This window comes from Rhinolophus hipposideros (genome assembly GCF_964194185.1).
Source record: "Rhinolophus hipposideros genome assembly, chromosome: 12".
NCBI classification, from domain to species: domain Eukaryota; kingdom Metazoa; phylum Chordata; class Mammalia; order Chiroptera; family Rhinolophidae; genus Rhinolophus; species Rhinolophus hipposideros.
In genome coordinates this window covers 72,247,404-72,535,059 of record NC_138058.1, presented here as the reverse complement: position 1 = coordinate 72,535,059, position 287,656 = coordinate 72,247,404, and the positions used below count along the sequence as shown (strand labels likewise).

The 287,656-nt window shown below is 45.8% G+C and overlaps 3 protein-coding genes across 9 annotated transcripts; 2 read left to right on the top strand and 1 right to left on the bottom strand.

The window, feature by feature from the left end:
• Positions 1-94,681: 94,681 nt before the first annotated feature.
• On the top strand, positions 94,682-244,008 carry ASAP2 (ArfGAP with SH3 domain, ankyrin repeat and PH domain 2). Of its 4 annotated transcripts, XM_081069021.1 has the most exons (29): positions 94,682-94,992; positions 149,044-149,116; positions 162,383-162,528; positions 177,600-177,674; positions 179,286-179,335; positions 182,045-182,174; positions 185,851-185,936; positions 191,557-191,632; positions 191,925-192,011; positions 199,631-199,734; positions 199,832-199,901; positions 204,605-204,692; positions 208,837-208,885; positions 208,966-209,132; positions 210,976-211,109; positions 217,585-217,679; positions 220,960-221,149; positions 222,813-222,898; positions 223,816-223,931; positions 224,919-224,986; positions 226,323-226,436; positions 228,508-228,745; positions 231,244-231,378; positions 233,373-233,544; positions 238,716-238,765; positions 239,182-239,273; positions 239,659-239,781; positions 241,578-241,622; positions 242,472-244,008. In XM_081069021.1, the coding sequence occupies exons 1-29, from the start codon at positions 94,867-94,869 to the stop codon at positions 242,580-242,582; spliced, it is 3,096 nt and encodes a 1,031-aa protein (XP_080925147.1). In that variant the 5' UTR covers positions 94,682-94,866; the 3' UTR covers positions 242,583-244,008. The 4 variants fall into 4 exon arrangements, with proteins under 4 accessions (XP_080925147.1, XP_080925144.1, XP_080925146.1 ...); XM_081069018.1 differs by lacking the exon at positions 242,472-244,008 and having other exon boundaries at positions 94,754-94,992; positions 239,185-239,273; positions 241,578-241,717; XM_081069020.1 differs by lacking the exons at positions 231,244-231,378; positions 242,472-244,008 and having other exon boundaries at positions 94,754-94,992; positions 239,185-239,273; positions 241,578-241,717.
• Positions 244,009-244,103: 95 nt separating this feature from the next.
• Positions 244,104-253,464, bottom strand: ITGB1BP1 (integrin subunit beta 1 binding protein 1). Of its 3 annotated transcripts, none has more exons than XM_081069024.1 (7): positions 253,329-253,464; positions 250,866-250,968; positions 249,921-249,999; positions 247,866-248,002; positions 246,111-246,203; positions 245,411-245,560; positions 244,104-244,850 (listed from the first exon to the last, which is right to left on the bottom strand). In XM_081069024.1, the coding sequence occupies exons 2-7, from the start codon at positions 250,935-250,937 to the stop codon at positions 244,779-244,781; spliced, it is 603 nt and encodes a 200-aa protein (XP_080925150.1). In that variant the 5' UTR covers positions 250,938-250,968; positions 253,329-253,464; the 3' UTR covers positions 244,104-244,778. The 3 variants fall into 3 exon arrangements, with proteins under 3 accessions (XP_080925150.1, XP_080925152.1, XP_080925151.1); XM_081069026.1 differs by lacking the exon at positions 253,329-253,464 and adding an exon at positions 252,301-252,422; XM_081069025.1 differs by lacking the exon at positions 253,329-253,464 and adding an exon at positions 252,208-252,342.
• Positions 253,454-285,032, top strand: CPSF3 (cleavage and polyadenylation specific factor 3). 2 transcript variants are annotated; one of them, XM_081069022.1, is made up of 19 exons: positions 253,587-253,762; positions 254,900-254,976; positions 258,148-258,211; positions 259,900-259,997; positions 260,698-260,826; positions 262,039-262,216; positions 263,419-263,508; positions 264,842-264,992; positions 266,950-267,125; positions 268,121-268,279; positions 269,214-269,360; positions 272,757-272,909; positions 275,200-275,308; positions 276,474-276,572; positions 277,693-277,787; positions 279,684-279,771; positions 281,768-281,837; positions 283,284-283,380; positions 284,615-285,032. In XM_081069022.1, the coding sequence occupies exons 3-19, from the start codon at positions 258,209-258,211 to the stop codon at positions 284,714-284,716; spliced, it is 1,944 nt and encodes a 647-aa protein (XP_080925148.1). In that variant the 5' UTR covers positions 253,587-253,762; positions 254,900-254,976; positions 258,148-258,208; the 3' UTR covers positions 284,717-285,032. The 2 variants fall into 2 exon arrangements, with proteins under 2 accessions (XP_080925149.1, XP_080925148.1); XM_081069023.1 differs by lacking the exon at positions 254,900-254,976 and having other exon boundaries at positions 253,454-253,762.
• The last annotated feature ends 2,624 nt before the right edge of the window (positions 285,033-287,656 follow it).

Genomic DNA, 287,656 nt, shown 5'->3' with positions numbered 1-287,656 from the left:
ACAGGGGTGAGGGGTGGGAGGGGGAGCCAGTGGAAAACCTTCTATAGCTTTCTTCAAGCACTTCCTTACTTCCTGGCATTTGGAAGAATTTCTGGAACAATATGTTACAAGCACATCTGGAATCTACTCTGCCTCAGCCTTAGGGCAGAAAATGGTTGGGAAACAACCAGTCGCCTGTACTTTGGGACCTTTGGGGTAGTTTCCAAAGATGGGTAGAATTTTGATAGGCAGAAAGAATGCTGTAGAAGGAGCAGCATTTTAGGTTTAAGCAAGGACTGTTCTGGACACAGAGAAAGGATTTCACATTCCCTCTTTGTACCAGTTTTCTAGAGCTGTGTAACAAATTAGCCCCAAAAATATTAATAGTAACTTTAAACAACCATCTGTGAATTTTCACTTGAGGCAAAGCTCAGTGGAAATAGGTTGTCTCTGATCCCGATAGTGTCAACTGGACTCAAGTAAGAGTAGAGAAGCCAAGATGGCCCCACTTGTGCTGGGGACTTTGATTCTGTCTGTTGGCGGGGGCACTACTGCTCTTCCACGTGGCCTCTCCCTCCAACAGGAGAGCTTGACTTCCTCACGCTGCAGCCCAGGGCTCCAAGAGGGGAAGCTGCCTACAACTGGCACATTGTTATTTCCATTTGATCATCATTGATCAAAAGAATTCACAAAGCCAGCCCAGTTGTAAAGTGAAGGAAATATACTCTACCTCTTGACGGAAGGAACAACATTTATGTTTAGTAATGGGAAGAACTGTTGGTGGCCATCTTTGCCAATAGTCAACCACACCCTCTTTTTATCCTTCCAATTTCTAGAAATAGGTTAGTAGTGTTTGAGTATCAACTTGGAAAGGAAGAAATGGAGAGTTTCAGGGACCTGAATGGGAAAGCCTTATGTGACATTTATTTGGACAATGTCCTAAATAAGTGATCAATAAATTCTTGTTTCCTATATGGAATGAGAGTTTTGTGTATGAGAGTAAAGAGTAATGGTCAAAAGTTATTGGAATAATTGTATAGGTATCTTGAAATTTTTTTTAAATCTCAGCTTAAGTGAGATTGAGAATCTGAAAAAGTTCCAAAGCAGATACAGAATAATGCTATTTTTAAAAAAGTATTTATACATAAGGAACACTTAGAAAATCAAAGGTCAGAGGCAAAAAGTGGGGCACTATGGAAGGGGATTTGGTTACTGTTTTTATTTTATTTTTTTTAACATCATTTCCCATTTCCAGCAAGGGCAGAATAACACCACCAGCAACAAAAACAGGTTTGCATTTCAACATATATAAATAAAATCTCGATTAAAGTGAAAATGAGAAAAATGGTTTTTCCTAAAAATCCATTTCTCTATTTGGTGCCCATCAAATACTGTGCTATGCACAAGGGACAGGAAGATGGTATGAGCTATATTAATAGCCTCTGCCCTTCAGCAGCTTCAGTGGAGTGACAGACACATTACAGGATCATTACAATAGAAGAGACCAGCCAAGAACACCACCTGTCCTGTTCAGTGATATTTGGATGCTGTTCAGCAAAGATGTAGGATTCCAACTTCAAATAGAAACATCACAGACTCAATGATCCTTTTAATCTTACTTTAAAAAAAAAGTTGGCAACAGAATATATGTGTAGAGTCTGTCATACATACTCTGTTTATCTTGGTTTATTTTTCTTTTCACCTTTTTATTTTATAGATTTCTCAAACACATACAAAAGCAGAGAGAACAGTGCAATGAGCAACTTATCACTCAGCTTCAATAATTATCAACATGTATCAAAGCTCCTTTCATCTACACATCCCACTCCCCTGTCCCCAGATAGATAACTTGAAAGCAAATCCCAGACTATATTATTTAATCCATAAATACTTCTGCTTGTATCTCTGCAAGATACACACCTAAAAATATTAAGAATAGAAACTTAATATCAGTCAGTGTTCAAATTTCCCTGACTGTCCTGTAAAAGTCTTTGGCATTTTTGATTGTTTGAATCAAGAGATAGTCAAGGTCCATGTGTAATATTTGGTTAATATCTCTTCTATCTCTTTTAATGTATAAAAATCCTCCCTCTCTTGTCTGATTTCTTTCTTTCTTCTTATTTTGTTGTTGTTGATGTTGAATAAATTAGGTCATTCATCTTCTATGGACATTAGATCTGTAGAATTTTCCAGGCTGGATTTAGCCAGTTGCACCCGTGTGGAGTGTTTAACTTATTTTTCTATCTTCTGTATTTCCTTCTAACTGATAGTTAGATCTTGAGTCTTAATCAGATTCAGGTTTGCTTTCTTGGTGTAAGAATCTTTCATATGTCCTTCCTATTTATTGCATGGTAACAGGAGACATATTTGGGAGTTTCTTTTTGGTAATGTTAGAATTGTTCAGTAGATTTGAGTATTAATGGTCTGGCCCTTCTTTGCAATGCTCCCCCATCAGCCATTGAATTAATAGTTTTAACAACGGAGATTTATCTTTAATGCTAAGCTTTGTTAATTTGGTGACATCAGATCTTTCGTATTTCCTAACTCATGCCAAATGCTGCCCAGAAATACACATATGTAACATAGTACAGTAGAAAGAGTAGGGCGTCTTCATCTCATTCTTTGGAATCTAGCTGACTAACCTCCAATAAATGAGACTCGGGTCTCATTTTCCTCAACTGGAAAACGAGGGAATTGCTAGGTGATTGAGTTATTTTCTAACTCTGAAATTTTGTGGTTGCAATTTCCCAAGATTGTCACAGGAATGATAATGGCTCCAGAATCAACATTTGACCTTTGCCTGTGTGTATACACAGGTCCCACCTACTTCCCTGTCTAAATAGCTTCAAGGGTAAGAAACCTGGAGTGAAAGTTTGCGTTGTTCCTGTTGATCCATGAATAAAATTTTGGTGCGCTAGCTGTTGAGGCCAGCAGTAATGGCCCCACAAGTTCTGAGTAGTAAAACCAATATTACTGCTCTGTAGGCAGGGGGTTAAACACAACTCTACCAGTTAATCAAGCTTTATGGGGGTTTTTTAATGCTATTTGACAGTTAAGTCAACAAGGTGTTTCAGAGATTTTAAAAGAAAACAGCCTTGAGTGTACTTGTTCAGAAAGAAATCTATCAGCTAATTCTGACTTTTGCATGACAGTAACTACGGTTTTATTACCATCTTCAGATGTCTGAACTTTTCTCTAGGGACAGCTACTTTACGTCAAAGACTATTGCTATAGGTCCTATATTTCTTGAAATATGAACAGACATGTTATTTACCATATATGCATCTGATTTGCAATATAAACATACTTACAATATATATCAGAAAATTAACAGTACCTTCAAATCAGTAATTTAATATGTACATTGATGAGAGAAAATATCACTCATAGCTTTCAGTTAAAAGAAACAAACAAATGTTGAAAGAGCCATAGGAAAGGCATCCAGATTTCTCCTGTCTAAGGAATGTCTAGCTTTGTAAACTAAGCACAAAAATACCCAATACCCATCTCTGTCCCGTAAGATTTGTCTGCATTAAACCAAATGAACCTTCTACCCAGCTTTTATGAGCTAGCGTGTCCTTCAGTGTCAGAGAAAAGTGTCCCCGTGAGTGCCAGCAGCATAACCCATTGCTTCATTTTGTAAATCTAGACTCCCTAAAAAGATCTGGCTTTAAAAAACACTTTAGTTGAGAACTTTCTATCTTTCTTATCATCTAGAGGGCAGATTCTATTTCACGTTTAATTCTGATCATCATAAACAAGATGAGAAAAATGTTAAAGTAGAGGGATGAGGCTCAGGGGATAAAATCTAGGTTCCTTTGTGAACTGCCTCAGACTGAAATATGTTTTGGAGAATGTTTTATTGCTTAATGTATAAGTTATTCTTTTCAAATATTTATAGTTTACATATATGAAAGAAAGTATAGCAGCATGAGGTTGAAAATTTCCTCCCGTTCAATCTAGCCTTCAGCCAACATGGAAGCTGTTCTTCTGAAATTCGGAAGCTACGCTCTTGATGAAGGCTTTTTTTTTTTGGTGTGAAAAGGATTTTAGCTGACACTGTGGAGGAATACGAAAGAAAACAAAAGTCTTGAAAACTGGGTGACTGAGTCCTCATTTTGAATGAAAAGGGCTCTGGTGCTATTTCCTAAAATGGGATGTCATGATGGAATGATGCTTGACAAACTTTGTCCCAGCAGTGACTTGTAATTCAGTGACATGACCACGTGGCATAGGCCCGCCTGCTCTGAATAGGAGCACCTTGAAAGAGAAGCTTCAAGGACTGGGTCTTAAATACTGACTGGACTCTTGGTATTAAACCCAAGGTTGCAGAATAATAACTCTAAAAAGGTATACGAATTTTTTTAGGGAACAAAGGAAGGAAAACAAATCTGTGTATTGGAATGTATTCTTACATTCTGTCCTCTGTTAAAGAAAACCCAGAGCTGGACAGAAGCTAAAGCAATGAAAACACATTTTCTTCAGGACTTCAATATGGGAAAAGAGACCTCAGTACAGAATGGGGCTTAATTCTGAACACAACTCCTTTATAGTGAAGGAGCAGAGTGGGGAATGGGGGTCAGTGGATGAAAAAGTACTAAGAGGAAACATCAGAACTAAGGAGGGACTCTGGCTAAATTGAGCCAGCAGGATTCTTGCCAAGACTGGATTATGCAGAGGCAAAAACAGACGTTGAAAAGTTGGGGCCCTATAGAGTTTGGTCAAGGAGAGAATCGTTGTCACCTCTTCCAAAATGGATTTGATGCAAGTACAATAAAAATTATGACTGTAATAAAATCATTAATATAACAACAAAAATAAAATGGTGAGGCACTGTATTAAGTAAAGGAAGATAAGGAAAAAATTATAATAGAAATCGTGGACTGAGAAATCTACTGCAAATAAGCACAGAAACAGCTGAGTTTCTGGAGAATGGAGACAAAGAACCTTGAAGGATAGAAGAAAGTATTTTCCTCCCCCACAGTGTAAAACAGAAAAATCTCTTTATTCTTTTAACATATGATATAATAAGGAATAATAAAGTTCAAGTAACAGGTAATAAATTCTATAAAGGCTCTCACAGTTTACATTTTAAACCTCTAAAACTGAGAAAGACTTTTTCATATAGTATCTTGTTTTCATTCTGAAATTCTGACTCATCCTTATCTGAATTGTGCCATTAATCACAAAATTTTAGAAATATATTTTCATCAATGAATAACAATGGCCATTTATTAAGTCATATTGGCCTGGTATTTTTATGCATTTTCTGTGCAATAAGTCTGCAAAGCAGCTATTATCGCATTTTAGAGATGAAGAAATTGAGGCTCAGAAAGATCAATTTACCTAACATCTCCCGTTAGTAACTCAATCTGGTATTCAAATCAATGTCCATCTGATTCAAAAGCCTGTGTTTTTCATGTTGAATGGCTTTGGTTTATAAACAGTTTCAGAATCTAATTTTCAGAAACGCTGGATGTATTGATTAATTCCCTGGGCATTTCGGGCTTAGGACTCCCCTCTAAGATATGAGGTAATGTTGAAGCAATGGAGTCAGGTCCCTGCTGTAGGTTTATAGTTTACCTGCCCCAGGAGCAGCATAGCAACAAAGCATTCTTGCTAGCCCTGCAGGCAGGACCATGGGTGTTTGCTCATTTCATGATGGTTCCAGGAGTGTTGAATATCCTGCTTGGTGGGCACCCAGCTGTGCAGGGTCAACTCTGGGCAGTAAAACACAAATCCCTCTCCTTAATCCTGCACTTAAGTAGCTCAGGGCTCCCTGTGTAAATACACTCACAGCCTCTCATGTGATATGGGACTCAAAGACTTGGAATCACTCTATTGAACCCTCGAAGGCAATTGATATTTGAAACAAACATAAAATAATAGAATTTTATAACCAGATAGGACTTTAGAGGTAACCTAGCTCAACCCCTCATGTTAGACAAAACAGTGAAGGCTCACAGACTTCCAGAAAGTCCCAGAAGGAGTTAGCCTCCCAACTCGGAGTCCCATGGTGCCTGATCTTGTCAGGTGCTTTTTCCACTGTGCCACCTGGTGCGCCCTAATGAGGAGAGCAGCGTAGGTACAAGGCCTCGAGGAGGACACTTTCCACAGTGTTTAATACTTCGAGTGAACAGATAGAAGAGTCTGAAAAGCTCTCTGGAATCCCAAGTTTTGATAACATAAGTCGCAAAGGACACCATAATGGTATTTGTACAACATTTTTACACAATTGAAAATTCCTTCACAACCATTATGTGTACTACCGTGTTTCCCCGAAAATAAGATCTACCCTGAAAATAAGCCCCAGTTAAGATGGTCAGACAGACAGACACATTTACTATGTTATGACGATGTTCCAGAAGAAGATGACATGACTGTATTTGAATAAATGTAGATTATTGTACATGAAAAAATAAGACATCCCCTGAAAATACACCCTCATGCATCTTTTGGAGCAAAAATTAATATAAGACCTGGTCTTATTTTCTGAGAAATAGGTATAAGACCCAGTCTTATTTTCGGGGAAACATGGTATTAATATCTTACACGTCGATAACATTTTATAATTTGTGGAATGTTTTTCCACATACTGTCTCATGACTAGGAAACTTACTAGTACCCCCATCTTATAGATGAGAAGACTAAAGTTCAAAGAAGTTCATACGTCTTGCCACACAGTAAGTGATGAAGATGGGACCAGAGCCTGTGCCTGCCTCCTAATCCAGTGCTCATTTCTCATGATCTCTGAGACATTAGAGCAGCAGGCTTTGATAAACTCATGTTAAAGAAAACCAAGGCACAGATCTTTCATTTAGGCACTTAACCAAGGTAATATACACCACTGGCAGCAGAGCTGGTCCAAGACTGAAGTCTTTCACACGATGTTCTTCCGCCTACAACATAGGACTCCCCTCACCTTTGTTAATCCCCAGAGCAGAACACGGTTTACAGATAATAAAGACATGCAAGTCGTTCCAGATTGGGTAAATCTCATTCTGCTGGGCAATGCAGGGGGAACTCTAATGGCTCCAATGTGTGCGCTCTCCTGCCACGTTCAGATCCCGTGCATCTGTGGCTTTTTCCTTCCTTTGTGTAATGAGTTTGAATCTTTTGGGAAGGTGCAGTCTCACAAGGAGAAGTCGTAGAGATTCTTTCTCTCTGTCAGCCTTGTGATGAAGTAATTATTTGGCAATTAGCAAGAGAAGTCTTTGCCAATTTGGAACTGCACCAAGAGAACTGAGGGAAATTCCAAGATAAAGTTCAGAATTTGACCCTCAATCTGAATAAGAGATTATGGTTAAAAGGGAAGCATTCTATTCTCATGGGGGGGGGGGGCAGAATTTCAGTGTATCATCTAGTGAGGATGCTTCTGTTTCTCTCTTATGTCTGGAGAGATACATCTTCTACTATGATCTTTAGGAGATCATTACGTAATTGAGGGTGGAATGGTCCAAGTTAAATGAACGTTTTGCTCTTATTTAACTAGACGAAATGATTTGTTTTACTCTCTCTGAGTGTATCAGAAATACCTACTGTTGTAAATTTCCATACTTTCATTTATAGCTTTTGGATCGTAAAACTTTCAAAGCAGTCTTCATCAACCCTGATGCAACTATTAAAGAAATGCATAGACATTACAGAAGATGTGGAAATACAGAGAGACATTAAAAAGAAAAACATCACAAAGGCACTTGATATATTCTTAAAGGAACAATTGAAACAGCTGAATACACCATCTTTCTTTTTGATTCCATGCTTTTTTGGACACATCATTTCCCCTGGGCTAGCCATATTACAGAAATAATTCTAACCTGCTTCCAGATCCAAATTGTGTGGCCTCTGCCTAGGAGTATCTGAGCATAGGAAAACCCTGGCTATGTCACATGTAAGGTACTTATCTCATGGCTTATTTTAATGGCCTTCCTATATAAAATTTAGTTTTTCAACTAAATTTTCAACTATGGAATTTTGTTTCTTAAAAGTTACAATATTACCTTTGGACCCTCTCCCTACAAAGGACATCGGATCTCTAGAGACACCGTGAATAACTTAGAAAAGATAGCGTGGGTCTGCTCTGGTGGTTTGGAACAAAGCTGCAAAAGTCACTATTACTCGTGTGACTCTGAAGGCCTAAAACATGTCTTAGTCGGTACTAAATGTCCGTCAATAGGCAAGGGGACCACAGCTTTACTAAATGCATCAGAGTATCTCAATGACGCAGGCAGATGAGAGATATGAAATGAATATACAGGGCTCACCAGTAGTTTAAATTAACAATTGAACACACTGAATCATAGTTTTAAATTGATAATATCTGGAGATACACTACACTACTTCTCAGAATACCTTGACCGAAACTATTATGCCAGGCAAAATAATTTTAAAACCTGTACAGAAAGCTGGCATTTGAATTGATTCTGCATGCCAGAATGCAATAAAACAAATCTATTCATCTAAATGCTTTTTGTTGAATTACACAGCCTCTTTCTCTTTGCCAATTTGTTTGTTAGCCAAGTTCTATTGATTATTCAGGATAGTCATTTCTCGCTTTTGAGGTTTTCCTGTTAATACACACTACCTGACTTTTCAAGAACTTCCTCACTCTATGTTTTGGGTGTCATCAGGTTTTAGGAGTTTGTCTGAGATAGAAAAAACCCAGAAAGATAAGTCTTTTTGCTACAATATGGAAGTCTTTCCAAGATAACTGAGAATCCAGGGGCATTTTCACCTGCAGTAAAGGGCAATTCTGATTCAAGAAAGATTTGTGAAATGTACTAGGTCGCTCTCCTAGGAGGATGAAATCCTGTATTTACTCATTATACTGGTTGTGTGACGATCACTTATCATAACATAGCCCTGAACACCCAAAAAATTCACAGCTTTTTGTATAAGTCCTCCACGGGGCCTCCATTCTCTTTTGCCAGTCTCCTTACTTTGGGAAATACTCAAAAACATTCAACAAGGGACTTCCTGTTTTAAGATGACTAAAGGATGTTCCCACCTCTTTCTCCTCCTAAAAATCACTCAAAACCAAAACAAGGGGAAAAAATTAGAAACACATATCCCATCTTTGATAAAGTCAGGAGAATTCTGAAACCCCAAACCCAAACCCTACTCTCTCCCCCAAAATATTGGCTTGCCACCAAATCACTCTGTTGTGAAGCCCAAACATATTGTATCCACAAAGCAAGAACAGAAATGTATTTATTTATTTTTAAAGGTATCATCGGAAAACAAGAAAGACATCATCTTTTGGAAACTAAAAGTAGGTATGCAAAAACAATTTTAAAGTCAGTAGAAGGATTGAAAGATAAAGTTGAAGAAATCTCTCAAAAGTAAAATAAAGAGATAGAGATGGAAAAGAAGAGAGATGGGTAAAAATGTAAAAGATCATTCAGGAAGTCCAATATTTGAGTAACAGGAATTTTCCAGAGAAAAGAGTGAGGATGAAATTATCAGAGAAGCAATATAAGGAAATTTCCTCAAACTGAAACACAAGACTCCAGAATGACTCAAGTGTCCAGCACAATGCATGAAGAGAAGACCCAGAACAAGACACATTGCATGAATTCAGAGTATCAAGTATATAACAGACCATAAAACCTTTCAGAGAGACAAAACAGAGTAGATACTAGGGATTCAGACGCCATATCAGAATGGCATCGACTTCTCAAAAGCAACACTGAAAACCAGACGACAGTGGAAGAATGCCTTCAAAAATGCTGAGTGAAATGACTCAGAAACTTGGATTCTAATCCCAAACAAACAATTTATAGGAGGATAGAAGTGAAGACATTTTAGTCACTAATGATAAAAAATTATTTATCCCCAATGCATTTTCTCAGGAACATACTGAAGTCTACATTCCACCAAAATGGGAGAATAAATTAAAGTAGTGAAGCAATGGGTGAACAGACAGGAGAAGGAGGTCATGGGGATTCTCAGGACGCATTGGAAGGCAGTCCAAGCCAGCCGAGGCAGGAGCTCAAGGACTGGGGGCTCAAGGAGCATCTCCAAGAAAAACTGCAGTGAGGAGATTACATATAAGTACGTAGAGAGCTGTGGGGGGTTTGGGCAGGAATTAGGGAGCTCCAGTTATTAGGGAGCAAGAAGTGTAGACGGATGCAGAAGAGCAGACACCCCAGAGGGATGTCACCAGAAAAAAAGAGGAATTGATAGGCTAGCAGATAGGCTTGGCCTTGTAGAAATTTGGCTATTGGAGGTATGAAAAGATGTGGACATGGGTTCAAAGAAATTAAAAGAACAGCAACAATAAAAATGAGGCTACTGCTAACTCTTGGAAAAAGAGATTTTTCAAAAAAGGAAACAATATCAGTATATCTTTTGGCTCAGCAGAGAATGTATTTATATTATGTTACATCACTATTCAGTATTTACATAGTAATGTAAATATTTACATAATAATGTAAATATTTACATAATAATGCAAATATATTTACATAATAATGCGAATACTGAATAGTGACTTAACCAAAACTTGTAAAACTATATGAGGTTTTCAACAAACAGTGCTGGGAAAATTGAATATGCATGTGCAAAAGAATGAAGTTGGACCTCACCTCACATTACATACAAAACATGAAGTCAAAATTACTGATAGACCTAAATATAAGGGTTAAAACTATAAACCTCTTATAAGAAAACATAAGAGTAAATCTTTGTAGTCTTGGATTAGGCAATGCTTTCCTACAGATAACACCTAAAGTACAGGGAACAAAAGAAAAACTAGGTAAATCGGAACACATCAAAATTTAAAACTTTTGTGCTTCAAAGGACACTATCAAGAAAGTAAAAAGACAATTCACAGCATGGGAGAAAATATTTGCAAATAATAATATATCTGATGAGAGACTTGTATCCAGAATATAAAAAGAACTCTTACAATTCATTACAATAAAAAGACAAGTAATTCAATTTAAAAATAGGTAAAGGATTTGAGCAGACATTTCTCCAAAGAAAATATACAAATGGCCAAAAAGCACATGAAAAGATGCTCTACATCATTAGTCAATAGGGAAACGCAAATCAAAATCACAATGAGATACCACTTCACACCCACTAGGATTTCTAAAATGAAAAAGACAGACAAGTATTGGCAAGGATGTGAAGAAATTGGGACCTTCATACTTTGCTAGTGGGAATGTAAAATGGTCCAGCCACTGTGGACAGTTTGGTAATTCCTCAAAAAGTTAAACATTGAGTTACACTATGTTACAGAATTCTACTCCTAGGTACTCATATAACCCCAAGTGTATTAAAAAACATATGTTCACACAAAATGTTGTACTTGAATGTTCATAATTATTCATAGTAGGCAAAAAGTGGAAACGACTCAAGTAGCTACCAACTGATGAATGGATAAATAAAATGTGATGTGGATATCCAGCCAATGGAATGTTATTCCATCATGAAAAAGAATGAAGCACTGACATGTTACAACATGGATAAACCTTGAAAACATTAAGATAAATGAAAGAAGCCAGACACAAAAGGCCACAAAAGGTGTCTGATTCCACTTACGTGAAATGTCCAGAATAGGCAAACCCATGGAGACTGAAGATGGATTAGTGCTTGCCTAAGTTTGAGAGGAGGGAAGAGTGGGGAGTGACAGCTGATGGGTATAAACTTTCTTTGTGAGGTGATGCAAATGTTCTAAAACTACATAGAATGATGGTGGTACAACTCGGAATATCCACCAAACCATTGAATTGTACACTTCAAAAAGGTGAGTTGTATGGGATGTGAACTAAATCTTAACAGAGCTGTTATACAAAAAAACTCTATTAGGGAAATGAAAGGAGGGAAGATAATGGAGCTAAAACCTTATCTACCACTCTTGGTCATCTATATATTACGTCTAGAATTCATGGGCTAAAAGACCACTGATTTGCAAATTATTTTAAAATATAAAGGTATAGTCAAGAAAAAAGAAAGCAACCCAGCTGAAAGAATGCAGGAATTGCTTCCGAGAAGCTGGCTATGGAGGGATGATAGACAAGGGATTATTCTCTTTGATTACTAGAAGCCTTTTAAGAAACCTGGGGAAATTTTTAAACTATTTACCTGTATTGCTTTGATAAAAGTAAAATTTTAAAGTTTAAAAAAAAAGTAAAATTTAAAAATGCTCAAAATTACTGACATTGCACAAATAATAATGTTACTAATTCAACTACCGCTTAAGTATTTGGGCAGCGTGTAAAGAGCTTCCTGGAAATTTGATGAGCAACAGGGCAGTGTCACTCTCACTTGGTTTCTCCCCACAAAGCAGAAACAAAGGAGATCTTTGCAGCCTCTAAGTCTAAGAATTTTAAAGTATTCCCTGTCAAAAATAATTCTCACAAACGTCTAAAATTTAATTGTTTTTCTTTTGCAGAACAGAATAGTCACATTGGTCACGTCCACCTTTGGGGGGAGGCTTGTTCTTTTTTTTTTTTCATTTCAAATCATGACTCATTTTATTTTGAACAAATGAATGAATGAAAAGAATATTTGTTGAGCACTTCCCATCTGCTGGGCTAGATGCTTTTTTACACATGACCTCATCCAACCCTCATAGCAATCGTGTGAGGGTTATATCGTCCCCATTTTACAGGTGAAGGAACTAAAGCAAAGAAATCAGTCACTTGAACAAAGCAGTGCTATTTCCAACCCAAGTCTGTCTGGCTTTTTTATATCATGATTTTGAACAGTCATTTACTAACCATTCTAAGGATAAGAACTTAAACCGAAACACATCAAAATTTAAAACTTTTGTGCTTCAAAGGACACTATCAAGAAAGTAAAAAGACAATTCACAGCATGGGCTCAAGTCTCTTGCTTTGCCTTTAAAAACAGAGTTAGGGGAAGATGTTACCTGCATTCACCAGATATTCATCTTATCTGTCCATTTATTTCGGCCCATGTAAACATCGACTCAAACCACTCCGGTCAGCAGAAACTTGTGTGTCTTTCTTCCGGAAGTGGCCGCTAGCCGATCTCTTGTATTATCTATGCACATGCGGGCCTATTTAGCAGAACCCAGATTCAACTGTTCCCTGTTATCTTTGAATAGGTTCTATAAATAGCTACCAAGACACACTGACAGGATTACAAGCTTTCCATTATGCCACTTCAATGGTTAAATGTAAACATTAAAACTATATCACACTTTCTATAACCCTGTTTCGAGAATGCTTTTTATTATTACTCGTTTGTTTTTTGGTTTTTACTACATCAAAACAATGAACTTAAAAACAAAAGGGATGTAGGGTCTCTCTCTGGATAGTCTTGATCCGTGTGGGTATGTCTGCTTCTTGCTTTAGAGTACAATTTATTTGTAGTTACATGACATCACATGCTGGTCAATGGAGTTTGTTGAATAAAGATTGTATGCTGTCAGTCTCTGAGCCAACAGATCACTAGTTTTAGAAGTTTTGGAATAAATACTGCCAACAATAAGGAAAAAAACTATTGCAGAACTATATAGCAAATGAAAATTCTAGCAAATAGTCAAGATGACTAGCTGGCTTTTAGCCAATTTGATTCTTACTTTTGCTGAAATGTCATTGTTGTTTCCTCGTTTTGAAATCACCTTTCTTCCTTTTTATTGCTTTTCATGCTGCTTTATTTACCTGGATTTAAAGTGGCATTTGTATTGCTTATTGAAATGGTATTATAAGTATCCAACTGAATATCAAAAAACAAATATTAAGTTCTATTTACAAGTGTTCCTTGTTCTTAAAAGGTAATTTGATGTTATTCTGTTCGAATAAAAATTAAAGGACTATCACCTGCCAGAGCAAAAGAATTCATCACAATAATTAACACAAGAGGGTGGGACACACACAGGACACCGTTGGAGTTCAATGTCACTGAGAAGGACAATGCAACATTCCACGTACATAATCATATGTCATAAGGACTCTGCATCCTTTAGATGGCACAGAGTGTCAGTATGTCTGAAATACACACTCAATTTACGGGATAAAGTTTAGACGAATCCATTAAGGCCTTCGGGTTTCTGTAATTTAAAATATAGTTGCTATCAACTTTCCTCATCCTATTTCCTCCTAAATTTTGATGTTTTGTTAGATGCTGAGATGTGTTTTCATTCTTTCTGCAAAGTTTGAGCACATAAGCTTCATGTCAACTAACACATACAATATCTTCTTTGCAATAAATTATTGCTTTTATCTCTTTATTACTAGAAAAGAAATTATTTACTTAATGAAAGGAAGAAACTTTCCTCTACCCTTCAAGTTTCTTTCAGCTGGTCTAATAAATTGAATCTATATGAGACTGATTAACAAGAGAAAATAACCAAATTTAATTACACACCTACATAGGAGAACCCCACATACTACATATGTGAACCCCCATATAAGAGAAAGTCAGAGACCTCACAAAATGAGAGGTTCCAAGAAGGAAAAATGAGGCCCCTGATTCAAATTCTTCTATGTAGTTAAGTGGGGACAGACGTTTCTCTTGAGCCCAAGGGGTCTCTGGTTGCCTTTAGCTCAAAACAATCCACAGACCACTGAGGCATATCTTGGGGTGACTCGTTCTGAACCCCTACACACCCAAAAGGCATCTTTGAAATTAAAAGTTTAGAAGCATGTTTTGAGGATCTGTAATATACCAGATGTGTTTTTTATGAAAATTTGTAAAGTAAGATTCCCATTTTTGAGATGAAGGAAATGACACTCTGTGGAGTTGATTATAGAATTTTACAGTGAATAAATGACAGAGCTGGTATTTAGACTCAAGTCATCCTGTGTTTCATATGACACTGCCCTTTATAACTTCCTCTCACTCCCCTCCTCCAAATGCCCTCCCACATGGTAACGTGTTGTCAGAGTTTGCTTCCTTGACTCTCAGAGGCCCAGAAAAGAACATAATTCAATTCAGGGGACTGGTAGCATTCCAGTTGCCACAAATCTGGGCCACGTACTCATCTCCTTCGGTCTGTGTCCTGTGTCTACTTCGAAGTTGAATTCAAATTCTGGTGAGCAATGCTGTGTGTCTATCCCATTCTGTGCTCTAAAGCCCCAACATGTGTGGAGTCCTGCTGGTGTCACAAAATGCCTGCAGCTGATGGCCTTTGACTCCAGAATGTTCTCTCCTTCTGTTCACTCAGGCCCTCGTGCTCTTCTCTGCCACAACAGTGCATATTCCGAGGGATCTGGACTCTGGGTTTGGCTCCTTGCGACCCGTTTGTGTGATGAGCGCCAGCTGTGAGGTCTATATGGCCAGTGTGTATCTCACCACCAGTACACGACTCATAGAGTGTTTTTGACAAACCCACTTCAGTGAATGAATGTCAGGGTTATATTTCATTCTCTTGGGTAAAGGAGTAATTGTCTCTTTGGGTGTGAGTTTTGGTGTGGCCCAGCAGCGTAGTGAATCAGGAAACGTTTGCTTCTGTTTCTCCTTCAGAATACAAAGATGCAAAAAGATGTGGTTATTGACCCCTAAGATCTTACAGCTTTATCATGTACATCCAAAAAATTGATGATGATTCACGAGAGTATATGACAAATGCCAAACTGACTGCAAAAATGCAAGTGTTATAGATTATCAAAAGAATGGTTGTCTCCATTGTAAAAAGGAGCTTTAAAGTAAGTGGGCTTTGAAAGATGGCTGGGATTTAAAGAGAGAAAGTGAAGTGAAGATGATATTTAAATAAGCAGAACTGTGATAGGGAATGATCAGGACGTGTTTTAGAATCCAGAATATGCCAGGCTGGTTGGAGACAAAATGTTAATTATGAAACAATAAGAAATAAGATTGAAAAGGTAAGAGAAGGCTTTATTAGATAGAGCATTGAATGCAATTCTTAGGAGATTGGACTTTGTTTTATAAGAAACAAGTATGTATATTAGTTAGGATTACTTTGGCTGCATATAACATAATAAACTCAAAATAGTTTAAAAGAAAAAGGAATTATTTTAGAGAACGTGGGCTGTCTTACACGTGGTAATTACCTTATATGTAGTTGTTGTACTAAATTGAAGTTTTAGAATAATGTTCCTTTAAGATGGATGGGGGGAGTGGGAAAGAGAAAACCAATAGATGAGATGAGGATAAAAAGAGAGTGGTTGTAAGATATTCCTGAGCTCAATAGAGGAGAAGTTGAGGTCATTCTTTTCAATATTCTTTTGTCCCACTCCTCATGGTTTGGGGTACCTTGATCACTCCCAAAAGGTATGTTGATGGCAGAGAGAAGAATGGGATCTGAGAGGCTGTTTTCTCTCCACCCCTCTGCAAACAGGGACTGTTTTCTACCAAAGGAAAACATTTTCATAGGAGGAGCCTTTTTCCTTTCCTCCTCCACTTTGTATTGTCACGAGACACACAAAAGACTTTCATTATATCATTCTGCACAAAGCATGACAAAGTCAGGTAATGTTATTTCTTTCAAAAAACGGGAAAGAACAATTCACTGTCTGATGGATGGTCATAATTTCTATAGTGCATTTTCTTTAATTGTACATCTCAGTCTTATTTTGAGAATTAATTCAGAGGGCAAACTCCACTCAGCCTGTTAATATTAGAATAAGCAGCTGTGAAAGCATGGATTGTTTAAAAAGCCGTGAGTATAGGTCAGACGAAACCACCATTACTTTATTTGTTCAAAGAAGATAAAAAAACAAATTAAAAAAAACATTGAGATCAGAGAGGAAAGCAGTCTGGGAAATGCAAATGAGCAAATTTTCTCATACCTTTTTTATCTTTTAAAAATGTTACTAATTTGTGCAAGTTTATAGGAAGAAAAACTTACTATAACATTAAACTGCAGTTACTATTATTTCAATATTATTCATATTATTCCAATTTTATTTTGGATCCTTTCATGTACAGTTATAAACTTTACATTGTTATAAATAAGGTATATCTAATATGTTGTGTTCTTTTCTTTTTTTTTTTTTTTAAGGAGGGCGCAGCTCTCAGTGGCCCATGTGGGGATCGAACCAGCAACCTTGATGTTATTAGCACCACGCTCCAACCAACTGAGCTAAACGGCCATCCGTGTTCTCTTGTCTTCGTTTTTTATTCAATATAAACATGTCCATCTACTGACTTTAGTTAGATCACTTGTGATTTAATATCCCTATAGCCTCCTATCATGTTGACATAATTCCTAATACTTGGGAGTTGAGAGCGAGTTAGAATTTTAATGGTGTTACAAGGCTTTTCTCAAACTTCAAATTGACTTGGTATGTGTAGAAGAACAGCAAAGTGGAGATTATAAAAGACAAGTAAGAAAAGTCCATATATGAGGGATTTCATTATGACAGTTATTTTCAGGCATAAGCTCTTAGTGACTTCTCTTGTGAGTTTTTCTTTCCCATAAAAAAACAAACAACAACAACAACAAAAAAAAACAGTGGGGCTAGATAATGCTTTATTTCAGAGTGCTGGGGGAACAGACTGAAGAGATCTGTGCGCCAGTTATTGAGTTTTCGTCTATTAGTTCCAAACTCATCCTGTTATACTCTACTTTGTAATGCTGGAGCTGAGACTCTGCAAACTACATTTGCTCTTTGCCAGTGGTTCCATGTTTGGCTCTGTCAATAGGAGCACAAGGGGGGAGTCTGCATGGCTGGAAGGGAAGAAGGATTTGTTTCTTCCTAGTTGCTTCCTGTGTGACTTGTGTCTGCTGTGTGTGACTTCCTGTCTGCTTCCTGTGTGACTTGTGTCTGCTGTATGTGACTTCCTGTCTGCTTGCTGCCCCTGTGACTGTCAACTCACAACACTTCCTCACTCTGGTGGCAGTAGTTCCTTCCTAAAGTATCTGAATCCAGTTGGCAATTTTTCCAACACTTACAGAATCAGCTCTATTGCCTCCCCTTACCCACCCCCATGCTAACTACACAGACTCCAACACTAGCTGAGCAGTGCTCTCTCCTCAGAGGTCGGGGTTTCCATTTGTCGTGTTTCCTTACTTTATTTTTTTTTTCAACCTGCCTTCTGTTGAAATGATAACATTTTAAAATGCCTTTCCGAAATGAACAGAAGCTGGCAGGAGAGGGAATCAGGGAGGTGTTGGTCAAAAGGTATATACTTCCACTTTTAAAAATTGATTAAGACGATTATATAAACCTTTGTGCTATGAGCTGAAGTGTGTCCCTCCAGAAACTATATGTTGAAGTCTTAACTCCCAGCACCAGAATGTGACTCTACTTAGAGATAAGTCCTTTAAAGAGGTAATTAGTTTAAATGAGGTCATTAGGATAGAACCTCACCCAATACAACTGGTGTCTTTTTAAGAAGAGAAAATTGGGACACAGACATGACAGAGGGAGGACCAAGTGAAGACACAGAAAGAAGACCACCGTCTACAAACCAAAAAAGAGGCTGCTCAGAAGAAACCAATCCTACCAACATATTGATGTTTGTCTTCTAGCGACCAGAGCTGTGAGAAAATAATTTCTGTTGTTTAAGTCACCCAGTCTGTGGCACTGTACTTGGTTACGAAAACCCCAGCAAACTATTAATAATACACTGGGTAATAACAAATATATATAGATACATTATTAAATTTGGTTAAGATCCATCAAATTAGATGAATTTGAGCATCTTAAAATGACATGTATTCTGTTTTGAAAATAGAGTATGTACAATTTTTTACTTTTCTTGGGATCTACAATAGAAGAAGAAAAACAGGATAACACAATAAATACCCCTATCTAGAAAAGTGTGCAGTAGCAATGGAGGAAGGATCTCAGGCCGCACTATACATTGGCCCTTGATTTGGGCCAGAAATCCCCGAGGTATCAGTTTGTTGCGCTTCTCTTCCTGGCAGTGCAGTGGGTTTCATGATTGGGCTTTGGCCACTGGGAAGATTTACTTTTTCCAGTTTGCTTAAGTACCAGATCTGAGAGAAGCATTATAAGGTAAAGAACTACCCTTTGGCTGGGAAAGTGTGAGTGAGCATGTTCGTGTGCGCGTGCGCGCGTGTGCAGATGTGTGTGTCTGTGCGTGTGTCTGTGTGTCTGTGTGTGTACCACATCCCTAGCAGAACTCTTCCACTTATTGCCTATTCTTCTATTATTCTAAATGGCTAACGAGGCTGAGATTCTCTGTTAAGAGAGGCTCATGGGTAATGGCTCTCTTATCACCAGGATTGAACTGTTTTTTTCTGAAGTGAGCTGGAGAACCAGAGTGGGATATCTGTCCATTGCATCTGGGAGAGACTTTGCTACAATGCCAGTGATTTAATCTCCTTGACCTCAGATTCTCCACGCCCGCAAGGCTGATTAGGCTGTGTAACGTGATGGTTACGAGTATGGGCTCAGAAGTCAGATTGAGCAGCTTGGGAACCTTGCCTCTTCGTCATTATCTGCTCTTGCACAAGTGTTCACTCTCTGAACCTGTTTCCATGGCCATAAATGGTAATAATAAGAGCGCTCACCTAGCATCATTTGGAAACAAAGCATATAAAACACTTAGGCATGGCAAACACAAAGCCTTGAGCAGGTGTTATTTATGGTGGTTGTTGTGATGGTTATTAGGCTCCTCAGAAACAGCAGCGACAGCGTGATCCGTGTTTTCCTGGCTTCTCTTCCCTAACACCAGTCATGGCCTGGCATGCGTTAGCAGCACTCCCTTCCTTTTAACAGTGTCGGCCTGAGAACAGAATGGGGACCTGCAGGTCACGCTAGCTTAGGATTTGCCTCTGTATATAGAGCCACTTGCTGCCTCCCATCTCCAACGGGAGAAAGGTTTGGAGGGTTTCAGGGGGTCAGGGCTCCAGACTTCACCACATTCACACAGAGAGCTCCCATTCATCTGCCAGAATGTCCACTGTTTTCTACTCAGGGCCCTAGGTTTAGACACAGGAAATTAGCTGACACAATTCTGAAAGGCCCAAAATCAGTTTTTCAATCTGGCCCTCCACCCTCTCCGAACAATGGCCCTGCTTTCCTCTGTCCTTTTTACAAAGACATGCTTCAGTCAGTGTCCATAAACAAACTATCTTTCATCTCAGGAACATCTTTAATAATTTTCTCAAATGTAGTGTCTGGTTTCTTTGGTACCAATATTATTGCTGGCTGGGGTCTTATTCAGTTATCTGGGGTGGTTCATTTTACTGGCACCCTTATCATCGGTTCATATAATTGAGCTGTAATTGGGGTTTTCTTTGCTGGCGTACTGTCAGCCCCACTGCGTCTTTGTGGCTACCGTTCTCCCTTGACAACTTCCAGTGATATCTTAGGTTCTCTGAGGACATTTGAGGTGCACCCCAGTCTCACTGAGGTATACAGCATTCCTTTTTAACAGGCTTTCTTTCCTCATTTATAAAAGTAGTTGGTTTCAGTTCTTCCAAATCTCCTTTACACAATTCTGCTATTTCTGCAACTCTAGGTATTGTTGTCAGGGTTAATTTTCATTGTTTTGAGTATTTTCATTGAGATCTTCTTTGATGTATTTAGCTTGGTATGATGTTACTTTTGTCTTTCTGGCAAATGTCCTATTAAGTGTTATAGTTAAGGAAGTACATTTATATAACACACCTATCTCATGATGTTATGCTATGGCTGACCATGTTTCTCTAGTAGTTAGACCTACTTAAACAAGACATATGTGATGTCCTTATCAAGGCAGCAAGGCCCTAATTTTATTTTAAATGCATTTTGTCTAATGTATTCTTTAACTTGGGAACATATCCTAACTATTGCACTTGCTCAACTTTCTAGTGAGATTATAATAGAAAAAGACTTCAAAACAGCATATTATGATGTTAACAACATTAGATAAGGACAATAATTGTTTCCATCATTTGGAATTCTTTGCCACAAAGAAATCTGGAATCAAAGAGTGGGTGAAAAAGACATAGGATGTTTGAGAGAGAGAGAGAGAGACAGAGACAGAGACAGAGACAGAGAGACAGAGAGAGACAGACAGACAGACAGAGAGAGAGAGACAGGATGTTGAAAAGGAAATGCACGGTTCAGATGGGTGCCAGGACAGCACGGTTCTCAGGGCGCCCCTTGCCTGAGGCTCTGTGTTCTCGCCGGTGCACAGATGGCTCACCTCCTATGCAACACTGCAGTGTGTGACCTTCTGCTTTATTGCTTCCCCATCACCATTCGGGTGTTATTTCTAAGCAAATACCTGAGAGGCAACATTAGCAAATAAGGAAAGACCAGCTGATAGATTATGGCATCTAAGGATCAAGGTAAAACCTACTCTAAGATTTGTACTACTTTAAAAACAGACAGACAGAAAAGCCTGCGTGTGCCAGGGGCTCTTGCTCCACTGGAAGTCACCTCACTCCAGGTGAACGGCTGTGTGACCTGACCGGCTTTGCTCCAGTTCAGGCCAGCTTCATACAGGTGCAACCTGACAGACCTTGCCCGAGGCCCACGCATCTCACCTTTCCCCTCCTGCCCAGCACTTCCTGGTGGGGAAGAAGTGGGAGGCTGCACTCAGGCATACGCACCCATAGGTGTGGGGGCCTAAGACCCCACTAGACCAGTGGAGTGTGGGCTCCAGCAAATACAGACTCCTCCCTTTCCTGCGATGTGTTTCCTCAAGGCTCCCATGATCCCCACATGCCAGGACCCCATGGGACTGGTTGCCTCCAGTGGTCACCGTTGGGGGAATACAATTAGCAACAAAATCTTCTCCCAACCCAGAAATCCTCTCCACAGAGGCAGTAGAGAAAGAAAGCACTTTTGTTATTGAATAAGCATTAAACCAAGATGTGATGCACATCACGGGCAATCTGCTGAGAGATGGCAAAGACAGAAAGGTATCTCAGCCCCTGTACAGCCTGGCTGATACAGCCCATCCCACCCATGTTTCCAGATGAACAGCAACTCGCCTTCAAGTGCGATGACCTCACAGTACCATTTGTCACACCTGGCTCGTCCAACTGTCACCTGGTAATTCGGATGACCATGTATGTTAGCGTATTGGCTGTATCCAGTGGGAAAAGACTTCTATCTTTGTGATGGCAGGTTGTTTTGCAAATTGGAGCCAGGTGCCCACTAAAGTTAGGCTCCTACTCTCCCACCGAGTTGGGAGATAGAGGAACTATCTCTTCTGATGCTTGTAATTTAAAAACATGGCTCTCAAGATGTTTGTCTTTTAAAAAGATGGCTCCTAGGTTCTTAAGAATGATATTCTGGAGTTGTAAAGCTTAAAAAAAAAAAAAGGTCTATCTATTCTTCAAAGGAATACCCTTTAAAGACGTGAATGAGAAAGTACTTACACAATTTCTAAAGGAAATGCTCTGAGTAAATGAAGAGAAGAGAAATCTCTTTCCCTCATTTCCACTGGGAGAATGAAGCCTCTTCCTTTTGGTTGGTATTTTTGCTTGCATAGCTAATGCGATAATGCCTATTGGACTGGCTTTCCCTCCTTCCCAGGCCGCTGTCCCTCCCTGTCTCTGGTCCCCAAAGCCACTTAACACAAATCCACCCCCTCAAAGCCTGCTTAGGAGGGAGCCCCCAGTAAGGTACTCGTAAAAAAGGTGCTCTGGAAGAAAAAGTGCTCTGTTAAAAATATCATACTCAAAATTAAAAGTAAAGAAATTGGGGGAAATATTTGTTACAAATGAGGGACAAAGAATTAATGTTCTTAATATATTATAAAAAGGATGCAAATTAAAAATACTAACCCCTCAAAACTGCAAATTTAAATTAGAAACCTTTGCCCCCCACTAGTTATTAAAAAATTTTAAAAGACAATATTTTATTTAATTGAATCTAAGATGCATTGATTATATGATGGACCATCATGTTGCGAATGATTAAGAAAGGACAAATGCTATCTGTTGGATCATAACCCATTCCTTCCACTTCTATAGTTTTACTTAATGTAAACTGTAAAGTTAAATGAAGGCATCAAGCTTTAAACACGGGCTTCTGGAATGTGAATCTATAATGTTTGTGAGTCAGAGTTGGAATTCAAATTTAGAAGTCTCCCCGCCTCATAGAATTTTAGTTGTTGCAAGGTTTGCCATAGCTTGCAAGACAATTTACATTATAGTTATCACCTAAATGAGCACTAAATCAAGAAAAGAGAAAACCGACTATAAATTAAACACTAGCGAGTGCAATCCTGTATGGGTTGAGTACCAGCAACATACAGTCTTGTTTTTGTTTCTTAACTAACTTATTTTAGAAGAGTTTTATATTTACAGAAAAATTGCAAAAAATAGCATAGAGCTCCCATATACCCCACACCTAGTTTCTCTTATTAGTTTCGTGCTTTTGTACTATTCATTTGTCATAACTAATGAACCCATAGTGATATATTATTATTGAGCAAAGTCCATATTTCATTGCTATTTTCTTTGCTGTTCTTCTGTTCTTCTGTTCCAGGATACCCCATTACATTTTGTTGTCATGTCTCCTTAGATTCTTTTGCTGTAAAAGTTTCTCAGACTTTCCTGGTATCAGACGACTTTGACAGTTTTAAACAGTACTGATCAGGGATCAAATGTCTGATGTTTTAAACTCATGATTAGGCTGGGGGTTCAGGTTTTGGGGAAGAAGACAATAAAAGTAAAGTGCCACTTTCATCATATCGTATAAAGTGTACGTATTATAAACATGACTTATCATGGTTGATGTTGACCTTGGTCACCTGGCTGAGGTGTGATTGTCAGGTGTCTCCACTGTAAGGTAAAGTTACTTTTCCCCCCACCCCATTCATACTATCCTCTTTGGAAGGAAGCCACCTGTGCCCCCACACTAAGGTGTTAGGCTTCATCTCCTCGAGGGTAGAATCTCTACATAAACTTCTTCTGCACACAAGATTTGTGTCTTCTCCTTCTTTCCCAAGCACTGATCTGTGTATCTTCTCTACAGCGTTGCCTTTTCCAGAACATAACATAAATGAAATCACACAGTATGTTGCCTTTTCAGACTGGCTCCTTTCCCTTCACAGTATGCCTTTAAGACTCCTAAATGTCTCTGCATGGTTGTCAGCTCACCGCTTTCTGTCACTGGCTAGTATCCCATGGCCTGGATGCACTGCCGTAGGTAAGCCCATTTAACTGTTGAAGGGAGTTGGTGGCTTCCAGTTTTGAATAAGTTGATCCCCATTGCAACATTTTTGTGCACGTTTTTGTGCACGTTTTGTGCACTGCTGTGAACATTTTTGTGCACTTTGCATTTTGTGCATTTTGTGCACTGCTGTGAACATTTTTGTGCACGTTTTTGTGTGGATATAAGTTTTGAAATCAGCTGAGGAAATACGTAAGTGCAATTGCTGGATCCAAAGGTAAGGCTATATTTAGCTTTGTGAGAAACTGCCAAACTGTCTTCCAAAGTGGCAGAACCATTTTGCTTTCGCAGCAGCAGTGAATGAAGGTCGCTCTTGCTCCAGATCTTCTCCAGCAAAATTCACGCTGGCTGTTTAAGCCAAACATGATTCTTTTACAGGACAATAGAAAGTTCAGAGAACCTATCTCTGGGAGCACCACACTCTGGGTTCTGTGGCTCACAGCATCCCCTGTGCCATCAAAGTGCCTCCAGTGAAACTTGACAGCCACCGCTGCTCAGGACAAGGGCTGCACACAGGTGCTCCCCCACCACAGCCCTAGAACTCCATATGCTGCCACCAGCACCCCTGCCAGACAATCCATACCCCCGTGTACGGCAGCGTCATAGCACTGCCCACCTCTGAGGCTAAGTGTCACCAGGGATAGCTGAATCAGTGCCCAAAGGAGTCTATGAATGAAAATCTTCTGATTTGAAAAGTGGAAAATCAGCAAGTTTTCTAAACATAGGGATGGTGTTCAAAGATGTCCCACAGCTAAAGGTGACCCCCAGCCACTGTAAGATTGTCACTGGAGTGTAGAATAGCAAAGACAGTGGGAAAGAACCTAAGTGTTTAATGAAAGGGCAGGGATCCCATAAAATACAGACCAGCCACAAGATGAAATGTCATGCAGCCATGAAAAATTCTGTTTTTCAAGAATTTCTAATGATCTTGGAATAATGTACACTCATGCTATGATGTTACAAGGGGGGAAAGCAAGATGTGATTCTGTATATACAGATGATCCCAATTTCCAAAACAAAATTCTATGTACGTGTAGGATAAAGCCTAGAAGAACATAACACAAAATGTTGATAGCGGGTTCTTCTGAGTTGATTTTCCTTTTCTTTTTCATTATTTTTTAATTTTCAAATTTTCTGTAAAGTATTAAATTTTTCTTTAAAGAAATATGTATTCTTTATATCAGTATAAAATGTTCTCCTCCTTCTGCCTAAAAGATTTTCATACTCTAGTCCAAAACAAAGTACTATCCCTCCTCAACATACTTAAAGCTTCTCATAGGTATAAAATAAAATCAATTATAACTGATTTCCTTAAGGAAGAAGCACTTTCAGTATGCTTTATCAGCACATAAAATTGATTTTAGTTTCTCTGTGACATAAAGTTTGACTCCAGCTCTCACTTGCCCGACCTAAGGTATGAGTATAAGCTAAGCTGCTGTAACAAAAAAGTTCTGAAACATGGTGTCTTTAAAAAATATAAAGTTTCTTTTTCGAGTAACGGTCCAGAGGTGAGCAGTCTAGGATTAGTGAGGTGGCTCTCTGTGCTGTGGGATCATTGAGCAATCTGGGTTCCCTCCCTGTGCTGTCTGTGCCGCGTCCCAGAATGCTCTCCTCATTGTGTGGTCAAAGCTGACTCACCTCCACCCATGTCCATGATCTGATCCACAGGAAGGAATAAAGAGAAGCCCCGGGTCACACTGTTTTGTCTCCAAGGGGATGAGTCAAAAGTGTTGAGATCACTCCTGTTCATACCTTGCTACAAGCAGGCTGGAGTTGTAATGTCTACTTGTTTGGCTAAGTGTGCTACTGACACTCTTAGAGGTTCGATCCCTGTGGGAGGAAGGGAGGATGGGTGCTGGGGAACATCTAGCATCTCAACCACGCTGAGGTTTTCGAGATCTAATATCAGTCTCCACAGCAGACCCCACGGTCACAGCTCTTAGTGTTCAGTTCTTCCAGGTGTATGTGCAACTGTCCCCACCCAAGTGCCCCTTCAACGTATCTCTGCCTTTTCCCTGCCCTCCTCAGTCTCCAAGAATCCCACTTCACTTGCACAGACACTCCTTTCTTAATCTCCAAACTCTGAGTTCTATTTCTATGACAATACAGCTGATCCCATTAGTGCATAGACCTTCCAAACGCAAAAGTCTGGGATGAATGGTCTTCAGGGTATCCTACTCAGGCCTGGAAACTTCTATCCTTTCAAACATCAAAAACAAACAAACAAGTGGCTCTTCCTCTGAGAAAAGGAGAGCTCAGGCTTCCAGAGAATGGGAGAAATATTTTACTTTAATTTCTTCCAGATGGGCCTACCACAATGAAAACAAATTGTAGGGCAAATACCAATAGATCTCCATCCTACATTAAATTATAAATAAATATCTGTGCTACACATGTACTGTGAGCTGAATTATGTCCTTCTAAAATCCGTATGTTTAAGTCCTAACACCCAGTACCTCCTAACGTGACCTTCTTGGAAACAGCGCCTTGAAAGAGAGTTAAGTTAAAATGAAATCCTTAGTGTGGGCCCTAATCCAATATGACTGATGTCTTTATAAGAAGAGGAGATTAGGATCTAGACACACAGAGGGAAGACCTTGTGAAGATACAAGGAGATGGAAATCTGCAAACCAAGGAAAGAGGCCTCAAAAGGAACCAATCCTGCCGACACCTTGATTTTGGACTTCCAGACCCCAGAACTGTGAGACAATGTATTTCCGTTGTTTAAGCCACTCTACAACAAGATTTTTGAGCATAATGCTGGTATTGTTGCAGGAGATTCATAAATATTTGCTGACTTATAATTACAGATTAATAACAGTAGGATTTATGGGCCAGCCCGGCGGCTCAGGCAGTTGGACCTCCGAGCTCCTAATGCCGAAGGCTGCCGGTTTGATTCCCACATGGGCCAGTGGGCTCTCAACCACAAAGTTACCGGTTCCATTCCCACAACGGATGCTGGTCTGTGCCCCCTGCAATTAACAATGGCAATGGGACCTGGAGCTGAGCTGTGCCCTCCACAACTAAGATTGAAAGGACAACAAATTGACTTGAAAAAAGTCCTGCAAGTACACACTGTTCCCCAATAAAGTCCTGTTCCCCTTCCCCAATAATTTAAAAAATAATAACAGTAGGATTTAGCTTAAGAAATAGGGACTGCAAGTCTGGACTTCTGAATTTTACTTCCAGATCAGGCTTTCAGTATCTTCCTAGCCTGGTACCTACCATGTAAACTTCTCTAGACGCTGGGTCCCTACATCCTGAAAGGCTTTGACTAAATCATCTGTCAGTTCTCGTTTCTGAGTCCATGGCTGGTTAACTTGTTAGGAACCCTCAACCGAGTGCCTCTATTCCAGTTTTTACAAAGTGTACTTTGTGCAACCCTGGAACTTCAAGACAACAGGAATCCCACAAAAAGAAGTCAAAGAAATTTGGAAAATTCTGTATTCTATATCCCACTTTTGGAAAGACCTAAGGCCCATTAGCACATTAAAAGATCTAACAACAGTCTTACAGGAAAGGAAAGAAAACTGTGGGTTTCAACAAGCATTTCCTAAGTTTATGGGAGCCCAGAACATTTTTTCCAAACCTACGGCATTTATAAACATCCTGAGGTGCTAATATTCCACACATCTTGCTTGGATAGTACTATGCTGTAGCTTTCCAGTGTTAAAGAAAAATGATCCTGACAGTTGTTAGAAACAGTAAGGAAGACTTTATTCCAGGCGGTTGCAATGGGGATCAACTCGATTACAAAGGAGAGAGATCGACTCATCTCCGAATTCAGTCAGGACAAGTATTATTACAGCCAAGGTGCAGAATGAGGGGGGGCAAGGATGCAAAATTACTAAGAGGAGACATTGGGAGTGGGGGGGTTCTTGCTAAACTGACCTAACAGGACTCTTGCTGAAGGCAGGCCAGTGGGATCAGATACAAAGAGTGGGGGGTGAGAAATTTTGTCAGATACCGGGGGTGATCAGATATCCAGGGTCGGAGGATTCTTGCTAAAAGTACTTAGCAGGATTCTTGCTAAAACTGGGCTAGACAGACTGAAGACAAGGCCTAAGGACGAGGTTGAGTGGAAAAGAGGGCTCAGAGGAGGCTGCTTCGAGTTCGGTTGTCACCGGATCCAGCCATGGTAATTAATCCTAACAAGAAGCTGCCGTGAAATCTTTATCAGTCAATCTTCTTTTATTTTCTCTGTAAATAATTTCAATATAGTCTCATTTTCCAAGAGGGAAAAAAAGATGGGAATCCAACGACAGGATTTCAACTGTGTTGAATGACTGATACAATCTACTGTGAAAACAGGAAAACATGCCCGAAGTCAGCGACTGCAGAGGCCTCGTCTGACGTTCAGACCCCGCAGCCCAGGCCTTGGGCCTGACAGTGTCGGGCTCTCCTCCCTGCTCAGAAATTCAGGCCGTTTCCTAAGATGCAGACGAATGATACAATAGGGGAGCCCCAGGGCTGACTGTGGCCGAAAAGAGTCCAGAGATTATTTCAACCCAGAGCGTTACCATGTCCGCTCCCGTTTCTGTCACCTCGTTTTATTCACAGCAGCTGTAGGACGTTTCTAAGTCAGGTGACAGCCTCCTGTATCACTGGAACATGGATTTTTGTGAAACGACAATGCTATGTTCACACAAAAAATGTGGCAAAATCAGTGGTAGTGTGTTTTTCTCCAAAAAATAACTTTATCAGGAAGCAATTTATGACAAAGATTTAAAACCCAATGGGAATGAGATGGATTTACGTAAACAGTTCCTTTGTGTTTATACATAGGCCTAGGACGAAAGCTGAAACTGTAAGAAAATGAAATAATGGTAAAAGCGGAATGAACATTAAGAACCTCTGGGTTCAGCGATTCCCCATCTGAATTGGAGTAACTCGAAGCCTACAATAAGGTCACCATCCCACTGCTGGATTCTGATTCAATCCATGGAGGGCGAGGGAGAGGGATGCTTTGAGCTTTTAAAAAAAACCACATATTAAAAATCTCCCCAGGTGACTTGAATGTCCAACCAGGTTGCACCACGGAGCTATTCCAGCCTCCTGACCTTATGGATGAGCAAACTAAGGCCCAGAGAAAGGGAGTAACTTGCAAAAGGTCACACAGCTAATTAGTGGCAAAGCCAAAAAATAAAACAGGTGTTATGCAGCACTTCAAGTTTTCAGAGTTTTATTTACCTTCATCTGGTACCCACAACTGGCACACACGTTCACTAACAGTCTCAGAAAACGGAACAAAATCTAAAACCTCTAACTAGTGTTCATCTGATTTCCGTCGTGATTTGAATGGGCTGATTATAAGAATGTGATGTTGACTAAGAGCAATTAGAAAAAAAGTTATATATGTCAGTGCTTGTGTTGAAAAGTTTCTAGTTGTTTTATCATATGTGTCATTTATGTGTATCATATCAAAAATATAGCTCTATAATACCATTTTCTGGAACCTGCCTTATTTGCAGGCAGGAAAAGCAGGTTTTCATCTCAACCATCCTGCTGGCTATTCTCTGCCTAGAACAACTCTTCTTCTTGTGGTAACAAACCCTCCCTCCCCGCATCATGGTGGGTGGACACACAACCACGCTGGGCCAATCACTGTACCCCATGCTTTGAGGGTGGTAACGGGATCTTCCTCCATAAATCACATTCCCATTTCTAGACCAGTCGATTCTCAGCTAGCCTTGTGTCCAGGACAGCCCTAGATGCCTGGAACCTGAGTTTACTGAGGGCAGCCCGGAAGACAGAAAGATGATGTCAGTGATATCTCTCTGCCTGAAGGACTTGTCTGTGGGTGTCCGCTCCGTATTCAGATTTAACTCCTGGTTGGCACATGCAGATGCAGCAGCCGTCTGTCATCTCGAAAGCTTTCTTATCTTGTGCTGTTACCCCAGAAGGTTGAGCAGCTGGCTTCTCACGGAAAGGAGGTGGGAGGGTATCTTCTTGAGGACAGAAATGAGAGGCTCAAATATTCAAGCTCCCTGATTACGCTTTGAAAAGACAAAGCAGAGACATTTTGGCCCCCATCGCCCAGCACAGAATGACCTGAGGCTACAGTCGCTCTGCCGCCCAAGGGGGTTTTGTAGGGAATTCATTGCTAGTGGAGTGTGGGAATGGCCTGTGGCAGGCCTGACTCCTGGTCTGCTTAGCAATACGATGGGCAGGGAATTGCCTTCTGCTACTGCAGAATCAGAGTCCACACTCTGTGTGTTGGGGTGGGGGGAGTTGTTCTGATTGCTTGCACATGGTGAGGACGTAGGCACAGGCAAGTGGACAGTCTCCAAAGTCAGGAGCAGTGGTGCAGGGCACGGGAATTAACCACACCCTCCCCGTGAGTGCGGGAAAGGCAGCTTCTCCTCCCATGGCAGGCAGGGATGCTCTCAGCTGGATGGCCCTTGGGTTCTGGGAACCCACATTTATGACTGTGTGGTCCTCCGCCTTAGATCACGATCTCTACACAATTCTTGATCCTTTGCCATCAAATTAATCTTATAACCTCTTCTAACTACGTATCTTTCCATCCACAACATCACTGCCCCTAGTGAGGTGTAGACCACAGTTAGGAAAAGACTGGTGTCAGATGAGTGCAGGGAGCCTTGCAGGACAATCCCCTCATTCTGGTTCTCTTTGGCCACAATGCTGTGAATGCTATCCCATAGGTAGCCCACTGGAGACCCAAGGTTTTGACAAACACTCAGGAATAGACGCTTCCACTCTTTTCCTTTCAAAAAGGCAAATACTGACCGAGCCAAAACACTCCACCAGCCCAGACTCTATTAACTTTGATGCCACCATAAAATGAAATTCACAGAATAAGCTGATTCACGTGATCAGCAAGTTCAGGAGACAGCTGGAAGAGTCTGAAATTCAATGTCGTAATATGGTTACCTCATACGGGCACTGCTTTCAAAAGTTATCTCTCTGCTTGAAGACTTTCCAAAGATTGGGAGTCCAATTTTCCACTTTGACATGTTAAAAATCATCATGGGTAAGTTGTTCCACAGATAGTCTTGGGCCTTAGGCCAATGCAATTTCCTGTGAATTGAATCAAATTGCTCTCATAGCATTGAAAAACCTATATTTTATCGATGGGGGGAAAAAGACTTAGAAATTTTCCTTTCAACCTGTGTTGTATGGAACTTGTACTATTGGCACTGTAATCCCAGTTATCTTGACCTATTAAAAACAGCATCCGATTCATTTCTACCACATTTCAGAACACAATGCCGTGGAACAGTTTTCCTGTGCATGGGGCTTCCAAAACCCTAAGAGATTCATAAGCTAATCCTTTGCCTTGACACCACGTCAGCTGACTGCCTGCCTACCAGGTAGACTGTAAAGACCCCGACATTGGAGCTGCATCTGTAAAGTGTGGCACGTGAACAGCATAAATGGCCATCTTCGTAGGGTATGTGCTCCAATAGGCTAGGAATGGTATATAAATGTCCCAGAGAATTCAGTCATTATTAATTAGGGCATAAAAAAGACTGAAGATGAAATAGCCAGTCTTCTAAAGACGCATGCCCTGAGAGAGCGTTATCTGTGTATTGATGATTATTACATCATTACTCAATCAATGACCCAATTGATCACTGGGGGTTTGGGAAGCACATGAAGGTGGAGAGCATCTGTCACGGTACTGCTGGGAGAATGCTGCTGGGGCTTTACCTCCTTCTTCCCCTCCCCTGAGAAAAACACAAGGTTTACCTTATGAAAATTACAGAAGGGTATCCTAACACATGTATGGAACAGAATGCAGAGGTGAGCTGGAGAAAAGGAGATGAATGATGTGTCTCAGAGGGAGGTGACACTGGAACGTAGAGTTGAAGGTGTGGGTGGATGGCGGTAGTTACCAAATTTGAAATCTGGATGGTGCATGGTTGCATGTGAATGAAGGTGAAGGTGTCCATGGGACTTCCAGGAGATGTCCAGCAAAAAACCTGGCCATATGATATGGAGCCTGAGTATGGAGAGAAAGTGAGCTGAGCCATCAGTGGTGGTGGAAGCTAATAGAGATCACGAGATTCTTCCAGAAGAGAATGCAGAGTAAAGATAGCAGCGACCAAGACAAAATACACTGCAATTTGCTGACCATGCTATGACTATTCTCTTCCTCCTCCTGACTAGCACGACATCTCACGGGTAATGAATGTGAAACTGTAGCCACTGCATTATGTAATTTAAGTCCCTGGGATTTTTTTGCTAAGAGAATGAATGTACTTCTCATATGTAAGAGCTAACAATAATAACATGACTTACTTACATATTGCATTAAACATGTTGAAGGTAAAAAAAAAATCAGAACTAAATCAAACTAGGATATGAGAAGACAAAACAAATCTCAACACTGTGTTATTGTATTCAATTTCATTGAAACTTTCAAATTTATTGGCCTAAAGTTGCCCACAATGTTTTCTTATTTTTTTCAGTCTGTTTATCTGATATTAGTATAGCTCAATTAGCTGTCGTCAGTTTTATTTCTGTTTTGTTTGCATGGAATTAATTTTTTCCAAGCTTACTTAACTTCAGTAGGCTAATATTTAAATTTATCTCCTATAAAGAGCATATAGTTGGGTTATTTAAAACACACTTTATCAATTTTTATATTTTAGTTGTGTATAGTTCATTTATATTTAATGTAATTATTGCATTTCAGTTTAAATCTACAATCTCACTATTCGCTTTCTATTTGTCCCACATCTTTTATATTCCCTTTCTCCTTTCTTGCCTTCTTTTGCATTAATTAAATAATTATTATTCCATTTTCCATACTTTTTCAGCTTGTTGGTTAGGAGTATATCAGGTTTTGTGGGGGGCTAAAACTTACACAATTTTTGATGCCCTTATTAAGAAAAACAATAAAACATTATAAATATATACTTTGGAATAAAATATAAACTATAAAAAAGAAATCACAACAAATTTCAAATTTTAAAAAGCTGACCCATGGGCCAGCCCTGTGGCTCAGGCGGTTAGAGCTCCATGCTCCTAACTCCGAAGACTGCTGGTTCGATTCCCACATGGGCCAGTGGGCTCTCAACCACAAGGTTGCCAGTTCAATTCCTCAAGTCCCGCAAGGGATGGTGGGCAGCGCCCCCTGCAACTAAGATTGAACACGGCACCCTGAGCTGAGCTGCCGCTGAGCTCCCGGATGGCTCAGTTGGTTGGAGCATGTCCTCTCAACCACAAGGTTGCTGGTTCGACTTCCACAAGTGATGGTGGGCAGTGCCCCCTGCAACTAGCAACAGCAACTGGACCTGGAGCTGAGCTGTGCCCTCCACAACTAAGACTGAAAGGACAACAACTTGACTTGGAAAAAAGTCCTGGAAGTACACACTGTTCCCCAATAAAGTCCTGTTCCCCTTCCCCAATAAAATCTTTAACAAAACAAACAACAAAAAAAACGCTGACCCATGTCACAAACATCACCAAGCCCAGAAAAAAAAATAATGCATTATTTTTATTTATGCTGAACATACTTCTATAATATTTTTCCTACTTTTGGGGCTGCTTTTCCATATGACAATAATCTTATAATATCATTTTCTGCAGAGAGAATAGAAAGATAATTCAGCCTTTCCTCTGAATTAAATGTTTTTTAATTTCATGGTTTGATTGAAATTTTTTAAAGCGTTGTTTCTTATTCCTGATCATTATAGTACATAAAACATATGACTTCACAGCCAAATGTCCTCACAGGAATTCTGATAAATTCTTCAAACAGAAAAAAGAAGATCTTGATGTGTTTGTCACTGAACATCACGCTGCATGATTAAGTGTGCTGCTTTAATAAGATGAGTGAACGGTTGCTTAGATTCGACATCAATTAAATTCTCTGCTATGAATGCACACGTGGTGACTGGAAAACTGTTCCAAAGACGAGCTTCTGGCTCTGTATAGTTCAGACCTCTTTTCTGCATGGCTACGCACATCCTTCCAGTGCCAGGCACAGGGGGCACGTTCTTTTCATACAACGATCTGGGTCCTACACCTTTGGGTCATGATGCCATGTAGTAGGTCGCTGGAAGTCATTCTTTTACTGAAACAGCTAGAACTATCTTAAATATACACAAAAACAGCTGCAAATGTAACTGCAAATCCCTAAACACTTTTCAACAACCCCAACTATGTAAATATAATCTCAGCTTGAATACCCTTATACAAAAGCCAAAAAACCTTATACAAAAGACATCCTTCCTGATCTTAGAGGAGAAGCACTGAGTCTTTTACCTGAAAGGGTGATCTTAGCTGTAGGTTTTTGCATACCTTTATTAGGTTGACTTCACATACATTCTAAAACAAAGATAGGAAGCTTCCTAGAAATATGATCACTTTGGGAACGTGGAAACTGTTCTAAAACAAACATTCGTTCTTCTCTGAACTTAAAGAAACTCAAGCAAAGCGGTTTGAATGGCATTGCTCACAGTGATGACGGGCTCTGCGGTAGGTACGACACTCTCAGAAGGAACATCCTGTATGGGAGACAGGTGGGCACATAGGTGTGACTGTCCATTTCCCTCCAATAAATACTTATGTGATTCTTGTCATTCATGCCATTTTGAGCTCTCCAGGCTGAAACCATGCAAGTGGACACCACCCAAATCTACTCACATGGCCCTAATGCCACCCTAACATGTTTTGGGTTTAAGAGGAGCTGATGTACCCAGCCCCCGCTCACACCGTCCCCAGCAGAGGTGGCAGCTGGGGGAACAGGGAGTGCTGCCTGTGGCTGCCCAAGCCTATTTGATATTCTGGGGACGAAAACAGCAGTGGTCCGAATCCTTAGCTGAACCTGCCTGGCTGCTCCACAGGCTGGAGGGTGCTTGGCAGGAAGTCCAGGAAGTGAAATAACAAACAGTCTCCAAAACCTGCCCCTGCAAGGGAGCCTGGGAAATGCAGTGGCCCTTTGCTGCCACCACGCTGTTGAGAAGCCCCTGGGCTCGGCTCTCCCTGTAAGTAGGCCAGTATGTAGGGCGCTGAAGGCTTCAGCAAGCCCCGCTTCTTCTCCACAGGGGCCGCACACAGCCCACCAGTGGCTCACCCTTGGGGTTAAGCGTTGCCCGCTCCATGGGTACAAATGACTATGTGTGAGGACAGCAGATGAGGTAGCTCAGTCCCACTGCCAGAACCCCCGAGAGTCTTCTGGGGAGCTACAGGGTGAGGCAAGGGGCACGGGAAGGAGGGGAATGCAGAGAGGCTGGGCCAGTGTGCCAGGCAGATAGCTGCTTTCACAGACTTCCCGGGAGCCGGGAGTTATGGGAACAACCTACGTGATGCTAAAAGCAAAAAGGGACCTGAAAGGAGCACAGTCCATCGCCTCCCAACACCAATGGCTACACTGGGGTCCAGTGAGAGGGAGGGGTTTCCCTAGTGGCAAAAAAGAACCCAGCCCCTGGTGGTCTCCGTCACCGAGGGGTCTCATTGTCGCTGCCCTTCCCCCTGGGCTGACTTGTCACACACAGTTCTGCTCACTGGCCTGCCCACAGGGGGCCAATCTACTTAGGCCCCTAAGGCCTCCGAGGAGGAAGCATCCCAGCAAGAGGGCCAGGCCCACTCTCTGGGCAGCTGGCTGCTCACAGTTTCTGCTCAGTCAACAAGGAGTTCTATCATGTTTTCCCAGGCACCATGCAACACCACAGGCCCTTCAGCTGAAGCTAGAGGCTGGCAAAAGACCTGTGACTCAGTCCTAGGAGGACTGGCCGTGCTGAGGGGGCTCTGGCCTGCACAGAAAGTGCCAGAATGGGCAAACAGCAGGGACCGGCACACAGAGGGGCCTCCTCGCTGCCTCCTGGAGGGTGAGCCCTCCCCTCTGGATGGGGGTTCTTCAGGTCTAGGGCATGAGGAGATGGGCAGAGTCCAAGGGGCTGTTGGGGTGGGCATCTGAAGACTGGGAAGCCAGAGGGAGAACACCCAACCAGAAGGGCCAGAGCAGGCTCTGAAGCCTCAAGGACCCCAAATCTGAAAGCAGATTGGAGCGGAGGTGAGAGAGGGCATGGAGGCCTGGGGGAGTCTAAACCCAGGGGTGACAGTGACAGTAACTGGAGACACAACTACTTCTCCATTATCCCAAAGAAGAAGGAGTCCTTTAGAAATTCTATCTATGCAGCTATTTGCGATGCAGACACAGAAATTACCATTTGGGGGGTCAGGGTGTGCCCCATAAGCAGGAGGGAAAAGGTCCCCTAGAGTGGTGAGCCCTGGGGTCATAGGGGCTGTGGTGGGGGGAGCCCAGACGCCCCGAGAGAAGTTCTGGGAGCTGCAGGGACCCCTGGCCAGTCCTCGGGCACATCCTGAAACAAGACTTTAAGCACCCGGCTGCCCCAGAAACTGTTCCAGGACTGTGGTCACCATGGTTAGTGGGCATTGAAATGTCAGGAATGTTAGACTCAATGGTTCTTGCTCCACAGGCGTCCTCCCCAGGGCTCTGGGGGAAGTCTTGAAAGGAAGTGTCACAACTGTGACTATTTCTAGTACATTGTCCTGCGAGCATGGGCCGTTTCTATCTCCTCCCCGTTATGGGGAGGGGTGTGTGTGTGTGTGTGTGTGTGTGTCTCCACCCCCAAGACTTTCGAATAGGAATTAGAATGACCAGCGCCAGGAGCTGGGTTCCATCCAACTCTGTCCAGCCTTGCTGTGTGGCCTCAGGTAAGTGGACTCATTAATACTCTTTGGGCCTCTCTTCTCTCCTCTTTAGAAAAGGATTCCAACGCTTCATAGATTGTTCAAGAATCAAGGAAAATCATAGATGTGAAAGGAAGCTGCCTAAAATTACTTTTTGGAATGAAATGGTGTGTATACATTCATTTACTCGCTATGATTCATTCATTCATTTGACAAACATCTTTGAGCCAGCAACTGAAAATCAGCCATGAGGAGAAAGAACTGCTGTAGCCCTTGTCCTCAGGAAGTTGACAATTTAGTAGGAGAGACAGACATGAAAAATAAACACACAAATGTGTCGTTGCCATAAACAGCAAGAACAGCGAGCTCTGGAAGCTGGAATAAAGCAGACACCGGATTGGGGGAAGGGACAGAACGCGAGCCCAGAACAGCCTGATGTGGGTCCAGGAGGCTCTGAAGCCCAAAAATCTGCTACAAGGGGCAGAGCACAGGCTTATTAGCCAAGACAAGACTGAGAGCCCGGTAATTTGCCCAAACGGGGATGGAGCAGATGGCAGCGGACGGGGTCCCAGGAGTGCAGACCAAGGTCAGGAAAGGCTCAGAGCAGGGAGCTGAGAGGCAGGGCATGCAGTTCTTTGGGGGAGCAACCGGACTATCAGAAGGCAGTTCCTGGAGAAGTAGGGTGCCAAGGTCACAGGGGGACCCACAATGGCAGTGAGGGCCCCAAGCCTCAGCCAGGCTAGAGGCTGACAAGGGACCAAAGTCAGGGGACTCTATGCCCAGCGTGGTCCACCCCTTTCTTGCCATGCCCAGTTTTAGAGCCTTTGGTTTTGGCTCCAATCTCTGGTCCAAGTGCAACCCAAGGACTCTAAAACTGGCCCTGACTTCCCTACTTTGCTGTCCCCGCATGCTGTTCAAGGTCAGAATTCATATTTAGCCGCCCTGTAACTGCTCTGGGCAGCGCTGGCCTTCTGGACCAGAGCACCAGCCAGACCTTCTCTGAGCCTCCTGGAAGGGTTTGAGCAGCCTGGGCCTTCTTATGCCTCTCTCGCTTGGAACTGAGTGAGTTTCAGAGCCTGAGGCAGGGACTATCTTCAGATGGAGGCTCGGTGGTCCCAGGCCAGTCAGTAAACGTGTGGAATGAATGAATGAGAAAAAGTCAGAGGACTGAAGATGTTTGTAACCGAAATGCTATTTTCTATATAAACAAAACAGTTTAAGAAGGCCAGAATTTCCAGTGCAAATGGAAATAGCTATCCCCCAAAACATATTTTTCTAGAGGGATTGCTAAAAGGTTAACACACCCACCCCTAAACAGGTTTAACATCTGAGCCCGACAATCACAGAAAACAAACCTGATCTACCTTGTTTCCCCGAAAATAAGACCGAGCTAGACAATCAGCTCTAATGCATCTTTTGGAACAAAAATTAGTATAAGACCCAGTCTTATTTTACTATAATTTAAGACTGGGTATAATATAATATAATATAATTTAATATAATACTGGGCCTTGTATATTATAATATAAAATATAATATAATACCGGGTCTTATATTACTTTTTGCTCCAAAAGACGTGTTAGAGCTCATGGTCCAGCTAGGTCTTATTTTCAGGGAAACACGGTAGTTCTTGATATCCATATGATATCCTCACATAGGTCTAGACACAAGCGCTTTCCTCATTTAAGCTTTATGGTAACACGATGAGGTACATGTAATCTGTGTCCTTTGTGAAGAAGAGGATAATGAGACACTGAGGAGGGGGGTGCCTTGCCTATGGGCACACAGCCGTAACGGGCAGGACGCAGACTGCTACACTTGCTGCTTTAAACAGCAAGTCGCACCCTTGACCTTGCAGTTTGGCTTGTACAGTTTGGTATTGGTTAATTTTGTGTGTGTGAGACTAAGGCTATTAAACGATTTGCCTCCTTTGTTATGTTTGTTTTCCATCTTTGCAGGAGCCTCTAAAGGCTGATCCAGGGCTCCCACATTATTGTCGAGTCACATGTCTAGTTCCCCTGACAATGACTTCAGGAAAATCACATGTTAGGGGGTGGGGGTCTGCAACTGGAAACCTTCCCAGGCATTGTGGCCTGCAACCAGCAGGCATCTTTTGTCGTCAGACCTCCACCAGAAGACATGTCAAAGCGAATTCCTGAGAGAGGTTTGCGATAGGAAAAGAAAGGACGTTTCTGAAAAGGAAACCAAGTTCTAAGATGCCTCCATTCAGTATGAAGAGATGAGAGGAAACACACAGTACCCCAGTCTGCCCTGCTGTAGGTTATAAAACCATGAGATGAGGCTTCAGCAAGCATTGTGAAGAAATACACAAATAATGTCATTACCAAAACACTTAGAAGACAAGCACACTTAATGGAAATACCTCTTTCTTAACACTGAAAACCCTTCGTGTCGCAATTCAGGCATCTGCTTTAAATGAATTAAGCTGTGAGAGCCCTTTGGAGACCTTGCAGAGATCTTCTCTGCATATCACGTGATTTGAAACTGCAGCTAAGAAAATCCAGTGAAGTGGTATGACTCTCAGGAATCAAATACAAATGCGCCAAAAACATGACTTTAGTTTCCTTATCACCAGCTCTCCCTTTTCTGGGGTAGTAACAACTAATCTCAATCATATAGAGTTCCCTACCCTCTTTTCTCTGGGCTTTCGGTAAATTCCAGGGGTGGGATGATGGTGGTGGGGATTCCATATTGCTGAGGCTTTGGGCAAAGGAACATCTCTTCAATGTCATCTCCTCATGCTGACGTCTCACACAGAGTAAAGGAGGTGTACATTGTAAAAGTGTCAGCTGAAACTGTCTTATCTGACTCTTGGTCGAATGTCCACGCAATCTGTCCACAGGCCCGCTCCTGGTTTGTCACCTCTCAGGTCCTCCCAGTATTACTCGAGGACAAACGGGCGCTATTTAGCAGCTCCTGACAAGTGCTAGAGACAGAAAACTCTGGGAGGTGGGCAAAGATCCTATCCAGCTGGACACAAGATGCCATTTCTTCTCTTAGAAGCCGTTACTCCTAGGTTTGGAAACTCACATGCTTATTTAGGCTTTCAATGCCAACCTGAGGTCACAGCCTGGGAAATGGGTCACTCAGCCTTTTGTCTCTGACACCTGTCCATGTAAGCACCATGCTTGACTTGATTCTCTCTCTAACCCAGCGGACGGGGGACCCATAAGGAGATATTTTGAAATATTAACCTCCATATTAGTCACCTGATAACGAATCATCCTCATTACATTTATTCAGTTTACCAAGTGCTTTCACACAATTCATCTCTTTCACCCTTACAAGGACCCATTTTATACAAGTACAAATTATCACACCCACTTTATAGATGAGAAAACTGAGGCCCAAAGTGGAGAAATGATTTTTTAATGCCCCACGGCTGGTAGGTGTCAGAGATGAGACAGGACCCAGGTTCACAGCCCAACATTTCTGTGTCCAGGGAGTGTAATTGTTACTAGGCCCCAGAACAGACAGTAGACAAGGCAATCGCTGATATAGAAGAATCTGAAGGGCTCCCAAGCCCCCTCCCCGTATCTAGACCCCCCCCCTCACGTTCCCAAGGATAGGGTTTCCTCCTTTTACGCTCCTTTAGTTTTTCCTGAGGGTTAAGGTTAAAGACCCTGGAGAATTGCCTTTATAAAGTATGCCATGAAGACAGGGCCTGGAAAATTTACTCCAAAAAAGTGAGTGCTAGAAGTGATGTGTAGAAGACACTGGCCCAGAGCAGGGTGTGGCCAGCTGAATGCCTGGGCCAGCTCTGACCTTTCTCACTAGAAGCTGTGTGATTCTGGGCAATTTACCAAATCTCCTTATGCCTCAGTTTCCCCACATATAAGGTGAAGATAAAACAGAATCTCCCTCAGAAGGGTTATTGTGAAAATCAAATGAAGCCCCCATAAGTCCAGTACACATCTGGTAGGGAATATAGTCAAGAGTATTGTGATAGCTACGAGTATGTACGATGTCAGAGGGCTAGATTGGGGTGGTTATCACTTTGTGAGGGGTGTAAGTGTCTGACTATTACATTGTTTTGTACACCTGAAGCTAATAAATTATTATAAATAGATAAATAAATAAATAAAATGTCAAAAAAAATCAAATGAGGCGAAATACGTCATCCTGTACGTGATGCAGAGAGAGAGAGTCAGTAAATGATTGCTGAATGCTAGTGTTGTTGAAAGGAGGTTGTAAAAACAGACACTAATATTTCACTGGGTTGTTAATGCTACAGAAAGACACCCTGACTGGGTTGTAAATCCCCTCTGATGCAACGCCCATTTGGGGACGCTTTGGGGAATAACCAGACAGAGCCAGTTAGGAATGGAGGAGAATTCAGTGATGACGGGTAGAAGCCAGAGCTCCGTTTCCCAGTGAGAGCTGAGCAAAGATGAACACCCGTGAAGGAGCGTGCCGTCGCCCCGGAGAAGGAGGCCAGAGTTAAAAAGACAACTGAGGAAACCGGGCAGGCTTGGGCGTGTTCCTTCTGGAACTACCTGCCAGGCAAGGAGACGCGGCCACACGAGGCCTGAAGGAGCTGCTCGCTGAGCAGCGTATTGGGCCAGGTGGAGACGCACTGTGACCTAAAAGACCTGAAGGCCAAAGCCAGCGTAGCGTTCAGCGTGGGGCTGGGGCCCTGCCCTGGGGAACAGGTCAGAGCAAGTCATGTGGAATGGAGGGGACCCGCATTTCTGTGGGTGTCAGGAGGGGCTCAGGGCCAGGCGGACACAGGTCTTCCTATGTGTATCACACCTGGGTGTTTGTTTGAAAGGAAAGGGAGTCACCCAGCAGGCCCTGCGGGGGAGTGAGGTTTGAAGTTGTAGGAATGGTTTGGTTTGGGCTTCTTTCTCCCTAAGAAACCGAATCTGAAAGAACTTCTCAGCTTATTGTTGAAAATCATCTTGACTTTAGAAGGATTAGAAGCTGAGACAGATTTTGGCAAATTTAAACTCACTGAAATGAGGTGGAAGGAATCACTGTAGGCAGATGAGCTAATTTAGAAAAGAAGGAAAGTGAAGACGAGCCTTGTTGGCGAGACACAGAGCTGGACAGTCCCTGTGGTCACTCTGACCTCCCGGTAAACCTTGACCTCTTTATTCCCTGAAAGGCCAGGACAGCAAGGCCGATGGCCCCTCGGAACACTCAAAAAATGTAGTAAATGAACGCACCCTCAACTAGTCACTGAAGCCTAAATACGTAAATGTCCCAAGAACTCCCTAGGCAGCTAGTCATTTAGCTCTACATGGACAGTAAGTTTCTAAAATATTTTCATTTTAGCAGCATAATTTCATTCTTTTTCTTCTTTCTTCCACTTTAGTTTACTGTTTTATTGTGTCTTAAAGCATCATGCAATCCCATGGATATGCAGCAGCACAGAGAACAAAGAAACGATTCTGCCAAGACGCAGGAGGGCAATATTAAGAATTGAGATCAATGTGACACTTTACAGTCTACAAAGTGCTTTGTGGCAATTCCAGTGTTTTCAGATTTGAGGAGACTGAGCTGAGGGACACTGAGGTCATCTTCTTAGAGGTACAAAAATGACCATGAGAAATGTATGTAGACGTGAAACCACAGAGCTACATGTGAGTCTGTGTCCTCACCAAACCCTCACCCTGAAGTTTCCTACCCAGGGGAGTGAATGACTAAATTCTCCACCAACGGCTGCAGAAAACAAGAAAGAAAGGAGTAAGGGGAGAAGAAGCTCAACCTTCCACGTCTGTCACCAGCAGCTCTTTAAAAAGAGGTGAGCTGAGATTCAGATCTCTCCTGTGTACTGAAGACTCAGACCAGGGCCGCTGCCAGACAGGTGCCATGCAAAGGTGTGGTGATCAGGGGCCCTCTCAGCAGTGACTCTGAGTAGGGGTGAGTGAGACCGTTGCCTGATCACCAGGGCCTTCAGCTGATGCCTTTGGGAAATAGTCTTTCTCTCTTCACACAGTGGGGAGAATTGATCAGTGTTTGCAAAGACCTTTTCAATCCTGTCGAAAGTGCTCGGCCAGATCTAATTATCCCGTGTGTCAGCTGTCACTCACTCCTCTCCTGGCAAAGCGTCTCTCCCCTGGAAGATGGCAAACGAGAGAGCTGCTCTGCTGGGGTTGGGGTCAGCCGTCACCACTGAGCCTCTGGTTACTGTGGCTGTTTACCTGGGTCTGCGTTTCCTGCCCAGGTTGCAAACCTGTGCAGGGAGATGGTATCTCATGTGGGGCGACGGTGACACTAGCTAGACCTGTACCCCACCCCTGCCTCCTCCCACCCCATTAGGAGGCAGCTGCCTGTGAGTATAATTTGAGAAGCTCCTGAAAGGCCTCCCACAGTCAAACACAACTCCCCATCACTTCTCACAGGGGCTAGAAATCCTTCCGTCAAAAGTGCCACTCCTTTGGGCCTTGGACGTTTTTCCTAAGAGTGTAGGATGTTGTCGTGGAAAGAGAACAGGCTCAGGAGTGAGAACGCCTGGTTCTGGGGTCCCTCCCGTGTGCCAGTGATGCTGGCTGTGCTCTTTCTAGCCTGGTGACCTGGAGTGAACCCACTCTCTTTCTTTCTCATATTTTTTTCCATCTAAAATGGAGCCACTAATGCCGGACTCACAGGGCTGCTTTGAGGATCAGGAGAGATAATGGCTGCGAAAGCCAAGCATTGCAGAAACGTAAGAAGCATTATTATTACTAAAACCCGAGTGCTGCGGGGCTGGCTAATCCCCAGTAGGGATTAGTTGCATGCTCTAGGTCCAGCAGGTACCTGGGGTGGGCAGAACAGAAGAGCCAGGGGATCGCAGTGGGGGGAAAGACTCCACAAGTGGAAAAAGGAGGGACCCCTTACCGCTGGCAGAACTACTAAAGTTTTGGGGTGAGGAGGGGCTCAAGTTCTTTCCCGGTTCCCCAGATGGAGCTCCGTGGAGGTACCAGATGCCAGTCCAGCTCAGCCTGGGCGCCCTGCTCTCCTGTTGCCTAATGATGTGAAGACTGAGGGAGGCCCACTCAGTTAACGAACCAACATGCAAAATAACCGAAAGTGTCTGGGTCTATACAGACACGTCACGCAGGTAACTGAAGCACAAAGGCCCAGTCTGGGCACAAGCAGCCCGTATGCTTCAGACCAGAGTAATTGCTCTCTTTGTCAGAGTTTCCTGGATAATCTCCTCCCCGTTGTTTAGCTGAAAGAACCAGTGGCCTCACATCTGGGAGCCTGCTTAGCAACATGATTGGGTCCTTAGAGATGAAAGGCACAGCGTAAGCTATTTTCCATAAACATGTTGGCACATGCATTAGTTATTGCAAGGGGGGAAATGTGGGAGGATGATGTAGTAGACGAAATGTGAGAAGAGAGGAGACCGCTGGTGATGGAACGACAGGAGCTAAGGTTTCTTCTCCAGAATCTGCTGGGACCCAGGCTGTGTTCTGGGCAGTTTGCATTAAAAATCTCACTTCATCCTTACCAGAGTCCTATAAGACAGAATTTGGGAGTGGAAAAAACTTGAGTTCAGAAGCCAAACGTCAGTGGATTTGACTCCCTACCCTGCCATTTGCTGTGTGACTAGCCAGTCAGACCTTCCGTTTCCTCGTCTGTTCAAAGAAAGTGATAAAGGTGGCCGCAGAGGGTGCTGGGAGAATTCAGGGTGGTCATGACTGTGAGGCACCTGGCAGCAGACGTGATAAAATGGTGGCTCTCCTGTCACTCTTTACAGATAAAGATGCTGAAGACAAAGAGGTTAGGACCCGCCCATGTCACACTGCTGGTCGGCAGCAGAGCGAGTTCCGCCCCTCTCTGAAGGGCAGAGGTTTTGCTCGGAGGCAATTTAACCCACACCTTCACAGCATCTACATGGTGGCTTGATGTGTGTCACCTCCAGTCGTTGCGTGCAGGCTCCAGGCGTGACCATACATTGTTTCTGTATCCTCAGTGCCTCTCACACAGCACCTGGCATGCCATAGTTGCTCAGAAATGTCTGTTAAATGAATGGGACGATTAAAGAGAGCCTAGAATAGATTGATGGAGCTAAGTCTAGGACACTGCCTAAGGGGTATCCATCGTGGGCCTGGTAATTCGGAGTTGAGACATAGGTTCTCTCCCGCCACATGAAAGTGGTTTTGTTACCCCATGACAGGCCTGCAGGTCTAAGGAGACTGGCTGAAGCCCTGCCCCACTCCAACTGTCTCTGAGAACAGGGAGGCCCCTTCGTCAGCAGTTAAGAACTTGTCAGGACTGGCTGAAACCAGTTGAAACCAAGATGGCTGACTAAATGACCTCAAAAGATTTTTAAAGCTCATTAGCACATAATCTCCATGCTAAATAACACACCTATCAGCGCCATGACAGTTGACAATCACCACAACAACAACTGGAAGAGACCACAAAGGAAAAAAAAGGGGGGGGGAATACATGAATATTCCCCCTACCTATTTACCTAAACCTTCCTTCATTTCCACTAGCCTGTTTAGGCCATCTCTGGACGGCTAAGGGATGAGAGGTGGATTGGAGAGCTGTGCTCCGGCTTCTCCATTCTCTGGCCACTGAATAAAAGCTTGAGGTGTTAATGCTTTCAGTCTCGTAATTGGCTTCACGACACCAAAATGGGAAAAGAACCTGTTTCAGGTCTACGAAATGGGAACTTTTGTGCCCCCAGGAGCAGTTTGAACGCTTTCCAATGCGGCCTTCATGATAGGAAGAGGGCCCCGCGAAGCAGAATCCATCAGAGGGAACAGACATCACCTCAAACAGAAATGGCAGCAACTAGGGACCCCTAGGAAACTTGTGATGAAGAAACATTGGGAAGATCAAATGGGGTAATGGACAGGAACATGCTCTGAACATGCTAAAGCCTCAGAAAATGAAAGGGTCCCCTGTTTAGATGAATAACAAAATCCTGGAACAATAGTTACTGGGTTCTTGTCCACTCATCCCTGGGTTGGGGAGGGGAGGCAGGAGAAACAAAGGCCAGGACAAAATTGCAGTTAATGACATGAAGAAAAACTGTGTGTTGAGAAGAACAGCACCAGGAACAGTGCCCTCTCCCTGCCCCCAGCTTGGGTCTCAGGGCCCCAGGAAAGCTGCTACCTGACCCTCCGAAGAACCACAGGCACTTGACAGAATGCCCTCCAGTTAACTACAGCCGCTTCTGGCCGCCAGGCCAAGTACACGTTTACTTCAAGCCACCACCTTCCTGCTTCAAGCCACCACCTTCCTGCTTTTTACTAAGCTAGAGGGCCCCTGCACCCTGCATTTCACCTCAGCCCAGCCTGCCGGGCCTGGCACGTGGGTGGTACCTGCCATATGCCTGTAGCTATACCTGGAACAAACCAGAAGCTCCCCCCACACCTTTGGCTGAGCACTTCTGGGGGCGGGGGCTGAAGTTTGTGTTCCTTGCTGCCTCTGAAGACAGGCTTAATATGAGCTGCTGATTTGATGCCCTCCAGAAAGAAGGCCAAGTCTGAGCCTCCAGGCCAAACATCAGTTCCTGCCTGTGACTTGGCTCAGCCCTCAGAGGCCTGGGCCCTGGCCTGCCGGGAGAAGTCACATGCTCCCAACAACTGCTGCAGGGCCCTCAGGGACCGGCTAATTAGGGTCTCACCCAGCCAGCTGCAACCTGCGATCAGGAGCTCCCAGCTGGCTTCCTATTAGTCCCTGTCCCTCCGAGACTCTGCCACCTCCCTCACAAATGGCATCTGACTGCCTCAATCTGCATAAACAAGAATTCTGCTGTTCAAACAGCAGCAATTAACTGGAAGATGTACTCTGTACAGTGCCCTGTGCTCCCAGCTGATGGTGGTGTTAGCAAAGACACGCATGTCCCCTGACGTCAAAGAGTCAAGAACCTAGTGGGGAGACGGCAGACGCCACAAGAGTCAAGTGTCAGCCTAAACAGAAATCCGGACACACGCAACCGGCTTCCTGGGAGACATCGTTTATGAACCAGGCCTGGAAAGGAAGGTGAACAGGAAATGGAATAGGACCGAGAGAGCTGCCATTTTACCCGCTGTGATGGTTAATTTTATGTGTCAACTTGACTGGGCAAAGGGATGCTCAGATAGCTGGTAAAGCGTGATTTCTGGGTGTGTCTGTGAGGGTGTTTCTGGAGAAGATTAGCATTTGAATTGGTAGACTGAGTAAAGAAGCCGCCCTCACCGATGTGGGCAGGCATCATCCATTCCATGGAGGGCCCATCTAGAGCAAGAAGGTGCAGGAAGGGTGAATTCACGCTCTCTGCTTGAGCTGGGAATCCATCCTCTCCCGCTCCGACATGGGCACTCCTGGGCTTTGAGACTCAGACAAGGACACGCACCGTCTTAAGGCCCAGGTTCTCAGGACTTCACACTTGGACTGCATTACATCACTGCTTTTCCTGCTTCTGCAGCTTACAGATGGCAAGTGGCAGGACTTCTCAGTCTCCATGACGATGTGAGCCAAGTCCTATCATACGTGTCCTCTTATATATATATCAGTATCTCTCTGGTTCTGTTTCTTTGGAGAGTCCCGACTAATACACCCTGATTCAGGTGGCATACATTAAGAAACCTGGCACTGCCAAGTGCTGGAGAAGACTGGAACCATAGATTCTCTTTACCTATTGGTGAGAGTCTACACTGGTCAACCACTTTGGAAAACAGTTGAACAGCCCTCAGAGGGACAGTCACATACTCGGTGACACAGCAATTCCACTTCCAGACATATTCCCAAGAAAAACTGTCATGCATGTGTGAAGCTGCACACAGCGGGACAATTCACACGTTCATCACCAGGACACTGGGCAAACAGACTGGCCCATATACCACGGAGTATCACACCGCAGTCAGAATCAATCAGCTATGTTTATTATACATAGTATTATACACAACTATATGCATGATAGTTATCAGCTTAATATTCAGCAACAAAAATAAGTCTGAAAAGACTACGTACAGCACGACATGCTCTTAAAGAAGGTAAAACACTTAAAGTTCACTAGGTACATTTTAGGAATACACACAGAAGAGATCATTACAGATAGATAATGTGAGATGATATAAAAAGGGAAATAAGAAAATGCACACAGGATTCAGGATGGTGGTTACTTGGGAGAAGGGAAGGAAGGGGGTTGTGAGGGGGTCTGTCACAGAGCTGGCCATACGCCACTGTCAAGGCCTTAGGTTTCAGGTTGGATGATGGTTACACAGGTGTTTGTTTCATTACTTTAAAATGTGATATATAACATAGGTAGGTAGATAGGCAGGTAGGTAGGTAGGTAGGACCATGCATGGACCAACGATAAAAATATATCATGAGCCAAGGTTTATGACTTAGCCAATTTTGTGTGCCTGAGGCCCATCAGAATCTTTTTTTTAAGTGGTAGAGACTTTAAGGAGGGCTAATGGCATGAACTAAGGGGATGAGTCTGGTGGGTACTGGGGAAAATGAAGGACAGACAGACTGGCTGATGCAGAGGGAGACCTAGGAGACTCTGAGTGCAGGGTCTCCATGCTTGCTCCAGTCCCACAGGGCAGCAGGTCCAGTGTAGGAGACTGGAACCACCGGAGCCACGCCCAGAGCTCCAAGGACCCCGGCCTTGCCCTCGTCTTCCTGATTCAGAGCGTCCAACAGCTTCGTCCCCGAGAGAACAAAGGCCGGGTGCGAGCAGGACAGGCTGGTGGCTGTGGTCCAGCACTTGCCATACAGTATGAAGAAGGGGATTTGCCTCCTAGTGCAGCAATTTGCCCTTCCCTAATTCGTACCTCTGAACTGGCATACCTCTAGGACAGCATAAGTGTGCTAGGGCTGGAGCAGATCCTATCAGCTCTCAGACCCCGCCCAGGGTCTAGAACAATGGCCTGCGATGAAGAAGGTGGGGCCTTGGATTCACCATCACTGGGCACTGTTCTGTCAGAGACCTTGTCCTTCTGGTCGCCAGGCGCCCATCCTGATGACCTCAAGGACCCGCTCTGCTCTCCCAGCTCAGGCCACACTCCCCTGGCCGTGAGGTCTGACTGTTAACACCCACGAGGACCCAGCCCCTGACCTCCAACTCCCCCCGACCTCTGGCAAGGTCTGCAGCCTGAGCTGCCTTCCTCAGACTCCTCTGCCTCAGAGTGTGCAAGCACCTGAGGCGCTCCACACCCCTCCCACCTCCACAAACATCGTAAGCACCACCACCCAGCCTCGCCTCCTCCCTACGCTGCCATCAGGGAGGCATCCCTGCTCAGACCCAAGGCAAGCCCTCGATCTGCCCTTGGCCACACCCTCTCCCAGGGTCTTGTTCCAGCAGCCTTTCTCTCCATCTTCAACCCTGTATCTTCAATCTCTCTCCATGGATGTCTTCCCACAACTCAGCTTTGTTACACATGGTTAAGTCTTGACCAACCTAAGAAAGAAACTTCCCATGACCCTCCATAGCTATCATCCAATCTCCCCTTCCCTTTTCATTCAAGTTTCTTAAAAGAAAAGCCTCCACTAACTGTCTCCACTTTGGTTTTCCCTTCTTCATTACTCAACTACTTGCATTCTGAATTTTATTCCACCACCCCCCCCACTCCCAACTCCCTGAAACAGTTCTAAGTTCTCCAGGGTCCTTTTAACTGCCAAAATATAATAATAGAGCATTTTCTTCAGGTCTTGTCTTTCCAGCAGTCTCCTTCTTGAAACTCTCTCCTTCGTGAAACTCACTACCCTACTGGTTTCCATGGTCTCTCTTGGACTCCCTCTTACCCCTTGGACTGTTCTTCTTGGACCCCTTCTTACATTTGCCCCTAAATGTTGAAGGGTGTGTCCTTGCCCCCTGCTACTCAGTCTCCTTAGATAATTTCACTGGTAGTTGATTCAACCACCAAATATTCACCGATGACTCTCAAATCTGTGTCTACAGAGGAGCTGCTCCTTCTAACATCCAGCTTCCTGTTAGTCATCGCCATCTGGATGACCTGCAATCATCCTAAGCTCTCATGTCAAAAACAGAATTCGTCATCTTCCCTGATAACTTGGGTTTCCTCTTGTTTCATCACTCAGTGGACACCACCGTCATCCCATCCAATCTGGGGTTCACTCTGGATTTCTGCCTTCCCCTTTCCTCCCCCGATTACTGAATCAATCATCAAGTCCTGCTGTTTCACTTCCTAAATATGTCTTCTCTCCATTCTACCATCACCCTAATTTGGGCCATAGCATCTCTGGTTATTCTACTGAAGTGGCCTCCTTACCTCTTTGTCCTTCTCAATTTCATCCTCCCTCTGTACCGGACGGTTGTTCCTATAGCCCAGGCTCTGGCCACACCACTCTTATGCCCCAGTCTGCTCTAGGATATAGGTCTAGTTTCTGCACAAGACGTAAAGGTCCCCAGTGGTCTTCCCGTTCTCTCACTGCTCCCTTCTTCCTGCCCTGCCTTCCTCCAAAGCGGAGCTGCTCATCATAACTGCGCACCCCATCCCATACACTTATCTCTTGCCAGTCCTGGGTTGTGCCCCCGACGCCAGCCCCACACCCAGGGGTGTTTCTCTATGCTTCCTTGCCCCTCACAACCTGGACAACTGCTACTCATCCTCTAGGCCTCAGTTCAGGCCCACGTCCTTCAGGGCACACGGCCTGGCTCACCAGGTGGCATGGGTCCCCGGCCCTAATCCCTGGATGACTCTCCAACACCATACTTTTCACATTACATTATATTTGCTTTGCATGTGTCTATTTCCCTCACTAGATTGGGCCAGAGGGTATGTTTTATTCATCTTTCTATATGGGTCCCCACCATAAGACCTAGTTCAGTCAGTACTGCTGGATAGAAAAATGAATGACCTCGTGAGGCCCTTTCCAGCTCTGAGGCTTTTTTTGTTTCTTGTTAGCTGACTTTAGAAATTGCTAAACTTTGAACTTCAAAGGAAGCAGGAGAGAAGTAAAGAAGGTGGAGGAATGATGCATAAACCCAATCCATGCCCTGTAATTCTCTTGAAGAGCTTTCATTCCAAGTGGCGTGTGGTGTGCAAAGTGCTCCCTTCCTTCAAAGGAGAACTGTGGGATAAATGCCAAGTTCAGCTACTGGCCCTCCCATACAATTTTAGGACACGGATTTTAATTCCTTCAGCTTCTTTTTCCCAGGTACTGAATGAAAGCAGCGTTTCCATATTGGATTTATTTATTGAGCAGGCATTGCTCATGCTTACGTGGTTCCATAACTCACATCATGTATGGCTTTACACTTCAATATGTCAGAAAGCGAAACACAAGAAGCATAAAAAAGAAGAAAACAGAACTATATATTCTAGCAGTGGAGCAAAGATACATTTCTGGCTCTTGAAAAACTGAGTCTTTCATCAGATAAGATAGATGTGTTTGAATAAATAAATCTACAACAAAATTCTACAAAATATATATTAAAAGGAAAACAAGAGAATGGGGAAAATATGTCACCAATACAACTGCAAAGAGCTATAAATAAAATTAAATTGGTAGAATCACATGATGTATAGGCCTAAATGCCCCTCCAAGAAGGGGCGTTTAGGATGTCAAGGTGGTTTTCTCAGGAGTCACTGTCATAGCCCCAGGGAGCCACAGGGTGGCCTGGGGAGGGCCTCAGGGCAGTACCGAGTCAGAGTCCACACATCCAAGTGGCCTCATGAGCCTGTGTCTGTCCCTACCTAGCTGAAATGGATATAATTATACCTACTTTGCAGGATTCCTATGAGGCTAAATTAGAGGGCTTGTCACCATAGACAGCATTCAAGAAGGATTACTATTACCATTATCATCATCATAGGGTAAAAATGTACAGCGTTACTGGCAATTAAAGATACAAAAGTTACGACGATTTCAAGGTAACATGGCACATCTAGTAAGGTCACAAAAAGATATTCAAAGGCTTGAACAAGAACAGGCAGAGCAGTTTTATCCGTAATTTCCAAGTCCTGGAAAGAGCCGAGGTGTCTATCAGTGGATAAACATATTGCCATATATGCAGGCGATGGAATACTCAGCACGGCAAAGAATGACTCATGGAGATGCAATAACACGGATGAACCACGGAATCCTCATGCTGAGGCAGGGAAAGAACTCTATCTGTGAAACACTGGCAAGCAAAACTAGTAGATCGTTGGAACGTGTTCATTTGTGAACACATTCTCCTTGGTGAATACTGTCCATGGTTAATCACACATTTTCAGGAAACGTGTTCAGTATTTCCCTGCATCAGGCCCGGGGGAATCGGCAATGGAAACGGTTCAGGGCCAGCCCAGTGAATCTCAGTCTTGTGAGGGGGACGGGGACTTGTAAGTAGACGGTGACAAAGTAGTGAGGACGGTATTATGAGAGGCGTGAAGAGGACATTATCCAGATTCGCTGATAAAATTTTTGGAAGACACTTAAATAATATGAACTGAGTCGATTTTTCTGTATTCGGCCCTTGGCACGTGTCATCTCATTTTATCTTTAAAATGGCCCCAGGAGCAAAGCATTCCTTTTCTCATTTTACAAATGTGGAAACAGAGACTACCGTGTTTCCCCAAAAATAAGACCGGGCCTTATATTAACTTTGGCTGCAAAGGACGCATTAGGGCTTATGTTCAGGGGATGTCATCCTGCAAAATCTTGCTAGGGCTTATTTTCCAGTTAGGTCTTATTTTGGGGAAACGCGGTAAGATTACTAGAGTAATTTGACCAGTGTGACACAGGTAATAGAGACAGTTTTTCTTAGAGAATAAGCAGCATTCTTTTAGGCTTTATCTTTTAGACTATTTTTAAATCGATCCTATTTTCAAATGAAAACTTTTTATTACAGTAAAAATGGCAAATCTTCCATTTTATAACAGAAGAATTAGTCACCTATTTGTTCTAGGTTCTGAAGAAGCAAGATGCTTACAATCTGGACAAAGGGTGAATTTTAATTGATTTTTTTTTTCCTGTTTGAATCTCACAGCTTATAAATAACATTAGCAGTGCCTTTGATTTTCTTTTGTGGCCTCCAGGAGAACTTGGGCTCAGTGTGACCTCCTGGGAGCCAATCTTATTAATCAGAATTGTTGAGTGACAAGGCTCAAAGGACAGGGGCACATCCTGGGGTGCTCTGCTTGGCACCTATGAACTGGCACAGGTGTGAGTCTGCAGCCCATCTTCCCTCATCCTGCCCTCATTACCGTGGGCAGCTGCTGGTCCTAGGAAGAGGGTACACAGGGGAAGTAGAGAGGATAAGAAGGCAGAGAGAGGGCGGGTGTCGTAGGGGGCTAGATACAACTCCAGTGTGAGCGTTAGCTTCGGGTTTAGGTCAAGTACAGCTCCAAACTGAAGACACAGGGACCTGGGTTCTGCCACCTCATCTCCAATGTGTGACCTCCGCGGTCACGGTGGAAGCAGGAAGAAGGACATGAACAGTCACTCGGGGGTTATGACCAGGCCCAGAAATGGCATGTATCACTTCCAGCTGCCTTCTGTTAGCCAGAATGCAATTGGATTGCCCTGATCTGACTGTAAACAAGGCTGAGAAACATGGTCGTCTTGGACATCTTGCCAGCTCCTCCCACTTCTGCCCTGAGAGCCACCCTATTCTAAATGGCACCCCGCCCCAACCCCACACACCTAATCCCCCTTACCTTGGTTTTGTTCTGTTTTTCTTTTCTGTAACCCTTATTTTTAACATGTTGGAGATATTTGTTTGTCACATTATTGTCAGTCTCCCACAACTAACAGAAGCTCCTCTGCCAGGTTAGAGATTTTGTCTGTTTTGTTCCCAACCCAAAAGAGCACCGTCTTCGTAGAAGAGAAATCCCCTGGTGCCTATTACGGGTCGGCATGCTTCCCACGCCGTCTCTTGCCTTCTCCATCCTTCCCCCATCACCAGCCTGCCAGCAGGCTATTGATCCTTCAAAATTCAGCCGTGACTCTCCTACCCTCCTGCAGAACCGATTGTGCCCTTCTTGGTGACACAGTCAGGCTTTGTGCCGAATTCTACTGTGCACTTATCCCACATATCACAGTTGTGAACTTCTGTGTCTTCTCTGTGAAGCAATGAGGTCCCTCGAGACCTGGCCAGATTTAAGACTTCATGGTGTCAGTTGAATGAATGAATGAATGAATGAATGAATGAATACCTGTGTAGGCCAACCTATCTTTCACAACTTGGACAGTTTTTAAAATGTATGTAATTTGAATACGCACTGGGTAGTAGATACGAAAATTGTTAGGTGTGATAATGGCATTAGAATTAAGCAATGTACAGGTATATATGTCAGTAAGAAATACATCCTGAATTACTTACAGGTGAACTAAGAAGATGTCTGAGATTTGCCTTAAAATAAAATTAAAATAAAGTGTGTTGGGGAAGGATAAATCAAACAAAATGGAAAAATGTAAATAACTGTTGAAGTTGGGTGATGAGTATGTAGATATTCATTATACTGTATCCTCTACCCTCATGTGTGTTTGAAATTTCTGCAATAAAAATTAAAAGCAAACGAAGTGACAAGGCCATCTGTACTCTGCCCCTCCCTCAGCCCAGGTCCAGATGTCACGCACCTCACCTTTCTGGTTCTGACCGAAAGCCATCCGTGTCAGGAAAATACAGATGTGTAATGATTAAAACCTGAAACCAGGAAGGCCAGCTTACACAACTTGTCCCACTTCCCAGGCTGTGTGTCCCCGCCCGCTAAGGAATGAGGACAGATGTGTTCATACACCAGAAGGATGAATTGCCAAGTTTGTCACCAAACATTCTTCTAGAGCATCAGGTCTGGCAAGAGGTCTTGAAAAACCACTAAATTCAACCCCCTCGTGAAAGGAATCCCCGGATCAAAGTTTGAATGACTTTCCCATGTTCACACGCTGACACGGCAGCAGCAACACCAGAGCTAAACCCTGGTGTCCCTTACACCAGCTTTCCTCACCCAGCCTCTGGTCTATTTGTGAAGAGTATCTATGTGTTCCACATCTTTCCAATCCTTCCCCTCATTTGCTACACCCATCAGAGAGGCAGCTCTGGACAATGAGCCTGTATGCGCTCGTTAGCTGGAAAAATATTTGTATAATAATTGAATGTGGCTCAGACACGCAATACAACGTACTAAAATTCATCGAGGCAAAATTCAGCATCCCTTGGAGATCCATGAGTTTACGGAGCTGTAGTAGAAGGATCATTCGTGAGAGACATGCATCCCCTGGAAAAGCAGATTCAGCTTCCTCCTGCTCTGCCTCCTCCCCACAGGCCAGGTGAGACTGACCTCGTCATCAGGTGTGTTTCAATTAGATCACTCAGCATTGTTCTACTATAAACAGTTACCATTTATTGACTGTCAACTCTCTCCAGGCACTTGATATTTATCATGTGATGCTCTCAACAAGCTACAAAGAATTACTATCCTTATCTACAGAAAAACAATGAGGCTCAGAGAGGGTGAGTAGCCTGCCGGAGACCATGCCCCTAATAAGTGAATGACCCACGGTTTGAACCACGTCTGTCTGATTCACAGCTCATCCTCTTTCCACTCTCCCAAGCTGGGTTTGAATGACCTGAATGACTTGGACTGAATTAGGATAATTCCTAAAGGAGCCAGACACAACTGTCACCCTGAAACAAAACGGTGGACAGTGAGAGGTGGAATGGTCTATCTTCTCAGCTCTCTGAGCCAGGTGTCTGATAGAAGCCCTGCACTTTATAGATTCAGGGGCCATTCCAGGGTCCTGTCGGAATAGAAAGGCCATTCCTGCCAGCTGGCTCATTCATGGTGTGATTCCACATTCACTTTCCAAGTTAAGCTGTGCCAATCTGACTCCCGACCTCAATTGCTATAAATTCTTCTCATCTGTACCTTTTACCAGCTCAGCAAAGAGGATCTGGGAAAAGGAGAGAGAAAGAGGTCAACAACCTATCACTCCCCACCCCCAAGAATGTCTTTCTGTTTTGCCTTTCCAGCTCTCCTCTGAGCCTGCTTCTTGATTAGCATCTCCTCCCCACCCTCTCTCCAGCCTGACATACAGAAAGACACACACGCACGTACACACACACATGGACAAGAGACCAGAGCCCAAGCAGACTTCTAGTTTACTCAGTGTCCTTTGTAAGTGCCTCCAGAGACCATATTTGGCTCCTAAAAAAGAATCACATAGAAATAAAGGATAAAGAAAAACACATGTCCATACAAAAATCTATACACGAATGGTCAGACAATATTATCCATAATAGCCAAAAGATGGAAACAACCCAAGTGTCCATCAACTGATGAGTGGGCAAACAATACGTGGTCTATCCATGCAATGGAATATCACTCAGCCATAAAAAGGAATGAAGTACAGACACATGAACGAACCCTGAGAAACATTATGCTCAGTGAAAGAAGTCAGACACAAGGCCACGTGTTGTATGATTCTATTTATATGAAACGGCCAGAATAGGCAAATCTACAGAGATGATAGGTAACTAGTGGTTGCCTACTGAACGGAATGGAGTATTACTGCAAAAGGGTGTGGGGTTTCTTTTCGGAGTGATGAGAATGTTCTAAAATTAACCGTAGTGATGAATTGCAATATTATTTGAATATAAACAGTCATTGAATTGTACACTTTAAATGGGTTGATTGTATAGTATGTGAATTATATCACAATAAAGCTGTTACCCAAGTTAACAAACACATAATTTCCTAGACCTCTAAAAAGACTGCCTAGCTCCTTGCAGTTTCTCCAGCACAGTTCACTTTAAGAAGCCTCAAGAAACATGAGAAGCTAACATCCATGAAACTGGCTATCTTTAGACCATCTTGGAGTGAGCCAGATCAGGGAACACATTGACATGGCAACATGGAAGAATCCATCACAGATGACAAGACCCAAGACAGGTACCAGAGAGACGTCGGCGCCAGGCTAACTCTGTCCCCTCCCAGTTGTGTAACGGGCAGGTCCCTGAAGTCAAAGTCCCATCTGCTAAATGGAGAGAGAAGTAATGGAGAGAGGGTGTGGTGCGAATTAAATGACTTCCATGCAAATAGTGTGTATTCAAAACTGGGGCTGTGACAATAATTATTGTACCATCCAAAGGGAGGACCTGGACAGTCAAACTGGGCTGACTAGAGGAAAGCATCGTGTACTCTTCTAAGACATTTGCTTCAGCGTTCCAAGCCTCCTGGAGATTTTCTATGGTTCACCCCAAAAGTGAGCAGGGTCTATCCTCCTCCCATGTGAAACTTAGAGCAGCAGAGTCCAGCTGGCAGATTTGTACACATCACGCCAATCCATTACACATGTGGCCTTTCCTAAGTCCTTTCCCTGTGTTACTCCTGTTTTTAATCAACTATGCATTGAGGCTGCTACTGAAAGCAAGATGCTGGGCTGGGTTCCACACAAGGTACAAAAGGGGGAAGTTGAGTCTCTACTCTCAAGGAACTCATAGCAATTCTGGGGAATAGGCAGAGCTGTTATTTGCATGCCCATTTTACAGATGAAGAAACTGAGGCCAGGAGAAGCTAACTGACCTGCCCAAGGTCTCATAGCTATTAGAGGTGCTAGCAATGCTGAAACTAATGCCTAACGGGGCCTGAACACTGGCTTCATGTTTTCTTCTGCTGGCTCTGCGTTCTTTCTTTACGATACCGGAGTGTGAGTTTCAGACTTCTCAGTGGTACCTACTTGCCTCACAAATGGCCAAGCACTGAGAACACTCATCAGAACCCACTCCGTAATTTGCAGGGACCAGTGCAACATGAAAATATAGGACCCCTGGCTTCAAAAATCATTAAGAAATTCAAGATGGTAACAGCAGAGAGTAAACCAAGCTCAGGGTTCTTCTAAACACAGGTCCCTGTGAAACAGCACAGGTCACACTCCCTGAAGCCAGCTCCACCCCTTGTCCCTGTCACACAAACAAATACCCAGATAGAGCAGCCGTATCTCTGAGCAGCTCCACTCTCCAGCTCCAACAAGAAGAAGTTCTCCTGCCAGGCTTTGGGCTTGCCTGACCCCAACATCCAGCCGCCTGCCCTGCGGAAATCTATCTCATGGGCCAGCTGACCCAGCACTTCTGACTTTGCAGATGTGCAATCTCTTGGCTGACACTGCAGCCGCCTTCTTTGCATGAGAAACCTAGTCTCCCTGCCAGGGTTCATGGGCACTGACACACAGATCCATTAACACCCCCCCGGGCACTGAGAAAGGGAAACAGCTACTCAACGCTGGAGTGCTCCTTGGCAGGGCTGTCGTAGCTCCATTTGTCTTCTGCAACTGCTGTCTCCCCAGCTTGTCGGCCCGTAGCTGTCTTGTGGAACACAAGACACTGCACAGACAACAAGCTAATCTTTCTTTTCATCCAGAACGCAAGTCTTATTTTTTCTGAATAGTTGGTGCATAGGAACAAGCCAGAACTACTAGAATTTTAAGAATCAGAAAGATAATTTGGTATTAATTAGGCATCCGGCACAGGCAGAAGTGTATTAATCAACCAATTACCTATGAGACTTCGTCGGGTCATATTTCCTCTGTTAACACTTGAATTGTGCCCCCTAAAAAAAAGTATGTGGAAGTCCTAACCCCTGTAGCCCAGACTGTGATGTTATTTGGAAATAAGATTGTTACAAATGTAATTAAGGTCATACTGAAATATGACATGCGTGTTGGACTGGATGGTCTCTGGGGTCCCTTCCATCTCTACGTTTCTCTGACACTAACCTGATTACAGTCCCAACTTGTCCCCAGAAATAAAGTCCCTCGCTCAAATCAAATCCAGTTCTTTCTGTTGTTCCTTCATTCAGGGAGGTTTCTAGACCCCAGTAATCTGGGACAACATGCTCTGAAATTTCTGTCGATCAAGAGAAGTCTTAAATATCCCTTCAGTCTCACAGGAACAAAGGGCAGCCGTCACAATCCCCATTTGACACACTCGGAAAATGAAACTCAGGGAAATTGACAACTTGCCCAAAGATACAGAACCATGAATAGAAGGAGCGCCCCGTGTCACCAAGCACTGGGGGAAATGCCAGGATGTCAGCCATGTGCCCCGGGGCCAGAGCTGCCGTGCCCCGCCCCCTACAAGAGGAAAGGGGCAGAATACCCAAACAATTTGAAAAGCCACCTGCCTCAGGTGAGCTCACCTCCAGTTCTGACACCTGTTTCTCCTTTCACCAGAAAGGTCAAGTCTACACCAGCACTGCATCTTTAAAAGTTGCACCCAAAAAAGTTGCAGAATGTTCTAGCACAGCCAGGGCATTAACTTCTTTTTAGCAGGATTTCAGCATTTAGTTTCAGTTATGAGTCAGAAGCCCCATAAAGAAGGAGCAAGCAGCTTGCAAGATGTTTTAGGAGCTTGACATTGATTCTGTGGCAGATAGTCACTGGATTACATTATTAAAATATGCCAACTCCCCATACCCTCTGGCCATAAACTGGTGCTCTGGCTGGGTATGGCCTGGGCCCCCATCCAAACAGGAAAGCAACAGCACTCACGACATAGTGATGTTAACATTTAATAGACATGCCAGCTGTTCACCTTTGCCCAATTGCTCCCCCAACCCTGACAAGAGCAGCCTAAAGAAAGTCAGTCTGAAGCAAGCTCCTCCACGCCCATTCTTCTCCAGTGCGGTAAAGGCCATGTAGGGCCAATGGGTCTGCAGACAGCCCCCCAACTGCCCCACAGCTTTTGGGGAGCAGGCCTGCTCTTCTGGAGTATGCTTTACAGACCTGAGCATCTAATACTCACCTGGCCCAGTGGACGTTAAGACGTTACAGTTTATACCTGCCTGCAATACGCACACGCACAGACCATCCAGGAACCTGGGAAGCAAAGCCTGCTGTCCCAGAAGGCAGGGCAACATTTATAATGATTCCAACTTCACCTGCCTGAGGTATAAAATGTGCTCATGTTCCTCTTGCTTTTCAGATTAGCTCATCTCTCGCAAAGATATCTCAGCGTCCTTCACAAATAACCCCAAGACACACCCCCAACCCCAATGATGTCATTCCTGTGAGGACCCATTGCTGTGGCCACTGCCACAGAGTGTCACTGTTGAGAAAAGGTGGCCCAACCAGCCTGGAGTGGTTCCCCGGAGTTCAAGACCAGGGGTCTGAGCCACATCACAGTGCTTCCGGGCGATACTGACCCCGGCGGTGTCTCCCTGCGCTCTCCGGCTTACTCGGCCTGGGCCTGGGCCCCTGCTGCCAGGCCCTGGGGTCACAGATCGCTGCACAGTGACCAGCCTTCCCGAGGGGTTCCCAGTCTCGGCCCACCCTGTGTCCAGAACTTCCCCCGCCCTCTCCAGCCTGCACCAGGAACTGCAGCAGGCCTCCCTTTCTCCTTTGGACGCCCCCACCCCGGTCATGGCCAGCTCTCACTCACCTGCAAGGAGATGCAGGCTGTGTTAGACAGATGCGGGTGAGGAGTGGGCTTCCCTGGGACCATCCCGAAGGCAGAATGAGGGCACTGTAGAAAGATGCCAGCGTGGAAGGAGTGTAACACTCAGAGCTGGCCGTGACGGGAACCTGCGGCCGGTGAGTGAGGAGCTCACTGTGGGAGTGGGAAGTGGTGCTTCGTCTGCTCCAGCTTTGCCGGCCATGTTTGGTCCACCTGCGTCAGTCAGCCTCCGAGGGAAACACTTCCCACATTTAAGGGTCTGGTGCCCTGGCCTATTTCTTCTAAAACTCTCTTCCACTCCAGGGTCCCCAGGGGCCAGCTCACTCCCCTGAGCCCTGAGCACGCCCTCCCTGAGACGCCTGGAACCTCTCCTCCCCCGGGATTATCACCCCCACCTGCCCTCCCCCACGCGAGAGCAACTCTCCTCCCCCAGGACGGGTATGCGGCTCAGTGTGAGATGGGGGCCATGCCCCCAAGCTGCACTGCAGTGCCAGGCAGGTCTGGTCCAGCCTTCTGGAGGAGCCTCTCCCGCCGCTCCCAGGGTCACTCAGATTTCATATTCCTTTGGGGTTCAGCCTTCCCCACTCACCCAGACTCACTGACTTCTCAAGGGTTCCAGGTCTATTGAGTCCATGTCTAGAGTTGCAAATGGGTTTCTGGGGTCATCTGAGAAGCCTGTGAGCTTGGGGGCGTCCTTCAGAGTGTCCATCCTGGGTCTCCCCTCAGATTCCTCTTCCCTCAGGTTGCGCTGGTGGCCAATCAGGTTGTGCCAGTAACACTAAGGTGACCAGGAGATGGTGCTGCTGGGCCAGAGTCCTACCTTCTTACATGCAAATTAAGTTCCGTGGGGGCAAAGGAAGGGAAGGAGACTGGGAGCTCGAGAACATATGGGTTCCGATCAAGGCCAGCTCTGACTGCTGCAGTCCTTCTCCGCCTCAAGCCGGTATCTCTTTCTCACAGTGCTCTCCTTCTGCCTTGCGGATGGTCCCAGGGAAGCCCACTTCTCTCCCAGAAGGTGAGCCCCATCTGTCTGAACACAGCCGGCATCACCTTGCAGGTAAGCCCAGGCTGGCATCCTTCCCGCCTCTTCCCGCCTCTTCGTGGCTTCTGGGAGCCACGAGCCCTGTGTAAAATAAGGACATCCACACCTACCTGGCCAGCTTGTGGTGCGGATTAGAGGGAATTATGCAGAGGGCTTGGTACAATGATGGTTTCCAGGCATTGGAACTTCAGCAGGCTGCCTCAGAATGCCCTGGGAATCATTTTATCAAACAGATTCCCACAACCCACTCCTAGAGATTCTGATTGAGCTCACCTGTCCAGTTTCAGCTCTACCTGTTTCATTTCTACCTTATGCTTAGGCTAGACCAAACTGTCTACAGTTTCCCAAATGCACCATAGTACCTCTTCCAACTGCCTTTGTACACAGCTCACCCTTCCAGAATGCCCTTCCCCTTTTTCTGATTGGAAAATTCCTACTCATCCTTCAAAACTCAGCTGAAACGTGTCCTCATTTGTGAAGCTTTCCTGACCCCCACTTCCCAGGATCCTTTCTTTGTCTGACCGGTTATTACATTAATAAGTATACTTATCTTCCTTTTGGTAAATCTCTATTATGTGTGTCATGCAGGGGTCAGGCAGGGTCTCTACTGACGGCCAAGTAGCCACAGCTGAGGGCCATCCAATCACAGTTTACGGCCATTTACTACCTGAGCCAGCACCTTTCCACGTGAGGCCGAGAACCTGGAAACTGCACTCCTGGCTCTGTCCCCACAATGTGCTTTGTATTTCACATACAGTATGTCTTTTTAAAATAACCATGCCAGGGACTAATTATCAGCCCATTTTCCTGTTTACATATGATAAAGCTGAGCCTCAAACAGCTGAAGTAGCTTGCTCTTCAACCCCCAGGTGTCCCTAGTTCTTGTCATTATTGTCTTGGCTCTGCCTCCTCCCACAGGGTGTCAGGGACCATGTCCCATTCATCTGGGGTCCTCATCCGCCAGCATTGCTCCTGATTCACAAACAGTAGGAATCCATAACCATTGGTCCCTATCTCCCTGGACCACACCTCTTCCCACCACACCAGGCTGGGTGAGAGGCAGAGCTAGGAGCGTCTGAAGCTGGGTAAACCGTGTGCTTGGGAGGTGAATGGAGGGAACCATCACGTTGCCTCTTAAGGAACATATTAGCCTTGCTCAGGGTGCAGCACTCATATCCACCAGCAGATGGCGATGCTGCGCCATTCAGGCACCGTCTCCGGCCACGAAGGAGCCATTGGGGTGTTTCCATTGGGCGAGAATCTGAGGCTGTGATGGTCAGAATCAGCAAAATTTAGAGTTCATGGATGAAAGAATTAATGTGCAGATGACAGAATAAAAATATATAGAGCATGAAATTGATGTTAAGATACTACCCTCCTCCTTGGGTTAAAAAATACCTCCTACTGAGGTAGGAGTTGACTCGCTAAGGCTCTGGGGAAATCAGCCTGGCTGTGCTCTCATGCTGGAAAAAAGGTGCCAAAAGTGCAGCCTTTGACCACGAACAACTGAGCTTCATACGAGCGTCCCCTGTGCCGCAGGTCCTGTGCTGCAGTGAATGAGAGTCCGTGTCTGGCCTGGTGGCGGTGACATCAGGGTCCCCTCACAGCAAACCTCAGGACCGTATTAAGTGTTGTTGACTTATTATACAAATATATTTACATTTTTCCAAGCCCAAATTTGGCACACAAGGCCCAACTAAGCATTCCAAACTGCTTTCTGGGGAGTATAGCTGAAGGACCGCTCTGTTGGCATTTCTGGGCTGATGACTTGGTGACCCAGCAGCAGGTCTGGAGACCACAGGCCAAGGGCAGAGAGAGGTGGGGGGAAGCACGGACAACATGGTACCTTCTGAGGGGAGCCTGGGGTCTCTTCCTTTCGCAGAACCTCCTCTTCCAAGAAGGCTTTCCCAGGGGCCAGAGCAAAGCCCTGTTCCCCCATCTGGTATTGCACCCCAAGCCTCGTCTCTCCTTCTGCACCCTCTCCTTGGAAATCTCATCCAAATCCCCAGCCTTAAGTATCTATCAAACACAGCTCCCAGACACCATTACTGAACGTACAGATATAAAATAAACAAATGGTTTGTGATGATTACATCTACACATATCACAAAATCGCGTAGAACTACACAAGCACAACATCAAACGGGTGAAATCTCAGTAAGCCCCGTAGACTGTACCAGTGTCAACTTCCTGGCTTTAATGTTGTACAAGCTGAAACTGAATGAGGGGTACAGGGGATCCAATTGGACATTTTCCACAACTTTTCACAACTTCCTGTGACTCTAATCATTTAAAAGTTTTTAAAAAGTGTCCAACCCACGTTCTGTCCTGTGCTCCAGGTTTGTGCGTCTGACCCCTTCTCCCCAGGGCAGATTGCCCCAGCTTCCTCAAGCTAGCATGGCTGAGGGACCGCGTCACCCTCCCTCACCTCGCCACCCACTTACTCCCCCTGGTTCCTAGTGCTCCCCAGTCTAAACACAAAGCCATCCTACCATTTGGCCTTCTGGGTACAGCACACACACTCCAGTAGGTGCTTTACAGTCTGCTTATATGCTAGACAGAGAATTCATTTAGGTGACAGACTCTCTCCCTGACCTGCCTCTAGTCAGGCTCCTCTAAGCCTCCAGACTTTGACCTTGGTGCCTGTCGTTGTCAGGCCTGCCCAGTTGTAGCAAGAATCCTAAGTCAGTTTAGAAAATAACCCTCCCTTTGATTACTCTGGCGATATCCGACCAAATTCCTCATTCCCTGCCACCTGCCAGGTGATGTCTGCTTCCTGCCTGCCTCCAGCAAGAATCCTACCCAGGCGGTTCAACCAGCCTCCCCCTCCCCCACCCCGTCGTTTCCTCTTGGCGATTATTCATTCACTGACCCTCACCCCACTCCTTGCTGTAAGTGCCCACTTGTCCATGGCGCTTTCAGAATTGAGCCCAGTTCTACCCGGAGGTTTTTTTCTCCCCTCCTATAATAGTTCCTGATTAAAATCTACTTTTCCTACTGCCCGAGTCTGATTTTCTTTGACAGTAGCCAAAGTAAAATCGACTTCTTTCACTGAGGCTTCAGGAGCAAAGGGCAGACACAACGGCTAGTGAGAGTTGAGATATTTGATTTAAGACTGACAGACAAGCTGTGGTAGAGACTAATTGGTCAGACCAAGTGGCAAAACCTGAACCTCTGGTTTCCAGAACCAGCTAGAGCTTCAGAAAGCACCTAAATGTCGTCTCTGTCAGCTCCGTGGCTCCACTGGCTGCTCGATGTGAGGTCTTGAGCTGGTTACCTCATCTCTCTGAGCTCGCTTTCTCCCATCCATGTACTAACCAGGCCTGACCCCTCGTAGCTTCTGTGAACAGATGAGATCGGTGTGTTCAGGGTGGTGTGGCCATAGATTGAGTTTGCTTTCTCTACTGTAAAATGGGGACAATGGTGCCTGGAACACCATTGTCACACAAGATGACATTTGATCAACAGAATGCAAGGTACATGTTCCATCCCTGGGGGCTGGGCTGGGCCCTAGACCACCCCAGCCCTCAGGTCTCACTTCGCTGTCGGGAGCTTCCTGCTTCCTCCCGTGGCTGCCCATTCCCAGCGACTGTTCTCCCCAACTTGGCTGTTTTCTTCAGTCTGGGAGTTTTCTTGTCCCTTAGTTTTTCAGAGGTCCGATGATATGACAGAGGTGTTTGCACTTGCAAACAGGCAGGTGGACTCCCAGTTGCACCACCGCTAGGATCCATGTGGCCTCTGAAAAGTCACTCAGCCTCTCCAAGCCTCCATTTCTTCCTGTGTAAAGTGGGTCGAACCATACCTACACACGAGAGTTTAAGTGAGAAAGTAAGGAGAGCCATGCGGATGGAACAGAAGAAATGCCACGTTTCCCTGAAAATAAGACCTAGCCGGACAATCAGCTCTAAAGTGTCTTTAGGAGCAAAAATTAATGTAAGACCCAGTCTTATAGTAAAAAAATATGATGTGATATGATATGATATGATATGATATGATATGATATAACATGATGTGATATGATATGATAGACTGGGAATTATATTAATTTTTGCTCCAAAAGGTGCATTAGAGCTAATTGTCCAACTAGGTCTTAGTTTTGGGGAAACACGGAGTCTTAGCTTTGGGCGTTTACTCTTAGATGCCTGGATATGAATCCTGGTTTTGCCACTATCTATGTGATCTTGGGCTGGTGTTATAGCTTTGTGTGCCTTGGTTTTCTCATCCATAAAATGGGTGCAATTATAACATTTACATAACAACTATGAATTCAGTTCATCTTTGTAAAATGCTTAATACACAGTGAGCACAATATAAACGTTTTGACAGTAACAAACATTTATGGTCATTTCGGGAAAGCGGTAATCTTTGTTCCCACCCACACCATGACCATGCCCCTCACATATGTGTAATGACCACTCAAACCAGCTTGAACAGGAAACTTTGCCTTGTTGCAAGGGCCAGGATGGACTCAGGATGTGCTTCACCTAGCGGTCCTGACCCATTCTCTAGGGCTCCCTGAACCCTACCGTCTTTCATGGGTTGTCTTCATATGTGGGTTGCAATTTCAGGCTTCACATCCACAGACAGCTATACTCAGAGAAAGGAAGCGAAAAAAATCTTTGGACCCAGGATTTCAAGCAAGAGACCTGAGACTCATCTTGATTGACCCTCTTGGGGCGTATACCCAACTCCAAACCAGTGACCGTGGCTTGGGGAATGGGACATGCTGAAAGGCTTAGCAACCAGGGCCCACCCTAGAGCTGCAAGTGGGGCAGGTCCTCCTGGGCTCATAGACCCCTATTAGGGTGGGGAACACAGACAATGAACACCGAGGAGACAACCAGCAATGTCCCCTCCTCTTGCTGATCTGGATTTGCAGCCCCGCCTTTCTGCTGGTCTCCAAAGCCAGATGGCTGAGGCCCATGGCTCAATAGCTCTTTCGATGCCACACAAATATTCATGTTCAACAAATCTTTGCTCTCAAAACCCACTCCTCCTAGATTTCCTGTCCTGATTGATGGCACCACCAACCATCAGGTTCCCCAAAACCCAGGATCCCCCCATCTCTCAAGTCTGGTTAATTCTATCCCCTCAACAGCATTCACATCTGGACACATCTCTCCTCTTCCAGTTGCCACTGGCCTGATCCAAATCACAATACGTGCACCTAAGAAGACCTGCAAAGCACAACCTGTAGGCCAAATAGTTACTACTTGGCCCTTCACAGAGAAAGTGTGCCACCCCCTGGCTTAGGTCATGGCAAAGGTACACCAACTGGCCCCCCCTCTCATCCCCCCTGCCCCATCTCCGCATCACAGTCACCTGATCACACCTGAGATACTTACCTGCTTTAGCTCATCGCCCACATCCCTCATGATCTGACCCTGCCTGCTTCTTCAGTATGCCTGCCCCATACTTTTCATACACACACTCTGAGCCCTGGCATTCAGCGCCACCAGGGGTCCCCCAAGCACACCAAGCTTTTAAATTATTTCTTAACACTTCACATACAAGAGACGGAGTTAATCATATTCTTTAATATCATCATTGTCGCAAGCCAGATGCTTCTTTTTAGTTATCTATTTATTCTCTTTCATTTCCATAGACCAGTCCCATTTCCCTTCTCCCCAAAGGCAACCATTTTAATATGTATTATATGTAGTTTTTGTTTGTATGTGCCTAGCAAAATATATCTTGCTGCCTTGGAGTTGTGTTTTAATGGTTATAAACAGTCTTATTACATTATGTTTCCTACCATTTTCTTTGCCCTATGTACTTCTCATCTAATCTGATTGCTGCCTAGTTCTCCGTGGCATGAATAAAAGCCGTATTACATATCCATTCTCCCGGTTTCTTTCAAATTGCTCCAGCACAAATAAAGCTGCAGAAACCATCTTTGTATCTACCCCTTATGGGTCTATGTAAGAATTTCTTTGCGATCTACTCCCAGGAGCAAAACAAGTGGGTCATGGGATAAAAATGTACTTAATCTGACAGCAGCCCTCCGGAAGGGCAGTCGCAATCTGACCAAAAGTTCAAGGGGTCCCCATCCTCACCAACGCTTGGCTGTATACAAGTTTATCTGTCTTTTCACTCTGCTGCTTTTCCAGTGTTGTCTCATTATAGTTTTAACATGATCCCTAATGTATTTGGTCATCTCTTTATATTCTTGTTGGATTTGGGGCAATTGTCTTCTATAAACTGCCCATCCATATCCTTTGCCCACTTTTCCATCATGGCCGTAGATTCTCAGGAGTTCCTTTGCACCTGGTTCTTACCTCTGCCTCTTTGCATGTGCTGGCCTGCCCCACCCCTCGTTGCCCACATCCACATGGGGGATCAGGTGGCCCTGAAGTAGAGACACCTGCTTCAGGTAGTGATGTGGGACCACGGCTGTGTTCCTTTCCCATTTCTGCTCGTCCATCCTGGCACTCCTATTGGCTCCACGTTCTTGTTCAGTTACTGTTCTGTGACCTCCCAGCAAGCACCCCTTGGCTTTGTTTCCTCCATTGTTTTGAATCAGGAGCCCCAAGGGCAGAGTTCGGTCTAGTCTGCCCCCTATTGCCCTGCTCTCCCCTCCCATCTACAGTTCCAATCTCCAGGTCCCTCCCCATTTGTCCCCCCCTTTTCACTGTCACTCGGCCTTGAGAAGGGTGTTCCTTCAGATCCTCGGGCTGAGACGAGGGCTGCTAGAGGACCTGGAAAAGAAAGAAAAGTTAGTGCTCACAGTGGACCACCTCTGCCCCAATACTGTCTGGTAAAAAGATGTAGAAACCGAGAAGGGACAAACTACAGAGACAAAATACACTTCACAGCAGGTTTGAGGGCATGATATTCAGAACTAATTGTTCCTTCTGTTCATCCCAAATCATGAAAGAAAATTCTACTATAAACGGCTGCCTTGGGGTGCAGTTCATCCACCATTGATGCGTTGACAGTGAGAGTGCAGTGACCAGGTGTCAGACACTGTGTGAGGCCCTGGGGGATGGCGTCACCCCCCCAGACCCCCGCCCCCCCCCCAATGTGAGTGAGGCCTGGTTCCTTAAGCCTGGGGAAAAGACAGAGGAAAGGCTCTCTCAAATGGAATCATTCATCATTGCCCTAAAGGCCTAACTGCTTTAACTCATTTTAGCAAACAAAAACATTCTTTTAGCCAAGTTTTACTGACCAGTGTGGAGGTATCTCTTTCCCCACAAGAGCTGAACCCCAAACAAGTCAGTCTGAATTTGGCTTGTCCTGACAAGAGGAGGGAACGTTAGTGACAGTCAGTATGGAAGACCTCTCACAGATGACCTGACCCCAGCTGTTTCCTTTTCACCTCAAGCCCCAGGACCAGATGCCTAAAGCAGACCTCCAATGAACCTCCACTCAACTCTATTTGGCAGCAACTTTCATATGCTTCACACAATCCAGAAGGTGGACTCGTCCTGGCCCCTTATAGAAGGAACCTCAGAGATGTTGGACCCTTTTATTTAGTGCTCCTGGGAATCAGACCGAGGACTTTTCTGCCCTCTTTCCCCTGCCAGCAGTCTTCAGGAAAGCCGCCCGGCTGGGTTCTGCAGGCACCGTGATCGCCGGCTCCCTCCAGGGACAGCGGCTCCATCCTTCTCTGCTGGGACTTTTACAGTTTTATGACTCCATCAGCGCTAACAGTGTGTTTTAATGAATGAGCTTTCAACAGCAATTCATCAATTAGTTTAAAATTACATGCGATCAATCTTCCCTGGAGGTTTGGTTCCAGCCACTTCTCGGAAAGAGAAATCAGTGCCATCTCAGTCTCCGTGTCACTGGATTTTTGTCATGTCTACGTCCAGAGAGAAATAAATCTATTTAAAGGGCTAGGGAGAAGAGCTAACTTTTACTTCATTAAATCACACTCCTTTTGTAGCTAATTTTCTAATCAACAAATCAAATGCTTCAAATTTAAAAATAAACAATTTCATTCAGATAGCCTCCAGTTTGTAAAATGTCCTGTTATTAGAAAAAGTGAGGGGTGGGCATATATGGAGTTCTAAACACAATGGATCAGATATGGGATAAGAATGGCAGGATAGAAATAACTCGGCAGGCAGAGTGGCACATGGAACCTAGGGGCTCATGAGGACCCGGGAGCTTCTCCCACATATTTGGCCCAGTAAAGTGGTCACCAGGCCACAGAGTCACCTGCTGAGAAGTTAGTCAAGTCCTGGGTGTCGAGTCCTTTCCTCCTCCTGGGCTATAGTTGACCATTGTCTTCTAGTATCTTGTGACAAGGACCGAGAAAGGCCAACTCCATAACCATTCTTCCTTATTACTTAAGCCCAGACTCAATTCAAGGGAGCAAAGCCAAATTTCCCTCATGCCTAACCTATGCCTAATGCTAGAAATTCCTCCAGAGAGCGTAGCTGTCCTCCAGGAAGAAAGTGGAGAGCAGAGAAACATAAATTGTATGATTTTTGTAATGGGTCAACAAAAACTTTCAAGCTGGTAAGATTTTATTTTCTGCTACTAAGAGGAATAAGGACTAAAGATAGAAACTAAGTCTAGCTCCAGCAAACTAAAGAAAGATTTTGCATACTTGAATATGGCTTAAAATTGGCCTTCTCCACATTTCCTTTGAAACTACAAACTTATGGGAGTCTTTCTTTGGACACCCCAAACACAACTCTATCACTGATTGTCCCATGGTTCCATGATCATTAGGAAGTAAGTGTCCTGTTTTCCAGAGGCTTCTACAAGAAAGTTTGGAATGCTTTGCAGCACTTTGAACATGTCATATCTCTGGCTTCTAGCCTCCATGGTTTTTAATGAAAAGTCAGCTGCTAATCTTACTAAAGGTTTCTTATATTTGAACTGGCAAAATTTAATTTTTGCTACCAAGAGGAATAAGCACTAAAGATGGAAACTAAGTCTAGCTACCTACAGAGATTCTCACAGAGCAGGTTTCCTGGACGATACACTGAGTATGAACACCTCCTAAGGGAGTGAAGGAAGCAGAAGTGAGCAGAGGAAAGAGATCAGTTATGACGTAAGATGGAGTCACAACAAAGATATCAGCCAATCCTGTGACCCTTCCCCCCAGGGAGCCCAAGAAGAGGAATGACCCTTCAGAGTTTTCTGGCGTTGAGACAAGAGGACTAAGAGTGTGTAACACCTTCATTAACCAATCCCTGGGTGTTGCTATCCCTGGGGAGAGCGTATACTTGGGTGAGAAGGTTTTCTTTGACTGAGGGTGATATCCAAAGGGTTCAGCTGAGAGTGATCAATGACCAATACTCTTAGCAGCTGGGCAGCGAGAGCCTCTTCACATCCAGACGGAACTGGTCCCCAGCTGGTAAAAGTGTAGAGGGGCTTATGTTCTCTTGGCCTCCTTTACTCCTGGGATTCTGCTTTTTTGATCCAGAAGTCAAGCTCAGCCTTATTTTTCAAGTGAAACAAAGCCCTCACACAGTCATTTCTAGGCCCAGCAGACTTTATTAAAAACTTCAAGAAGAGCTTGCCAAGGGCCTTCATCTCGCCAAGTCACAGCCTCTCTCCTTCCTTCTGGATCCTTCCATTTTCATTCCCTCCCTACTCTTTCTTCTCAACTTTCTCCCCACCTGGCAGAAGCTAAACAATATGTGTGGAGACTTCCACTCCCAGTCAAGAAGGAATCCAATTTCCTGTCCCACTAGAAACAACTTCAAAACAAGACAGAATAATAAAACAGTGACACTCAAGACATGGTACATCCAGGAATGAAGGACAGTGATCCCTGAGAAATTCCCAGACATTGCCAAATCGACCCCAGTGGGGAACCACTGACTTAGACCCCACAGGGCAATCTATTTATTGATAACATTCTCACCCATCTTTGAGACTCTTTCCTCTGATAAATCTATTTTCCTATAACAAGAAACTGCTCTGGAGAACCTTGGCACAGTAATGACCAAAGCTGCTAGGACAATTTTTCAAAAACGGAAACCAATTAAAAACCTGCCATGGACAAATAGGACTGTGAGTCCTCTCAGAGCTCTTAAATGAGTTCTGAAGCAGGCAGACTTCAGAGTCTCAAACATACAGACATTCCTAAGAGACATGTGACTCAGAATGGTGGTTAAGTACTGCCGTAGCATGCACTCACCACCAGCATTTCAGCTTATCTGTGAATCTCAGCTAAGCCACTTTCTAGTCACGTGATCTGTCCTCTCTCAACTTCAGTTTCCACATGTAAAATGGGGATAAAAATATGTGGCAAATTGCAAATTACCTACCCTAATATCCATTTTTGCCTTTCTCCTTATTAATAGAACCCCCAAGTTTAGCTAGACAGATTGCCACCAGGAAGGAAAGACTACGGTTCCCAGCCTTACAAAGAGACAGGAGTGACCTTCCCTACTGCCACCCTTCTTCCTCTTGGTTGAAATAAGGGTGTGATAACTGGAGCTGCAGCAGCCGTCTTGGGCCCAAGAGGAGACCTTGAGAATGGAAGCCACATTCTGACAAAGCAAAAAGAGCAAAGAAAGGGGGCCAGGCTCCCTGAGGACACCAGAGAGTTGCTTACCTCTAGACTTTCTTTCTGTGAAAAAGAAATAAACCATCTTAGTTAAACTAATCTTATTTTAAGTTTTTTTGGTCCAATGTAGTTCAACTAATCTCAGCTTGTGGTGTAGATTATGAGATACGTACATAAATCCTCTCATTCATTTAGGGTGGGACCAGGACCAGGGGTTGGTCAGCCCACCAGAAGGATGAGGGAAAGGAGCGAGTCATAAAAAATGTAGTACCTATTCACAAACATCTTCTTTTAACTTCAAGTGTCAATTTACTATTCATCCATATTTTGAGTCGCTATACCTGACTAGAGCGCCACATGTCTAAATTAGATACAATTTATTACCTCCATTTGAGACAAAAGGAACTGAGGATCAAGGGTCTTAAGTATTTTGCCCCAAATCATACAGATAGTGGTGGGGAAGGGGTTTCAATGCTCGTTTTTCTGGCTCCAAAACATCAGCTCTCTCCACTGCAGGTATTTCTGCTTTCAGAAGGGAAGTAAGAAGGTTCATCCCACGGAGTTGATTCAGTGCCTGGTCAATGCTACAGGATTCTCCGTGCTTTGTCCTGTAACTGCTGGCCACCAAAGTTAACAGAGGATGTGGAACAATACAGAAAATCCCATTTTTAAGGGACATGCTCTTCCCAAAACAACCAGTTGTAAGCAGCCTCAGCTGGGGCCACGCACCATTCTCATCGCAAGCAGCCGCTTTACCAGCCGTGGTCTTGCAAGCTGCTCAGATGGATCCGTTCCTGTGCCTCCCCAGTTGTTAACTATTTTGAATATAGACGCTGGCCAACACTACCACAAACCCCAACACATCACTCTTCCAAGTGGGCTCCAGAGAGATTAATAAAGGTCAAAGAAGCTGTGTCCAACGCTGAACTTAATGGCCCTTGGAGAGTATTTTTGGAAGACCCACGTCAAGGAAGCATGGCGCACCCAGGCCATCCGTTCGTCAACCAGAGCTCGCTGAGCACAGAATAAGCCTCGTGATGGCCTGTGCCAGGGCCATCCAGTGAGGCAGGGCCTGCTGTCAAGGACCTACAGCTTGGGAAGACAGAGAAGCGGACAATGCAAACTCAGAGCAGGAAGCAATCAGATAGAGGTGAGCCCCCGGGGGGCACCCAGGAAGGACAACTCCCCCCATCTGGGTGAAGGGAAGGGGGTGCCGGGATGCCTCCAGAGAAGGCCATAAGAGCTGAGCCTGGAGGGACATGAAGGGGTCAGCCAGGAGGAGACAGGGGTGAAGACAACGGGGATCTAAGCAGAGAGCAGAGCCCGCAGCTCCTGCAGAGGAATGAGTTGTGAGAACGGTGCCTGGGGGCACGGACGGAGTGTGGAGGGGAAGAGAGAGGGCGAGAGAAGGAGGAGTTGGAGTCTCCAGACCTTCAGGATGCTCCCAGGAAGGTCCTGGAAGGCTTGGTCCTTCTGGCTCAGCCTTTGAGGTGACTGCTCCCTGCAGTGCTCCCTGCCATACCCTCTTCCTCTCTCCAGATTAACTCCCATCATCCTTTTGGTTTCAGCTCCGAAGTCTTCCCATCTGTCTCCCCTGCTCCATGAGGGCAGAAACTGAACTATTTGTTTAACATTCTGCTGTCTGGGGCTAGCACAGGGCCTGGAACATACTAGCTTCCAGTATATATGTGGTGAATGAGTGAATGAGTGAAAGAAAGAGAGAAAGAGAAAGAGAGAGAGAGAGAGAGAGAGAGAGAGAGAGAGAGAGAGAGAGAGAGAGAGAAAGAAAGAAAGAAAGAAAGAAAGAAAGAAAGAAAGAAAGAAAGAAAGAAAGAAAGAAAGAAAGAAAGAAAGGAAGAACAGATCACTGAGGAGATTCTAAACCATGCGTAGAAACTTATGTGTGTGTCCCTAAACAATGGGAAACCACTGAAGCGTTTCAAGGAGATTAAGAGACTCAAATGAATTTTGGGATCTCTTATAACCAAGTTGAGCAGGGATTGAAATTGGTTGAGAGTGGGAACAAGGAGATCTTTTAGACGGCTAGTATAAATACACAGAAAAGATATGGGGGCTTGTTGAGTGACAACAGGGGACATGGGCAGAGTACTTATCCAGACACTGGGCTAGCGCTTTAAATGCATGATGTCATTTAATTCTCACAACAACTCTATGAGGTGGAATTATTATTATTATCCCCTAAAAAAACTGCTGGTGAAACTGAGGCACAGAGAAGCTAAGTAACTTGCCATATGTCCCTTGATAAGGAATGGCATATGCCTGATTCAAAAACCACCACACTGTACCACTTGATGTAGGCTGAGTGTGGACAGGTGGGCACAGATGCGCAGGGAGCTGAGAGAGGGGCATCTGGTCTGAGACAGGTTGGGTCTGGGGCGCCGTTCGCTGAATGAGGGACCCAAGCATGTGATGTGTGAATCTTGGGCTCGGGGACATGCAGAACTTCACTTCCCTTCTTGTCCTCTCACCCCATTTGCCTTAGATGACTTTGCCTCTCCTCGAAGACTTGGGGACTGAGTTGGAGAGTTGCCCCTAAGAGTAAATATGGTGCTGGCCTGACTTTTGAGCTCCTTATGAAACCCTGCAATGAATCCATCTCAGAACCCGTACTGGGCTCTCAGACAGAACCAGAGAAAGTGGCTTGAGGCTACTCCCAGTAGCCCCTGTCTTGGAGGTGTCTACATCTGCGTACAAATGATCTGACACGGCCAGAAAAATCGTGTTTGCATTTGGAATCCAGCTGTCAGGAGAGAAAAGCTGCTATCAGGTGCTTCAGGGTACCTCAAAGGCATGTTTTGAGATTTCAGAAAAACCATGTGAGCCCACACTATTTAAACTGTTTCCCCCATGGAGATTTCAGACTGAAGCCTCTTTGTTCCTGCCGCATGACTCATGAATGCCCTTTAAAAGAGAACCAAACGGACGTGTTTTTATGGGGAAAATACATAACGAATGCAGTGCATTTTTTCCAAACGGGATCAGACCATCTAATTTAGGCCAATAAGGGCAAAGCCGCGAAGCTCTCAGGCTGACCTTTCCCCTGAGGACCTTGTCTTGGGCCTGGCCCGTGGGTGAGGGACTACCAAGGCGGGAAAGGAAAGGCCAGCTTTCCCAGGGCTGTGGGGCTTCCTGTTGTTCTAGACTGTTGTTTTTCTGGGTGCAAATCATTTTCAGTACCAGCTAAACATAGTCAACATGCAGTTAAGTCCTTTAATTCTCATAGCATTCCTGGTGAAGAACAGAGAAAGTCAGTTGCCCAAGGTCACACAGCTGGGGTACAAACCCTGTAGTCTGTCTGCAGAGTCTGGGCTCTGTATGGTCCAAAGAGCACTTCCATGGAGCCAGGAAAGCTGGGTGAGAATCAGGCGCTCCCTTTACTGGCCACTGTGTGCTCTGAGCCTTGATGTCCTGCTCTGCAATTTGAGGTTAAGAACAGCTCCTACTGTTAGAGGATTAGCTGTTGAGGGGCCTCATTTAACATAACCTGGGTCTGCATCAAGGTGAGCACAGCACATCCCCCGGGAGCACTGCCCTACTTTCCCAGGCTTCTGGAAGCCCTTCTGGCTCTGCAGTGTTGGGTGGAGTAGCAGAAAAATGTAGGCGAGAGTCCAGTAGGCCTTTAGGACATAGAAATGTATTGTTGTGACATGGTCTGGATTGATACTATAGTGCCTCAACACACACACACACACACACACACACACACACACTATGTATATATATATATATATATATATATATATATATACACATACACAGTCTCCCAATACACACACACACAACTTATACATGTTCCTAATACACACACACTGTATACACGTTCCTAGTACACACACACACAACATATACACGTTCCTAATACACACACACACTGTGTATACATTCCTAATACACACACACACACTATATACTGTTCCTAATACACACACACATACACACACAACATATACACGTTCCTAATACACACACACACACACACACACACGCCGTATACATGTTCCTAATACATACACACACACTGTATACACGTTCCTAATACACACATACACATGTACACATACATAAAATATATACACATACACAGGCTCCCAATACACACACACACAGTATACACGCTCGTAATACACACACACACACACAGAACAGCTAACCACCAGAACCCACCCACACTGAGCTACAGTGCCCCTTCAGACCAGAGGGAAATCCCTGGAGAATGTATAGTTCACATCAGTCTTGCGGTTCTCACATTGCCATGGCTTTGTAACCACAGGACCTCGCTTTGGGTCCTGGGGACACACACATTTCCTGGAAATATGACTGGTTTGCATCAACCCTGGATCGCTTCTCTTTGCTGTTTTCAAATTGGGGGAATCCCAGGTAGTTGCTAAAGGAAACCAACTATGCCATCACAGTGGTGACACAGGAAACAACCCTGTGGTACAGGCCCTGATTTCAGGCCTGTGCCTGACGTGTGTAAGTTATCCAGGGCTGCCCAGAGGTGCTTCTTGACAGAAAGGAAATCGTTTTCACTTGGGAGGGGAAGGGGGTGCTACCTGAAAAAGACTCTCTTACTGGCTAGAAGCCTCTGTCTAATTCTACCGCCTGTGTAGCATTACCCAGCCTCCCTCCACCCCCACCCCACCCCCATGTTGAGGGGTCCTGGCTTTTATCCTTAACAGCCACCAGGGGCAGACCCATTGAAGCCGCTTTAAATGGACCTGCCCTGTTCAGACAAATGTCCCAGGATTGCATGAAAACCCAGACTCCAGGATTTGCTTCAAGCACTGGGCAGTTACCTCCCACCCCTACCCAACATCTCTGCTTCTTCACCTCCCAGATCTTGCCTCAGGTACCCTGAGATGCGACAGCCTACTGTGAAGACACTGTCTCAATTTTCCTCTTCTTGGTATTTAGATTTTCCAGTTACAGAAGCCAATAAATTCAGTTTTTATGCTTATGTTCCTTAGAATTGAGTTTTTAATCTCTCAAAATATAAAGAGCCCTGACTAACACAGAAATATTTTGTAAAGTATAGTGAACGCCAGACCAAGCAGTTTCAACATTGATTTGATAGGGAAAGGGAGCCTTTGAAATTTGTGAGTAGACAAGCTGTCTCCTTTCATTTATCCTATCACTCAAGAAACATCTGAGGGCTACCACATACCCGTCAGGGGTGTCCACTGGTAAATACAGAGCGTGGTTCTCAGCCTGGGGAATGCCCTGTTAGTCTCACTCAGTAAATTAGGTTAGGATCCGGTTATGTATAAAACACTCTGGTAAGTGCTTGTTGACATAAGGCATTGAGTTCACCATGGTGGCAAAATGGTGGTGTTGAAAGGTTGGGCTTGTTTGTTCAGGGTGAGGTTGGAATGCCATTCAGGCAGCGGTGAGCGCCCCACCATGCAGTGGGAGGACCCCAGTTAGAGCAGGGATGAGAGGACAGGAAAGCAGAGGAGGCCTTGAAACCAACTGACCAGGAAGGAAGTTGATGACAAGCTGATGGAGGTAGGAGCAGAGAAAGGAGAAGTAGAGGACAGTTTGAGAACAAGTGAATGGTGATGCCAAGTATAGTAGGGCGTCGGGAGAGGTTGGTTTGAGCAGGTGGGAGGAAGACGTGAGCTCAGGCTTAGATGTGTGGAGTCGGAACATTTGTTCCAAGAGCAGTGAGAAAGGCCGCTGTGTGTTCTCCTGTTGTTGGCTTCGCAGCGGCAGTGTTTGGGACAACACTTCTGAAGCAGAAGTCCCGGACTTGAGTCCCAGCCCTGTTCTTTCTTTGCTCTGTGACACTGAGCATGTCCCTTAACCTTTCTGAATTTCACAGGGGGTAATAGCGGCCCCCTCCCTCTCTCTGCCTACCGCTCAGGATGATCAAGTAAAATGATTGTCCTGCAACATGCCATACACAGGTTGGTTACTAGCGTTGTTATGAAAACTTATAAACTGTGAAGGAGCATTTAAAAACTCTCTATGAATGTAAGTAAGTATTAACTCTTTGTCACAAAGCAAAGCACGGAGACCAGTAGAGAAGCCAAAACCCAAGAAGTCCCTTACCTAGGATCCCCCCGTTGGGTTAGGATTAAAAGGCTGAATCAACAATGAATGGGTGCATCTCACTTATTTCCATATAATCTACATAAATTTGAATTTCCTTGGCAATTATTATATTAGAGTGACACTTCTATTGAATTATATGTTTCAATTACTATTAACAAATCGAAGTCCTTACGTTCGAGGAAATTATGAATGCGGCTTCTGGAGAGTTCTACCTCTGACACTCCAAGGATCGTATCGTTTAACCTTGGGATCATCAAATCGTCCCTGGAAAACCATAAAGACAAAGACAACAGGGATTTGGGGCCTAAATGATGGAAATAATGACTTCAGGTCTCTGTTTGACCCCTGCACTGGGACAAAAGCTTGAACACACATTTCCCCTGAACTGCCATCCCAAGGCAGAGCCTGTCACTAATGAAAGAGACAGGCAGGACTCAGGCGGTTCAAAACTTCATGTGTCACAATGAACAGAAGTCAATTGTCTAGCCCCAGAACTTGCTTCTCTAGGTGATGGATGGAAGCTATTAGTGGGTCCTTGGCAAAGACCTTGGCAGGCTTGGATGCTGCCTCCCGGGCCAGGCCGTCCCACAGCAGGGGCCCGACCTCCCCGGGGCCCAGGTCCAGGACCAGCCTGCCCTCCTGGAATGCAGCTTCTCAAGGTCACACAGGCCCCAAATGGCTCTGCTTGCAAGCTCACAAAGCCTCCTCTGTGCCCCGTACCAGGCTATTTTCGCAAGTTTGTGACTTACTAAGGAATCTGAGCTCAGGACAAAACAGTTAAAACCCAGAACTTTAACAGCCAGGGAAGCAAAAAGGGATCAAATGTCTATCCCTGACTCCAGCTAAGAGTGTATTTCTCTGCTAGTCCCTTCTCTGCCTAACACCTTGGGACAGATGTGACATCGAGGGGCCGGAACAGCCCCTGGCCTGCCAGGCACGCTGCAGATCATGTATGTTTGAAGTCCATTCACTAAAGCAGTAATTTGATATTGAGACTCCACTTGTCTGGCCTTTAATCTTCCACAAAGATATTCTTTCCTCAACATTGTGTGACTAGAAATGTGTGAGGAAAGGAGGAGGGCTGGGCTGCAGAGTGCTTTCCACTCTCTTTGCTTCTTTTCTGAGAGAAGTGACAGTTCTGGTGGCCCGATCCCCATTCCTGGCAGGGGCACGTGGTGAGTAAGTTGGTGAGGCGGACTCAGAAGTGCTTTCCTCAAGGATATGTTCCCTGCAAATATTCTGGCATGTTCCTTCTGTGCATAAACAGAAGACAGCTGGCTGCTCTCCTCTCTGATTCAGGAGGTTTTGTGGTTTTTCACCTTTTGTGGCAGGAAAGATGTGATTTCGAGTTGGTTTAATTTTAATGACATGCCACATAATTCTAGAGACTTAAAGGGACAATTACCTTAGCACCGGTGCCCCTGCCTTACTGTCAGGGTAGAGGGTAGGAGGTTCAGTGCAGCACTGGCATTGGACTTGGGGAAATTTGTTTAGGAAAGGCCCAAGCACAGTGGGAGAGCAGGGGCGGGGGAGACAGACAGCCCAAGCTCCATATCCCAGCTGCGCCCCTCACTAGTTGGGGGACATTGGAAACTACTTGATTTCACGAAGCCGGTGTCTTCATCTGTAACACAGGGACAAAAATCCTACCTGACAGATTGTCAAATCACTGAATAAAAACACTCATCCAGCATCCTAATGAGGGTGAGGTTATTATTTTTTGTATAAGAACTATCAATTATAAGAGGTTATTTACGCACTGTTTGATGATTAATTCACACATTAAACCTGATTCAATAGATGTCTATGAAATAACACTTCACGTAATCCTGTGTGAGAAGTACTTTTGAAAGCGTAATAAATTTGAATTGCAGGGAACCAAGCCCATAGACATAAATGCATTGGACAGTAAAACAGCACGTGTAACAATATCACCTCCATATTACAAACGTTACCGTAACTGGTTTCACGTAAAACAGATACCCAAGGACGACCGATCATTTCCCACGAGAACCCTGGAATATACGCCAGACGAGCTCTTTAACTGAATGGACCTAGGAAGAGGCTTCTAGAAGAACATGAAGGCTAAGTGCTGTGTCACAAGCTCCAATACTCACAGTTTGTTCTGCACACTCACCCCGCCCCAGCACAAAGTATGGAGTCTCTGTTGCAAGAACTGCTAGGCTAACTGACATGCTATAAAACGCCTTATGAAAAGCCAGCAGTCTGCCTCTCTGACTGCTGCCAAAGAATGCTTCACATTTTATTGCCTATGAAGATACGATCAAACATCACTTTGGCTCCTGGAGGTTGCTCTGCTAATTTGATGCTCCTACCTTGTGCATGCTTGTGTCATGTGTAGCCACTTGCCTCTTAAATTGCTGGCCACGGCGGGGGCGGGGGCCACGACGTTTTATATGCTTCCTCATGGATCTGTGCCAAGAGATCCTCACATAATTCAACCTTGGTGTTTTTTTCCTTCATTTTACCACTTCCTTGTGTTTGTATCTGTCTAAAACTTAAAGCTCCCAGGGTGGCTTTTAGAACTACCATTGAAGGATTGTAGAAAGCGGAGGTGTCACCCCCTTTCTGCACATTCAATCCTATCAAGTCCAGTGCCAATGCCACCTCCTCCAGGAAGCGAACTCATATCTTGGTGGTCAGAAATGGTCTCTGCCACCACTTACCTCCCAGAAACTTTGTGGGCACCCCTTTGGAGGTCACTTGTCATGTTCTATTGCAGATTGTGGGTATTTCTCTGTATGTTTTGTCTCCCCTGGAAAAGATGAAGTCCCTGGAGGAAGAGGGCCCAGGCTGGAATCCCAGCTCCATCGTGGCCTAAACGTGCAGCTCTGAGCACAAGACTTAACCTGTGCAATGGGAATAACAATACCTGCACAATAAAGGTTTTGTGAGGATATAACGTGTAAAGGGCGAATTGCTAGGCCCAAAAAGATGCTCCAGAAATATGTTGAGTGAATGAATAAAGGATCGAATGAACACATGAGTCTCAGTTTTCATCAATGAGTAAAGGCAGTTACTGTTTGCAAGATTCCATTTTGAAGCAAATGAAGCCAGTCACACACCTTTGCCAGCCTAACATTAAGAACTTTTCCAACAGAGCCAGCCTAGTCTTCCTTAAATCAATTAACCCTAACTAAAAACTGCTAGAAGCTACTTACAAATAATAAACACATAATCAACCAAACCAAGTTTCTAGCATCTTCACTAAAGATGTGCTCCTAGTTTATCAAACCCACGCAGAGCCATTTGTGAGGTTGGAAAAGGTACTGCTTCCTCAGGACACTATTGCCATCTACCCCACCCCCCAAAGCCTAATAAATATGCAGCTCAGTGATGACTGACAGGAAGGGAGCGCCTCGTTATGCATGGCACAACCTGCCCTGTGCCCCTTCAGTGAAGCCAATTTTAAATTTAGACTTCCTGACCAGGCCTTTGCCCAAAATTAGGTACAAAGTCAAGGGTTTCCACCATCACTAAAGATTCGAGGGGTGCCGTAGAGTTCTCCTTTCCTTCAGGAGCCACTTGCTGTAATGTATGTATAGCATGTGAAAGAAAAAGACATTCTGGGACTGGTAAATCCTTGTGAGGCTTCTGGGTCCGTGATGAATGGGACCCCTCCAGTGGAGAGAGAAAGACTTCGTGTGGAGGGAGTCACAGAGCTCTGGAATCTCAACTTTTCTGTACTTTTTTGTGCTGGTGTAAATTTATCGATTCAAAGAACATGTTTTTAAAGCAACTACCAAAGCTAGGCCTTAGGGATTTAAGCTGAGAGGAACACAGACTGGATTGCCTTTAAAAACTCACAGCCTGTCACGGGTACTGACATGTAATGGAAAAAATACTCTAATTGAACGATGACCAATATGCTGAAGAAGCAAAAGTGGAGATATGTGCAACCCAACCCGGGCAGAGAGGAGGGAATAGGGATCTTTGGATTTTAAGGATTTTGAGCTGAGTTTTGAAAGATGGAAGGATCTAAGTACGTACACAAGAGCTGAATGAAAAGGCTTGTGCTTAGGCACAGCTGTGCTAAAAATGCATAGCAATTTGGGAAGCTATCAGTTGTTTGATGCATTCCCCAAATTGCAGCCAGAGAGATCTTTCAAAAATGCAAATCTGCTGAAAGTGGTTCAGCTGCTGCCATTACCCCTGGATAACATCTCAAAGTCTGTAACGTGGAATCTTCTAAGCTCTTCCATGACCGGCCTCCTGTGCACCTCTCCAGTTTTCTCTCTCATCACTCTCATGCCACACTGTCCTTCAGTTACTTGAAAACACTAAGCTCTTTCTCCTTTGAATCTTAGCACATCCTATCTCTTACGATCCACTTCCAACTCTATTCACCATTGCTCACTGATTCCTTTGGATCGGGGGCCTTCCCCGCACCTTAGGCTAGGTGACATCCCTCTGCATGTGCTCCAGCATAGCACCATTGAACTTGAGTGTATCTTCTTGTTTAAAGTGGTCCTCTGCCTTTGATTGCCAGCTCTAGGGCATCAGGACTATGGCTATCTTGCTCACCACTGGAATTCTCAGCCTAGCACAGGATCTGAAATATATATAACAGGAACTCAGAATGAAGAATGAAGGAATGAACGAACAAATGAATGAATGGGTTCAGTGTGATTGTATCTCTGCATGTATATGAGGATTGATGAGAATTAGGGTCAACAGGCGGTCTAGACTGTGAAGGGCCTGATATAGCACACTAAGGAATTTGCATTTTATTTACAGATATGGAGAGCCATTGAAAGTGATAAAAGTGAACTGACATTTTGGGATACTTCACCATGGAGCTGGGAGGACTGTGGCTGGAGCTGGGCTTCCCCCCCCCCCCTGGAGCCCCGGGTTGGAGGTGTGTGTTCCCGCACTGCGGTGGTGGTCTTTGTTTCTTTTTCCTTTTTTTATGAATATACCATTTTTCTTGTGGATTTATCTGGAGAGCTATTTTTGCCAATTGACAAAAGATTTTTAAGCAAGTGCCATAACTAGATTGGCATTTTTTGGAAATAATTCTTGCACCCCTGTAGGCAGCATGGACTGGAGAGTCGTCCGTGCTGGAGATGGGAAGACTTCTTATGAAGCAACGTTCTCCATGCACAAAACGGATGAGGGTCTGAGTCGATGAAGGAAGAGGTGGGAATTGAGGATGGGGGACCACTATGGGTATTTAAAAAATGGAGTCGTCAGGAGCTGGTGACAGATTGGATTTGTGGGATGGTGAAGGGGAAACATTTAGGATGGTGCCACAGTTTCTGTCTGGGCAACTAGATGAGGAAGAAGAGCAAATCAGATTAATAGAACCATGGAGTGAATTATCTCTTTACCTTGGGTTGTCATTCACTGGGGCCACAGTCAAAGCAAACCATCTTTTCTACTCCTTCTGGTGGGACTTTCTGAGCAAAGAAGCTAGACTACCTGTCTTTTGCTCAGCTGAGAGACTCTTAGATTCAAGTGTGAGAACCACTTGTTCGGTCTGCAAGTCAGGGGGGCTCTAGACCCCCACTCAACACAAGTGAAGCAATCCTATGCTGCTATAACATCAGCACCTTTCGATCTGGTCCGAGGTCTATGAGACGTGCTCTGCTTCTAACAGCTCCAGGCTGAACTGCTGTGTCATATTATTGAGCGGGCACAAAGGAGGCATTGACCAGCTGGCTCTCCTCCCATCCAGTCCCTTGGTCACTCCTCTGCTGTGTCCTGTCTCCAGAATAATGATTCTGGCTGACCCAGTGTACCTAATCTGCCATTCCCACAGGTCTGGCCCAGCCTTCTTGGCACATTCTGGGCACTGCCCAGTGTAGGTTGAGGACAGGACCCTAGTAGAGACTAAGAGCCCAGGCCCAGAGTTGTTATGCTCAGAGCCTTATGGAAAATTTGAAGAGGGCCTGAGCAAATGGCACAGCTCACTTCTTGGCATCGGTACCAAAATGCAATGCGGAGTCTGCGAGTGAGGTCAGCTTTGGCTGAGAAGCTCAAACGGGGGGGAGAGACCAGGAGGTGAAGGAAGGGGACACTGGAGCACATGTAAGCAGGGTGTGGACCCGGCTTAAAAACAACGACAGAAAAAGAAACCCTCGGAGAAAAAATGCCTGCCTGCAAATCCAGAGGTGGTTTCCCATCAGTCATCTGGTGCCTGACCCCGGGGTTGCCCTAAGTAGTTTACTAAAGGCTGCTCCCCAGACAAGTTAAAAGATCTTAGAAAACAACTCGCAAACCCTTTCCAAAGACAGTCACAGATATGGCCTCGCAAATACTGGGAATTCCACAGAACTGAGAGAAAATGAAGTCTCTGTTTAAAGTCATGGTTAGGTCTCTTATATGACTAAGGGTTTTTACTTCTGCTTCTAGAGGCAAGAAATATCCACAGCTCCAAATCCTACAGGCAAACCAACCAGCCTCTGGGTGGCAGTTGAGCGAGCACTTTTAGAATGAGTATTAGGCACTTTCAGATCCCTTGGGAACATTTTGCTCTAAGATCATAATTGTGTAAATGGTTCCCCGGAGACCTCAAAGAGTTAATGCTCTGTGGAAGGGGCTTGTTCACGTACAAACACATTCACTTCTATGATTTGCCCTGACACATTTGCCCAGAAATCCAAAAGTCTTGGTTTTAAGCTTCTTTTCTAATATGCTAGATAAAGCTCCCTAAACTTGCTCTACCGAAAATCTCCTGGAGCACATATTAAAAATCCAGATTTCCAGGCCCTTCCCCTAAAGACTGATTAATCGGATCTACAGTAGGGCCTGCCAGAATCTGGATTTTCAAAAGAGTCCCTGTAAATTTTTACGACTAGGCAAGTAACAGCAATGCTTCCAAGCCACGGGGAACTGGCAGAGGGGATGGGCGGGTCAGCTGGTGGCCATTTCCACCACAGGTAAGCAGTGAGAGGAGACCATGCTGGTCTGGGTGACCTCAGGGACCACGTAATAGGAGAGGCCTGTGCTGGGCATGAGGACAGCAGGAAGGAATGTTCCGGAAGGAAAGAAGCATTCAGAACAAGGGTGAGAGGTGGGGGGTTTGGCCAACCATTCCTCATTTCCTCGAAGTTCATGAGTTGTTCTAAATAAGACTGCAGCTGTTCGACTTATGAGTCATAACCTTAGGAGGGTTTGGACAGGACCTGTTCAAGGCTTTGTGACAGGATGAAATAAGTTAGACCATCCACAGACTTAGGAGAAAATGAAATTTGGGAGGAGGCTTGATCGGCTCTTGATATTCAGACCGTATGGAACCCATGTGTGGCTTGGGGCATGTTTCTCTGTGACCTTGAGCTCCTGTTCCGCTGCTGAAGGACATTGCTTGGTTTCTGTTCATGGAGCCTGGTGCCTCTGCAGCTACCATTTGACCTTCATTCCACATTCCCAGAGTCCAGCACAGAGCCTGACACATGGTTCATCACCCGTGAATACCATGAATCGCTTCCAATGGCATCCCTTAATATTATTGTGATGGGAGATGTCCAACTGATGTCCAGAGGAGTACATGATTCTAATTTTTCTTTAAAGCATCAGGAATTGCTTAGACTGGTGGCAGGAATCGCTGTCTACCCACACTTTATTTCAGCAGCTTATTCTCAAAGTGTCTTTCTGTAGTCACGCCACTCGAGACACAGGTTGACTCAGTCCCGCCGCTTCAAATGGATGAGCTGGAAAACCCTCCTGGACACAGATTTAATAACCAAACAGCCCAGACGCTCAAATCCCCCACTGCCGTGAGTGTGAGCTCCTTCCTAAAGGGCCATCTCTCTTTCTCCAACTCAACAACACGCGCTTTAGTCCCAGCTGGAATTCGTCAATGAAATACCCACAGCGAGAGCCTTCCCTGACAGCTTCAATTATCAGCTCAAGGAATAAAAACAAGAGTCGGGGAAGAAATGTCAGAGGCAGAAAAGCAGCACTGAGTTGGGTCCTCCCGTGGCATGAATAATAGGAGAGAATATGTTTTTCTTCTAAGTTTTAGCTCCATTTGGGGAGTTTGCTTCCTGAGAGGCATTAAAAACACCTTACTTGATGATTTAAAAAAAAAAAAATGACACAAAGAAAGACTCGTCTGTGACAGAAATACACTGTGCTTTCAGGGGTGGGATGACTCATAATAGCCTTTATTGAGCAACTGCTATGTGCCAGGTATTCTATCTAGATAATTTCTAATTGTTGTAACAGCCCTGCTGGATATATGACCGCACCTCCCTCCAATGGAGAAGCTAAGGCTCCAAGAGCAACTCGCTCAAAGGAACAGCTAGACGGTTGCAGAGCCAGGATCGGAACTTCGGCCTCCAAAGTTCAGAGGTCGCATATATTAGTGTTTAACACTTTAATAACACGAATGTGTTTTGTTTTGGTAACAGCTTTATGGAGATGTAATTCACATACATACAATTCAACCATTTAATAATTCACATACTATATAATTCAACTATTGAAAGCGTGCAGTTCAATGGTTTTCAGCATATTCAGTCATCACCATCACCACAGTCAACTTTAGAACATTTCATCACCCCAAAAAGAAGTCCCTGTACCCTTTAGTTATCACTGCCCTCTCCTGCATCCCCTCCCCAGCCCTAAGCAACCAGTAACCTGCTTGCTGTCTTTATAGATTTGCATATGCTGGATATTTCATATAAATGGAATCCTACATGTGTGATCTTTTGTATCTGGCTTCTTTCACTTTGCACAAGGTTTTCAAGGCTCACCAATGTTGTAGCCTGTGTCAGTACTTTGTTCCTTTTTATGGCTGAGTCATATTCTGTTGTGTTGATTGAATTGTGTCCCCTAAAAATTCCTATGTTGCAATCCTAATACCTCAGAGCATGACTTTATTTTGAAATAGGACCATTGCAGATATAATTAGTTAAGGTGAGATTACACTGAAGCAGTGGGTTCCTACTCCAGCATGATCAATGTCCTTATAAAAAAAAAGGGAAATTTGGACACAGAGACACAGGATGAACAGCATGTGAACGTGAGAGCGATGCGAGTGGTGCTTCTACAAGCTAAGGACCACCAAAGACGGCCAGCACTCCACCAGCAGGCAGGAGAGGGGCATGAGACAGGTTCTCCCTCACCGCCTCAGAAGGAACCAACCCTGCGGACACCTTGATCTTGGACTTCCAGCCTTCAGAACTGTGAGACAATAAATTTCTGGGTAAGCCACCCAGTTTGTGGCTCTTCATTATGGCAGCCCTAGCACACTAATACACACTGTATGAATTGACCACGTTTTGTTATTCATTCATCAATTGCTGGACAATTGGGTTCTTTCCACTTTTTGGCTATTATAAATAGTGCTGCCGTGAACACTTGTGAACAAGTTTTTGTGTGGGCATGTGTTCTCGTTTGTCTTGGGTGTATACTAGGAGTGGACATTGCTGGGTCACGTGGTAACTCTATGTTTAAACTTTTGGGGACCTGCCCCACTGTTTTCCTAAGAGGCTGCACCATTTAACATTCTCACCAGCAGTGTATGAAGATTCCAATTTCTCTATACTTTCACCACACTTATTATCTATCTTGTTAATCACAGCCATCTTAGTGGGTGTGAAGTGGTATCACTCTGTGGTTTTGATTTGCATTTCCCCTCTGACTAACGATGTCTAACCATCTTTTCATGTGCTTTTTGACCAAATACAAAAGTATGTCTTCTTTGGAGAAATGTCTATTCCGATCCTTTGCCCATTTTTTCATTGGATTGTCTTTGGATTATTCAGTTGTAAGTGTTCTTTACATATTCTAGATACAAGTCCCTTAGATATTTAATTTGCAAATGTTTTCCCACAATCTGTAGTTTTTCTTCACTTTCTTGATGTATTCCGTGAAGCGCAGTTTTTAATTTTGATGAAATCCAATTTGTCTACTGCTAATTAGTGTTTTACCCTCCTGTTTGGCCTGTACATTTGCCCGTCTGTAATCATTTTTCCAAAAGTAACCTAGTTTGGGAGATAGCACTTGGCATATAGTAGGTGGTTGGTAATAGTATTTGAATTACTGAGCAATGTAGTATTGCAGCAATAAGACAGAATGCCCTATAGCAGGGCACTTCTGAGCTGGAAGAAACCTTCATAAATCTCAGCACTGGAAAGAACCTTAATTAATACAGAATACTTTATGTAATTTGGAATATTGGGTTTTGTCAGGATGGGAAAACCAAGTCCCTGCTTGTGGTGTATCTTTTATGGATGCTAGCAAAATGCTTCTCCAATGATAAAGTGCACACAAATGACCTGAGGTCTTGTTCAAGTATCGACTCTGACTCAGTAGGCCTGGGATTCTGCACTTCTGCCAGGCTCCCAGATGATGCCAATGCTGCTCGTTCCAGGACCAACACTAGCAAGCGTTGAGGGCACAGGACCTCCTTAGCTCACATATGGTCATGTCACACCACCACAATGCCGAAAGTAGCAGCGCATAAAGCTCCCTGTATTGAGGGAGGAAGGTTGCACATTTCAGTCTCTAAAGCAGGGGTGTCCAAACTTTTTTCAATGTTTTTCACCAAGGGCTATATGCGGTAAAATACACAAACTCTCTCGAGGTGAAGTACATATTGCCTCATCTGGTTTATTTAAGTAAACTAAATATATGTTTGCAATTTGCTGCGGGCCAATTAAAAATGGATTGCGGGTCGCAGTTGGCCCAGACACCCCTGGTCTAAAGGGATCAGGTCAATGCCCCCTCCCTTGCCCAGTGCTTACTTCCTTCTACAAACACATCTTTACCAGAATACTTGAGCCAAACAGAAGAGCCCCATCATGGGAAAAGCCCACTCTGCCCTCACATTTCTCAAATCTATGTATTGTCCTTATATTGAATTGATATGTCTTCTCTCGTTTTGTATGCTCAAAGAGAAGCACCTCCATGTGACTCAACGCTATTAACATTTATTGAGCACCTACTGTGTCCCTGCCCTGTTTTGGAGCTAGAGGTCAAAGGTAAATAAAATATGTCCCCTCGCCCCCCAGAGCCTAGTTAGGGGTGGCAGTGAGAGGAGGAAACACATGCTCTGGTCATGATAGCATGTGAACATTTCTGTGATAGAAGCAGCCCACGCTTGGGGAGAGCCGAAGCATTTCATTTCCAGAGTGAGGGTGAGACTTATCAGTTCCACGAAACGAGAGTGCTCCTATCTTGTATGACTCATTACTTGGCTAACACAGTTGCTTCACACGCCGATGGACATGGAGAGAGTGGTACCAAGCACAGGAGAAGGGAGGGGAGGTGAGCCCTGCTATGGCACTAAGATGTGGAGATGGCCACATCATCCCGTTTCCTAACAAAAGCCCTGCAGAGACGTCTAATTCACTCTGGAAGCAGAGACGAGGAGACGGTTGATTCTGCTGAGCACCTTCAAGAGATTTTATGGAGGGGAGACTTGGGTTTGATCCTGAAGGGGACCAACGCTTGTCAGATGGACAAGAGGAAGAGCGCACCAGGCTGGGGGGCTGGCGTGAGGAAATACTGAATGAACGCAGTGAACACGAGAGTTAGGTGGGGCCTAAGTGTTGGTGAAAGGGTTGCAGGGTGGTGAGTGGCTGCGGATGAGGCTGGAAGCCGGTGAATGGCCTTGCGTACTGTTAGGACTTGTCTTCTTGGCCACAGAGAATGAGGCACAGAACTGCATTCAGTTCACTTAGTACAAAAGGGCTGTGTGAATTGGGGAAAGTGAGGTTTCAGACGGTTAGAATGGAGCCGACAATTCTGTAAGGGGCCAGATAATACTTAAACATGTGAGGTGTGTGGGCCATGTCTGTCACAACTATTCAACACTGCCACAACAGGTAATAAATATATAAACGAACAAACAGATGTGGCTGGGAGCCAATAAAACTTTATGAACACTCAAATCTGAGGTTCATATCACTTTCAAGTGTCACAAAATAGTCTTCTTTTGATTTTTTTCAACCATTAAAAAAATGTCCAAACCATTCTTAGTACACAAATCAGGTCATCTTTGACCCCTGGGCCATAGTTTGCTAACCCTGGATCAGAGGAGGCTGAAAAAAGGTCACATTTCAAGAAATTGGGGAAAAGCCTGGGACAGATTGTGACTGAGTGTAAACTTTATCCTGAGGCCAATTGGGAACCACTGGCGTTCTTTAGCACAGGGATAACTGTTCAGATGTGGCCCAAGTGGAGTGCTGGGCCACCTAAGAGGGCTCCCATGAAACCTAAGAATGGGTCTAAATCCAGGGGGAAGATAGTGCTTGACCCAAGAAGATAAATTATTGCAAGCACTCTTCACAGGCTTTGGCAAAATCTATTTACATACAGAATGCTAATTAAACTGTTTTGTTTTCTTTTTTTTTTTGCTTTTTCATTAAAACAAACCACACCCTCTGTTGGCATTTTTTGTGTTGTTCCAAAGTACTTGAAAAGAACAAATGGTATTTTCTTAATTACTCTAAGACAATTTTTATTAGCACAAGTTGCCTTTGCATGTATAGTCCAAAGTATTGAGGTTTAGTTTTATATAGGCTTTTATCCCATAAGCATGACTCAGAATGGGAGGGTCTCTTGGCAGGGAAGATACAATTATACTCAATATAATTGTGGGCTGGTAAATGTTTAACTATCTGCTCTCTGAAAAAAAAAAGTGTATATATAACATACATACATTACATATATTTAACTTAATTTAATTCTGTAAAAAATATAGCACCCTATTTATAAATAATAACAAATTATACAATATTCTTTATTGTAAATTCCATACAGCTAATTTAGTTTCACAGAATGCTTTCATTGAGTTTTGCTGAACTCTTGCATTCATAGCCAATCGGTGTTTGCAATTCAACCATGATTTGACAAAATAAGACTGTGAATAAATATGCTTCATTATTATCCAATTCAACAAAGCAGTTGTTCGTGTTGGTTGATGTTTTTGTTTATGTTAATGAGTAAGACAAAAAGGAATTCGTGAAGATGCATGCTGTAACTTCACTCATCTGTCAATAACATGAGCCACCTCTTTGCTGAATCATATGACAGTTTGCAAATACTGAAAGAATATTGCACCATTTTCACTATTCACAATGGAAAGGCAACAGGCATAACACACAGTCTAATCTGAATTATGAACATTTTCTCTATCACTTTATTAAGTTTAGACAATGAACAATAAATAAAGCTTTGATGTTTAGCATTTGCCGATTTCCCTGGTGTAAATAATCCCACCACAGATGACTTCAAGCCACCAGAATGTAGAGTTGGGAAGACACGTGTAGTAGCCCACCATTATAGTAGCATGTCTGCCATATGGATGCAATTGACAGTTTGCAAAATTCCTGAAAATCTGAGTTTTCTGGAATCAGCTCAAACTGGCTCCAGCACAGTACAGATTATACCTCACTTTTCTAGAACTGAGAGTGTCACCTATAGAGCCTGCTTTGTTAAAACAAAACAAAAAAATGAACAGACCTCAAGTATCTTATAGTGAAGTTAGCTATAAATTTGTCATCTAAATCTCCCAGCTTAACAAAATGACAGCCGTCTCAAAAATTAGCTTTAAATGTCACCCCAAACATCCTCATTTTCAAGTGTCTAGGCCCAATGATTAGATTCTCAGTAGTAATATGGCCCTTGTGGAAATTTCCCTCTTGTGCCCAAACTAACATAAAACATGGATCATGGAATCGTGGGATACCACCGCAGGAACCTTCAAAAGCAGCAGTTCAGTTTCTTTCATTTTTACAAACGAGTGGAGTCTGGACAGGCGAATTTATTTATTCAAAGTCACAGATAAGAAAAGCTGATATAAGACCTAAGTATTCATTTGTAAAATAGTTTCTGCACCCTAATTTTCCCCCCTAAAGTGCCAAGGTAACATCATCTTGTTAAATGTACTTAACCTTCTCTCACTTTGGGGATAAATGGGTCCCTTCAGCAACACTGTTTTGGGGAAAGTATTGTTAAGCTTTGGGAAAAAAAACTTCTGGTTATACTTACATGATCACATCACTAGCATTGTTTGTTGCTGTTTTTTGTTTGTTTGTTTTTCTATTTCATTACACTGTTTTCCATAGTTCTTTTAAGGCACAGATCTGTCCATTCTAAGACTAATCATTTACAAATTAATAGCAAGTGAACTGGATAAGTCTTGTGTGAAACCAGCCAACCCTCAAGCAAATTTCAAAGTTAAGAACACTTCGATCTGAGAGTGGAAAATCTCAGGTTCTTGAGAACTACTAAAGGCAGAAAATTCCTTTGGGAATTGGGGCGTTGCCAATTTCAGTGGGCTGCTGAAAATTTCATTTTTGAGAGGAGAGTTTTTTTCCTCTTCTCTGCAACACCAGAGATAACTCTGCAACACCATATTTCATTTTATTTTCTTCATTTAAAAAAATTAGTAATACAAGTCTACAATCTCTTATCTGGAACCATTGGGGCCAGATATGTGTGGAATTCAGAATTTTTCAGATTTTTAAATAGGTAATACAGCACAAACACTAGATAATCTGGATCACCTCCAGTACTCAGGGGCAATGTTCCATAATCAAGCACATTTCTATTTTATAGCAAAACATGAATATCATATTAAGTGGGAAAAACAAGACTATAAATACCCTCATGTCACAATTTTACCACTAAAAAGGTTAATTTTATAACCAGATTATCAGGACTATTTAGATTTTAAAGTTCTGGGTAAGGGAGTATAGGACCATAACGGCGTTATCAGCCTGTTTTTTCCTCCATGCATTAAAAATTGTGTGTATGTGTGTATAATGTTTTCTTGATCCACATTCAACTTTAATTTTATTATTATTTCTTGAGAAATAATATGAGAAACTACTCATTCTCGTACTAATTTCAGAGACACACTAGCTATGTTTTGCTCTGATCTTGCTTTAATTCTAGGGTTTTGCCCTGGGCAAGAGATTCTCTGGGATGGTTGGAGGAATAAATTGCTTTAGGTTTCTATCACAAATGTCCTCTGCATCACCAATGGATTTGGTAATAATGACTTTCTTTCCATCAGCTTCTCATCCTCTTGTCAAATGCCATGCAGCTTCGCAATTTTATTTTCGTGGCTACTAAAGTTTCCTGTACCTGAAAAGTTATATTAAACTACAAGAAATAAGAACAAAAGTAAAAAGAGAAGAGAACATAACTTGAACAAGTCTTGATTAGTCTGGTTAATGCTGTACTCAATGCCAAGGAAAATACTACTTTCTCTTCTAAAATCCTCATAGCCTGATAGATACTAGACATCTAAAAATCAAGACTTGAAAAGTATCCAGGATATTCTCCAATGTCTTGAACAAACAAACAAACAACAACAAAAACAAAAAAGTGTCGCTGGTAAACTAGGACGGACCAGAATCTGCCTGGTGTAAGAAAGGATGTAGTAATATAAATAATATGGACAGGACTTGAATTGTAGAAAGTTGCGAATAGAGAAAACCTCCAAAGACACCAAAAGGGTGAAAAAACAGGGAAGATAAAAGCAAAAAAGCGAGTTTTTAAAATTGTAACTTATTGCCTAGAGTGGTAAGAAAAGCTATCCACTAATACAGCTAACTATTTCAGAAAGCTGAATTTCACATGCAATGCTACTAAAATACCAAAGGCCGTACATAATGTCTGACCCAAGCTGCCACCTCATATAGAAAATTCTTACATGGGAGCTTCAACAAAGATTGTTTGACGGGTCCCCTGTCCTGCAGCGTCAGGAGCCAGCTTCGCCTGACATATTGAATTTCCAATGTCTCTCACACTTCCTCCTTTTCAGATGCACAAAAGGTTTTTGTCAAGTTTCTCTCGGTTTTATTGCTGGCAGCTACAGAAACCACGCCACATGCCTGGTGTAGAGTTATAGGGTGTGATTTTATTTGACCAGTGTCTTCAGAGCTTCTGGATTTTTAAAACTAACGGTGCGAGTTTCCTTGCGAGTTGTTACATGAAAACCGGCACTAATTCAAACTTTTTACTTGACCAGGTATACAGAAGATTTACCCGCTATCGTTGCACGTCCTCTGAAGCCCCAGGAAAGGGCTCCTTTACCTTGTTCGCACACGTTCCCTCCTCGCCGACAGGGAGTCAGCTATCGAAGGTGGGTCCTGGCCTAGCGCCCCGAAACTACTTCCAACTAATGGAGAATGGCCCACACGTGTGTCAGCCTAGGAACCACGACTGGGACGTTTGCTAGGGGTGCACGTAAGCACCGTGAAGCGCTTGGGTCTTCGAGTCAGAGGGACGTGGTCTGAACCCCGTCCGAGCGAGTCCCTGTGGGCTCTTGGGCAAATGGTCTTCCCCAAGAAACCGATACCCGTTCGTTTACCTGTCTCGTAAGGCTGTGAGGCTTAGGCGACTATTCGTCGAGTACAGAGGCACCCACTACGTGGTCATTTTTGTTTTTGATGCCGAACCCCCAAACTGGTGGAGGGGCGCGGCCCCGAGGGGCGCAGGCGGCCTTGGCCACGCGGAGTGGCCGCGAGGGCGGAGCGCACCGTCCGGTAGGGGGCGAGCGCCTCCCGCTTTCTCTCTTGCCCGGACGGGTATGCCGGGAGGCTTAGGGGGGACCCCGAGCAATGTCCCGAGCCCGGGCGGTCAGGGTCGGCGAGGTGCGCTGTGTCCGGGCTGGGGAGGGTGTCCGAGCGGACGCAGCGCGCGCCCTCGCGAAGCCGGTGTGGGAGTCGGGGCCTGGGCGGGTCCGCGCGGACCCGACGTGGCTCTGCCCGGCGCCCGTCCCACCGCACGGGGCGCGCCCTCGAACGCCAGCGCGCGGCCCGGGGCCCGAACGCCCAGACAATGCGGCGCGCGGCGAAGGGCGAGCGGCGCGGCGGCCCGGGGTGCGCGCCGCCTTCCTTCCTGCTGGCTCAGCTTCCCGGCGGCGGCGGCGGCGGCGAGCGCGCGGATTGGCGGCCCGGCCCCCGGCCCCGCCCCCGGCCCCGCCCCCGGCCCCGCCCCGCCCCGCGCCCCGCCGGCCACCGCCCCCGGCCGGGACCCGCCCCTCTCCGCCCGAGTCGCTCGCGGCCCGCTGCTGGGTGGCGGGCAGTTCCCGCCGGCTGTGCGCGTACGCCTCGGGGCTCGCTCGGGAGGCCAGGCGGCGGCGGAGCCCTCGGCGCGGCGGGCGGACGGGCCGGGCCCGAGTGCGCGGGGCTGCGCGCGCCGCCCCTGCTCCTGCCGCCCGGCCCCGCGCCCCGCGCCCCGCGGAGGCTCCTGCGGCTCCTGCGGCGCGGCGGCCCGCGCCCCGGCGCTTCCCTTTGTCCGCGGGCTGGGCGGGCTGCGGGCGCGGCGAAGGCGGCGACATCCGCGTGGCCGGTCGGAGCCCGCGCGGCGGCCAGGCGTTGGCTCCCCCGCGGCCGGCCGCTCGCGCCCGCGCGCCGTGGCGATGCCGGACCAGATCTCCGTGTCGGAATTCGTGGCCGAGACCCATGAGGACTACAAGGCGCCCACGGCCTCGAGCTTCACCACGCGCACGGCGCAGTGCCGGAACACCGTGGCGGCCATCGAGGAGGTGAGGGCGCCGGGCGGGCCTCGCGGGGCGGCGGGGGGCGGGGAGGGCGGCAGGTAGCTCCGCGCCCGCCCTGGCCGCCGCCGGCCCTTCGCCCGCCCCTTCCCGGCTCCCGCTGCCCGGGAAAAGTTTCTCGTCCTCCAGACCGGACGCGGCCGGGCTCCCGGTGCCCGAAACAGGAGCCCTTTGTTCCGTGGAGGTGGCTCGGAGGGAGAAGGCTGAGGCCACCTTGGGCCTTTTCACGCCCCCTCCCCCCACACCGCCCCGGTTTCCCTGGCGGGGCTCCGGCCGGCGGGTCCCCCTGGCGCGGCCGACTTTGGCCCGAAGGTCGGTGTGGGCAGTGAGCGGGGGCGGGGGTCCTCGGGGCGCCCACCTCCCAACTTGTTGGAGAAGTGCCCCGGCCCGCCGCCGGTCCCGCAGGCCAGGTGTGCGCCCGGGGCTCCGGGTCGGCCTGGGGAAGGCCGGCCGCGCGGGAAAGGGGTGCCCACCGTAGCCGGCAAGGCCTGACCGGGGCCGCACCCGCCTGGCGGAGGAGCGCGGGAAGGCGTGTGCAGCACCGGGCTTCGGATGCAAGGGCCTTGATAGCCGCCCCCGGTTACCTGTGTCCTACCTGTCGTCCCCCACGCCCGTCGCCTCCCTTCCCGCATCAGCCTGGAAAGGGCCTGATTTTAGTCAAGGTGCAAAGTCATCACGCCCAGCGCTGACTAGTGAGCCCTCCACACCCCGCGGAGAGAACACTTCGGAAGGAGCGCGCTTAGGCTGGCAGTTACAGCCCGTGCAGTGTCCGAGGGGCAGTTGGTGAGTCCTCGGCCCCGCCGACGGGTTTGGGGCGCTCCTCACCTCTCTGCCCTCATTTCCCATGCCTATCGAACGGGCTCTAGTAACGCATCCTGCCCAGGGCTGCGGTGACGATCAGAGACGGTGTGTAAAGAAATGCTTAGCCCTCTGCTGGGCTCGCACCGTAGTAGGTAGCTGGTTTACAAGACAGACGTGTGCCAATATTGAATAGATGATTAAGTTTCTCTTGGCCGGAATGTCAAGTTATAGCCTTAAAATGGGCGTATTGTAGGTGTGTTAGAAGATGCCTGGGCTAGAGTGAGCGAGGGGAGGTCACCAGAGAGCTTTAAATGAAGCAGTGGCATTCATTTTTTTGCCCACTGGAACAAAGCATCTGCTGTTAGGAATTGCTTGGAGGGAAAATCCAGAATGTTTCTCTTAGTGGAAATTCTTTTTTCTTTGTAGACGTAAACAGTCAATAATAGTGGAAATCAAAAGTAACAGATTCAGCATTCTGAATATTTTTTAAGTGTAGGTAGGGCATGGTCTCACCCCCCCTTCTCCCTTCTTTTAGCAGAGGAGAGCGTCTGTAAACCTTTTGTAGTGACTTATGTGATCTCACCTCAGTTACGTAGTTCTTTTTGTATCAGCAGAGCTTCAAAATTACGTCTTCAAATGAGGCAGATGGAGAAGGCCCGGTGAGAAGTTTTTTCAGAAGTGCTGGGCAAGAGAAACATTTTCATGATGTTTTGAAAATGCACCATTAAATAATATTCATGGAATGATTGCAACCAAAAAGGTAGCTGACTATTTCTTAAGGGAAGGAAGCTTTTTGTACATGGTGCCTTAAAAAAAAAAATCTTGATTATATTTAAAGTTCTGTTTCTTTTCCCTACTGTAGTTTATAGTTAAATATTAACACTGGCAGATGTTGGAAAGCTAGGCAAATAGGAATTGCTATTAAAATTGGCATACCCTTTCTCTGATTAATTTTAGTTTCCAGTGTATAATTCCAGAGCTCTTTTTTGTATGCTGTGCAGATTACCCTAGAGCTCAGTTACTGAGCAGATTAAAGGCACTGGATTTGGTCATTTTATTAAACTGCAAGCTTGTTCCGTGTTGCCCTCTGAGCACAAGAGTTGGTTATCATTTCAAATATGAAAAAACTGAAATCACTTCAGGTCTGTCTCACTTGAAGCCTATCCAGTTTACATACTAGGGTGATGGTTTGTGTGAGTTTGGATTTATGAGAACTAAATTTGAAAGTTTACTTTCTGAGAAATCACTATGGATTTCTTTCAGTCTTTTCCAGGGTGTTTAATGTTCATTGCCATTACAAAAACTTGTTCCTTTTATGGTTTTATTAACAAATAATGCCCACATTATGGGGCATCTACTTTTCATACTGGTAAGAGGCATGAGAGTGGGTATTGCGACTTAGAGAAATAAAATTTTAAATTTGCAAGCCCTTGGTCCTGTGTTTAAACAAGTGAATCATAGAATAATTTAAACTGATTAAGCTTTGTGAATCTACGATTTCCAATATAGGTTATGTCTGCTAAAAATCATTTTACATCTGAAATATACTTTCTTTGATATGCACACCTGTAGCTGGACGATGTAGCTATTGGGTCCCTGTGCTTCACTATGAATTTCACATCTGTTGTATTAATTCCTCATCCCTGCTTTATACTTGAGGAAATTGAGGCTCAGAGAGGTTAATTTGCTCAAGGTTACAGAACTAGTAAGTGGAAGAGCTGGAATTTGAACTTGGCTCCATGCTGTTTTCAGAAACGGATGCTGCTTTCTGTTTCTATAAACAATGCTGAATAAATTACTCCGTTGTCAGACTTTACCACTTGCCAAGTGTGTGAACTCGGGTGCGTGTGATACAGGGGTGCGATACCTCACGTTTTCTCATTTTCCTCCGCTTTCAAGTCTGGATAACAATACCTATCTACTTCAGAGGGTATGGTGAGGGTTTAGTGAACTAAATACACAGCACAACACCTGACCGACAACTGGTTTAGTAAATGAAACTGTTTAACAAATTATAGTTAATCCACAGAACCTGATGAGGGCATCGGGCCCCAAAATGGGATTAGTGTGAAGAGGTAGGAAGAGTATGGGAAACGAAAGGTTATATATATAAGTAAATGAAAAACTATGTAAGTAAATGAAAAACTATGTATCTATTAATCCTTGCTTATTTTTTAACTAGTTGGTTGTCTTGGCAACAGGTCCTCACAGAGCTGTGTTTTAAAATTTTCACTTGATCTCTTTCTCTGGGTAAAATATTTATTTTGCACAATTTTAGCAAAGTCTGGTACTGCGCTATGGAGTTCACCCTGTGTTTTTGGAAATAACAGAAAAAACAAGCAGTTGTAGCATCATCGGAAAAGTGAGCTTCCCCACCCCCTATTTTGTGGGGGTTATTTGTCTCAGAGTCTTTGAGTCTTTAGGTACTGTGAAATAGTCTCAAAAAGGGGAACAACGTATATGTACTTGGAATATGTGTACAGTTAAACCCTCCTTTAGAGCTCCATCCATTCTGCCTTGCTTATTTGGCTTTGTTAGATGCGTAGTTTTAAAAATAAATTCGTTGTTGACTGGTAAGTATTAAAATTTAATCTTCTTCCTTCCGGGGCCATAATGCTCTCCTCTGTTGTCCGTGGTTACCTTGGAAATCTCAGTGAGGTCACAAACACAGGGTAACTGCAGGGGTGGGGTGAGCATCTGGGCCATGTAGGCTCCCAGAGGATTGGCTGTCCTGGGTCCAGGTGCCCCTCCCAGCAGTAAGAGAGGGAACGGGGCCTACCGGCTTTTTAGGCAAGAATGGGATTCTGAATCTTTGTCCTTTGTGACAGTTCTTCCAAATTCCAAAGCGACAGACGGAATCTGCTGTCAGAAGGACAGCACCTTCTTGCCCATGCTTCTAAGTCAAACGGCCACCTTATAATGCTGTGTTCTGAAATCTGGATTTCTGTGTTTGGGAATTTTTGAGTCATTCAAGGAAAAAAACCGATCTTCTCTTACGTTACTCTCCCCTCCCCTAAAATTCAATTTCTGTTTTTCTTGTGATTAACAGTAAAAACACTAATGCGAGTCCTGGTAGGTTCCAGGTCCTGTCGTTCATTTAGCATTTATTGAGTCCTGCTGTGTGCGAGGTGGTGGGAATAGAAGACCAAGAGGAATACGTCTTCTCTTTGACAGAATCTACATCTTAGTGGGAGAGACAGACATCCCAGTATAAACAGATCGCATGTTGTGACTCCAAGATGGCCCAGAATCCTGGATGCCCTTGGGTGGGAGTGGTCAGTCAGGTGTGCCTGGGGCTGTGGGTGGGAAGGTCTTATATGCGGAGGTGTGGTTATTAGGTGGTCAGCACATGCTTTAGTCACTAAGGTGTCTGAGGTCTTCAAGGTCTGCCTCCCCGCCTTAGGCAGATACTGAGCCACTCCTGAGGTGGTGGCCAACTAGGCCTCCCCTTGGATTTGCAGAGCTGCCCACTTCACAGAGGGCTGCGCAGGCCAAGAGTTTGGAGTAATCCTTGATTCCTCTCTTCCCTCCACATCTCTATGCACTGGTCCCTTTCTTCATGGAGCCATCTGCACTCTAGACCTGCACGGTCCCAATACAATAACTAAGATAAAAAATTCAATTTCTCAGCTGCCTGAGCCACCTTTCAAGTGACCGGCAGCCATATGTATGTTGGACACTGTAGATTAGAACATTTTCATCACTGCACAAAGGTCTGTTGGACAGTGCTATTTTAGACCTTTGCAACTCAAGGAAGGGTCCATCGACCTGGGGACTTGTTAGAAGTGCAGCATCTCAGACCCCACTTCATACCTGCTGAACGGGAACCTACAGTGTGATAACAGCCCAGGCCATTATGTGCACATTGACATTTCAGAAGCACTTCTCCCATGAACCCAGGCTGCACATTCGAATCACCTGAGGGGCATTATGTAGAATAGAGAGGCCTGGCCCCCTCCCTCACATTCTGACTTAATTGGTTTGGGTGGGGCCTGGAGCATTGGCATGTTTTAAAGCCTCTCCCCAGATGGAGCTGACAATCACTGCAATAAACAGATGTAGTGTCAGGTAATAAGTGCTTTGAAGAAAAGTTACGCAGAATATGGGACTAGACAGTGACTTTGAAAATCAGGAAACTGCAATCAGGAAAGGCCTCTCTGAGGAGACCCCACGTGAGAGCAGATCCCAGAATGGAGCGAGGAAGCCAGCCAGGGAAGAGCTGGGATCCAAGAACGGCATGTGGAAGGGCCCTGAGATACAACCCGGCTGGGACATTTCGGGACAGGAAGCAGGCCCGTGTTCAGGGAGAGGAGGATGGGGGCAGGCAAGGGACCCATCACACAAGGCCATGTCGTCATGGGGGGGCATTGTGTTTTCTTCTCGCAGTGGGAAGCTCTTAGAGGCTTTGAATGGGGAATGACATGCTCTGACTTACATAAGGAAATTTTGCAGTGGCTATTCCAGGGAGAACAGACTGGCAGGGCCTGAGGGAAGTGAGGGAGATGGGTTAGGGGCTGGGGGTCTACTGCAGCCCTCCGGGCAAGAGGGTTTTGGACCAGGTGGTGGCAGTGGGGGTGATGAGAGGCTGGTTGAGGTCCATTGTGCCTGCGGACTGCTGTGTGTGCTGGGGTGAGGGCACCTGTTAGAACAGTTCCTGCCCCTGCGAGGCAGCAGCCCACCCAGTTCACTCAGGCTGCTAAAGAATGGACGTCCCGGTGTCCCCATGGTGAAGCCGACTCACTGGCGCTCCTTAGCATCAGTACCAAGGCCAGCTGTGTGCTGCTCAGCACAGCTGGTTATGGAACTTGTGCTGGGACCAGTCCTCGATGTTTTGCTTCACGGCAGACACCGACGGGGGCAGGGGGGACGGGGAGGGAAGCGTAGCTGTGTAGCCAGGCCGGAGGGGTGTGACCGCGTCTCCCCTCCGCTATTTCTCGGTGGAGGATCGCAGGTGACGCCTCCTTAGCTGTGTTAGCTGCCTGGGATGCTGTCCCCGATTCAGCTTCCCAAATACTGCTCTTTCCCTACTAAGAAGAGGTAATACATCTTCATAATCTTGTCCTGCGATAGGAATCTGCTTCCTTTGCTCACCCTTTTCTGTGTCATAGACCCTTCAAGTGGATTGCCAGGGCCCTTCCAGGTGCTTGTGGACCCTGACGGCTTTATCCTATGAACCCTGTGGAATAAGTAGACCAGCCACCAAAGCTGGCATGCTTGGGTCATGTTTTTATTGGTATTTGGTTGTGCTGAGTTTGATTCATGAATGTATATCGGGCACCTACCAATATGTGGTTACTGCCAGGTGCCAGGGATGGAAAAGTGGGCAGGGTTAGCTCCCTCCCGATAAAGCACTTGTATTCTCGTCTTCTGTGCGCAGTTTTTTGTAGTTTAGCCTCTGCCTTTTTTTGTGGGGTTTTTTTTTTTTTTTTTTTTTTTTTTTTGTGCCATGACAACTGGTGAAGGTGCTGGACCTCATTTCTGGAAGGTATTTAAATGCATCAAAAAAAAAATACATAGGATTCCAAAGGGAACCAAATATATTGAAATACAGTTGAGCAAAATATTTGAAAAGTCTTTGTCATACTAATATGTGTTTCTTTGCACAGCGTTGCATTTTAAGATTTGGTAGTGTATCTAATAACTCCTGAAGCACTGAGAATGGGAGCAATATTATGAGATATTTCTAGCAGCTCTAAAGTTACATGAATATACTTTTTATTGGAGTCACGGGAGCTGCTAATATTACCATGGCGTGTTGCTTCCATTCATAATTGAAGACAGTGTTAAATTTCAGTTACAGGCTGAGGTCTAGATGTGATTCTTTGTTCCAATCCGGTTTATGGCCCTCGAATTTAGACTAGAATTCCAGGCTTGGTGGTGAGCTTCTTTCAGTTAATTGTTTTTTGGAGTGTGTGATTGACTCTGTAACAGTGCTGTTTAAACAGACTTCATAATTACTACTGCACTGTCATTGTCATGAGTTGGTTCTTAGCGTCTAGCTGAGAAGACTTACAGCTTACGCCAGTGTGGCAACGATCAAGCAGCAAAGGTGTTTAGAGGAACTGGGGGCGCTGGGAGAAGCTGCCAGTTGGGGTTTGACAGCCGGGGTGCAGTCTGCACGGCTTCAGGCTCAGTGCTTGGCAGTTATTCCTCACAGGGCTCCACGGGTCAGCGCGTACACGTGTGCATGCCTTGGAGTTCAGCAAAACCGCGAGCTGCATCTGTGGCTCCCGCAGTTAGGCTCCTGAGCTGGGCTGCCTCTCTGCGGGCCAGTTCTGTTTTCACCTTTGTTGTTTCCTTGCAGGTCATTCACTGACCCTGACTCTAGAGGAAGCTTGATTGTGAAGCGATCGTACGTTTGCAGGCCCCTTCTGCCCAGAGTTGTAAGGGAGACCTAGCAGTCTGCGTGCTTTTGGGCAGGTTACGTATTTGAAATGCTGCTGCTGCTGGGTGTGTCAAGGATATCCAGAGCATGGTTGAAGTGTTACTGTCAGTCAGTGTTGGTGTGTTTCCTCTTTCTTTCTAGCATTTATTGGGCACTTACTGTGTGCCAGGCGTGCTTCAAGTTCTTTACATATAGTAACTCTTAACTTGTTTCATTATTAACAAAAACCCTAGAAGGTCCAGAGGACCTAAGCCACTTTACCAAGATCACAGAGCTATTCATAGGAAGTGGTGGAGGCAGGAATCAAACTCAAGCGGGTTTTGACCTGAGAGTTGTCTTTTTTTTTTTTTTTTGCGGCCGCCTGCCTCTGCGTAGCTCGTGCTGAACCTTTGCGTTTGTTGATGCCTCTGTGGCCATCATAGCATGCCCGCTCTTTAGCTGTTAGTAAGGCGATTGCCTTTCTCAAGTGGATGCTTCTGGAAAACGCTTGCTGCTGCTGTTTCCTCTCTGGCTCCTCTGTCCTTGTTGCTGCAGAAATGGCTCTCGTCACTGTCTTCACTGCCTGTTGCCCTGTCCAACCCGCAGAGCCAGTGGCTGGAAGCCTGCCCTGCTAACGGGCTATGAGTGACGTCATCTTTCCACTCAGTGCTGAAGAGGGCTTTGTCAACAGGATTTTATACATAGATGCTGTCAGTGAGTCAGGTGGCTGATGAAGGTAGTTCCCTCTGATGATGAATTCCCTTGTCTTTTAGGATTCTAGCCAGGTGATCAGAATTTTAGGGCCTTGCTTCCAGAAATAATCACATTCTTATAGTTGTTTTTTCCCCCCATAAACATCAACTGCAATGGCTGACATTTCTTTGAGCCATGTTTTTGTGGAAAGGACTGTGCTGTCTTTTATTTTTTATTTTTTTATTTTTATTTTAATTTTTTAAAAAGATTTTATTGGGGAAGGGGAACAGGACTTTATTGGTGAACAGTGTGTACTTCTAGGCCTTTTTTCCAAGTCAAGTTGTTGTCCTTTCAATCTTAGGGGTGAAGGGTGCCGGAAGGCGTAGCTCAGCTCCAGGTCCAGTTGCCGTTGCTAGTTGCAGGGGGCACAGCCCACCATGCCTTGTGGGAGTCGAACTGGCGACCTTGTGGTTGAGAGGACACTGGCCCATGTGGGAATCGAACCGGCAGCCTTCGGAGTTAGGAGCACGGAGCTCTAACCGCCTGAGCCACCGGGCCGGCCCCTGTGTTGTCTTTTAAACTGATCATTGAATCCTCAGCAATCGTATGAGGTAGGCCCTGCTGCTGTCTCTGTTTTATAGTTGAAGAGACCGAGGCTCAGACAAGTCACATGGCTGCAGCTCCCTCTCCCACAAATGGTGTTTGATAGAACCTGGAATCCCAGCGCCCTCCCCGCCCCGCCCCCCCCCCCCCCCCCCCCCCCGTTAGCGTGGTGTCCTCATGGGTCTGTTCCTGTTGGTCCTTTAACTAACGCCTGCCTGACCCCCTGCGGGGGTTGCTATTGCCTGTGAAGATTCCTCTGGGTGTTCCCGGGGGGGCCCCCTTAGTGCAGGTTGATGGCTGTTGATCATCCAAGGCCACTTGCTGAGATTGTGTGGTCACCCAGACTGAGTCATCAGACACTAACCAACCTCGGGGGAGGAACTTGGCATCAGACAGTTTATTAAGTGACCTGAACTGCCTTGAAGTTCTGGCCTCTCAGAGCTGAGGGGCTGAGAACACGTCCCAGCTCCATGTAAAGGCCCCGAGAGCCAGGTAGGCAGCGATCAGATCCATATAGTAGACCCTCTGTCAGCACGTCTGTGTTTTGAGAGGTGGCCGCTGAAGGGGGAATCACGGAAACCAAGCGAGAAGTCGGCACCTGATTGGCAGTTAGGGAACTCTGGGGATATTTTTAAAGGAAGGGAGATGGTAAGTCCTGGTGCTCTATTCATTCCTCGGTAGCCCTGACCTTGTTACTAACCAGCCCTTGGGCCTTGGGCAGGAGATTTCACTTGGTCCAGCCTCAGTGGCCTCATCTGTAAAATGGATGAGATAAACTGCAGGGTCTTTCCAGCTCTGAGCATGCTGTGTTTCCAGTTGTCTGTAACAGTCACCTGCCTCTTCCTGCTCTTTAATTTTTCTGACTATCTCCTCTCTTTTCTCCTCTGGGCTACTGATGTTCATGCTTTTAAGGAGGTTAGAGGAGAACATACAGGTTACCTCTCCCGTTCCCCCTTTGCACATTCCCTCCCCTGAAAGATCACTGGAGTCAATAAAATGCTAGGCCCTGAGCTGGAGTTTCATTGGGTGCATTGCTAGTTTGTTTGGGAGAAGTGGGGCTCTGTAGTTTGCCACCCATTTCACCTCGGAGCAGCTTTTGCAGTCTTTGCTGCATACCATGGTCTTGATTCTGTCTTTGGTGTACTTTGCTTCTCTGGTGAAAAGCAGGTTGAGTTAATGATCACAGGTCATTAAATAGTTTGGATGGTTGAACTCTTAAGTAGATACCAAGTTTCTTATATCAAGTTCTGATAGCTTTTCCTTGGGGTTTGGGGGCACCAGTATTCCCAACATTGGGGCATGTACTCTCTGTTATGAAGCTGTGATTTCACATTTGCCCTGTGGGTTTGGTTGTGTGTCTCTGGTGGAGTAGAAAGAGCAGTAGCTCAGGAGTTAGAGGTGATTATAGTTCTGATTCGGCCTCCACCTTGCTGTGTGACCTTGAGCAAGTCACCTCTCTGAGTGTCTGGTCTCTAAAATGGCGGCTTTGGACTAGTTGATCTCTGACTACCCTCCCCAGCCTGAAAATCCCGTGATTCTTTGTATCACATATATTGGGTTTGTGAAGGCTCTGGGATAGATAGATGGTGGAAATAAAAATCAACAAGGAATAGCTAGTTTGTGGTCCTGAAAAGCAAGTGTAGGTTCTGAATGTTATCTGCAAGTTGATTTAAAAAACAAAACAAAACACCTTTTTAAGGCTTCCTGAGGCACTTATTTTTGTTGTTGTTCCTTTTTAAAAAATTCAGATACAATTTGCATACCATAAAATTGACACTTTTTATTGTGCGTAATTCAGTGATTATTTTAGTATATTCACAAAATTGTTCGGCCATCACCAGTATCCAGTTCCAGAACATTTTTATTGCTCCCCCAAAGAAACCCCATACCCATTGGCAGTCCCACCTCATTCCCCTTGCTCCCAGCTCCCACAACCACTAACCTACTTTCTGTCTCTATAGATTTGCCTGTTTTGAACATTTCATATAACGTGATCTTACAATATGTGGCATTGTGTGCCTGGCTTACTCACCTAGCAAAATGTTTCAAGGTTCATCCAAGTTGTAGTATGAATCTGTACTTCATTCCTTTTGCTGTCTGAGTAATATTCCATAGTATGGCTATACCACATTTTGTTTATCCATACATCAGTTGATGGACATTTGGATTTCCACTTTTTTGCTATTATGAATAATGCTGCTGTGAATATTCTTGTACAAGTTCTCGGATGGACATATGTTTTCACTTTTCTTTTTTTTTTTTTTTTTTTTGTTGAGAGCCCACTGGCCCATGTGGGAATCGAACCGGCAGCCTTCAGAGTTAGGAGCACGGAGCTCTAACCGCCTGCGCCACCGGGCCGGCCCCACTTTTCTTGAGTATATACCTACGAGTGAAATTTCTGGGTCATATGGTAACTGTGTTTATTGTCCAAGGAGGCTGGACCACTTTACATTCTCAGTAACAGCGTACGGGGTTCCAGTTTCTCCACCTTCTTGTCAACTCTTGTTATTGTCTGTCTTTTTGATTATGGCCATCCTAGTGGGTGTGACATGTTTTCTCATGGACTTGATTTGCATTTCCCTGATGGATGACTAATGATGTGAAGCATCATTTCATGTGCCTATGTCTATTTGTGTATCTCCTTTGGAGAAATACCTATGCAAATACTTTGCCCATTTTAAAATTTGAGTTAATTTTCATATATGATGTGAGGTAGGGATCCACCTGCATTCTTTTGCATGTGACTATCCAGTTGTCCAACCACCATTTGTTGAAAAGATTGCTCTTTCCCTATTGAATTCTCTTGGCACCCTTTTCAAGAATCAATTAATCTTCGATGTATGGGTTTCTTTCTGGACTCTTAATTCTGTTACATTGCTCTTAGGTCTGTCCTTCTGCTGGTACCACACAGTCTGGATTACTGTAGATAGATGCTAGTTTTCGAAATCAGAAGTTGTGAGTCCTCCAGTTTTGTTCTTCTTTATCAAGGTTGTTTTGCTATTCATGGTTCCTTACATTATATGTATTTTAGGATCAACTTGTCAACTTTTGCACAGAAGTCCCTTGGGATTTTAATGGGGATTGCACTGCACGTGTAGCTCAACTTGGGGAGTCTAGACATCCTGACATCTTCCAATCTGAACTTGGAGTGTGTTTTCATTTAAGTCTTTAATCTCTTGTAACGCTGTTTTGTAGTTTTCAGTGTACAAGTCTTAGGCTTTTGTTAAATTTGTTCCTAAGTATTTTATTATTTTTGATGCTATTATAAATGTAATTGTTTTCTTAATTTCATTTCTGGGTTGTTCATTGCTACTGTGTAGATACAGTTAGTTTTTATATATTGATCTTATATCCTCCTATCTTGTTCAGCTTGTTTATTAGATTTACTAAGGGGTGTGTGTGTGTGTGTGTGTGTGTGTGTGTGTGTGTGTGTGTGTTCCTTAGGCTTTTCTAGATACAAGATCATGCCATCTGCAAATAGAAATAGCTTTATTTCTTCGTTAGCAATCTGAGTGCCTTTTACAGTTGACCTTTGAACAACATGGGTTTGAACTGTGTGGGGCCACTTATACGTGGTTTTTTCCCAATAGATATACTGTTGGCACTCTGTATTCCCGGTTTCACATTGGTTGGTTGGGATTCAGCCAACTGCAGATCGAAAAACAGTGTTTTCCATCCACTGTTAGGAATCGTGGATGGGAAGGGTCAACTGAAGTTATACTTGGATTTCTGACTGCTTGGGGGTCGGTGCCCCTAACCCTCCCACGCAGTTCAAGGGCCAACTGTATTCCTTTTTATTGCCTACTCACTGGGTCAATTCTGCATGGTCTTAAATACCCAATGGATCGCACAGAGTAAGAGCTCAATAACTTCATTGACTGTAGTATTAAGAAAACTGTCTGTACAGCCTAAATTCCTTATATTTGTTTTGTTCCTTCTCATTTGGGCTTGAATATACCGAGAAAAATTGGAAGCTCTGCATGCTTGGTCTTTAGTCATGAAGTAAGTTAGTGGAAATGCCACTTGCATTGGTAAACGGGTTTCAGACATTTGCCTCACTCAGCCAGGTGTTTGGTGGTACCTGGGAGGTGTACAGTTCAGGACCAGGCCTCTTCTGTGTGCAGCAGCAGACTGCACAACCCATTGGGGTTGCTGGTTAGTGTGGCTTTTTGGTTCTTCTTTCTATAAGCAGCACCTGAATTCTTTCACCACCGAGACATATGGTCATTTGACAAAAGGTCAATTATTGAGATTGCTGGCTTTCTTGTCACCTTGTAAATTCTCGTTGATTTTTCTTGTTTGGCAAATAGGAATGAGGTGTGTTTACTTGTTAAGCTGTTGGGCTGTCAGAACCTGTACTTTTGTTTGCTGAGGTGGTAGCTGGCCAGGCCGCAGGCTTTCCAGTGGAAAGAAGTACTGCTGGGTTGGTCTGCCAGCATGGAGAGTCCAGGGTGTAACCCGCGACGCAGGCAGGATGGCTCTTCACCTCCCGCCTCCACGCCGTGTCTGTCTTCTCCACAGGGAATACATCGCTTGTGCCGCAATCTAGGTCGTGTTCAGAGCTTACCAGTCTCACTTCGCCCCCCACGCCCCTTTCTGCCTTCTCTTATCTTCACTCACTCGGGGCCCTGTGTTTTCTGTTTAAAATAGGAATTCCAGCCATTGGGAACTGGGTGGTGGGGTGCTGTAATGTGGGATTTCAGGGGAGGCCTTCCTGTGTCTCTTAGGTCACACTCTAAACTGCAGCTTTGGTGATGACATTTAACTTTGGCCTCTTTTCCTACCACACTGCCTACCTCAGTTTTCCAGAACTGGGTTTATTGTCTGTCTTTTAAAAATGATTTATCTTCCATAGCAATGTTAGAAGGAGCTTAATTTTTGAAGTGCAGTATTTTTCTTTATGGTTGGAGCATAGTAAAGGAGATTTGATTGATCTTATGACAGAATGGCTTTAGTCGTAGCTAATACGAAATCTCTCAGGACTCCTGTTTCATTTGCTCTTTTAATTTATGAACCTCCTTCCATCCTTCAGGTGTCTGTACACAAAGCCAATAAGGCCTGATGGATGGGTCACATTCAGGGCCTTATTCCTGCCCCTAGTAAACCAGGAGCTGCTGTAGGGGTCTAACACTTCGTTAAATTTTAGGTTTTAGGTCGAATTAGGCAGTAAGTAACAATGTCAGTAAATGAGTGTTTCAGAAATTTGGTATTGTTTTTATTGTTTTTCCTAAACATGTACTATTAGGTTGAATAATTAAAGCCAGTGACCAGATGTCCTGAGTTAGAAGCTGGAAATAAACAAAAAGACCCCCATGTGAGAAGAAAGTAGCTACTATAAAGCCCATTTTGGTTCTCTGTAGGGTCCTGTGGTCCTTAGGGGCCTAGAAAAGACCCCACAGTGGAATAGAACTAGCAGAAGACCCAGTACTCAGCAGCCGAGGCCAGGGGAGGGAGGACTCGAGAGAATTAGACTCCAGGATCCTCCAAGGGTCGCATGGAGCCAGGGCAGAGCCTGTTTCTTGATGTGGAGTTTGGTCCTTAAGGGGGTCAAAGTGAGTGCCCTCTGTGTGGTGTGCCGGGGCGCGTCATACATGGGGAAGTTTCCGTGAAAAGAGTTTTTGAGTGACCCTTTGTAATTGTGATGAGCTTTCATTTGCTGAGAAAATCAATTGATGTGGAACAACTCCTTCCTCTGCTGTTGGCCCAGGTGTCCTTTGGGATGGGGTTTGGGCCAGGGCAGAAGAAACACAGACTTATGAGGACAGACCCTGGGCCTTCCTTAGTCTGCTGTTAAGGAGTGTGAGGAGAGAGGGAATTAGCTGTGTGGTTTCCTCTCTGACCTCAAAGTATTCTGGCACTTCCGTTTTGGGGTGAGGAACCTTCAAAACCCAAATTCCCCTGAGTGTGGTACCCAGTCCATGATTCTCAGAAGCTGTTGAATGTCAAGGTCCAGGTCATCTTTTTAATTCTGATTTTATTCCTTCCCCTTCAGAAGGCTTGCCGTGTGTTTAGAAATAAATGCGTTTGATGTCGAAAATCAAGGTTGTCATGTCATCCTTTGAAATGATTAGAGAAATAGGAAAATCTTATTTTTAAGAATTATCAAAATCACTGCTCTGTAAAGCATCCCAATTAATAATTATTCCTATTGAAAAATATATTAATCATGTCAATCTCTTCTGTGAAACCTTCCCTAACATACGCAGTCCATCAGAACCACTTTCTTCCCTGAATTCTTAAAGCAGTTAGTCTCTGACTCACTTTGTTCATCTCTTTTTAATCCATCTGTCCATTGAATACATCGATGGATCGATTCATCTGTCCGCCCGCCCACCTGCCCGCCCATCCCTGGGACAGACCTGGGACAGACCTGGGCTGTCCGCCCAGCGTCAGCCGCTCATTGTAAGGACGCTCGCGCTCGCAGAAGGGAGGGAGGAGGTGGTGCTGTGCGCCCTGCGCCCTGCGGGGCCCACACCAAGGCCCTCCCCAGTGCCCTTCAGGGATTAATCTCATTGAAGCCACTGCACCGTTTCCACTGCAGACCTGCTTCCTGTGTTTGTGTTCTTACTTCCCGAAACCAAACTGTAAATGCCTGAGAGCAGGAGCTTTTTTTTTTTTTAATAATAAACTCATATTTTCATTTACACTTGACTATTCTCCAAACGCGGCTTGGGTGGGACATGTCTCGCGCATGTCCACAGCTGAGGAAACAGCGTCTCCCGCAAGGTGAGATCGCTGCGGGGCTCCCTGAGACTTGAACCAGGATCTTACAGCTCTTGGCAATGAAGGAACTCTCCGTTTCTCAGAACCATCCGAGTGGCTGGGAGCTGCTCGGTAATCATGTGATTGAGTTTCAGAAACGTGTGGGCATCGCGCTGCTGGGCACACGCGCAGGAGCACGGCTTCTGTGTGCTTAGTGACTTCTCTGTGCAGTGTCTTTATTTTAAAAGATATTTAAAGTGTTGTACATGCGCTGTCACGTGTCAGTGTCTTTAGAAATGACTGGAGAGGACAGATCATTTAAAAATACTTGCACATTACGTCAGAAGAACGTTAATAGTACGCGTTACTATTAGTACTAGTGGTATTAACTGTTCCAGGAAAAGGTACTGTTTATTCATAATAACCAGATAATAGCAGCGGGACTGAGAGGAAAGCCCAGATGCCAGTATTGGTGCAGGGGGAATTATAATTTAAATGCAGTGCGGGGAACCTTAAAATATCAGGCTTTCAGAGCTCCTGAATGCCATGTAAGGCGTAGCTCGTGTCACGTCTGATGGGAAGTGCTCTGTGGCCATATAACCTTGGAGATGTAGCCAACCTTGAATTATTTATCATTGGAGTGAAATACCCTTTTGAGAGAAGCAGATCTTCCTTCAGTGTTAAAAATATGTTTCTATCAGATGTCATCGCGAGTATTCCAGTTACATTGCGTATTTCTTTTTTTGCCTCCTGCCCACGCACTTGGTTAACCTTGAGACGAGAAAGGGATTTTAGGTGGTAGCTGCGTGGTTCCCAGGCCTTGAGTCTATCATCATACCCCCCACTTTCACAGCTTTCTCATTCCTTTTGGCTGCTGGGTTTTGATATTTGATTTTAGATTTCTTTGTGGAAGGGCGAGCGGGTGGCTGCAGGAGAACTGAGCCCATTTGGGGGCTGCTAATGGGTTTTTGTTGTGCTGGACAAAGGAAATGACGCCCTTCCTCCTGAGCTGAGCTCATCTGTGACTGAAGAGTGAACAGTCCCTTTCCATCTGGCCGTCACCTGGACAGGTGAAAAACGGTGGTGCTGTCCGAATGCGGAATTTCTCAGAATCCCAGGGGACAACAGAACACATATGGGAGCTGGCACACCCAAATGCAAATTATGTCCGTGGTACCTAATATATGTAAATTTATGCTGCTCAGTTGACAAAGACAGTGTGAACCACACTCTTCCTGCATGGTGGTAACTGAAATTTCAGTTTTATTGTCACAGTGGTGAAGTGCGAGGATAGTCCTATTTCCTGCTGAGTTTTTGTGACATTCCCAGCAGCTCCAGAGGCCTTCGCGGGCTCCAGCAGCAGACGTGGAAGATTCGCCATCTTCTGCAGCGAGCGCTGCCCAGCTCCCTGCCCAAGGCCTCACCTGGCTCCTGACGGGGGGATGGCTCGATGGGCACGGGGGAAGTGGCTCGGCAGAGAATACAGGGCGATTTAGTATGGATTTTGGGCACAAGACAAGGAAGGGAGCGCTTTGGGAGGAAAGTTATATTTGCCTTTTCAAAATTGTGTCCCTCTCTTCCCCCTGGGTCATCACATCTCAGATTCAGGGACAAAGAACCTAAGCAGGTTCAAAGATGGAAGGTTGTCATCAGTAGAGTTGGCTTCCAGGGGAGGCAGCATGTGCTGGAGGGACCCCCCTCAGCCTTGGGGTGCCTCTGTGCTGTGCTTCGCGCTTGCTCTGGGGACTTGGCAGTGGGCCAGACTTCAGTCACGGCACAGGGCGGGGGTGTAAGCCCCACTTTTGTGGTCTTCAGCCTCTGGACTCCCTTGGTCCTGCACAGAGGCGTCTGTGTGCAGCCCTTGCAGAGCTGGGCACGGGGGCAGCTGCAAAGCAGGTGGTTGTGACTGCCCTCCTGGCTGTGCTGCTGGCATGCTGGGAAAGGCCCAGCTCATGTCTGGAGAGGAGAGTGGAGCCCGCGTGGCCTTGTTGGACCCGGAAGCAAAGCAGGTGTTCGGTAACCTGGAACAAGGCCTGGTGCACAGAAGACCACTCCGGGGTATTCGTTGAGTAAGTGACGAGTGAATGAGAGAGGTGTCCTAGGACTGGGACAGCGCCTGAGCCTTGGGGTGCGTGGGGAGACATGGGGTGTATGGAGCCGGCTGAGAGAGTGCAGCGCCCTGGAGGGCTGTGCCCAACTGGGCTCACCTCTGAATTGGGGTGGGGTGGTGTTGGGCTGTCAGAGTGGGTGGGAGAGACAAGTGTGTGGAGGGGGGAGGAGGCCTAGCCTTTCCTGAGAGGAAAGGAAGGCGTTGGAGGAGAATGGCGCTGATTTCTGCAAGTCGGAATCACATGTGTGCTTATTCACATCACTCACGGAAGGTCTGCCTACCCTGTTCAGGCACTGGGGAGTTTATGAATATGAATAGAGCCCTGGATTTCTATGAGTTCACAGTTTTACAGTGTAAACAGATGTGTAAACAAACAATTGCAATATGGTTTGATAAATCCGGTAAGCCACAGAGGCAGTTGCTATGGCAACACCAAGACACTCATAACAGCCTGTCGGAGTGAACAGGCTTGCTTGCCCAAGGTCTTATAGAGAGCGAAGTGGACCAGTGATGGTGACGTGGCGTGGCTGAGCCCGCCACCGTGCAGGAGGCTTAGATAACCGTGGGCTGAGAGCAGGGCCTGTGAGGTCTCTGGAACCAGCAAGAGAAACCCAAGCCCTGGCTCATTCCCCAGAGGGCAGTCCCTCAATCACATTGCAAGGAGCTTTCCCTGGGTAGACCCAGCCCGATGAAGGGAGGGCAGAGGGACGGGGAGCAGCTTCTGCAGAGAACTGAGATGCTGTATTGCATGTGGTCCCCACATCTCCTGAGCTATTTCCTGGAGGATGGTCCTGTTTGTTCCATCTCAGCTGGGAGTAAGGGCACGTGGGGGGGGGGAGCAGGAGGTTTTCCCCTGATTAAGAGAAGGTTCTCAGGAAATACCTGCGTTTTCTAATCACTCGATAACCCCTTTCAATCAGATCAGACAGGATCAGTGAGGGTTTTGTGGTGAAGGTGGCAGCAATCTCTGACAGCAGCAGAGGCCAGGCGCAGGCAGGGCCCTTTCATCTGGGCTGGGGTCCCTGGTTTTGTGGGGCCCGGAGGTTGTGATGCGGGAGGGAAGCCCTTGGCTCGTTGCCTGTGGTAGGGGACAGGTCAGCTTCTTGCCTCCTGAAGCACGAAGACCTGCCCGTTCCCAGAGGGGAGATGGTTGCGCAGACTCGGATTGGTCTGTGGTTATGTGCTGGTCACTTTCCCTGTACCACTTCCTTTTTCTTCTTATATCAGCATGAGCAAGAGGATTTCCTCTTCCCGCCAGCAGGATAGATTGGCAAACATTTCGGTCTGCTGGAAGGGTTTTTCTGGTGTGATTGCCCTTCTCCCATCCCTCTAGCCAGGAATGGTCACCTCAAGGGAGCAGGTGACAGTCTCCGTTTGACCCCGATTAGGTTTTCAAGCTGCCCGTCTTCCTTTCCCTAACTGAGCTCCTGACCTTGGTCCAGGGGACATGCTCTGGACTTATATGAAGCCACGTCTAATTTTGAGCCCCAGTTTTGATGGACATCTAGTGTGATGGAAATAGCCTGGGCTTTTTACACACTTGGGTTTTAGTCAAGAATCGGGCCTGCTTAGCGAATGAATGCTGGCAAATGGTTGTATTTGTATTACAAAACTGCCTCCTTCTGGAGGCACAGGCCCTGCCTAGTGCCCCGTTCAGACCCCTGGGCATCGCCTGCACAAAGCCAGGCAGGCTTGTATCCGAGGCACCTGCCCCCAGCCCGCCCCTGCCCTGCTCTTGCTGCCTCCCACCTGAGGGCCACGCTCTGGCTCATCGGTGCCCCTGAAGCAGCAGGCCTGCTGTGTGCGTGGCCCTTGGGTGTCCCCTTGTCTGCTGTCTGTACCCCGTGCTGGTTCTGCTGATGGGACCCTCCCGCCTCGTGCTGCACGTCCCTTTGCCAACTTCCCATTTTTCACATCTTATTTGCCACCCTTGGGGCCATGAGCGGGCTGGCTTTAGTCCGTGTTCCTGCTGCAGGTGAGAGCCAGTAGAGGCTGCACGCAGCCCTGTCTAAGCGGCCCCCTGCCAGCCGCAGTGCTGCCTTTGGGAAGTGGCATCTGGGAAGCAGCATGGCTGCCCCTGGTTAGTTAACTAGTCCTCTCATCTCTCTTGATCTGACCCCTTCTCTATTCCTAGAGCTGCAGTTCCTATGGCTGTCATTTATCAGCTGAATTATCCAACAGCCCCTGCACCCGCTGCAGTCAGGGTGACTGTCCTAAAATAGAGATCGTGCCTTTACCTTTGGAGCTGAACCCCATTGGTGGCTCCCTTCTCTCTCAGTGACCAGACGGTGGGCCCACAAAGCCCTTGGTGAGCGCCCCTGCCCGCCTCTCCAGTCTGTCTCCTACTCTGCCCCCTGGCCGCACTCAGCATGTCACCATCCTTCCATGCGTGTCATTGCTCTTCATCTAAAGGGAGACTCACTTCCTCTTCATCTTGTCTCTGCCTCTCTGTAAAGTTCCGCGGGAGGACCCGGCCCAGGCTGTGTTGACACTCTTGGCTTGTGGGAGCCCTGCAGGTGCCCCCCTCAGGGCCAGCCATCAGCACGTGGACTGGCACCAGTGACCTGGCTGTCTGTCAAGGTGACCGCCCAGAGCCCAGGGACCTCGCTGACTTGTCTGAGGTCCTGTGTTGCATTCATGGAACATCACCCTCAGTTTTCTTGGAGAGAAAGAAAGCCCTTTGATGAGGGCCCTGTGTTGTGTTCTGGGACCTAAACTCCCAGCTCTGCTCTACTCTGCTCCGGCCACATCAGGCCTTCTGCCTCAGGACCTTGGCCTGACCGGTCCTTCTGTGCACAAGCATCTGCTCTCCTCCCAGGTAACCTGCATGTCTCTCGCCTTTATCTCTTTGAAACATCACCTTATCAAGAGGCCCGCACTAACCACCAGGTAAACCAGCTGCCAGTCGCCTGACCCGCTCTTTCCCCCACAGCACGCATCAGCCCCTAACCTAGGACATAACCGACTTGTTACCATTCTGTTTTCTATCTCCCGCCCCCCACACTGGGTTGTGAGCTTCCCAGGGAGATGGATTTTTGACTCTTACGTAGTGATGCATTTCCAGCCCCCAGAAATGCACCGGACACACAGTACCTGTTTGTTGAATGAATGAAACTGGCCAACAGGTGCAGCTGAGATCGGAGGCAGTGAAACACGGGCTTAGGAGCGTTGGTGTTATGACAGTTCTATAAAACCTTGTTCACCGGCTGTAGGAAAAAGACTTGATTCTTGGGAGGTAGTGTTTGAAAAGCTGAATTAGTGCGTGGAGATCCTTAAGTTGGTAGGAAGATGTTTGAATGGCTGAGTCCCTTAGGAAGTGCACTGACCTTATTCTCTGGAGGACGGAGTCCAGGGTCTGCCGCGTGCCCAGCTGCTGTCTTGTACGTATCCGTCTCCAGCAGGGCTCCGAGGGTTACCTGTGGATTTCCAATTGCTGCTTATTAAGGAACGGGAATGCTGCCAATCTGTGCTCCTTATTTCTCTTACTCAGTGGGACCAAAGTACTTTCGCAATAGAGAGATTGAGAGAGGAGGCTTTGAAACCGAGTCATCTCATTATTGTCCAGGGGGCTGGGAGGCCAGCCCCCCAGGGCTGCTTTGGTGACAACGATCACGTCCCTGTGATTCTGATGAAGGCTCGTATTATGCTGGGGCTTTGAAGAGTCCATCAGATAGTGAAGGAATTGAGAAGCCATGGCTACCACCCGCCCTTTCACCCTGCTTTCCGGTTTGTCTATTGTCCGGTGGGAATTTATTTACTAGTTAAGGCCTCCAAAAGAAGCGTATTCAGGATGGGTATCTAGATGATAGGGTTACCCTGATGAGAGGCTTTTGTGCTTTTTGTACTTTTTCCTTTTGTCAGCTCTGGTAGTTCTTTAGTGTTTATAATCTGTTTTCAGAAGCAGGTTTTTATAAATTTTTTAGATTTCACTCTTTTAGTAATACTTCTAAAATTTGTGTGGTAGCCTAGTGACCCATGTGCCTCCATATGGGGACGCAGAGACGGATGAGAAACGGTGTGTTCGCGCGAGGAGCTTATGTTGTTGCTTAGCCCCTGCAATGATTAGAGCACCCTGCAATGATGATTTGCGCACACTTGGACCTGGACTCAAATACCCGTGACTGTCCCCACTATGTGGCCGTGGGAAAATGGGCCACTTACTTACAGGGCGCACGCTTACTATGTGCCAGTCACTGAGTACTTCGCAGGAGTTGAATGTATCTCCTCCTATGACAACCTGTGGGTAGGTACTGGTGTCATCCCCGCGCTTAAAGAGGAAACCGGGGAACGGATTAAGTAACTTTCCCAGGATTACGCAGCTAGTGGTAAAGCAGAATTGCAGTGCCAGCCCCTGGCTCTTGAGTCCGTGCTTTTCATCATGACACTTTTTATGGTGCCTCTCAGCTTTCTAAGCTTGAATTTCTTAAATCCGTAAAATGGAGCATTGAGAACACGGCCTAGGTATAGGATTGGCATGAGAATTAAATGAGAAAACCGAGGTAGAACATTTTGTCTAGGGCCTGTGATGGTTTGGTCACGGCAGCTGGCGGAGGGAAACACCGGCACACAGATTATATACAGTACAAGGGACCGTGTGCTAAGTGTTCCTGCAGAGGTGACTTCCTGCGGAGGGGCACTGGGCAGCCCTCTTGAGGTGGGAGAGACGACAGTATGGCTCACCATCTGTGAAGTGGGCAGCATCCAGAAGCTGCGGCTCGGGTCGTTTATAGAGCCCAGGGATTGACCAGATGGGTGGGTGTGATGAGATGCAGGAAGATAGATGTGTGTGTGTGTGTGTGTGGGGGGGGGGTCCCGTGGGTTGGACTCTGGACTTGAGCAGGGGCAGGAATGACATTTCAAGCTGGTCAGCCTCTCTGGGGCCAGGTCTCAGCAGGCCCAGCTGGAGCCCACTTCCGGCCTTGCAAATGCTTTATTAGCTTTGCATATTGTCTTTTTGTTCTCTCTGTTGAGAAGATTTCTCCCACACCTTCCTTCCAGTGGGCTTCTAGAAATTCCCCGTTTCTCATGACTCACTGATGGGACACATCCTGTTTGGGGAAGTGTTGCGGGAGGAACCTGAGAGTGGTGTGAAGTGTACTTCCTCCTAAGGCTGCGGACGGCTCTGCTTCCCCCAGGAACCCCCCCCCATGTCCATCTCCCCCGTGAGCTGCATTTCTCCAGCTGTGGTGTTTCCCTGCCTTGCCCTGATGTGTGCCCAGTGGAGTTTTCCCTCTTGTGTTGTGGGGGAATCTGTGTGCAACTGCAGTGACTAATGATGGGATTAATCAAATCAGAGGTGGGGTCTGAAGTTTTGATCCTAAGTTAGCGAAACAGATGGTCTGTCCGCACACGTACCAGGGTGGCATGCTGCAGAGCTGCTCCCAGGTTGTTCCTAGAGAAACCAGCGGCAGCCCTGGTAGCGGGCGCGTACGAGGTGGGTCCTTGGTCCTTTCCTCTGGAGGGGCAGCCTTTACCTGGCCTGATGCTGTGGCCGTGTGGAGCGTAGGTCCTGCTCATTCTAACAGGCCGGATGTGGTAAGTCATCGGCACGGCCGTTAGCAGACTGGTGGGAAGGCGACTTTATAGAGTGGAGTAGCAGAAAAACGGGCAGGGAACCTGAGCTGGGGAGAGGGTGGCAGGTGAGGCTCTGGTGTAGGCGCTGGTTTGGAGGGCTGTGCCGTGCTGTGAGCTTCAGCCTGGGGGCAGAGTGGCGGGGACGTTGACAAGCCAGTCAGGCTGTTTCATCAGCGACTTGAACCCTGACGGTGGTTGTGGTGGTGGGACCCAGAGACCTTTTCGGAGGAGGAGGCCGGTGATGCCCTTCCTTGAAAGATGAGGGCAGTCAGATGGCGTAGAACAGAGCAGCTCCACTGGGGCAGTTTTGCCTCTTCAGGGTCCAGAGACCTGTTTGAGTGTCCCAGCCGGGAGGCGGGGTAGGGGTGCTGCTGGCTTCCCGTGGGTGGCGGCCAGGGCTGCTGCTAAACGTCCCAGATGTCACTGCTGCTGCGTGGAGAGGCCTGGGCTTGAAGGTGGTCAAGTAATGGGAGTCTCGAGGGATGGAGGGGGCGTCCTCTGCACCCTAACCGCTCTCGGGCCCTGCTTCCATGGGGGAACGAGGGAGGGTCTTGGTGGGCCTGGGTTTCTTTTAAAGTTAGACAAGGTGAAGATGATTTAGAAATTTTCATAAGCTGAAGCTTAATCAAGTGCCATGAAATAAAGATTGTGATTTCAGGGCACTCGGCTCTGGTAAGTCAATCGAAATCTTCCAAGAGTTGCATTAAAATGCTGCTCCTCCCTGACTCGACATGTTCTCATCTCTGCATGTGTTATTTCTCTGCCCTTTAACCTCGTGCTGTGCAGAATGCCAGATGACCTCCTTCTGGGGTCTATTTTGATACCTTACTTTTCTGATAAGAATATTAGTACAATTAAAACTGTCTTAGTATTAATATCAAGAGTGTGAATTTAATTTACTTTTATAATTATCTGTATTTTAAAAAAATCTTAATTCGGAACCTATAAAAATAGGAAGACTTTCCACTGGAGAGTTAAAGGGAAATTTAAAGATCGATGGAATTAAAAAAAATAAAAGCAACTTATTATTACCCCATTTGTGTGTGTGTGTGTGTGTCACACACACGATGCCTTTTACTTCTTAAATGCCCTGCCTTTAGAATTTGGAGCTATAATTTATTTCTAGCACAGTTAAAATGCTCTTTTCTCTTGCTTTTCTTTCCCTTTCTCCTTTCCTGTGTCAGGTAAAAGGTGCTTATTGTCTTCTGAGGGTATGTTGACTTCTAGTTTATTTCTTAATGAAAGTTCTGCCTTAAGCTGAACAGCTAGACTTTATCTTGTTTCTGGTGGGGAGGTTTTGAGCGAATAGGACAGGTCAAGATCTGACTCAGAAAGGGCCCGTGAGGCTGGGAGCGGGGGAGACAAACAGACCTACCAGGGAGAGGCTGGTGCAAGGGCTCAGGTACAGAGGATGAGGTCTGAGCTTGGGGAGGAGCTAGGGGCTGGGGAAGGAGGACCAGCTGGGAGAAATAGGCCGGAGGGACAAGTCTCAGTGACCTCTTGGCTATGGGGGGCTGTGGAAGGCGCGGGAACCCAGGAAAACACCCACTTTTCTGGCTCAAGTGGATGGAAGCTTAAAAACAGAAAAGGGGGGGAAATCCCTATTTTGGGCATGCCTTGATGGCTAATGTTGCTCTCTGATTTTTGCTTTTCAAAAGTGTAAATGGAGGCGTTTTAATTATGCTTCGAGTCTTGAGGCTGGATTGAGACCTTTCTCAGTTCCATTGCAAGTTGTAGATAAGAACACACTTGGTATCTTTGGAGCGATCAGGTCGATTGTACTTCCATGCTGGAATTGAGGAGACGTCTGTTTGGTCTGTCTCCTGTATGATTGGAAGACGGGGCTCTGAGCCTCCAGCAAGGATGGGGACTAGTCTGACCTTCGAGTAAAGCGTGCTGCACACAGTAGGTGCTCAGTATTCAGCCTTGGTTCTGGGAACGGTCGTCATGCGAAAACCCATTAGACTGTCAGGTCTCTTCACGTACAGGGAGCGTTTGAAAGCAGTCTTACACTTACTCCATCCAGCACACAAGTGAATGGGAAAGTAAAGAAGGTAAAGGTGAGTGGCGGTCTGTGTCTCCGTTGTGGTCCTGTGGGCAGGCGTGTTGCTCACTCGTCTGTGTGTGCTTCCTGTGGCTTTTCCGTCTCCCACAGCTGGGAGGTACTTCCATGTGCTGGCTCGGAGCCCCGGCTCCAGCCTCCGACCACTGGATCTGAATCCAGGTTCCAGCACTTACGGGAACTGCTACCCGGCAAGTCTGCTGACTGGTCTTTCCCATGGGTTGGTTGATGAATTGTGCACGTAAACTGCAATTCAGATGACATGTTGCTGCTTTGTATTTGTGCTGTTTTTAAAAACTCGTCTCCTTCTGGTCTTTGATAGAAACTTCCATGTTCTCTCGGGCAAGTCACTTCCTCTTTCTGGAGACTCAGTTTCCTCATCGGGAACACCAGAGGGCTAGACGAAGGGAACCCCTTGAAATCGGACCCCCTGCATTCTCACTTCGCAGGTTTTTGTCAACATGTCCTGTGTGCACAGCTTCGTTGGGCAGCAGCCACATTCACTTCATAAAGCTCTCTTTCCAGACTGCGGAATCCTGGTCACTTTATCTGACCTCGTGTGAAAGCTGTTTTCGTCCCCGTATTACTGAAAATGTCTTTCTCCAGGGCCTTTTCTGATTTACAAGCCAGAAATCCCCCCGCCCCCAACAGCGCTTGAAGTGTGTCAAACACAAGTACAGAGCTGCGTTTGCGTGGGGAGGCGGGTCAGCAGGACGCGGCCTGTGAGTGAGAAGTGGGCCGGCTCCTGTTTCGGTCAGCTTCATCGTGGTATCGTTTACATACAACCAAATTGGCTGATTTCAGGAATACAATTCAGCGAACTCTGACAAGCGTACAGTCATGTAATCACCACCACAATCATGATGTAAAACATTTTCGTCACCCCAAAAATTCCCTCTTGCTTTAAACCAATTTACTGGTGGTTGTAGTAGCTTTTTAGTAGTAGATTCCTTAGCGTTTTCTACATAGGTGACCCTGTCATCTATGAATAACAAGTTTTGCCCCCTCCTTTCTCATCTGTTTGCCTTTCATTTATTGCTCTTGCTTTACTGTACTCCCCAGGCCATCCAGTGCACCATTCAGCCAGGGGGGAGGGGACAGCCTTGCCTAGTTCCTGATCGTAAGAGGACAGTGTTTAGTCCTTCACTGTTCGGTGTGATGTTTTAGGTGCAGTTTTCGTATAAACTCTGTCAGCTTCTCTTGGGTGACTAGTTTGCTGAGAGTTTCCGTCATCAGTGGGTGTTTAATTTTGTCAGATGCTTTTCTGCATCAATTGAAATGACTACGTGGTTTTCCTTTTTTGTAGCTCGTTCCCAGGGTGTATTCATTACGTTTTGAATGCTGTGACTACCCTTTGGTGTGGCAGGCGTAGTGCAGGGGAAGCACAGAGTTGGGTCATCATGTTGGGGTTTTAGGATTAGCTGTTTGCACTTCATTGTAGTACATTCAGAGTTGCTGACAGCAGTTACTCCACATAAATTGTCACTCCTGTGGGGTCTGATCTGTTTCAGTATAACTGTTAACATTTTTACTGTTTCATTGTGTTTTGGGTAGAGTGAAGCCACGTGCATGTGTGGCAGAGAATAACAACCAACCTTCTGTGGCCTTTTTTGTATGCCAGACACTAGACTAATACGACCTCTTAATTCTCATAAGAAGCCAAAGGTGTCGGTACCATTTCCTTCATTATACAAATGAGGCCATTGAGGTCCTGCTTCTTGGAAGGTAAGATAAGAAAATTCCATTTCACCTGCCGTTAACCGAGCACCATTTATATGCCAACCATTCCAACCCATCTAACTGGGTACCAAAACTTAAATAGGCAGCATCCTTGTTTTTAATAGGAGAAGATTCTGATAGAGAAGTTTCAGTAACTTTCCCACAGCCACATGGCAGGTGAGAAGCAGGGCTGGTCTTCTGTTGAGTCCAGGTCTTCTGTTTCCATGTTGAGTTCTTTTCCTTGTGTTACTACTTTGGCGTGTTTTCTGGAAAGGAATTAAGTCAGGGTGAGCAAACCAGACAATTTACTAGAACAATGTAGACAAGATTTTCACAGACCTCTCTGAATATCAGGGTGAGTACAAAAATATACCCCCAAGCTACATATTATTAGCTCACATATTTATCTATTAGAACAACAATCTTGCTTAATTCAGCACATGTTCAGGAAGGTGTTTTATCGATATTAAACAAAGATGTTGCAGAATTTTGGTTGAACTGTTATACATGTATAACATTAATTCTTTATTTGCCTAATAGTTTTCAGTGAAAAGTTTTCAGGTAAGCCATTGTCCTGTTGCCACTGTGTGTACTTAGCTAAGGTATGATTATGAATTGCTCATACATAGTTGGAGTTGAGTATATACATACGTACATGAAAATGAAATTGATTTAAGGAAATGCACATGCCTCAGCAAAAAAAAAAAGGTACCATAATTTTTCTATTGTGGGCATCTGTATTTTCAATGCATCCAGCATTTACTGAGCACCTTCTTTATGCTAGACAGATACTAGGCCAAATCCAGTGAAGGGAGGAGAAGAGAAGGAGTGACATTTTGATCTGGGCCTCAAAGGATGAATTCAGGAAGCAAAAAAGAGGACTAAGGGCCCGGCAGGCAGAGAGTTCCCTGGTTGCATGTATTAGGGTCCTAATTTCAATGTTTAAGGAAGCGTATTAGACTAAGAACTTTGTTAATTGGATGGACACGTGAATTTCAAGCCTGATTTCACTATTTGGTGGCTCTGTTTTTCTGGGCAAGTTGGTTAACCATTTTTAGCCCGAGTTCCTTCTGCACTAAAAGGAGATGAAGGTACAATGTATATTTCACAGGTGTTCAGTATGTGTGTGTTTCTTGTCTTGGAAGTGAGGCCAGAGGTCTGTACTCTGTGCTGGAATGAAACTATGTTTTTGGCCAGACTGCAGTGATAGGCGTTCTGTTTGGACGTGATCTATGGGCGAATGCTTCGGCGGTTTGCAGATAGAATCTAATCTGGCCTGGACCATGGGAAGTGCAGGTTCAGTCTCTTGCTGAGGTTGTCAGTTGCTCTTCTGTCACCGCGCCCAGTGCCAGCACATTGGGTAAATGTTTGTTGAGTAAGTGCACTAAGGTTTTAGAGCAGCCTCTGGTGATCTGCTTCTGCGAGCCTTTTCTTCTGGAGGATCCGCCCTCGGGAAGTTGGATACGGTGCTGAGCAAGTGGCTCAGCAGTGGGGCCGTGTCCAGCCTGGTGGTGCTGGCTGCTTGAAGTGCCTTTGGCTGGCCCGGAGCGAGTGTGGCTTCTGTTCTCCGAGCCTTCTGTCTGAAGCCTTTGGGGACAATAGCTGTTGGCCAGATCACTGTCAGCGGGAGGTGACCCAAAGGCCTGTGGCTCCGCGTAATACCAGGATCGAGCCAGGGAGAGAATCACAGCTGATCACCCTTTGATCACTCTCTTCTGTTTCCTTTTCTGCTCCAACTTCTCTTTCTTTATCTACCTCCTTTATGAATTAAAAATAGCTGTCTCTGGAGCAGCACGATACTGGGGAAGCACCTTTTGATTGTGTGATGACTGGCAGGTGAGGCTAATACTAATACATATGTTCAGACCATTACGTGTGAGACCTCGGTGAGCATTAGGTCCTGCCTGGATATAACTGAGGCCAAGTAACATAAACAACAAATTTTTGTTTCAAAACGTTGCCCAAGCAGCCTCATGTGCTTGCTTTCCTTTGGTCTGCCCTGAATGACGGCTTTAGGTATCAGTGAGGACAAGGTATGCGGATTAACAAAGGCTTGTACTTCAGTTTCTATGACCAGGAATGTTTTGTGTAGGGTTTCCTGGTAGGAATTCCCGCCCATTCTCGGGAATTTTTTTCGCTTTCTTGTTCCTGAGAAAAGTTGGTGGGGAAATTGGGAAAATTGGCTCCTTGAACCCAATAATACCTTCAATGGGAAATAGACATACTACTCACAGTGTATCTCTTAGACATTTTTCCTATTTATCGCTAGGGTTTCCGGGTGGGAATTCCCACCCCTTCTCAGGAATTTTTTTTTCTTTCATTTTTCTGTTCCCGAATCCCAAGAAAAGTTGGTTGGGAAATCGGGAAAATCGGCTCCTTGAACCCAGGTGTCAGTAGTATCAGCTGTCACTTTGTGGAAACGGTTCATCGTGGAGAACAGAAAACAGTTTGCATCTCGGGATTTGGGAAGGGGAAAGCGAAAAAAATTCCTGCGAATGGGCAGGAATTCCCGCCCGGAAACCCTAGTTTTGCCTTACCAAGCCTTGGAAACATTTTTTGTAAATGTACATTTTTGTTCATAGATTGTAATCATGATTGGTATGGGGACTCAAATGGAAAATGGGACTAAGTCAGAGAAGGAACTGTTAAGGTCGTATTTTGTTTAAAAGCATCTGCTAATTGTGTATTATGTAGATGAATTTAATTAAAATACTTTCAAGGTCTAGTTCGGTGGAAAATCAAAGATACACTATATTTTTCAGGGAGGTAGAGGTGGATGGGAGAATGAGGTAGTGTTTTTACTGAGAGAAGCTGAAGCTTGATTTGTTTTTATCTAGACTAACGTGAAGCAGAATGAATATATAATTAGGTTACTCTGCTGTGTATTCATTCATTTATTCACTTGCTCACTTAACTCATCAAGCAGTTTGATTGTAAACCATGCTAGTTGCTGAGAATTCCGTAAATAAGGAGCCTCCCAGGTCTCACAGTCTAGTTGTCAGGGACAGATACAAGTAATTAGGAAATAGTGTGCTAAAAATAGCCAGCAAATTTTGTTCCCCAAAATGAGAAGTGGTGCATGTGTGTTAGTTTTTATGAAGTCTGTATATGGACAAGTTTCCTTTAGGGGAAAAATTAGTGGGAAAATTTCTTCTATATCAAGTCATTAAAAGAATTTGAATATATTCAGGCCTTCAAATGTAGTGTACCTTAACAAGCCATTACAAGTCAAATTAAGTTAAATTAAAATGCATGATGTTGGAATAGTCTTCACAGGCAGAGAGGGCTGTACAATCCTTGAATAGAGTTCTGGGGTTTTATGACGCCAGTAGGACATAGCCCATTATGCGAACACAGTTCCAGCTCTGAGCTGGGAGCCTGTGACATAGGTAACGCTCACGGGAGAGACTTGACAGCACACTTAGGTGGAGGCTCTTCTGCCTTGGTGGCTCTGCTGGTGGCTTGGTTAGAGGGCAGACTCAGGAACTGGGGCTCTCAGGTGGGGCCACACTTGACCAGGTTACCATCTGCGTTCACAGAAAGAGGAGGGGATGGGTTTCCTGTACATTCATTTACAGTGTAATTGGAATGTGTGACATGAAGGAAAAACAGTTTGAGTAGGTCCTTTGTAAGGTACCATGAAAAGAACGGCATAGGCTCGGTGATTAACCGTTTTGCAGCAATACACTGCTTGTTTTCTTACAGGGTGACAGGATGGTGCTTTGAGTACATGTGCAGTTAGCTTGCGTTCAGTGACGATGTCACGCACTGTGATTGATGTAGAACGTAAAAGCATGAGCCAGGGTTTGGACGTGAGCTCTTAGCTCTTCTGCGTGGTGTGGCCTCCGGCAGGTTGCTGTCTCCCACTCTGCAGGCGGTGGGGTGGGGAGGATCGATGTGCTCACTTATGCTCAGTGCCTCCTCCAGTGTGCAGTACACCTGGGGTTCCATACAGGGGTGATAAGTACGTCATCGCTACTAATCTCATCGTTACTAATATCACTGTTACTAATTGAGATTCTAGAACTGTGCTTGGTTTCGAATACAAAAGAGCTGGTACCCTCCCAGGGGACAGCTTCTGGTCTGAGCAAGACTGGTAACTCCTGTGGAGGCGGACATTTATTCTAAATGCTTTGATGACTGTGGTGTGGAAGCTGGAAATTGCTGGAGATGTGGAGGGTAGGGGTTGGGCGCCGGCCTGCAGGACCTCCTCCCCCTACGCTGTGCGAGGTGTGGGGGGGGCACCTTCCGTAAGAACAAGCCCTGGAAGATTAGTCCCACATCTATCTTGGGTCACCACTTGGAGTGATGACAGTTACCGTTTATAACACACAGTGGTTTCTAAGTCTTTTTTGTACACGTTGCTCAAATACCACGTCACGTCTTCCTGACTTTCCCATCTAACATAGCACCACTCTGCACTTTCTGTGTGTTCCTTCAGTCAAAAAAATAATTATTGAACACCTACTGGGTGTTGATGACACAGCAGCGAAATGAGGATACAGAAACCTGCCTCCTGCAATTTACATAACTCTGCTGTCTTTTCCCTCTAGCAGGGTCACTGTCTGCCGTTACGTGCCATGCAGTTATCAGCTCATTGCCCGCCTGCCTCTCCACTGGAGTGGTGCTCCATGCCCATGAGAGCAGAGACTGTTTCGTTTGTCACCAGTTCCTTGGTGGCCAGAACAGTGCCTGGGACCTAACTGGTTTCAGTAAATATTGTGTTGTTGTTTTTGTTGGGGCCCAGATGCAAGAAAGGTGACCCCCACCTTTGATTACAGAATAATCAAAGCTTTAAAAACTGGTATACAGAGGGGTGATTATTTAAGTTTAACAAAACGACAGAGGGTGGTGTGCCCTCGGGTGGGGCAGAAGCTTTGGCTTGGGCACCAGGAGACCTGATGTGGGGGCGTTGGGCCCGTTCCTGATAAATTGCTTGCCTTTGGGCAACTCCTTACATTTGTGATTACAAAGTTGCGTTGGATTCCCCTCCAGTCCTTTCAAACCCATGCTCTCTGGACCTTAGAACCGGTGGGCTTGACGAACCTTTGACTTGCGTGTAACTTTTCAGCCACTCGTCTGCTGCTGAGCAGGTGAACCGGGTGGGATTTGTCCTCCTTCCGCTGTGTGGAAAGTTTTATCCTGGATCCAGAATCTTAAAAGCCTGCAACATGTCTTCAGTTTAGTAATCTTCAGCACAACACGCTGTTCTCGCTTTTCTGCCCTCACTGCTCTCTGTCCGTGCCTGCACAGCCGAGCCATCTAGCCTAAGGGCTCCTCGGCGTGGGAAGGCCTGCCTGTGGGAGGTTCGTGGCTTCCATGCAAGGCTGCATGCAGTGTGTGCAGAAGACTCATCCAGTAACACTTTTAACTGAGGAGAAGGATCTCCTGCCTGATGGTGGTTTGTCTGTTCCTGTTTGGATGGCACAAGCTGCCTGGAGCTGGTGTTGGGGAGGCAGCAGCTGGAAACCTGGACGAGGAGGAGCTCTCTGCTCCTCAGTTAAAGAGACTGACTCACCCTTAGCCACAGAGATGCCGTCCTGGATCGGGTCCAGATCACCAGATGCTGGGGGAGCCTCGGAGGTCCACGGTCCCATCTGCACCAGGCGACCAGTTCAGCAATTTGCCTGCCTGTCAGGATGTTGGCCTCATGGATCTTATTACCTCATGTGCTTCTTTCTGTCTGTAGTTTAGCTTTCTGATTCAAGTGCTTCTCTTACAAGGGTTTTTTAAGGCGGCATGCCACGGTGAAAGGAACTTGGATGAGCACTGGCGTTTGTGTTCCAGGGTTCGAATCCCAGTGGTGCTGCTCACTAGCTCATGTCTTTGATCTTTAAAGCTGGGTCAGTTCCTCAACTTCCTCACTCTGAAATTTGGGAGGAATGATACTAAGTCACTAAAGAAAGGAAATCATGTTCCTTGAGAGCACATAGGCCAGTGTGAGGCACAGAGCAGCTGTTCAGTAAGTGGGAACTATTACTGTTACTTTTTGCATAAATAAGCTAACAATTCCTGTCCTTACACAGCCTCTCCTCCTTACTCCACACTTCATGTCTCAGGTTTAAAATCTGGTGCTAACCTCGGCTGATCCAGGAAACTGTCACTCTTTGGCGCCGTTCCCCACACCCCTCCACACACACACATTCTGATAACCTCTTTATGATGTGTTCCCTGGCTCTTAGGCATAATTATGCTCCACTTATCTAGAGGTCAGACTTTTAGCAACCTCTGCCATCTGGACCAGATCCAGGAACCGGAAGTCAACAGAAACGCCTCAGCTCAGCTGTCCTAGAGTCCAGGACAGGCAGTAGGTGAAGAAGGGATGGCTGGCTGGAAGGACGAGCAGCTGACAGTGGAGAGAAGAGCCCAGCAGAGCGGGGTCTCGGTGTGGTGGCCGGTGGTTCTGCGTCCCACACTGACCGTCCAGAGTGTCATAAGCGAGGCAGTCTTTGGTGCTGCTGATAATCCTGAGTGTTAAGGCGGAATTACACTCAGCACTCTATATTTAAGCAAACAGGAAAGCATAAAATTTGTTTTTAGAGATTTACAACAAGATTTTTTTTAAAACCCTTGTATTTTGGTGTCACCCCCACCCCCCCATCCCCCATTCTCAAGTATGAGGGAAATGTTAGAATTTGGAGGAAAAACTGAGTTTTGGGGTCGCAGGCCAGGGTGTGACTCTTGTTGATTTCCTGCCACATTCTTACAGAGCGGTCACTGCCGCATTGTCACTTCTGCCATGACCTCATGTTGGCGGTAAGTGAGGTTGGCCCTGTGTTCTTCGTCACCAAGAATTCTCCCCATTCTCCAATCCAGGGGACAAAGTCTGTGTTAAGAAATGTTGTCCTTCGACTTCTGTAATCCCGCATCCCATGTACATAGACTCTTAGACTCCTACAATTTTTAGTCTGAAAGAGACTTCAGTTTAGCTTCCTGTGGGCAGACTGGATGCTGTGAAATGGCCTGGCCCAGCCAGGAGCTAGAGCTTGTCACTTGGCCAAGGCCACGGCCACACGGCCAGTTAGTGGTAGAGCCAGGCTGGCCCCTCGGGTGTCTGCTCAGTTCAGGGTTCTTCCCTTTTTAACATCTGGTGGGGTTTAATGCCTGTTCTGCTGGGAGGCTTTGGTCTCAAAATTTCTACCCTGAAAGGACCTTAAATGCAGAGTGAACTTAGCATGAACTTGGTCTGTGCACGAGGGTCTGCGGCTTAGCCCTGCCCCTTAACATCTCGTCTGCCCGTCTGCCCTCATGTCTCCAAAGGGGATGGCAGAGCTTTCCTCATGTTGTAATTTTCATTTCTGTGATGATTGTGGTGTCTGAGGGGTTTCTTATTTATAAACTTGAACCACACATTTAGACTTGCCTTGTACTCAGTCGGGGAGTGACTTGATGGGGTCTCATAAGGCGGTGTCTGCCCCAGACGCACTCCTAGGAGCCTCCAGGATCGTCCTTGTAGGAAGCATCTTGCGGAGTTCATATGGATAATAATGCCCACGAGGGAAACGACAGGTAGGCTCGTCACATAGGCTAGTGCATTTGGGCCTTAGCAGATGGAGCAGCACAGGTGGCACGGAGGACAGAAAGTGGGCAACTGTGTGAGGCTGGAGCTACGGGCTGGAGCCTGCGACCTCCCCAGGAGCTAGAACCTGTGACACAGGCTATGTCCTCGCGCTCAGGCTGTCACCCTTCTCAGCAGCATTCCCACGTTGGCTGAGTTGAGTTGGATGCGTTGCCGCCTCCAGCGGAGGGCAGGTTGTCCTTGGGGACTGTGGGGACAGAGCCCCAGAGAGCAGTTTCCAGGCTCTCGGCCTCACGTGGAAAGGTGCTGGCTCGGGTAGTAGATGGCCATCAGCTGTGATCACATTGCCATCAGCTGTTACCGGTTAGCCATTAGCCACTGATACAACTGCCGTGACTACGCTGGGGGTCGGTTGGTTAGCAGAGGAGCGGACCATGCATTGCGTCTAGCAAGTGGGGTTAGTAATAGGATTACACTGAGGATTGTATGGATCCTACTTCCTGTGTCTCCGCCAGCCGCCCGCGGTGTAGGCAGACCCCCTGTTGGGGTACTGGCGGATGTTTGCTTTTGTGTCTCAACCAGCTGCCATCGAGAATATAGTGGTATGACTCCCCTGTCTATGGCTCCGTGGGTGTTCCTTTTTGGCCTCTCCATGTCCTGCGTTCTTGTGCGGGGAGCGGGAGCTGAGACCCCACATTACAGGGACACTGAGGGGGATGCCGGAGGGGCTCAGTCAGAGAGGGGTAGCCCTGAAAATGGACTGCCAAGTTTCCAAATTTTGGGGACTGGTCCTGCTCGGGATCTGTGGAAAGAGTGTAGGGATGTCAGGCTGCCATCCCCACCCCTCAGAGGCTGCGTGCTGTGGGGGAGGGAGGGTGGCAGTGGGGGTCAAACCTGAGTTCCCTTCTCTTCCCGTCTGTACCAGTTTTCTTATTTGGAAAATTGACTGACTCTCTTGAGAGTCAGTTTCACCATCTGTAAAATGAGGAAAATAATGCCTATCCTAACTGCCTTAGGATTGTTAGGAGCTAAAATAAGGCCCATGGTCTCCTTGAGACAGAAAGTCCACCTTAATATCTTTTAGCATTTAACATGCTGCCTGACACAAAGTGGGTGTTTAACGTTTGTTGAATAAAATTGTGTAATCTGTAAGGTATGCTAACACGTGGCAATTATTCCTGATAATTCAGCAAATGGCATTTGACCACAGACTTTCTTTCTGCTGGGCACAGGGAAAGAACGAGAAAAGTAAAGCAGGATCATCGTTCTATTGTTTCTAGAACTACCAGAGTCCTGGTAGCCCCCGGGTGCCCCCCTGACTTGGGTGTCAGACCCCGGGCTTCGTGACTGGGGCCCGGGTTCCTTAATCACTTAATAAACTGGAGTGTGTCAAGTGTTTCCCCATTTCATAGGGGGTACAGGAAGATGTAGGGCACATCGAATGGCTCCAGGGGAATACAGTGCCGTGGTCTTTCAGCTGAGTCCACAGCCAGCCATCAGCTAGGAGAGGGCCAGGTGATGGCTGTGGCACTCAGAACTGTCCTCAGAGCCCCGGGGGAGGGGGAAGGGGGGAATAGAGGGGGGAGGTGTCTCTTCCTGTTAACTGGACGCAAGAGTCAACCCTAACTGCTGGAGGTGAAACGGGTCACAGAGATTGAATTAAATGCAACCCTCATGTACCATCTGGAGCAAAGCACCGAGCACAGCATTGTAGGGGTTCAGAGAGAGCGAAGACGCACGCCTTCCCCTCATGGGTGGGGAAGACAATTTTCAACACTGAACTTCAAAATAAGACTGGAATGGGACGTTCTCTTAAAGAGCTGGGATCAGAGGCCTTGGGAAGCCAAGGTGACACGGAAAAAGTGGCATTCGTCTGGATCTGGAAGGTTGCAGGTGTTTGTTGCAGAAACGGCAGAAGCGGGGACAGGCTTTCCACTCAGAGGCACGGAGCTGGGAAAGCCCACAGTTTCCTCAGGGAATGAGGTCTTGATGGGAATTGAGTTGGAGCGTGATAAAGTGGTCGTGAGGACAGAGATTGAGGGAGGACAAGGGTCAGATTAAGGAGTTGTATTGTGTGAGTGGAGGTGGCCTTGTGGCCTTGTGGTTTTTCACCACGTCTCTTGTATGATGTGAAAGGAGCCGAGCTCCTGAGAACAGGCTGGCGGCGAGGATGGGGACTGACCTCCACCCAGCCACCGATGCTCCGTTTGGCACTGTGGTCTGCAGGGAGCAGTCTCTGGGGACTCTCGTCCAGAGGGTGCTGAAAACCGGGAAGCTGGCTGAGGGGGGCTTGCTGCGTGGCTCTGGGTGCACAGGAGCAATGGGAAAGCTCGAAGCTGAACTGCTGACCCCCAGGGTCCATTGAGGGGGTTTTGTGTGTTCAGTGACCAGAGAGGACATGTGCGTTTTGCATTGCCTCACCTGGCTTCCCCTTCCCTCCATTCCACCTAGAACTCAGTGACCTTTGGCAGGAGGTGAAGAGGACAGTGGGGAAAAACTAACCTTGTTGAATTTTCCAAAGGAAAGAAGGTATCTTTCTTAGGGACCTTCAGTTTTGCGATGGAGAATAGAGTGCTTGGAGGAAGTTAGTGTGGAAAATAGAATGCCAGCAGGAACGATGTGAGAGGAAGGTCACTGGAGCTAAAAGATGTTAACAGCTGCCCATGCGGCTGCGGTGAGGGAACTGGCAGGAAGGAAGGTCGTATATGATTAACCAGGACCAGGGACGGGCCTGAGGTGACTTCAGGAACAGGAAGTGTGTGCCAGCGTCTCTCATTTGTCCTTTAATTAACATGTGTTTTTTTCCTGAAAAATTATCATGTGTGAGTTCATAGAATTTCTTTCACCAGTGTTTTGCAATGATGCCGACTGGCTCCTCAGCGCGTACTGACTGGTAGGTATCAGTGGCAGCCTGTCGAACACGCTCCCTCTGGGCAGTGTTAGAAGGAGAGAGAGTGTCGAGGCAGCCATTTACGCACTCTGTATAGATGCTGACAGGGGCTGCTGAGAGCGGGCAGTGGGGACGGCCGGGCAGGCAGGTGGCCGAGGCCGTGGTGCGGAACTGCGTGCGTTAGACTTTAATGCAAGAGCCAGTGAGTCTGGAGAAAGGTCATTGTAAAGGTCTTTGGAAGGTGCTTGCAGAGTTTAGGAATAGATGCAGGCGGTGCGCGCCACACAGTACGTGTCACCACTGTGCCAGCTGTCTCGACGTTCACTAGTTCACTGCAGCCCCCCAAGGCTCAGCCTCCATCTACCGGGATAAACCGGGGTGTTGAACAGTGTCCTGAAAAAAAGAAGGAATGACCACAAGGGAACCTAGAGGCTAGATATCTAGAGGCTTGAAGATTTTTTGGTAAGTTATTAAGGGAAAGAGAACAGCCATATGAAAGAAGTAAATGGGATGGTAAGTTAAGAAAGAAATGTGTTATTTTTTGTTTTCAGTTTTTAAAATCAGCTTAATTGAGGTATAATCTACATACAGTAGTAAAATTCACCAGTTGTAAGTGTGCAATTCAGTGAGTTTTGTCAGATGTGTCAGTCGTGTAACCACCACTACAATCATAATACAGGAGTTCCATCACCTCAGAAATTTCCCTCGAGTCCCCCGGCCCCTGGCGGTCACTATCTGCTTTCTGTCACTGTAGTTTTGCTTTGTTAGAACGTCATCTGGCTGGAATCGCATGGCATGTATCCTTTCGCATCTGGCTCTTTTCCCCTGGTGTAGCGCCGTTAAGGTCCATCCACCGTGGCTGCCCAGATCCTTAGATCACTCCTTTCTGGTCCTGTGGGGAGTGAATATGCCGCAGTTTGTTTTTCAGTTTGCCCATGGATGGGCATTTGGGTTCATTCCAATTTTTGGCTATTATGAATTAAAGCTGCTATGGACACTGAGTATAAGTCTTTGTGTAGACATATGTTTCATTTTTGTCTTAGGTAAATTACATAGGAGTGGGGTTTCTGGGTCCTTTGCCAAGTGTATGTTTAACTTTATAGCATACTGCCATGCTGTTTTCTAAAGTGGTTGTGCCATCTTTCTCTTCCGCTGGCAAGGTATGAGAGTTCCAGTTTGTTCACATCCTCAACATTTGATATTCTCGGCCATTTTAGCCACTGTAGTGGATGTGTAGTAGAATCTCACTGTGGTTTTAATTTACATTTCCCTGGTAACTAGTCGTGGTCAGCGTCTTTTCATGTCCTTACTGGTCACTGCATAAGTTCTTTGATCTGTATGTCTGTACTTATACCACGTAAGTTGCTATTTTTCCTCCCCCTTCATCGCCTCCCCACTCTGGTTCAAGCTGTTGTTTCTCAATCTAGTTGTGGGCCATGCTAGTATTATGAGCCTTGCGCTCCCCCCTGGGCTGAGACAGTCAGTCACCAGTTGTTGGTCGGCCGCTCACAGCAGCTCTCACGGGCTGCTGGCCACTCGTGCTGGCTGCCGGCTGTTCACGGCGGCACGCGGTAGCCCACGGCAGCACTCAGCAGCAGCACTCAGCAGCAGCACTCAGCAGCAGCACTCAGCAGCAGCACTCAGCAGCCCGTGGCTGCTCACGGCAGCCCAGCTCCAGGTCGAGCCGTTGTTCACAATCTTAGCTGTAGAGGGTGCAGCTCACTGGCCCATGTGGGAATTGAACCGGTGACCTCAGTGTTAGGAGCACTGCGCTCCAACTACCTGAGCCACCGGGCCGGCCCGTAAGTTGCTGTTTATATCACAAAATGCATCACGAGAGTAGAGATTCTGATGAATTTTTTGAATGGCTCTCACTGGAAGGCACTGCTCAAAAGAAAAAGAAACCTTTAGTAATGATTTTCTGAAACAAGATTCTGAAAGATACATGTGCTCTGTGGAGTAATATTGCAGACATTCCTGGAAACTGGGATAAATCATTCTTACAGAAAGAATTTAAAGAATCCATAGCCTGCAATTCACTTAAAAAAATCTCCTGTAGAGTTTCTAAAAGACGGCCTCACACTACCTTGTTATTGTGGAACCGTTCATTAGATGTAGATGAACACTGGAGCTTAAAGCGGCAGCATGCTGGTTTGTGTCTTCCTGGCCGTGGATGGTTCTAGGAGGTGCTCTTGGCGGTTATGGAGTTCACCCCTCCTGGTTTACAGGGGTGAAGGGCCTCGCCCAATATCATGAAGGGGATTGGGGCAGAACTGACATGGGAACCCTTAGGTTCTCCAGAGGTTCTTCAGGGTTTCTGTATAATCTCTATACTGGTGTTTTTTTTTTTAATATTTCCAACAAGTTTTTAAAAGTTTTCAAAAGCCAAGATTTACATTCTAATGTTTGCATCTCCCAGCAGTGAAGTGTTATCCCGAAACATTCTGAGTCCTTGATAAGAATGGGCTGTGAGGGTGGGAGTATTTGTCTGTGTGTTGGTGGCACGTTAGGTGTTGAGGAGGCTGCCTATAAACTTGAGTTGCTCCAGTGATGTAGCGCTGAAGTTGAGTTGTTTTCAATACCCTGTTTGATGAAGGAATGTGTGTAGACCTGAATTCATGGAGTGACCAGTGCAGGTCTGCAGCCTTTCTAATCAGTGGCACATTTGCAGGTTCAGACACAGTTACAGAGGTGGCAGGAGCAGAGCTATTCTAGGGTCCCCTGAAAAGCAAGTTATCCGGGCAGCACAAGTGATTCATTTAAGGATGGTTTATGGAGTGCCAACTGCGTGCTAAGCACGGCTCTGGGGTAACCAAGACAGAAGAACATTAGCACGGCTGTGTGGCACCCAGATGTTAAAAGTTGTTTAGTGTGTGTGTGTGTGTGTGTGTGTGTACGTACACATACCACCTTCAGTTAAATGTCAGGAAAAGCAGCAGTCCATTGTACAAAAAGACATTCCTGTATAACGCATTGTGCACGCTGATCCTGTACACGGCCTTCGCAGTAATTAAGTTTTAAGTACCTGTCGTCTGACATATTTGAGAGAAACACTGCAAGAAGATATCCAATGGTGTTTGTGGTGGAGAGTTGAAACAAATTTCTATTTCGAAGCTTTGGAATTAGCTTTATAAAGAATATCTTGGGCTGCCTTGAAAAAGTGTGTCTGTGACCATCTGTTTCTATTTATATGTGCAAATTAGAATTTTCTCCGTCTCGTATAACTAAGCACTGAAGGGAAAGTACAGGCCGGTGGCTTCTAAGCTGCCAATTTCAGATGAATGAAAAAGCAGCCTCGTTGGTTTCATTGAGTCATTGTACAGGATATGATGTTACACATTTGAACAATTTGTGTTCTAGTAAGATAACCCTTTACATCTATTTCACGCAGGGAAAGGTGTTTTAAAAAACCACTGCCCGAGTGGATGAAGTGCATTGTGTCGCCTCTTAGCAGCTCGTCCTGTCCATTCGTAGTTCTCATCCTCTCCACCTGTCTCTGCCTGGGGCTCCTCCGCCCTCCTAACAACCTGTGCTTTCTTAGGTGTGACTGTTCACCTACTGAAGGGAATCTTTCCCCGACAGAGCCATGACTGTGGTTTGGTGTAATCTAAAGGGCAGGTGAGCATGGCTCTAGTCGCTCCACGTTTCTGGAGCACTGACAGGTGGCAAGTGCTGTGCTAGAAATCTTGGGTCCCCGTCCTGACGGGGCTGAGAGCCTTTTATTCCCTGGGTTCAGTTTCCAAGAAGTCTCAGTTGCCTTGGGAAACTAAGTCTGAAAGCAGGGACTGCTTCACAAACGGGTATGAACAAAGCAGCTGTCATCTGTAAAAGGTCTGTGGGTTGCAAGTGCAGATGTGAGAGACATACCACTGCCACCCCGGCTGCCACTGCCGATGTGTGGACCTCAGCCTTCCGGTACATGTAGAGACATACATGCGACAGGTTTCTTACCTACAGCCTTCCGGTACATGTACTGACATACACACGGCAGGTTTCTTATCTACAGCCTTCCGGTACATGTACTGACATACACGTGGCAGGTTTTTACCTATTGTGAGAAATCCACGCCAGGGAAATGCGGCGGAATTTGTAGTGAAAAATTACTTTCTTCTATTATAAAATATTTGTTTTTACATTTGCAGTAGGATTATGGTCCCCTGTTTGCAGTATTAATAGCGAGTCATTCATTGATTTTATTGAGACGTCCATGCAGGATTCTTAGTTTCCCCTGGAAAATTAATCCATTATATCACATATATTTGAATGTAATTATAATCCGTCCTCGGAAAGATAGCTGGAGTACAAACTGTCAAAAGGCAGTACTTCACAGAATTGTACATCTTGGGGGAACCATGGAGGAGAAGTGACTTCTCGAGGGCCACAGTACAGGTAGATGACAGAGCCCAGATGGCACCCATTTCCCTGCCACCATGCTTATTGTCTCGCTGTGCACAGCCCATCATTTCTAGTCACTGTCATAAACGTAAACCTTCCGACTCCCGGGCCACACAGCTGGAACCCGCAGGACCTGTGTAGCTGCTTTCTCTCCTGTAGGCTATTGCAGCTTCCTGGTGTTTCTTGAGGGAGAGTAAATAATGTGTATATTTGTTTTTTTGAGGAATAGTTAAGTACTGTGCATATTAGCATCACAGCAGATTAGCATTCTGGCCTGAGAAACAGAACATCTCTTACATTTATCTCTGTCTCTCTCTTTCTCCGCTTCAGCCTTTAAACTAAACAAATTGCTCCACTAAATACAGAGTCTGCTCAGGACTCGGCATTTGGGGTTCTCTGGGGATCGCAACTTGCAGCCGTGCACTGTGTCCTGTGGGAGGGACACAGTTTCCGCAGGCCGCCGTGTCACTGTTGGGGATGGGATGAGGAGACCCGGGCCAGGGTCTGTCCGGGCGGCTGTGTGGGCAGGAGGTCGGCCTCTTCCCCTCAGTTGTGGTGGCCCAGGGAACCCATTCCCTTGCTCTCCTCTTGTTTTATTAGATGGGTTTGGAATTTTCTTTGGATGGAGAACAGACAAAGAAAGTAAAACCAAATGGTCTGAAGCCCTTCCTTAGGGAGAAATGCTCACATCCCGAAATGCTGAAAATAAATAGCCTTTAATGACTCTCAGAAGCCAGGGACATTCTGAGCCGCAGCAGCTGAGAGCCGCCCCTCCCCCCGCTACCCTTCAGTGACAGGGGCCCTGCCCTGCCCTTGCCGCCCTCTCCCCACTTCCGGCCGTGCCCCCACTGCCCAGTCTGGCCCTGTGACCTGCTCTTGCTTCCTGCCGAGCTGTTTGGGTTCTCTGGCCAGTCAGAGGGTGCTCCTTCCTCGGAGACGTCACCCTTTCTGGGCTCCACTAGCCTGGCCTCTCCTGCACTTCTGTTCAGTGCCATGGCCTCCAGTCACCATCTTTCGCTCCTGCTTCCTAGGTAAGTGCATGGGATCTGGGGCAGCTATTCAGAGAGAAAAGAAGGCATGAGGTTGTCTGTCTGCATCTCTTGATGGGCCCTTACCTCTGGCCCCCACTCTGCTCCGAGGCCGGCCACCTGTCAGGTTTGGCACCAGTCCATGGCTCTTGTTTTTCTAGTGCAGTGGAATCCAGTCTGCTGTGCCCATTTTTAGTGGCTAGTCTAAACTAGCCCCGCTGTGTTTGAGTTCTGGTGCTAAACTTCTCCACACTTCTCAGCTATGGCATCTGGGCCCTGAAAGGGTTTGCACAGTCCTCGAGTTAAATGGAGCAGAGTGTGGAACCCCACTTCTATGGTACAAGGGGAGCAGAACAGGTGGGCACCTAGTGTCAGACGTCCCCCTGCTCCCCTGCCCTGTGGTCTTCTTGTCATAAGGAACCCCACTTGTAAAGGAAGGCCTCTAGGCAGGCTTGCCCCCTCTCATACTTTGGGGAGCCTACCACCAGTTCTCTCCTGCACATGTGTCCGTCTCTGTCCGCCTTCTCCCCACAAACAGCTGCTGTTTGGGCCTAGGGTTGAACATACCGGGGGAAAAATATGGGGAGGAAGCCGACACAGGTTCAGGCTGTTGGTGCAGAGGGTTCTCGGGGGCTGGATGTCTGCAGTGCCGTCTAAGACGGGGTGGTGTGGGCTCCCCGTAGGGCCCCGTGGACTTCTCACCGTGTGTGGAGGGGGAGCCGGATGGAGCCTCTAAAGCAGCTGCCCAGGTCCAAGGCAGGCCCGTCTCTGCCCTCGAGTCAGTCAGCAGTCACATTACTTGATTGCTGCTGTGCCGTCTGTTGGGGCGGTGGGAAGTGGGGGTATCCTCACATCAACCCAGACACTTTCCACGTGCCGGTGGAAGTCTCATTTATATCGTGTAATCTTCACAATAGCCCTACCAGATAGATGTCATCACCCCATTTTAGGGATGGGGGGTCAAGACCCAGCACTGAGTCCCCAAGCCCGCGGGCTCTGCTGTACCAGTTTCTCTCATAATATGCCTGGGACAGGAGGGTGTAGGGGGTGCAGAGTGTGGTGCCTGCGGGCAGGAAAAATGCCTGGATGGTTCCCATCCACCCTCAGACCCTCCCCAAGTTTATCTCCACCCACCCAGGCCCCTCACCCCCATCACTGCACTACTTGGATTGCAGGGGGGAAAGGTTAATTCCTAGAGATGACAGATTTGGGGTGGAGGAATGGCATTGTGACCTTCGTGCAATAAAGCAAAAGGGACACAAAGGAGCCAGGTAGCACATTAGCCTTATTTGCGTTTTCACCCTCCTTTTTTTAACAAAACTCCATCTGCTGCGTTAGCGGTTGGCTTTGTGTGTGTGGCAGTCAGATTTGGGGCCTCAACAGCCTGGTGGCTTCCTTCCTTCCCCTCTGCATTCTGGGTTTCCCTCCACCTACTTCCCATCCTGTCACAGGGCAGTGGGGCTAGGTCTTTGGGATGGGACACAGGAACTGAGAAGTGGACGATAAGACATAGCCAGACTAAAGATAGTGGTCGTTTACTTTTCACCTTGAAAATCCCGGAATAGATTGTGTAACCTGCACACATGCAAATGATGGCAGACCCACACCACCACCACCTTTTATGCGCTCTTCTGTCCCCGGCCTTGGTAAGATTCTGATACCATGGAACTGGTTACACAGGGTGGTCTGGGTGGGTCCACCCATGCTCCTGGTGGATGCCAGGGCAGCCACGTGGGCTGAGGAGACGGCTGAGCAGATTTCTCGGTGAGTAGCAGTGGACAGCGTCCCCGGGATGGAAGGAACAGCTCCACGTGGTTTTAGCTCAGGATGATGACGAGGTTAGTGAAGGGCTTGAAGGAAGCATAGGGAGGGAGGATGGGGATGATTTTCCGCAGACATTGGAGGGGGCAGCAGCAGAAGTCCAGGGAGCCTCCTGTGCTCCCCTGACTCTGGATGAGGCGGTTAGCTGGCTGGGTCGGGAGCACCAGGGTCTGGAGCACCGTTTTGGAAGCTTGTGCCAATTTGCTGGCCACTCCTCTAGCCTTTCAGTAGTTGAAAGCCAGATAAATAGCCTTGGGGCAAGTCACTTAAACTCTCTGATTCAGTTTTTTCTAGGACTTTAAACTGGGGAAACTGATGGTGATTTCACAAAATACTGTAAATATTGCGTAAGATAATAGATGTTAAAGTGCTTTGTGGAATGTAAATTGCTGTGTGGTTCCTGGGAGTGTAGGTGTCTTTTTTAGACTATAGTCTCTCCTGCCGTCTTTGGAAAGAAAGGTGTTTCTCTCTGCTGCGGGGGACCTTATCTGAGTACCACAGTAGTTGTTGGGTCCTTGGGAATAGTCAGCGCTTTGGAAACCAGCCAGTCCTCCTACCTTCACTTTAATAGTTGGCCACTGGATTAGGAGGTGGGGTGGATAGAGCTTGGACGGCGCTGGACGTGTGCAGGACGTGGGTCCCCCGCAGCTGTGAGAGGGGCAAGCCTTTTTATAGAGGCCTTTTTATAACTGGGGTTCCCCAAGCCAAGGAGTCCCCAGGGTGGAGGAGCAGGGGACAGGCTGATACCAGGTCCCCACCACTCGCCTGGCACCGTAGAACTGGTTCCACACTCTGCTCCCTTTAATTCCAGCTGTTAACTCTGGGTGTGTGTGTGGGGGTGACTCCCTTCCGCTAAGTTGGCCCAGAACGTCCTGCCACTTGCCATGTGGCCCTGCCTTTGCCCGGGTCACCCCTTTGGGGAATCAGAAACACATCAGGAAAAGTTTGAAGAGTTTAAATGTTGATGGAAAGAAACTTAGAGTGGAAATGAAAGGCTGGCGTGAGCTACAAAGGTAATTTTTTCTTAGAGAATTTTCCCCCCTCATTATCATAACCATTATCAGACCTGAAAATATTTATCCTGTTGATTGGGCCAGTACTGTGGGGTGATGGTATTTCTGAACAGCTGCCTTACTTGGCGTAATGTAGATCCAGCCCTTCCGAGAACGAGAGGGCACCAGTGACGGCTGTCAGTTATTAAGTGCCTACAGTGTGCCAGGTCCTCCATACATTGATGATCTTCTCCTGTGAAGCAACTGTTATCATTCCGGATTTATATATGAAACCGAAGCCAGTGAGGTGAAGTCCAGGCTGCTAGTAGTGGAGCCCGGTGAAGACCACATCTGTCTGACTCAGAAACCAGTGATTTTTTAACCAGTGCTTGTTCTCCAAAAGTATCCAGCACCGAAAAGACCAGAATTCAGATCACATTCTGTTGGCCTGCTTTTGGTGTCTTCCTGTAGGGGACATAGCGAAGTTAGTGATGGTGGGTGTTAGAAGGGAATTAATTAGGATGCTTGAATGGAATAGTGGTGTTCCCCATTAACGATGCGTGTATTGCCTAAAGTCTCTGGTCACAGTTACAAGATGTACTTTTTTTTTTTTTAAAGACTTTATTGGGGAAGGGGAACAGGACTTTATTGGGGAGCAGTGTGTACTTCCAGGCCTTTTTTTCCAGTCAAGTTGTCCTTCCAATCTTAGTTGTGGACGGTGCCGTTCAGCTTCAAGTTGTTGAACTTTCAGTCTTAGTTGTGGAAGGCGCAGCTCAGCCCAGGTCCAGTTGCCATTACTAGTTGCAGGGGGTGCAGCCCGCCATCCCTTGCGGGAGTCGAACCGGCAACCTTGTGGTTGAGAGGACTCTCTCCAACCAACTGAGCCATCCGGCTGCCCAGGAGCTCAGCGGCAACTCAGCTCAAGGTGCCATGTTCAATCTTAGTTGCAGGGGGCACTGCCCACCATCCCTTGCGGGACTTGAGGAGTTGAACCGGCAACCTTGTGGTTGAGAGCCCACTGGCCCATGTGGGAATCGAGCCGGTAGCCTTTGGAGTTAGGAGCATGGAGCTCCAACCACCTGAGCCACTGGGCCGGCCCACAAGATGTACTTTTTGAAAGAATACATAAAACGTTAAGTCTGGCAGCCAGTTGGCAGCAGAAAAGTCCCTGAGAGCCCAGTCAGGATGGTAGAGCCAGTGTGCAAAAAGGGTGAGAGGTGGGGACAGACCCACAGAATCGGTGTGAACAGTGGTGTCTCCAGGCAGAACCCAGCAAGCAGAGTCTGCTTAGCACTCCTTGTCAGCCTATGGGGCTCCAAAAGAAAATAGTTAGAGTCTCCTCTCCCCTGTTTATGTTACTAAAGTGGAGTTCATGTGGCTTGATCCTTGTTTCCTGGGGAAATTGGCTGGACTTATGATTCCATTGTCTTCTGGGACTGGGACAGATGGGGAAGGCTGACCTCACTCGCAACTGAAGGTCGCCTTCCCAGCCTCTGCTCTGCTGTCGCCTCCCCCGCCTCCAGTGGGTGCCTGCTCCAGGGCAGTGGTCTCACCTGTTCTCCTCCCATTTCCTTCAGTGTTGTGTGAGCACCTTTGGCGACCATGTCCCGTTTTGTTTGTTCTCCTGAGACAGCTCATTTCCTGCCTTGCATCTGAGCTCTTTAGTCGGTCCGTACAAGGGCACAGAGCTTGAGCACCGTGGTGCTGGAGGTGGTGCTGGAGGTGGTAGTGTTGGAGGTGATGGTGTTGGAGGTGGTGTTGGAGGTGGTGCTGGAGGTGGTGCTGGAGGTGGTGGTGTTGGAGGTGGTGGTGTTGGAGGTGGTGGTGCTGGAGGTGGTGGTGTTGGAGGTGGTGCTGGAGGTGGTGCTGGAGGTGGTGGAGTTGGAGGTGGTGGTGTTGGAGGTGGTGGTGTTGGAGGTGATGGTGTTGGAGGTGGTGCTGGAGGTGGTAGTGTTGGAGGTGTTGGTGTTGGAGGTGGTGGTGTTGGAGGTGTCGGAGACCCCAGACCAGGTCCTCCTCCTGTATCTCCTCTGGGCACAGGACACTGGGAGTACCTTTCTTTGCTGCTGGTGTGTTACAGCTGCCTTGCCAGAATTTGCCTTTCCCCTTTCAACTCCCCAGATTTCCCAGAAGCCTTTTTCTCCTCTGTAAAAATCAGAATATGAAGCATTTGTATGGAGCTCACAGACATCTGTTGCCGTTTCTCTGAAGCAGTGCTCTAGTAAAACGCTGTGTTCACGGCCGCCGTCTCCAGTGACAAGGCTCATAGGAGAGCTGGTGGGCACTTGGTTCTCCAAACTTGACGAGCCCCGAGGCTCCCTCTGGCAACCCCGTGTTTGCACATGCTGTGTCTTTCTCCACTGAACGATTTCATGCAGTGCGACACAGTCCACGTCAGTCATGGTGACGGCTGTCGAGAATTTAATCATATGAATACACTGTGGTTATTCTCCTGGGTCGCGCATGTGGGGCTCTTTCCCATTTTTCTCAGCAACATCCTTAAACATAAACAAGATAATCTAATTTTGCCTATTTAAAAAGAATTACAGAATTATATTGCATGTATACTTTTGCAACTTGCCTCTTTTCCTTACTGTTTTTGTGACTTTCATGGAATCCTGGGTGAGTGAAGTTTGTTTCCATTGCTGTGTAGCCCTCTATTGCGTGGCTGTAGGACAGTTCATGCATTTCACCATTGATAGGTTGTGGGTTTGTCCTGTGTGGGCTGTTGTGAAGAGTGTCATGACCATCCTTACAGGTGTCTTCAGGTGCAGGTGTGCGTGTACTGGGAGTAACTCCAGGTTCATTACATAATGCCAAAGCGTGCCTTCCTAGTCTGACCGTACGCGTGTGCGCTTTACACCACTGTGACTTGGCTTGGCTATCTGTGATCTTAATTCTTCACGACACCTGCTAGGCTCCGCTTTCTTCCCAGAAGCCGGTAGATGCTTTAGTGCTCTGGCTTTCTGTGCTTCCCAGAAGGCTTCTGTCATTAGTGCTCTGTGTTACCTCAGAAATCAAGTCACATGTGTGATGAGACAGAGCTGCCACCTAACCGTTTGATTCCATCTGGCAAAGCTGTGCTTGGAGCACAGATCTGGGTCTTCTTTCATTTTGTTATTTGGTCTACTGTCTTTCAAAAACATCCTTTCTTCTTAGGCTGGCCTTTTGTAAAAGGGAATTGGGGAGATGAGATGGAACAGGAGAGTGGGACGTGACCTGCAGGTGGCCTGAATGGGGGCAATGAGTGTCCTGCCATCCACTTCTGCTCTCCAGGGCAGCGGCTTCCCACCCTTGCTGGCTTGAACTGAGACCTTAGGGTGCTGGGACCAAACTGGCACCTTGCTGCCATCTCCAGCTAATTTAGCCTCAAGGTCAGGCCGAGAGGAGCAGGGGCTGGCTGGCAGTGTGGGAGAAACGTGTATGGATTCTCTGGGCCAGGGGTCTAGACTTTGTGAAGGGCCAGTTAGTAAACATTTCAGGCTATTCACGCTAGAGGCAAAATTGAGGATATTATGTAGATACTTATACAATAAGAGAGAAAATAAATGTCCACAAAAATTTTTTATTAATTAAATTCAAAATATAATAAAAAAATAACGGAGTATCATTTCTTGGTAATGCAGTTCTACTAATGAGAAGAGTGGAATTCTTTCTGGGGGATAACATTTCTCTTAAGTGGGGTTCAGAGTTAGTATTCCCCATCACCCCGTCATCACAGAAATTGGAAATATTCATCTATACAGATCCTTAGCCCATGGTCACACAAAAACAAGCCAAGGGCTGTATTTGGCCTGTGGACCATTGCTGCCCACCCCTGCTCCAGGCTCGTCTCCTCTCACACAGGCTGTGGATGGGGCCCCCACAACCCCATCCACAGCTCCACACAGCATCAGGATGTGGGTGCCCGCATGTCAGGGTAGGGGTCCCTGCAGGGCTCTGGGAACAAAAACTGAGTCAGCCTTCTGAAGGGATACCGCTGTGTCACATGGTAACGTTTGTGCTCCGCTCACGAAGGGAAAAGGGAGGGGACCCTAGGTGATACCAGGGTCCCATGGGGGGTGGCACACGGAGGGATCTGCAGGAACAGAGGGAAAGCATGAGGGGGTGGCGTGTTTAGAAATAGTCAAGTGAATATGTGGTGTGTGGCTGGAGCTCTTGAGAAAGGCGGGCTGAATTTTTTAGTTTATTACATTTTAATTTTACTCTGAATATTCATGTGTGGCTAGTCCTTCCCATGCTGCATACGCCACTGTCCCCCGGTCCCCGGGAGCCCTCCTCATGCCTGGGAGGGGCCCCTCACGACTGAGGGGCGCTGCTGCCAGGAGACAGAAGAACCCGGGCTGTTAATATAACAGTTTGGGGATCGAAAGAGACACTTTCAGAGTGTTTGACAACAGTTGTTTATTTCCCCCTGAAATATCTGAGACATCCCTACAGCCTTGTTTACATAATAAAGTTACTCTGTGAAACTTGTTTTATAAACTGAAGGTCAGCTTAGTCTAGCTCCTCAGAATTAATGAGGTTTGGCCAGACGCAAGCTGTTTGTTGTGCGGTTCCTACTTAGGTCTGGATTGGCTGTTAGATTTTGGCCTGTGTTTATACTTTTTATACACAAATCCTGGCCAAAGCTACAGCCTTTTTTCCTTCTCTTAAGCTTGGGTAGATTTTTGGGGGGGAGGTGGGTGTGGGTAAGCGCCTAGCCTGGTTAGAAATCTCAGCCTGATTGGTAGGCACCACTTGAGACTCTCAAGTTTTGTTACTTTTCATTGTTTTAAGATTCCAGGGGGCGGGTGGTGGGGGTGGTGGATGAGGGTAAAGGGGATCAAATATATGGTGATGGAAGGAGAACTGACTCTGGGTGGTAAACACACAATGGGATTTATAGATGATGTAATACAGAATTGTACACCTGAAATCTATGTAATTTTACTAACAATTGTCACCCCAATAAACTTTAATTTAAAAAAAAAAGATTCCAGAGCTGTTTTTATATATAGTTGACAGAGTTTTTCTAGCACTCAGTCTTAATCATTCTAACTTCGGACCAAGTTTAATCTTAATTATCTATAAATATGCACAATAATGAGAGTGTGTTTTTGAGTGGGGAGGTAATTGCTTTTCCCTCTTGCACTTTTAATTAAAAATTACCTCTACTGCTGGCCTCACCTGTATCTCCAAGCTCTTCTTAACAGAAGAGTCTGCATGCTGGCATATTTTTACAAGACTTTTGTGTAGTAAATGCTCAGGGAGGGGTGTGTCCCACAATACAACGGGAGGAAATTTGTCCGAGTCCCACAGTGTGACAAAGCATATTTCATCTGTGATCAGCCTAGTGCACTTGGATGACTATCTCCCGTTCCCATTTTTCTCAGCACGACTGAGCCAAACCCCTGTGGACAGAAGAGTGCTCTGTCATCTCTGGGGCGGCCAGAGACTGGAGTGCTGCAGTCCAGCTGAGAGGCAGAATGAATCTCCCGAGGCACTCCCTGACTTTCCAGACTGTCTGCTGCCTGCATGGAGCCCCAAATGGCTTTCCAGCCCTGGGTGCCAGCGGGCCCCTCACCTTTGGGTAGCCTTTCCCTGAATCCACTTTCTGCCTGCCCAGACCTGTTCTTTTCCCACTGTGGCCTCTCCCCTCCCCCGCTGAGAAGGCTTGGGCCTCTGCAGGGACACCAGGCCTGGATTGAGTCCCTGCCTCCCTTTCCAGTCTCGTGGTCATTCACTAAGCTGGTTCTGAGTCCTGTTCTGTGCGAGGCTCCCGGCTGGGCACTCAGGACCCAGCGATGAACAAGTTCTGCCCTTAGAGCACAGCATGAGAAGAGGTAATAAGAAGCAGTAAAGCTAACTTTATTAGTAGTTTATTTAACCTAATATGTCCAGAATATCATCACTTTAACATGTGACACCAGCCACGTTTCAGTGCTCCACAGACAACGTGGCCGGAAGGTGCCATGTTGGGCGGTGCAGGGCTCGTGGCAGAGCGGACAGTGGAAAAGCTGGTCAGGGTACGTGGTGAGTCCTGGCCTTCCAGCTTTATGTTTATTTAGGGGCTCATCACGAGAGAGTGTACACCCCATGAAGGGATGGACGTTGCCCTGCTTTGCTCACCATTTTGTCTCTAGTGCCCAGCTTAGTACTTGGCATGTACCGTTTCCCCAAAAATAAGACCTAGCTGGACAATCAGCTCTAATGCGTCTTTTGGATATAAGACGTCTTATATAAGACCTGGTATTGTATTGTATTATATCACACTCAGTCTTACGTTATAATAAGATGGGGTCTTATATTAACTTTTGCTCCAAAAGACGCATTAGAGTTGTTTGTCTGGCTAGGTGTTATTTTCGGGGAAACATGGTAGTAGGTGCTCAGTAAATCTTACCAGATGAGCTATTGGTAAGCACAGGTGCTGCTGGAAAAGCTAGAATGAGTACTTAACCCTTCCGATAAGGCTTCCAGGAGGAGATGTCTCTAAACCAACTTGCAAAGTCGGAGTAGAAGCGAGTGGGTTAAGAGGGAGCCAGGGAGAGTATTCTGGGGTGTGTGTGTGGGGGGAGATGTGGTGTTTGGAGATGAAGAGAAGGAAGATCATTGTGAGGAAGGTTAGGGTATGGGCGAAAGTGGGGAAGATGTCAAGAGAGGAGGCTGTACAGGTAACGGGCCAGATCATAAAACGGTTTTCAATCTGTGCTCTAGAGTGGAGACGCCATTCTGAAGACATCAGGAAGCCTTACCAGTGACCTGGGCTGGAAGCAGCCCCTGAACTTTTGCTGTATGTTTCTGTCCTTGGTGCGTAATGTTTTCTCCCTTCACACCTCCTAGCACAGAGAGAGGGCTCAGTAGAGTATTGGCTGACGTGTAATGTTTCCATATAGTCTAACCGCTGGTGGTATCTTCTGCTGCCTGTGGAAGATATTGGAATGCGGCTCAGACACTGTGTTCCAGCAATTCCCAAGACTGGGCCGGACCAAATTTCTAAGTGCTAGATTAGATGTTAATTAGATCAAATGTGGTTTTTAATGGCGGCCCTTCACCCGGGGATTGAGACCTTCCAGAGCTTTGATGAGTGCATCGGACCTGTGTGTTTGCATGTGAGAGCTGGACTCATGGCCACACAGTCGCTAAACCTTCAGGAACTAGTGTTTCTGACACAGCCCTGAGCAAATCCTGTCTTGGTGGCAAAGCCTGGAAATCGGTATGTGCGCTGCTGCAGGGTATTATCTGATAGGTAGCAGATTGCGGAGTAAAAGCTGATGAGACTTTGTGAGAAAGAAGAGTTCAGTGGTGATTTTCATGGGTTATTTGCTGTTTCCAAATGCCTTTTTATATCTCAAGGGAAGGTCAGGAATGGATTAGAGATGATGTCGTAAGAAAATAAAAGGAAATTCTCTACAAGAAGTTTCGACTCTCTTTTCTCCATCCTTACCTACCCTTCTCTACAATATGTCAAAAAATAATGCTCTTTTAAAATTATAACTTCTCTTTGTATTGTAACCACGCTGACAAATGTCTGGTGCCTTGTGACCGTTTTTCTGTTTAAGCTTGTCAGCAGCAGTCATGTATGTTTTTAGCATCCAATAAAATTGTCATTGTTGCGCTAGGACGAGGACTTACAAGGCAGCTATTGAATATGGATTCGAGAGGTGCTTCATGAAGGCTGGGAGTCCAAACTATTTCTCTGAGATGGCGTGCTCTATTTCAGAGGGTAGGCCGTTGCAGTTGTTTAGGCTCAAAACTCACGCTGAGTAATAACACTGTTAGCGAATGTCTCCCGTATACCGCATGTGGGCCAGGGGCTTCCCCTGTCGTTTTTCGTTTAGTCTCTGCAGTAACCCAGAGGTTGGTGTCACTCCCAATTTATAAATGCTGTCTCCCTCTCGTCACAATAACTAAAAGTGACACCCACTGATCTTTTGTGGGGTTTAATTGGGTGAAAAGGAAATTTTACCCCTCTGTGTTCTGTGAAAGGAGAGCTGTGACTAGCCTCTAGATTTGATAAGTCTTTGAACAAATAGTGCATGAGCACTTACTACGTGCTAGGCCTTATGTGCCACATCCTGCTACTGTGTAGTGGTTGGTCTCTAAATATTTGTTGACTATTAAATACATAAGTGTGTCTATTTAATCATTCAACCTTGCAAAGTATTTATTGTTACTCCCGCTTTCTGGAAGAGAAATCTGAGACTTGGCAAGGCTTAGGAACACGCGTTCCAAACCAAACAAACAAGTTCATGTTTGGGTCTTTCCAAATCCAGAGTGGGTTTGCCTCCCACTGGCCCATGCTGCCTCTGGCCAGGACGCCCTGGGGCTGGAAATTGGCTGTCTGGGGGTGGGGCGTGACGTGCATTCTGCCTGCCCACACCCCATCTCTCCTCGGCCTGCCCATTGTCCTTTCCCTCTGTCAGGAGAAGGGGCACAGACGCAGTGGTCAGTCCCTGACAGGCACACTTCCTGGAGCCCTGCTGGTTCAGAGGGAGAACTGAGACGTGCTGGGTGCAGAGTCGGTCCAAGTAACTGGTTTCACTGCAGAAGGCTGAGGGCCAGCGGGTGGTGTGGACAGAGGCAGCTCACAGGCTGCGGGTGGCTGAGGCATGAGAGGGGGGAGGCAGCCGCTGGCAGTGACAGCTCAGTCGTCACACAAACCGAGGCTCTGTCCCACAGCACCAGCCTGGAGGGACCTCCAGAGCGGCTGGCACGTGGCTGCTCTCCGGTAGCCGTGATAACAGCTGAACACGTGTTTTAATTAGTACACTCTCTATATTTTAGGCTTTGGATGTGGACCGGATGGTTCTTTACAAAATGAAGAAATCCGTGAAAGCGATAAACATCTCTGGGCTGGGTGAGTATGCCTTCTTTCCCGGGGTTTCCTTGTGGGACACATTGCATTTGCAGTCCTGATACCGTAATGTCGCTCACCATTAGTGAGTGATCAACTCAACCTTTTCTAGGCCTGCAAATGAGAGAGGTGAGCTGGCTTGTTTAAATTTTAGAAATATGTTTTGTTTTGCTAATTGTCTAATTCTGGTGTGGGGTTTCTTCCTCCACCCCCACCCCACCCCACGTTGTTCTTCTTGTTCTCTGAAGTGTAGCAGAGTTTCCCATGATGCTCTGCGTGAACTGGCTTTGCCAAACTGGTTGACAAGGACACTGGCCTCGGTCCTGCCTCTGCTAATTGGTCTGTGTGTTAATCATGTTGGAATGCCCTTTCCATTTCTCTTTTATCCCAATTTTTGCCTTTTTTATTTGGGAAGGAAATTAATAAATAGAAAAGTATAATCAACTACTCAAAGTAATATTTGAGCTAGACTTATATAAATATGTTTTTTAAAAGAAAAAAACAAAACAAAACTCTGTAACCTTTGACTTAAAGATTGCAGGCTACACATATGTAGCAAGTCTGCCCCCTGCACAAAACCTTACAAGTGATAGGAAATACATGTTTTTACATTTGTAAATAATGTAAAAAATACATTTGTATTTAGTAATTAAGTGACTAGATAGTTTCCCTCAGAGACAAGAATGGCAGCCTTGGGGGACTAGAAAGAAGTGTTACTGAGCAGAAAGTGCTCGTCTACCTGGCGCTAACAGAGCCAAACACTAAACACCGAGAACTGCAGTGGAAAAAGACTGGCTATTTTATTATGAATGACATCACCCAGGAGAACAGGAAGCTAATGCTCACAAGCCCGAACTCCCCGATGGCCTGTAGGTGACAGATTCTATGGGGCAAAGTCACAGGACACCATGCGTTAAGAGCTCAGGGTCGTGCTGGGAGCTGATTGGTCGGAGGTGAGGTAAGGGTAATGAGTCGTCTCTTCAGGTCTTGAGGACGGTTCTGAGGTCTTTTAAGGCATCCCTCTGTCTGGTCTCTTGGGACAGTAGCCAGGGGGTCATTCCACCTTAGGGCTTTGAGCTGAAACATAACTTAGGTAAGATGTTACCTTTAGCTGGCCAGAGGTCTCACTGTGTGACCATTAGTCAGGTCCAGGCTACTGTGTTCTGCTGCCTCCGGGGTTGCTGGTTATTCAGGGGAAAGGCTAGGACTTGGGGGTGTGGGGAGAGACAGAGAGAGCAAGAAGGATGATTTATAGAGCTAGGATTCAGAACTAAATGTAATCAAAGTCATAAGGATTCTCGGTTTTAGAAGTTGTGAGAAATCCCAGAGAGACTGGAACTGGGCTGATGGGTTGCAGAGAAAAAGACTTTATGGTGGGAGAGCAAAGCACTGCTGAGGATGGGTGCCTGAGGGTGGTGGCCTGGGAGAAGGGAGGCGGCCCAGGGTCTACTCCCACAGAAGCAGTCAGGCTGTTGGAAACATCGTCCCCTTCACCCTCGTGGTGTCTCCCTTTAATGAAAGTAGCATTTGGAGCAGAAGGACACAGAATGCCTTAGTTAGTGGTCGTGATGTCAGGAGGGATGTGGAACATTCTGGAAGTACGGGTCCCACCTAACCCCTCCCCCACCCCAGTTAAAATATCGTGAGCACAAGCTCCAGTAGCTCTATTTGCCTATGCCCCAGGGAGGGCTGTGTAAGCCAAGATCCTAAAGAGTCTAGTAGGAAATGTTAGCTACAAAGATATTATAATCAGGAATTGTCAACTGTACTTAGGAAGAGATTTAACAAAAAATATGCAAAAACTCTACACTGAAAACTACAAAACACTGCTGACAGAAATTAAAGACAACCTAAGTAAATGGAGAGAGCTGCAATGTAGGCAGGTTGGAAGATTTGATATTGTCAAGATGTCACTTCTCCCCAAATTGAGCTCAGCATTCACCAATCGTAATCAGAATTGCAGCAGAGGAAATTGACCACCTGATTCTATAATTTTTATGGAAATTCACAGGACCTAGAGTATCCAAAGCAATCTTGCTCCAAAAAAAAAAGTTGGTGAAAAACGATCTGACTTCAAGTCTTATAAAACAACAGTAATCAATACTCACAGGTACTGCTGCAAGGGTCACCAGGTAGATCAGTGGAACAAAATAGAGCATCTAGGAATAGACCCACATTTAAATGCTTTATTTTCAGCAAAGTTGCCAAGACAAACCGATGGCAAAAACAGAGTGTTTTCAACAAATGGTACTGGGAAAACCAAATATCCACAAGGGAACAAATGAACTACGATGCTGTCTCATACCCTACACAAAAATGAATTTGAAATGGATCGCAGATTGAAATGTAAAAGCTAAAACTGAAACTTCTTGAAGAATACATAGGAGAATATCTTTGTAACCTGGGGTAGGCAAAGCTTCCTTAGGTAGGACACCGAAAGCAATAAGCATAGAAGAAGAAAGTGATAAGAGTTCATCACAATGAAAACCTTATACTTAATCAACAGTTACATTAAGAATAGCCTAACATTTGAAAAGCCCCCAAATCAAGAAATGCAAGAGCTTACACTTGAGGAAACTGAATTAATAAGGCAATGAGAATAGGACTTTAAAATAAGAACATATGACTAATATCTTTAAAGGGAAAGGAAGGTTATTAAATTACAGAAACAAGAAATGGTACTAGTGAAAAAGAACCAATAAAATAATTGGAAATAAAAAAATATATGGAATTGTTGAATTAAAAACTAAAATTTGCTAAATTGGCACATAGGAAGAGGGAATTAGGGAGGCCCCAAGTTTCCCGAATACAACATGGAGCGTTGTCCTCATGGAGGATGATTACAGCACATTTGAAAACATACCTTCTCTCAACCGTAGCTCACACCTGATTGACTGCACCAAACAAGTTGAAACTTGTCACACACTGTTACTAAGGTTCGATGCACCACTTCCCATATTAAAGATCTCTGCCTTTCCGCTGGATGGCACTCGGCAGCAGCATTCACCATATTTTGTGATCACAAAGGAAGGCTCCATGCCACACTTTGCTTCTGGTACAACAATTTTTGTCAAAAACATTACGGGGTGTTCTCACCCACCTTACTCACCAAATCTGGCGCCGTGTGACTTCTGGCTCTTCCCTAAAGTCAAAATGATTCAGGACCTCAACAAAGCCATAAGAGCACAACTAAAGACACTCAGAAAAGAGGACTTCCAGAACTGCTTCAGAAAGTAGCAAGAACGATGGGATGTGTTCAATGCGAGGGGGAGTGTTTTGAGGGGGATTAATGGCAATGTGTTTTTTACTGTAATGCATTTTTTTAATTTAAACATTCACTGTTTTGTTTGATCACACCTTGTGATCTTTACCAAATTTATTTGCATCTGAAAATTGCAACCGCCTCTCTTCATCAGCCCACATAAACCTCAGGTTAGTAAATGCTGCAGAAAAGCAGGTGCAGTCCCATCTTCTTGAATCGCCTGGACCCAGGCGACCTGTCCAGAGTTCCCTCCCAGCTCTTGGTACCTTCTTTGAAATAAGTTGCACTTTCTGCCGTCATGCCCCGTTTTGTTCCTTCCTCCTTTGCATATGCTCTTCTATCCACTTGAAATGGCATTTTGCCACTTTATTGGAGGAAAATCGAGGCTTAAGGAAGTTGAGAAATTTGTTCTGGAATTTTCACACAGCACTCAGGGCGCCCAGCCTGTGTCCTTTCTGAGGTACCACACGCACAGCAGGCTGACAGCCCCACCTTGCAGGGGACCTCCTACTTTTGTCATCTTTTACCCGCCTGTTTTCTCATGCCAACTTAGAGTTATTATAAGGCTGTGAGTCTGGGTTGTTTTTTTTTTTTTTTTTTTTTAAGGCCAGAAAGCTGATCCTGAGTGTTTATTTCAGAACAAGTGTCGATTTCAAAAAAGTCACCTGAGGAGATCCTACCTAGTTTCCTGCCATGTTGCTGACGTCGTTCACAGCATTTTTGGAACTCCTCTCTGGAATGGCTTTTAGCAGCACATTTCTTTTTGAATATATTTAGTAGAGGAGTCTAAGAATAGATTACATTTTTTTAGAAGTAGACATCAGAAATCAGTGAGGCGCCTTCAATAAGGGCTGAAGCTGCCGGCAACCACAGGAGCGTTAGGACCACACTCATTCTGGCCCTGAGGGCACTTAGTTTCAAGGGAAGGTCCCCAAAGTGTGTGATCATTCCCATGTATGTTGTTATTGTTTCTGCTATAAGTCCTTAACTGTCCACTTAGTGTAGGAGAGATGAACTTACAATTTTAGATGTGAGCAGTGTGTGGGATGGCAGCCTGTCCTGTGACGTGAGGATTTATACAGATTTATATAGAAGGGGGATTTGTGGTGCCTGAGAGCAGCCAGCTGTGTTTTTATAGCCTAAGAACGGTTTTTACCATCTTACCACACAGTAACCCCAATATTGCCTCTTGGCCTGCAAAACCTTTAATGTCTACTCTCTGGGTTTTCACAGAAGAGTTTGCCAACCCCTGCTTTAGAGTGGTGCTTCTGAAATTTCTGAGTACCCCGAATGTTCTGGAGGTCTCATTAAAACACAGATTGCTGGGCCCCAACCTCAGTTTCTGGTTCAGTAGGTGCAGGATGGAGCCTGAGTGTTTGCCAGTCAACTAAGTTCTCAGGTGATGCTGACGCTGCTGGTCTTTGAGAATACTACCTTAGACGCACAGACATTCGCCCACACCCACACCCACCCACACACCCTCTGACTTCAAACATTGGACTGGGCCAAAAGGGCGTCAGCATGTCCCCCATACACACAAAACAATAGTTTTCTTACACAATAACAAGTATATTATGTTGGCTCCCAGTTTTCAAACAGATGACAAATAACCCAGCTAGAGGTATTTTCTGGAATGACTTGTATAGAATTTTGCAAAAGTAGTTACTATGGTGATTTGTTGAGAAACTGTTTCTACAGTAATTTTCCCACTCATCATAGACTGTTCTCTGACCTCTTAAAAAAGAAGTTCACATTTATTCTAAAACTTCTATTAGCCTAAAATTTCCTGAGCTCTGTCTCAGCCCAAAGGTATTTTTTTCCCCCTGCTGGGAAGTTGAAGCTAACATTTTCCAGCTGTGTTTGACATATCAATGGGTAGAAACATTCATCTTTATCAAGAAGAAAGCAACAAGGGACTTTCATTTTCACTTCTGTGGAATGACTCGTCTTGAAGACGTGAGGGACCTATTCTTCCTGAGTGGGATATCCCTTCTTTACTCTTGGTCTGAATGTCCTAGAGAAATGGACGCATCCTTGAAATGACACATACAAAGAAAGAAATGCTAATTTCCCCTCAAGCCCTTGCCGTCTTCCACCTACAAAAGAAAACGAGAATCCAACTTTGTGTTTCTCCGTTATTTGCAATGCTAATTAGAATGTGGCTATTAATACAGAGCTTAAAACTAATACAGAGACTTGCTTCTGTTACAGGTACCATACACAGTTGATCCTTGAACAACACAGGTTTGATCTGGGCAGGTCCACTTATACGCAGATTTTTTCAATATACAGTTGGCTCTCCGTATCCCCAGGTTTTGCACCCGTGGATTCAACCATCCACCAATTGAAAACTATTTTTGATCCCCGGTAGGGAATTCTTGGATGCAGAGGGCTGGTTGTGTAATTGTTCTATACCGTTTTATGTAAGAGACTTGAGCACCTGCAGATTTTGCTGTCTGCTGGGGGTCCTGGAACCAATTCCCTGTGTATATGAAGGGACTGTAGTTAAGTGAAAAGTTACACGTGGATTTTGACTGTGTGGGGGTTGGCACCCCTAACCCTTGTCTTGCTCAGGGGTCAACTGTAATTAGGAAAGAGCAGTTCAAAAGAAATACATGCAGTCATTTAGGACGTAAGGTTTCATTGTGCATTAAGAAGATACTGCATCTGGCATGATTTTCTGCCTGTTATATGAGAAAATAACTAAATCATAACAATCCTCAGTTTTTCGCAAGAATATGGTGAAACTGGCAGCCTGCGCTTTGTTGTGGCCTTGAAAACTGGCGCAAAGAGGTTTTGGAAAGTGCACATCACGAAAAAAAAAATCTTTATGTGGGAAGATGAACAGAGATGGTCGTCTTATTTATTTCATTGCTGATCATAGTGAAAAACGGAACGCCTCCTCCTGTGGCTAAACTAGGATGTAGCTACTTGATGGAATCATGGTTATGTAGCAACATGAAGAAACATGCTTGTGATGAAATCTTCAGACAGTAAAATTCAGGATACAAAATATATATATATACCATATCTGATAAAAAAGAATAGGAGAGTTACCACAGATAAAGAAACTACGTCTATATTGATCATAAACCTGAGAATGGAAACATGCCAATTATAATAATAATAGTCTTACACTCATGAAGACCTATACAGGCCGAGCACTTTGTTGGACACACACTTGACGTAAATGTAATCTGACAACAACTCTGTGGTTAGGTCTCGCAGTAACTCCGTTTGTAGGTGAGGCCCCTGAGACAGAGAGGTCATGTCCCAGGGTCGTGGAGCCAGCAAGTAGAGGACCTGAGACTGCAAACCAGCTGCTTCCTGGTGGCCACTGTGACCATGGCATCCCATGCCTGGCGCACAGGGACACACAGTGCAGTAAAACCCCGCGGGGCTGCTGTGGGGTGTCTAGGTGTCATCTGGCCAAGCTCTAGCGGTCCTAATGAGAAAATTCAGGGTGTGGGTGGGGGGGTTGATCACAAGCTCAGCAGGAGCCAGTACATGACAGCTGTGTTCAAGGGTGAGTCGCAGGTGACTTAGGGAAGTATGTAGTGCTTCTAAAACAGAAGGTGGTCGCCCCCTTATTGAACTGTGAGAACAACCTCAAGATCTCAGAGCTGAAGACCTCATTGGAGGAGGACACTGGAAGGACATAGGTAGGACATCTTGGTTTGGGGAGGGAGGGAGAAGGCATTTCTGAAGGCGGTGTGCTCTGGGATGGGGAAGTGAGACATACCATGTGGCCCTCTGTAGGGGGTAGTTTCAGGAGAGCAGGTTTTGACTCAGATGTGAGGGAGAAGTTAGCTGGTGAGCAGGTCATTGGAAGGGTTCCAGTTGGGGGTTGGTGGCCCTCTGTCTCTAAGGAAGTGGTGGGGGAGGTGGAGTCGTGGACTCTTAAGAGCTCGAGATGTCTTCTGGTTTCAAGGCTCTGAGATTCTAGTGATCTCTTCTCTGCTGGTTAAGAAAACCGATCCGAATTTAGATGGGTAACTTGTGGGATCCTGTCAGCAGTGACCAACCTGTTAATCATGGAGAGAGAGCTGATCCGAAGGAATGCAAAAATTTGTGACTTACAGTCCCAAGTGTTAACATGTCATATTTTACATCGTCTTTAGAAAATTGAGACTAAATAACACAGTTTGGTGACCTGTCTTTCTTTAACTTGGCATTCTAACCTGACCACATTTCTACATCATGATTTTAAAATTAGTAATAATTTAAAATAATATTCCATTCTACAGATCCACTGTTACTGAACCACTTCTGTATTGTTGGAACTTTGTACGTTTTCAGTTTTCGCTCTTCACAAATTGTTCTGTACACACATCTCTGATCACTTTATTTCTTTGGAATAGATTTCTAAAAGAGGGATTACTAGATGGCAAAAAACGATTTTTAAGACTTTTGCTACAGAGTACCAAATTGTGAACTGAGAGATTTTTATCTGGGATGATTTTAGAAGTAAAATTCTAAAAATGGTTTTTTCCTCTGGGACGTTCACAGGGGAGAGATCCTGCTAAGAAATGGGGATTATCTTTGACTTTAAGAAATGTGCTGAGGTGCCAGGAGTTAGACCTAATACCAGGTGATGTGTGGGGCCCACAGCTCCAGGGGAAATGGGCTCCTTCACGTTGAGTCGCACAGATTATCCTGACATTAGAATTGTGGCTCACCTTTGAATATTAATCACCATGGCATGTAGGGAAGGCCTTTGGGAAGCTGGCACTGCAGAGAGCAAATGCCTCATCTTAAATGCAGCCTTGGTGGAGCTGTCTGCGTGGATGGTTGGTATGTGCAGTGTCAGCAGAGGGGTTTGCCTCAGCCTGACCGCCAAGTGGCCAGTGGTCTGGCCTGGAACGGGGTTGCAGGGTCCTAGTCAGCGTGAGCCCGGAGACTGAGGTGGGGCGGTCATCAGGCTGCCCATGCACCCACCCACCCCGTTTCTCCCTGGTGGTGGCACTTGGTGTTTGGGTTACCAGTGCGTGTCCTTGGCTAGAGGGTTGTAATGTGTGTGCTCGCTTAGAGCTGAGGTAGTGCTGATGTGATGAGCAAATGAAGAAACAGTTCCTGGTGTGGTTGGGAGACCGCCGGAGACTGGACGTCAGGACACCTGCCTTCTTCATGTGCCAGCTCTGCTGCACACGAGCTGTGTGCACTTGAGCAAGTCAGCACCCTCTCTGAGCTTCGGTTTTCTTGCCTGTACAGAGAGGACACTGGAGCAGGTCTCTTTTAGACTGAAAAGACCCAGCTGTGGCCATGGGTGGCCCTCCAGGGGATGGGCCATGAGTTCTGTGCTGCCCTTTGATGCGGAGCATCGGGAGCTGGACGCGGGCAGGGGCTTTCCAACTGAGAGAGCGTTCCCGGCCTCTGACACACGGGACTTCATGTTCCCGTAGGGTTCATACCTTCCTGTTCCTGCTGCTTTTCTGTTGGAAAGTCCGACCTGACCTTGGAGCCCCAGCTCAGGTGGCTGGGGTCTGAGTCCTCGGCAGCTAGCACGTTGCCTGGCGCTTTGCAGGCCGTCAACAAATGGATTGATTGATGTATCTTTCCTTAGACATCGATGACACTTGTCTGTGTGTCCCCCCAGCACGCTGTCACACCCTGTTGCAGGGCTGGAGGTACCGAGTGAGATGTTTGAGGTAGAAGTTACGGTCGTTAAAGGTGAACCCTCCTGTCCTTTGGCTCGTGGGTGGCCTGCTTCCCGTCTGTGCTGTGGTCCTTGAGTAGGAGTAAATGCGCCACCTCCTGTCCTTTCTGGTCTGACGATTACTGCGTGAACTACATGCACTGGGCCTTCTCCTTGATATCAGTTTTTCAGTTTTTTATTTTCTAAGGAGGGCGCAGCCCACAGTGGCCCATGTGGGGATCGAACCGGCAATCTTGGTGTTATTAGCACCATTCTCTAACCAGCTGAGCTAACTGGCTACCCCAATTTTTTAAAATAACAGAATCAAATAAACTGAAAAGCACACAAAACCCAACTGTTACGTCTCCACTCAGTGTGTGCACGTGCTTGCTGGCTTTGTGATGTATTTTTCTGCGAGAGTCTCTCATTTTGTCCCTTTGGATGGATTGGTAGAAAGCATGACTTCTGTGCCCTGAGGTATGGGACCTGGGGAGGCTGCTGGGTTAGAATTGAGAAGAAATAGTCTTAGCTATGGTCTCGGGGACTCAGATTCTCATTTTCTTAAGTCCCGCCCACATCAAAGATTCTTGGCTCTAAATCATAATAAGAACCAGTTATAGATATATTTGAACAAGGGGGAGGTGGGAGAGTGAGCTCTTTTTAGAAGAACAGCTTTCACAATTCTGTAAATAAAAGCTGATAGCCCCAGTTTGGGTTCTTTCCAGAAACTTTCTTCCCAAGCTATTTATTTTAGGTTCCTATTTTAAATTTGTTTTTGGCTAAAGAAAAATAAAGGCACTCAATTACTTTCTGATCTCGAGTAGGAAAGTCGCAAACGGGGGCCCGTCGGGAGCAGTCAGTCAGCGACTGTGCATTGATGGGGGCTCTGCTGCTCTTACCGTGGGCGTCGTGCTGGGTGTTACAGGGAACCCCGAGAGACAGGGTACGGTTGTTTGTCTGGAAGCTTCACATTTGTTGGCAAGAACAGAAATTTGTGTTAAAAACACCAACTGGATCATCATAAAGAGCTTTCCACTGACCTAAGCTGGGCTAGCTTGAGCATTAGAAAATGATGATTGCAGTGGATGAAAATACTTTAAATAGAAACACATGAATCATGGTGATACTGATGAGCCAAAAAACTCATTGATCACCATTGGGGTTGCTAGGATCAACACATTATTTTAAAGATTTATGGGGAAAGAATTTGTTTTGAAACAAAGCCTACACCAGGTGGTCCATTGAGAAGCCCAGAAGGAGGGATGATAGGAAGTTCGTTTAGACTTCTTGGTTCTGGAAAGTGAAGCCTTGCCATCTGTTTCTCCTCCGTGCCAGGCTGTTGACTGTCCATGAATAGAAGGCAGGTTCCTCCTTCCCCAGGTGACCAGGGGCTGGCAGGCAGCCTTTGTCGTGAGCACAGGGTGGACTTGGCCCTACCACACCTCTTACCCACTGTGTGATCTTGGGCAAATCATATAACCCCTCTGAGCTCCACTTTATTCAAAAGATGATAGGAATGAGCATGACACCTCGTGGTGTTACCAAATTCAGTGGAGCAGAAGGATTAAAGGCCAACTAATCAGCATTTATGAAAAGCAAATCCTCTCCTGCCCTTTGAGTGCTCATGGAGAGCAGCTGTGATGGTCCAGGCACTGTTTTGAGGGCCCCACATGGCTCCCAAGGCCACTTTGGCCTCTGCATTCCTGTTTCTCTCACCTAGGGGAGTGACATCACCAGACGTCTGCTTGTGGCTGTCACTCCCTTCTAAAACCGCACTGGAATTGCCCACATCTTGACCACCTTTTTTTTTAAGGTTTTATTGGGGAAGGGGAACAGGACTTTATTGAGGAACAGTGTGTCTCTCCCAGGACCCATCAGCTCCAAGTCAAGTTGTTGTCTTTTCGATCTTAGTTGTGGAGGGCGCAGCTCAGCTCCAAGTCCAGTTGCTGTTGTTCAATCTTAGTTGTAGGGGGCACAGCCCACCATCCCTTGCGGGAGTCGAACCAGCAACCTTGTGGTTGAGAGGACACCCTCCAACCAACTGAGCCATGTAGCTGCCCGGGAGCTCAGCGGCAGCTCGCTGTCCTCACTGTAGTTGCAGAGGGTGCAGCTCACTGGCCCATGTGGGAATCCAACTGGCAACCCTGCTGCCCAGAGCTCACGCTCCAACCAACTGAGCATCGGCCCTTGACCACCAATTTTGCAACAGTTAAAATAGCGAGTGGTTTGAAAGGAATTGCCGTTCACTGGTGACCACGTGCTCTAGAATTGTAAGTAGAGAAAAAAAGACAGCATATCTCATCTGTCTCTGAAATGAAACTTTAAAAATGTAAAGCTGGGTGCTTTTGGTTTGGTCAAAGGGAGTTATTTTCAGTGATGAAACAAACCCCGGTGTAGCAGAGCAGAAGATGGGCTTTGTGGTCAGACAGACTTGGTTTTGAACCTGACTCGGCCTCTTTCTGGCTGTTTCCCAGCGTAAGTTATTGGGTCTCTTTAAGCCCCAACTTCCTTTCCGCATCATGAGAAGTAATACGTGTCGTATAAAGCTGTTGTGAAGTATAGAAAAAATGTGTCGTGTGTGCATATAAATGATATGGGTGCTGCCACTAGCGCTAGTTAGGGCTGAGTGTGGTCGTCTGTGACCCTGACCCTGTTCCTTGTTCTGTCGTTAACCTTGTGGAAACCTCACAACAGGCTCTAGCCTTCATGTGGCGGAGACATAGCCCCCGCGAGTGAATGACTTACCCAGGTCACATGTGTTCCCTGGAGGGCGTGGGACTGGAACCCAGACCTTCTGAGTGCTCGTCCTGCTCTGCCCCACGGGATCTGAGTGCTTCAGTCTTAAGTCGTTTGCTGAGTGTCGCCTCCGAAGCGCAGATCTCTCTCAGGTCCTTGTCTGGAATGGGAACAACCGCAATAACAAAAAGGAAAGGAAAGGGGCTTGAACAGTGACATTAGTTTTCTGTTGTGTTTGTTAGGTCCACTTAGGAATCCCCCGAGCCATCCAAATGCCACTGAATGTCGGGCAAGGTGTGATGGGTGGGCACTTCGTTCTTGGGTCATAGGGTGCTAACTCCGGGGCAAGGATTGCCCTCCACGGACGGTCCCCTCCTTTGCCCGTTGTCGGGCCCTGTCCAGGCATTGTCATTGGCTGACAGTTTTATTTCCCTGGGGAATTTGGTAGCATTCACGTACAAGTTTACACTGCATGTCTGCCTGCCCTCGTGACTGTAAAGTGGTGGTGTTATGTTTCTAGTTGAAATGATGAAAAAAATAGACATCAGGTGTCCATGCAAACAGAAGTTGTTTTACTATAGACTGGCCAGATTCATTTCAAAAGACCTAACCCAGAAGTGAGGGAGTGACATTCAGTCACATTAAGTCAGCAGAGTTACCTGTGACGCCTAGCCCACCTCCGTTTCTGCATCCGAGGTCGGAGGCGGGACTCTGGCCTCTACAGCTTGCTAAAGATCCAGGGATGATTTTGACGTGCAGCAGGAGTTGGGAACCACTGAGCCGGAGACCCAGAATATAGGTCCTTGCTCGTTAAGGTGCTGCTTTGAGGCTTAATGATAGTAAAATACCTTCAGATCGACGGCCAGGGTTTGGCTTTTTTGTTCAAAGAACCTCTGTGTTGTATTCTGTTTCAGGCACAAAGACAAATAAAACCTAGTCACTCTCCTCTAAAACGCTTCCAACATATTTGGGAACATGTTTCCCAAATTCCAACGTAACATGCTGAGTGCAAGGGCAAGAAGGTGCCCCAGCCAGATACCAGCATAGGGCGGAGTCCTGGAAGGCTTCCTGGAGGGAGGCTGAGTCTGTGGAATGCGCAGGAGTCAGGGAAGGCAGGGTCTCCGTCCGGGCAGGGGATGAGTCTGAGCAGAGGCACAGGGACACATAAATGGCTTTTGCTGCCCTGGCCTGTGCTCCGAGAACCAGGCTCTTCTGTATTGAAAGGAGATGCTGTGGTGTATGGCTCTGGAGTAGTCGTGAGTTTCACACTAGACAAGAGCAGGAATCTCCTCCTAAGTCGACTTGACTGGTGACTCCGGCCGTCACGAGGCCAAGGAGGGGTCCTTCCTAGGAGGTCTGGAGGGCGTTGGCGTTGCCTGGGCAGTCTCATCCGTGGGCTGGCGATGGGGGCTCGTGGAGGCTCTCGCCCTCGTGCCCGTCAGGCTTGGGCACCTGTTGCTGGCACAATGGGATCTTGTCACGACAGCACAGTTCTTTTGTGCGCCCGGTGCAACTTGGCTTTTCTCAGATTTTTATCCTGCCAGCGTGTTTGTGTTATTCACAACTAAGGAGAACCTGGTGGGGAAGGGGACAGAGAAGCCCTGCATTAACAGTGCGTCTCACGTCGCTGTTGCAGCTCATGTGGAAAATGAAGAGCAGTACACCCAAGCTCTGGAGAAGTTCGGCGGCAACTGCGTGTGCAGGGATGACCCGGACCTGGGGAGCGCGTTCCTGAAGTTCTCGGTGTTCACAAAGGAGCTGACGGCACTTTTCAAAAACCTGGTAAGCGTCCTCCTGCACCTGAGGCCGCTGTGGGCAGCATGTGAGGGGCCTGCGGTTCCTGGAGTCGGAAAGGTGGCTCAAAAGAGGATACTTAAGGTTTGTCTGCTAAACCAGGGATGAATTTCATACCTCGTGGGGTACCAAATGGAATGATATTTTCTATATACGTTAGGTCACTTTGGAATAAATTTTAGAGTTGTAATGTGTACTCTAACAAGATTTTTTAAGTTCAGTTTGGCATTTTAAATGTGCACAGCTGTGGGGAAAAAGATATATGCCTCTATCTTTTTAAGGGCCTCTGACTTCAATTTTTAATAATTTCTAAACTGTGTGGAATAGTTTGATTCTGCTAATTATAGTCAGCATTGAAACTTCCAATATTTAATAAACATGTTTCAGACCCGTCTTACACAGCAAGGTAACCTGTAATCAAAGTGCAGAAATTACCGTGAATATTTAAAGGCCTTTTATCCTCCCAAATGCAGATCCTTAAAAAAGTCTCGCTTTCTAGGCGAGTGGGAATTCGGAGCTGTGCTTCTTGCCTGTGGTTGGTGCTTGGGAACGTGGGTGAATGGGGTCTTTCTCAGGCTTGGCAGCTCCGTGCTGCCCTTGTCCTCGTGGTGGGAATGGAATTCCGAAGAAACAGCCTCCTGAGAGGGTATCTGTGACCCAGCTGGTGGCTTCTCCCACAAGGGGAATGGACACTGGGATCGTCCCAGCATCTCTTTCCTGTTTTTCTCCCCCAACTTCTCCTAAAGGTCACGGACGACCAGACCAGGTCAAGAACTCAATAATGCTTTGTATGTAGGTCACAAACAACAGTATCTTTTTTATGTCTCTTGTCAGCAAGCTCCTAACAAGTGAACAAAATAACTCCTCATCCTTGAAATGGTGATGGTGACTGGTTTGTAAGTCTGGCCTAGACGGGTAGAAACAAGGGAACAAATGTGTGAGTTCATAACAGGAAGGGGGAGAGCCAGGACTTTCAGACTCTGGGCCTCTCCCTCCGTCTCTTCACTTATAAAGTATCCCAGTTGGAAATGGTAAGAATAAAAAGGCGTTGCTGTGCTGATGTTTTTCCCTCGGGTTAATTTGAAATCTCTTGGGTTTTTTTTTTTTTTATCAAGTTCATTGCCTGTGTGTTTCTGCCCCAAACAGGCTGATGGCATGCACACTGAGCAGTGGAGCCCTGGCCCCTTTTCAGCCCTGCTCCCTGGACTGGCAGACATGCTGGTTTGGGGGTCACCACTGAGTCAGATTGGAACTTTTTTTCTTTTAACTGGAGAAACAGTGGCTCCAGGGAAGAGCTGTATAGATGCTGGCATGTGGGGGGTGCCTCCCAGTGAGAAAGGCAGCCTGCTGCCTCATCTCGCAGCCCTTCAGTGGGTAAGCCCCATGCACGCACACAGAACTGCCAGCCAGTTGCCTAATGCCTGACTCTTAAATATGAATGAACAGCCTCCAGAATGAAAGGGACCAAAATAAACAAAAAGAAAAAGGAAACAGAGCCAATGAAAGAGCAAAAGAAAACTCTAAAGAAACAATTTTAATTCCTTAGAGAAATCGGAATAGACATTGTATCCGGAAGGAAGAGTCAGATGCGACTTGTGGTTAAAGAAAATGGTGGTGGGGGGGACAATTAATGTTTAAGAAAATATAAAACTAAAAGTCCCCTGAGAAGGGTTGGAGGAGAAGAAATCTCTCAGAAATTAGATCAAAAGACAAAAAAGTAGGAAATGGGTAAAGGATGAGACGAGGGTTAATCCTCAAGGTCCAGTACCCAAATGACAGGTGTTGTAGAAAGAGAGAAAAAACAGAAGCAGGACATCGTGAATGCAAACAGGTCACAGACGGTTTCTCAAACTGAAGGATTCGCATGTCCAGGCTGAAGGACTTGGGCGCGTCCAGCACAGGAAGGGAAGGGGCCCACCACTTCCATGTCAAGTGGCAGAAGATCTTAAATGCTTCCCCAAAGCACACAGAGGGTTAAGAATCAAAGTGGCACTGGGATTCTCAACAGTAACATGACATTTTAAGGCCTGGAGCCGTGCCACAAAGAGCGCACCCAGGGAGCATCATTCGAACCTGGAGTTACACCAGCCGGCTGAGCACCAGAGAAGGATCACAGAGACTGCCCGGCATGCAAGGCTCGAGAACTTTAGTTCCCGCTTGCACTGTTTCTCTGCAGCTCCTAAAAGATGTGCTTTGGCAAAATGAAGAGGGAAACCAAGACAGGGATCGTGCAAAGCAGGAAACAGGACTCAGCCAGGAGGAAGCACAAGAACCCCCAGCAGGGCACAGAACAGGAGGCTGAGAGAGGGGCCAGCCCCAGACACTGATGGCATAGGAGACGGGCAGGCAGGAGGCCGGGACTTCACCCCAAGCAACTAGCGCTTAATCTTCATCTCAACTGTAAAATGGAGGTGATAATGCCGTACTTGGTCTTGTGTCTAGAATACAGCGGATTGCTTTTACACAGCTTAGTTTACTTAATCCTTATAACAATCCTAGAAGGTGAATTGGTGTTATTCCCACTTTATAGATTGGATAACTGAGGCTCTGGGTGGTGTAGCGCTACTCTCTCTCGGGAGGGCACTGGGTCCTCACCATCTTTTGGACGTGTGCCTCTGGGTGTAGAAGGGCTCACCTGCAGCTCTGTACGAAGGAATCCTGACTCAACAAGCTTGTACTCAGTGACCAACATGAGCAGCTGCCCAGTGGATTAAGAGCAGCCCCTGCTTGTCTGGATTTTCTGACAGCAGGCAGGGCCGGGACAGTGTCACGGCCCACCAGCCCATGGCTTTGCCACAGCACTGCAGAGGTCCCTGCAGGCCGGCTGCTGTGCCTTCTGCAGCATGGGAGCCATCGCTGGCCACCATGCAGTGAGCGCGGGGCAGTGAGGACGGGCCCCAGGCAGTGAGAGTGTCCCACTTCCTGCTAGCACATGCAGTTCTCCTGTCAGCTGTACAGCGCTGCCAGTATTGTACTGCTTTATCTTGCTGGGTCCTTAGCAAGGGCCAGAGTGGGGGGTCCAATCTAGGTCTTACAGCTCCAAACCGGTGCTCTTTCTACTGTGGTATGTAAACCTCCTGGGGAAAGAAAGACTGACCAAAGGGAAAGGCCGCTTGGAAAAGTGCAGCATAAAGAAAAATGCAAACTGGGCCGTACTGCTGTACTGGCCACAAGGCAGCCGATGGCCTCGGTTTCATCTTAAAACAAGGAAAAGTCAGCATCAAGGAAAAAGGAATAGAGGGACTGGCATTTTGTAAATTAAAAACCCAGACCCCGGAACCATTTTCGAGTCATTATGATGTATGCTAACTTACTAATGACCGGGCAATCAACGCTTTATGTCCATGGGCATTACTTTAGTTTCATTTTTTACTTTATGTAGCTAGAATTGTTGATCCTATTTCCTGGCAAAGATCAGAGAGAGAGAAAATCTCCTATTTGTGCCAAAATTAGCTTTCACCAGGCCTGATTTTCCAGGCCACCAGTGCTGGTGGGGAGGCCGTACGGCTGTCCGAACACCAAGTGGCCGCTTCTGAGAAGCTGGTGCTGAGAGTGAGCTGATGATAAGAAAATTCTCCTTTTTTGGTATTTTGTATACCGTTCTTAGCCCTATTTTTGGTCACATCTGTCTCCTATCTCTTATTTTGCCTTGCTTTCCCCCAGGCATTTAAAAAACCTTTCGGTTCTGTATGGCTAAGATTCTCGATTCTACCTCTTGCTCAGAAAGAATAATAATTACCACCTCTCTGCTTTGTGGCCTTGAAAGAATGTTCATAAAGCAGTTGGAACGTCTCCGAAAAAAGGCCAACTCAATATGAGGTGGGATTTTGTTACTAAGGGGTGAGATTCTCACCTGCGGGAAAAGTCTGTCAGTTTTCTCTGCAGCGATGCAGGAGAAAGTGGGGAAACAAGGCAGCTCCAGAAATGTTCCATGCATGAAATTAAACGGGTTACAAAGTCAGCCCAATTTCTTAGGTTCTTTTCCTCCTACCACACGGATATGCGAATCCTGGAAAAGAGTTTTCCAAGGGCCACTTCCGTGCTGAGAAGTGGTTTTTTAGTGAGTGACGGCAGTAAAGGACACGTTTCTGGAAGGTCAATTACAGATACTTAGTCCTGTCTCTGGTTGCAGAGGACTGGTAGTAAAATTTGTCCACAGAGCCTGCTGGAGGTGGCCAGTGGGTGCTGGGGCCAGAGATGGGTGCCCAGTGTGAGATCCTAGAGCGGCCCTGGCCGGGGAATCACACTTCACTCACATGGAAAGATCCACCTCAAGATTCACAACTTGAAAGTTCCACCAACCAACATGCATATACGCCATGCATTTTGTTTAAACACAAGTGATCGGAGTTAGAAGACACTGTAGCCACAGAGTGAAGAGCTAGTGAGGTTCTGTTGGGTAGTGAGTGGTAGCCAGTGGCTGTGTCCCTATTGTCCCTATGCTGTGCGCAGTGCCTGGCGTGGAGCATTCCTGCCCTGCTGCTTTGCTCGTGGTACTTGGGTCAGGTGTGAGCTCATTCCCCATAGTGATAAAGCTTCTCTCAGTGCTTAATACACAGGTCTTTCTACCAGAGGTCCTCACCCTCGGCACTTACATAAACGTTTTCTAACTTCCTTTATTGAAAATGTCTCACATTTTTAAATGTCTTACATTTCTTATTAAACTAAGTGCTGATCATAAGTTCATCTTTGGGGAAGGAAGACGTGCCATGGTTTTGCGCATAGATTAATGAACTGTGCTGAAATCTAGAGAAGCCCCCAGTGGCTTGTGCATGGTTTATGGGAATATCTGCCCCTAGACTGGGGCCAGACTATCGCTTTCCTCTTCCGACATCTGCTTTTTACATGCTGACACTCTTTTTCCTCATGAGTTGCCTTTTCTTGCTGCTGTCACTGCCTGTCTCCAGCACCATAAGCTGGAAAACAGGATGACTTGGCTCGTTAGGCTTGTATGTGGAGTAAGAGTGTGTAGTGTTCTAGTGAGGAGGGCTGGGGCTCCTCTTGGGGAACAGAGCTTGTGGATGGGCCCCCTGACAGCTACTTTGGACACCTAGAAACCTCTGCCACTGATATTTTAATCTGGCCTAATGTACGGTTGGAAATTCTTTGTCTTAGATTCGCAAGACTTCAACTCGAAGCTCCTTCCTACACTCAAACCCCTGACCAAAATGAAAGCACATCCTTCATTTGACCAAACAACAGAAGCGATAAACACGGTCAGAGCCGTGTTTTGGTGGTTGCATGGCCACGTAATATGCGTGACTTGTACTTTGATAGTATTTCTGGACTCTTTTGGAAAGGCAGTGCCACCTCATTGTAACCCCCATGATACACTGAGTTTTAGAGGTCAGAGAAAGTGGGAAAAGCCATGTGGGGAGAGGACGGTGGGGTGACGCCTTGGGTGGGAGGAGACTCAGCTGAGAGGAGTGGCTGAGGGCCTCCGGGGTGCTGGGCCATGCTCCGGTGCTGTGGGGTGGGGAGTGCTTGTAAGTCCCACCTGGCCAGAGGCACACAGACACTTGTACTGGAATGTACTGCGTGCTGTGCTGGCCACTGTGCAGATGCCATGGAAACCTGAGGGTGCAACCCCAGGGAGTGGGCCAGACTCCTGCCCCACCGTGGGTCCTTGGGTCACGGGTGGAGGTGGGGCAGGGGTGTCCTCAGGTCCATGTGCGCACAAGTGCAATGACAAGGTTTATAAGCACATGTCCTGTAATAGCTTTAACACTTGTTGAATGCGTGGAGGGCCTGCTGTTACAAGATAATCATTTGAAAGCACTAATGAACTCAAAACAGGGTTTGTTTTTATTTACTTCGGTTGTCTTTTATTTTCTCCATTGACGGCTATCAAAAGGACAGCCACCACAAGGTAGGGGACGTGAAACTTAAAAAAAAAAATCTCTTACCAAACCTGAGAGAGAATGTGTGGGCAGGCCAGAGTCGAGGATGGGATTGGAGGAGGAGGGCGGCTGGGCCCCAGCAGCAGAGGTGCAGGAAGAGAGCCGTGATGAGGGACCGCAGCCTTCTGTGATCAGGAAGCCATGGTGACTTTCCCTGGCTCTGCTGTGAAGGCGGCAGCGCGAGGAGAGCCATGGGTGAAGGAGAGCCACGGGTGAAGGAGAGCCGTTGAGGCTAGGAAAGGAAGGAGCAAGTGAAGAGAGGGATTTTAGGAGCTGAGAGACTCGAGCCTATTCCTAGGCCACAGGGGAAGGAGCTGGTGGCTCGGAGAGGTAGATGGCACGGGAGAGCCATCCTGTGTCACCACCTCCTGTGGGGACGTGCTCAGCCCAGAGGCGAGCCCCTACCCCTCTGGGGGAAACTGTCAGCAAATTTATGTAGATAAATTCAGCGCTCTGGTATTTTGTGTGCATTTCCCTTTCCTCGGGAATTTTCAGCTCTTTCCTAACCATTCCTTCAAGTCTGAAACTTGGCAAACCACGTGGATGCCTGTATAATTCAGATTCTAGTTGACAAAGCACTTGGACACAGTTTGTTTCATTTGCACCCCCGGAGCCTTATCCTTGCACTCAGGTGGAATTATCTGGGCTCCCAGGCCCTTTTCCCTTAGGCCCTCTGAACCATCATCTTCATTTCCACAAGCTTTTCAGGGCACGAGCAGGCACATTACAGTCAGAAGCACTGCCCTCGAGCAGTTCTCAGACTGCAGCCCCTGAACTTGTCAGAAGGAAAGCCACCGGCCCCACCGCCTGCCTGCTCAATCGCAGTTCTCACACTTGAACCCCTCAGCGGCCCTGGCCCATTGGTCAGACAGCCCTTCTTGGGGCCATCCCGAGTTTCTGATTCCATGTGCCAAACTCGCTACTGGAGAACCGGCTGCTCTAGAGGACAGGAGGGCAAAGTGCCTCAGACACTTACCCTGGGGACAGTGAAGCCAGTAAATACCTTCTGCCTCGGATTCGCGGAGGTAATACCTTTGAAAAGGTGCTTTTATTTTTGGTTGATGGCTTAATGAAACATTTCCTCACACATGGGTTTCAGAAATTGTGGGTTGCATGAATTCTGGGTTCTTGTGTGTTGCCGCTGCTTCTCCCTGCACGGGTGTTCAGCCTGGTTGGTTGTAAGGGGGCTGAAGTGTGTGGTTTCATCATCTATTCTCTAGTGGAAGAGAGGGGGCTAAAAATCATTATTGTCTCTCCACTTCGAACCTGAAAGATCAAAGCAGGGTGACTGCCAGAGACAGCGTTAAAGGCAGAAACCAGGTCAGCTATTTCCCCTCTTTCTTCTGGTGTGAAAGTTGGTCGTGTGTTTTGGCAACTGGCTGGTGTTCTTGCAGTTTGTGTTAAACACTCAAGATCGGCGTGGGCTCCCCCCAGCTCCTTTTTAATTAAACAAACTGTCAGAGTGGCTCTGCTGCCAAAGAAACAGGACCGACAGCCTGCGGCCCCCGGGCTGTGAGCAGGGTTGTGACGTGTGTGCACACGCGTGTATGTGTCCCCGGGGAAGGAGTCTCCACTCACACTCAAGATGAAAGTGACCTAGATGGTTTTCCTTTTGAAAGTGTCCTCATACGTATCTGATGAGCTGCTCTGTGTATCAGGGAAATAGAGAAAATTCTGATGTCTGTGCGGCTGCCCTCCACCCCACGCCACCCCCATAGGGATTCAGAATCACTGCTTCTCCTGCTCCCATCTTGTCGTCAGGGGTGAAGCTGTACTCTCTCAAGTGCAGTCCCGTCTGATGGAGTGATGGGGAGAGCTCCGGCTCCCGCATTCTCAGCTCAGCTCTGCTCCCTCTTAGTTGTGTGATTTGAGCGCAAAGTGGATGGCTTAACCCTGTCTCTGTTCCCATATCTGTAAAATGGGGATGACACCTGTTTCTCATGGTTGTAAGGATTAAATGAGATTAAATTGTCCTGTGCCATTCAGTGATTTGGTCAGGCCATTTTACCTAGTACCTTCAGTTTCTCCCCCAGTTTTTTGCCTGAATGCCCATTCTTTCAGATAAGCAGCCGGTGGAAAGAATGGAGAAAACTGTTCTATGGACCTGTCAGGCTCACGCCTGTCTCAGGCCTCCATGTTAGCAAGTTCCTCTGCAGAGATTTCCACATGCTCTCTGTCCCACTCCCTCATACACTGCTCAAATGTCACCTCCTAAAAAGACTTTCCTGACCACTCTTTGAGAGTTCTATCCCATGAATAATCATAGCAGCTTTATTTGTAACACTCGTAGTAGACCCAGACTGGAAACAACTCAAAAGGCTGTCAACAGGTGTCTGGAGAAGCAGATTGTAGCACAGCCCGACTGTTCAATGGGAAAGGAATGAGCTGTTGGTGCAACAACATGAATGAATCTCAAAACAGTTAGGAAAGAAGCTGACAAAAAGCAGTGCATACTATATGATTCTATAGATAGAATATTCTAGAAGATGCAGATTATTCTTTGGGGACAGATGCAGATCAGTGGTTGCATGGGGAGTACATATTGGAGAGTGAGGAGCTGGGAGACGGGGGTTGCAGAAGGGGCACAAAGAAACTTTTGGGGGTGATGGATATGTTCACCCTGGATTTTGGCGATGGTTTTGTGAGTATGTAGTATGTCATAACTTACCAAATTGTACACTTTAAATGCATGCAGTTATGTCAATTACACCTCAACAAAGCCACTTAAACTTTTTTTTTAAGCTTTTGGTCTAAAGCATTGCTGTCCAATGGAGCTTTTTGCACTGATGCAGTTGGTCTATATCTGCTCGGTCCAGTGTGTGAAGCCACACTGAAATATGGCTAGTGCACTGAGAAACACAGTTTAACTTGACTTCATTTTCACCCATTTACATGCAAAGGGGCACATGTAGTTAGTGTCTGTCACGTTTATTGGGCAGCGCAGGTGTAAAGCCCTGCCTGCACGCTAACATCCCTCCAATACCAGCTCGCGCCCTCCTGGGTCTCAGGCTCCAGCTCCCGGACACAGCCTGAAGCTTCTGGTATGTGCTCGCTGTTTGCTACGCGCACATCCTGGCTAATGCTGAACGCTGCCAAGAATGCCCGTAATTGAAGCAGTGAGGTCTGGGGTTTCTTTGCAGCTTTCCACCCTCTGAAGAGGGGGTGCTGCAGTGGCCTGTGAACAGGCAGGTTTGCCTTTATCTTTGAAGCCGTGGTTTCCTCTTTCACACTATGATTGAGCAGCATTTGCTCAAGTTAAAAAGAAAACTCCACAGATCTGAAAGTGTTGTCTTTTCTGCCTCTCAGGTTTCTCGTTAATTAGGTACATGAAAATAAACTTACATGACACAGATACATTTTAGGTTAAGATTCTTAACAATAAATTGGTCTTTTAAGGAAAAGCTGATTATCCCAGACAGTTGGACTCGACTAAGGGTTTTGGAGGAGAGCCCTGGGAAGACCCTGTTTTCTAGATTCATTGGCCAGGAGCTAGGAAGATTGTGCCTGGAGACTTTTTCTGTTTTGATTCTCTCTTCTTATGGCTGCGCTTTGAAAACAGAAAGGTGTGTTGCAAGAATCCTGTCTAGTTCTGGCTTCCAGATGGCTCCGGGCAAGATCTTTTGGCAAAGCAGACTTACTCATTGGAGAAGTCAAGGAGAAGGTGGCACCCTGGTTCTCTGCAGTGGGGATGGGACCAAGGGTGGGGCTTTGGCCTGATCAGCAACGGGTGGTGGCCATTGACTAAAGGAGCAGGTGAGACAATGCCCCTGTGAGCTGAGGAAGTGTTGGGGGGAAGGTGGGAAGATTTTATGACAGCATGAAAGTGACAAAGCTAGAGTCAAGGAATTTTAACACCAAAAAATAAAATAATTAGGAGGAACAGCAGGGAAAGGTGGCCATTGGGTGGCTCTGTCTCCCACACCCTCACCCCATCTCCTTTCCTGTGTATCTTTGTTTGCTAATCGGCTGTGGCATTAGCATAACAAGGATCTGCCCTACCCCGAGTCACTTATTTCTCCTTGTGAGATTACAAACCTTAATTAGCATTGATTCATCATGTCAGATGTATTCAGGGAACCCAGGATAATCGAAGAGGAGGTTACTTTAAAGATTGTCTATTCGCTGTTGCTATTAGATCCATAGTTAATGGCAGTAATTAAGATTAGTAATTTGTATTCAGATGATGCATGCTGTTTAAAAAAGTCATTTAATATAATATACTTGTGAAAAGGAAGTCTGAGCATAAGAGAAAGCCCAGTGCTTGCTTGACACTAAGGAAAATATTCTGGTTAGATTACTCAGGGATAATTCTTCCCATAGATCATAAAAATTTCATTAGTCATAAATTGAGGCCGGAGTGGCCTGAGCACAAGGGATGTGCAATAATCTTTTGGCCACGGTTTCCATCTTCCTTGGCTGTGAGGCTGGTTCATTCAGCTGTAGGCCTCATGCTGCCTGGTCTGCCCCAGCACACACACCCCCCAAGCACACTCGTCAGAGAAAGAGTGAGAGCCAGTCCTTCATGCTGCAAGGCACACTCCTGCCGAGACACAGCACAGCTCCGGGCCCCTGTCCTCTCGGCAGAGGGAGCAGTCATTTCCTGGGCTGCTCACTGCTCACCCCGAGTCAGGTGCTTGTGTTCCCTGGAGCTTGTACATGCAGAGGGCAGACAGGCTAATGTCCAGGAGTGCGTAAGCCTTATTAATAATAAATCCATCGATGGGGATTCTGTTTATATTTGTAACAGTTTCTTTAAAAAAAAAATACCAGCTTTATCGAGGTATAAATTGCATATAAAATTCACCCATTTCAAGTGTGCAAGTTGTCGGGACGTTTTTTCCTGGTTTTTTCCTGCAGGCACCGCTAGGAGCTCCATCCCCCTCCTCCGATACCAATCGGAGCTGTCTCCGGTGGGCACTGCAGTTAGAGGCCTTCCCGTCAAAACAATGTTGAGCGATCACAGCTGTTACGGACGGACCTCCCTGGCACCCCAGCCAGATTTCCCCCCAACCCGGAGGCCTAATCCTATAAAACAAAGCGCCCGACCCCAGTAAGTGCTCAGTCTTTGGGAACAATCCCGCTGAGCCCACCGGCGTAATAAAGCTGTGTTCTCCCTGATCTCTGCGTGCCGCTTGAGTCTCTCGGTCCTCGCTGCTTTTCCGCAACAAGTCAGTAATTTCTGGTAACTTGATCAAGTGATGCAGCCATCACCAAATTAGTTTGGGGACGTTTTCCCCATTCCCCTCTCCCCCCGAAGGTCCCTCATGTCGTCTTACAGTTAATCCTTATTCCCACCCTCAGTCCTGGGTAATCACTAATCTACTCTCGGTCTCTTTTGTAATGATATAGCTAATTATTTTCTCATTAGAGAAGTAATAGTTTCCTATTTTAGTAATTTGAATGACTCCAAAAAGAAAAAGGGGCCAGAATGAAGGCCATAACCCGCGTAGCTGATCTGGCATCCAGACTTCTCTTTTCTCTGCTCAGGTGGCTGGTTTGTCCCCATGTCTGTACCTGTGTGCACTTCTCCACTGTTCCTTTTGCCCAGAACACCCTCCACCCCATCTTGCAAGACAAAACTCTCTCTGTCTTCTGAAGGTCTTCATCACATAACCCCTGGTCAGCAGAGATTTCCCTGATGTCCAGACTAAAAGTAATTTTCTCTTGGAAATTCCATGATGTTTTATTTATGGCTTTGGAGGTTTTCATGTGGCAGTTTACTTACTGAAATCCGTGCTCTATCTCCCCTGTTCAGCCATGAGTTCCCGAGGATAAAGGTCCCCTCTAATTTATCTTTGTCACCTGACCCCTCCATACCTCCGCTGCTTCGTCTCCTGTCACTCCCGAAGGGCCCATGCGCCTCCTGTGTACCATTCATCACAATTGTAATGACTCTTTAATGTCGTGTTCACCACTAGGCTGGGGGCCCTGTCACCACTATTTAGAATGAAAGCAAGCCGGCCAAGTGTGTTTAGATATCCATAGATTTTTCTCTCTTCTCGACTTTAATATTTCACTCTAGATATCAAAGCTTAGTTTAACTCTTCTTACCCTGATACCTGTCATCAGTACCTTAGTTCTCACTTGAAGTAAATAATGAAGAGTCTTAAAATAGATGTGTAAACCCAATTGTGATTGGTGGTCTTTCCCCCTGCTGTAGGGAATCTTGATTTTTCTCACTCCTGCACGCATACACTCATATTTACTCACACTCATTAAAAACCTACTATAATTCTTCCTAGAACAGTGATTTTTAATCTGCAAGTATCTTGTTCTTTTTTTCTGCCAACCCACCAGGAACTGAGTTGTTCTGGCTCCTTTGGTTCAGCCTCCCTCCCTGAGCGTCTCTGATCCCCCCACCCCCATGCTGTTTTCCTGTCCCCTTCCTTGCACGTATCTCCTCCAAGATGGTGCTGCATTGGCTTCTCTCCAGGTGACGTTCAGAACCCAATCTGCTTGCACCACTGGCTCCAGCCATGGCTCTGTGCGATCTTGTGGGTGATGGGGAATGTGTCAGGGCTCAGTAACTGGGATAGTCACCTTCCCAAGCCCAGGTCAAACTGCCTGCCTGACCGCTCAAAGCCAAAGCTGTCTTTTCTTTCCAGAAGGAGCCCTTGGTCAAATATACTGCATGTGGTATGTCTTAGACCTATTTTTAAATTCTGGGTATGTATGTATTCTTTGAGATGCAAGCATCGCTTTTGTGTATCTTTGTAGTAGCCAGTTTGTTGCTGTCTTCAAAATAGGTACTCCATAAATCCATGATGAATGAGTTAATGAATTCACACACGCATTCCCCGGATGGTGTTTGGTTCAACAGTGTTGATGTATTTTAAGCCTCTCTAGTCTCTGTATTAGGTACTCAGAAAAATAGTTACGTGTACTAATTTATTCAACCAGTGTTCTCAAGCACCTGCTCTGGGCCAAGCCGTACTCTGGTAGCTTCTCAGATGGAGAATATCAAAATGAAGGACACAAAATCCCCATTAGGATTTATGGCGTGAGACTGATAAGATGAATGCAAGATAGGGCCTGCCAAGGACCTTAAGACATTTTCTAAAAAGAAAATATTGGAGGATTTGGAGAGAGAGGGAAGGATCACTTCCTGCTGGGATACTTGGGGTGTTAATGAAGAAGGTGGCATCTGAGGAAATCCTGACGGATGGGGAGCTTTTGAACCACGGGGACATGGGGGAGACATTTCAACTGGATGGAACAAATTGAACATGAACGTAGACTCAGGGGAGCAGAGAGCAATAGAGCTCTGTTGGCTGGATATGAAGAACGAAAAGTGGCAAATGAGGTTGGATTGTGGAGGTCTCAACTGCAGCAGTAAGTTTACCTTTATTAGGGACGCGATGACGGATACAGCAGACAGGGCTGCGCAGGACGGCTTGGGGGCAGCTGCTGTCTACGTCCAGAGCGGGCAGTGAGAATGGGAAGGGTGGAGTCGGGCCAAGCAGCTGGTCCAAGCGGGTGGTGCAGAACAGAGAGGAAAGGCATTGAGCCCACAAAGGGGCCGGCGGTCAGTGAGGGCCAGAGCACGCAGGGTGGGCGTGGGTTGGCCCGGCTGGCTGGGGCACACGCTGTTGCCAGCAGGTGTCCTATGTGGGTGGAAATTTGGACCGAGACGTGGGCATAGACCTGCACCCCACCCCCGTGTGGATTTTACAGTGGAAGCCCTGGTGGAAACCTAGGGTGTGCTCGCTGTGGATTATTCACAGCACAGCCTCTTGTTCGCCACCATTCCTTCCAGCTATCCAGAAGGCCTCGCCTTAAATTCAGTATTGAAAAATTAAAGTCTTAAGGCTGGTCCCAGCAGGTCGTAGCTGATTACACTGCACCTTGGAGGAGTGCCAGGTGCATGACAAATGCTGACTTGTTTAAGCCTAGGACAAAAGTTACCCCAAAAAAGGTATTTCTGAAATGAGAGTCATAAACTGATCATTCATTTGGCAGGATTGGTGGTTAGTGCAGGCGTTGGTATGCCCCTTACCAATATTTTTCAAGTAAATTTCTTTCGCCATTGTGACATGTAATATGCTGAACAGTGTGTAGAAATCAGATGCCATATTGCCCTAAAAACCTTGCCTCTATTTGGTCTTCCGATCCCAGGTAATTAATTATACTAAAAATAAAATTTTTCTTTACTCAATTGTAAAAACGAAGCGTGAGCTCCCCAGGTTCTTCCTCTTGTCTTTCTCCTTGTAGAGGCCTGTGATCTAGGTGCATGTCACCCAAAGTGACACATATGCCACAAGGCCCAGCCGTAACAACTGGCGGCTTTGTTGACTTAAAAAGTGGACCGAGCCTGGCGAGATGAGAATGTTGACCTTCAGCTTATTTTCTCACTGGGAATGGACTCCCGCAGGGTTCAGAACACAGAGTCTGTGCCTGAAGGGTCTTCCTAACGAAGCTGCGCTGCGTGTCTTTCACTTTACTCACATTGGAGGTGGGGCCGGCCTTGCTTTCGGAGTGTCCTCTGAGGGTGTGTCAGGAGGGTTTGATGCTGCTTGATATTATCCATGGTGACAACCTGTTAAGCCACCAGTCTCTTGCCTTCTTGCTCTAGGCAGAACAGGGACCTTAAGACATCTTTCCCCTCCTTTCCCCAGAAACGCAGGCACGCACACTCATTTCTTTTGTAGTTCTCACTCAGCAGTCACTCAGATACATTCATAGGAGACAGAAGCCCCTTACTTTTCTTCCCTTGGTTCTCCCTGCTGGGGGCTGTGCTAGGGAGACGGGAGTCTGGCGGCAGGGGTGGGGTGGGGAGTGGGGGGCATGACGCATGGACTGAGCAAAACACAGTCCTGGACCTCAGCTGGAGCCACGAGGGAGAGGAAGTCATGCTTTTTTCTCTTCCAGTGTCTTTACGGTCTGTCATCGATTGTTTCTGGAACATTTTTTCTTCATTATAATGCTTACGTCTTCACAGACTTGATGGCTTAATAGTAGAAGGTTATTATTGTGAAAACCAGATGTAGAATTGCCATTAGTTATACTCACTTGTAAGACTAGATAAGGCCATCATACTCGGGCTGGTCAGGTTTGAAGTGGAGGCTAATCATCACCAAGTGGTCTCTAATATCCTTGCTGTCCTGACTTTAGATGAAAAAGGAAATCGAATGAGAATATCCTTCTGTTTTTGTTTTTCAGATTCAGAATATGAACAACATCATCTCCTTCCCTCTGGACAGTTTGCTGAAGGGGGACCTGAAAGGAGTGAAAGGGGTATGATTACACGTTCTGCTCGTTGGGGGCAGTGTGGGTAGAAGCAGAGTCGCACAGCCCGTCAGGCACAGCCACGATCAGGCGTTCTCATTGGGGTGGCAGGTTAGCCCTTATGGCACCACCCTTCAGCCGGTGGTGACTCGTGGCCTTTCTGGCGCCCTGCTGGTGCTGTCAACATGGTAAGGGGGGAGGGGGCTATATGCAAGGGAGAGAAACAGCTCTTTGGGAAACTGTAAATGAGTTTTGGGCTCTGTCAGTTCAGCGGGGAATCCTGTGTCTGGTTTTCCAGCTGGTGTGACCCTGATTGGCCTCTGGGACCAAGATCCCTGCAAAGATATAGTTTCCTGATAAGAAAATCTGCACCAGTGAGGCTCGAGCTGACTTTGTTTTCCTGTGGTGGATGCACTGCTATGTGTAAACGCTTGAGCTGTGTGTCTCACGAGGGTGTGACGAGCAGTCAGGGCCCCGGGGGGTGTGGGCACCAGATGCTGAGCACTAAGTTGCTTTTGCATGTCACTGTCGCAGACAGATGTGCCCTGTCTTAGGAGGTTGAGTTTTTGCTTGTATCTGCACATGATTTCCAGGTCACATCTGGGCACATCTGGAATCCCAGCGTGGCCCATCTCAGGGACCTCTGCAGAGGCCTCTTGGATCTGCTTTGCAGAGTGTGCCAGGAGAGCCATTAGGACAACAAGGAACCTTACCCATCGTCCTCTTGGGATCTGGAGAACACGTCAGCCAAGTTAGCCGGAAAAATGGGAGGCTAGGGCGCCCGAGGCAGAGGGAAGCATGACTCAGTGCTGAGGCTTTTAGTGTAGCTCGAAGCCATGAGTCGGCAGCGGGAGAGAAGTCTTACAGGATGGGAAGGACGGCTTGTGGAGGACCTTAAATGCCAGACTGTGGAGCTGGGGCCTTGTCATAGAGCCAATTCAGAAATCCCGCCTCCTGAGAAAGGGTTCTGTCATCCAAAAGACCCCCGTTAAAGGGAGAGTGACTAGGTGGGAGCGAATGATAGACTTCTAGTGGCTCAGTACTTTTCGGGCCCAGCTTTATCAGAGAGTGTGAAGCCATAAGTCCCAGCTAGAAGAGTGGAATCAGGAGATGTCAGAAGGTGAATGGCTTCCATGTTCTTACTGTTGGGGCCCAAATCGGGGTTACATGTGTTGGGGAGACCCCCGTACTAGTAAGAAATGTCAGAGTCCCTTTCTTTGAGAGAGAGATGCTGAAATACTTGCAGATTAAATGTTATGTCTTTCTGGGTTTAATTTCAGAGTAACCCTAAGCAGAGGGTAGGGTATAGGTGAAGCAAGATGTGCTGAGGGGTCATACTTGTTACATTTCGGTGATGGGTATATGATATGATTCTCTCTCGCTCTTCTTTGTGTGCATTTGGTGTATGTCTGCTATAATAAAACTTTTTTTAAAAGAAAAAAAAAGCCACATTAGTCTAATAAAAGCCTGTGCTCTAAGCTTTTTATTTTTCATGGGCTCACAGACATCGCTTATTACAGAAATTAATGCTCCTTTCAGGACTAGTCTAGGGATAAGTAAGTTTATCTTACCTGGAAGTTAATCATTAGTCTTGTTTAATTTATGCCTCTTTGTTTACAGGATCTGAAAAAGCCTTTTGATAAAGCTTGGAAGGACTATGAAACCAAAATGTAAGTGTTTGCATTTAAAAAAATAAACATTGGTAATTTGAGATTTCAATTTTAAAGTGAGCCTTTATTGCTTAGAGATATTGTCTAAATAAACCTTAATCCCCGAAAAACATTCACCTAAAACTGTGTTGCTGTGGTTTGTTATGATGCCAGATGCTTTCATACCTGGTGTCTAAATTCGATGATGTTAACCTCACTAAACGAGTTTTTCTTTGTCCCTTTTATTATTTCAAAACGGTTACAGAATGTCATTTTCAGGGAAGTTAATTGAAGGAAGTTAAGGCCCGTTTCCCTCAAGAGATGTCTCTTTGCTTTTTCCTCTAAACACTTGCCACGTGTTATCTCTGCTGGTGACGGCAGCTCGTCTTCCCAGTGATTTGTGAAGGCCGTCTGCTCTGAGCTTTGTCCGCATTTCTCTGCAACACCAGGCCCCTTGGCTTTAGGAAGGGAAAGAAAAGAGAGATTGTTGGAACACCCTCCCCTTCAGCCTCGTTTCATTGCTTCACCTGCCAAGTGCACACCCGGTCAGTTGGTTTTTGGATGTGCACCAGTTTCCCCCAGGGACAAGTCTCCTGCTGCTGGTTGACTTCAAGCAGTTACAACATTTCTGATCACAGTTTCTCCTTCCTAGAATGGCAACGATTGAGCTGGCTAGGCTTGGGTGAGAGATTGTGGGAACAATGGTTTCAATTACTTCAAATACTTGAGGAATAGAAAATATTTTCAAATGCCACATGTTTGCTTGTAATTGCTGTGCGTTGGGTAATAGTGTGGAGTTTTCTGAGTGGAAATAGAACTTTAATATGAAGCCATCTGGTAAAGTAGGAAATGTTAAGAAGAAAGCCATTCCAGATGTAGCTCTAAGTATTAGTAAAAGGTTTTACCAGCCTTGGGTATCTGTTCAGTGGTGAAGGATTGCAGAGCTGAGACCAAGGAATACCAAACCTTTGATTGTCATTCCATGCACAGACATCTGTGACTTCCACACCCTAAGTTGTGTGGACCCCCAGATTCTGGTTTCAGTAATTGCATACATTTAAATAGAAGCCCAAATAGGGAGTTAACTAGCATACCTCGAAGACTCCCCACTGGCTGTCCGTGGCCCTTTAGCATCATCCTTCCTCTGCATCTCACGTCAGTCTGTAAGTAGGGAAAGGATCACCATTCCCACTTTACAGACGGGAAACCAGTGGCTTGCTGCTGGGAATCAAGCCACAGCCAGGAGGTAGAATGGATTTGCTGACTTTCATTTATTTGCTGCTCTCGCTGCCACGCTTAGGTGCCCCCAGTGGACCTGTTCCCCTGCGTTACCCCTTCCTGAGCCGAGGGCAGGAAGGGGTTCCTGAGGAGGGTTCCTGAGAGTCTCCTGGTTCTGAAAGGGGAATGAGACCAAATTCTGTAAAATCAAGACACGCAGATAGGGTGGGGATAGAATTTCTCACAAAATCTCAGAATGTGAGATTGAGGGAGCAACAGCCTTTAAAAGTTGAAGTAACTCTTTACCTATTTACATGTGAGACTGATTTTTCCCAAGAGGCTTTGTGATACGTAACACACAGGTTTAAGACGTCTTCGAAATTCCTGGCACTAGTTCCATACCTGATTATTACAAAAATGACAACCTCTGGACTGTGTCTTGATCCCATTGAGATGGTCTCTGGGGAGCCTTGGGGTCCTGTGACTGTATCCCAGGACCTAAGGGGCCTCCAGTCACTCCCTGCTTGGTGTGTGAGTCCATTTAAATAACATCCCCACCAAATGGGCATCTGTTTATTTATATTTTTATTCAATTGCTGAGTACCTACTGTGTGCCCAGTGCTGTTGTGCTTCAGCATAAAAAACAAGAGTTAGAAAGTAAATTTCTTGCCTCTTCTTAACTATCCCCTCCCCACATGGTGGGGGGACACTTGAACCCAAACATTTCACGTTGAACAACTTTCTAAGAAATGCCGTCGTCTCGTGTCTTCTGTGAGGCTATACAGAAAACATCTACTCCCTTCTCTTTGCAGCAGCGTTTATATTTTTGAATGCTTTCTGTGGTTTTTATTTAGTCTCCTTTTCTCCAGAATAAAACTTCAGTTACTATTTCAAGCCCGTCTTAACTTATGTGATTTCGTGGATGCTTCTGGTCACTGTTCTTTGGACATGCTCCAGTTGGTCAGTTTATAGCCTGAACTGCACACTTGACGTTGACGTAATATTGCTCAAACATGAAATAAACGTGGAGGCAGGAATGATGCTTACAACTGAGAAGGTAGTTAATTTTCCACGCCTGTGAGCGCTGTCCTAGGTGTGACTTCACTGAGCGAGGAGCAGAGGAGGTGACAGGAGCAGGGAGAAAGTATGTGGTGGGGAGTCGGCACTCCCCTCCCGGTGCCCTTCAGGTTGCTCAGCGGGCGCTCCGACAGGATGCTTGTTGCTGGGAGGAACCCAGGCAGGGCCGGGCTCTACCTCCTCTGACCATGTCGGTATGAAGTAGGTTACTTGGGAAGGATTCGTTGAGTAAATACTCAGCAAAAAACGCCAAGTTTGGCATTTTTCATGACCAAATGTACTTTCCTTTCCAGTAAGTTATGGGGCTGTCGTGAGTCTCTAAAAGGCTTGGTGAACATTTGTCTCTCAGGCTGGGTGGCAGGACCACTGCAAGGCCATCCAGCCTAGAGCACCGTGCTGAGGCATCTGATCTGCCCTTGCTTTCTTCACCTATAGAACCAAAATAGAAAAGGAGAAGAAGGAGCATGCCAAGCTGCACGGGATGATCCGCACTGAGATAAGTGGGGCTGAGATCGCCGAGGAGATGGAGAAGGAGCGGCGATTCTTCCAGCTGCAGATGTGCGAGGTGAGGTGGCAGAGCGGATGGAGTGGGCAGCCTTGGCCTTCCCTGCGCATGAACAGCCCGTTCTCCTGGCCTGGGGTCTACCAGTGAGCGGCCGCACAGAACACAAGATGCCTTTGTCTGATTTCTGTTACTGGGGGAGCCTCGGTCTGCTGGAGGGTGGGATTGATGCATCTAACACCAACCTGTTATGGAATGTAGGGGAAAACCTAAATTTAAAGAATATCCTTTCTGGTTTCACGCACATACTCTCTCTCAAACTCGCCTCCTCTCACTGGAACTTAGCTAGGAAACCCCTCCCTATGTATTTTTTGATGAGGTGTTCTGGTTTCCTATTGTGCTGGGGGCATAAGTGACGGGAGAGGCAGTGAGAAGTTATCTGGGAAAAAATGCAGCTTGTCATCTGTCCCCTGTTGTCCTCTGTGAGTGAGAGCGAATGACAGGAAGCCAAGCCACCTGCCTCTGGAAGCACTTCCACCTTCCCCTGTGGGAGGACACTCAGCAAGGCGAGAGGCCGGCCCGGGTGCCCAGGGGAGCCAGCTCCACTCTGCCCCGCTCTGACCTGCAGCCTGAACCCCTGCCTTCCGGAGGGGGAAATAGCAGCGTGCGTGCACGTGTGGTATTGGTGATGGGTCTTGAAACTAGGTCCCTGTAGATAGTCCACAGCAAAGCTAATCCACAAGGGACTTTTACTTTTTGGAATGTTTGTTTGTTAATTACAGCAGGAGCTTAGTCTTTTTAAATGTATGTTTTAGGAGTATATTTAAGTGAATTTTTATTCCCAGAGCACACTGTTGGATGATCAGCTGAAGAGAATCAGGCTCAGGACGCGGGCATAATATTCATCTGATGTTAGTGTAGCCACTCCACCTCTCTTTTGGTTTTTGTTTTCATGGAGTTTCTTTTTCATGCCTTTCACTTTCCCTTGTGTCTGAATCTAAAGTGTGTTTCCTGTAGACATTGTTTAGTTGAATCACATTTTTTTATCCAGTCTTTGCCTTTTGATGGGATTGTTTAATCTTTCACATTCGATGTCATTATTGATGTGGTTGGATTTATATCTGCTGTTGTACTTTCTTTTTTTTTAACGTTTCATGTCTTTTTTGTTCTCTCTTCCCCCTTTGCTGCTTTGTTTTTCATTAAGTGAATGCTATTGAGAAAGGTAACTAAGCTCCAAGTGTTGTTGTAGATAGGAGAGTACATGTTTTTATACCCACGTTGTTGTATAAACAGACATCATTTATGACAATACCTGCCTGGCCTATTTCACATCAAGTTGGAGAAATCAGCCCAGGCAGTATGAGGCAGGGACTAGGAAACTGCTGTGTGTTACACAAACACAAGGGGATGGTTTTATTTAATCAGGGTACATTTAGTAGTAGTGTTTTGCAAAGAATGGATTTGGAAAGGGTCTGTGTATGTGTTCACATTGTGCTCTCTTTTTGGCTAGTAAGGAGGAAATCTGTTTACCTAAACTCTGCAAGGGTGCTTGTGACAAATGTTGAGTGAATTGTGAACTAATGGGCATGTTATTCGGGGATCCTTGAAGTGGGCCGCGCCAGTTCCAGCACTGGGCTTTGTCATTGCCTCCTGTGGTGTGCTCTCAGCAGAAGGTACTTTGCCTCTCTGAGGTCTAGTGAATGGATCACGTGGGCTGGTTAAATCGCTTATTTGATTGGAAATGCACTGTCTGGCTGAGCCAGTCCCAAGTGTTTGTCAGGCTGCATTCTGTGCGGAATGTAACAGGGTCCCCACCTTTGCAGAGTTGGCAGTGGGACCAGGCATTACGTGTGTGTACAAAAGAGGGTGCCTGACTGGCAGCAAATTTGGACCTTACAGAGAAGGACACATCTGATAAAGGTTATGGACACCGACCAGACATGGGCTGGAAGGGGCTTTACATGGGGAAGAAAGAGCATGCGAAAACTGTTCGCCAAGAACCCGACATCTGAAAATGAGTAGATGGTTGCAGTTAAAATCATTTTAAAGTTGTTCACCCCTTTCCTCAGAATGAACTTTTCAAGCTTTGTAAATGCGAGGCGTTGTTTAGGTGTGACACATTTTTAGTTCCCCAGTATCTAATCTAGAAGAATGGCTTCAGGCTTCATTTTAAAGCCATGGAGCTTTTTCTTCAGAATGAAAAAATTTTATAAAGAAATTCAGCATGCCAAATAGACCTTCTGTGAATGGAGAAGGTATGAGAGATCCCATCTCGCTTTCTTATTATTATAAAAATACATACTTTAAAAAATTGGTTAATATAAATATAAATGGAATTAAAAATAGTCCAAATTTTACTTCCAAAAGATAACTACTTTGACATTTAGCTAAACATTTTTCATATACCCCTATGTATACATTCATAAACATAATTTCTGTAAACAGGATTGTTCCTTAACTGGTGCTTTGTAACCTAGTCATTCTTACTCCTTATTTGTGGGCATCTTTCCACATCAGGAAGTCTGCTTCTTGACTTAAAGGCTACACAGCGTTTTTCTGTATGGATGCCCCACACTCTAATTCCCCGTTCATTACACTTGGGTTGTTGCCATTTTTCACTTTACAAACACTTCTGCAGTGAAGCTTCTTTTATATTCATCTTTGCAAACTTTTGTGGTTACCTTCTTAGAATAAGTTCCTGTAAGTAGAATTTCTAGCTCAAAGGAGGCACGCATTTTAAAGTTTGACACATTGTCCAGAACCTATTAACCATTTAACCATCTTGATACATTGCCAGACATCTTATTCAATTAACAATGAATAAATATCAAAAAGAGGGAGGGAGAAGAGGACAAAGGCAACAGGAAATTCTGTAGTTCACTGTTTCAGAGCGGCTTCCCATCTCCTGCTGGGTGGCCACAGCGGCAGACCTGGATGGGGAGGGGGGGCATTGAACATGAGCCTCCAGGGTTAAAGCTGAGATGCCTGTGTGGTGGGGGGGGAGGGGGGTCAGGAGCTCCTTCAGGGCATCCTGTCTTGGGGAGGACATGTTCCTGGGGTTCTTTATGCCACATCCTGACAGGGAAAGAGAGTTTGGGGGTCTTTGTTCTCTAAACCTTCAGCAAAGAACAAAAGTATTTCCTGATGCTGGTTTTGTAGATCCCTGGGGCTTCCTGATGTCATCATGCTTGGTAGTGAATTCTCCAAGTTAAAAATGGCTTTAATTAATTTCAATTTAAAAGTTGGTTTTTATACCAGTCGCTTTTTTTTAAGTGTCAAGGAAGTGTTTTAGGATTAGGGACATGGTGACAAGAATGTCACCTAAAAAGGATTAGCAGTTAGTGTTCTAGACGATGACCTGCCTAAAGAAAGGTACCTGGGTCAGAAATATGTGGACGGGAATGTTCCAGATGGTTTAAATGCCATTCATTCTGACCATCCTCGTGCTTTGTGCAACTCGGGGGAAAATTTCTCCTTAGCAGGTTAAGGTACCGTATTACTAGGAGTTCTTGGCACTTAAAGTTAAACATTTAATGACTTGTATGTCAGATAATTCAGATGGCACCAAACTAAAGGAGACATTTAGTTATGGCATTCAGAAAATATTAAGCCTCTACCATGAATTCTACCCATAAAGGTGTCGGAGAGATAGAAAAGATGGTCTGTGCTCAGAAGCTTGCACTAAGCGAGTATTAGCTTACATTGATGACATTCCCCTTTTTGTTTTGTTTTTTAACAGTATCTGCTGAAGGTCAATGAAATTAAGATTAAAAAAGGAGTGGATTTACTTCAGAATCTGATCAAATATTTTCATGCACAGTGCAAGTAAGTTCTTTTTCCTTATCGTGTTATTTCAAATGTTTTTCTCCATGTCAAATTCTAGTAGGTCTGTGGTGTTGTACTGAGGAAAAATCAACACTCATTTAAAAATCTGTAGGGAAAGCAGTGAAGTACTGATACATGCCACAACACGGATGAACCTTGATAACATGCTAAGTGAATGAAGCCAGACACAAAAGACCACGTAGTCTATGAGTCCATGTTTTTGAAAGGTCAGGAATCGGCACATGCAGAGACAGAAAGCAGCATAGTGCTTGCCAGGCCTTGGAGCAAGGGGAGGTGGGGAGTTACTGCTAATGGGTACGGGGGTTTTGGGGGCTAAAAGAAAATGTTCTGGGATTAGATAGTGCTGGTCATTGCCCAACTTTGTGAATATGCTGGAAACCACTGAATTGTACACTTTAAAAGAGTGAATTTTATGTTTTGAGAATTAAACAATATAAAAACCTACAGTAATCATCAATTATATTTGGTTTTGGTCTTTTGATAGAGGGGCAAACTAGTTTGATGGAGCACATGCTTCTCAGATGGTTTTTGTTAAAAGAGAAATGAGGTGGTATTAATGCAGTATGTTAAGTTACAAGCATGCCTTCAGAATTGCGTATCCTGGAAAGCAAATGACAGTGATGCACAAAGGAAAGGAGAAACATCCATGTTCAAGGGCACCCTCAAGTGGTCAGCTCTGCATGTAGGTTCACCCTTCACCTCTCAGCCTTGTCTTTCCTGCTTCTCATCCTACAGCTGCTCCTGACCCCCAGTAGCTAATGTGAAGGGGCCCCTGGCTGGTGCATTCATGTTTGTTGACCATGTGTTGTGTGCCGGGCACTGTCCTAGGTGCTGGAGATAAAGTACCGTACGTTCCAGGCCTATTTCCTGCTCAGCTCAAGTAGGGGGTTGGACTAGAGCAAACTGACTTACAATTGGACATTTAAAATGTGTTCTAAAGCATAAGGCTCTAAGAGAGAAAGCAAAAGAAGGACCTCATAGAGGTGAAGATTGAGGGCAGGGGCAGAGGTTTTTCTTCTTTTTTTCTTTTTTGTTCTTTGCTGCATTTTCCAGCAGGTAGAACATAGTACCTGGCACATAGTAGGTACTCAAATACTTCTTGAATTAGCTGCAGGTCTCTTTGAGGAGACGCATATTCTGAATCTAAAGGAAGCATAGGAGCTAGCAGGTGAGTAGGGGAAGAACATTTTAGGCAAAGTCATGGCCTTGAAGTAGGAAGAAGGCCAGCGTGACTTAAGTATAGTGAGTAAAGTAAGGAGCAGCCTGAAATGAAATGGGGTCAAAAAGCCTTAGAGACCAGGATGGCCTTCGAAGTCTCTCACAAAATGATAATCCCGCTTTGACGCTTTCCCTTAGCTTTTATCCCAAATGTACTGGGAAGCTTCTGAAAAGTTTTAAGCAGAAGATTCATTCAGGAAGCATTTACTGAGTATTTGTGGAGGGTCTGGAGTGCCGTGAGAACCTGTGGAGGTCTAGTTGCACACCTGCAGGCTGTGTGCCACACTGATGTACCTCTGCCCACATTGTCCCCTTTTCCTAGAATGGCATTCGGTTTCTTCCGTGCCCTCTCCCAACATCTGTCCCTTCCTAAGGCCTAGCTCAGAGGGAACGGCTACTTTGAAGTCATTCTGGTCTCCCCTGATGGAATTACTGCTTCCTGTATCTCCATGGTGACATCTTTCATATATTGTCACATCTCCCACTGAACTGTGTACTTTTTTTTTCTTAGTCAACTGACAACATTTAATCACATGTTTACTGGTCTAGTATTTCCAACTATGAGTATCTTTTTTACTAGTTTCAGGTGTACAAAACACTGTAATAGTTAGACATTTATCATGTGTACACCTCACAAAGTGATAAACCCCCCCCCAATCTACTACCCCTCTGACATTGCATCCAGCTGTGTACTCTTAAGGATCGCGGCCATGACGTTTATTTTTCCAGTCTGTGGGTGCTTGACGCTTGGAGCGGCTCTGTTGAATTGAACTGAGCTCTGCTTTGGAATTCCTGATACAACTTTGTTGACATGCATTTCTAAAGCAGCTGAGGTCAAGCAGCAAAGGAAGTGGGTGTGTGATTCATCCTGGGTTAAAAGAAGAGCGCTGAGCCCCGAGAAACAGCCTCAGGCTGAAAAAAGACCTCCTCATTTGTAGAATTTTCAAGATGAATTGTTTTACAGTCTCGCAGTCCGAACTTTGTGATTAACATACACATTCCTTTTTCAGTTCTTATCCTCATAACCATACGTGAGGCATTTTTAGGAAGTGGGTCGCTTCCTTGCTGATACATTATTTTTAAAAAGAAGCTATTCTGGGATTTCCTTTTTTTTCTTTATTTTGCCCAAACTAACCAGTTGGGTAGCAACAGGCTGCTTGTGGAAAAGTGAACTAGTTGGCCTTTTATGGTCATAAGCTCAGTGACCTTTAAAAATGATGGATTGTCTGTTACTTCTTTTTAGGATGAGTGTGCGTGTGTGTGTTTGTGTGCGTGCGCGCGTCTGCTTGTGTACCACCTGCTCTTCAAGTAATTCCGACAGCTTTGACTTTTAATTCATATTTTGGGGGATAAAATGTGGAGCCTGGGTGACTCAGCCATCGGACAGAGGAACCTGTGGCCACGCAGTATTTATTTATCTGGTAGTTCCTTCGTGTTCCTCCATTTAGCATTCCCAGGCTGCACTTCTCAGCCCTGGACACAGCTGTGCCTTAGAGCTTGGAGCACGCTGTCTCACATGCGGCTCTGCAGGTGTGAAGAGGCCTCCTTGTGTGAACTGGATTTCGGAGCCATGTTTGGGTATTCACCCTTAGAGCTGCTTGGATGTGCATTGTTTTGTTTTTCACTCATTTTTGCTTTTTACTTTAAGCATTCTCGAAGAGGACCTCCTGTTCTTTATCATTTATTTCATTTAAGGAAAGAAGTTGCATCTCTACCTAGTTCCTTGATCCTACTCTCTAGTGGAATCTAGAAACAGGGCAGTCTTTTAAAATACCAATGACAAAACAAACAAAAACAGTCATGTATCAGAAGGTGGTAGTGAGTGTTGAAGTGACTTGTTCTTTGAGCAAATCCCTGCTGAGAACCACTGTGACCAGCTGTGGCTTGATGACCTTGGGGTACAGAGTCGAATGAGACTCGGGTCCAGTGCCCGGACAAGCTAGTACTAGTGAGAGGGAGGGGCAGGGCGCAGAAAACAGACAGGTCATGTTCATGTCCACACGCCCTAAAGGTGGTGTGTTGCCATAAAGTCTGGAGGAGGACAGAGGGGCCACCCTGCTTGGTGGCATCTGAAAGATTCAATCTTAGTGGGCATATTGTAAAGGCTTGAGACTTTGGTCAGACAGGCTAGAAAGCGTTTCATATAAACCAGTAGTTGATAGTTGGTCATATTAATGATAAACATTGTTTGATTGAACATTAGAAAAGTGTTAACAGGTTCAGCCAGGGGTTTTTGCTGAGGAATGTCACTATGATGGCAGTCACCAAAGCAGTGACAGAACCCCTTTCTTTGATGCTTTCCCTAAGGCCAGGGCTGGTTACATTTTGAAGTTTATACCTAGTTGCCAAAACATGCCTCAGTAGGAGGGTACAGAAAGACAGGATTTGGAAAATCAGAGGGAAGAGGTTTTCCAGGCAGATGATCAGGACTGCCTAGGTGATTACAAAGGTGAAAAGCAAATTGGTATCATTATTCCTTCCAAGCACGCTGTCCAGTGTCACAAGGACATGATGTCTCTGATGAGAAACACCTCTCTGAGCACTTGACCCCCATCCCCCCCACCCCACAGGGCTCTCTCTCTCACTGTGGGGACAGTTGCCAGGCACAGAGATTCTTGGAGCTGTGCACCTGTCCCCTTTCCCCAGGAGGCAGGACCATTTCTGTGGCAATCTCCTGTGCTAGTTCCTGTTCCCTATCCCAGGGTTCAGTGTTCTCTCCCTCTCCCTTTCTCTCCCTCTGTCTCCCCAACCCCCTGGTTCCTCCTACCCCTCTCCCCCTCCCTGCTCCCCCTCCACCTTTTCTCCCCCCACACCTTTTCCTACCTATTTCACAAGAATTTGAAGTGATTAAGGAAATAGTTATATAAAGAAAATAACTGAAACTATAGACACAAAAACCAGTTGAATTCATGACAAGAGGGAAAAGCTCAGTTTCCCATTCCTGTGCTTATTCCCCTAAATTTCCTTTTCGATTTAAAAGGAGTACCGCTGTGTGCTGGCCAGTGTGCTCGGAGTGGAATGCACAGAGAAGTGTAGGATGTGGCATTTCTGCCCTGACAGTCGGCACAGACACATGCAGAAATCACTGTCACACTCTGACACAGTTGCAGAAGCATATTCTATATTCAAAAGCATGAGTTAGGTCAAATATAGGAATGAAGAATTATGCATATATCGAAAAGTTAAGGTAAGAAAGTCCTAATAGCCCAGCTTCTGTGATTCCCAGTAGCTAGCTAGTAATGGTTCATAACCCACTTCCTGTGTGTATGTTTCCTCTCTTTGCCCCCCTGGAATTACTGTATTAAGCGTCATGTTGCATTGTTTCTACAGCTCCTCCTGTTTATTACATACACGATACAGGAAATTCCCACAGGACTATTGCAGAGTTTAAAAGTAATAAACATCACCTCACATGAACACGCGTGAAACCCAGAGCACTTTTTGAGGGTAGTCTCCTTGTGTCCAATAAACTGGTAGAATTTGTAGACTGTTTTCTTCCTTTCTTCCTTCATTTACTTTACATTCAACACATGTTGTGTGCCTGAAATGTGCCACGTGTGGATTTGTGGTGAAGGGGCTGATGACATGGATTGAAGCTTGGAGCAGTAGGCAGGGCAACAGCACATGGGCATCACATGCTTGTCACAGGTTTTGACCTCTGTCCTAAGCTCATTGGGAAACGTTTTCTTTATTTCTCTCAAGGGTTACACATACCACGCTTCAGAGCGAGTTCTGAACATCAGCCCATCGCTGCTGCAGAAAAACTTGTCTAGCTTCTATTGTATTTCCAGAATCCCTATAAATGACTTCACAAGTCTTGCATTCTGAGTTTAAAAAAAACCCAAACAGGTTCCTTTTGATATTTGATCTCACCTTCTCCAACTCCATTTCCATACTCTGCAGGTGGGCCATGGGCCATTCATGGGCATCAAACCTGCTTAGTTTCTCCTGCATTCTTGCTCTTTTCCACTCAGCTGTCACCTGCCAAAGAACATTTTTTCCTGTATTATTCTTATTTGCACCCCGTGCTTTCCTGACCTCAGACTCTTCCACCTCCAGCCAAAAGCCTTTGTGCCTTTATCAGTCGAGTCCTGTTTCCCATTATCAACTGAGAATTTGGTGCTCATTTTAATGGGTCAAGAAAAAATCACAAATATTTTGACTGATTACAATTCCTTTTCTATTCGCCTCTCATAGTTTTGAGTGTCTTTGTATTCTTGATTTGCCTGATATTTTAAGGTTCAGTTCATACAGTGTTTTCCCCCAGGAATTACATAATGATGTTAGTTGTTTTCCTTTAAAGGAGTTTCTTTCTCCATCTAACAAAATTGTTTTCTCTTTTTATGAAACACAATCTGAGTTTCCTCTTTTTTCCTCTTAGTTTTTTTCAGGATGGACTAAAAGCAGTTGAAAGCCTCAAACCTTCCATTGAGACACTTTCCACAGATCTTCACACAGTAAGCAGCTCCACCCCGCACCCGCACGTCAGTGTTAAAACAGTTTTTATGCAGCAAACGCTTTCCTGTAAATGTTGTTTCTGTATAATCTTGTGTTTGCTGCTGCACTGCCCAGACACGGCCAGCCTGGTTGTCGTGTAGAGTGTGGCGTCCCCGTTCCCTGCCTCCGTGTTGGCGGGGGGAGGTTTGACCAGTGAGGGAGGCAGGCGTCCCTTTGGTGTGGGAATGCCTGTGAGTGCCAGCATCTCACTGTACAACAGTCTATCCTCTCTGTCTTTCGTTTTTCTTAAAGATCAAACAGGCCCAGGATGAAGAAAGAAGGCAGTTGATACAGCTCCGAGATATTTTGAAATCAGCATTGCAGGTTGAACAGAAAGAGGTGAGGGGATTTAATTTATTTTATACTATGTCTCGGAGGCTTTGGGACTGAGGAAGGTGAAATCCATGTCTTCCAGATGCTCACAGTTCTCTGGGGCTATCTTGAGCAGCACTGAAACATTTCAAAAAACCGTTTTTTAAAGTATGTTTATTTCATTGGGGAAGCATTAAATACCAGCCTTAATGGCCGTGTATAAACCTTTTCTGTTTTGTCGATTCTAGACGAGTAACTCTTAGCCTCTCGGTCACATAGACATTCGTTACTTACGCCACTGGTTTCTGCCTGGAACTCTGGTGTCCCCACCCTAAGACGCGTGGACGTTGCCCACGTGGGCATCGGCGGGTAACCGGGGGCTGTGTGAGTCTTCCAGTCCTGAGACTGTGCTCAGTGAAGTGTGAGAAGCTAGATTTTCTTACAGCTGCGTTCCGATGGGCAGGAAAACACCCTTTGTTTCTCTGGCGTCATCTTTCCATATAATCACTTCTCTGCATGCTAACACATTCACAGTGACAATTTGTGCTTCTGAGGCTCGTTAAAAAACATTAAAAAGTAAATTTCTTAGGTAATTTTGTGGTATGTTTGCTACGGTGTGGATATTGTAATGTGAAGTTTAACATAAGTCTGCTTCCTTGTCAATAAAGGAATGTGTTTAAATGTATCGCTAGTAGGTTTTAGATAAATAATTCTATGAAAATACTTAGCAGAGCGTGAAGTTCACTGTTGGCAGTTTGGTCTGCCCTATTTTGTTGTAAGTTCCTATACTGTAACTGAATATTGTTGTTTCTCTCCCAAATGCATTTACCTTTTGTGACCGAAGTCTAGGAGAGTAAGTAGTTCAGTATTTTAATAAATTGGAGAATTGTGCATGCTTTCTTCGTGAACTTCAAAAAACAGTTTCTTCCATGTATATATTAACAGCTAGTAGCATTTAAAATTTTACCACTTTGTCTCTCAATAACAGTGGGTTTTATTGAAGGATAAAAGAATTTGAATGCACAAATATTAGTGAAATGGGAATTCTCCAGGTTTATAGTTTATGTGGTTGCTGTTGTTCCTTTGTGAGAACGAAGCGTGCCCCCCCCCACACACACCAAAGAACTGAATTCTACTTGACCTTTGAGTCCATCTTAAACCCTACCTCTGGAGTGAGCGCGGCCCCCGCTCACCCAGCCCCAGGGATCTAAGTTCATATACCATGTTCTGTTTGAAAGACTTAATTCAGTCACACCGTGTTCCTTCTGGATTGTGGGCTGCGTCTTCAAGCACACAGGTGCTTCTTCTCAGGCTAGACTTTGAGCAGCTTGAGGTTGCTCTTATGCCTTTCCTGCCATCACATTGTAGCACCTTACTGCTCATTGAGAAGGCCCTTGGTGAACAAGGGTCAGCGGAGTGACAGATTGGCAGATGGAGGTTATAGGCTAGTGCTAGAAATTACCCACTGCATGGCGACTTCCTCCCAGGCAAGAGAATACACATCCTAACACGTTGATATTCCCAAACTTCGAATATAAGCAGAAAAGGAACCGAGAAAGAACTTGGAGTGTGAGAGAATAGTGGCTTAACTGTAACGAGAAGAGTGGTGCCAAGTATGGGAGGCAGACACCGTGGAGGCAGCCTGCCCCCCAGGGCATCAGAGGGATGGTTGAGAGCTGCTTTTGTCGGAGAAGGAGGGTCCAACCTGTGACCCAGGTCCCGGGTTAAATGGGAGTGCAGGTGCTGGCGCTCAGGAGCCCTCCAGGCCCAGCGTGAGGGCCATGTTCCCTGTGGCCGTGCAGAGCTGGGCCGTTTGGGAAAACGCTGTTGTCAGACGCCAGTACTTTATAGCTCTGCAGAAAAATAAAACAAATGTCCCAGCACAGACCAGAAGTTGTTATGGTTTGTTATTTTGTGGGTTTTGTTGACCAGCCCCTCTGCCTCAGATTGCACACAGAGGTCAAGTGAAGCTTCTTTGCTGCCACCCTTTTGGTTGATGCCCAAAGACCGAACTCACCAGTCTCCTCATTGGGAATGTGAAATAGAAAATGTTCTGTATAGAGTCTCTCCTGTATATCTCACCCTTCATTGCCTTTTGATGCCGTTGTTCCAAAAATTGGACAGTCTGTGAACACAGTTGCAAGTAACAACCAAATATGTATGAGTGAAATTTTGTCTATCTTAAGATAGTTTCTTTGATTGGGGTTCCATCTTGTGTCCCTCCAATCACAGTGAGAATTGGCATTTTTGGCATTGTTTAGGCTCCCATTCCGTTTGCTTGGATTCTCTTCTGTGACTTAGAAAACTAAAGGTGTTGGTGGTTTTTATTCAGTGTTCTAAAAATTCTAACTCTAACTACATAATTATAATTTATAAACTTCGGTAATGTGCTCTGAGGAAGCTGCACTGATGGTTGGTAGGAGCCAGTCTCCTTGTTCCTGCCCGTAAATCTCAACTAGCACTCACTGGTCTCCGTGAAGAACGTGGCTGTTACATATAGTGGCTTTGGGCTGCTGCTCCCTGTCCCCCTGTGGCCTCACTTTGGAAAGGAGACTGCCATTCTGCACCCCGTGCCCCCCTATGCCTCCGAATCACTGGCATTCCTATTTTGTTTTTGATATTTCTGTTCTCTGTAAAGAGCATACTATGGTTTGATTTTTCCATTTTATGACGAAAATTTTCAGAGCTACAGAAGAGTTGACAAACTGTACCGTGAGCACGTGTCCATGCACTGTACTTTTAACGTGTGGCAAAAATCCCTTCTGCAAAGTGAAAACCCCTCCATACTGCTGGTTGTGGCATGCACCCGCTCCGTCAGCCTTGCCTGCTCCTGCCATCCCCATCTCGTGTGTGCCCGTCCAGTGGAGTTCTGCCGGTGCATATCCCACTGCAGTGCTGGCAGGTTTTCTGCCAAAACGAGGCTGTGGACGTGTTGTTTGATGGTGAGAATGGAGCCCTGTGCTGCTGGGGGGCAGGCCCGAGGCTCAGGGCACTGGTCTTACGGCCTGAGCGCTGAAACTACAGTGCTTTTCCCACTTGGGAGATCTCGAGTACGGTCTCTCTCTTTTTCTCAGCTTGCTCTACCCCCTTTTAAAGTGTCAGTGTCTAGTAGCATGTGGTTGGATAGCATGTGCCGTCCAGGTTAGCAGAGGCCCATCACGGCCATAGTTCTTCTGTGACCCTGACTTTTCTGCTCTGGGCTTGCATGTCATCTCATGCCCGACGTGGGCCTTCATCAGCCCCTCTGGCCAGGTGTCCCTTTCCCCACCTCTCCTACCCAGCCGGGCGGCCTAGCATTGGCCTGCATTTCAGTTCTACCTTCGTGGGGAACTTGTTCGTGGGTTCACACACTCAACTGCCGTTTTCTTAGCAGCTGCTCTAAGGCAGGCACTGCTCAAACAAACAGAATAAGATAGATACAGTTCTCACTTCTTAAGGGGCTCCCAGTCGGGGGTTGTGGTCAGAAAAGTCACTGGGGTCCAGTGTGATGAGAGCTCTAGCAGGAGCTCAGCTGCAACAAGAGGCATCTCCCAGGTGGGGTGGGTGGGGTGGAGGGTTTGGAGGATGATTCAGAGATGCACTTCCCTACTGCCCCTCACTCTGTCATTGTCATGGCAATACCTACTTGCCTCGCTTCTCCGGGTTTTCCAGGCAGCTCGTAAATGTGATCAGTAGTCCGTACAATGCCAATCAGGGCAGATGGGATTAGCCCACGTTTACAACTTGAGTCAGAGAGAGGGGACAAAGATGTGGCTGGAGCCCACTTACTAGAGTCGGAGCCAGGATTTGAACCCTGGTCTGTTCCACTGAAGCCTGTTCTCTTTCAGTTGTATTGTATGACTTTAATATCTTGTGTCAGATTCTAAGAAATTACCCAGATATAATGCAGGATAGGTGGTGATGAGACCTGAAAGTACTGTTCTTAGGCCGTGGCCTAGTGCTTGCTTAACAAAGCCTCCAGCAGCTAATGGTGTCATGTGTAGACACACCTGTCCTACCTTGGGAAGATGAGAATGAGTTGGACATCACAGCCCTTCCTTGGCAGGGAAACTAAACATCCAGAGGTGACTCCTTGGCAATCTGTTCATCACAGGAATTGTTTGCACGCAGACTTTCTGAGAGGTAGACTGAAAAAGTTTTTATGGTTTAGAGTCTTCCGGAGCTTGGGAACACTCCCGATGTGCACATGCAATCTGTTCAGCATCACCCTTCCCCTCATTCCTGAGGGTGTCACACATTTAGTCCACTGTTCAGCTGGGCGGTTTCTGTCATCGCAGGACCCAATGGTTACTTCTTCAGACGGCCACACAAGACTTAAGTTCATGGACAGTGCCTGGGGTCTGAGGACTTGTCTGGACGTCACAGGATGGAGGATATGTGAATATTCATACAATTTTGTGAGAGCCTTTGGAAGGTCCATAAAATGCTCACTTGGCCTATGTGCTTCAGACACACAGTCTCCACGCGGCCAGGCCCACTTGGTCCAGTCTTAGGTCGTCCTGGACTCTCCTCGGAAGAACAGAGGACGTTGGGGAGTCTCCGAGAATCAGGGCAACAGGGACCCCCTGGCCAGTTGCCTCTGCTTAGATTCTTCTTCTCCCCAGAAAGAAAAGCTCTTTTCCCTTGGATTATATTCCATTCCATCCAAGTCTTTGTTATGTGGAAAGGTCACCTTCCTTTGTTACCCCTTCACTTGATCAGGTATTATATAAAACCTATATAAACAGGCAAAGAAAGGCTATTTTTGTTGGATCACCTAGAAGTCATCTTGAGGATGCTAAACTAACCAGTTCTAAAGTACATTCCATTTTATGTTAAATTACATGACTCTTACGTACAAATTTTAAATTTTACAGCTTCAGATTTGCTTGCATTTTCAATCGTTTCAAGAAATGCCTGGTCTGAAGAATAAAACAGTAATTTCTTCCTTAACTTCTGGGTGTGATTCTGTTGAAAAGAAGAATGTCCTTCATCCTCTTCGTAAGACCTGTCAAGAGTCGTGATTAATGTGCTTCACATAAACACTTTTAGCAGTTCTGTCACGATTTCACCATTTATTTAGTGCAGGACTTTATTTCCTCCCCAAATCAATAGACATAGTTGTGAATTTAGTCTTTTGGCAGGTGTATTTTTAGCCTTGCACAGAGATTCATATAGGTAAGCAGTATTTCTCTGTTTTCCCCCTACTGCATTTACTTCCAGTGATGTTTACATTTTAAAGTTGGGTTTGTTCTAAATGTTCAGTGCTAACATACTGCCATTTTGAGAGAATATGGGAGCTGAGACCATCCTTGTCTGATGAATGAGCTGTTTGCTCTAGCTGTCTAGAGGCCTAAGTGCTATGTGAATTCCCTGTGGAAAATGAGGACATTTCTCCTATTTTGGGGTCTGTTTCTTCAGGCTTTGTTGTCAGTTCCATGATGGAATGCCTGAGCACACTATTGATTTCTCAGATGAAGTTGGTTTTTTGTTTTTGTTTTTTTGCAGTTATCTCATATATTTTTCAGAGTTAAAAAATCAGTACTAGACCACCCATGTTTATGGAATAGAAGACTTATATTCCTTTTTATTTTTTAAAAACTTAATATTCTTAAGATGCCAGTACCCCCCAAATTGACCTGCAGATTCAGTGCAATCCCCAATGAAAATCCCAGCTGCCTTGTTGCAGAAATTGACAAGCTGATTCTAAAATTCATATGGAAGTGCAAGGAGCCCAGAATAGCCAAAAAACAATCTTGAAAAAGAAGAGCAAAGTTGGAGGACTCACACTTTGTGATTTCAAAGCTTACCACAAAGCTTACCACAATAATCAAGACAGTGTGGTACCGGCATACGGGTAGACGTAGATCGATGAAACAGAATTGAGAGTCCAGAAATAAACCTTTACGTTTATGCTCAATTGATTTTTCAAGTGTGCCAGAACAATTCAATGAGGAAAGAACGGTCTTTTCAACAAATGCTGGGACAACTGGATAGCCACAAAGAAAAGAATGAATTTGGACCCCTACCTAACAGCAGAATCAAAATTAACTCAAAATAGATCGAAGGCCTAAATGTAAGAGCTAAACTATAAAACTCTTGAAGGAAAACAGGGATAAATCTTCATGACCTTGGATTAAGCAGTGATTTCTTAAATGTGACATCTAATCTGTAGACTTATAAAAGAAACGGTAGGTAAATTGGACTTCATCAAAATTAAAAACTTTACTGCTTCAGAAATCGGATGTAAAACTTCCAAGAATCCAGGTGGCTCGCTGTGGCTTCCAGTTGCGGTCTTACCTGGGACTCGAGCCTGTCTGTCCACTGGACTCGCCTTATGTTGGTGACATTGATTGTCCTTATTTCCGTGGAAGGCAGCCACAGCTGCCACTTCCCCCTCTGTGCTTCTGTGTGCACCGCTCTGTCGTGAATACCCTCCCTTTATTCTCTGCCAGGTTTTGCTTTCATCTGTAAAACCCACTGCCTCCAGTCTGTCTTATGGTTTCCCCGTTTGGTCTTCACTTCTTAGTACATACACTCTCAGTTCGGATCACATTCCTTGTCATGCATTAGTTCTTCCCTCATTTGGGCTGTGCCTGGTGGTGCACGTGAGACCAGCCCTGGTCTCTTGGGACATCCCCTGGTGAGGGCACGGTGTGAGGGAAGGAGCGTCCGAGCGGGAGGCAGAATTCCCTCCCACGCTCTACTCTGGCTCCAACTAACTCTGTGTCCGGAGCAAATCACTTATATTCATTGTGTCTGTTTCTTCCATTATGGAATGAGCTGAATGGGGCTTCTCAGCAACAGTTAGAGGCAGGTGCTAGCCTGGTTCACTCCATTCCGTCCACGTGTGCTCCCCTTGTTTCCTCACGTCGGCCAGCATTTCCAGCGCTGACTGGCGGCCCTTTGCCACTCTCAGCTCAGGACTTCTGGTATCGTCTGGTAAGCACAGCTTAGCATGTGTTGGAAGCCCAGGTTCCACTGATGGTCCTTGCCCTTAAGATGCTGAGGGCTAGACTTTGCCGCTTCTCAGCTGACCAAGTGGATGGTCCACCCTGAGCCTGAAGCGCTTAGGTTCAGAGCCATGGCCCCTCCTGGGGTCATGGGGTCAGGAAGTGACTATTGCTCAATACCTGTCGTGTACCAGGTTTACATGCATTATCCTACTCAAGCCCTATTATATTTACCATCCTTACTGGGTATTGTTTTCCTATTTTCCAAGAGGAAACTGAGGCAGAGAGCTTAAGTAACTTGCCTAAAGTAAGAGGGTGAACATCCCCCTCCCCCCCCTTTTTTCTTTTCTTGACAGCCCTGCCTTTTCCAACGTTACATGTTACCTTCCTTTTCCAGGGCATCTTTCGCCACGTCAGGAGCTTCTTGCCATTATCAGGGACTAAAGGCTCATAATTAAGTAAAACCTTGTATCTTCCAAATGAATCGTTCTTTGGGCCAGTTTGGGGATACTGATTTTTGACATTTCTCAAGCCTGGTACGTGGCATATATGAGTTCCTGGATATGAATTTTTTTTGTCACTTTTTTGGTGCGGTGAGAAGGGGAAGTTTCTCTAATTTAAAAACAACTTAAGGGCGTGAGTTTCCTTTGTGTGCTGCTTTTTAGAAATTTGGACTCTGGACAGGATTAAAACCAACTTCTTGACCATTTCTAGGATTCCCAGCTTCGCCAGAGTACAGCCTACAGCCTTCATCAGCCTCAGGGAAACAAAGAACACGGGACCGAGCGCAATGGCAACCTCTACAAGAAAAGCGATGGGTACGTGGGTGGCGCTGCTACGTTCCATGTGTGTTCAATGTCTCCTGCATCCAGAATTTCTAAACTCTTGTTTATTTCCCCCCCGTTTATCTATAAGGATCCGAAAAGTGTGGCAGAAAAGGAAATGTTCAGTCAAGAATGGTTTTCTGACCATATCCCATGGTACTGTAAGTATTGTCTGTTAATTCATGGTCTCTGTTGTAGTGAGACGAGTGAAGAGCTTAACGAACTGACAGGACACAGGTGTCCTGTGTGTGTTTGGTGTAAAGGATGCGTTTTAAAGACGGCCCCTGTTAAGAACAGCTTGTTTGGGTCCGTCCTCCATTCGGTACACCTGCATCCCCTTTATGCTTTTCCAGCAGTGGGGGGAGCCTCGTCATCTCTCATTATCCAACAGAGTCGGGAATAACTGATGAGCTGGGGGGTCCTTATTCAGAAGCTGTGACTTCTAGAAACAAAAACACAGCAAACCACTCCCCAGTCTCTGGAAATGGAACGTCGCACTTGGGAGGATTTCTGGTTTTCCATGAAGGGAAAAGCATTTACGTGGTCAGGACTCTGGGAATCAGAAATCCCAGAGGAGAGAGGTTTCAGTGATTTCAGTATAGAAATGTAACACGCTGCGCCCAACCTGAATCAAGTCCTTTGTCTGTCATCCTGCGTATCGCTGCCCATGCAAGAAACTGAGCCCTGTATGTTGAGCCTGTTAAAACCCAATCAGAATAAAAAATGATTTGCTAATCTCTCTTTCAGACACCAGGGATTGTGACCACAGCCACAAACACAGCCCTTCACACCACGGTGCTCTTCACCGTAGAATTAGGTGTGATGGGCTCTGGTGACAGCCGCATAGGCCAGTGGACATTTTTGAAAATGTCTAAAGGCTGAGTTGGTTGCCCTTTAGTTGCTAATGAGCACTGGTGATGGCTTGCATTTCTATTGCTCAAGCAGGAGGCCTGCTGCTGTGTGCACATTAGTTGGCGGCCTCAGTCCTGTGAGTGGATGTAATGGGGACAGCCCTGAGCCTCCCCCTCCCACCAGTTTCCTGTCCCCTCCCCTGTTCCCACCAGTTTCCCTGGTGAATGAAAATCAGCTCTAGGCAATAGCTCAGATGGGCTTTTCAGGCCCCTAATGAAAAATCATGGCTCAGAGTGGCTTCGAGAGAAGCAGCCCTTCTCAGTACTTAGGAGAAAGGAAACAGAATAAAAGTCCGTTGAAGGATGGCCCTGCAGTAGGCCCACTGGGGCCCTTCATTTTCACCGAGTCTGCCCCGGGGGAGGGAGGCTGTACAACTAGCACATGTCAGGTGTTGTCTGTAGGGATCTCGGGCCGCCTGGCCTAGGTGACTGACTGTCACTTGCCTTGGCAAATACAGGTCATTTGTCTTTACTGAAATCCAGCCGCACTGTTCTCATGGAGATCACCACGCCCTCGGAGGCCATGCTATTTGGACCCTGGAGTAATGTTCTTTCCATACACTGTGTTTTCCCAAAAATAAGACCTAGCCGGACCATCAGCTCTAATGCCTCTTTTGGAGCAAAGACCCGGTCTTATATAAAACCCGGTCTTATGTTATATGTTATGTTATAGTAAAATAAGACTGGGTGTTATATTAATTTTTGCTCCAAAAGAGGCATTAGAGCTGATGGTCAGGCTAGGTCTTATTTTTGGGGAAACACGATAGACATATGCCACTGTGTGTGGGTCTGCGTGCTGTACACTAAAGGAAGCGCATTCATTTAGTCGCCACACCTTTTTAACATTAAGACTGTTCCGGCTGGAGGAGAGCCGGGTTCCCTCCCCGCTCTAAACACCTGTGATTCTGTGGTTTACTTTCAAATTGTTTTCCACTCTGTTGTTTGTTTTAACGCAGATTAACTGCCTCAGTGCAGAAAACATCATAAAATAAGACTGTTTCATTTCAGGCTTGTTTACAACTCTAAAGTCATATCGGGTATTTGTTTCATTAGACCCAGGGCCTCAGCTTAAGCCAAAGCGTGTTTCTCCTTTCCCTCCCGAGAAATGAAAACAGGCCTCGTAACCCTCTGTCGACACCATAAACTTTGGTTTGTGTCATTTCCATTGCTTGAGCTTCCTCTCAGAAGACACAGAGGCTTAGTTTTCTTTTCCATTTTGATGGGTTGCCCCATATCTGAGCAGATAGTACACTTCACCAGCATGCAGACAGCTCAGCTTGTCACACCCCTCACAGATTTAATTGTGCTTTGTGTTTGGGGGGAACCCTCTTCAGAAAATCTGTGCTCTAGATGCCTCATCCTGCCTCCAGCCTGGGCCGGCAGCGAGTGGCTGGAGGAGTGGCAGGTGGGGGCCCTGTCCCTCTGCCAGGCCGGGACAGCCCGTGGCTCCTAGGCAGCCCCCCCACCCCCACCCCGTGCGGACTGCTCCTTTCCCCTCGGCCCCTTTCCCCTCGGCCCCTTTCCTGCTCGCTCCGGAAGGCAGAGCCCTGTCACCCTGTGCTCCTGCAGCAGAGCGTTGGCAGCAGTGATGTGAGCTAACCGCTGCCGAGAACGGGAGTTAAGAGATGCCTTTTTGTTTGGTTTTGTTCGGATTTGGCTCCTATGTGGCTTACCTGTTTAGGCAGCATCTCCCTGAGTTTGCTGATTTACCATTGGGGCGGTGCCCGGGGGAGGGAAGCAGTTTTCAAAGACTTGACCTAATATATGGGAAACCAAGAGCTCTACTTGGCACTCAGCTGAGAATTGGGCTTTTAAGTTGTGGAAGCACAGTGTGTATTTTGCAGTTAGGAAAACAAGATTCTTCCCAGGAAGCTGGCAGCCTTTGGGAAATGAAATTGTGTTCTCTGTCCTCGGAAAGGGACAGGGTAACATCTGGGATGAAGGCAATGAAAACCCAAGTTGGTATCCCCCGTTAGCCAAGGCTAATTGTGTTTTCTGGCACTGGAAAGAGAAGTGGTTCTTGGGACAAAATAACTAACTAGGTGTCGTCTTTGCCAAATTTATAGCTTGGCCACACAGCCAAAGACTGGGGACTGTGCTAAGCTGGAAGAAATGTCCGCTGGTTCTTACACAATCTAGATTTTTAAAAATGATTATCAATCACCCAGAAAAAAGACTACAAACTTCCTTTTCAAGGCCTACCAAATTGAGGTCAAAAATAGAATTGCGTGATTAAAATGGGAGCTTCACTGATAATCCTTCCCTCCGTGGCAAACAGGAAGTCTTTAGGGTTTCCGCTCCTTCCTGAGTTTCCTACTAAACCAGGGCTTCTCAGCTTGGCTCTCAAGGAACGCTAGCATCTGATGAATTAGATAGACCTGTTCTGTAGGTGAATTAAATGATGGCACCGTTTTTCCGTATTTCCCAAAGTGTATGCTGCCCCTGAATCTTAAGACTCAGTGGACCCCAGCAGTTTGGAAGTAGGCCAAGAATGTCACCTAAATGCATGTGGATAGTTGTGTGGCCTGGGGAGGTAACAGAATAGACACAGACTTTATATGGGATTGAACACCTGTACTAAAGTGCTGGGTTATGTCCGTGGTGTGGGCTCCTTCCTGGCATTGAAGAAATACATCCTTTGGTGTATTGATTCCGGGATGGGCCAGGTAATTCTGTTGGCAAAGATCCAAAATTGGATTGACAGGGTTTGCAAGATTAGGGAGAACTTGGAGTCTTCCTACACTGATTTCTGGTGAGCCAGGGATTCTGATAGGCACCCACAGATCATGCAGACTGTCCAGAGAGTCCATTTGCAAGATGAGGTCAACACAGTCACAAGCTAGAAGCGTCTAGTACAACCCTGTTTATCTACCTTCTGCTTATCCAAACTTCCTATTATCAAACCCAGATTGTTCCCACTACAAGGATTGGTCCTGTTTTAGTGGAGACGACCCATCCTCACCCCCAGCTCTGTGAGAATTTACTGGGGAGGGTATGTTAATGCGTGAGGGTCTCACAGTCTGCCCCAGTGTAGATGCCTGTGTGTGTATATCTCGATTAATCCCAAATCCAAGCTTTTATAAGTTCTCAAGGCAGCGGGTGGCCACAGGAAGGGATGAACAAGAATGCCTGAAGTTCACGGCTTTTCATTTGATCTTTCCGGTAGCAGCTTTGTAGGTGGGTAAGATAAGCCCATTTATATTTGGAGATTCCACCAAAATTTCTAAGAGTCATTTTGCCATTCACAATTTTTTTCTGAAATTATCTTCTTACCCTCCGCCTTCTGCTTCTTGGGACTAAATACGATATTTTTTGAAGTGTTACAAGCCATTTTTGACACATTTCTGACAAAAACGTATTGTGCTCTTGTTACCATTGTGTGGGGGTGTTGGGGGATACGTATGTGAATGAGGTTGCTTTTGTTGAAACTTAATGACAGATGGCTGGCATTTAGGACTATGAATCTGTTATCTGTCGTCACTTCAGGAAGCAGGGAAAATTCTTTCTCTGTCATTTTTGTGCTGTGAGATTACTTTCTCTGGAAGTGAGTGTTTATGATGGGAAAAATACTTGTAAGATCACCAGATACTGAGCTGGGTGCCCGAGTGACCCAGCCAACCGTCTGCGTGTCAGTAGCAATCGGGCTCTAGCCATGGAGCCTTGTGATCTCAGGGAGCCCACTGCCATTGGCCCTAAGCCAGCAGCTCTTGTCCTCCTGTCTGGCCGGGTGTGTAGGCCACCGAGCGCCCCTTACAGGGAGGGGCAGTTGCCCTCTGGAGGTGAGTTTCGAGGACATGCTGTGATATGCCTCTGTCGTTCCTTCCCACATAAGATCTGCCCTCTGAAAGCTGTCTTTGCAAACTAGTGAAAACCGCTCTTTCTCCGTTTTAGTGAAGAATGATGCTGTGGGGTTTTCCGTTCCTTCACACCGTCTCCATTTTGTTTTCGATCAGGCTAACCGGCCTCCTGCAAAGCTCAACCTACTAACCTGTCAAGTGAAGACCAACCCTGAGGAGAAAAAGTGTTTTGACCTTATTTCACGTAAGTTTATTTCTTGGACGCTATGCCACAGAGAAATTATTTTAAACCGTCTTTTAGGGCATCGGTCCTCTTTCACACTGCGTTTTTAAAGAATTGGTTTTCGAAGACAAATACCTTTATTTCAGGTGACAGGCGTGCCTTCTCTTTCCACTTGCAACCTGGTCTCTCCAGGTTAGGGCTTGACTTTGAGGTTGGTTCTGTTCTCCTCGTGGCTCTGTAAGCCAGATAGGTTGTCTCAGCTCCCAGCCTCAGTTTTCCTATTTGTAAACATAGATCAGCCCTCAAGCCTAAAATCCCTTCACTTAATTATATAAAAAAGACGATTTTGTTGTCAAGCTTCCATGATTTGGGTGATGGTAGAAATGCTGCAAACTGCAAGGGTCAGTTCAGCAGGGCCCTTGCAGCTTTCATTTTGGAAATTGATGTGTCTTCCCTACCACAGAATTAGTCTTTCTGCTTCTGTATGCTTTTCTTTTTGGGACATACACAGAAGAATCACCATAGAACCATCTATTACGGCGAGTGCTCACACAGCATACGTACCCTGAGGACAAAAGAAAGGACTAGTGAAAAGTCATAAAGAAAATGATAGGCCTTTTGTTCTTGGCAGTGTTGTGCGGCCTGGTTACAATTTGGGGAGAGGAAAGAAGCCAGTTCCCCTCTGAAAAGGCAGTCACTAGGAACTTGGGCCCAAGAGGTGTATTTATAGAGGAAAGGTCTGTCTTACGCCACAGTGTCCCAGACATGGAGAGGCTGCTTTGTAAGATGTCTGTTGGTTTGGATTATTGAAGGCTGGAAAGTTATTTATGATCTACGAGTAATCTAACGCTCACAGCAAACTATCATCTCCACTCGCTGGGTGAGGAGACAGACTCCCGCAGTGGTTAACCCTTGGACCCCCATTCTAATACGCTCTGTACCAAGCTCTAGGAGAGTGTCAAGCAACATGATATGGGGAAGGGGTTTAGGTGTTGTCCTGTTCTTCAGATTCTGGACTGATTTGTAAAATAAAACTTGACTATATCCCGCTTCCAACCCCGTGTCCCTGCTCAGTCTAGTTAGGCCCCAGACTCATCTACCCTTCTCATTGAAGCTTCCTCAGATCCTTCTTTCATACAAGACGGTGTGAACGTGGAGAATTGACCATAGTTTAAAGTGTAACCACTGCAGGGGTTATCTGCTTCTAGAGACCAGTTTAAAGGGAGACAACCTGATGGTATAATCTGATGTTACCCGGGGCTACACGGAGCACTGGAGGGGTGTAGGTCTTCCAGTTCTCTCAAGCAATAACCCATAATAAGCAGTGTGTTCCTCTTTAGTACCTGATTAGCAATTAGTAGTTAACTAAGCTTGTCTGAGCTGGGCATGCACGTGCAGGGAGATGCGACCACTTCCCTCAGCTTGCCCCAGGCACCCCTTGTGGGAGCACCGATTCCGGGCCATATGTGCAGAATCATTTATTTCAGACTTGTGAACAACTCTGCAACCTGCACATTATAACAGCGGGTCAGACGCTAAGAGGGTGGGGTCGGTGATGGTAAGTTGCCTTCCTACCCACTGAGCGTGAATTACTGCCTGCCTTAGACGTGGGGGAGGCAGTCCTGGGTAAATCTGGCGACGCATGAACGCCCTGGCAATCTGACATTTGCCAGGATTCATTCCACCAGTACCTTTGCTCCAGATGCCCATCTTCAGTTTGGGCGTCCAGTCTCCGATCCCCAAAGGGTCCCCCACATCTGGTTTGAGGCACAATCTGCCAGAGTCCATTGTCATCTTTGAAAAAAACTCTCATCCATTCTTGCTGTGTCCTCCAGTGGGTAGAATGAATCCAAATATATGTAGTTTTCATCGTCAGCTCATTTTCAAAAGGTGCTTCTCCCCTTGGAGTATCTGTAGTGAAAATGCTTTGTTGCCATGCTATGTGGGTCTGGGTTGTTGTAGAGAAACCTGAAAACCGGTCCAACCCTCCGAGTCATCAAGGTAAGCACCACATAGCGGGGAGCCCTGAACTGATCAGCATCCTGAGAAGAAGGGACTTGGGTTTGGGTCTTATTCTACCCAACTCAGGAAACACGATTGGTACCCTCTCAGATTCCTCCTCCTTCTCCTGACCTGGCTGGCAGGGGACATGCTGAGCTCAAACATTTGGGTGGTGGGAGACAGAAAACTCAAGCTCCACGGTAGGCAGAGAGGAGGAGGTTTCAGGTGTGTGTCTGCCAGACCCCCAGGAGCCGCTCTCCTCTGGACCCTCACCTTCTAAAGCCATCGAGGAATCACCCACAGAGCCCCTGGGCTCTGACAGACTGATCATTGGCTTCACTTCTGTTTCTGCAACATTCTCCTTTATAGTTCTTGCCCCCAGACAGGGATTCCCCTCTGCTCAAGCTGTCAGCGGCGTGGGCTTCTCACGGAGGATGTTTCTGTGGCAAGGCCAGCCCTTCTGGGAGCTTGTCCAATGCTGTTGCCCACAGATTGACCCCACCCTTTGCAAATTCAAGCCCTGAGCCTTTATCCTTGAGTCACACCGTCACCCTCAGTGTGAGGAATGTCAAGAGACTGGCGATTATCGAGGTCAGGCCCCTGAGCGGGAAGGACCCACAGGGAGTTGGGGACTTCTATGCCAGTTGGAACCAGAGCCTCAGGTGAAGAAGCAGCCTCCCCAGGTCGCTGTCATGTCTGGGCTCTGAGTGAGTCTACCATCTCCTCTTGCTTTTCTTCTCCTTTGAATTGAAGCTTTTAGAAATGGTTCTTGATTCCTAGGCATCTTGAGAGGGTATCTGTAGGAGGGCATTCTTGTTGGGAGTTTTCAGAGGCTTTCCCCTGCTTCTCTAGTGTTCATGTTACAATACAGAATTAGCCAGAGGAAGTGGGCTGGGCCTGGTCTGGCCATGGCGTGAGTGGCTCCATGGTTGGCACATGCCTCTGACACTGCCTGCCATCGGCACAGCTTCCCGAGAACTCTGAGATCCACTTAATGTGGTGCATGGACCTGCCCCTCCCTCCAGGTCACTCTCCAGGTGAGGCCATGCACACCAGAGAGAAGGTGGGAGCAGGGCAAGTGGCACCGCTCCTGATGGAAAATCCTTCTGACAGTTCAGCCCAACTCAGCCACTGACATTTCGATCACAAAATTAAGTTCATTTTTCTGAACGTGAAACAGTTCTCTTAAACCCGATTCCTCTCCTCAGTAATAGGGTGGGGATAGAAAGAGTGTCATTTCATTCCCCTGGGTATCAGGAGAAAAGGAAGGATGGTGTGGTAGGACGAGGGTCGGACCAAGGGTCAGAGAACCTGACTCCTTTGCTGCTGGCCACTTACCCGCTCTGCACCTCTGCCTCTACCCAGTCAACTCAGCAAGAGCTGTTGTAAGAGCCAAGGTGCTCTCAGGATTAGAGAAACCACTATGGAACGATGGCATGCTAGCTCCTTGTAAAGGGTGCAGCGGTTTCTTGTGTATCCCCAACAACAGTCGCTACTTGTCACTGTTCTGCCATCTGGAAAAGTCAGGTCTCTTCCCTTTTTTTGTTTTTCAATGTAGTTTTCTTTTTCACTTTGTTTTGGGCTGATTGTAGACTGAGAATTTCTGTGTATCTCTCATCCAGCTTCCCCGAATGCTAACATCTTAGTGCAATTGTCCAATAGTACACTGCACACATTCTCAATAACATGTACAACTATCAAAACCAGAATCTGGCGTTGGTATGATGCAGTGAGCTAAGAATCCTACTCAGATTTTCCCAGTGTCCCTTTTCCTTACTTTAGAAAAAAAAGCTTTTACTTTTCAAAGCACCTCAACAGTTACTCTGGGGGGGCCAGCTCTGTAGCAAGGTAAAAAAAAAAAAAAGCTTTTGAAACGCTAGTGATGGTTTTCATTGAACAGCTTCAGTTTTTGGAAGCTGTATCTCTTTAGACTCGAATGAAGCGACAGACCGCTTCCTTCATTTGGATTTTCAAGCCTCAGCAATGGCAGGCATGTGCAGGACAGGAAGGGGTGCTGGATTTTATACAGATTGTTCACTTCCTCGGGGGGAGGGTGGGGTTCCGAGTTTTCCTGAGCTTACTTGCGTCTAAGCCACTTCCTTTTGGAATTGTGTATGGGTTACTGTCCGGGCTCCCAAATGATGAGATGTCTCTTGCCATGTAGATGACAGGACGTACCACTTCCAAGCTGAAGATGAGCAGGAATGTCAAATGTAAGTTCCTCAGAGATGGGCCATGGGCGGGGGCGTGGCAGTTCTGGAGCTTTATGTTGGCGTCCCTGTTGTTCTTCCAGATGGATGTCCGTGCTACAGAACAGCAAAGAAGAAGCCCTAAACAACGCCTTTAAGGGCGACGACAACACCGGAGAAAACAACATCGTCCAAGAGCTGACCAAGGAGATCATCTCCGAAGTGCAGAGGATGACGGGCAACGACGTGTGCTGTGACTGCGGGGCCCCAGGTAACCCAGCCCCCCCAGCTCTGAGACATTTAAGTCCCATTCCGGTTCACGGCCCGGCATTGATTTTCCCTTTCATTCCAAATGGAAAGTTCCTGCAGCTCAGCCTGCGCTCCCACCGTGAACACAAATGCTTCCTGAACGGTGTGCAGACAACTTTGGGGGGAAGGGTGGGAAGATGTTTGCCTCCGGGCCCTCAGAACAGGAGCGTGTGAAGAGGGCCTGGTAGAGCTGAAAAGATCTAAATGCTTTTTGAGAAATGAAAACTGAAGCACAGAGGGAGGGTGAGATCAAGGTCATCTGCTCATTGTATTGGCTCCAGAGGCTTTTCCCGGGCTTTATTCCATCCGCCCTTTGTCTGACCGTGTAGAACTTCTGTGGCTACATTAAGCTGCTGTCTAGTCCGTGACCCTGAAAGACCCCCCTTATTTTGTTAGCTGTTGGTTTTCCTTCTCAGAAATGGAAAGAACCGGTCAAGAATGTTTGCAGGTTCCTTGCAGCTTTCCACATTTTATAAAATGAAATGTTTATTTCTGCATTTTGATAAAGCCTATTAGGGGCTTCATTTCAAATGGACACAGAGTATCACTGCAGATTATAACGACTAGTATTTTAAAAGTTTAAGGAGTTGACGTATTCTAATTAAGATGGAATGGTGCGGCTGAGGTCAGGAGAGTAGGGAGCAGCCTTTTCTGAACATTTATAGAGTGAGAGAGACAGTGGCTTGGCCGTAATGGTGAGTTACCTTTTCACTCCTAGTCCTATGACAATTTTTATGAACAACCAACACAATAAAAATAGAGTGGAAAGTGGAGAAATGCCACAAGGTTTCTGTTATCCTAAAGGCTATATTTGGGGGTATCTGGAGGAATGACTACATGGGGTCTTAGACCCACTAAAAAAATCTTCTTGGCAGGATCTTTTAAGACCTCTTTGGAGCTTGATCTTTTAGGGAGTGATGAGTAGTGAATGGTGCTTTTTTCTTAAGATAAGCATAGTGTCGTACTTGGACATTGCTCGAGTATTTATAGTACATAATGTGCTTGAGTGTATTTTATTTTGAATTACCTGTTTTCAGTAAATTCAGCATTCGTCTGTCAGGCATTTCTTGAATACCTACTATGTGCCACACACATAGTAGGAAGCCTCGGTGAGTGAGCACCACTGAGGAGAGACACCGTGACGCGGTGCAGGCGCGGGTTTGAGCCCAGGGGAAGGCGGGGCTGTGGCCTGGCTTTGCAGCCTCTTGCAGCCTCGAGCAAGGCCCTTTCTCTGAGCCCTGAAGGCACCTTCCCTGTGCACAGGAGCTCCTGGGGCTCCCGTGTGCGTGCAGTGAGATACTCTGTGGAAGGGTCTGTAATTGCTGAAGCTCTCACTATGTGAGCTCTTACTGCTGCCACCAAAGTGCTGAACACAGCGCATGGCATCAGCGCATAGTGTCATCATTATTAGTATCTCTGTGAACATGTAGACGTGCGTGTTCTAAGTCTGTTCCCCTACTGTAGGAGTCTTTGACGGGCCTCCTTTTTCTCTCTCCCCTTTACTGGTTTGTGCGGTTGGTGATGGGCATGGTCTGTATTCAGGACGGCCTTCTGGGGACCCGTGGCCACTAGAAGGCACTGTGTCCTACTCTTGTTTACATATCACCTATCACTTACAGACATGTGCACCTGTGCATTGAGTGCAAATTGGTGGTAATTATGGTGGAATGAGGGTTCTGGCAGCATCTGTGATCGAAGAAATTCTCGTGCTCAAAACTCCATGTGTCGTAATCATGCAGGAAAATGTTCTAACTCCTGGCCCTCTGGTTCCTTCAAGTTCCAACTTTCTCTGTTCTCTCCGACAGATCCCACATGGCTTTCCACCAACCTGGGCATTCTAACCTGCATCGAGTGTTCTGGAATCCACCGGGAGCTGGGCGTTCACTACTCGCGGATGCAGTCCCTGACATTAGATGTATTAGGAACGTCAGAGCTGCTGGTAATGTTCAAATCCTTCCTTTTGGAATGGAAATAAATGAGCTGAAAGCTGAGTTTTTATTTGGGCATGCGAATCCATTTGGTTTCTTGAAATTCCATTGGTCTGGTGGCTGCCATCCGCCACATGGACTTGGGCAATTACAGACGCAGTGATGTTTCCTTCTGCTCATCTGCTAGTAGTTGAGGTCACTTCTTGCAAAATTATTCTTCAATGAACAAAGTAAAGTGAATCTCAGAAGGAAACACTGACAGTGGTGTAAGATTCTACAACAGGATGTGGGCTTAGTCTGGTTCACCCCCTTCATTAAACAGACGCAGAACCCAAAGCCCGGAGACGGTCAAGGACTCATTCCCCCTGCGTCATCAGCCGATTCCTGCCAAACCCCTCGTCACTGCCTGGCTCAGCCTCCTGTGGACTTTTCCTCTGCCCCTTCTTGTTGCCCTTTGGGAGAGATATTGGTCTTTGCTTTGGTTGCCTTTGTTTCCAGAAAAGTTCTTCCGTTCTTGGTTCAGTGACAACACATCAGCCGTGCGACACAGATCGATATTAGGTTGAAGCATTTTCTGAGGTATTAGGTTGGTGCAAAAGTAATTGCAATTTTTGCATTATTTTTAACCTGTTAAAGCGCAATTACTTTTGCACCAACCTAACAACTTTCAGAGTATTGAGGCGCAGGGCCCATCACCGAGGCAATGCTCTGGGGCCTCGTAAAACACGATCTTCTGTGGACCATTTTCAGAGCCCATAGCTGCTGGTTAGAGAGCAGTGTTTGCAATTTTTTCTTGGGGTAGTTGGGCGTCAGGTAGTAAATATTAAGTGGGTATTGACTACCATTGATTTTAATGTCAAGAGCAATAGTCTTGACAGAAAATCAATTATCGTGGTCAATGTACCTCTCAAGGGGCCGTAAATCTTACCGATGATGCCTCTGGCTCCAACGTGTCTGGACAACGTGCATTGGAACTGCCTTGTCAGATCCTCCCATTCTTTCCCAGAATTCCTCTGTGGTCCTGAAAGACAAGGGGGAGAGACCCTAGCGTGGATTCTGGCAGCCCAGTTAGTAAGACCCCTGAGTACTTCCAGTTTAAAACTCAGCCAGCCTTGGCACGACCCACGCAGTGTATTGTTGGTTGCACACTGTGCTTGTTGTTAATGTAATAGTGCACACAGCCTGTGTCGTGGAGCTGTGTGCGTGCAAGGGTCAGCTTGGGTGGCGGATGATGGCGGAGATTTCAGATTCTCACAGTATATTTTCAAAGAGACACAAATTACTTCTCAGTAAGCACTGGTCAACTATACTGCCACACTGATTCTCTTAAAACAATGGGAAGCGTTGAGTGATTTGGGATGAGATGATAATTTCTCGTTTTGTACCGGGCACTTGTGTTACTCATCTGCCCTTAGCAACAACCCTATAACCTGGGTATGTTCCCCCCACTTTACCAAGGAGGAGCTGAGGCTCTGATGTTTCCATACGGCCAAGGTGGTGGAGTTACTAGAGTGCCAGGTCTGGGGGCGCGGGAGGCTTTAATCTGATTGCAGAGTTCTTAACCTCTGAGGCGCCTGGGACACACACTGGCCTTCGTGATGGGTTGCCTTGTCCTGTGTCACTGCTGTCTCTCCTCATTCCTCCATTCCCATCGCCAGCAAATGTTTAACAGCCAGCTCTCTGGGAGGAGAGCCCCGCCTTGTCTGCTGGTGCCCATGATGTACATGCTCCCACCTGGCTAGTTTCAGGCTGCCAGTGTGCGTTTCAGAGTGTGCAGTGGGAAGGAGATGTCGGGTAACACACCCCTGTACAGTAAGCTCATCATACAGGTACAGTGGTTGTAAGTAACTGCAAAAACAGACCATGGTCACATGTAGTGAAATAAGTAGGAAGTGATGAGTTTGGAGTATCTATTACTTCTTAATATGACTTTTTAATTATGTGTTTATATAGTGTAATTTTAATAAAGGCTCTTGTGAGCTGATAGGAGCCTCACCCCACCACATCGGTTATACCTGCTTAAATATGTCTCAGAAATGGAACTGATGATCTGCATGAGACCCTCTTGCTCACTAACGAGGAAAACACCAAAGGAGGTTGAAAGGAAAATGTTTCCATCTTGATGAGATGAGGTGGCTTCTTTGTTTTTTATTTTTTATCTTTCAACTATAGTTGACACTCAGTATTATTTTATATTAGTTTCAGGTGTACAGCATAGTGGTTAGAAATTTACAAAACTTACTCAGTGATCCCCCCGATTAGTCTAGTACCCACCTGGCACCATACCTAGTTAATACAATATTATTGACTCTGTTCCCTATACTTTATATTCCCGTGACTCTTTTGTAACTACCTGTTTGTATTTCTTCATCCCTTCCCCTTTTTCACCCAGCCCCCCAGCCCGCCTCCCCCCTGGCAACCATCAGTTTGTTTTCTGTAAGTGAGGTGACTTCTGGTCCCTGGTCCAGATCGTTTGCCTCCCAGAGCCTCTGTACATTCTCACAGGAGTTTGAAGTTTGGTCAGTTCTCAGCCTCCATGGAGAAATCAGGCAGAGCCAGCCGAGTTCACATCTGCAGGTGTTTTCAGATTCTTATCTCTGCCGTAGTTTTAAACTCTCCCGTAACTCACTCTCTCTTTTCCTCAGTGGTTATCAGGAAAAAAAAGGTAGAAGGACCTGAATCAGATGGAATTTACTTCCACCCTCCGCCTGCCGCTGACCTCTGGTCGCCTGCTTACTCACAGGAGGCGGACATCTCCCCACTTCTCAGCCCTGTCTTCTGACTGCATGCCAGGACCATGGGCATGACATCGTGGCCAAACCCCTTCTTCCTCAGCATTAAGTCTGATAGATAGAAAGTGTGTGTCAGTTGTTGGTATTCATTTGTAAAGCATGAGGACTGCAAGCCTTTTAGAAGCACCCGGTCTTTTTATTTTGCTTGGATAGTTGGGTGGCTGAACAAAGGCTTTTTTGAAAGCTTCACACATATGTGCACACGAGTGCACACGCGCACACACACAGACACCTCCACAGAGATTCCACTCTGGTCGTCTACTCCATTTATGAACCTTTCAGATTCATAGAGCAGCGATGTCAGTCTTTGGCTTGGCTCATCAGAGTATGTTTCCTGTGCAGCAAACGTTAATTAGACCTCCTCAGACCCTATTAAAGGTAATAATGGGGAACTTGGAAAATAACTTCCCAGCCCCGCAGAGGGTGTGGCGTGGACACAGGTGATTGTAGGAGTAGTGTCCCTCTGTCTTTCAGGTAAATCAGTAACAGAGCCCACACCTCAGGGCAGTATGCTACAACAGGAAAGGGTGTTTTAATGGCCCGACAGGAATTTCCATTTCCTGCTCAGCGTGTGATCCCCAATACAGATGCTCACCCCAGAACAAGTCACTGCCGTCCTCCCATGGGGCCTCGGCGTGTTCCTCGTGATCAAGTGTTTTGCTTCATTCCGTAAAGTGCTTTCTGGCTTTGGGTTTGCAAACTGTCCCCGGATGGTCTGCTGTGACAGTGTCACCATTTCCTTTTTAATTTGTTCTTGTTTCAAAGCACACTTGATTTCCTTGTTAATTGAATGGATTTCAGCAATGTCCATGAAGGTAGTTGGTTAGTAGTGATCTTCTCTTCCCTTCACCTGCTTTTAGCATCACTTCTTATTCAGTGGAAAGAAACTGGGGTAATTGAAGCATTCATGTGATTCGTTCTGGGAAGTGGTGCCTTTTTTAGCACTTTAGCAGGCAACCACTTAATGTCCTTATGTTTTTAAGGAAACCTGCTTTCAGAAAACCTCTGGGTAAGCATGGATGTCAAAAAGTTAAATTTCCTCTTTAATAAAGAAGATCATAGTTTCAGCTTTGATTTTTTTCAGGCCAGACGTAAAACAGTCTTACCGGTATAGGATTCTGGTTATCATGTTGATCAATTTCTTAAATGAAATTAATAAAGGAAAACTTGATATTATGAAATTGAATTTGAATCAGTAATTTAAAAATCTTCCATCAAATTGAAGGACAGGGCCAGGAACCTTGGGATCACACATTACTGACTCGGGCCTCTGTTTCACGACTTTCTCCTGCCTCCCTTCCCCTGAGGTTGTCAACAGCTGTCAGGGCTCTTTCCTGCTCAGTTAGCGCTGCATGGGCAGCTGCTCAGGGACTCCAGTATGTGTGACTCTAGGTCCCTGTCCTCAGGCTGCTTCCTGCAGTGAGGGGTTTCGTGCAGGGCGACTGTGATCGTCTGGCCCTGGAACTGCTCTGCTGCCGAGCTCTGGCCATCTCCTTTCTCAGAAGGCTGGACTTCTTTGCCAGCCCTGATCACAGTGCATCTTTTTCTTTTTAACTCATCTCAGTCTCGTTAGACTGAGCTCCCTTCGAGCAAGGGTGTGTCTCATGCCCAGTGTAGCTGAGGGCTCGGTGTGCGTTCCTGGACTGACCTATGACTGGGGTATGCTTCTCTGCGTGTGGCAGCACCTGAGCCCCCCAGGCCCCCTGGATCTCAGCTGGCCCCGTGTCCACCTGGGTAAGCCCTCAGAGTCCTGGGGACAGTGCTCTGGGAGTGGAGGGCACGTGTCGGGGCTGCCTCACACCAGCCTTCCTGCTTCCTCAGCTCTGGCCGCCTGGCATGCTGGGCCCCCCATTTTCTTGACAGGACCCTTCAGCCTCCATCTGCAAATTCTTTGCCTTTGTTGATGGTTCCAAAGGGGTGCTCTGCAGGCTGAAATCTTCACTGGAACTTGGCAAAACTGAGTGACACATTTCTCTGCATTGGACAAGTGTGACACACGGATGTGGTGGCTCCCCAGACCAGCTGTCCCCTAGTAAACCAGCCAAATCCAAGCAGAAGGGAAGCAGCTTTCTAATTCCCCTAGGAATTCTCCTAGTCCCCCTCTCCCTCTGCTTGTCATAGTCTGGGGGACGTGGGTGCCCCTCACTCACAGCGGGGCCCTGTGGCTTATTCTGTCACTCACCTTCTGAAAACGACTGCTTGGCTCAGAGACGGTACCCACGTCATATTAAGAGACGGGGCGTTAAAGCGTGCCTTCTCTACCCTCTGACGCTGAGGCTCAGCCCTGGATCTGACACCAACTGCCTGAGAAATGCTTTGCAGGCATTGGCTCCATGGTACGTCAGCTCCTGTCACCTGACGTGCTGTGCCACCCTGCCCATTGGCCCTGTCTCGGGAAGCTAATGAGCCTGGGGTTTTGCCACCTGACATTGGCTTGAGGACGGAGGCGCGGTTGTGTAGTGCTTGGTGCTTTGGGCCATGTAGGAAGCTTTGATCACGTATCAAGGACAAGGTAGAATTAGGTGCCCGACCTGGTATGAAGCTGCCCCACAGGTTTCTGTTGTCCTCTGGCATCCCTCCAGCCCCTTCTCACTGTTTCTTGTCTTTTTTAACCCGGACCCCTTTGGCCGTTCCCCCAGCCAGCTCCCCCTGGAGAGAGAAGAAGCTCTTCAGGCAGCAGCCCTATCTCCCAGGATGTCCCCTAACCCTTTGACAACACAGTCGACTGAGTAGAGCGAGCAGAAGTGTCACCACTCCCCGTTGCATCATTTTCAACATGGAAGTCGAAATGTCTGTTCCCTCTTGAGCACTGGGCTGGGGGCTCCCTTCAGTGTCCTTTGTGTCATTAAACACTGAAGCTGCTGATCTGGAAACCAGTCTCTGTCCGGTGCTGGGCTGGGTGCTGGCATGAGGAAACCCTGGCTTTTAAGGAGTTCCTGCTTGCACAGTATTTGTGCCTCCGTTTCAGAAGAGTGGGTGATTTGCCTAAGACAAGCCGTAATATTTATCTTAGTATATCTTTGCTGCATCAAACACAGTGTTCAGTAAGCATTAATTAAAATGTATTCATTTAATTTTTAACAAGTCAGAAGGTTGATTGGCAAGTGAGGACCTTCCGTTTGGAATGAATAAATGACATTTTCAGTGCTTCAGTTCACTGAATGCTTTCACCTGAATTGTCCCATTTTATTATTACAACCCAGCGAGGTAGGAATCGTCCCCATCTTACTGATGAAAAATCGAAGCTCGGTAAACTGACTTGCCTGTGGTCCCAAAGCCAGTAAACAGAACCATGGTTTGCACCCAGATCTCAGCTCCCTGGCTTAGCACCATCCACGGTGGCAGAGCCACCTCCTCGCTGGGCTGAATCAAGGGGCTTAGATCCGTTTCTGTGGGAGCACAGGTTTTGGGGGGAGTGGGTAAGAATGGATACTTGCATTGGGCAAAGTTACTGCTTCTCGTCTATCCAGGGGCGTTTTATGAGAGCGTTCTTCTGTAATGGGCGTGCTGTTGCTTATCTCTAGGTTTATGGGTCTCTTTGGGGTTTGGGTTTTGTCCATCTTTATTAAAGGCAAACCACTTTATTGCTCTATTTCTTAGTGGCCACTAAATAAATCATCAGAGGGACGACTAGTGTGTAGCAGTGGGATGTATTAATAATTGAGTGCCCTGAAATAGACTTTTGTTTTTGCAGCTTGCCAAGAATATTGGGAACGCAGGCTTTAATGAGATTATGGAGTGTTGCCTTCCGGCTGAGGACCCGGTCAAACCCAAGCCGGGCAGTGACATGTAAGTGTGGGACTCGCTGTTCTCCCCTTCAGGACAAAGGTTGGCCCTGTACCTGAACCCTGATAGTCAGGGAAATAACAAGGTTAGGTACATCAGTTGTTTCCTTAGGGAATACATCAGCCTGAATTGTTTGGGGGTTTTTAGTCACCTTAACCTCTTTGGGTGTCCAATTAGAAATTTGATGTGGCTGTCCTTTATAGAAGGCCGCAGGAAGGCAGATTTGGCAGAGGCTCTGTGTAAGTGAAGGCGGTGTGGTGAGTGTCACCCCCTGCTGGCGGTGTGCGGGGTCACGCTCACCTTTCGGCCCCGGGAGTAGAGTCACTCTCCCGTCTGTCTTAGTTTTCTCCGTGTCAGTTCTGAGCCACCGGAGAGGGTTAGTTGTCACAGAAACACGGTTACATATCATTCTCTTTCTCAGTGTCCTTGCAAAGGTGGAGTGTGTTGTTTCCTGCAAAAAAAATTGTTTTTTATTTACCTTTGGTACAAAACCCGATTAGAAGCTTTTGTGCCTCATCACACATCCAGCTGGCCCATGGAGGCAGAGCGTACAATAGGGCCTTTTTTTTTTTTTTGCCAGTTTTATCAAACAAACTATACATCACTCAAATGACACTGGTCTTTGAGAGAGAGGTGAATGGGAGACCACCTGGGCAGGGCAGTGCATGCCCGACCCGTTTAGACTTCAGTTCTCGTTATGATGGGTGGGTTGTGTGCCTGCAAGAGGCTTGGGGGTGGTTTACCCACTATGACATGATGCCAAGTGAGGCAGACAGGATGGGGAAAAGGAGAGCGCGGTCCCCGGGCCAGTTAAGAGACAGCCCCTGCATTTGAGTGGTGCGTCTGGATGAAAGTGTTCTGGGAGGAGAGGGAAAATGAGAAATATGTGATAAAGAGAACATATAGAAATTAATTTGTAGAGGCAGCATTTCCCTCAGAGCAAGCCTGAGGTAAAATTGATGGCACAGGTCCTCCCAGAGGACAGACATTTAGTAAGAACGGTGAACAGCGTACACATAGGTGACATATACGGGCCCTTTGTAAAGGCAGAGAATTTAGGTTTTTGTAACCATTTTGTGTGGGGGGGTGTCTTTGAAAAGCAGAGGTTGTAGGATCTGTGTTCTTTCGTATTTGAGTGAGGTGACTTTAATACAGTAAATGAGCTCAGACAACTAAGGGAATGAACAGGCACCTTGTCCAGTATACACCTTCTCAGTATCAGGTGTCTGACGTGAGCATTCGGGAGGCATTGATTAGTCAGGTCCTGTTTGAGTCCTGTAGCAAATGTTGGTGGGGTAACATTTCCTCGAGACTGCATTTTCTCTCTGGATGAAGGTCTGAGTTTCAAATCTGTGTTCTGACCCTACCTGGAGAGGTAGAACAGGACATAGAAATCCAGTCCTTACCCGATGCTGGGACCCGGGCAGGTACGTTAACTTCTCTGGGCCCCTTTCCCCTAATAGAAGCAGGGAGACAGCATTCCCCCCTCACTGTCCCAGGGCCATCAGCAGGTGATGAGGTAAACAAAGCATGTTTTACTCAGTTGGGGTTAACAGCTCTGCTCACCCTGGAGCATGGGCCACGGGGCGATATAAATGCCACACGCTGATTCCACACACCCTGAAAAGTGAGGCTCCCCTCAAGTTAGGTTTCAGTTGGAGATCGCTTCCTGGGGCTAAAAGATCCTGTTTATCAAAGGAAATTTTGTGGCCTGGTGTGGTGCATTTATTCTCTGCTTAACTGATACCTGCTCTCACAGTGGAGGTACCCGTTTCCTGAAAGGCTGTAACGTTGGTCAGTTTTGAACAAAGTATATGATAAATAACTTCTTCTGTGTACCAAGGCTGCTTTATAAAAGCAGAGATTTTGTTTATTCTGGGGCTAGCGGATTCTAAACCATGAATCCTGTCTGCTTGGAACTCGACAATATGAATGTTCTGTCTGCATTGAGACCCCTCTCCCCAACCTTGGCAAAGGTGAAAAGGAAGTTTACTCCATCCCCTTTTTTTCTTCAAAAGGAGGGTAGGTGACCGATGTGATGGCAAAATGCCACCTACTTTCTTACTTACCTCCTCAGTTGAAATAACCAGCAGGCCCTCTGTGCTCCTATAGCATTCAGATCTGTTCTGAAACATTTCATCCCACTTTGTGTCATACCTAAATACTTACATATATTTTTCTGATAAAGAAAATTTTTATATTTCCCACCACAAATGTTGCTTGGTCTGGGAAGTCCATTTTTAAAGAATCAGCAAGTCAAAGATACAGTCACAGCTCTAAGGCTACTTAAATAAGCTAAGGCTTTACTTCCAGGTAAAAGGAATGCACTGTTTCTGGCTTTATCTCAGAACAGCACTCCATCTGCAGATAAATCTGTGGAAGGGGGGATGCCAAAGACCCCCTAACCGCCCGTGAAAACCGGGATGGATTTGGGGGTATTGAGAGAGAGAAGTGGGTGGGAGGGGAAAGCTGCCTCGTGGGTGTCTGTGAACAGAGGCCAGAACTATTTCTCTCCCTTGACTCAGGACCTGATGTATGTCCTGTCCTCTAGAAGTATAAGAAGCCTCTCCTGAACAGCGTGCCAAATGTTATGTCAACTTCAGTGTTTTTCTCCAAAAGCCTAAGCCTTTCAAAAAAGGGGGAGGGGAATCACATGGCAGTGAACTTCCTTTGCAGAGCCGTGGGCAGACAGGCAGTCAGGCAGACCACCTGAGACAGTGCTTTCTACCAAGTCAGGCCCAGTGGTCTGGAGCTGAGCTATGAATGGCTATCTCAGGAACGTGGATTACCTAGGGGAGAAGGCATAAAAAGCCTGCCTGCCACGTAGAGGGAGTGGGGTAAGCAAAGACATGGAGATACACATGGGGTGGCGAGGGAAACAGCTCAGTGAGATTGGAGCATAGAGCTTCAGGAGGAAGGTAGAGACCTGCCAGATGGGCTGAGAACACACGGCCCCATCCTGTGAGTGGGTCGTCCCCCTGCACAGCCAGCCCTGAGAACCTGGGCGAGGCCCCAGGATCCCTGCCCTGGGTCTTGAGGCTTCCTGTGTTGGAAACTAGAAGGTTTCGATGCTTCTAGAAAGCGCTCCAGGTGTCCCGGTGAGCACAGGTGCTGCAGGGGAGTCACGTGGCAGCCGCCACCCCAGTTGATGTTTTCCTACCAGCGCTTCTTATGAGGAGGGTGGCGGCTGGATTTTTTAAGAAGTTGTTTTAGAGGAGTAGTTGTTGGGTGTGTTTGAACAGAGGCCCTTAATCATTTACAAGGCAATTATGTTTGATTTCAGGAATGCCAGGAAAGACTACATTACTGCCAAGTACATTGAGAGGAAATATGCAAGGAAAAAACACGCGGATAACACGGCAAAACTGCACAGCCTGTGTGAGGCCGTCAAAACAAGAGATATTTTTGGGTTACTCCAGGCTTATGCTGATGGTGTGGACCTTACAGAAAAAATTCCACTGGCCAATGGACATGTAAGAGTGTGGCTTGCTACTTTTAAAGAAAAGAAGGGGGACAGTGGCCAGGCCGTGAGCTAGGAATGCTGACAAAGTGGTATTCTCTGACAGCATTGAGTTCTGGGGGAAGAAATTGGTGTCCAAGCCAAAAGTGTAATGCCAGCTCTGGGAAGAAAGCCCAGCTCCTGGGGCGCATGGCATATTCTCAGAGGCCTGAGCTCCCTGAGAGAAGCCCTGTCCTCTGTTCGCGTCTCCTGGGGACACAGGGAGCCTCAGGGCCAAGCCCTAGCTCCCAGGACCACGCTGGGATGGAGAGCTCTGCCGGCCCGGTGCACTGCTCCCCACACTCTCCCCCCGAGGGAACAGGAGTGGGAGAGACATCTCCCCGTTTCCTGAGGAGCCATCTTGAGAGGGTGGGGTCTCGCTGTGAGGATCCACCAGTGTCACAGGTCACTGTGTCCTAACTCCTTCCACAAGTGTGCCCTGTGGACACACACATTCCCTTGAAACCTCCTTACTTGGGGCTGGGGCTGGGGAGATCCCTTAGAAGTTGAGCACATTATATGAAAACTTAATGTTCAGTGAGGCAGAAATCAAGCCCAGACGGTCCAGGGCGTGCTGAGCTCTGAGCCCTGTGTTGGCCGAGGACAGCGGGGACACTTCCTTCCCCTCCCCTTCTGTCCCCCGCCCACCCTCATTGGTCTCTTACCCCCCACTTGCCAGAACTTACTTTCAGAAAAGGCAGTAGTGGTCCTGTGCCCCATGAGTTGAAGACCAGGTATTCGTGTGGATGGCCTTATCTGTAAGTGTATGTCATGCAGGGTGTCAGACGGGGTCTCCTGTCCCGCTCCCCATATAAGAACGCAGGACATGGTGAGGCCAAACAGGAATACCCACAGAGCCATAGATAGGGGAGTCATACCACTATGTTCTCGCTGGCAGCTGGGTTGGAGACACAGGAAGCAGGAGGAACCACATGATCCGCAACCCGCTGTCCACTTCTCTGCCAACCAACCTCACTTGATAACTGCAATCCGCTCTTGCTAGCTCAGCCACCATCTTCTTGCTAGCTCCCATTTGCTACTAGCGTAGCCACAGCAGTTATATTAGTGGCCAATGGCTCACTGGTTACAGCTGACGGCCAACCAGCCACAGCTGATGGCCATCCAATCACAGTTGATGGCCATTTACTACCCGAGTGAGCACCTTTCCACGTGAGGCCTGGAAACTGCTCTCCGGGCTCTGTCCCCACAGTGCAGAAAGGTAAACTTGAACCCTGTTTTAAAAGCTATATGTTTCTATGAATTCAGGCAGCAGGTGTAAGAAGACGGACTTACAGGAGGCCCGAGAACCTTCCTGGAGTCTTTGAACTGAGACCCCTGCTTACAGGCAGCACCTTATATTGTTAGTACAGGGACAAGGACAGAGAGATGGGAGGACTTTGAAATGAAACCCCTGAATTTTTCATTACTTCCCACGGAATAAGGAGAAATAGGCCCAACTATATAGGTTCCCAAGGGCAGAGAGTTTGCCCTGGTTAAAGGGGTCACTGTGTACCTTAGAGATAAACTTTTTGAAGGAAAGAATAAAAGGCCTTTGGAAGAGAGATACAGGCTGTCATTTGTGTTGGACACAAAACTGAATCCCTTGGGATTCCGGAGTGTTTCTGTTTGGTCTGCAGGAGCCAGATGAAACCGCCCTCCACCTTGCAGTCAGATCTGTGGACCGGACTTCTCTTCACATTGTAGACTTTTTAGTTCAGAACAGGTAGGTGCTCTGAAATTAGGGAGGCATTTGACTTTGTTCCTTGGTGTTTCTGAGGAAGGAGACAGGTGCTGCCTCGGCATCAGTGGTCTGGCCAAAATGTTGGGATTTTCCCAGGTCTAAACATGAATTATGAGACAGCAGAAGTGCTGCCAGGTGTGGGATTTCCATGGCAATCCTACAGAGGCCCTGGAGTGTGAGGAAAAACCCTTCCCGGGATCTGCACGATCCAGTTTCTGGCGTCTGTGCCCCAGGGAGACACCAAGCCCCTCGAGAGCAGACTCGGTGGCCCCCACCAGTGTTTGGGGGGCATATATCTGAGGTGTATGAGTCCCTTTCTGGAGTGACCCGGCCTTGTTTTACATTGGAAGAACTTCTGAAATCTCACAATTCCCCCTGAGCCTGTTTTCAGGGCCAGTCCGGGGCGAGTAGGCTCAAAGGAGCCCAGGGACTCTGGACTTTGGAAAAGTGGCCTTTCCTCTTTCTGGTGAAAGTGTCAACAGTAAAGATGGAAATAGCTCCCCCATCTTTCTGTGGGACGTGATGGGCGCGTGCCACAGGCTTCCTGGGGCCTCCAGGCACTGATGGAAAAGCGGGAGGGGTGAGGCAGGAGGGATGCAGTGGTTCAGGGCCGGCCTAGGAGGGCAGGTGCCCTCACTCGTTCTCGGCCCCTGCCCAAGTGCAGCTCGGGTGCCTCACTCCCTCTTTGGCCATCTCTGCCATCGCTGTGAGTTCCCTGGTGGCCTTAAGCCAAGGCTACTTCTACCCAGCCACTTTGGAGGAGGATTGAGAGAAGTCCTCAGTGATGCTGGCGGCTTCCCGTTCTCCTGTCATACCTCAGTCCCCTGCATGGGCAGTTCCTACTCCTGTGACCCGTGACTCCCTGTTCTTTGTCTTTCTCTTCCCCTGTGCTCGGCCAGTGGGAACCTGGACAAACAGACAGGGAAGGGCAGCACGGCCCTGCATTACTGCTGCCTGACGGACAACGCCGAGTGCCTCAAGCTGCTCCTGCGGGGGAAGGCCTCCATCGAGATAGGTGAGCGGCGGGCCACCTGGCCTTCCTGCTGGCTCAGCGCCCACGCTGCCCTCGGAGACAGTCCGTACCCCGCGCTCCTGTCAGGGTTGCAGAGAAGTAAGCCGTGCCCTCTAGAGAGAAGGGGCCCTTCCTCCATCTGTCACGTAGACTTGCCATCATGTGCAGGCATCATTTGGATGGTAAGAGGCAGAGAATAGGCCCTGCAGCTGTCACGGAGGCCGAGGTGAATTTAGACAAAGATTGGGGCATCTTGCCCTGTTCATAACCCCACTTAAGATTCGACTTAGCCCCGCCTGGCTCTGGGCTGCAGGTGTGCTGGTGAGACACTGTTCACTGCCCCTCCTTTCTCTGCACGAGTCTCCTCCACGAGGGACCCTTGGTGTGCGTGGCCTTGGTCCTCTCCCTCCACTGTGGGACCCTGGTCAGGCACAGGCTGGCCCACGGGCACCCAGCTGTGATCAGGTCATGAGGAAGTACTTTGAAGGTCATTTGAAAGGAGAAAGAAGGCGCACACTTGCCTGAGAGCCAGCTTCTTTTCTAACAATTCATATTCCAGCCTCGTTGACTGAGGCTCATTTAGGAGAAAGTACACAGTTTCAGATTTGTAGACAGCATAAAAGGAAGTATCAAGTTATTACGGGCAAATGCCCGCGACTCCATCAGCAGTGGTTCTGGTTAGCAAATTTCCGTGAAGGATTTTCTTCGACGTAAGAGTTTGGATAACAATTTTCATTAGTTGGCTACTTCAGAGGTTTGACTTGCACGATTAGTGCAAACCGTGTCTTGTAAAATCTTACTGTTACACTCCAGTTCTGTATAATTATAAGCCAAGTTCCGCCCTGACTGGGGCAGACTCATTGTGGATTTCCCTAGTCATGTTCAATCTAATTTAGTGCTGCTGCTCTGTATCTTTTTTTAATTGTCTCTCGATAGGAAACCTTCACTTGTGTTTGTTGTAATGCCTCCTTTTGTCACCCTGCCGTTTAGCTAATGAGTCAGGAGAGACACCCCTGGATATTGCCAAGCGCCTCAGGCACGAGCACTGTGAGGAGCTGGTGAGTCTCCATCCGGCGAGGACGGGACGAGGACACCCTTCCTGGGACAGGGAGGGGCCACGCACACTCGAGGAGGGTTTGCTCTGAGCTCGGCAGTATGTGTCCCGATCGAATCCCAGTGTCCTAGGTGGGATGGCTTGGAGAAGGTATTCTGCAGAGCCTTGAGAGAGGAGGTGACCACTCCCCTCCTACTGATGCCTGGAACACAAGTTGGTATTCCGTGGTGTTGCAGGGCATGTGGAGCAGAGGCCCCGGGGAGACCCTAACTTTGCCTCTCCTCTGGGGTCTCTAAGCTGTTAGCTTGTCCTTCTATGTGAGTACGCCAAAGCTGCCTTTCTTATTTTACTCCCCGGCCCGAAATCATGAGGGTTATTATGCGCCATCTTATCCTGTCCTGTTCTGGAAGAAGAGGCAGTGTGGCCAGTGGACAGCCCTCCAGGGTCAGGCAGAACCCGGTTTGCAGTGGGATTCCACTGTGACTCAGGAAGTGTCATCTTGCCAGCTCTCTCCACTGTTTCCTTATTTTTTAAGTGGAATCAGCTCTACTGCTTTGCAAGATTGTTACGAGAATTATTGTCGAACTCTGTAAAGCTACTGCTCAGTGAATAGAGCTATTAACAGTAAATGCTGTACAAGGTAGTATTTGAAGTATTTTCTGTCTATTAACTCATTTAATCTTGATAAGTATTTCTGGCATGGTTTCTACTGTTACCCTCATTTTACAGATAAGGAAGAAAGGTGAAGTGACTGGCCTAAGGTCACACAGTTCCTCTCTGGCTATGAAAAAATTAAGCCCTAATGTCCAAAGACTTTCATTGTATCTGATGAATCAGTTTCTCTCCTGTGCATCTAGAATGGAACTAGCTATCTACCTTCCTTGAGAGAACTGAGAAAATAGTCACGCAACTTTTCATCTGTGCTTAATTCTCCCGTATTGGTTGAGAAAGGCGGGGTTAACAGCTGTCAACACGTTCGTTTTGCTCAGGTTGAGTTTGCTCCCATGTGCAGTGTCTGTACCTACAGGCTGACCACCATCATCCTATAGAACTCAAATATCCCTTGCTACATACAGCACTTTACAGTTTACAGAGCACTTAATGGGAGTTACCAGGTTTGAGTTTCATGGTGAATTAGGGAGGGGGCTTATCCTAATCCATGTGCAGAAGTTCATTTACATACGAGTCAGCCCGCCTTGCACTGCTCTCTGCCTCCTCCCCCTGCCAGTGCACCCCTCCTTTTGGACCCCTTGGTGGGTGCCTGTTTCATGGGCCTTCACGGGCTGTATGCGTGTGGTGTGTGAGCAGCAGTGTCACTGACAGTTCTTTGTTCTTCTCAGCTGACCCAAGCCTTATCTGGAAGGTTCAATTCTCACGTTCACGTCGAGTACGAGTGGCGCTTGCTCCATGAAGACCTGGATGAAAGTGATGATGATATGGATGAGAAATTGCAGGTCTGTGCCAGGTGTAAGACGTTAAGGTTCTATAATAAGCTTCATCAGAGCAGCGTGGTTCCTAGCCTGTAATTATGGCGGAAAGGTGTTTTGCAGAAAAGAAAATCTAGTTTATTTTTTGCTTCCATTGATCTCAGTAGGTTTGGGCCTTACCGCTTCTGTCCCCAGCACCTGCACACATTGATTTAAAGGAACTGTGATTATGTCATCAGAGGCAGCTGCTCACTTCTTTATAGGAAGGAAAGATATGGGGGGGCCTTAGGTCTAGTGGGTTTTAGTGGAAGCTCACACTCTATGGACAATGTGATAACGAGCCAGGTGTCCCCAAGTATCGGTCATCATGTTCGCTTAGTTAATCTTTAAAACCATAACTGAAATCATTAACTGACCCTTAGAGCTCATTGGGGCCAGGCCTTTATTAGGCAGGGCCTTGAGCCTCAAGAGAGAGGTTGACTTGGCCACAGTGAAACAAGTATTTGAGACTGAGTTGGGGCCAGACTGAGAGCTCTCGCCTCCTAGTGCAGCTCCCTTCTCATGACACACACTGTCATGCACGCTCAGGGAGACCCCTGAAGGTGGCTACCTTCACACAAGTCTCAGAGGAAGAGTCAGATTCAGACAGACTGACTGCAATCCCACACTCCTAGCTGCCAGGAATCGAGTGGCGAGTGCCGCTCGTGTGTTGAGCCTGTCTAATTATATATGTGGCTTTTCTGGAATCTATCAGACCATCCTCATGGGTGGAGCAGTTGACACCCATGCTTACTGTTTCTTAGAATGAGAAATTTCTTCCGAGCCAGCTATAACACAGCGTCAAAGTGCAAAGAGCCGACTATGTGTATACTTACCTACCTTATAAAAAGGAGGAGGTTTGAAGCACTGGCCCCGGGGTGAGAGCACATACCACATTCCCATCATGTGGGCAGTGACACAGCAGGTGGCATCGTCCACGCAGAAGTCTGGCAGGAAGGGCTCTGCTGGGAGCCCTATCACTCATCCCCCAGCCTCTGCAGCTAAGCGTGGTAGGATGCTCAGCTCATACCGCCATGGGTTTGTGGGAGTTGAAAACCATGTGGAGAGCCACCAGCCGCCGAGTCCTCCACACCTGAGCAGGGCTGGGGCCATGGGGTTGGCCAGAGCCTGGACCGGGCAGAATCTCCTGTGAGGGGAGGAGCTGGGCACCAGCCAATCTAATACTGCTCAGCTCCTGGCACTGTGCTAGGGACACAGTGAGCATTATGTCTGTTTAACAGATGAGAAATAGGGTCACGAGGTTGACTAAGAAATTTGCTCAAGATCATAGCTGTTACTGTGAAGCTGACATTTGAAATATGAGTTAGATCTCATTTGCCCAAGTCATGATTCCATGCCATGACCTTCAGGTAGAACAAGGGTTGGCAAACTCTTAAAGGGCCACAGAGTAAATATTTTAGGCTTGTGGGCCTAAAATATCAAACAATCTTTGTTGCTACCACGCTGCTCTGCCAGGGTGGCTTAAAAGCAGCCATTGACAATATGTAAATGATGGGTAAACAATATGTAAACGTGGCTGTGTTCCAATAAAGCTTTATTAACAAAAACAGGTGGCAGCCAGTGGACCATGGTTTGCTGACCCCTGAGTTAGAGGCATCTCAAAAGTTGCAGTTCATAGGGGACGAAAACCGTGCTCTCTCCTGAATTCTCTGTGTAGCTGTTGGGGGTTGACTGCAGCTCGATGCCCAGAGCAGCTAGACTATAAGAAAGCATGCTTATGACAGGGAAACAGGGAAAATGCAGAGCTACATTCAGATAACTCTGGCTAGTAAAGATGAGATCACTTCTATTTTAAAACCTTCGCAGAATGGAGAATTGTAACTTGTAAATCATGGCTTTTTTGTTGTGTGTGTTTCTATTACGAGACATGATAAGAGTGAGTTTTAAATCTTGCAGCTCTCAAGTAACAGTTGAGAGTCAGAAATGCACCATGCCCAAGTGGAGGTGGTGTACATGAGGTTGTCACCAGTAGCGTGAGCGCTGTGACCGAGAGCTCAGTGAGCCTGTGTTTCACACACCTGCCTGCACCCCTCTGCAGCCCAGCCCCAGTCGGCGGGAAGACCGGCCTGTCAGCTTCTACCAGCTGGGCTCCAATGCGGCATCTCTGGCCAGAGACACCCCCGGCCTGGCCAAGGACAAGCAGAGGAGCTACGTGCCCAGCATCTTGCAGAACGAGACGTACGGCGCCATCCTGAGCGGCAGCCCGCCACCCTCCCAGCCTGCGGCCCCCAGCACCACCAGCGCCCCCCCACTGCCCCCACGGAACGTTGCCAAAGGTACTGAGCTGTTGGTCGCCCTGCCAGAGCACAACGGGTGTAGTTGGGGTTTTTGTTTTGGGAAGTTTGTGTTGTTGCTTTGCCCGCAACTAGGTAATAGTTGGGTCAGGATCAGGATGGGCTTTTCCATGTGGGGCCTTTTTCTTTGTTATTTCTGTTGTTTGCTTCCTAAAGGAGCTCCATCATTCCTAGGGTGCTCATAGAGTATCCTGAGCTGGTTCTCGTTCTAGGCAGAGCTGTGGCATCTGTGTGACTCGGGGAATGCAGGGTAGGACTGAGGCGGACGGGCCAGCTCCTGACACTGATCTGTCAGCTGTTTTCCTGCAGACCTTCTTTCTGGTCCTTTTCTCTGTGCTTTTCACACTCGTGACCCCTCCCTTTCTTTGCCTTCATTCTTTTCTGTTTTATCTCTCCCCACCTGCATTCGGCCAGCCTGTGGCACCTGTGATTAGTTCTTATCGCTCTGATCCCCATGAGGTGAGGGATGAAAAGATGTTTACTTGGGGACAATGCTCAGCCTAATTGTAAAAGTTCAAAGTTGTCCCTGTGGTCCCGCCAGGGCCTGAAGTGCCAAAGCTGCCACACTCACTCTGGCTGTGTCACAATGTAGTGAGTTGGACTCAACAGGTGCTGGCTTTTCGTTTTATAACAATGGAAAACGAAGGCCCCGCACCCCCATCCCCCAAGTTAAGTACTTTGCCCAGCAGTGAAGGGCCAAGTGGTCATGCTGTTCTTTGAAGGCAGGTCCAGCAAGTGGCCGGCCCAGTTCTGGGCTGGGGCTGGGAGCCATGGCCAGTGGCCTTGGAGGGCCTCCCACAGGAAGGAGGGAAAGGAGCCTCCGTCCCCGGGCGTGATGTCCAGGTGCTAAGGCTGCTGCTGGTCACAAAAGAAGTCCCCAGTCGCTTTTGTGCAGTGGCTGCTTTCTGGGCCGAGGAGTGAGTACAGCAGCATGCCGTCACGCTGGGTCTGTGCTGGCATGTGGCTGGGCCCCACCTCCCCCTGCTGTCCTGGGGGTCTGAAGACCCTCCCACACAGAGCAGGGAGGCCCAGAGGAGGCCAGTGAGCCTGTCGTCTGGGTCACTGAACCACACCCCTCAAGAGCAGACCCTCCAAGAGGAGAGCAGGCACTGCCAGGCAGGCCCCGGAAACCAGCCTGCTCACCTGCCGGGCAGAGCCCATCATCTGCACAGCACACGGCACCCCTGTCCCCATGTCCCAGGCGGTGTCTGTACCCCAGCTGTGAGGGAGGTCCCTGAGTAGGAAGGAAGCTGTGAAAGCAAGTCTCAGCTGCCACGTCCTCCTTGTCACCGTCACTGGGCTCTGGCTGGGAGGGTCCCAGGGCAGGTGAGGGCAGCAGTGTGGTTGGGTCCCTTTGGGGGCATGTCACTGCCCCCTGCCATCCTCCTGCCACATTTGGTATGACGGGGGCTGAAATGATGGGGTCATCTCCACCCCATTAGTGGCTTTTGCTGTCATCGGAGAAAAGGTTATGTTTTGCTCTGTTGGATCATATAAAAAGTAATGGGAAGCTGCTCATGTCTCGCTTTCCTAACGTCGTAGAATGAGAGGGTCTTGGTTTCTTTCACTTCATTTCTGCTCGCGATTCCAGTGTTAGCTTCACTTCTGCCTTCGATGATGCAGCTTGCGCTTCATCCCTGCTAGGCCCCTGCCCTCTCCCCAGCGGCCCCTTGTTGTCCGTCCGGCCCGCACATGGTTCAGTGTGGAGCCCCCGTGCGACTGGACAAGGGGGCGGTGTCAGCCTGTGCTGCCTGCACGCAGCTGACCTCGACCTCTGTCCGGAGCACGTGTGAGGCGCCCCCTGGACGCGGGGCCTGCCCGGGGCAGTGCGCCGTTCCCTCTGCAGGCCCGGCCGTGTGGCCAGCAAGCCTCCGGCACCCAGCAGATGCCGCTGGTCGTGGGGGCAGCGGAAGGACTGTGGTCGAGGAGTGCCAGCGCCCTGGTGTGTGTGTCACCTGGGCTGCTGGCTGTCGTCCCCGTTTACAGCCAGAAACGCCTGCGGGGGGCGGGAGAGAGCCTTCCAGCTGGTGTCTCTGGTTGGTGCCCTGCCCCACTGCTGTGCCTGTGTCACGCGGGACCCTCCCAGGCCTGGCGAGGACTTGCTGGGTGGGACGGGAGCCGGCGCGCGGGGCGTGTCCTCGTGCTTCCTCTTCCCTCTCCACTCAGTGCGATTGACAGCACTGGCTGGGAATTTCCCCAGAAGCGTTATTCGCTCGGTGCCTATCAGAATCGACCTTCCAGATACCAGAGACAGGAACTTTTAAAATCGGCGTTCTGTCTGCTCTGAGTGCTAGTGTAGACGGGTCACTGGTACCATTTTACAAGGATGCGGATCAATAACGCGCTGTTCTGTTTCTGTTTTTGTTGTGTGCGTGCGCGTGCCTGCCTGTGCGTGCGCGTGCCTGTGTGCGTGCGTGCGCGTGCCTGCGTGCGTGCGTGCGTGCGTGCCTGCCTGCGTGCGTGCGTGCGTGCGTGCGCAGTTCAGACAGCCTCCTCCGCTAACACCCCGTGGAAGACAAACTCTGTAAGTGTGGACGGTGTAGGCCGGCAGCGATCTTCGTCAGATCCGCCAGCTGTCCATCCACCGCTGCCCCCTCTCCGCGTGACATCTACCAGTACGTTTTCCCTTTTCCTTTCTCGCGGTGGGCTTTGTAGATCCGGACGGCCGGGGGGAGCTCTCGGCAGCCACGCGGGAGAGCCCGTGCGGCTCCGCGGGGTGTCCCACGCCCGCCCCGGGGGTCGCGCGCTCCTTCCTCTGTGTCCCCAGGCGTGTCAGCAGCGCTGCGTCTCACGTCAGCTCAGGGCTGTGGTTCTCAGCGTTTGGGTTATACTCTGGTGTGTGTGTTTCCTCATTGTCAACGGGAGGGCGAGAGTCCCAGAACCGTGGGGCGGGTGGGAGGAGGTTTCCCTCCTGGGGCGGGGGGGGAGGGGCGCCTGCGGGGGGGGGGGGGGGGGGGCGCCAGCCCCGGGACTGCCCGCCCTCCCGCTCTGCTTTGGCCGTGGCAGGAGCCCCTGGGTTTGCTTGAGAGCCCGGAGACCTTTCTCTCGGGTTGTTCCCGCCTTCCTTCCGTGACCTCAGTTACGTGTAAGAAGCCAGCCCCGGGGGGCGTGGCCGCTGGCGGAGCGGGAGCTACGTGTGGGACGGACGCTCTTCCAGGGGCTGGGGGGGGGCGGTCATCCAGCTAAGACACGTCCAAGTTAAACAGCAAGGGGGCACTCAGTAGGTCCCAGGGGGCACATGGCGGGTCCTCGAGGGCACTCAGTAGGTCCCAGGGGGCACATGGCGGGTCCTCGAGGGCACTCAGTAGGTCCCAGGGGGCACATGGCGGGTCCTCGAGGGCACACAGTAGGTCCCAGGGGCACATGGCGGGTCCTCGAGGGCACACAGTAGGTCCCAGGGGCACATGGCGGGTCCTCGAGGGCACTCAGTAGGTCCCAGGGGGCACATGGCGGGTCCTCGAGGGCACTCAGTAGGTCCCAGGGGGCACATGGCGGGTCCTCGAGGGCACTCAGTAGGTCCCAGGGGGCACATGGCGGGTCCTCGAGGGCACTCAGTAGGTCCCAGGGGGCACATGGCGGGTCCTCGAGGGCACTCAGTAGGTCCCAGGGGGCACATGGCGGGTCCTCGAGGGCACTCAGTAGGTCCCAGGGGGCACATGGCGGGTCCTCGAGGGCACTCAGTAGGTCCCAGGGGGCACATGGCGGGTCCTCGAGGGCACTCAGTAGGTCCCAGAAGCCCACTTTTCTGCCTCTTGGTCTGGCCCTTCTGGGATGGGGACACTGGCATGCTAGTCTTCCCTTTGACTTAACTTGAAAGCAGAGGAAGCACAGAGGAATGAAAGCAAAGAAGAGAAAGGCAGACTCTAAACTGATCCCTCCTTGGAGCCCTCCCAGCTGTCCTGGCAGAGCTGCTGCTGACTGACTGCTGCCTCTGCAGGTGTCGGCCTCCTGGCAGGCGGCCGCCTCAGCAAGACGAGGGGATGAGAATGCCGCACATTTGGGAAGGGCACTGATGTTCCCCAGCAAAGGGGGAGCAGGGGAAGGAGGCATGGGCTCAAGGCCCCGCGCCCTGCCCTGTCTTACCAGCTCTGACCTGGCTGAAAGCACATCCCCTCTCTGAGCCTCAGCCTCCTCACCTGTCAAAACTAGAGAATAAACTCTTGGCCCTGCCCCCCCTCAGATCGTGGCACCTGTACAGAGATAGTTCTTCACAACGTTTCTTCAGAGTGACTTGCTTGCACCTTAGAGAGACGGGTAGGGACCCTGGGTCCACTGAGACCGAAAAAGAATTGGCCCAAGAAGGCCCAGCTCTTCCAGGGACAGGATAGTGAGGTCTGAGACGGCCTGGGCCTCAGGTGTCAGGGTAGAAAGCAGAAAACCATCTTGGTTTTTCCAAGATTGAATTCTAGCTGAGAAAATACAGCCTTATCGAAACATTTAAAGCCTAACTATTTATGGAAAATCGGCAATGAAGCTATGTTTTTTTCCCTGATGAAATAGCAATAGGAAAAAGGAAGCGCTTATCGGAAGAGCCTCCGGTGAGAAAACCAGCAACATGATGCCTGAAGTGTGACCCTCTATATTTTTCTCTCCTCCTGTCTCTCTGCAGATCCCCTGGCTCCCACACCACCGCCTCCGGTAGCAAAAACGCCCAGTGTGATGGAAGCCTTGAGCCAGCAGAGCAAGCCAGCCCAGCCTGGGGTCCCACTGGGCAAAGCCACACCCCCACCCCTGCCACCCCAGCCACCCAGCCGCCTCCCGCAGAAGAGGCCTGCTCCTGGGTAACCACCTCCCTTCCACGCCCCCCTCAGGGCCTGGCCACATTGCCCATCCTTGCTTCTTGCATTCAAGGAGCTTTCAAGTGGTCCCATTACTTCATCTGCCGAGGTTTCTATGGGAACATTTGAAATCTCCAGTGTTTCTACTGTAACATTAGTGACATAACTTGGTTTCATCAGATTTCAAATGTCTTCAAAATAATTTATCGAGAATTTTTAAAGTGTGAAAGTTTCATATGACTGTGTGTCATATCTACATAATTTAAATTTCTGTTTAGTACATTAGTACAGACACTGGGATTTGAGGAGTTAAAGTCATAAGACGTGGGGCCTCTAGGTTCTATTTGTTGCTCACTCACAAGGTTATTTTGACTGCGTGGACCCTCTGCAGTGTGGAGCATATATTTCCCACAAACAGGGGTGTTCTACATAAACACAATGTAAACAGCAAAATCAGGATATTAACATAGGTCCGTCCATAGATTGCAATCCTCAGACTCCATTCAAGTTCACCGTTTGTCCAGATAACATCCTTTCCTGCACGGGAATCCAGTTCATGGCGCTCAGTCTGGATCCTTGTAGTGGAAAACAGTTCCTTTTAGTTGAATGATACTTAGAAGCCAAGTTCAGCACGCTTTGTGTGCTCATTGCTGGGGGAGTCTCACTGCTCCCAGGCAAGCCCTCTGAGGGGCCGGAAGTCGGACGCACAGGCACATGTACACTTACACGTTCATGCACATGTACGTATATGAGCACACCTATCTCTACATTTCTCTCTGTCTGTATTGAAACCCATGAGTTTACACTGTCCAGTAACAACCACACCAAAACTTACTGAGATAAGACATAACCATTTTATTATGCTCACGGACTCTTGTCAGGTGTTTGGGTCAGCACAGTGGGCATAGTTTAGCTTTGCTCCACAATATCTGGGCCCTTAGCTGAAAAGACTCAAAGGCTGGAGATGGGTCAACACAGAAAGGGAGTCATCAGCTGGACGCCAGTCTCACAAGAGGCCTCTTTACACAGCCAGTGGTTGGTGCTGGCCATCTGCTGGAACCCTAGCTGGGGCTGTTGGCTACAATATTGACACGTGTTGCATGGCCTCGCCGCGTGACTAGGGCTTCCTCACATCATGGTGCCTGGGCCCAAAAACAAGTCCCAAGAGATAGGCCTGGCCCGGAAACCAGCAGGGCATCATTTCCTCCATATTACTGGTGAAGCATGGCAGAGCCCAGACCCAGTGGAGGGGTGGGGAAGTGCATGGCACTGGGTGGTCATAGAGTCTAGCTCTGTAAAGAATTTGGAGGGGGGGTAGTGTTTTAAAAGCACTGCAGGGTTCATTCTAATTTCCTCTGTTACGGTACTTTTTACTCCCTTTTCCAATAGTGAGATAGCTGGCTCCCATGTTTACTTAGTTGATCAATACCTGTGAAACAAATCTGCCATCTGCCTCCACCTCCCCTCTATGCAGAAGCGTCTTCAGCCTGCTGGGCTCTCACTCCCCTGCCAGGCCACCTCATGTGCCCCCCCGCCAGGCAGATGCCTTCCTTGCCCCACTCAGGCACACCCCTGCACAGACACCTGCCGTCTGCGCTCAGACTCTGACACCCCGGGGTGGGTCTCTTTTCATCTGTGCTATCAGATAGAGGATTGCATATAAACTTGCAGGATGTAAACTACATCCCTTCAGTTCTGAGAATGTTAATTTTTTTTAATGCCTAATTCTATTTTTTCTGTGCTCACTTCTAATACAATTCTTATTATTCAGATGTCAAATCGCCTTGGCCTTTTCTCTACGTGTGTCATCTTTTCTCTCTTTATTAGGGTAAGCTGACTACTTTTAGCAGCCTACCCCTGAAACTCACTGGTTAAAACACTGAAATGGACTTCTTGCCCACTTAGGTTGTGTCCATATTCTTGCTTGTACAGCAGTCCCAAGGAGTGAGTTGGAGACCCAGACCCCTTCTACTTCTGACTCCACCATCACTGTCCCCTGAGCCCAGGGTTACTTCTGAAGGGAAAGAGACTGGGAGGGTGAGCGTGGCGCCCTGGCTGGAGTGATGCTCACGCTCCTTTGACCAGAGCCGGCCCCGTGGCCCCACCTAGAGGCTGGGGCTGGAAGTGCAGCCCCGACGGACGGGCCAGCTCTCTGCAGCCCGCTGGTTTCCACAGCTGTGTTGTTTGCTTGTTTTTAAAATCGTCTTTCTGGGAGGTGTTCTCAATTTTATCTTCCGATTTTTATCGAGTTTTTCATTTCTTCTATTGTGTAATTTTCAAGTTAACAGTATTCTATCGCATGGAATCATTTTCTCTCCAACTATTAACCATGGGTTTGGAGTGGGGGTGGTTTATTTTAGCTTTCGTTTCTCTGCGTGATTTGTTTCTTCCACATTCATCTCTCTTTGCTTAGACTTCTGTTAGAGGCTTTTCCCTCTAAGTCAGGTGTTCTCTGCCTGTGAGTTGGCCACTTCTGGGGAGGCACTAAATACTGATTGACAGACTGCACCCCCTGCGCAGAGCTGCCCAGGTGGGTTTCTCCATGGAGTGACCTCGCTGAGCCATTTTATTGTGGAACCCTGAGTTTGGGCCTTTTTTCTTGGACAACTCAGGTTCCTTAGAGTACAGCCTTCCAGGCTCTTTTTGCCTGAAGGAAGCAGGTTTTCTGGGCCTTGAATGTAGAAATAAAGTTAAGCTTTTACTTAGTCCCTCTGTTTCTTGAGGTACTGCCAACAACCACACCTGGCATACCCTCTCCAAGAATTCAAGTGCTGGTCCTCAGTGGGAGGGGCAGTTGCTAGCCTTTCTGGAGTTGGGGCAAGAATCCTGGGACTCAGTGGCTCCTTAAGCAGATTTTGGGTGGTCCTTGGCGTGTGTTGCCCTCTTCTCCCCCTCCCAGAGGCCTGGGGGGCTCAGAAGCACACATGGCGTGGTCAAGGCTTGCTTTCTGCACTGAGGGTTCTCCTTCCTCAGGGGAACTGGGACGGTTATGACTCATCCTCCCATTCTCAGCTTCCAAAGTGGTTTCCTCTTCAGTTCTCTTGCTTCTTTTTGGTTTCTTTATTTTTAATTCCTTTCCTTGGGAGAAAGTGGAAGTAAATGTATTTCAGTCTACTGTTTTTAACTAGAAGACTCTCAGGACTTTTTAAGTGCTGCTTCTAAACTATAACATGTGCACCCTTGCCTTCCTATTAACCAGCGTCTGTGAGGTGTCATCCGTGACTCGGTTGTTCTGTAGGGGATGTGCTCTCAGGTCCACATTGCGTGGCCACAGGCTGTGCTTCCCTTAGGTCCTGTGTGAGGGTCGTGCCTCTCTCCAGGCGCCTTCGCTCTTCCCTCACATTTCCTCCTTCCAAACTGCTGTTCTTGAAGAGACCAACTCATGTGTTGACGTTCTAGATGAGCACCAGTCGGCTGCCAGCGATCAGGGAACTCGGAGAAAGAACAGTGGACGTTGGCTGCCAAGTGCAGGGTCTTGGGCACCTTCCTTCCCATTGACTGAGCCTCTCGTCTGCCTCGCTGGATGTTTCCCCTAACAGTCTTACCTGGTTTTACCTGTTTCATGGAATCGTTTTCTCTCACCTCATCTGCCTGAAAGGAAAGCTGGGGAGGAGGCAAAGCAGGTGGTACCCCAGTACCTCCATGACAAATCTGGGTGGAGGGCGCCGTGTTGTCACTGCCCAGCGGAGTTCTGTTTTTAAAGGAATACACTGGTGCATTCTCTTTGTAAAGAGAGCACCCCACCCCACTGATTGTATCCTGCGAACAAATCCAGATTTTCACTTTTGCTTTCTTAGAGCAGGAGTTGGCAGATGACATCGGTAGGGCCCGATACAGCCCGCCACCTGTTTTTGTATGGCTTGCGAGCTAAGAATGGTTTTTATAGCTTTTAAATGGTTGGGGGGAAAACAAAAGAAAAATACTTCGTGGCACATTAAAGTTATATAAAATTCAGATTTCAGTGCCCATAGGTGTTACTGGAACACAGCCACACCCATTTGTTTGCTACGATGGCAGCGTCCAGTAGTTGTGACAGAGACCACCATATAATCCAGCAGGCCTAAAAAATTTACTCTCTGGCTCTTTAAAGGAGAAGTTTGTGTCTTAAGAGGGTCAGGCCTTCCCTGGGAACATTTTGTAGTTCGCTGAAGGTGAAGGGATCAGCAGCGTCAGCATGATGATTTCTATCTCTACACTGATGGAAATCAAATGACAGCACTGGTCAGACTGGCGAGGCCTTCACTTGCTATGCTTTCTGAGTTCCTGGGAAATATGAGCAAAATCTGTGTTACGTTTTTTTCACCTTCTCTCTGAAGCTGGAACGAAGGCCGCAGACTGGGTTCGTTCAGAGCAGCAAAGAGAACGTTCCACCGGAAGTGAGGCTGCAGTGGAAAGATTTCATCCCTTGCTTCTGCCCTCCAACCCCTCCTTGTCACGTATTAAGTCCCCTTTGTGTGCCTGGCTCCGCGCTGGGTGCAGTAAGACCAGCAGGGACCTTGAGGTAGCGCTCCTCTCGTCTCACCATAGACACAGTCTGTTGTTCATCCTTATCTTGAGAGAACTGGTGTCACAGTCTGCAGGTGAAAGTGCCGACACAGAAATCCATTTATCCAGGCCCACTAGGTGGCAAATCTGAGTTCACTGACCCCTGTGTGCTGGGCCGGGAGCCTCACGGGTGGTGCCCGAGCCAAGGTCAGCCACATCAGTTAAGAGGCAGCAGGGACCACAGAGTAGAGAGGCATGGATGACGCTGACCACTGATGCCTGAACAGGTCCTGGCAGAGCCCTCAGCGCCCTGGAATGGATTCATCCCCGCCCTTAGGAGAGCCAGGCCCACGCATGGAAAGCACTAAGCAGAGTGGGGATAGAGCCCGTGGCAGGTGGCCAGCGGCCAGATTCCTCCCCAGACGTGGTCATCACCCGCAGGCCCACACAGAAAGGAGCGATTTTGAAAGCGCTCTGGTTTTAGGATTAGGACCTTGCATCAGGCACTGTCCTTTGGGCCTCTCATTCTTCTTCCAGAAAAAAAAGGTAGTTGAATAACTTGATAAAATCAACTCATTCATTTTTCAACTTGAACACAGACAGTTCCTTTATAAAAGGGGGTGAGGTGTTGGGGCAGGTAACATGCCTTTCAAGCCTCGGACCAGAAATCTGTTTTCCCTTCTTTGTAGGACTGACAAGACGAGCCCACTGGTCAACAAAAGCCAGCCAAGAGGACCTGGTAATTATTTCACTTGGAACTGAGCTCTATTTCCACTTGGTTAGTGGAGGCAAAGTCGGGGGTATTTCCAGTCCAGTATGGCAGCCCTGTGTCAGGGCCAAGCTGTCCACTCGGCGGAACCTCTGAGCTCCTGTGCCTAGGGCTTCTCTGCACTGTACCTTGCAGTCCCGTCCCCTTCTGATGGGGGTGGGGCGGGACCGGCCTTTTGGTGGCGATCTAGAAGTCTGTGCAGGAGGTGGCCACATCTGTCTCTGCGACACTTGCACACTGTACCAAGGCTGCCTAGAAATCACAAGGTTCTTTGACTCTTTGGGATAATGCCTCTGAAAAACCTCAGGATATTTATATTAGTTGTTTGTATCTTATGGTTGTGACTAAAGGGGCGTATGGTGAGTTGATTCGTTTTGGTCTTAAAGCAGTGGATCTCTCGGGAACAGAAGCTCTGGGTCCTCTGTCCAACACCGCGGCCGTGCAGCCCCCAGCGCCCATGCCCAGGAAATCACAGACAGTAAGTGGACAAGCTCTCCTGTTCTTCCCTCTTCCCCTGGTTGGGCGCTGGGGTAGCCTCTTCCTGGGTACCCAGGACGGATCTGGGCGGGATACAACCCAGAAGGTGCCAGCGGTGGGCTCAGGCCTCTCCCCACAGGTCTCCGACTGACACTTTGCGCACACCAGCCACAGGCTGCCACGTTCCCAGCTCTCCACTCGGCTGGTGTCTCTTCCCTTTTCTCTTGTGGCGTCCTGGAAGTCCCCGAGCCCCTGAGCTCCACTGCGCCACCTCATCTGGACACCCGTGAGGTGTCCTGCCATCAGGACCCCGGGTCCAGGTCTCTGCCCAGGAGCTGGTGCCGCCCTGCCATGCTAACCCCTGCCCCCTCCTCCCCTCCACACAGACCAAGCTGAAGCCGAAGCGGGTTAAAGCCCTCTACAACTGCGTGGCTGACAACCCAGACGAGCTGACGTTCTCTGAGGGGGACGTGATCATCGTGGATGGGGAGGAGGACCAAGAGTGGTGGGTGAGTCAGGGTGTGGGCCCAGGAGGAGGGGGGACAAATGGTGGGTGAGTCGGGGTCTGGGCCCAGGAGGAGCGGGGACGAGTCTCTGCCCACCCAGCCTGAGGCCTCTTCCTAGGCGATGCCCTCTGCCCGTGTCCTCGGTCTGCTGGCCGCTGTGCCCCTTGCTGGCCTCGGTGTCTATTCCCTGTACACCCACTTCTGAGTGGGCCTGACTGACCTCCCGCTGAGGCCCTCTCTCCTTAGGGTGGGACAGCCCCTTGGGCTGCAGTTTGCAGAGAACACCTGGTGGTCTGAAATGAGGCCCTTGAGTTTCTCGATGGGACCACCCCTGAGCGTTGTCGGTTTGGTGCAGCGAGGCATGTAGAGAGAGCTGAGCTCAAGGGCACAGTCCCCAGGTGTCGGTCTTGGTCCAGAAATGAGCTGTGGCGTCCAGGTGGGGTGAACATGGCGCTTCCCTGATGGCCTTAGGAATCCAGACTCAGCACCTTCGGGCTGGGTGACTTGGGCAAGTTGCTTATGTCACTAAACCTTAGCCACCTTGCCTTTGAAAGGCTGTCACCGCAGACTGCGCTGGGGTAGATTATACAGCAGGCCCCCAAGGAGAGGCGGCCCTTAGCAAATGAGGGTGGTAGGATTAAGTAACTTGCATAAAATGTGAACACAGGGCATCTGGCAGTGACTGCCCTGCAGCAGACACCAAGGCCCCACGCGCTCTGTACACTTGGCTCAGACACCAGATGGTTCATACTTGTGAGATGCAAACAGGACTGGTGGGAATTGTGCTGCTTGGCTGAGTGGGCTTAGTCGGCACCCATAGGAGAGCGCACCTGTGTGAGCCCTGAGCCCTCCGGCTCCTTGGGCTCAGTGAACTGAGCCTGGCGCCACTGCCTCAGGCACGGCTGGTTCCGGCATTTTCTGTGGCCCCTTCCTCTTTGGGGGATTAAGGTGTCTGTTGGTCCAGAGCTCCCTGGTTCTGGCAAGCTCGTTGGGCCTCTGCTTACCCAGCTCCGGCTGTGTGTCCCCTGGATGAGGACTGAGGGTCGTGTGAGGACCTAAACTTTGACCTCTTCCTACTGCCCTCACATCTCAACCTGAAGCAGGTCTTGCTTTCATGCTTGCACACAACCCACCATAGGATGGGGTGCCAGGCTGACAACAGCCTTAGGCATCTGGAAATTACCTGTTCACTTCACACCTGTGGAAATACAGAAAGGTATAAACAAGAAAGTAAACAGTGCCCATAATCTCAGCCCTCCCTTCCCCCCAAAAATTTATATTTCAGTGATTTTCTTTTAGACTTTATTTCCATGGTTGAGATCATACATGATGATTTATATAGTTTTTTTGTAAATGTATATAATTTACCCAGAGCCAAAATAAAAGGATATATTGAAGTCTTCATAAATGCTTGACTACACGTAAGTGGGGCCACGTCAAATTTGCCACTTTCTGGGACTTTGCAGCTCACCAACTTCTGACACTCAGTTTCTTCATCCATTACAAAACAGGGCAAGTGGGGGGCGATGGTCAGCTAGCTGTCGTGTGGCCCCCACAGCTGCCAACCTCAGTGGTAGGTGTGCCATGCACACACCTGATGTCCCTGATCTAGGAGCTCCTTACCAAGAAGGCCACACTGTTTGAAACATGAGTGAGAGAAAGAAGGAAAAACAATTCAGATGTTTTACCCAAGTGATTCTCAGAAGGGATTTCTTTTTTTTCCTCCAAATGCTACAATGCCCTTTAAAGTTTCCAACATACGGAATTTTTATAACAACCTAAACTTCTATTCATTTCAGATTGGCCACATTGATGGAGATCCCAGTCGCAAAGGAGCCTTTCCTGTATCTTTTGTGCACTTTATTGCCGACTAAATTGCTACTGACATTTAATGGTTGTTATGTTCCTGTTTCATTATGGGTACCCAAACTCTTGCCAAATAACCAGTTTCGTGGATTGCACGGTAGCCCACTTTCTCTAATGCCACTGTTGTTTTTAAAACTCAAAGGCAATTTATATAGATAAGTGAATTGTTTTTATAATTTGTGATTTTCATGAAACATTACTATACTTCCATTGGGAAAAACAGAATTTCCTAAAGGGTGAACTGCAAAGTTGTTTTAACTACATAATCAAGATCTTGAATCTGCAGAATTAGGTAAACCGAGAAACATGAGTATTGAATAGAAATTCTTCCTGCGTCCCTTGGCCCATTTCTGAAGTTGGTGACCCTTAGCATCATTATTGTTTTAGGAAGCCAGTCAAGTGTTGCTTCACAAGCCCCTGACCAGCCTGGCCTTTTGAGATAAAATGCTATCAGTTCACCATTCAAGGCATTGTTTTAAGAAGCTATCTTTAAAGATTTCCTTTGAAATCCACCCAACATTTATTTAAAGCAAGTTGGAAATTTACACATTAGCATTGTACTTTCCAACCCTAATTTGTGAGGTTGCAACTATCGTTGTATTCTGCATGTGTGTATAACCTATTGTGAACAATCCTACTTAACAAAACTACCAATAGTTTACTAGGGCATACAGTAAAATAGCAGTTAATTCAGTTCCAGGTTATATAAAACTGTATTTCCTGAATTTGGTTAAAAACTAAGGATGATGGATTGCAAAGCAGTTCTTTAAACACGTTTGTATGCTTTAGGTGTTTTGGAGTTTGCCTTCTTGAACTTCATCACACAGATAAGAACCCTGGTGCAGCCCCCGCTTATTACCACCTACGTGCTATTTCCTGTTGAGTGTACGTACCACTGCCTCCCCTTTCTAGCTCATGAGAATGTTTGCTCACTTTAGCGTCTTGTATTTATATACCAACAGGAATGGTAGTTACACTGTCTTAAACTTTAATCTGTCTATTTGTTTGTAATCAAGAGCATATCAGAAATCTGTAGGTCCCAGGTAATACCTCCAGAACATCCAGCTTTACTATTGATGTCCATCATGTCATTCTTAAACTTAAGCCACTAGGGCTGGGGGGATTAGATTGTATATGATAAAATCGAAATTCCTTAGTTTCATGAACTTGACTGTCATACCTCTATTTAGTCATTGTGAGCTTAAGTTCATAGGAGGAATATTGGAAATTTTGGCATTCTCTGAGAATAAATAGGCATATAACGTTCACTTGGATTTCTACCAAAAGTAAAGGAATAAATTTAAGTATAGGCTTGGAAAGTGAGGCGATGATGCTTTTTATTGCATTTGTTATGATGGTACATTTGATTGAAGCAGCCTGTCTTTATTATGCAAGACTCTAGTAAGTATAGAGTTTTTGTTTTTGTTTTAATTGCATTGTATTTTTTGTTGCTATTATAAAGAAGACTGAACAAACTGGAATGTTTTCTGATGTTGTATGGCAACTGCTTTTTGCCTTTCCAAGTTCCGGGTAGACATCTGTAATTAAAGTCTTTTTTTTAAAGCACTACATCCATTTTCACTAATTGTTCATTTCTGTTGTTGGAACTCTACATTTAGTTAATTCTCTCATAGATTTAAGAAAGTAAATAGATGTATTTTGCACAGTGCACTTATATTTTAACACAATCCTCCCGCATCTGTAACTTATGATCAGCCTTTTGACTACTTGGTGCCAGCTATATAAGGAATTAAAGTTGATTCATATCAACATTTGAACACCACTCCCAAATAAATCTATCAGGTTCACTGGTACATAAATATCTAGGAAATATTTTTCCAGTCTACAATTTGGTGGTGCTATTGTGCAGTAATTAATAGGACTCTTGCCAGAGGAGAAATTATACTAACTTCCCTGCTAATATCTTTTCCTAGTTATTTGCAAATTAAAATAAAAAGAAAGCAACTGAGAGAAAGGAAAACATTGTAGATATCTATTTATATTTCAAGTTTACGTTTCATGAACTTAGCTGCAGGATTCTGGCATTTTGCATGCCATTTCCATCAGGTCTGACTTCTAGGAATGACAACTCAGAAATACGTGTGCAGACTGACAGTTACTGTATGATCTGCTAGGCGTGGGTGACATGATATGCAGCTTGGAATGCTATCTGAGATGTATGATATTCAATTCATTCACTTGATTACTTTGGTCTAGTTGCCGCTCAGCTGTATATATTGTATAACCGAAATCAATTCCTATTTTCATTGTCCTTAATGCAGTGATTTATAATTAGAGCATGTTTAATAAGTCTACTCTTCTTGTTAACTAGTCATTTGACTAGAAAAAAATAAAATACTTTTAAATGGACGTGGCATTCTTTTTAATGTTTTTAATCCTTCAAGCGTCGTATGTTAACAAGTCCTTTAAAAAAAATACACTAGCCTACTGTGCATGAGATTGTTTAACTACTATGACTTTTAACATGAGCAGTAATCTTTTAAGGTTCTCTTAACCCTGAGATAAATATTCTGGTTTACTAGTATGTCATCCTGACAATACGCTTTAAAGTTTTACTTTCAGTGTCTTGAGTTGGCAGTGTCACTGTTCTAAACCAGCATGACCCAGGTCCCCAGGCCAGGCCTCTGCCTGACCAGAGCTCCAAGCCAGAGACCATGTCCCTGGCAAGTGCTACAGAGCAGACTGCACTCGCCTTCCTCAGAAAGTTCTTAATGGTTACTCACTGAGAGCCCTTCTGTGACACTTAAAGAGGTTAAGCTCATTTGTGTTTAAAAGTGACCAATGAGGGTTTTTAGTCCCAGTAATATATAACCTCATTCAGAGTTAACTCACTGTTAACAAGACACATTTGAATAGAAAAACAAATGATTGGTATTTTATACATTGTATTATCTTCAGAAAACCTACAGCAAGGGATCACTTCATACTTTCATCATAGTTTTCAAACGAAATGATTGGTATTTTATACATTGTATTATCTTCAGAAAACCTACAGCAAGGGATCACTTCATATTTTCATCATAGTTTTCAAACGTCGCAAATTGTGCAAATTGAAAACAGAACCGTAGAAAACAGCTGAACTTGACATGAAGTCAACTACTTGATTGCAGAATTCAAGACTTGTCAGATGTCAACACAGAGTCGAAAGCGGTGGCTAAGACTTTGCAGATAGTTTGTGCTTGTTCCTAGAGAAGTGTAAAGGTACAGTCAGAAAGTTCATCAGTCTCTTCCTGAACTTCCTCTGCCCGGCAAAGGCGTAAATCTGACCCTCTTAACACGTCTGCTAAATTCACACACCAGGAGCTTTGGAAAGCCCGGGACAGCCTGCCTGTTCCCAGCACGCCCCACGGGCTCCCTTCCTGTGTGCCTGTGGAGGACTATGCGTGTGGGGACACAGGAATGCGGCCCTGGGGAAGGACCCACAAGTCAGAAGAATGCAGAAGAGCAGGGGGCCCTGTCCCGGGGGGGGGGGGGGGGGGGAGACACACCACTCTCCCTCCCTGCTTTGTGTTCCCCTTGAACCTTGTGATGCTTACACATGAGTGCTGCCCCTGGTCCGAGAAACCATTCACAGCCTACAGTAGGTCTGGACAGCTGGCTGGCCTCCAGCTCCTTCATTATGTTATGATGCCAGGTATGAAATACAGTGGAAAGCATCTCTTCGGCCTTTGAAAAGACCAAATAGTCCCTGGTTTTGCTGCTTCGTTCAATGAGTAAACCTAACAAGGATGACTTAAAACCTCACCAGGCTGTTGCACTGATAAACCCACAGGCTGTATTCTTCATTGCTTGCGTCTGTGGTCTTCAGAGCCAGTAAACTTCTTCCTGCCCCCAGACCATCATCATAACACACCATCCGGATGATTAAATACAGAGCGTGCCTATGTAAAACAGCCTGCGGAAGTCAGGAAAAAGAAAGATTGGGACTGTTTTGCATATGTCTCCATTCTTATAACAGATTTTCCCATGCAGAATTTATTGGGATGCTTTAAACAGCATGTCTCTGGATCTGGGAGAAAATAGTTTTACAGGTTTTTCACTCAAAGGGATATTCCAATGTGCTCAGTTATGGGGCCCTTTGCCTCTGGGATTACATCTTGCTACTTAAATTCCAGAAAGACAGGAGTAAGATGGTCTGAGTTCACGATCCAGTTCTCCATGCCCAGTTTGCAAGATGACAGCTGCTCTGAACTGGCAATGGCATCCTAAGTTGAAATGTGTTGTGGGCCAGCACTGGGGTGTTGGCCTGGGCCCTACCACGCAAGGAGAAGCAAAGGGACGCTCCTGTTCATCCACTAGAAGAAACGGGTCACTTTTAAGACCAGCTCCCAGGAATGTTTACAAACCCACCACTCTGCAAATAGGACCAGACCTAACTGCAAGTGGTTCATTAACTCCCCAAAACCTAAAACACATTTTTTTCCTTAATAAATTCAATTACTTACATACTGATCTGATGTTGACACTTTTATACCATACTTAGACACTCCCATAATAAATTCTTCCTCCAGAGGAACGAAAGGTAACTTTCCATCTTGCTTTAAAGTAAAAATAAATTACATGACATACATTTAAAAATGGTTACATTAAGTCTGATTTAGTCAATTTTAGTATCTATCACAAACCCAAACCCTTTAAAGAATGTGGAACACAATAGCCCAGGAAGAATTTCTCTCCAATAAGGCAGAAAAATCCCCCCCCCCCTTTTTTTATAGTCAACCAATCAGCAAAATTCCAACCAATGGACTCCAGGTGTTATTTTCTATCCCTTTGTCTGGGATTAACCCTAATTACAAACTAGGTGCTTCTCACAGATCCCAGCAAGGTTTAAATATTTACATTAGAAAAATAAAGGTCTTTAAACACTCAAAGCTTATACTAATGTCCCCACACAAAATGATCGGGACACATGGCTGCAGGACCCATTTTTCTCAGCCATCCCAGGTGTTTGATGTGTCTGGTTATCCCCGTGGTCCAGGGCTGTCAGCCAGTATGCACTGTGGGAGGAATGGCTACTCTGCTCTCAAACGTTGTTCAGTACTTGGAGCTATTCAGAAACAAAACAGTAGATAAGACTGGATGGTTTCCCTGACATTATCCAGTTCCTCTCCTAAATCAGTAAACTGTCGCCTAACCTGTCTTCTCTAAAATAAGATGCTGTTGGCAACCAGTAGATGTTCTCACTGCCAATGTTTTTGTGGGACCATTCGCCTACATTAAAGAGATGATGGTAAATGCGCCATGTCCACCTACCTTAATTCTGGCATCCTCACAATGCCATGCTAACCTCTGGCTAATTACTTCTCAGTGTAAAGCAATTCAAGGAATCAAAAAATAGGATAATAGCGCTATTGTCAATGAACGTTGACAAGCCCGATTGCTATGGTGACAGGAGACATTTAGCAGTCCTAATGAGAATAAAAATAACCCCAGTGTACTTTGGGGAAACATTACCAATCTTCCAGCATAATACTTTACACTTAGACTAGCTGCTGCTGGCACGTTGTTGGAATGACTATGTCCCAAACTAAATGCTGGCACACGAATTGTATTAGTCCCCACCACCGAGAGTTGTGTTAAACGGTAAATCAGATTGGCTGATTTCCTCTCAGACAGAAGAGACCTCCTTTCACGAGTTACGACCATGATATTTAATGATCCGATTCTCCGGGATTTCAGAGAACATATCTTCTTAAGTATAACCGATACTATGACCTGATCAGGGAATCAGCCCATTGTTTTAATGTCCCTTTATTCACGAACACAGACATGCAATTCCATTTTCTATCTTCTTGACCCAGATCTATTTTTGAAACCCACCTCGACAGAATTCTTGTTGGAAACAGTGTGAATAAACAGGTATATTAGGTCAAACGCCACCAGGAACTCGGTTATTCAGAGCTAAAAATAGTTAGTGGGGATAAGGCAAGGTTTTCCAGCTAGGGTGTGTAACCAGTCACTGCACTCAGCTTCTCATTTAGACAGACCCAGAAAAAGGACTGTCTGAGGGAGGAGCTGTGTCTCTGCTCCCACGCGACTCAGTCTCCACAGCACCTTTCACCTCCTGTGACCACGGCACTCAACACCAGTGACAAAAGCATGGCTTCAGGATAAGACAGAAGGCCTGGAGGAACACGTCTTTCTCCAAAGCCATGAGTTTATTCTTCAGAATCTTACAAAAGTGAACTTTTTTTTTTTACCTGGGCAACATCTATGTAATTTATCAGGTCTAGTGGCCCTTCGAGATTTTTTCCCTCCGAGAGTTTTAGTTTCTCAATGGCACCAACATATTTTATTCGAAATTCAGCACAGGTATCTGAATTATTGTTGCTTTGTCCTAAAGGTGAAAGAAAGGATAACAGTAAGACTTCAAGAGACATAGCTGCATTACAGGGTATCCTCAATCCCTTCCCAAGCAGGAAACAGACTGTGTCATCAGAACTTAACCTGTAACAAAAATAAAATTCTCTTAAAATCCAAAATTTTTTGATGTAATGGGAAAGAACTTAAAATTTCATATACCTTTTCCTCAGTGATTCACAATATACTAAATATAAAACTAAATAGGAATAAATTATTACTATCCTTCATGTCAAAACAAAAATAAAATGTCAACTAGCTAGTGATTGAGTACCTTTAAAATGCATAATGACATTAAATACTTTGGTTTCTCCTCCCTCTTTACCATGTTAACGTTCAACTCTCTTCTCATTCAGGATCCTAACTACCATTCATTCAGAATAGACTGGACAATTTTTTTTTAATGTCAATGGAGTAATGCTGGACAGGGAATTACTTAACCTAATGATGGTAACAGGTTGGAGAACCGTGAGTGAGCTATAAAATCTAGTCAATACAATACAAAATCACCACAAAATAATTTACGGTATCGACCATAGCAAGGAAATACTATGTGATGACTTTTAGGTGATGTTTATGTAGTAAAAAGATGCCCAGCCATATTTTTAATATTCTATAGGCACCTGGAAATAAAGCTTAATAGGCCTTATGCCTGCTATTCTCTCTTTTACATCATATGCTTCTCTCCCGCCTCCCATCACTTTTTTTCAGACTGACTAGTCGATAATCCTGAAAGGAACAATGGAAGGATTTTAGACAAGAAAATGAATATAGTATATTTCCAGTTGACACTAGCTGATAGGTGGGTTAGAAGCCAACTTTTAATTCCTAAAGAGCTACTTATTCCGGTGGCTGCCTAAATGTTTTCAAGTGTCTGTGACAGATGCTACTCGTAATTACCACGTGCTCTTGATGTTTCCAAGCTGCTATATCTCTGGGTAAATGGCTCCTTAATCCTTTTCATCAGCAAGACATGGTTCTACACCCCATGAACAATACAGTTCTAACAGAATTCACGCTCTGCCACCCTATTGCTTAAAAAGCTATTTTGAAACTTCTAAATTGTTACCACAATGTTTTCCTCATGTTTTTGCTCCCGGACCCGTTCAGAGCCATTTGTCCACCTGCCCTAGCCAACCTCCAAGGTCATGGCTTTCACCAACCATTCCATACCCCGCACCAGTATTCCACCAGATTTGGGGCCATTTCTGAACTCTTGTCAAAAAGACTAGGCAAGAAAGAAAACCCAGGGCCGACCCGGTGGCTCAGGTGATTGGAGCTCCATGTTCCTAACTCCGAAGGCTGCCGGTTCGATTCCCACATGGGCCAGTGGGCTCTCAACCACAAGGTTGCAGGTTCGACTCCTCGAGTCCTGCAAGGGATGGTGGGCAGCGCCCCCTGCAACTAAGATTGAACACGGCACCTTGAGCTGAGCTTCCGCTGAGCGCGTCCTCTCAACCACAAGGTTGCTGGTTCGACTCCCACAAGGGATGGTGGTCTGCACCCCCCTGCAACTAGCAACGGCAACTGGACCTGGAGCTGAGCTGCGCCCTCCACAACTAAGACTGAAAGGACAACAAATTGAAGCTGAATGGCACCTTCCACAACTAAGATTGAAAGGACAAGAACTTGACTTGGAAAAAAAGTCCTGGAAGTACACACTGTTCCCCAATAAATTTGAACAATAGAACAATAAAGTCCTGTTCCCCTTCCCCAATAAAATAAAATAAAATAAAAATCTTGAAGACGTAATTCTGCTCACTGAAACATGAATTAAAAAAAAAAAAAAGAAAAGCCAACTACACAAGAACTCTGTATGATGTTTGAAGAGCTGTGCCACCCTGGTAAAACATCTGTTAAAAGCCTTAAATGAGAAACTGTCAACCTCTGCGTACCTGAGCTTTTGGTGGAATCTGTATCAAGGCTGGCCACAGTGCTGGATCGAGAAAGCCCCCCAAGGCTGGAGTCTACAGACTGAGAAATAACAGACATAATTAGCAGCACTGTCCTCTCTCAAGTTCTCTACCAAACATTCAAATGATTTACTATCGATGAATCCACACATTTAATCCCAACCGCTCTTCCCATAACAGTACTGGATGAATGTGGTGCCAACATCCCCAGTCTGAACCAAAGGCAGTATCTCTGCCTCCTGATACTTATATCGTATGTGAAAATCTACACCTTGCTTTCACATGATCTCCACAGAACCCTGTGTAGAAAACAGGCAGGGAGTGTTACGCTGTTTAATAAATGAGCAGACAGATGCAGAGACGTGCGGTGATTTTCCCAAGGTTACATCTAGTGAATACCCCAGATCTCTAAGCCAGGTCTCCTGATTCTCACCCCAGTGCTTCTGCAATTATTCTGACCAGTACCTGGCCTGCAGCAGTAAACATACAGGCTGACGGCAGACCAGAGTGTAACTATCGACGTGAATTGCAAAAAAAAACCAACAAAGCCTCCTACATGTTAGTGTAGAATTAAACTTATGCACGCACACCACAAACCTGGGAATTCAAGTGATTCAGCCCTTTAACTGCATGCAATTTCTAGCAGGTAAAAAATTGCAAAATTAGTGTTTGTTTCAATGAGCCCATTCATAGATAGGTCCTGTCCCGCCTAGGTTAGTGAATTTAAGAATTTCAAAGCATCCACTAAAACAAAGAAAACCGAATCTTGCACTGAATGTGTCTCTAGTGCAAGAAATGAATGTTAAGACACACCTAGTTGGAAGAATGTCAGCAGGTCTGCCATGGTTAGTGTCCTTTATGCAGTATCAGTTAGAAGAAACAAAATTCTCACTCTTTATGATTCTCTTCCCAATTCCATCCCCCTACCTTGCTCTTAGTACTGATTTCACTACTTTGGGAACTGCTACTACTGTGTCGCTTTTTGCCTTTCCGAAACATTTTTCACCATGGCTTGGTCCAGAAGAACTCCCTAGAAAAACAGATGGTGTTTAGTTATACCCAGAAAAGCAACTTGAAATCACTTTATGCATAATAGGAATAAAATCATCAATTCCTTCCAGATCCCTGTTGTACCCTCTTAAAATATATTTTCCTTTGACCACAAAATTTGGATACTATTCTTTTTCTTTCTCTTTAAATTATAAAAACCTAGCCCAAAGAACCAAAAGAGCAGAACCCTTGTCATATCTAGAGGTGTAAAAAGCACTGTCCTCAGAAGTAGCAGACATATGTCATCTAGTTCTGGAAAGAGAAGTGTCTTACTTCTCTTTAATCGATACGAAGATTCAGTTACTGTCTCAGGTTCACATTCTGAAAATGGTAGGGCTTAGAAGACAGACGTACCTCTCAGAAATGTGCATTTTTCTTGAAGTGCTGACTAACTTTAGGTAAAAGCTGACATAAAAATACTGGTAGGCGCTAGTTCTCTCCTCGTCACTCCAGTAAGGTCGAGGAAGGAGGCGACCTCAAGTTTCCCAGAGTCAGTCTAACATAACGTCTTTTTAAAGTAATAATAAATGCCTTGGAAACAGGAGTACCTCATTCATTGTCTCATTTTATCCTCACAGCAACCTGGTGACACATCCCTTTGCTCCAGATGTTTTTTCTAAGAGTCTTATCTGTGCCAAATACGATGGGGGGTGGGGGCGAGCTAGGCCCCCAGCTTCCAGGAGCTTAAAGAAGGTAGGTTATAATCTGCATTTTACAGATGGAAACTGTGACCCATCTTTCAGGAGGATTTATGAGTGAAACAACCTAACAGGTTTTTCCAAAAGATTGGATTCTACACAGGGAACAAGGGAATCTGCTAACAAAGGACAGATACTATTTTCCCGTCTTCTGAGGTTCCCCAGAGCAGTCTGCACACTCCATTTCCTTTCATTCCGACGTGGTCCATTCTTTTCAGAAAAACAGTGTACCCGATGAGGGTCCAGGCCCCACGTCCAATCAAGTGCCAGATTCCACTGAACATACTGTACCACCTGTCCCACCCCTGTCTCCAACGGGCCCCGCGGCGTCACTAGACTGTTGCTGTGTATACCTACTTGTTCATTATCTGAGAAAGCGGCGGACCCTCGCCCATAAAAATGCACAGGGTTTGGCATGCAATTTTAAGGGCTTTATGTCCCAACTGGACTCCTCGCCACTTTAAATTGACCACCGAGCGCCAGCTAAATTTTCATTAAAACTTGAATCTGATGCCACGAACCTGCTTAAAATCTTTTCACTGACTCCCCAAAATGAGAGACGGAAGTTACAGCGTTCTGCCAGGGCCTGCAGGCTCCATGACGGCTCTCCCTACCTCTGCAGCCTCATCTTCCCCGATGAGGCTGCATGGAACGTGCAGCTGCTCCAGGCTCTCGCAGCAGGCCCTCCGCTCCACGTCTCCAGGCTTTGCTCCCCCCATTCTTTCTGCCTGGAATGCTCTCCCGCCTTTGAACGCCTCGCCTGTCAAGGCTCCAGACTCGTCTCCTAGAAAGCCTCCCGTGGACCTCCACAGCCTCGCAGCGTTCGTCTGCTGCCGCCTGTTGTGTGCTCTGAACTGGGAGCTGGTCAAAGGCAGCGTCTGGGTCACTGGTGTGTCTGCCCAGCGGCTGGCACAGCCCGGCGGAGGACGTGCTTCCCGTCTTGGAGAACCTTCTTGGGGGACAACTCCCACGTACTGAACACCTACCCAGGCGCCCAGTGCCAGGTGCCGTGTACCTCTGACCAGCAAGCTGCAGTATCACGGCCCCTTTCAAGTGTGGCGGCCAAAGCTGCCCACTCAAGTCCCCAGGCTAATAATGGGTGGGGCCGAGTGTGGAGCCTGGACAGATGTGGCGCGAAAGCTCTTTGCAGACTCACGCTGCTCCCCACGCCTTCCTCACGGCTGCGCCAGGCCTGCCACGTGCAGACGCGTGGGGTGACAGTAGGGTGACACAAGCGCGGCCGTGCGCGGCGGCAGCGCGGGGGTTGGAGCCGCGCAGCAACGACGGGGCAGCACAGGAAGTGGGCGCTGCTCGGCGCCCCACACAGCGCAGTCGGCTCGGGAAGCAGCCGCGCTGCTCCCACCCGCGTCGCCCTGCCGAGGGGGCCTCCACACGCGTCACTGTCGTCACAGGAGCTGCAGCCCCAGCCCAAACAGGAATCGGGCACCCGGGCCGCTCCTCTGCTCCCGCCGCCCATCACTCACCGCCTCGAGGCCTGGGCTCCCGATCTGGGGAGGGCGGGTCCCCCGTGGACACCGCGGGCCCCGCGTCCCCACCCATCCGCCCCACCTCGGGCCTCCCTGCCGGCGCCGCCCTCGGGGTCTGCTTTCCCGGCCAGACTCAACCCAGCGCGAGCTCTCACCTCACAACCGCTGACCCATCCCTGAGGTCGTCTGTGGTCGAGGTCAGACACCCACCGCCGCAGCACCCGGCGCCGCGACAGCCACTCCCGTTCTAATTCCAGCGCCAGCTTTTCCGGCCCTCTGGCTCCGCCCGCCGGACCCCGCCTCCCGGAACTCGCGCAGGCGCTTGAGGTTTTCGGAGGCGGTGCGGGAAAGAACCTCGCGAGCGGGGTTCTCCGACCGGAAGTCGAGGGGCGGGGCCTGGTGTCGCGGGCTGCAGAGTCCGGAAGTTGTGCTCGTGGTGGATGGCGTTGTTCCCTCTTTGGGTCCCGGTGGCTATGCTTCCCGCGTAGAAAGACTCCGCGACCTGTGCCTCGCCCGTGCTGCGCCTTCAGACTTCCGAGATGTCTGCAATCCCTGCGGAGGAGAGTGACCAGCTGCTGATCCGACCCCTGTAAGGGACCCGCGAGACAGGGAGTGAGGCCACGGGCTGCGAGAGGCGCGGAGGGAGGGTGACTGGTCGGCCGCCTCCGTCGCCCACTCGCGCGTGCCTCGGCAGCCTGCCCGCTGGCTCCGCAGTTGTGGCCCGGCTTCCCCTGCTGAAGGGGTGGGAGGACTGTGGGTGGGAAGGGGCCTGCTGGGTGCAGTGGGATGCCGCTTTTTCTTGTGTCCGAGGATGCCGAGGTGGGGAGGGGGCGGGTGTGTGGGGCCCCTGGGGAGCCCTCACGTTCACTAAGAATGGCACAGCCACGCGTGGCCCGTAGCTCGGTTGGTTAGAGCGCGTTGCCGGCTCCATCCCCGCGTGGGCCAGTGAGCTGCGCCCTCCGTGAAATAGCAAGTGGGAAACCTGAGGGGGCCGGGGATGCTGGTGCCCCAGCCCGAGATGAGAACCTGGACCGGCGACGGCAGTGCGAGAACTGAATCTGCGGCTTATTACCGCCGGGATTGGCAGTTGCCACGACGTGAGACAGAAGGGATAATGTGCGGACTTGGCGTGCGTCCGTTTTGAGCTCAGACCCCTGCCGAAGAAGGAGGGTAGCAAGTTGGAGGGGAGGAAGAGCAGACAAGCGAGGGACAGGAGCGCGGCCCTTGGGTGTCCGCCAGAAGCTGGTCTTTCGGTGGAGGTGGCCTTCTGCCAGCAAAGTACCTTAGAGACCTGCGACGCCGCCTAGAAGGGGAAATCCTAATGGGGACAACTTATTCTATACGGAAGCAATTCAAATCCACAAACACGTTGATCGTTAGATTGTAGCAAGCACAGCATGGACGTGCGTTTTTCAAAAGGTGGAAAGTGCCTCCTTGACACGTTTCCTCGATGAGGACTCACCGAGCCCCGACAGGGGACATAACACAAGTTTCCCACTGCTTGCGTCACACGTGTCATCGCTGTGCTTTCAGCAAACTGTGTCAAGTGTCAAGCCCCACAGTAGGCCCTGGGGACACAAAGGAGACAAGGCCAAGTTCACTGAATTCACCCTTTTGGAGGCAATGGCAGTGCAGAGTGAAAAAGGACTGGAGAGAGAGTTTCGAATGATAGACGGTTGCTTTGGGGTCAGACCTGAAATCCAGTCCCTCCTCTATCACTTGCTAGGTCCGCAGTCTCACTGAACCTGTTTTTCTCCTGTGGAAATAACAGAGCATCTGTGATTGTGAGGAATAAAGATCGAGGTAGGTGCTCAGCAAATGGTGCACTGAGTGTCCTGAGAGTATGGAAAAGGGATTGCTAGCAGATTGAGGAGAAGAAAGTGCTAGCTCGTGCATCCTGGAAAATATGCAGGAGCTGAGTCTTAAGAAGGAGTAGGAATTAAAAACAGGTAAAGTATGGCAAGGACGTCCCGGCCAGAGGAAGTCGCATGGGTGAAAAAGAGTAGTTACAGTTTTCTCAGGGCCATCGCTAAAAGATTAGCAGGTGAGGGGGGAGAGGCTGTCAGCGTCCCTCTTATGAAGGACCTTGTACACATACTAAGGAATTCGGGCCTTTATCGTCAGTTACAGGGAGCCAACAAAGGATTTAAGCAGGGATGGGATATAGTGGACGTTATATTTTAGGAAGATTAAAGATTGCTCCTAACAGCAGTATGGCAGCTGAATAAAAGGTGGGTTAAGTGGAGGGAATCTAGGATGTAATTCAAATAATCCAGATGATAAGCAATAAGAGGGTAGAATGATTGAAATGAGCAGCAATGGGTTGGAAAGAAATAGGTTTGAGAGAGTAAGACAGTGAAACCTTGAGAATTTTGTAAGTGGTCAGATGCATTGGAAGGGGCAGTTGTGGGGGAAGAAAGCAGGGCAGAGAGGAGTGTTAGGACTCGGATTCCGAGGTTGGACAACCGAGGTCGTGTTCTTCACACAAGGAATACAGAAGATGGGGTGGGTCTGGAGTGAATTTGGGAGTCCTGTTGTTTTATAACTGATACTGAGATATAATTCACACACAACTTCACTCATTTAAAGTGTACAGTTCAGTAATCTTTATTCACAGAATTGTACAACCATCACCACTATAATTCCAGAAAGAAGTTTTCATCATTCTAGAAAGAAACCCTGCACCCATTAGCAGTCACACCCATTTCCCCCCAACTTCCCCAGCCCTAGGCAACCACTAATGGACTTTTCGTCTCTACAGATTTGCTTATCCTGGACGTGTCATGTAAATGGGACCCTATAATGTAGTAGCCTTTTGTGACTACCTTCTTTCACTTAGCCTAATGTTTCTAAGGTTCATAATTTTGGGGGGTTTTACTCAGTAAGTATTTCTTGAGATTTCCTTCATGTCAGGCACTGAGCTGTACAGTGGTAAGTAAAATAGGCAATGTCTGCTCTTGGGGAGCTTTCCGTTTAACAGAAATACATTTAATAATGAGATACACTAACTTCATGTAGTTATACGTGTTATGATAGAATGGTGTCAAGGGCAAATGAGCGGAGGTAGTCAAGGGAAGGCCTCTGAGAAGGTGACATTTGGACTGAGACCTAATGAATTCAAAGGAGTTAGTTGTGTCAACAGCTGAGGGCAGAGCATTCGGCAAGAAAGAAGAGCAAGGACAAGGCCTTCGCCGTGAAAACTGATTTGGCAGATCTGAATATGAGGTGCCTGTGAGATGTCCCAGTAGGTGTATGATGCCAGGAGATAATGCCAGGTATCTGTTAGAGATCTGCAATTCAGAAGAACAGTCTGGGTTATAGACTTGGAAGTCATCAGCATGTCAAAAACAATGAAGACTGCGAAGATGGCCAAGGAGACAACTCGGAATATCAACGTGGGAAGGGTGGGCAGAGGCAGCTGAGAGTGAAGGAGACTGAGGAGGAAAACCATCAGGGCAGGACGAGCGCCTGGAGTGGGAGAAGTGCTTGAAATGTCTGCCAGGAGAACTAGTGAGAAAAGGACTGAAAATGGCTGTTTGCACTAAGCAACAAAGAGCTGCTTTGCAAGGACAGTTTCAGAAGAGTAGCCAGTGAAAGCCAGGTGACAATGAATTGAATGAATGGAGGTGAGGAAATAGAGGCAGAGAGTTTACACAGGAAGCAGGCTGGGGAAAGGAATACAGTGAGAACTAAAGATTAGAATTAAGGAATTTTAATTTTAGGCTGAGAGTGGCTGTAGCGTGTTATAATTCTGATGGTAAAGAGTGGATGGTTAAGAGGAATGTCAGTAATGTATCGGTGTTCTCAGCAGGGAGTGTAGAGTTGAGACCATGGTGAAAAGATTAGCCTTTGACAGAGGTCAGTTCTGTTGTTACAGGAAAAATGGAAGTAGACAAAGATGTGGGTTGGTAAGTGAAGTTGAAGAAACTGGCAATTGAACTGTGTATTTTTTGATGCAGAAAAGGCTCATGCCTCAAGTGAAGATGAGGATAGAGAGAAATTTAGGAGGGAAAGTTTGAAACAGTTGCTATGGAAACTATAAGAGAAAGCTGAGCTGGGGACACTTAAGAGGTTGCCTGGAGGACCACTCAGTGGAAGGCCAGAAACTCATGGCAGCACCATGGTGGTTGGATTTTCTTTATTGACATCCTGCTCTGAGGTAGGAGCTCAGGTTGGGATTAGATCCGTAGTAAGTGGACTCTTAGGTCCCTGAACTCAGGCTCCTGGTATTAGGCGTTTCCATATGCTCCACACATAATACAGTGCTTTGCAGACAGAAACTGCCAATGTTGAATGAATGAGTGGATCGTGACCTAGGGTGGTTGGGGAAAGCTATCAAAGAAGGTGAGAAGGTAAGGGTTTTTTTTGTAAAACATGAGGTTTAGCTTAAAATGTGTCTTATGATAGTTGGAAATTAAGGCTGTTTTATTAATTTAAGCGGGAATGAAAATTGTTTTAAGTCCTTGGCATCAAATATACTGAAATAACAAAGTACAAGGAAAGGGACTGAGATTCACAGGTATGAATAAGAAAAGTTTCAGTTTAAGCTATTTGATAAATGCACACTATGATCTTAAATGAAAGCATTTTTAAGTGCTTATGGGCTTATACTTAAGTGCTAATTCTAAAAGAATTACTAAATGATCTGTCACTGCTAGTTTACGTTTTCAGTTCATCATCATTTAACCTTCACCTTCAGAAGGCTGAATTTAGCCTTTGGGCTTCTGGGATCTGTACCACCTTCTCTCACAACTTTAACAACTTCAGAGTCCCTGCACTGCCAAGCGTCACTGTTCCTCTTCCCACAGTGACATTGTTCTTCCCTATCTTTGTAATTTTGTGGAAATCTCATCTCTGTCAAGTGACTGCTGTCATCAGATGGGGCATAGTTTAAGTTACTAAAAAGTTTGCATTTTGGGGCTTGATTTTCATTGTTTTTTAATTGTTTTTATTTCTCCCCTTGAATGTTTACAGTGGAGCTGGGCAAGAAGTAGGAAGATCATGTATTATTTTGGAATTCAAAGGAAGAAAAATAATGGTAATTATGATTTTGTAGTCAGATTAACAGTAAGTATGGTTCTGTCTGTGTTGGGTGTTAGGTCTTTTCTAGTTCAGCAGTTATGTTTAGCTCCCAGAAAAATGTCATAGTTGGTATATGTAGTCTGCGCTATAAAATATTAATGTAAAAAACTAATACACACTTAGTAATTTGATAAAACATTAAGTAAACTAAGAGAATACATTCTAAGATTGTAAAATTGTCAGCCAAATCTCCTGAACTGTGGTGCTTCTACAAGCCCCTCTTCTACTCTTGGACAGTCTAGCCAACCTAACTGCTCCAACCCCAGTGGAGGACCCCAGGAAATGCCTGCAGACTTTTAGGCACGCCCACTCAGCATATGATGATAGAGCCCAGTTTGGATACTTGGATACCTAGTTTAGCATTAGGGCCACTTGCCTTGGGCAAGGCAGTCTGCTTCTCTAAACCCAGTTACTTACCTGAAAGATGGGGTTAGAAGAAATGGTTTCTATGACCTTTAGAAAGGCAGTTGAGCGGCTCATCACATTCCTTTGGTTCCACTTCTCTATTTGTCCCAGTCTTAAAAGGGGGAAATTTCGGAGTTAAAGTTGAGGCAGGTACATGTCAGACATAGTCATCCTTTTACTCATTTATTGTATTAATTTGGTAGAAATTAGCACAATTTGTCAAAACACCCAAAAAATGAGTATAGAACTCATTAATGACTGGCTCTTAAGAATTTGTTCCCTAATAGCTTAACATACTTAAATTGCCCTAATCAGGAAAGTTTCCCAGTTCTAATCATTGTCTTCTCCCAATAGATCTGGTAGTAAATGTATAAATTTTAAAAATACCTTCCAGGGGGCTGGCCCGGTGACTCAGGTGGTTGGAGCTCCATGCTCCTAACTCTGAAGGCTGCCGATTCGATTCCCACATGGGCTGGTAGGATCTCAACCACAAGGTTGAGGGTTCAACTCCGTTTGTTCCGCAAGGGATGGTGGGCTGCGCCCCCTGCAACTAAGATTGAACATGGCACCTTGAGCTGAGCTGCCTCCCCAATGGCTCAGTTGATTGGAGCGCATCCTCTCAACCACAAGGTTGCCTGTTCAACTCCCTCAAGGGTTGGTGGGCTGCGCCCCCTGCAACTAGCAATGGCAGCTGGACCTGGAGCTGAGCTGCGCCCTCCACAACTAAGACTGAAAGGACAACAACTTGAAGCTGAACGGCACCCTCCACAACTAAGATTGAAAAGACAACAACTTGACTTGGAAAAAAGTTTTGGAAGTACACACTGTTCCCCAATAAAGTCTTGTTCCCTTTCCCCTACATATATATATATATATATATATATATATATATATATATATATATATATATATATAAATAAAAATACCTGCCATCTTCTGAATATCTAAGTTCTTGAAAAAGAGTTCATTTGTTGTTACGGTGACTACAAAGACTAGTTGGAAAGAAGATGTCTTGTATTTTGTGTCCTGTGACCCTAAATGGGAGTTATATTTTAAATTTGAGAAGTTAGAACTGTTAATGATGTATTTCCCACATCTAATAAGAATTGCATTCCAAAAGCTAGTGTATGGGGTCCGTTTGATTACGTGTGTGATGGATCAGTTATAAATATTGTCTTTTTATTGAATGAATTTTAATAAAATGTGTCAAAGATTGTGACCTTTTTTCCTATCTCTTAGTTGGACTGTGGGATTCACCCTGGTCTAGAAGGAATGGATGCACTTCCTTATATCGACTTAATTGACCCAGCTGAGATTGATCTCCTACTAATTAGTCAGTAAGTTTTTTTTCTTTATTAATGACCCTGTTTTTCAGGACTTTTACTATAAGAATCATTCTTTACCAGATTTTAAGATTCTGGTATTTTTTTTTTTTTTTTTTTTTTTTTTAAGATTCTGGTATTTTAAAAGAGTATTCTCTACTGGGAAATATACAGCAGACAACTAAGTCCAAGCCAGCACTCCGTATTATCATCACAGGTTAGAGGGATTTACTGTGAAAAAGTTATTTTCCTACCTCTGGAGTGAAAAAATAGCATATGCCTTGGACTGTTGTAAAACTTGTGACCAATAAAGCCCTTTCCAAGAATATCTCCTTGAGTTCCTTCTCTTGTCAGATTATGTAGGGACTTCATTTATCAACAGTGATGTTTCAACTTTCTACGACTAAAGTGCTTGTTATAATTCAACTGCCAAACATAGGTTTGGGCATTTTCTTCTTCCCTCTCCAGTTATCACACTGATAAAGTATTTTGATGTTCAAAAATACTTTGAATATCTTTTTCTTATACTAGGACTGGATGAGTTATTCCTTTCCTCTGCACATACGTACCCTTGGTGTTCTGAAAGAATCAGTGTGTAATTGTTCCATACAACTTTTCTGTACAGTCAGCGACAATTTCATTATGTATGGTATATGATGGATAATGTTTTGTTTTAAGAATTGACAGAATCTCTCTCTCTCTCTTTTTTTTGAAGTTTCCATTTAGATCACTGTGGAGCTTTGCCCTGGTTTCTACAGAAGACAAGTTTCAAAGGAAGAACATTTATGACTCATGCCACAAAAGCTATTTATAGATGGCTTCTTTCAGATTATGTCAAAGTTAGGTAAATTACATCATTAAATTTATACATGCATTTGATTCTACACAACACATAGTGTTCAACGTATGGACCATTTTGTGTTTTGAAATGAGACGCTCTTTTTATTCACAAGGACATCATTCATTTCATCATTCAGTAACAACTCATTAAATACCCATTGTGTACCCAGCACCTGCTTGGCCTCAAAGTCTTTATGTAGTTTTAATATCTTTTTAAATCTTTGTAATTTAGGTGAGTTAAAAGGTATGATAATATTCTATAAGTAGAATTTCATAATTTTATTAAAATTTAAGATCAAATACATTATACAGTGATATGTACCAGAATCTTACTTTAGGTTATTTGATCAAAGCAAATTGACTATCTTAAGTGAAAAAGTTCCCTGAGGAAGTGTTTTCCAGTTATAAGAGGAAAACCTTTATCAGGAAATTTGGAGTATTGTTTTGTGATACCTACAGCACAAATAATTAGCCCTGAAAAGTTTATTGTTTAATATGTATATTCCAAGGGTAGCTAAGACACAACTTGTTATTCCTCATATATAAATACAAAAGAATGCAAGAGTTATCCTTATAGTAATTACACTAGTTAACAATTGATTGCTTACCACATGCAGGCGCAGTCCTCAGTTATTAACATGTTAATTTATTTAATATTCATAGCAACCTCATGATGTAGGTTTCGTTATGAATCTTATTTTACAGATGACGAAATCGAGGCAGAGAGCTTAGATAACAGTAAGAGACAAAGCTGGCATTTGGACCCAAGCAGCCTGGCTCCAGAGTCTGTGTCCTTAACCACTACTCTCTCTTGCTTGTTTAGAATTACAGTAGCATAATTATCAGGAGAAAAAGCTTTTCACATCCCAGTGTTAGAATCTCTGCTATGGTTCAGTGTGTGTGAGTGAGTTTCTGTCTCTGGCACGTTGGGGGGAAAAAGGTTCAGAAATACTACCATAAAGAGTACTTTGCCTTAATTTACTGTATGCTTTGCTTGAAAGCATGCTTTGTAGCTGTATGCACTAAATGTTTTTCTTGTAATTGCAGAGTAAAAAATACAGAAAATGCCCAAGAGATTCAAAATAGCATAATCCATACAATATGATTTTAAGAAATAACTTCATGGACATACCATCCACAGACAACTTCTTTGAGTTCAAAGACTTTTTAAAAATCTTACCCTTAATTCTTTCTGTTGGCATCTTTAAACATTTAGTAATATATCAGCGGATGACATGCTGTATACTGAGACAGATTTGGAAGAGAGCATGGACAAAATTGAAACCATCAACTTTCATGAAGTTAAGGAAGTTGCAGGAATCAAGTTTTGGTGTTACCACGCGGGCCATGTTCTGGGAGCCGCCATGTTCATGATTGAGATCGCAGGCGTGAAGGTACTCTCAGGCTCTGGCAATTTCCTCCTCACGAGAAATCAGTGCTCAGCTTTATGCCACCACATAGTATTCAAGCATATTGCCTAAGACTTATAAGGTGTCAAAACAGTGGCGCATAAGGTAAAATTAAGTCGATACTTTTCTCTTTTAAATTTATAGTTCATACCCCATGATAATACTTTCTGTATCAAAATTGAGAAAAGAGTAAATAAAATAAGCATCTCGAAGAGTAAAGATCCCTCACACTACCATAAGATTAATTCCTTTTCCGTGTCCTTTAGAAAACTGATTAGGGAAGCTCTTTCTTTGTGGTCGCGTCTATTTAATATTAAAACATGATTCAGTATTCATATCCTCTTGATGTTTTAGCTTTCACAAATAAGCCCCCACATGAGTGAAAGGGGTTAATCAGAAAGGAGCTTTACAGCCATCCTTAATGAAAAATATTAATGGAAGTCTCGATAAACTTGTGAAATCATAGGTGGACTAAAAGGTTTCAAGACTGATTCTAGAGCACAGTTCTTAACTCTGGCTGCACATTAAAACCACTCCGAGCGCTTTTTTAAAATGCCCATTGAATCAAAGTCTGAGGGTGTGGCCTTGGCTTCTTCTGTTTGTTTGTTTGTTTTAAGTTTTCTAGGTGAGTCTAGCCAGAGGTGAGACCCAATGCTCCTAGTGTAATATTGTCCTAAATTTTTAGCAACCACTCATATAGTATTTGAAACTTTTACACAGTGAGTTGTCCTATGTATTGCTAAATCGTTTGTTCTTGCTCTTTGCTCAGAGGCACAGAATATAGCATAAATACAGATCTAAATTCTCATTTGAAATTCGATGCATACCCCACCAGTGATTTTATCTTTCATTTTAGATCATTTTCCTATATACGTCAGACTTCTTTCCTCATCAGGCCTTTTTCTGTAAGATGTTCAGAGTACTTCTCAACTTTACTAATATACAGCTTATCTTTATAGGATGATTCTGGGAGTGTGTTATTCCCATTGGATTGGATAATTGAAACTGGATGATTTATGACTGAATTAAGTTCCACATTTTGAATTAGATACAAGCATTGCATCTAAATTTCGTCAGTTGTAGGATTTTTTTTCTGTTGCACTTTTCAGATTTTATGAGCTAAATATATTCATTAGTAAAAGGGAGACTTTCAAACTCCTAACCTTATAGCTTTATCCTTTTCACAGCTTTTGTATACAGGTGATTTCTCAAGACAAGAAGATAGACACTTAATGGCAGCTGAAATTCCTAATATTAAACCTGATATTCTTATCATTGTAAGTAATTAGTGCTCTATATTGTAATTAGCATAATGTAAGCAGAATTTTTTTCTACTGAGAAAAATATTGTGATCTCATTTTTATAACGTGTTACTGGATATAAATGCATCTGCTTTTTAGTATAAAATTTATTTTTTTTTGACTTCTCTTTGTAGTATAGCTCCACTTTTTTGCTGTTAAATGTATTAACTCTGTTTAATATCAGAGATGATATGCTGTCTCTTAAATATTTTTGTCTAGTTGAGTGACCCCAAATTCATAGAGCATCTTAAGGGTTGTGCAGAAATGGTGTGGCCCCCACTGCCGTTGCCATGGTGACTATCTTTTGGCCCATAGCACTTGCTAACTTTTTATGTATATACCCTGTGAGTCAACTAGGTTGCAAGTCCCAGAAGAACCAAAAAAAAAAAATTAACTGTACGGAAGCTTTGGCGGGGTGGAGTTGATGAAGAGCAAATTAGTAATGGTGTGTTAGTAACAGTGAGGTCAGAGGTTGGGAGAGAGGTCTTTGGGCGTAAGGTATATCTAAGAATATCAAGTATTTGGTTCAAGGTGGAAGAGCTTTGGTTGAAGGTGGGAGTTTGTTTCTCCCTCACCGCCTACAGCATCCCCCACCTGCCCAGGTATGAGGGACCAGTGCATATTGCTGTCTGTAGGCAATATGTGGTAAGTGAATTTAGTTTGGCTCAGCTCGTGATATACTCAGCATAAAAGGTGACATAAAGAGAAGTGTTTTTTTTAACCTTCAGAAAAAATAATTATTTTCATTACATCTGGAACTTCAGAGCAGTACTTCTCAAACTTTTATGTGCTTATGTATCATCCGGTGACTTGTTGAAACACAGATTCTGAGTCACTCTGTCTGGGTGGGGGCCTGAGATTCTGCATGTCTGATAAGCTCCCAGTTCTGCTGGTCAGCGTGCCACACATCGAAAGATTTAGGGGATGTTCTAGTACAGAACTGTAAGAAACAATAGCTGTTTCTGATTTATAAGCTTTGACTTATCGAGGTGGGAGAAATATCCTTTTCCCAGCCATGGAAAACAAAATGGTTTTAAAAAAAGACATAGCAAAGTTATCTTGAGCAGGAAAGATACGTTTTTAGACTATTTCATAATTCCATTTTCTAAAAAATTCCTACTACTTAGCCAGATCTTAATTCTAACGTTCTTAAGTGTTCTTCTTTCCAATTATCATAACAATATGTGTTCAAGTAAATGACATATTAATGGAGAAATGAATCACATTGCCCACGTATTTCATTCATGTTTTAACTTTTGTATTCTTTGGAATCGTCAGTCTTGGTCTCACACTGCTGATGTGTTATTAGGAATCTACTTATGGGACCCATATCCATGAGAAGCGTGAAGAGCGAGAAGCAAGATTCTGTAACACAGTTCATGATATTGTAAACAGAGGGGGAAGAGGTCTCATCCCTGTCTTTGCTCTGGGAAGGGCTCAGGAGCTGCTCTTGATTTTAGGTATGCCTTTTCCTTTTTATTTGAGAAATCCTCAAAATCGTGAAGTGCTCGTATATCAAGATAATTGCCTGGCCATAGATGGGTCATTCTACCTTTCTGGGCTTCAGTTTCTGCATTTAAAAATAGGGATTTGGCCAGTAAGAGCCCAGAGATACGGTGACTCTCATGTACTGCTACTGGGAATATAAATGGCGTACCTGTCTGGTACCTGATGCTGAAAAATCATCAGCATCAGAAGTCTTAAAAATATGCTTCCTTTTGGCCCAGTATTTCCACTTCTGGGAAATAAATGAGATGCACGGAAAATTTTGTCAGTAAAAGCATTTTAGTATTCTTAAAGAAATATGTCAGTAAATATTATATCGTAGGAAAAAATCGTGTTACAGATGAGTAATTTTCATATAGTATATTAAGTGGACCAAAAAAGTAGTGTTTAAAACAGCATATACTCTGATCCTAGTTAGGTAAAGTTATTACACAAATGCCTGGAAAGATAACAACTCTGAATAGTGAGAAAGTGGATGATTTCTTTTTCATTTTCTCCTTTTCTCCATTTCCCAAATACTTCAATGAACGTTGTGACTTTTTGTAATAAGAACAACGGTGGTGTCACTTTTTGCATATATATTTGTATTTAATGATCCCTTCTGAATCACACATTCTGTGCTTCTTGTGGGGGAATGCACTCTTCCTGGAGAATAAATGATAAGTGCCTTGAAAATTCATAGCTGCCGTGTGAAGAACTAGAAATGATTGCATCTTCAGCTCTTGCTCTCGGTTCTTCCATCTCTGATGATAGCTTCTTCATAAAAATACACAAAATATAGGAGATTATAAAGTGAACTTGGGATGTAGTATGCTTTGCAAGGTATTTGAGAAATCATAAGGGTATACACAAAAACTTTGACACCATTAAAATTTTAATTGCATCCAAAAAAAACCACATTAATAGATAAACTAGAGGGCAAAGCAGGATATATATTTTAACATGCATGACAAGAAAAGTCCCTGTCCTTATATAGAGTTTTCACTTATAAATCAAGTAGAAAAATGGCATTCCCACACCATTCAACTTTTTTCTCACCTCAGTTTCCTAATCTATAAGATGGAGATGAATTCATAAGGTTGTTTTGAAAATTAGACATAATATATGTAAATTGCACACTAGGCATTTAATACATTTCCTAAATGCAGGTGTACCTAGTAGAAGAAATGATATCTTTAGGCCAAACTACCCTTGTAATATTTTGGGATTTAACGAGGGTTTCCCTAAACAAACCTTCCTTTGAAGATATATTAACCACTGTTTTCATTAATTATCAGAAACCGGTTAGCAGTTTTTAGGAAATACAGTCCCAGAGTAATTGGTTTTTAAGTGTTCAGAATTGGTTTTAACTCATTTGGCTGTCCTGTTTTGTAATTAACAAAATTTTCTTACAAAAAGTCTGATTTCAATAAGCCTATTTGAAATACTAATACATGTTTATTTAAAACCATCACAGAATTTAGTGTCTCTCTGGGCTAATAAGTTATGGCCTATTTTTCAGTGTAAACTTCTACTGAATCATTTTTGAATGCTTCCACATCTTGGACTGTGATCACAAAGTTCTTTTTAGGTCATGCATTAATTAGTCTTTAGAAATAAGTTTCGGTTTTATAAATTTAAGTTAGTAAGACTATGCTAATTTTTCTTAGCTCCTTTAAAATATAGTTACCGTGTTTCCCCGAAAATAAGACTTGGTCTTCTATTACTTTTTGCTCCAAAAGACACCTTAGGGCTTATGTTCAGGGGATGCCATCCTGAAAAATCATGCTAGGTCTTATTTTCGGGGAAACACGGTATATGCTTTATTTCTTGGTTGTCTGAATTTTTAAATTAATTATGTGTATCATTTATGATTCAAACTATTTACCCCACATAACAAAATTATACTTGTTTCTTATAAAATCTCTCTAGATGAGTATTGGCAGAATCACCCAGAACTCCATGATATTCCAATATACTATGCATCATCTTTGGCCAAGAAGTGTATGGCAGTGTACCAGACGTACGTGAATGCCATGAATGACAAAATCCGCAAACAGATCAACATCAATAATCCCTTTGTTTTCAAACACATTAGTAACCTTAAGGTGAGTGCTCATGGGAGGCACAAGTAGGATGGCGAACACACAAGTAGATCAGGACCAGTAGAAGATGCCTGTCGCCATTTCTACGGCTGAGCCCTTCTGCTGGTCATGACCTTTCCTCTAGTGGGCATCACTTTTCTGAAAGATAAGAAATTTAGCAACTGGCGTTCTTTTTTGCTTAAACATATTTTGCCACTTGTTCCAAGCCTCCGTACCGTTTTAATATTTACTATTGCTGCATAACTTGGATCTCCTTGCCATAGAAATAAGAAGCCCTAATGAGAAAAATATCTTGTTAGTATTGTTTTTCTAGTCTTCCTCAGGCCTAACTATCTTTTTGATGATTGACATTAAAAATTCCATATAAAGAAATTTTCATGTTTACTTTTCTAGACCAGTCAAAATGACTTTTTTAAAAATACGTTGTTTCATTCAAACTAATGCTCTAATCATATTAAAATAATGCCTGAAATAACTCAAGTTATAAGTAGTCTTCCAGTTATAAATAGGCTCTGTTCATAAAGTATTATTTTTTAAGGTAATTGCTTAGGAATTGAGCCAAGTTTTCCCTAGAAACAATGTTACATTTTTTGTTAGATTTCTAGGCCAGCTCAAAATATCCATGACATATGCAAAGCCATTGTAAGTCTTTGGGGAAATTTTTTCCGAGTTCTATTTCAGGTGTATAGAAGCCCACTGGACTCTTCCTTTTCCTTTCTGCCTGCCTGTGAGGCACTGAAAATGGTCCGAATGTCCCTTTAGCTACTAGTACAAGGTTCTGAAGGTCAATGTGAACTAACTGCTTTTTATCTGTTTTCATTCCTAGTCCAAACTGTTTGGGAACTTGGAAATTGGACTAAATGTTAACTAGTCTGGTCAAAGCCCTTTCAGTCATGTGATTAATTTTTTTACCTCACTTTTTGTTATTCTTCAAAACTAAGGAAAGCTTTGTGAAACCTTCGTATTTAACATGCTTTTATACTTCCTGTTTCTCTCAGAGCATGGATCATTTTGATGACATTGGTCCCAGCGTCGTAATGGCCTCCCCAGGCATGATGCAAAGTGGCTTATCCAGAGAGCTCTTTGAAAGCTGGTGTACTGATAAGAGGAACGGTGTCATTATAGCAGGGTACTGTGTGGAAGGGACACTTGCCAAGGTCAGTCCTAGTCTTAAGACTATTGTGTGATTTCTGATCCCATTAGTGCATCCTTCTTACTTTTTCCTGTGAAGCAGTTCTTTAAATAGTACAGGTTTTGATGTTTAAAAATGAGGATAGATGTAGGTAGCTGGCTGTTCTTTCCATTGAGGAATTAAAGCAGATGCTGAGTGGCTAACCACATCCCCAGGTGACTGGGAGGCACAAGTTTGAGAAGCACTTACCTGGTTGTGGTAAAAATAATGGAAAGGAACCGATTTGAGGCGAACAACATGGATACTCTCACCCAATGAAGAAGAGGTTTACTAACAAGTATTTTCTTGCACAGCTGTAGAATGTGTTTGGGTTGCTTGCCCCTACCTTCCTATGATATAAAATGGTTGGTATTAACTCTTAGAGATGTAAACATTGGTGTGCAAAACTAGAGGCAATTTCCAAACATCCCAGCATCACGTTCTCTTATCTCCTTTTATCAAAACTTCCATTTTATTTAGTCTTTTAAATACATTATCATTTCCTGTTTTGATCATCTTTTTTACTTTGGCTTATTCTATAAGTCATTTAGACAACGTGGGCTATGTTTTTAAAATAGATTTCCAGAATAGAAATACATCAGTCTTTTATATAAATGCTCTTAATTGGAAAGTGACTTTTTAGGGCGAGAGAATAGTCGGGAATACAAGTTTGCCTTTCTAATGATAGGAGTTATAATTTTCACTTCTAGCACTCCACGTACATTGAATTTTTGTTACTCTGCTTTTCTGACTAAATGTTTGCTTGATGAAGAAAGTATTTGATATTTGGTAAGTCAATAGTGTTAGGATGATTTTTGTGCGAAAGGTCCTAAATTTAACGAGTTCATGCATGAAACAGTAGAAAATATACCTTTTCTAATTGCATAGTTTATTTGTTCTGTTTTCTTTATTTTTAACAGCATATCATGTCTGAACCCGAAGAAATCACTACCATGTCTGGACAGAAGTTACCATTGAAAATGTCTGTTGATTACATTTCTTTCTCCGCTCACACTGATTACCAGCAAACCAGTGAATTCATTCGTGCTTTGAAACCACCACATGTGGTAAGTTTATGGATTTGATTTATAGCATTAAAGGGAGAAAAACGATACCCATGAAACTTCGTGGCAGCTGGTTCTCAAATCATTCACCGCCTTCTGTTACTTTAAGCAGAGTGCTTGCACTGGCACTGGATCTGACCTTTGCAGCTCCCCTTTAGGTTAGGCCAGCTGTGTGCTTTCATTTCTCCATGACACATGGCCGCCTGCTCAGATCTACCAGCACCAGTTCCATTGTTCTTCCCGCTCTTTTCTGCTGCCTCCCCAGTAACTCAAGAGCCCAGGCTTTGCAGAGTGACTGTTCTGAAGTCTCCGTCCCTCACCTACTGTGTAATCATGGGCAACTTACTTAACTGCTCTGTACCGCATTTATAAATAGGGATAATAATACCTCATAAGGTTTTCGTGAGGACTAAATGCGAGAGCATCTATCTGAAGCACGAATGTGATGTCTTGCATGTAGTAGTGCTTAATATGGAGAGAGGAGAAAGACAAGTCACATAACAGTAAGAGGTAAAGATGCAGATACATATGAAACACGTTACATAGCTCCTCGCTGATGTGTTGTTTGTATTTTTAAGTTTCATATAACTGTGAAAGTAACAATTATATTTTGGTGGGATTGGAGAGAGGGGTAAATTGAACAATGTATATATATATATTTTTAATTAGAGGAACACTGATGGAACACGTCTGCAGCAAACAGATGAGAGCGCTGTTCGTGACCTGTTCACCTGGCTGTGGCTAATGGGTTCCATTCCAGTGCTATAGTAGTTCCAGTGACACATGACTGACTGCCTTGTGGCTCTCAGTTGCAGGTCTTGGGGACAGTTTCAGTGCCTGAGGGGAAAAAAGAACAAAAAAATAGATGAAGTACCCTTTCTGAATGCATTGAAAAGTAGTTTAGAGGAAATGGCATTTTGTTGTCTTTTTCCCCTCAAAATGTGTTATTGTGGTAAAATACACAGGGTGCCAAAAAAATGGATACACAAGAAAGGAAAAACTATTAAAATTGTAGTACTCAATATATACCGATAACAAAAGATGAATACAAGTCATGTGTATACATTTTTTTGGCATCCCCGGTATATATAACATAAAATTTGCAATTTTAACCATTTTTAAGTGTACAGTTTAGTGGTACTAATTATATCCACAGTGTTGGATCCACAAAGCCTTCACAAAGCCTTCACCACTGTGTTTCCAAAACTTTTCATCACCCCCAACAGAAACTGTATCCATTAAGTAATAACTCCCCATTCCCTCCTCCCCCCAGCCCCTGGCAACCTGTGATTTACTTGCTGTCCCTATGAATTTGCCTATTCTAGGTACTTCATGTAAAGGAAATCATATACCACAAGCATAATGCATATACCACGAGCATAAGGTTCATCCATGTTGTCGCATGTATCAGAACTTCACTCTTCTATGGCTGAATAATATTCCATTGTCTGTATAGACCACATTTTGGTTATCCATCTGTTGATAGACACTTGGGTTCTTTCTACCTTTTGGCTACTGTGAATAATAACGTGGGCGGTGCATAAGTATCTGTTTGAGTCCCTGTTTTCAGTTTTTTCGGGAATATACCTACAAGTGGCATTGCTCGATCATATGGTGGGTGAGTTAACTTTTTGAGGAATCACCAAACTGTTTTCCACAGCAGTTGCACGATTTTACATCCCCTCCAGCAGTGCACAAGGGTTCCAGATCTCCATATTTTTGTCAACACTTGGTATTTTCCTTTTTTAACTTACAGCCATCCTAGTAAGTACCAAGTGGTACGTCATTGCGATTTTTAGTTTCATTTTCCTGATGACTAATTGTGTTGAGCATTTTTCTGTGTACTCTTTTGTTGTTTTTTTAGTTCTTTTTAGCACAGTAGTCCTCACAGGTATTTGGCCTGAACGAGCAGATTCTTTGGAAGAGAAAATCACCGCCTTCGTTAGCAGCATAGCCTGTTAGTTGAGTTGCAGCGTCGGCCGCTCATGCGTGTTTTCTAATAGATGTGGTTGCCCGATACTCTCCCAGATTTGAAGGCCGCGGAGGGAAGCTGTGTTGTTGCCCTTTCTCTGTAGCCACCTCATGCTCAGTCCCATTTCATTGCTCTCCAGGCTTTATCTCTGCTGTCAGTTTAAATTTCTGAACTTGATGCTTACCTTCCTCCGGTAAACAAGTCGGCAAAAGTATATCAACACAATGAAATAATAACGTGTTGGCGGTAATAGTGAAAAATAGCTTTTATTGAGTATTTCCCATATGTCAGGCACTGTACTAGTGTTTTACATGTACCAACTTGCTTACGCCTCACAAGTAACAACTGTTCTGTAGATGAGAAAACAGACGGGTTAAGGGTTTGTGTTAAAGCAGCCAGGACCCAAAGTCAGGGCTCTTCACCACGAGGCCAGGTGCCTCTGCCTGGTGCTGATGCTGGGCGGGCTCCCGTTAGCTCAGGCAAGCAATCATCTACCAGCAGTCTGTAGGTTTAGCATGGTCTCTCTTGTAAAATATAGGTGATAAAAGTGAATAGAAAGGCTGCTAGTTATTGCAGTAGTTGTAAATACCCCCCTAAAACATAATTGCATTTGGTTCTGAAATATTTTATTTGGTATTGCTTTAAAAAAAGAAGAAAATAATCAGAAATCACTTTTATTCCACAAAAAGCTTCTTTTGAAAGTCTTATTAGGAAAAGTATGGGTGTTTTCTGAGATCGTAGGAGTAGCAGTAGTTTCATACAAGTCTGTTAGAGTCTCCTGAAGTCACCTGGTCCAGTGTGAGCAGAGGGGCCTAGAAAAAGTCTGGCTTCCATAAAGTTGTAGATCTTGTCAGTGGCAAAAACTGGAGTAGAAAAGAAGACACTTCATTACTCTCTCTTGAAATAGTTCCATGTAAGGATCTTTTAAAGGCAAACAGGATGGAAATGTCTATATGAGTTTGACCGGGGTCCCTATAAGTAGTAATGTTTAATGACTTGACGTACTGTTTCCCCGAAAATAAGACCTAGGCGGACAATCAGCTCTAATGCGTCTTTTGGAGCAAAGATTAATATAGACCCGGTCTTATTTTACTATATAATATAAGACCTGGTGATATGACATGATATGATATATGATATGATATGATATGATATGATATGATATGATATGATATGATATAATACCCAGTCTTATTTTGCTATAAGACCAGGCGTAATACAATACAATATAATATGATATAATATAACATAAAGTATATAATACTGGGTCTTATATTAATTTTTGCTCCAAAAGACACATTAGAGCTGATTGTCCAGCTAGCTTTTTTTTCTGGGGAAACGGTATATTTAGCAAATTGAGATAAGAGCCATCATTACTCTGAACTAAGGATGTTTCCCTATGCTCTTTTAAAATGTATTCTATGTAGATCTTAGTCCATGGAGAACAGAATGAAATGGCCAGATTGAAAGCAGCCCTGATTCGAGAATATGAAGATAATGATGAAGTCCACATAGAGGTTCATAATCCTCGGAATACAGAAGCAGTAACTTTGAACTTCAGAGGAGAGAAGCTGGCCAAGGTAAAAGATTAGGGTTCCTCATCCTATCCACGGCTTTTCTTCAGAGAAATATGTACTTAAGAAAGTCAACCTCTTTCTTCAGTCAAGTCAAGATAATGTGCTTAATGACGATTTCTTTCTACACGGTATACCATGAGAACTTTATTTGTACGCTTTTTAGGCTGCTTCTGCTCCTATTAATTCATTTTTTCACGTGGAAAATTTTCAAAAAACTTACATCTTAATGTAATTGAATTTGATAGCTTTTAATCCATATCCCCACTTACTTTTCATTCCCACATCTGAGAGTAAAAAAATGTCCATTTCTGTTATTTCACTGTATGCAGTACAATATTCTGTCCACCCATTGCCATTCTCCCTAAGAATCTACATAGGCCCATAGTGCTAAACATATATGTCTGTGGATAGGATGGAATTTATAAAAACTTGTCTTTTTGAGAATTAATCCTTTCTGATGGTGAAATATAATATTTTCAGAATTTAAAAAAGAAATTGTTAAGAAAAATCTTACCCAGCATTTTAGAGGCGTGCTGCAAGAAGTCTGCATTTTTACCCTGTTATCAAAAATCGTAAGATACCTCTGAGGGGCACTTTGAATGATCTGTGTGAAGTCTTGAGTACCAAGCATGTGTCAGTGAGCAACTTTACAGCATTCTTTTAATACAGAAGAAGCTCTATACGAGGAAGTTAACTGATGAATAGCTTTCTTGCGGTTGTATTCAAGGAAAAAAAAATGTGCAAAAGTTAGGATGTGAAGCTTTTTTTGCCAAAGAAGAGCAAATGGTTGTATTTATCCCTGAATCTTCCTGTTCATAAAAGTTTCCAGTAGCCAGTTTCATGGAACAGGCCTCCTACCTGTAGAAAAATATAGTCAGTCTGGAATCTTGAACTGTAGTTCCCAAATTCGTTCGATCACAGTGTGAGGAGAAAAAGAAAGTTTTGCAGTCAGACAATTTAGGAGAAGCTTAGTCGAACACAATTAAGCTAAGTTTATAGCAGGACTTTCCAGAGATTTTATTAGGTCATTGTGCATTATAAATCCTCAAGAAATACAGTATGCAGCATTTTAAAATGTTTGAGTACAGAACTAAGAACACACTTTGTCATTTTTATATTTAACTTTATATATACATAGACACTATTGTCAATATCTATTTCCCCAAATAGTTTCATATTGGAGTGTTGTTCTTTTTTTTCAGCCATAACTTTCGTTATTTAGAATCATTACCTTTAGTTGTTTTTTTTCTTCAAGTGCAGTAGCCTTATTTAGGGAGAAGTCAGATTCATGGGGACCATCCTCAACTATGTAAAACAGAAACAAAGCAGCAGGTCAAGAAAATCAGATCCACGAAGAACTGTAAAAACCCATGCACTTTCTAGAAATGTCAGGCCAACCAATTGTATATATGTTAATAAATGAGTATATTGGAAACTAGCACACACACTTGAAAAAAGAGAAACTGCAGAAGGTGACGTCAGAAAACTAATCACGGAGTCTTGCTCTCGGAGGCAGAGAGCATTCTGCAGGCAGAACAGCATGCTTTCCCACCTTGTCAGCGTCTATGACATCATTTTTGAAATCAGGCTCCTTTTCCTTAAGTCACCAGCATTTAAGGAGAAAATAACCCCAAGAAATCATGTGAAATAGAGCTATCTCCCGTTATAAGAACGAATGTTACCACGGCCTGGCTGCCGTTTGCCCTTCCTTGATTAAAGGTAAACAAGTATGAAATACGCCGTCTTTGTTCTCTTTGAGTTCATGTATTTGAAGTTGAGAGAGGTTATATTTAAGAATGGTGGCTTTCATGTTTGTAAAGGTTTTTGGTTTTGTTAGTTTTTGAACATCGTTACTGTCTCCTTAAGAAGATTTGTCCCTCGCTTGTATGAGTTCATCCCTACTCTGTATTCAGAGGTGCTGCTTTGGGTGTAGCGTGGACTCGCATCTTTGTAGGATGGGCCTCTCTCCGTACGAGGCTGAGGTGCAGCCCGACAGAGCGTTTCTGGCCTGCACGTGCTATCCTTCCCACTGAGTTGGAGCTTTCTTAAGCCCCAGCACCTAGTAGGTTGACTTGGTTGCCGAACTGACTGGAACTAAACTGAACCTAGAGACGCGCCAGGTCTGCCCCGTGACTCTTCCCTTGTTTCCGCCCTGGCCATAGATGTTGTTTTCATAGTTCGAATGTCTGATTTTCATCATTATGATTGAGTACCTGAATTGTTGTACTTCACAAGATTTTGTTTTCTTCAAGTTGTTTTGTGTTTGTTATTACATTTTTTTTTCTTTCAATAGGTCATGGGCTTTTTAGCAGACAAAAAACCAGAACAAGGCCAGCGGGTCTCAGGAATACTTGTTAAAAGAAACTTTAATTATCACATACTGTCTCCTTGTGACCTCTCCAGTAAGTATATTGTTAAATGCCAAATGTAGTTTGATTTTATCGTTGCAAGAAACTCTGTGAAAACTTATCTTACCTAGTGGCCACATTTTAAATAACAACCAAATAATAAAATAAATAAGTGAAAGTTAATCCAGTCAGTCAGCTTTACAGGGGTGGGGAGAGGATCTTCCTTGAACTATTAAAACATTTAAATTCTTTGTGAAATAACTTTTTTCTTCATTGGAAACATAAGTTTACCACAAAGATATTGACTGCTCCTGCTGACCCTTTACAAGCCCATTTTCTTTCATGATGAAGTACTGGGAATTTATTTCCTGAAGTAATGTTGGACTCCCCACACAAGCATTTTGATTTTTATGCCCTGGAGTTTTATGTCGCTTGCTCGGCCTTTGTGTTCTGTGCCTGTGTGAATGCTAAACCATCAGTACTTTGGCTGTAAATAGGGTATTATCTTTAAATGACTAACTGCTCAACTTTATATAGAATTTTAGTAAATTCTGAGTGCTTAATGAAAAAATAAGGAGTAACAGCTGTGTGGAGGTGTTCATCTGAGACAGACCTTTGGCTTTCAGACCATCGCACAGCAGAATAGACCTCGTTCCTTTATTCTGCAGTTAGTGAGTTCTTAGCCTGTGCCAGGCAGTGTGCCAGGTACTGGAGGACTAGATTTATTGAAAAGCTCAGTCCCAGCCCTCGAAAAGCTGTCTAATGGGGGAAGCATTCTTGTCAAGAGCTAATCGCAGTATTGATTGGGGCCATACAAGTGCCTACGTGTGAGGTGACAATGGGCCCAGGAGAGTGGGGCAGATTGGCAGACCACGCCCCACTTGTGCGGGGTACTGAAGGGCTGTCAGGAGTTGCCAAGCAGAACAGGTGACAGAGGACAGCTGGCTTGGTGGCTGGAGATGTTCAGGGACCTGATATGTTCAGGAGAATGAGGGTGCTTTCTTACGGCTGGAGTGTACATTTACTCGGGGGATGGCAGGGAGATGAGAGAAATGTAGGATGGGGACAGATTAAAGAGCACGTTGGCAGCTGGAAAAACATGTTCTCATTTATGTTACTTTTACTTCTCTTTGCTTTCCTCCTGTTATGTGTTTGCAAGTTGTATTTTGTGGGACTGGTATTGTTTCTTAAAGTACATTTATTCTAATTTCCTCTTCAGATTATACTGACTTGGCCATGAGCACTGTAAAACAGACCCAAGCCATTCCATATACTGGTCCTTTTAATTTGCTCTATTACCAGCTACAGAAATTGACAGGTGAGTATATTTATTGAAATTCACTTAATTGTTTTGTGTTTTAGAGTAAAAAACTTAAATGTCTGGGAAAGGATATTATTTACTTTTGGTAGTTGTCTCAGAATTGCACAAATTTTATTTGTACTTCACTTGGCCATATTATTTCACATTTAGGTGAAAATTTTGAAAATTTACTCATTAGTTTTTCTAAACTCCATTATGCCTTTTATCCTTGATCCACCAAAAATTCTAAAATATCAGTAGTCTTTGCTTCTTATGTTTAAAGTTTACTTTGGTTTATCTACCCAAATTTTATCTATTTTCCTTGTTCAGTGAAAATAATTTTTCTGGTTCCATTAGTACCATCCATACAGCAAGTTTTATAAGAGCTCATAATGACTGGCCACAGTCCAGTAAAAGAGAAAACCCTATTCTCTTTTCTTATCAGACCATTTTGAGTTAGATATTTTTGTGTATTAACAATAAGGGGCAGTGAGTAAATTAAAAGGTGTGGAGTCTGTAATAAGCAAGAACACTTCAAATTACAAGTTATACTGTTTGTTAAAGGATTCTTCATAATTCTCATAGTAAAGAACTACCATAAAATAAACCAGAGGAAAGAAAATGTTTTTTTTTGAACCTCAGAACCTCACGTTAGCATTATAGGTCATAACATAGAAAGTTAATAAAGTATGTCTGAATTAATCCTCCATTAGAAAGACCAGAAAAGTCTCATCTTAGATAATAGAATTGCCCTGTAGGATGAGTAACCTGTGAAAACAGAGGTAGAAGTGACTGTATGACTAGTTGACTAGTCTCATGTTAAATGCTAATGTGCTAGTGGCTGAATCTCTTGTACAAACATAGATGTTTGACAATCACCAAAGTTTGCTACTGATAAAATGTCTAATGTCCAAGGTAAATCCTATGTGGTTATATGAATTTTATAATACATGTTGAGATCTTTCAGTTACTATAAGCAGTTAATATAAAACTTACTTAGTTATTTAAATGTGATTACACAAATGAGTTAATTTTTTTTCATTATGTATTATTAGCTTTATTTCAGACATCTGTAAAAAAATTATGACTCCGGGAAATTATCAGAAAATTAGATACATCTTAAAATTCTGTCTTTCAGGTGATGTAGAAGAATTGGAAATTCAAGAAAAACCTGCTTTGAAAGTGTTCAAAAATATTACTATAATACAGGAACCAGGAATGGTGGTATTAGAAGTAAGATTAGATTATTTACCTAAACACGGAGGGGGGAGTTTTAAGAGTTCACATGTAATTATAGAGAAAATTAGTTTCTTTCCAAGATCAGCTTTAAATATAACATAGGTAGTCAGGCATTTTCTATATGGTTACAATAACATAGAAACTAGTAATAAATTCAGGCTGAATATTTAGTATGTATAATGAGTAGAGGTCTTGCACATAAGTCTGAATAGATTTTGTGCTATCCCAGATTGTCTTCAGATATGTCAAAAAATTCTCAAGATAAAAATCTCATTTTGTTATGGTAAAATAAACTTGTTATACGCCATTTCTAAAGAGAGTGGAATTTTGAAGACCCGAATAAGCAACATTAATATGACCCAAATCCACAAAGGCAAGAAATCATTAGTTTAGGTAAATGTGGTTCGCATTGTTAGAATTTTAAATTCGTACTAGTAGAATTTGGAACCCAGACACCAAATGAACTTGATGGTTGATTTTGATAGGTTGCCTTCTGTTGAGTTAAAGGGACTTTTCAAAGTGAATCCTGGAACTGAATGATCTAGGGAGGTTATTTGTCTGTTTCTTGGCCTCAAAGTTATATGTAAATTGTATGCAAGTTTCCTAGCTGTATGGTCAGTTATTCTGCTCATACATATTATTTTTTTAAACAAACAAAAAATCATCTGTCAGCTCAGGTCCCACTGCAGTTCTGTGATAAGTCTAAATTTGATTCATAAGGCTAATAATAACCGCAGAAAATGTCAAAAGGAGTAGTTATCTGTAACATGAAGTTACAATAACATATAAAACAATAATATCAGAGAAAGGGGGGAAAAGTTATTAGAAACATTAATTTAGCTCTTCTATTAAATACTATTAAAGAATATATGTTTGATCCCTGGAGTTAATATGTCAAAGAAGATCTTAGAGAACGTTTTTCAAGTGCCTTGTGTTGCTTGTAAAAGAACTCTTTGCACATTACAAAAAAAAAAAAAAAAGGATGGGCACTGGTGCCTGAAATAATTCAGCTGGTCTAACCTTAACCTAGTAGACATGGAAGACTTTCTTGGGGCACTGGGCACGTGAAAAAGTGTCAGGGTTTGGGCCGGCCCGGTGGCTCAGGCAGTTAGAGCTCCATGCTCCTAACTCCGAAGGCTGCCGGTTCGATTCCCACATGGGCCAGTGGGCTCTCAAACCACAAGGTTGCCAGTTCAATTTCCTTGAATCCTGCAAGGGATGGTGGGCTATGCGCCCTGCAACGGCAACTGGACCTGGAGCTGAGCTGCACCCTCCACAACTAAGATTGAAAGGACAACAACCTGACTTGGAAAAAAGTCCTGAAATTACACACTGTTCCCCAATAAAGTCCTGTTCCCCTTCCCCAATAAAATCTTTAAAAAAAAAAAAAAGTGTCAGGGCTTTATCTGAAAAACGAGATGTTTAAAAATATTACCCTCCTATCCTTCTGTCTATGCTATGAAAATATAGTGACTAGGAATTAGAGTTTGAATCCAGCACCAGCAATTACCACTTGTGTTATCTAACGCAAGTTACTTTTTTTAAAGAATGGGGAAATTTTAATGCAAGAAAAATAATAACATGGGCTCAAGTTACTTTTGAGTCCATTTCCTCCTTTATAAAATGAAGATGGTAAAAGAACAGAATGAGATAATGCATATAAAACACTAGCCACAAGGAAGTGCTCACTACATTTTACTGTTGTTGTTAAAAGAAAATTAGAGAATTCCAGCATTATTAATTAATTTCAGTAAACCTCGGGTCAGTTAATTTCAGTTAAAATGCTAGAAACTAGTCCCATATGTGCAGTCCATGAATGGGTGGGTCGTATTTGCAGCTTTTGGGGTAGGCCATAGTTGTACCTTCCTAATTCTGCCTTTTGCTTTACAGTGGTTGGCAAACCCTTCCAATGATATGTATGCAGATACAGTAACAACCGTGATACTGGAAGTTCAGTCAAACCCGAAAATAAGAAAAGGTACAGAATAATCTCATTTTTCATTTATTATACATTTATTTCATTTTATCAATTAATTCTTTTACTTCTCCCATGATTCTGTGAACTAAAAAGCAGAAAGTAGAATCTTCTTTCTTAAAATTGAAAAAAAGAAGGAATTAGTTCTTTGATTTCAGGAGGAAAAAAGTTTAGCCAACTACTTCATAATCCATCTTGTGGAACTGGCCGAATCTATAATATGAAATGAATAAATACCAAGACAAACCTAAATTACTCATTTGAGTTACTTGTAAGCGTTGGAATTTGTTTTGAGTAGTAGACATTATAAAAGTTATAATTTCAACACCATTTGATCATGTGTTTTAGTTAAATTAAATAGTGGGTAACCTATACCCCGTGTGCACGTAACATAGGAAAGGAAAGGAGCCACAGAACTTCCCCCTGGGGTTGTCACGTGAGGGGCACTGTCACAGTCTGCCCTGGCACACAGCACTTCCATGACAGACAGTTGTAAAGGCAGTTGCCAGTTTGCTCTTATTTTATTACTTTACATTTTTCTTAGGTGATAAGAATGTGAAGGACAAAGTGTAGAGTGGGAATATGTGGGAAGGAGAACCTTCTACAGAGGTTAGGAGCAGCGAGCCGAGGAACAAGGCTGACATGCGGAGAACAGGGATGAAAAGTGAAACCCAGGGTTTTTCACAGGCAAATCTTCCAGCACTCATCCCAGTTCTATCAGAACACAGCTACTTGGTAGCTAGATTTGTTCCATTCAAATCAAACACTCCCGACCTGAACTGTGTTTTATCCTCCAACGTTGCTTTCTGTCCATTATATTCTGATAACCTTTTTGTAAATGAAGTATGTTTTATGACATACTGGCAGTATTTTTGTCAGGTATTTATACATTTCTCTGAAAAAGGAAATGTCGATGCAAAAATGGTATTTTTCCAGATCAATTAAGATGTCAGTAGTCTTCAGTTCGGTGTCTGCGCTCCTCTTAAGTCCATTTCCATGCTACGTGTAGAGGAGGACGCACAGAGCACGATGTCATGAGACTGTCCACTGTGTTCTGTCTCTTAGGTTGGCCTATTCTAGACATTTCATATAAATGGAAGCATATAACATGAAGTCTTTTGTGACTGGCTTCTTTCACTTAGTGGAATGTTTTCAAGGTTTATCCATGAATGAATTGTAGCACAAATCGGTACTTCATTCTTTTTTATGGCCAAGTAATTTCCTGCTGCATTTTGTTTATCCATTCATTAGGTGATGGACATTTGGGTGGTTTCTAGCATTTGGCTCTTAGGAACACTGCTGCTATAAGCACTCGTGTACAGGTTTTTGTGTAGACGTAGATTTTCATTTCTCTTGGGTCAATACCTAGGAGTTGAATGACGGGGTCTTATGTTAACTCTGTTTTAACTTTTTAGAGAACTGCCAGGCAGTTACTTCTGTACTGTTTTGTGGCTGGTGATGGACTGGGGGTACCTAGTGACATTTCAGGGCATGCTTGAGACCCCAGATCAATATGGCTCATCTTCCTAATCTGTCAGATTACCTTGTTTGGGGGCAAAGCGAGGTAATCTAAATCTAAGATGATTTTAAATACTAATTTTATTAAAACAATTATGGGTGCATTATATGTTGTAGAAAGTTAAATTTATATAACGATTGAGATAAAACAAAAGACTTTAGAGATCGTTGAGCTCAGATGTGCCCCCTAGCACTCCTGGAGTTTCACTCATTTGCTTGAAATGAAATGTGTATGTATCAAGTTTGAGAAACACTGGAAATAAAATTTAAAATAATCTTAAGTGTGTCATTTTGTGGTTCTTTAACAAGAACATGAAAGAATGTCATGAAAATATGCATTTGCCTCAGCAGGTAATTGATACATATATGTGTTTATCACTTGAAGGGCCTGTACTTAGAGTAACTATGTTCGGCTTATTGATTTGAAAGTTATTCTAAGTACGAATTTGGAAACTGAACTCTCTGTTGTTTTTTCCCCCAGGTGTAGTACAGAAGGTCTCTAAAAAATTAGAAATGCACGTTTATAGCAAGAGGCTGGAGATCATGCTCCAGTAAGTTGCACCCACGATCGCTCAAGGTGGTAAGGCCGGGAGGGGAGGGGGGCAGCCTGGGTTGTCATGGTGCCTGTGTTTCTGTCAGTGAAGCGCAGTGAACCGCTTCCTTCTAGCTGCACACTCGAGCTACTTCCAAGTACCTGTGACCGCGAGATATGTTTTACATAATACGGAGCCGCAGGGTGTTTCACATGGGCTGGCGTAGTCGGTTGGCAAAGATGAAAACATCATTATCAAGGACGAGTACTGAAATCCTAACCCAGTGTTAGTGTGCCTTTGAGAGTTAGTTTATATACTTATTCTTCTTCATTAAGAATGGCTTTCTTCTAGACTCTTCTCAGATAGTAAGTGAGTAAACTGCGGATTACTCCAGTTCAGTATACTAGGTCTTTCCCCTTTCCTCACATATTCTTTAATCCTGATTTCAGAATGTCTTTCCAAATAAAATAATCATAAAACTGCTTCTCAATTGAATGTGAGCTACCGCTGTTTAAACTTCCAAGTGTAAATGCATTTTCTCACTCTAGTTGTTTAAATCCTTAGGATTCCATGGGAATAAATGTATTGGCATCAAATACCTGGGTAAACAAACCGCCAATTGATTACATTCAACTGAAACCTTTTTTCTATTCTTTTGAAAATATTTCTGTAGTTCAAGCTCAGTTATTTTTCCTTAGTCCCAGGTTACCCAGCCAGATTTATTCAGATGTATTGATTAACATTAATCAATGTTAATTAATGTCCCCACCCCTCCCAGCTAACACCTTACTGTCAGTGCTGGGCTGCTAAGGGCCGCCAGCCTCTGGAGTTTTAGATTCACTGACTCCTTGCCTGCGCCCAGCCTGCCCATTGGACTGCTGTTTGCAAATGCCTGTGACTGATGGGGGCGGATGTGGGAAGTAATGATTAAACTGTAGCTCCTCGAAGATGGAGGTGATGTCTTTGTGGTTTCTGGATCCCAGCACCTGGTATAGATAGCACCTGGCACATAGGAGATGCTCAGTGAATAGTCTTAACTCAAAGGAGGCGTCAGGAGTCGATTAAAAGGAGTGACAGCCAGCGGGCTTGGGAGCCAGACAACATGATTCCTGGATCTGAATCACAGGCCTACTGCTCACTAGCCATGGGGCTTGAGGCAAATCACTGTCTTGTTTCCCTCTTTACCAAAATTATTATAGGTTAAAGGTAATATATGTCAAGTGCCTAGTACGCTGCCTGCTGAACAGAGCATTCTGAATAAATGATAGCTGTGTAATTTACCTGTTTTGTAAAATTAACAAAATATATGAAGGTGAATAATTATGTATATCTTAGGAGTAAAGTGTAAGTATTCTACTTTAAAACTAGGGCCTATCTTCAATACCATATTTCCCCAAAAAGATAAAACTGCTTCACAAATTTGTAAATGTATCCCACTAATATTGTGTCTTTGTTTATCTTAAGGGACATATTTGGAGAAGACTGTGTAAGTGTAAAAGATGGTTCTGTGCTTAGTGTCACAGTGGATGGAAAAACTGCTAACGTGAACTTGGAGACACGGGTATGTAGCTGTTCCTATGTTTCGAGAGATTTAGGAAATAACGTGAAGGCAAAAATAATCTGTGATCCTACACCTAACAAAATGTTTTTGCATTTTGACATTTCCTTCCAGTTTTTTCCTACTTTTTTTTACAGGTTGTGTATATGTTATTATGTGTAAAGTTTTACATTCTTGCTTTTTATTTCTCATTCTGTCATAGTGTTTTTCCATGCTATTATTGCATAGTACACATTTCCCGGGTACATATCACTTCCTTGTTTTCCTTTTACATAATACACCTTAATCCACTCAGCGTCTCTGTAATTTGGCATCCAGTTGATTCCAGATTTTTCAGAGAAGCTGTTCTTCTGTTTGTACCAGCAAGATCCAGGAGGCTTTTCAGACAATAGGACTCACGAGTGCAGGGTCAACTCTGGACTCACACCAATAAAACTTGTATGTTTCAAAAACATGAATGAATAAGTATATTTCCTTGCAGAGTTGTTGTGAAGATTATAACAGTTACACTAAACAAATCACATGTCTTTTAAATTTCTTTTATATGTTCCTTGACTATTTAGGTGCTTTGAGAAAATACGAGATTTATTTTACCTCAATAGAAAAATAAGCTAAGAACATAAACTAATAATTTACTAGATAAGAAATATAGATAGGTAATAAACATATGAACCAACTGTTCAGATCTATTAATAATTAGAAGAAATACAAGTGTAAAGGATGAAATGTAACTGTTTGCTTATCATATTGGCACAAATTAGAAAGAGATTGCTCTGACCCATTGATAGCAAGACAGCTGGGAAACAAGTTATTCTCAGGTGCTGTTTGGGGTAGAGGAGGAGGTTGTAAATTAGGTGGCCCATCCTTTCTGTAAGACAGCTTGGTGATAGCCATCAAAAGCCTTAAAAAAGTAAATACCTTTCTCCACAATCCCACTTATGGGATTTAACCAAAGAAAGTAGACAAGAGAACAAAGATACGTACACAAGGATGTCAGTTGGCATTGATTATAACATGAACAGAGACCTAAATAGCCAATAGTAGGAGATAATAAATAGAACACATGAATAAATAATATGTATGGTGTATCCTCATACATAGAATACCATACATATACATATACATACTACTAGTCTCTGCACCCCGCTAGGAAATGATTGTTTTGAAGAGTCGTCGTTTATCTACCGTGTAATAATTGTAGACTCAAGTTTACAGACATTTGTGCTTTCACTTTCAGTCGGTGGAATGTGAGGAAGGAAGTGAAGACGACGAGTCTCTCCGAGAAATGGTGGAACTGGCTGCACAGAGACTGTATGAGGCCCTCACGCCCGTCCATTAGAACCTGATGTCTCTGTGTTATGTTGAAACGTTTTTTAAAGCGTGACTTTACTTCTGTTACTTAAAATAAAATAACTAGCTTCTCCCAGGTACTTTTGATGACAAATTACCTTTATTCGAACAGCTTGAGTACCGCTAAATTACCAACTAATTTGTCCATTACTTTAGAACTGCTAAATAAATTGCCCATTATTTTAGAATTTATTTATTCCACTTGCAGGCATGTATTGAAACCTTAAAAATCTGCTCATAAAAACTGAATCAGAATGTCGTCTTGTACTTTTTAAGAAAATAAATGATTTGTATTTTTATATCCATATGCTTAATTTGAGATGATCATTTAAAAGTTTTAAGCCTCTTTTCTCTTTCTTCCCTCCTGATACTCTTGCTAAGTTCCTTAATTTATACATTTGTAAAATTATGACTTTGGGGGTTCAGTAATATATTCTTTGTTTAATAGCTATCCATTGAATTCAGAGATATTCAGAATGTTATTTTTATGACTGAAGTTCAAGGTTATTCAGGAATCAGTTGTTGAAGTGTTTCATGTGTAATCATTAGTTCAGTCTCCCGAAGTACATGTAATTCAGACTTGGAAATAACTGGACACAGGAGTGGGTGGTGCTGTTCCCGAGGGAGCGGACTCTGCTAGGGGCTAACCTGGCACCTACACGGATGAAAGGCCTGATTGTTACCTCTGCAGAAGGAGTGCGCATGTGCCTCGGCTAGCTCCTGCCCTCACAGCCTAACTGAAGAGTTGTTGATATTCACTGTCAAGCTAAAGGCACCTGTTGTTGCCACTGAATTCCCCCGACACTGTTTAGGCCTCATTCTTGCCTCACCTCTGGGTGACTTATAACCATTGACCACTCCTTCCCTGCGCTTTAATGACAAACTTCAAAGTGTGAGTCTAACTTTTACATAAAACGAAATGCACTTATTTGTATAACGTAGCCTACTTGGTCTTTGGCCCAAACTGATGGTCTATGTGTCATGTAAGATTTTTAAAATTTATTATAGCTTTTAAAACATTTTCAAGTTACAAAAAATACACACTTGTAATACCTTAACAGTCAGAATATTGACAGCGAAAGGGGAGAGTGTCCTTTCCTCTGCTCCCTCTCCCTGCCGTAGCCAATTTGAGTTAAGGATTCTAAGTTGCTTTTGAATCTGCCTGTTGTGTCTCCCCTGGGGCTCTTTGAGTCCAAGTCATCCTCTTTCCTCTCATTCCTTCCACAACCTCCGTACACAGGCACACCTCGGAGATACTGCAGGTTAAAGCAAGTATCAAAATCTTTTTGCTGGTGGAGGGTCTTGCTTTCAACTTGTATAAAAGGGCAACATCTGTGGAGTGCAGTAAAGCGAAACGAGGTATGCTTGTAGTTGATTTCTAAGATACACAGAGCTTCCCTCAAGGCTCCTCTGCTGAAAATCCTTCGGGTCTTTTTCATTGTGACTCGGATGAAGTCCAAACACCTGAACTTGGCCTAAGGGGTTCTCAACCTTGGCTACACAATGGAATCAACTGGGCAGCATTAAAACTATAGCGATGCCCACGGGTTAGCACCAGAAGTTAAGTTGGTTGGTCTAGAGTGAGCACCCTTTATCAGCACCTTCTTAAAGCTCCCCACATGATTCTAGTTGAAACCAGGGAACTAGTGGCCCAAAGATTTGGTCACACTCTGCGTCACCCTACCTGCCTGTCCAGCTCCAGCCTGTCTCCCACCAGACGCCACACGTCCAGGCCACAGGAAAGGTACATCAGCTTTTCTGCCATGCACTGCTCCCTTGGCCCTACTGGTTTTCACCTTAAACTCAGATGTTTCCAGACAGACTTCTGACTTGTTTTCATCTCTGCCATCACACTTCATTGCATGGTTGAGGTGACAAGGACTCTCCTTTGAGCAAAGTTGAGTCAGCGTCCTCTGAAAGCTCTCTGATGAGGCCCCTACCTTGAGCTCTGTCCTTGCTCCCTTAGTCCAGTCTCAGCAAGAATCCTGTTAGGTCAAGTTAGCAAAGAATTCCCCTACCGGTAACTTTACATCCACCTGCCCCCTCACCCAGCTCCCTGGCTGGATATCCCCACTCTGTTGTGCTCAGAGTTGAGCCTAACCTGTCTCCCCTGCGGGAGAACCTCAGCACAGCAGTTTTCCTTGACTGCTCTGCGGTACGGTCTGTAGCAAAGGTCATGAGTGTATTTTGTTGAGGTCAAAACCTTCAATAAATGGTTAAGTTTTTAATAAGAGGTGGTCCTGTGCTGAATGAATCCCTTGGAAGTACTTCTAACGTTTGTTCTTCTCACTATTGCCCTTTGCTGAGTATTTGAACCCTCCTGCGAACGGTGAGTGATGCCTCTTGGTGGCACCACAAAACCGCTCTCCTTTCGGGGATGGTTTCCACCTGGGCAACTGAACAGCGACAGTGGCCAGAGGGCGGGTAAAGGCGCAGCTCAGGCCGACCTCAGGCCGCTCCTCCCTCCGACCTCAGGCCGCTCCTCCCTCCGGGCGTCGGTGGGCTCCGGGAGGGCAGGGTCGCTGCGGCACCTAACGGCTCGGTGTGAATGAATGGACGACAGCGAATAAATGCAGGAGCCCGAGCTTTCATAAACGGGCAAGATTGAGCTTTCCAAGACCCAACAGCCATTGCGTCTTTTTAAAATGGCCAGGTGGCCACCAAAGAATCGCTGCTCTAGGAGCCCCGGGAGGCGGGATCCCGGGGACAGGCGACAAGGCCAGGAGGACATCGGACTGCGCAGGCGCCGCTCGCCCCGCGCCCGGCTGGCCCCGCCCCCGGCCGTTCGCCCCGCCCCCCGCCGTTCGCCCCGCCCCCGCCGTTCGCCCCGCCCCCGCCGTTCGCCCCCGCCCCCCGCCGTTCGCCCCGCCCCCCGCCGTTCGCCCCGCCCCCCGCCGTTCGCCCCGCCCCCGCCGTTCGCCCCCGCCCC

Excerpts from the sequence above, each read along its gene's own strand:
- ITGB1BP1 (XM_081069024.1), bottom strand. The coding sequence starts at position 250,937 with ATGTTTCGGAAAGGCAAAAAGCGACACAGTAGTAGCAGTTCCCAAAGT. Across the intron at positions 246,204-247,865 it reads ATTACATAGATGTTGCCCAG|CAAGATGGAAAGTTACCTTT; the intron begins GTAAAAAAAAAA and ends TTTACTTTAAAG. Across the intron at positions 244,851-245,410 it reads TTTATCAGTGCAACAGCCTG|GAACAAGCACAAACTATCTG; the intron begins GTGAGGTTTTAA and ends ACACTTCTCTAG.
- CPSF3 (XM_081069023.1), top strand. The coding sequence starts at position 253,713 with ATGTCTGCAATCCCTGCGGAGGAGAGTGACCAGCTGCTGATCCGACCC. Across the intron at positions 258,212-259,899 it reads TCAAAGGAAGAAAAATAATG|TTGGACTGTGGGATTCACCC; the intron begins GTAATTATGATT and ends CCTATCTCTTAG. Across the intron at positions 259,998-260,697 it reads GATCTCCTACTAATTAGTCA|TTTCCATTTAGATCACTGTG; the intron begins GTAAGTTTTTTT and ends TTTTTTTTGAAG.
- ASAP2 (XM_081069021.1), top strand. The coding sequence starts at position 94,867 with ATGCCGGACCAGATCTCCGTGTCGGAATTCGTGGCCGAGACCCATGAG. Across the intron at positions 162,529-177,599 it reads CGGCACTTTTCAAAAACCTG|ATTCAGAATATGAACAACAT; the intron begins GTAAGCGTCCTC and ends TTTGTTTTTCAG. Across the intron at positions 179,336-182,044 it reads AAGGACTATGAAACCAAAAT|AACCAAAATAGAAAAGGAGA; the intron begins GTAAGTGTTTGC and ends CTTCACCTATAG.